Source organism: Ricinus communis, chromosome 10 (assembly GCF_019578655.1).
Source record: "Ricinus communis isolate WT05 ecotype wild-type chromosome 10, ASM1957865v1, whole genome shotgun sequence".
Lineage (NCBI taxonomy): Eukaryota > Viridiplantae > Streptophyta > Magnoliopsida > Malpighiales > Euphorbiaceae > Ricinus > Ricinus communis.
In genome coordinates this window covers 17,522,764-17,806,072 of record NC_063265.1, presented here as the reverse complement: position 1 = coordinate 17,806,072, position 283,309 = coordinate 17,522,764, and the positions used below count along the sequence as shown (strand labels likewise).

At 30.7% G+C, this 283,309-nt stretch overlaps 36 protein-coding genes, 1 long non-coding RNA gene and 3 other non-coding genes across 74 annotated transcripts in view; 22 read left to right on the top strand and 18 right to left on the bottom strand.

The window, feature by feature from the left end:
- Window positions 1–3,395: 3,395 nt before the first annotated feature.
- LOC8258694 (40S ribosomal protein S28-2) lies at window positions 3,396–4,380 on the top strand. The gene is made up of 2 exons (XM_002531546.4): window positions 3,396–3,475; window positions 4,011–4,380. Exon 2 carries the CDS (start codon window positions 4,012–4,014, stop codon window positions 4,207–4,209), a length of 198 nt encoding a protein of 65 aa, XP_002531592.1. The 5' UTR covers window positions 3,396–3,475; window position 4,011; the 3' UTR covers window positions 4,210–4,380.
- A 1,905-nt stretch (window positions 4,381–6,285) lies between these two features.
- Window positions 6,286–9,043, bottom strand: LOC8285750 (protein-S-isoprenylcysteine O-methyltransferase A). 6 transcript variants are annotated; one of them, XM_048369792.1, is made up of 3 exons: window positions 8,689–9,010; window positions 7,471–7,568; window positions 6,286–7,374 (listed from the first exon to the last, which is right to left on the bottom strand). In XM_048369792.1, exons 2-3 carry the CDS (start codon window positions 7,550–7,552, stop codon window positions 6,788–6,790), a joined length of 669 nt encoding a protein of 222 aa, XP_048225749.1. In that variant the 5' UTR covers window positions 7,553–7,568; window positions 8,689–9,010; the 3' UTR covers window positions 6,286–6,787. The 6 variants fall into 6 exon arrangements, with proteins under 6 accessions (XP_048225749.1, XP_002531593.2, XP_015582348.1 ...); XM_002531547.4 differs by having other exon boundaries at window positions 8,893–8,973; XM_015726862.3 differs by lacking the exon at window positions 7,471–7,568 and having other exon boundaries at window positions 6,286–7,470; window positions 8,893–9,043.
- A 3,598-nt stretch (window positions 9,044–12,641) lies between these two features.
- On the top strand, window positions 12,642–14,807 carry LOC8285751 (40S ribosomal protein S5). Its single transcript, XM_015726871.3, has 5 exons — window positions 12,642–12,798; window positions 12,885–12,998; window positions 13,874–14,145; window positions 14,266–14,469; window positions 14,556–14,807. Exons 2-5 carry the CDS (start codon window positions 12,894–12,896, stop codon window positions 14,608–14,610), a joined length of 636 nt encoding a protein of 211 aa, XP_015582357.1. The 5' UTR covers window positions 12,642–12,798; window positions 12,885–12,893; the 3' UTR covers window positions 14,611–14,807.
- A 2,309-nt stretch (window positions 14,808–17,116) lies between these two features.
- On the bottom strand, window positions 17,117–19,570 carry LOC8285753 (pentatricopeptide repeat-containing protein At2g20710, mitochondrial). The gene is given in 2 exon segments (XM_025159530.2): window positions 17,117–18,554; window positions 19,189–19,570. Coding segments are annotated over 2 exon segments (1,509 nt in total). The 5' UTR covers window positions 19,495–19,570; the 3' UTR covers window positions 17,117–17,351.
- Window positions 19,571–22,278: 2,708 nt separating this feature from the next.
- Window positions 22,279–24,736, top strand: LOC8285754 (EEF1A lysine methyltransferase 1). Of its 2 annotated transcripts, none has more exons than XM_015726867.3 (5): window positions 22,279–22,747; window positions 22,834–22,992; window positions 23,704–23,785; window positions 24,073–24,246; window positions 24,344–24,736. In XM_015726867.3, exons 1-4 carry the CDS (start codon window positions 22,421–22,423, stop codon window positions 24,222–24,224), a joined length of 720 nt encoding a protein of 239 aa, XP_015582353.1. In that variant the 5' UTR covers window positions 22,279–22,420; the 3' UTR covers window positions 24,225–24,246; window positions 24,344–24,736. The 2 variants fall into 2 exon arrangements, with proteins under 2 accessions (XP_015582353.1, XP_002531597.1); XM_002531551.4 differs by having other exon boundaries at window positions 22,280–22,747; window positions 24,356–24,736.
- An 830-nt stretch (window positions 24,737–25,566) lies between these two features.
- LOC8285755 (rhomboid-like protein 15) lies at window positions 25,567–30,518 on the top strand. 2 transcript variants are annotated; one of them, XM_048369810.1, is made up of 13 exons: window positions 25,567–25,725; window positions 26,049–26,214; window positions 26,469–26,772; window positions 27,153–27,185; window positions 27,307–27,398; window positions 27,510–27,583; window positions 28,154–28,248; window positions 28,318–28,387; window positions 28,806–28,984; window positions 29,456–29,513; window positions 29,607–29,663; window positions 29,926–30,000; window positions 30,089–30,518. In XM_048369810.1, the coding sequence occupies exons 1-13, from the start codon at window positions 25,702–25,704 to the stop codon at window positions 30,092–30,094; spliced, it is 1,233 nt and encodes a 410-aa protein (XP_048225767.1). In that variant the 5' UTR covers window positions 25,567–25,701; the 3' UTR covers window positions 30,095–30,518. The 2 variants fall into 2 exon arrangements, with proteins under 2 accessions (XP_048225767.1, XP_048225766.1); XM_048369809.1 differs by lacking the exon at window positions 30,089–30,518 and having other exon boundaries at window positions 29,926–30,047.
- Window positions 30,519–31,130: 612 nt separating this feature from the next.
- LOC8285756 (DNA-binding protein HEXBP) lies at window positions 31,131–32,889 on the bottom strand. Its single transcript, XM_025159529.2, is given in 5 exon segments — window positions 31,131–31,498; window positions 31,631–31,747; window positions 32,024–32,176; window positions 32,255–32,353; window positions 32,830–32,889. Coding segments are annotated over 5 exon segments (603 nt in total). The 3' UTR covers window positions 31,131–31,324.
- A 9,837-nt stretch (window positions 32,890–42,726) lies between these two features.
- LOC125371283 (universal stress protein A-like protein) lies at window positions 42,727–44,297 on the bottom strand. Its single transcript, XM_048379811.1, has 4 exons — window positions 43,940–44,297; window positions 43,735–43,838; window positions 43,525–43,643; window positions 42,727–43,064 (listed from the first exon to the last, which is right to left on the bottom strand). The coding sequence occupies exons 1-4, from the start codon at window positions 44,178–44,180 to the stop codon at window positions 42,959–42,961; spliced, it is 570 nt and encodes a 189-aa protein (XP_048235768.1). The 5' UTR covers window positions 44,181–44,297; the 3' UTR covers window positions 42,727–42,958.
- Window positions 44,298–56,922: 12,625 nt separating this feature from the next.
- LOC8259815 (ubiquitin C-terminal hydrolase 12) lies at window positions 56,923–69,630 on the top strand. The gene is made up of 32 exons (XM_015722324.3): window positions 56,923–57,148; window positions 57,424–57,487; window positions 57,668–57,815; window positions 57,937–58,094; window positions 58,876–59,141; window positions 59,254–59,472; window positions 59,543–59,651; window positions 59,728–59,843; window positions 60,284–60,382; window positions 60,501–60,610; window positions 61,697–61,771; window positions 62,368–62,446; window positions 62,528–62,674; window positions 62,753–62,833; window positions 62,946–63,065; window positions 63,298–63,420; window positions 63,721–63,798; window positions 63,887–63,975; window positions 64,070–64,178; window positions 64,381–64,449; window positions 64,566–64,676; window positions 64,992–65,047; window positions 65,136–65,313; window positions 65,837–65,938; window positions 66,030–66,101; window positions 66,393–66,458; window positions 66,612–66,677; window positions 67,964–68,050; window positions 68,173–68,289; window positions 68,483–68,557; window positions 68,679–68,765; window positions 68,981–69,630. Exons 1-32 carry the CDS (start codon window positions 57,119–57,121, stop codon window positions 69,020–69,022), a joined length of 3,348 nt encoding a protein of 1,115 aa, XP_015577810.2. The 5' UTR covers window positions 56,923–57,118; the 3' UTR covers window positions 69,023–69,630.
- A 227-nt stretch (window positions 69,631–69,857) lies between these two features.
- LOC8259816 lies at window positions 69,858–72,912 on the bottom strand. 4 transcript variants are annotated; one of them, XM_048380049.1, is made up of 10 exons: window positions 72,576–72,912; window positions 72,283–72,489; window positions 72,106–72,179; window positions 72,050–72,075; window positions 71,732–71,796; window positions 71,526–71,574; window positions 71,362–71,435; window positions 71,119–71,231; window positions 70,379–70,484; window positions 69,858–70,130 (listed from the first exon to the last, which is right to left on the bottom strand). In XM_048380049.1, the coding sequence occupies exons 1-10, from the start codon at window positions 72,685–72,687 to the stop codon at window positions 70,027–70,029; spliced, it is 930 nt and encodes a 309-aa protein (XP_048236006.1). In that variant the 5' UTR covers window positions 72,688–72,912; the 3' UTR covers window positions 69,858–70,026. The 4 variants fall into 4 exon arrangements, with proteins under 4 accessions (XP_048236006.1, XP_048236007.1, XP_015577811.1 ...); XM_048380050.1 differs by having other exon boundaries at window positions 72,106–72,173; window positions 72,576–72,910; XM_015722325.3 differs by having other exon boundaries at window positions 72,050–72,179.
- On the top strand, window positions 72,848–72,920 carry TRNAR-CCU. The gene has a single exon. It is a non-coding gene; the product is annotated as a tRNA-Arg (tRNA).
- A 3,190-nt stretch (window positions 72,921–76,110) lies between these two features.
- LOC8259811 (probable glutamate carboxypeptidase AMP1) lies at window positions 76,111–83,161 on the bottom strand. Its single transcript, XM_015722348.3, has 10 exons — window positions 81,962–83,161; window positions 81,359–81,605; window positions 80,277–80,425; window positions 80,086–80,154; window positions 78,563–78,650; window positions 77,923–78,006; window positions 77,713–77,801; window positions 77,054–77,167; window positions 76,754–76,888; window positions 76,111–76,486 (listed from the first exon to the last, which is right to left on the bottom strand). Exons 1-10 carry the CDS (start codon window positions 82,934–82,936, stop codon window positions 76,304–76,306), a joined length of 2,133 nt encoding a protein of 710 aa, XP_015577834.2. The 5' UTR covers window positions 82,937–83,161; the 3' UTR covers window positions 76,111–76,303.
- A 6,393-nt stretch (window positions 83,162–89,554) lies between these two features.
- LOC8259809 (amino acid transporter ANT1) lies at window positions 89,555–92,558 on the bottom strand. The gene is made up of 3 exons (XM_002524068.4): window positions 91,812–92,558; window positions 90,909–91,562; window positions 89,555–90,197 (listed from the first exon to the last, which is right to left on the bottom strand). The coding sequence occupies exons 1-3, from the start codon at window positions 92,040–92,042 to the stop codon at window positions 89,793–89,795; spliced, it is 1,290 nt and encodes a 429-aa protein (XP_002524114.1). The 5' UTR covers window positions 92,043–92,558; the 3' UTR covers window positions 89,555–89,792.
- A 2,779-nt stretch (window positions 92,559–95,337) lies between these two features.
- Window positions 95,338–97,259, bottom strand: LOC8259819. Of its 2 annotated transcripts, none has more exons than XM_002524067.4 (2): window positions 97,024–97,259; window positions 95,338–96,345 (listed from the first exon to the last, which is right to left on the bottom strand). In XM_002524067.4, the coding sequence occupies exon 2, from the start codon at window positions 96,330–96,332 to the stop codon at window positions 95,571–95,573; it is 762 nt and encodes a 253-aa protein (XP_002524113.2). In that variant the 5' UTR covers window positions 96,333–96,345; window positions 97,024–97,259; the 3' UTR covers window positions 95,338–95,570. The 2 variants fall into 2 exon arrangements, with proteins under 2 accessions (XP_002524113.2, XP_015577803.2); XM_015722317.3 differs by having other exon boundaries at window positions 95,338–96,332; window positions 97,024–97,238.
- A 2,647-nt stretch (window positions 97,260–99,906) lies between these two features.
- Window positions 99,907–99,980, top strand: TRNAM-CAU. Its single transcript has one exon. It is a non-coding gene; the product is annotated as a tRNA-Met (tRNA).
- A 2,488-nt stretch (window positions 99,981–102,468) lies between these two features.
- Window positions 102,469–102,813, bottom strand: LOC125371386 (ATP synthase subunit beta, chloroplastic-like). Its single transcript, XM_048380367.1, has one exon. The coding sequence runs from the start codon at window positions 102,811–102,813 to the stop codon at window positions 102,469–102,471; it is 345 nt and encodes a 114-aa protein (XP_048236324.1).
- A 3,179-nt stretch (window positions 102,814–105,992) lies between these two features.
- On the top strand, window positions 105,993–110,280 carry LOC8259807 (probable E3 ubiquitin-protein ligase BAH1-like). The gene is made up of 6 exons (XM_015722350.3): window positions 105,993–106,486; window positions 106,632–106,876; window positions 106,999–107,238; window positions 107,339–107,476; window positions 109,422–109,480; window positions 109,564–110,280. The coding sequence occupies exons 1-6, from the start codon at window positions 106,252–106,254 to the stop codon at window positions 109,667–109,669; spliced, it is 1,023 nt and encodes a 340-aa protein (XP_015577836.1). The 5' UTR covers window positions 105,993–106,251; the 3' UTR covers window positions 109,670–110,280.
- Window positions 107,483–109,223, top strand: LOC107261643. The gene is made up of 2 exons (XR_001535556.2): window positions 107,483–108,347; window positions 108,450–109,223. It is a non-coding gene; the product is annotated as an uncharacterized LOC107261643 (long non-coding RNA).
- A 1,252-nt stretch (window positions 110,281–111,532) lies between the features above and the next one.
- Window positions 111,533–126,296, top strand: LOC8259806 (D-lactate dehydrogenase [cytochrome], mitochondrial). 8 transcript variants are annotated; one of them, XR_007217651.1, is made up of 19 exons: window positions 111,533–112,110; window positions 112,201–112,309; window positions 112,427–112,527; window positions 113,058–113,139; window positions 113,473–113,565; window positions 113,983–114,097; window positions 114,369–114,429; window positions 115,030–115,066; window positions 115,139–115,200; window positions 115,624–115,720; window positions 117,488–117,562; window positions 117,625–117,733; window positions 118,534–118,643; window positions 119,836–119,898; window positions 121,043–121,122; window positions 121,250–121,380; window positions 121,646–121,689; window positions 122,219–122,407; window positions 126,176–126,296. XR_007217651.1 is itself a non-coding variant. In XM_015722337.3 (18 exons), the coding sequence occupies exons 1-18, from the start codon at window positions 111,942–111,944 to the stop codon at window positions 122,336–122,338; spliced, it is 1,638 nt and encodes a 545-aa protein (XP_015577823.2). In that variant the 5' UTR covers window positions 111,534–111,941; the 3' UTR covers window positions 122,339–122,652. The 8 variants fall into 8 exon arrangements, 5 of the variants coding, with proteins under 5 accessions (XP_015577823.2, XP_015577820.2, XP_015577821.2 ...); XR_003079686.2 differs by lacking the exon at window positions 126,176–126,296 and adding an exon at window positions 123,833–123,999; XR_001535550.3 differs by lacking the exon at window positions 126,176–126,296 and adding an exon at window positions 123,226–123,485 and having other exon boundaries at window positions 111,534–112,110.
- Window positions 125,221–129,043, top strand: LOC8259805 (probable carboxylesterase 15). Its single transcript, XM_002524064.4, has 2 exons — window positions 125,221–126,587; window positions 128,573–129,043. The coding sequence occupies exons 1-2, from the start codon at window positions 125,923–125,925 to the stop codon at window positions 128,883–128,885; spliced, it is 978 nt and encodes a 325-aa protein (XP_002524110.1). The 5' UTR covers window positions 125,221–125,922; the 3' UTR covers window positions 128,886–129,043.
- A 9,770-nt stretch (window positions 129,044–138,813) lies between these two features.
- Window positions 138,814–142,861, bottom strand: LOC8259804 (cell division cycle 20.2, cofactor of APC complex). 3 transcript variants are annotated; one of them, XM_048380041.1, is made up of 8 exons: window positions 142,132–142,861; window positions 141,623–141,916; window positions 141,219–141,488; window positions 140,456–141,037; window positions 140,036–140,335; window positions 139,782–139,945; window positions 139,492–139,583; window positions 138,814–139,278 (listed from the first exon to the last, which is right to left on the bottom strand). In XM_048380041.1, exons 1-5 carry the CDS (start codon window positions 142,219–142,221, stop codon window positions 140,195–140,197), a joined length of 1,377 nt encoding a protein of 458 aa, XP_048235998.1. In that variant the 5' UTR covers window positions 142,222–142,861; the 3' UTR covers window positions 138,814–139,278; window positions 139,492–139,583; window positions 139,782–139,945; window positions 140,036–140,194. The 3 variants fall into 3 exon arrangements, with proteins under 3 accessions (XP_048235998.1, XP_048235999.1, XP_015577795.2); XM_048380042.1 differs by lacking the exon at window positions 138,814–139,278 and having other exon boundaries at window positions 139,388–139,677; XM_015722309.3 differs by lacking the exon at window positions 138,814–139,278 and having other exon boundaries at window positions 139,388–139,583.
- A 1,250-nt stretch (window positions 142,862–144,111) lies between these two features.
- On the top strand, window positions 144,112–148,311 carry LOC8259803 (myosin-binding protein 7). Of its 4 annotated transcripts, XR_007217632.1 has the most exons (6): window positions 144,112–144,694; window positions 144,964–146,657; window positions 146,864–146,910; window positions 147,211–147,569; window positions 147,780–147,859; window positions 148,119–148,311. XR_007217632.1 is itself a non-coding variant. In XM_015722341.3 (4 exons), exons 2-4 carry the CDS (start codon window positions 145,206–145,208, stop codon window positions 147,311–147,313), a joined length of 1,602 nt encoding a protein of 533 aa, XP_015577827.1. In that variant the 5' UTR covers window positions 144,112–144,694; window positions 144,964–145,205; the 3' UTR covers window positions 147,314–147,695. The 4 variants fall into 4 exon arrangements, 2 of the variants coding, with proteins under 2 accessions (XP_015577827.1, XP_015577826.1); XR_001535552.3 differs by having other exon boundaries at window positions 147,780–148,311; XM_015722341.3 differs by lacking the exons at window positions 147,780–147,859; window positions 148,119–148,311 and having other exon boundaries at window positions 147,211–147,695.
- A 1,741-nt stretch (window positions 148,312–150,052) lies between these two features.
- LOC8259802 (calcium-dependent protein kinase 1) lies at window positions 150,053–150,897 on the bottom strand. The gene is given in 2 exon segments (XM_025158230.2): window positions 150,053–150,318; window positions 150,321–150,897. Coding segments are annotated over 2 exon segments (843 nt in total).
- A 1,448-nt stretch (window positions 150,898–152,345) lies between these two features.
- Window positions 152,346–153,459, bottom strand: LOC8259801 (calcium-dependent protein kinase 2-like). The gene has a single exon (XM_025158229.2). The coding sequence runs from the start codon at window positions 153,429–153,431 to the stop codon at window positions 152,397–152,399; it is 1,035 nt and encodes a 344-aa protein (XP_025013997.2). The 5' UTR covers window positions 153,432–153,459; the 3' UTR covers window positions 152,346–152,396.
- A 4,889-nt stretch (window positions 153,460–158,348) lies between these two features.
- On the top strand, window positions 158,349–161,614 carry LOC8259800 (sodium transporter HKT1). Its single transcript, XM_015722320.3, has 3 exons — window positions 158,349–159,552; window positions 160,708–160,926; window positions 161,282–161,614. The coding sequence occupies exons 1-3, from the start codon at window positions 158,381–158,383 to the stop codon at window positions 161,478–161,480; spliced, it is 1,590 nt and encodes a 529-aa protein (XP_015577806.1). The 5' UTR covers window positions 158,349–158,380; the 3' UTR covers window positions 161,481–161,614.
- A 2,342-nt stretch (window positions 161,615–163,956) lies between these two features.
- On the top strand, window positions 163,957–167,286 carry LOC8259799 (F-box protein At5g06550). Of its 3 annotated transcripts, none has more exons than XR_007214249.1 (3): window positions 163,957–165,420; window positions 165,890–165,979; window positions 166,874–167,009. XR_007214249.1 is itself a non-coding variant. In XM_015722346.2 (2 exons), the coding sequence occupies exons 1-2, from the start codon at window positions 164,078–164,080 to the stop codon at window positions 167,112–167,114; spliced, it is 1,584 nt and encodes a 527-aa protein (XP_015577832.2). In that variant the 5' UTR covers window positions 163,959–164,077; the 3' UTR covers window positions 167,115–167,286. The 3 variants fall into 3 exon arrangements, 1 of the variants encoding a protein (XP_015577832.2); XR_001535555.2 differs by having other exon boundaries at window positions 165,878–165,979; XM_015722346.2 differs by lacking the exon at window positions 165,890–165,979 and having other exon boundaries at window positions 163,959–165,420; window positions 166,874–167,286.
- Window positions 167,287–167,426: 140 nt separating this feature from the next.
- On the top strand, window positions 167,427–169,635 carry LOC107261642 (pentatricopeptide repeat-containing protein At5g06540). Its single transcript, XM_015722345.3, has one exon. The coding sequence runs from the start codon at window positions 167,653–167,655 to the stop codon at window positions 169,504–169,506; it is 1,854 nt and encodes a 617-aa protein (XP_015577831.2). The 5' UTR covers window positions 167,427–167,652; the 3' UTR covers window positions 169,507–169,635.
- Window positions 169,636–170,093: 458 nt separating this feature from the next.
- Window positions 170,094–176,769, bottom strand: LOC8259798 (protein downstream neighbor of Son). The gene is made up of 15 exons (XM_015722347.3): window positions 176,521–176,769; window positions 175,916–176,114; window positions 175,372–175,445; window positions 175,160–175,292; window positions 174,950–175,032; window positions 174,711–174,864; window positions 174,421–174,623; window positions 173,928–174,133; window positions 173,746–173,835; window positions 173,230–173,351; window positions 172,024–172,125; window positions 171,523–171,632; window positions 171,304–171,391; window positions 170,770–170,969; window positions 170,094–170,645 (listed from the first exon to the last, which is right to left on the bottom strand). Exons 2-15 carry the CDS (start codon window positions 176,039–176,041, stop codon window positions 170,429–170,431), a joined length of 1,908 nt encoding a protein of 635 aa, XP_015577833.2. The 5' UTR covers window positions 176,042–176,114; window positions 176,521–176,769; the 3' UTR covers window positions 170,094–170,428.
- Window positions 176,770–181,368: 4,599 nt separating this feature from the next.
- Window positions 181,369–183,059, bottom strand: LOC112535587 (VQ motif-containing protein 8, chloroplastic). Its single transcript, XM_048370113.1, has one exon. The coding sequence runs from the start codon at window positions 181,859–181,861 to the stop codon at window positions 181,433–181,435; it is 429 nt and encodes a 142-aa protein (XP_048226070.1). The 5' UTR covers window positions 181,862–183,059; the 3' UTR covers window positions 181,369–181,432.
- Window positions 183,060–190,431: 7,372 nt separating this feature from the next.
- LOC8259796 (calcium-dependent protein kinase 20) lies at window positions 190,432–197,019 on the top strand. Its single transcript, XM_002524055.4, has 7 exons — window positions 190,432–192,127; window positions 194,259–194,402; window positions 194,509–194,661; window positions 195,105–195,220; window positions 195,377–195,544; window positions 196,246–196,470; window positions 196,631–197,019. Exons 1-7 carry the CDS (start codon window positions 191,254–191,256, stop codon window positions 196,703–196,705), a joined length of 1,755 nt encoding a protein of 584 aa, XP_002524101.1. The 5' UTR covers window positions 190,432–191,253; the 3' UTR covers window positions 196,706–197,019.
- A 10,348-nt stretch (window positions 197,020–207,367) lies between these two features.
- LOC8259795 (ABC transporter G family member 22) lies at window positions 207,368–214,953 on the top strand. Of its 4 annotated transcripts, none has more exons than XM_002524054.4 (11): window positions 207,368–207,560; window positions 208,424–208,830; window positions 211,239–211,309; window positions 211,908–212,143; window positions 212,318–212,473; window positions 212,562–212,745; window positions 212,829–213,137; window positions 213,246–213,533; window positions 213,615–213,899; window positions 213,988–214,095; window positions 214,373–214,953. In XM_002524054.4, exons 2-11 carry the CDS (start codon window positions 208,443–208,445, stop codon window positions 214,595–214,597), a joined length of 2,250 nt encoding a protein of 749 aa, XP_002524100.1. In that variant the 5' UTR covers window positions 207,368–207,560; window positions 208,424–208,442; the 3' UTR covers window positions 214,598–214,953. The 4 variants fall into 4 exon arrangements, with proteins under 4 accessions (XP_002524100.1, XP_048226254.1, XP_025014001.1 ...); XM_025158233.2 differs by lacking the exon at window positions 207,368–207,560 and adding an exon at window positions 211,487–211,542 and having other exon boundaries at window positions 208,813–208,830; XM_048370298.1 differs by lacking the exon at window positions 207,368–207,560 and adding an exon at window positions 211,487–211,547 and having other exon boundaries at window positions 208,816–208,830.
- A 26-nt stretch (window positions 214,954–214,979) lies between these two features.
- Window positions 214,980–220,014, bottom strand: LOC8259794 (prolycopene isomerase, chloroplastic). 3 transcript variants are annotated; one of them, XM_015722332.3, is made up of 13 exons: window positions 219,210–220,014; window positions 218,648–218,854; window positions 218,466–218,565; window positions 217,744–217,826; window positions 217,571–217,627; window positions 217,339–217,491; window positions 217,161–217,239; window positions 216,908–217,056; window positions 216,653–216,787; window positions 216,436–216,549; window positions 215,914–216,024; window positions 215,702–215,825; window positions 214,980–215,376 (listed from the first exon to the last, which is right to left on the bottom strand). In XM_015722332.3, exons 1-13 carry the CDS (start codon window positions 219,690–219,692, stop codon window positions 215,303–215,305), a joined length of 1,869 nt encoding a protein of 622 aa, XP_015577818.1. In that variant the 5' UTR covers window positions 219,693–220,014; the 3' UTR covers window positions 214,980–215,302. The 3 variants fall into 3 exon arrangements, with proteins under 3 accessions (XP_015577818.1, XP_002524099.1, XP_025014002.1); XM_002524053.4 differs by having other exon boundaries at window positions 215,702–215,810; window positions 219,210–220,012; XM_025158234.1 differs by having other exon boundaries at window positions 215,702–215,810; window positions 219,203–219,262.
- A 3,601-nt stretch (window positions 220,015–223,615) lies between these two features.
- Window positions 223,616–228,021, top strand: LOC8259817 (sucrose-phosphatase 1). 2 transcript variants are annotated; one of them, XM_015722343.3, is made up of 9 exons: window positions 223,616–223,794; window positions 224,001–224,086; window positions 224,167–224,466; window positions 224,656–224,757; window positions 224,861–225,055; window positions 225,176–225,466; window positions 226,307–226,493; window positions 227,621–227,667; window positions 227,743–228,009. In XM_015722343.3, exons 2-9 carry the CDS (start codon window positions 224,027–224,029, stop codon window positions 227,824–227,826), a joined length of 1,266 nt encoding a protein of 421 aa, XP_015577829.1. In that variant the 5' UTR covers window positions 223,616–223,794; window positions 224,001–224,026; the 3' UTR covers window positions 227,827–228,009.
- A 1,597-nt stretch (window positions 228,022–229,618) lies between these two features.
- TRNAC-GCA lies at window positions 229,619–229,690 on the bottom strand. The gene has a single exon. It is a non-coding gene; the product is annotated as a tRNA-Cys (tRNA).
- Window positions 229,691–230,163: 473 nt separating this feature from the next.
- On the top strand, window positions 230,164–235,085 carry LOC8259792. 2 transcript variants are annotated; one of them, XM_002524051.4, is made up of 3 exons: window positions 230,204–231,073; window positions 234,218–234,304; window positions 234,484–235,085. In XM_002524051.4, exons 1-3 carry the CDS (start codon window positions 231,070–231,072, stop codon window positions 234,774–234,776), a joined length of 384 nt encoding a protein of 127 aa, XP_002524097.2. In that variant the 5' UTR covers window positions 230,204–231,069; the 3' UTR covers window positions 234,777–235,085. The 2 variants fall into 2 exon arrangements, 1 of the variants encoding a protein (XP_002524097.2); XR_007214447.1 differs by lacking the exons at window positions 234,218–234,304; window positions 234,484–235,085 and adding an exon at window positions 232,123–232,378 and having other exon boundaries at window positions 230,164–231,073.
- Window positions 235,086–245,212: 10,127 nt separating this feature from the next.
- LOC8259791 lies at window positions 245,213–246,731 on the top strand. Its single transcript, XM_002524050.4, has one exon. It carries the CDS (start codon window positions 245,658–245,660, stop codon window positions 246,414–246,416), a length of 759 nt encoding a protein of 252 aa, XP_002524096.1. The 5' UTR covers window positions 245,213–245,657; the 3' UTR covers window positions 246,417–246,731.
- Window positions 246,732–252,234: 5,503 nt separating this feature from the next.
- On the top strand, window positions 252,235–256,679 carry LOC8259790 (E3 ubiquitin-protein ligase RHF2A). 2 transcript variants are annotated; one of them, XM_048369590.1, is made up of 9 exons: window positions 252,235–252,254; window positions 253,104–253,247; window positions 253,388–253,434; window positions 254,390–254,452; window positions 254,599–254,707; window positions 254,822–255,174; window positions 255,298–255,405; window positions 255,495–255,853; window positions 256,332–256,679. In XM_048369590.1, exons 2-8 carry the CDS (start codon window positions 253,146–253,148, stop codon window positions 255,799–255,801), a joined length of 1,089 nt encoding a protein of 362 aa, XP_048225547.1. In that variant the 5' UTR covers window positions 252,235–252,254; window positions 253,104–253,145; the 3' UTR covers window positions 255,802–255,853; window positions 256,332–256,679. The 2 variants fall into 2 exon arrangements, with proteins under 2 accessions (XP_048225547.1, XP_048225546.1); XM_048369589.1 differs by lacking the exon at window positions 252,235–252,254 and adding an exon at window positions 252,261–252,483.
- A 5,580-nt stretch (window positions 256,680–262,259) lies between these two features.
- LOC8259789 (fasciclin-like arabinogalactan protein 16) lies at window positions 262,260–265,707 on the top strand. Its single transcript, XM_002524048.4, has 3 exons — window positions 262,260–263,901; window positions 265,076–265,216; window positions 265,329–265,707. Exons 1-2 carry the CDS (start codon window positions 262,590–262,592, stop codon window positions 265,150–265,152), a joined length of 1,389 nt encoding a protein of 462 aa, XP_002524094.1. The 5' UTR covers window positions 262,260–262,589; the 3' UTR covers window positions 265,153–265,216; window positions 265,329–265,707.
- A 6,786-nt stretch (window positions 265,708–272,493) lies between these two features.
- On the bottom strand, window positions 272,494–276,925 carry LOC8259788 (protein WVD2-like 4). 2 transcript variants are annotated; one of them, XM_002524047.4, is made up of 9 exons: window positions 276,660–276,925; window positions 275,453–275,692; window positions 274,962–275,339; window positions 274,815–274,873; window positions 274,503–274,580; window positions 274,321–274,402; window positions 274,156–274,227; window positions 273,941–274,048; window positions 272,494–273,128 (listed from the first exon to the last, which is right to left on the bottom strand). In XM_002524047.4, the coding sequence occupies exons 2-9, from the start codon at window positions 275,657–275,659 to the stop codon at window positions 272,658–272,660; spliced, it is 1,455 nt and encodes a 484-aa protein (XP_002524093.1). In that variant the 5' UTR covers window positions 275,660–275,692; window positions 276,660–276,925; the 3' UTR covers window positions 272,494–272,657. The 2 variants fall into 2 exon arrangements, with proteins under 2 accessions (XP_002524093.1, XP_015577807.1); XM_015722321.3 differs by having other exon boundaries at window positions 274,815–274,876; window positions 276,660–276,924.
- Window positions 276,926–281,146: 4,221 nt separating this feature from the next.
- Window positions 281,147–283,309, bottom strand: part of LOC8259786 (calcium-dependent protein kinase 26) — a 3,903-nt gene continuing 1,740 nt past the window's right edge. Inside the window, exons 2-7 of the mRNA XM_002524045.4 lie at window positions 282,856–282,999; window positions 282,600–282,752; window positions 282,401–282,516; window positions 282,144–282,311; window positions 281,665–281,889; window positions 281,147–281,487 (exon numbers count right to left, since the gene is read on the bottom strand). Coding sequence (XP_002524091.1) covers window positions 281,362–281,487; window positions 281,665–281,889; window positions 282,144–282,311; window positions 282,401–282,516; window positions 282,600–282,752; window positions 282,856–282,999 — 932 coding nt within the window. The 3' untranslated portion in view covers window positions 281,147–281,361. The remainder of the gene's footprint in view (window positions 281,488–281,664; window positions 281,890–282,143; window positions 282,312–282,400; window positions 282,517–282,599; window positions 282,753–282,855; window positions 283,000–283,309) is intronic.

Sequence of the window (283,309 nt, the reverse complement as noted above, 5' to 3'; positions counted from 1 at the left end):
ACTTTAATAATACTGGCCCCAAAATACACGGACGGTCAAAGTAATTTAGCCAATATTCTATAATTACATTGGAACTTTTTTTTGTCATAAGGGACGATTCTCATAAAATAAGATTTTATTTTTATATGTATATTTTATAATATGTTATTAGATGTTATATGATTTATAAAATTATATTTATTAATAGTTCATACTAAATGCAAATAAAGTTATTAAAATTAAATTATATGAGTTCATTTAACATTAAAGATGCTAAATAAATAAAATATAAAATTCTCTAGAAATTATAAGATTAAGGGTTAAATACTATTTATCTCTTCAGGTTTGGTCTAACATACAAGTCGGTTCCCGTATTATTTTTATTACATTGTAATCCTCTTAAATTTTATAAAACTAATTACTACTCATTTTGTATTAGTCGAATGACTAAACTGATAATTTAATATTAAATTAGATTTTCAAACTTATTATAAAGTATCAAATTTGTCTAAATTATTTTTATTATCAAATTAGAGTAAAATCTTAATTTAGCACAAATTAGTTTTTATGTCTAATTGGAATAATTAATTAATTAATAGTTGACCAAATTAGAGTAATATCATTCTATTATTATTTTTATTATACATTGTAATTATATTATATTAAAAGTAAAAACTAAATTAAAAAATTATTGTATTGATCTAGCGAAATAATCTAGACACCAATTAGTTTTATAAAAAAAATGTAGAAATTGATAAGAAGATCATGATAATCTTATATGTTAAAAATGAAGCTTTTTATCAACCATTTAAATGAGATTAATACGAGTAAAATTTTTATTTGTATTATAATTAATTTTATTATATGATGAAAATAATAACTTTTAACTAAATAAAACATAAGTGTTTTAATACATTTAAATTTTTCTAGGATTAGTTTATACTGAAAAAATAAAAGATATAAATAAATAAATAAATATTAAATTTATTATTTTAATTAAATACAAAACCATCTTGTACTGAAAATAAGATTTTACACTATTTTAATAATAAAATTAATTTAGATGAGTTTGATACTTAAAAATACGTTTAAGAATCAAATTATAATTTTAAATTACCAGTTTAATTCTTTGACTATCCCATAAAAGGTAATAATTAATTTTATTAATGAGATTTTGATGTAATAAAAGTAATGCACAAACCGACTTATGTATTAGACCAAACTTCAGGGATAAATAATATTTAACTCTAAGATTAAATTAGAGTTTTAGTTTTTTAGACAATTTAAAGTTTAAAGGTGAATCGATGTTTTATCTTATTTATTTTGAATAAGTAATTTATATTTTTATGTCATTCTTCAATTTATATATATTGATTTTTAATATTTACATTTTTTTAACTATGTAATTTTTGCCATATAAGATTTTATTTTAATATGTATATTTATTTTTTTAATATATAAAATTTAAATTTATGTGTAATTCTATAATTATTTCATTAATTTATTGACTTTAATCCTAAAAAGTATCATATTAATCATATTTTAATATTATATTCATTAACAAATAATTTTATAATAAAATAATGATACTAATTTTATACTAAGAAATAATATTTTAATATGCTGTTCAAGAATTCTTGTTTAGGCAGTTTATACCATCCATACATAGTGTTTTGATCTAAATTATTTCTCTAATTAGATAATAATTCTAATTCTAAAAAATAACATCTTAAATTATATTCTTAATATTATATTTAATAATAAATTTAATTTTTTAATTATATAATAAATTTTTAATTCTAAGAATTATATTGATGGTACTAATTTTAATTATAATGATTATTTTTAAAATAATATAAAATTTATATTAATAAATTAAAATAAAGAAAATTAGAAAAATATTTAAAAATAATTAGTTTACTAATTTTTTAAAATATTACAAAATTAATATTAAATATTATCAAATTAGATCTACAAACTTTATTTTATAATTAAAATAATAATAATATTCGTGCAATGCAACAAGTGGCAGTAACAATACTGATTTTTATATTTACATGAGTGTGTTTTTTTTCTTTTCTTTAATAATAAGTTAAATTGAATTCTCACTTACCATTTTAGTACATTTTAACTATTTATTTATAAAATATTATATAGTTTATTTTATTTTTTCAAAAAGAAAATATTTCAATTTTTTGCTGAATCACCCTCAATATCCCTTAATATCATTAAAGTCCCTAATTTTAGTATTACTAAACTCCATACTGTCTAACTTTGTTAAATATCAAACAGAAAAATGATGTAAGCTTCCACATCTAAAACGTCTTTTTGAAAGATAAATCCACATAATTTGTATGTCTCACTGTTCAAATTCTTACCTCACTCATCCTTTTCTCCTTCATTATGTCTCTAAACTCTAAAATTAATCAAATTAGAATCACAAAACTCACAGTACCAAATATTAAATCCAATTTATCAGAAAATTCATAATCAATACTATCTATAGATTAAAAAGAAAAAAGAAGACTTGTAATTACAAATCAAAACACACAAAAATATAAACTTAGAAAACTAATTAAAAAGAAAAATATATAATTACAAATTGATTAAAACCCGTAAAAATCATGGAATTTCCAACATTTATCTACTGATTTTAAGAATGGAAGTAGATTTTTTGTAGCTCAGTCCTTTATGTACTTCAATATCGTATTTTTAGTCTTTTTCTACTGCTTTAATAGTTGTACTAGTAATACAACGGAGAGAGAAAGGCATACGGTGAAGAGAGCAAATTAAATTTCTTAAAATCTGTAGAATTTATTTATCTTATAAGTTATATTTTAATAAAAATAAAAGGAAAATAAATATTTTTATTGTGGGTATGTGAAAATAAAGAAAAGACTTTGATGAAAATAAGTGGCTAGTGAAAAGAGGAGTATATAAGAGAGAGAATGGGAAAGAGAAATGTTAGATAAGAAGGAAATCAGAAAGGAAGTGAAAGAAAAGAAAATAAGTGAGTGTAACACATTACAAATTTATGTCCTATTAAGATGATGTAAAGTTTTTTATTTAAAAATATATTTTTTTTGAGAAATAGATTGTCATGTTATTTTTCTGTTATAGTATTTAACATATAATTACATTAAGAAGTTTTGTGATGTTAAAATTAAAATTTAAGGACTTTAATGTTATAAATTAAAAATTAAGGACATTAGCTCTATAATTCAAGTACGGTTAAGATAATTTAACCAATTTTTTAAAAAAGTATAGGAGTAAGAAAAAGAATACATAATATGATAGGGGTTATGTGTATTTACGATAAACTGGTGTATATTTACTATAGTACCCATAACCCGAAACTCGAGCCTTTTAAAACCCTAGACTCGGTGGTCGCTTAAATAGCAAACCCTAGCCTCTTACTTATTCTTCTCCCCTCCTCTCAAAGCCTGCGGCAAACTTAGCGACCCCTGTCTCTGCTTCCATCTCCTTCTTTGCTCAGGTTCGATCAGTCTTATCCTTTTTATGTTCTGTTCTTGTTGTTACCATGCTATATAGTATTTTTGGTTTCGATGCGCATAAGGATCGTGTTAGGGTTTTGTAATTTGCTTCGTTTTTTTCTTTTGGTTTATGTTGTTTCTGGCTTTCATACTTAATATTGGTCTAGCTAATTAGGGACTTTGTTTGTTCATACATAGTTTTGGGTTATAATCCGTATTTTTAAGATTGGAGAATAATGAGGAACTTAATTATATTTTGTAATGGTCAAGTACTAGCTTTGTTTTTACTGTGTCTCATATAATTTGTTTCAGTTGCTATTTAATTGTATTGTGTTGGGCTCTTGCCTTTTGGTTAAGGATTTGAAGCTAGTAACAATTGTATGTTCGGAGATCATGTTTGGTAATTTTCCTTTTGTTAGCTTTGTTCAGTGGGTATTTGTTTCATAGCTTAGACCTTGACTCTTGTAGAGAATGATTTGTTTGGAATTTGGATGTGTAATGAAGTTGTCTCACACCTGAACTTGGGAGTTCTTGCAGGATGGATTCACAAATTAAGCATGCTGTTGTGGTGAAAGTTATGGGTAGGACTGGATCCAGAGGACAGGTGACTCAAGTTAGGGTTAAGTTTCTTGATGATCAGAATCGATTCATTATGAGGAATGTGAAGGGACCTGTTAGAGAAGGTGATGTGCTTACCCTTCTCGAGTCTGAGAGGGAAGCTAGGAGACTCCGTTGATTGCTCTGCTCTTGCTTGCATAATCAGTCTAGAGAAATTGGCGTTGTTTGTCATTAGCTTTTCTTCATATGGTTTATATCAGGACTTGAGTTCTGATTTATGGCTTGTAATGTGACTAATTAACAAAATTTTGAAGTATGAGAAAAACCTAAAGCTTGGTTTGCATTAAAATGTTGCTTGCTGGAAATTACTTTTTCAGTGTGTCTGGGATTTCACTAGTTTAATTTGCTTTTAGGACATCTCTACTGCTTACTGGATGTGAAATATGGCTGATTTTCCCACCTTCGCACTTTTTTGACAACCTTCTTCTTTTCTGTCCAAGCATTATCATCTTGATTCTCCATTACAAGGGGTTGAATTCTTTTTGCTTATGGTTTTATCACTGCAAGAATGTTCTGCAATATCCTGACATGAGTTGTCTGGTTATTCTTTTTAACAAAGTATCACCTCTATCATTCTTTCTGGATTGCCTGCCGGAAAACATTTAGCTAGGCACTGATTATTATTTATTTGTTTTCTCGATTAAATGATGGATAGAACCAAGGGTTTTGAATCTCCCTAACTAAGACACCCAAGGCCTAAAGTGGTCCATTAATTAGCAAATTTAGTTGTTGCCACTTGCAATTTCTGAACTGGAATTCTTGGACTGCCCCAGCGGAGAAAAAACTGGACGCTAATCTACTTTGCTGCCTATAGCAATTTTCAGAACCGAAGAAATTGGAATAAAGTTTAATTTGGTCCTTGAACTTGTAGATGAAGTTCAAATCACTCTTTGACCTTTTTTTGGCTATTTTAGTCCAATACTTCACAAATTTGGCTCATACTGACCCTTTTTTGCAAAATATAGGAGTGAAAGGCTCTTTTCATAAAAGAGCGTTATACCAAAAAATAAACAATTAATAATATTCTTTTAATTAGATTTAATAAATAAATAAGTATTTTTTATAAATGTAAAATAAACAATATTTTCATCATAACACTTTGCTCATGCAACAACAACAACCACAACAATGGCATTGAACAACTAGCAAAAATAAATTCAATAAAATTATGTCTACATAAAAAAAAAATTAAAATTGCTTCAAGCATAGAATAATTCATTTTTTCTATCTTTTTTACTCTTTTAAAAATTAAATTAAATTAAATTAAATGCAATATATGAATAATATCCAATCTCCTGCAAAACACCACATAAGTTTTTTTTTTCTATTTTTAATTTATGAAATCAAACATAATAATTTTTTTTTTTTTTTTGTTCAAAAATATAACAATTTTAAAAAAGAAAGAAATACAAAAAAAAATACTAGAGGAAGCAGTAGAGAGAAGATGGAGTAGTGATTTCAATTAGTGATGGCAGTCAACTCTTGGGTGACGATGATGGCACATTTGTTCATTTTTGCAGTGGTAGACGAGGTTGATAAATCAAAAAAGGAGGAACTCTCTTATGATGGACAAAGTTTCAACAGTTGGGATGGGAGCACTTGTTATTAGAATGATTTAGGTGGTGCTTAGGTTGATTAGATCGGAAAAAGAGAAAGAGAGATAAAGCATAAAAAGAGAAAATTATTAAAATAAAATTCTTTGATTAATAAAGAGAGCGGGGCTCATACTCTTATCTATGGAAAAAAAAAAAAAAAAAAAAAAAAAAAAGAGGATTTAAATGAACCAAAAATGCTAAATGTTGGATTAAAATGATCCAAAAAGGTCAAAAAAATTTATTTAGTGTTACCCTAAAAGTTTATTGGCCAAATTGAATCTTATTCCAAAGAAATTCAACGATGCAACCTGCCGGATTAAATATTGTACAGTTTCGTAGTGCCCTTATTTTCAAATCGGCTTTTTTTTCTTCTTTATCGTTTTCAAATTTTCAGAATTTGTTTCTTTAAAATCAGTTTTTCATCGCTAAAAATACAGTTTGTTTTCCAAGTGTCATTTTCAGAATTGAAAAAGAAAAAAAAGGAATCATAATCTTCACTCCAAAAAATTATGCTCAACTGCATAAGCAAAGAGTCAATCATAAAGCCTCCAGTCTGCAAGACTTCCCGCACTTCATATTTGGCTGTTAAGTTCCATATGTGAGGAATAGGATACGATTACACAATTAATTTCTTGTGTACATGACCATAAATTTGCCAAACTGATTAGCACCAGCGTGCTTCGTTAAAAACATGAGTACAAGAACATGCCTGATCTGGACCATATGGCTAGAATAATCCTACTGTATATATTCTTTAGCAAAATTGTCACTGCGAAACAACCAACAAAAAGAAATCGAGCTATTTGCAGAAGTGGTATACTAGTGGTATACCATTAAGCTTCGTCTGGGATACTTGTTTTGCGAGACCCTATCCATATTTCAGCTCCAGCTTCACCACCTCCCGGGACATGCCAACTATTAGCTGCTTTCAGTTTCAGTTTCTGTATACAAAGAGAAATAATTCACCCTTGTTTGATATATTCAGTTTCAAATTTTCCAAGAGGTTCCAAACCATCCAATAGCACATCACTGGAACTGTCTGATGGCTTCCTTGATTACATTTAAGTCAGTTGCGAGTTTTCCTCCACGTGTATTAGATCTTCACTTCAAAAATGGAACCCCAGAAGGAGTTTGCTGAGCATATTCCTCATACTGAGACCCAAAAAACTGTCTCAAGAAATATTCTTCATATGGTATCCGATCTGCAAAGAAAAGCCAGACAACAACTGCAAATGCAATTGTTGATATCGGATTACACAACATTATCTGGGTGCCAACTGACCAGATGAAGAAACCACAATATCCTGGATGACGAACGAATCTGTAGACTCCACTGGTGATCAGCTTGTGATGCTCCTCATGATAAATCTTGATGAGATGTGTGAAGGCCCTCCCAGCTGTTATAATTGCCATTTTCCGGATGAGTTCACCAATTATGACTAATGCAAGGCCCAGGTTACTTACCCACCAATCTTCCTTCAACCCAGGAAATAAATAAATTTCAATGAAGTATTCTAGCAATGAACAGATCATTGCTAGAAGATACTTCTTGCTGACCAGAAGTGATTTAAGACTAACATTTGACTTCCCATGAATGCCAACTGCTAGAAGGTATTCAGAAATATGAAAGAAGATAATAGCAGAAAACATCTGAGACAACTGTCTGCAGGCTGTGTAACCAAAGCTCTCTGTCATTTTTGTCAATATGAGAGTCAGTTTTGATATCTGATGCATTGAATGCAATGATATAAGGATGAAGAAACTTTGTTTAAGTAACTCCAGACCTGAAAAAGAAGCAGAACTATTCAATATTAATTCCGAGGCTTTAGTTTTGATATCAATCAATAGAATCTCCAAAACTGACATCTTCAAAAATGATAATCTGCAAAGGTGAACAAGAAAAAAGGGAAGTAGGAGTTTAGGAGTTTGAGTATAAATTATCAGAAGGCAGGATATGGATCTGCTCAGAGATTTCGCATCACTTCCAATACAGTCAAATCATGGAATTTATATAGACATATGTATTTCCACATGCTAATTTGTCAGATTTTAGTATGAGCATTCTCAATGATTTAAAAAATTAGCTGTTGATTTTAATGGACACTTAGACTACACCATATAATGCCTTTATGGCAGTAACGGGAAAAAGTTAGCAATATGCATTAAAATTACAGTTGTAGAAAGATATATCATAAAATTGAAATAAGAGAAGCAAAAAAATTCAAAAAATTTAACAAAGGGCACTGATTATCTTGCAATTCTAATCCCATATAGAGGTTTTCCCCAATGCCTTGAGGAAATTAGTTTCATTATATCAAAGATTATAAATTGTTCAAGTCTAGTTGCATTGGCACCAATTATCAAGCCAACAATGTATGAGAACACCTTCGCATAGGTGTATATTGGATTTCTGCTTGGGTTTACATGAAAATTTATCATCATGAACTTGCTAAAAGTTGCGAAAGCCAACAGTGTACCATTGAGCCAAAGCTCACTGGTAGAAAATTGCGAAAAGTTGAAAAATCATCTATTTCCTATATACTTTTCCTATAAATATGAATATAACACACAAAATTAAAAAAAATAAAAAAATAAAAAATCAGTGCAAGCTATAAGATGAGCGCATAGAATGTGAACTGAACCGCAAGAATCTAAATTAGCAACTCCTTGATTTCTCTCTATACTAAATAACACAAACAGAAATCATTGTTTCAGTCATTTCACATGCTCCACACGTTATTCAGTCATTTACCAACTTACAATTAACAGCATGTCAAGCGCACATCGATAGTACATAGTTAAGCATCTACTCAAATAGCATCAAGACCACCCTAAATCTAATCGCCAGCAGCAGATTACAAACATAGTATACAAGATTCGCAGCAGCCAGCATTTGAGCCAAACATCAAACACCTCATAGGCAAACAGAACATAAAAAAAAATAAAATTAAAATCACAAGTCAAATAGTAGAGTATCCCAAAATTTATCCCAAAATTTATACCAAAATTCACATATTTCAGCAAGCCCGTTTACGAATTGAGCCAAACTTGAACTATCCAACTTGACAAGCTTCATATATAAATTAAGTCGCAGAGAGAGGAAAACAACAAGAACGTAATCTGGACACAAAAAGAAAATAGCGCAAAAACAAATCTAACAAAAAGGAAAGGGAAGGACATAGAAAGGGATCACTGAGAAACTACACCTAAAGACGAGATCGCGTGCCTGGACGTGGAGTGGGTCAAGCGAAAAAGGGGTTTCTGTTAATTCCAACAGCCAAACGCGGTGTCAAAGAAAACATACATTAAAATAAAAGAATAATTAATTTTTACCTCCCGTAATTTTCTGAAATTATGCTAGCTATCCCTTGACATTTAAAAACTTCATCTTTTCATCCTATCATTTTGAAATCTATACTGAAAAAGTCATTTCTTTAAATAATTGTTAAATAAGTTAGGTTAAATACTATCTTTTGTCTAGTAATCAAATTGTCACTTATATCTTGTTTATTACATTAGAGCTTCTTTTTCTTTTAAATAAAATTAATTATTACTTCCTCTAGTTTAAATCAAATAAATTTAAGAACTAAATTGATAAAGAAGTTTTATTTAATTATTAAATTTATTATTAAGTATCAAATTCCTCTAAAATTTTAGTTAAATTAAGGTAAAATTTTATTTTTATAAAAAATCAATTTTAGTTTCTAACAATAATGATTAACTAATATTCTTACTTTTTTTAATTTTTAGTATAATTAACCCTAGTCAAATCTAAACATTTTAAGAACACTTATGTTTAGCAACATATTCAAAATTCATATATTAACTTTAAATTATCAAGATAAAATAAATAATCTTGTTAGATATTAAAATTATAATTTTGTTTAAAAAATTAAAAGTCAAATTAATATTTTTTTATTAATTCAGTTGTTTAATATGTTGACTTTCAAAAAGCGAAAGGATTTTATTGGAATAAATAAAATATAAAAGACAACTTATACAGTAAAATTTATTTATATTCATACATTTATGACTAAATAAAATTTATGATATGAAGATGTTATAACTTAATGGAGGTTCAAATACTAAATTCTTTCTTTGGTTTTTATAATTACTTTTGATGGTGAAAAGATAAAAATTATATTTTGACATATTATACAAATAAGATTAATGACACAAAACAATATTATAGTAAGACAAAACATAACATAATATTTAAAGTTAGATATACAAATATTACTTTGTAAAAGGATATTTTCCTAAAGTAAAAACTTAAAATATTTAAAACTTATTACAACGTAGACTTTATTCCTATTTATAACTGGTCCAGATGAAGTTGTAATTTTTACCATAATATAAAGGTTATTCTTATACAAAGTATTACTATAATGATGTTTTACTATATATTAGACCAGAAATTAAAAAATAAATAGTATTTAACCAAATTTAATTAATAGTTATTTAACAGAAGTATAATAAAAGAATATTTTAGTATAGAATTAAAAAGAAAACGATGGAAATAGAAAATATAATTTTTAAAAATTAAAGAATAAATAATATAAAAGAAATATATAGATATATACAGTAATAAACTCTTTTTTTGAAATCATACAGTAATTAACTCTTAAAAAGGCAAAAAGAGAACAAATAAAAGCCTTACTTTTTGTCCTGCATCAATTAACTGCCTAGTGTTTAAAGCGAGTTTTTAAAAGGCAAAGGATCAAATATCCCTTCAAATTTGTACCTAAAAATATAAATTGTTATAATTTATTTCAAGTCTAAAATATTAGTTAGCTGTCAAATTACTGGAAAGTAAGTATTGCATTAAAATTGAATTTATCTTATAATTTATTTATTATATTAATTTGATTTAGCACTAAATATTAAAAGATTAACACATAAAGTTAAAAGTATTATAAAAAAATCACGAAGCATCAAATTGCAAAAATATAAAACCATATTAGAGCCAATAAAAGGTGTTAGTATGTTTGGCAATAAATTATTAATATAATATATCATTTTATCACACAAGGTAGCTTTTTTGTACATCTCCCGATATTTATCGCATCAATTAAAAAATAAGATTATATATATATATATATATATATATATATAAATATATAGTTAGTTAGTTAGTTTATGTTTTATTGGATATTTAATAATTTAAATTATATTTTAATATTAACTTTCATAAATAATTTATATCATATATGAATATTAATTTGATAAATTTGTGTTTTTTCTAATGAAGATATCATAAGAACTATTATAAGACCTTTTTTTTTTAAAAAAAAACATAAAATCCGATATAGTTATTTAATACTTTTATACTTTATTTATATTTGTATAATATAAATTATTACTTTAACTTTAATAATGTTATAAATTTATTACTATTAAACGGTCCCTAGTCATTTAAGGTATATATTAACCGACTTATTTAATGTGTACGCACAAAAATATAATTTAATTAAGAGAATTTGAACATAAAAATATTGGACGAAAAATATAAATTTATCAAATTTAAAATTTTATGCATAAAAAACCTGATAATCTAAAATATGTCAAAAGATTTTCCCATGTTAAGCACAATCATTGTGAACATCATCATGCTTTTTTAGCTATGGCAGAATCCTTAAAGAATTGATTGTTTCTTATTATTCCTAATTAGACCTACTCAATTGTCGAGATGAATTTAGTCGAATTTTGATTTTTTAAATTTAGATTTTACTTTGTTTCATTATGATTAATTTCATTATACTTCGACTAATTATTTTAAAAATTATTAGACTTTTTATATTTAAGTGTGAATGTATTTAAAGAAAAGAGATATTATCTAAATTCAAATATTTTTCAAATAGATCGAAATAAATATTTAACCCACGAATTAGTCTACTTATTACATTGTTTTTGTCTTCTTAATCTAATAAATAATTTTGATTGCTTAATGCATACTCATTTACAATTAATTAATTTATATTATTTAATAAGTATTCTGTACTTACAGATTAAAGATTTTTGTGAAGTAATTTAACTTTTCTCTTGATAGGCTTAATATAAAAGAACGACGAATTTTGAAAAATAGATAATAAGTTTATTGGTAATATATATATTAATTTTTGAAATCTATTTTTTATACGTATATTTAATTTTTGACACATAAAATTTTTATTTTGACATGTGTGTATTTATTTTGACACATGAAATTCAAGTTTATGTGTTATTTTATAGTTTTTTTATATTAATTTATTAATTAACAAGTTACTTTTCTAATTAAATACTAATTTAACCCAAAAAGATAACATATTAATAATTAATTAGATTCCTAATTAGATAATGATTAATTTTCTAGTTAAATCTAAAAAGTATATTAATTATATTTTAATAACATATTAACTAATAAATTAGTTTTCTAAATAGATAATGATTCTAATTATAAAAAATAATACCTTTAAATATTATATTCACTAACAAATTAATATTTTTAATTACATAATAATTTATAATTATAAAAAATAGTTATATCAATTATATTGATAGTATTAATTAAATATAATATTATAATTAAATTAATAAATATTTTTAAGATAATTTTTAAAATTTAAAAAATAAATTAAGGACATTTAAAAATAGTTAGTTTTTGTTATTCTTTAAAATATTATAAATTAATATTATATATTAGAAAATTTATTAAGTTATATCTATAAACTTGATTTTATAATTGAAACAATAATAAGGGTTGCATAAATAAACAAGTAATATTTTTAATTTTTAAGAAAATACACTTTAAAAAGGAAGTATAAATTTATGAAAAAGTGCCGTTTACAACCCCTAACAATGTTTATTTGATTAGATAAAAACAAAATAAAAGAAAAAACTTAAAGAGAGGAAGATATATAAGAAAAGCCCAGGCCCAATTATGCGCAATCTCACAGTGAAATCATAGGCACCTCCACACCAAATAATCCCTACAAAACCCCTAACCCTAATCTGGACTAGTATAAATTAGGGTTTCTTGTTAAAATTGTGTCTCTATTACTCGAGTTGCAGAGCCGCAACACGATATCTACTCTATTACACTCTTTCTCCATCTCAAGCTTGCCCGATCACAGGTTATCTTTCTCTCTTGCGCTTTTGAATCTTATTGTTTTAGTAACTGTAATAAAATGTCTAGTTTATTTATTTATTTTTATTTTAGAGGTAAGCAATGGCAGCAGCAGTGGCGGCAGCGCCGGTTCCGGTTAGCTCAGAGCCTACTCTACCTTACAACGAAGTGAAATTGTTCAACCGCTGGACCTTCGAGGACGTTCAGGTTAATATTTGTATTTTTTTTTTGAAGTATATTTTTGTAAGCAATTGTATATCTAGATCTGTGTTATTACGGTGTCGTTCTTATATTGTATGTTTTCTGTGTGTTTTGTTATAATAAATAACTTGGATGTGATCATGAGAACGTAAATGATCAGTTAAGTTGTACTTGGGAAATCTTGCTGATACAATTGAATTGGCAGTAAAACCGTAATTTTGGTTAATGAAAATGTGAATAAATTATTCTATTTTGTTTTATTAGCATTCTTGTAAAAGCTCAATAAGTTAGTTTAGTTTAGATTGACATAATTGGTTCATTGTTGAGGTTAAGCAACTTATAGACGTGGTACAAAAATTCTTTGTCATGTGCAGGGTCTCACTTTTGCATTATTTTGTCATTGGTACTCAAAATAACTAGTCACACACAAAGAGGAATGTGCATATGTTTGTTTCTCTTGGTGTTCTCTTCTGTTTATATAATCACTGTGCATGAGTTATGTAAATGATTGGTAATATTGTGCCTTGAGCAATTACCCAATTGGTTGACCTATTGTAATTTTTAGCACTTCTTATAGGCTCTTATAAGATCTGCTTCATGATTTGGAGATGTAATATTTATATTTTTTGATTTGAAAGGGATTGGTTTTGCAATAATCATTTCCATTGGTTTGCTTTCAGTCAATAGATAAGAGTTTTACTTGATCAATCTACCATGAAGAATTTTTTACCTTTTATTTGATTAGACTACAGAAATTAAATTTGCTGTATTTAATGCCATTTTCTTTGTAATTGATGTGTTAAGAGTCAGTCTAAAGATTACTTCTTTTATGATGTTAACCATCTGTATGATTATGCATTGACTGTTTTGTTTTGAATCAGGTGAATGATATTTCCTTGAGTGACTACATTGGTGTACAACCAGCCAAGCATGCAACCTATGTTCCACACACTGCTGGAAGGTACTCAGTAAAGCGTTTCAGGAAAGCCCAGTGCCCAATTGTAGAGAGGCTTACCAACTCATTGATGATGCATGGTAGAAACAATGGGAAAAAGTTGATGGCTGTTAGGATTGTTAAACACGCTATGGAAATTATCCACCTTCTGACTGATCAGAACCCTATCCAAGTTATTGTGGATGCTGTTGTTAACAGGTCTGTAATTGAGTATATAGTCTTGTGCTGCGGTATAGTTATATCTTACATTTTCTGAAGGACCCTTGGAAATGGTTGGATAATCTGTTTGGTGCTTATTTTCTTGTCATCTTACTATAGTGGGCCAAGGGAAGATGCCACTCGTATTGGTTCTGCTGGTGTTGTCAGGCGTCAGGCTGTTGATATTTCTCCTCTTAGGCGTGTAAACCAGGCCATCTATCTCCTTACAACTGGTGCTCGTGAAGCTGCTTTCAGAAACATCAAGACCATTGCTGAATGTTTGGCCGATGAGCTTATCAACGCAGCAAAAGGCTCTTCCAACAGGTTGGATTTTCGTCTTTCATTCTTTATCATCTTTTGAATGGGTAATACCTGTAGTGTTTACTTATAGTTGTACCTCTACTTTTCAGTTACGCTATCAAGAAAAAGGATGAAATTGAAAGAGTTGCTAAGGCCAATCGTTGAGAATTTCACACAAGATGGCAGTGTACGGGAATTTTGCATGTCATTCAGGAAATTTTTTTTCTTTTTTTGTCTGGTTTAAACATTAGAACATACTATTGATGTTTGGCTAGTTATTTTTGTTAAAGATCTGTTTCATTTTTCTCTGTTTGGATTTTTATGATATTATTAAGAATGAGTAGTGACTTATAAAGTGCCAAGTATGTCTATTTTTGAGTTGCAGTGGCATGAGTATCACAATATAGCAGCATTTGCTCAGTTGCCTATAGCTTATATTGGTAAAGCTTGATACTTCTTCCCTCCAAGGGCACCACACGCTTGCTTCTGGCAACTAGATTAGGCATAACTATTAGCAAAGCATCCAGACTTGCCTAGCTTCTATATATTCGATTGAACATACAATTCGACTCGCTAAAAGATAGAGAACTTCCTTCCCCTTTTTACTGATTCTGTACTGTTGAAACTGTAAAATGGAAGACAAAATGAATATTTTTTTAATTGAACCAGCTTTAGAACTGGAACTTTAATTCTCTGGCTCTTGAACCAAAATTTCTTCTGAACCAGTTTCTGTTTTTAATTTCAATTGAAATCGTACTGTCTGATTGTAGTTCTGTACTGGTTGGTGGAGGTTTCAAACTGAAATCGGATTAGATCACCACGTCTATACTTCCCCGTATCAGATGAAGAAACAGAAGGATGCTCGATACCTATGGTTAACAATTTATACGAAGTTTTCCGTTGATGAGTATCATATCCTGCTTGGACGCCACTTCCCCCATGGCGCTTGGGTTCGGACTATAAGATTTGTATTGAGCAGTTTTCCTTGGACAAGCAATTGCTATTATTTCCTGAAAGTTTCGAGTACTCGAGCGCATTCTCACCTTTTTTTTTTTTTTTTTTTTTGGTGAAACACAAAGCACATTCTCACTTTGAATCCCAAAATTATAACTGAATGCACCGAGTACATCTGACTTTGATTTCAACTATCTGTCCCGAGTATCTGTATCTGAAGAAATAAAATGTCATCTAACTCACTTCCTAAGGAGCACCTGCGCATTCTGGAGAATTATTTAGCAATCTCATCGGACAAGGAGCAAATTCAGACTCCACACTAGACACAGTCCAAGTACGGCACACAGCTAAGGCATGCTTGTGTGTTCTAGAGGAAACATTAGCCCAACCGTGTGTTGAAGGACCACACCTAGTGTGTGGAATTTGCGAGAAGATCCAAATACATATGACATTGGTTTAAAGTATCAAGCATGCTTGTGCAATAGGAAATACATGACTCTGCATACTGGAGACAAATCTATGCGCAAGGAAGAAAGATTCACAGGCTTGCCAAGGAAATGCACGCTTATGCCAGACACAATAAAATGAGCAGCTTCAATTGGAAAAATATTTATTATTTAATGTTTCTCAAAACGACTGGCTTACTTCCTCATCTGTAAGCGCAGTCCCTTCGGTCATTTATAAGGGTGGACATAGGCAAGTGAATCTGTGTTAGGTTTGATAGTTGAAATCCCAAGCTACTCTTGAGGAATAGACAGACAAATTCCATGTCGAACTGCTATAAAATTTGTTTGTTCTTCTTCTATTTTCTGCACTTTTCCTTTTGCATTCAAATTAACCATTTAAATTCGATTTTGTTTGATGTGACCAAAGGAACATCGCACCATGCAAATCAAAATTGCATGTATTATTCAAATCCTTTTACTGGGGTTTTTCTTTTTTCCAATTGAATGCAGTTTTCTTAGAAAAAGAAAAATATTACCAATTTAGTTACTTTGAGAAACGATTGTCATATTAGGATAATTTGAAAAATATTTACCAGTTTAAATTTATTGTGAGGAAAAAAGTGGCTTATGGATCAGTTTCATTCTTTTAAAGGAAAAAAAAAAATGAAAAATGAAAAATCAGTCATTACTAGGTGCAACTGGCCTGTAAGCTCCAAGTTTGTTTACAACCACCTACTTAGTTTCTTAAATGAGGATGACCATTCTGTGCTGATCCTCAAATGCAGCAATTGATTCTCAATCTTGTTCTTCAGCTATGGTGACCCAGAAGCTCTAGCTATCGTCGAGACTCCTAGTAGTTAGAAGAGGGTCGTGTTGATCACAAATTCGAGGTAGACAATGAACCAGTTAAAAAAGAGAAAAATGAAACAAAGAACAGAAAGCTAGACGATTGATACTTGAAGAATGTAATTCATGATGAATGGCCCTAGCATGCAAGTACAATGTGAATACCATGTAATGCCATCTTGACTATGGATTGCTTACTAATTCCAAAGTATCATGTAATTACCACAAGCGAGATGGGAGCAAATGCTTCACGAACATGGCAGAGGAAGGCATCAATTTGGTGCAGAACCACAATTCGGCTTAAGCTAACATTTGTCAGCTTGAGACTTCTTCCCTTCAAGGATGCATGTCTCGCAACTGGATCAGGCATAACTATTACCAAAACATCTAAACTTGCCTAGGTTTTATATCTCTCATTGTTCGTATTCGTTTAAATATTCCTTGCAACTTTCAGAAAGATCGAGAACTTGAGATAACAATTCATACATAATTTTCCCTGAAATAGAAGGATGCTTGATTGCTATCAAAAACCGGTTAACAATTCATATCTTTCCCTGAATGAATCCCTACATGTTTTCTAGGTTTGAAGAATATTTTTTCAGATTTGCATTCAACATTTTAACTTTGATAACAAAACTCTACTATTCCCCTCAGACTCTACTAACTCAACTCGCTTTGAAATATAGAATTATCACTAAATGCACTGATAGCATCTGACTGTGACTTCTCAGCTCTAATGTTATTCAACAATTTTTCCTGAATATCTAAGGAAATAATGTCATTATCCAGAAGTAATTTTATCAATTCTTCTGCTTTCTCCAAATCTCCCTTCCCTTTTAAGTACTCAAGACAACTCGCCAAACTTTCACTGCTTGACTTCAACTTGGATCCAGAAACCTCTAGTGCTTTCTTCATCATTTCCACTGCCTTCTCAGTTTGATTATTCTGAAGGTACCCAGTTGCCAAATAATACCATGTAATTGCATCAGGTTTCCTTCCTTCAGATATTGCCCTGTTGACAAATGTTTCAGCCTTTTCCATTAGGCCTTTCCTCAAATAAGCACTAATCAGGATGTTCGGAATGCGAATGTCATATTTTAGCTTCCGGGATTCCCATTCCTCAAAAATCTTCTCTACACTTTCAAAGTCATCAAATTTCAGCAGAGAGGCCATGATGATCATATACCCCCTATTGTAGACCACCTCTTTCTTCTGGTAAACTTCCCAAAGTCTTCAGACCTCATCTTTTTTCCCTGTTGCAGCATATTATGTGAGAAGAAAATTGTATGCGCTACTTCTTTTTTTACCCGTAATAAGTCCCTCAGATTTCTTCAGCATTTCCAAAGCCTTGTCCATGAGACCAGCTTTTCTATACCCATTAGCCACAATAGCATAATTACACCAGTCCGTAACAACATTTGCATCAGATTCCATCCTTGACATAATCTTTTCCATTCTCTGAATGTCACAAATAGCTGCATACGCACTTAGTTGAATTCCCAGTGTGAATCTGTCATAAGCAATGCCATTCTCTTCCATCTCAAGCATCAGGGCTTCCAACTTCTTAAAATTTCCAGTCTGATAGTGAAGATTAAGCATAACATTGTAAGTCAAGGTCTTTCCAGCAAATCCCAAATCCCTCATGTTCTGCATTACTGCCTCTGCTTTGTCAACAGATTTTGCATAAGCATAGCAGTTGAGAAGTGCATTGTAAACCTCAAGAACTTTGAGTTTTTGTGGAACATTTTCAAAATACTTCTCAGCTTGTTCTATGCCAAGAACTTTTGACATCAAGTCTAGTCGGATGGCAACATCCCGTGAAGTAAGTGCAAAATATCTTTTGTCAGACATCCACATTGAGATCTAAGGGAAAGTAATCAAATACATAAGTTATGACACAACATTATAAACCACAAGATAAGAGTATTGCATTAAAAATATCTTTTGTCAGACATCCACATTGAGATCTAAGGGAAAGTAATCAAATACATAAGTTATGACACAACATTAGAAACCACAAGATAAGAGTATTGCATTAAAAATATCATCAAACTTAGCTTTAACCTTGAAAATCTTTTTCCCATATGTTTCACATTTCCTCAGTCCTATAGATTCCAAAATCCCTTATGAATTTTTATCAATAGAAAACATCTCCAGATAGCAAAACACAAAATCGGAATAGTTGCCCTTTAGACATGCCTAGTTATTGACTTAACTAGAGAAAGCAGTTATTGCAAGTACCAACATGAGATATTTTCTGTTGGGCAACTGCAACATAGAAAATTTTAAACTTAGACTTCTAGGAGCCATTAACATAGAAATAAAACATAACCCACCATTAAAAAAAAAAAATTAGAGTTCTAGGTGCAACTCAAAAGCGAACAAATAAAATATAATATTTAACTCGAAATCGAAGTAATTCATAATTCAATCAAACCATAAATTAGCAAATTAACCGGCCAACCACACACACACACATAAAAGATAATTTGAGTACCTCAAGAGCGTGAGTGTAACGCTTACAGTAGCGAAGTTCCTTGATAAAAACTTGAAGCTGATCTTTATTAACAGATTTTCCTTCTTCAATCCACTGATCGAGAATCGGAACAATCGATACTTTCGGATCTCCAACCGGTGAAATGCGGCGGTAAAGTTGGTTTAAATTGTCTTTCCCTCGTTCTCTAAACCATTTCTGAGAAGACGTTGGAGTCGTTGAGTAAAACAAAGAGGAACCCATTAATTCATTTCTGGAACCCAATCGAGTGTCTGTATTAAGTACAGTACTCAATTTAGTAAGCTCCATTCCAGCATACAATTAAGAGAAAGGAAATACAGTACGATGGCTTGTAGTGTTTTCAGGGAAACAGTGAGAAGAGAGGGTTAAAAGAGGGGACCAATAAGATGCTAGGCTTACATTGCTTTGAGGGATAAATACAATTTGATGCCAGAACTTTTTAAAATGTAATTATTGAGTCTCTGAACTTTATTTTATTACAATTCGGTATAGAATCTTTAAATTATCCAAACAAGTGATTTTAGGAGATTACTTTCGTTGACTAAACAATAAGAGGTGGTCGTCCCCTTACACTCGCCATGAAAGTGAAACCTCATCTAGTACAGAGAAAAGGATTCGAACTCAAGACTTCTTATTTCCAAAAGTAAATGCTCTTACCGCTTGAATTAGGCCTCAAGTATAATTTTTTTTTACGGTAAAATAAATTTAATAAACCATTTTTATATAATCAATCCTACATTCAACTAGTGTGGAGACTCATCTTATCCATGCAAGTATATAATATACTAAAGGAATTTGTATGAATACAATTTATGAGTTCATGCATTCAATTATAATGAAAAAAGTTAAATTTTAAAAAACTTTCATATCAAATTTATAATTGTTTTTCTTTCAAAGAATTATTTAAGTTTTATTTTATTTTTTACTTAGACTTCAATGTAAGAGAAGTAAATAAATTTTAATTGAAAAGAAACAAACTTCTAATGAGGTTTATCTAGTAATAATTATTTTTTTTAAATATATGTTGCCCATAAATCAGAATAATTTGACTTGTTATTATTTATATAATAAAATATATATATTGAACTTTGAGGATTATTAATCATATTTTGATGGTTACAAACAATAAAAATGACTAATTTTTATAATTGCATATTTTTATGCAAGAAAAAAATATTGATTCTTCTAAAATATGGCAGATTTACGCTCATGAACTGTTATTTATAGTCGTGAAACCTTGATAGTATTCACGACATCCTTCCCAGCCGCGAAAACGAGAATTCACGGCAGTGAAGAAATATCCACAACCATGAAAAATAATCTCCTCCTTAAAACCTGAAGAAACCACAAAAGAGATTTGAAAAGTTCCCAAGCCGTGAACAAATCTTCCCATCCACAAAGGAGATTTTCTCAGCAGTGAAGAAGATGTTCATGCCTGTGAATGATGACAACTCTCTAAATATTAAAGAAATTACAAAAGAGCTCACGACCAAAGTTCCCAAAGCCGTGAAACCTGAGTTTCCAACCGTGAACAAAGTTCTCAGTTGTGAAAGTAATCTTCACGGCTGTAAAGAATTATTCATGGCCATGATGGGTTCCAGCTTTTCAATTCTGCATTTTGTGCCGATGATTCACGGCCGTGAAAAGTTATTCACGCCCGTGAAGCTGCATTTATGAAAGTTGTTAAAATGACTATTTTTGCATTTAATGAGGGTGCAACGTCTGATATGAATCAAGGCTGCTATAAGATTCTATTGGGAAGGCATGCATTAGAAAGTCCAAAATGGAAATGCAACTCATGCATGAAAACAAGAGTCTAATCTTATAATGAAACATTCAGCCCATTTTGAAGAATAAAAGCCATTCAGCCATGATTAGACTTTTGGGCTTAATTCATATTTATATGAGTTATTATCTTTTTGGGTTTTAGCTTAAATAATTATTTTAGTTTATATTTATTTAATTAAGAATTATTTTATTAGGTGTGAGTTATATGTATTGTATATGGAGTTACAAAATGGATGCACATGATTAGTTGTTATTTGGAAGTTACAAAATAAGTGTCATCAATGTAAAATAGCCACTTTGAATGAGTTTTAAGGGGAACTAAAGGAAAAAACGTGGGAAAGCTCAAAAGACATCCATTTAAGTTTCTTTATCTTGTTTTGGCTATAAATATCAAAGGCAAATTCATTTGTAAAAATAAATTGATGAATGATAATTTTTATTTGCTATTTGTGAGTGTTTTTGATTAAGTTCTTGCATGAACTTTGATCTTATCAAACTATTTTTTTTAGTTTGTAGCGTTCTCTAACTAAAATCTTGTGTCTGATTCTTAACTTATCAGATCATACTCAGTTTGTGATGTTTGGAGTTGAATTCAAATGCTAGTCTCATTTTTGAAACTAGTTTTCCCTTACTTCACTTGAGGAGATCCTTGATTGTATTTGATTGTGAGGAGTTTTCTTAATGTAAATTTAGTATCATAATTCAGTTATTGGGGTTATTGGGGTAGTATATCTAAATGATTTCCTATCAATTTTGTTTATACTCGTTAATAGATTTCTAATCAAATAATTATAAATTAAATAATACACAATTAAATTAAATAAATATACTAATTTATTTTAATAGGAGTTAGATTTATATAATTTATATTTATATTTTAATATTTTTATTAATAAAATTAATTATAAAAGATTTAATTAATTAAAATTATTAAAATTATTTCAGTAGATGTGTCTATCCTCCTTCTTCACATATTTATAGATATGTTATGATTATGATAGGTAACTTCTAAATTTTGCTTTATTTTATTAAATTTTAAAAATTTTAATTTATTTTATTAAATTTTTATATTTTTATTAAAAATTTATTATACATTATTTTATAAATTTTTAATTATTCTATTGAGTTATTATGTTTTTATTTTTACAGACAATAACAAAAGTAAACAGTTTAATAAAATATAATAAAAACTAAAAAAACTCTCAATAAAATAAAATTGAAAATTTTAAAGGTTTAAAATTGCATTTTGGCATTATCATATATATGAGAGAAGTTTAATAGCGGTTAGTGAAGCAGTATATCTAATCAAGAAGCATCACTACACTAACCCATCTCCCAAAACAACCCAAACTCCAAATTACCTTCGCTGGTAACTATTCTTCACTCCAGGCGGCGCTTCACAACAGTAGAGCTTAGCTCCAGAGAAATGGACGACGGAAATCTAACAAAACCAGTAAATGACACCGTTCTAAGCCGGGACGACAAGGAGGATGATGATGAGCCGCCAATGCTGAGCTCACATGCTTTGGCAGCTCTAAGAGAGTTCCTCCAAGAACAAAACTTTAAAGAAACTGAAGAACCAGAAGAAGAAAAAGTGAGCTTAGTGACAGAAGATTGGAGACTTAGTCAGTTCTGGTACGATCCTTTAACTGCAGAGACTATAGCTAATGAGGTTATTCATTTACTAGGCAACAGTGACTCTAATCGTCGAGCTGCTTGCATTGCTTGCCCTACTCTTTATGCATATATGAAGGTTCGTTTGATTTCTAATCTTGGAATATTTTATTTTGATTTTATTATTTTTATTGTCTTATTGATTTCTCTTTTTTGGTTTTGTAGAAAATTGAGCCGAATGTTAGTGTGCAATTGCTGGAATATGATAAGAGATTTGAGCAATATGGAAGTGATTTTACTTTCTATGACTATAATCAGCCTGAAGAGTTGGATTCTCAATTGAAGCATTCTTTTCATGTTGTTGTTGCTGACCCTCCTTACCTGGTTAGACTTTTTTGAGCTTAATCTTGTGTGTATGTGCTTTTTTTTTTCCTTAAGAAAAGAATTAAATTTTTGAGATATTAATTGGTTGATTTCTGTGGAAAGTTTTAGTTTAGTTATTTATTTATGGTAAAAAATGTTAAGTTATTCTTGTTCTTAAGTTAATTGATAACTAATTTTGAGTTTTATGTAATTTTGATATATCTACATAAGTAAATTGATATATCTAGTTTGCTATGAGGCCTAATCTTCCTGATTCTAGTAAATTCTGTGAGAGAAGTACTTGATGTTTTTTGTTCAGATAGATGACTTGATTTAAGAGAATTTGATAACATTCTCTATGCTTTTCTGTTCTTTCAACAATTTTCATTTTCTAATGATTTGGTTTGCAAGTCTTCCTTAATTTTTTTTTCATTCAGGTTTGTTTTATGGACATTTATTTTGTATTGGGTGCTAATACCATGGAAATAACATGGATTATGCATTTCTTGTTTGAGTGTTGTATGGTGCAGAAAGGTTTTAGATTTCTTGGAGTGGGTTCAACCATCCTTTTGCATATATGTGATGGGACCTGTTTCTCGTCAATGTGAAAGCATGGGAATGTCATGTTGATTTTTGTTTTCCCTCAGTCTCGATATTTTAAACTGCAAATTGTTTTAATATCACACGAGGAGGTGATTATCTGATTTAGCTAGTCTTTGTTTATGGTGACAGAGTAAGGAGTGTTTGGAAAAGGTCACTCAAACAATTGCTTTTCTTGCAAAACCTGGAAAATCCCACTTGCTTCTACTCACAGGTAAGTTCTGATCATTCTTTTCACTTAATATCGTGTGTGTAAGTTTTTTGTTGTTGTTGTTGTGGTTAGATTATAATTGCTTTTAATGTTGTAGCTGTTGCTCATTTGCAAAGTCTGGCAGCTTGTACTGGCTGAATCTAACATATTCAGAAGAATGAGCATTTGGTTCTTTAGAATCTAGAGTTATTTGGAACCAGATATCTACTATTATCCACGGGGGCTTCATCTTTAATTCTTAGAATTTTTTTTTTGTCAAATCTAATGAATTGCAATTTCATGGCTTGCAGGGGAGGTGCAGAGAGATAGGGCTGCTAAGCTCCTAGGATTGCATCCATGTGGTTTTAGGCCTCAACACTCTAGCAAACTTGGGAACGAGTTTAGGCTGTTCACGAATTATAACCCTGGGACAAGATTAGGAGGATGGGAGCCAGAGCAATAGGTGCTTTTACTTCATGGGTCTGGTATGTTGATTTTATTGCGACTTTTCCAATCTACTTTTGTTCTTGTAAAGATACTATTCTGTGGAATTATAAAATTGAAAGTCTTACTTTGGATTAGTTCATCTCACAGGCCAAACTTCAGAACACAGACTTAATGGTGAGCTTATAAGCTATACGAGAAAGATTTTGGGTGGAGGCTTTTCTTTCGTGATGAATGGACTAGTCCGGGTGTATTGATGTGGTCTGAATGCCTTATACTGATGTTGTAGGTGCACAAGGCACATCTACCATGACCTTTTAGATTTAAACCTCTTCTAGATATACCATAGCAGTTATCTATCGCGCCCAACAGATGTTAGCTGCCCATTTTAGGCAAGCATCTGTATTAACCATGGGCGGTGGCATCTCTTGAACTGTATTCTATTTTTGAAACTGAAGTCATAGACTTCCCCATCGAAGAGCAAAGAAGCTCAAAGGTTTAATTAATAGAAACATGAAGAGGTTTGGAATATTGAGCAGCTTTTAGTCTTGCAGGTGCAAGGCAAGTTCTTGATATCTTATGCACTGAGGCACATATTTGAATATTGAAAATTTGAAATAAATGGTAATGAAACTATAAAGAGGGGGTTATTTGCATTTTTTGTATCTTTTGAATTGTAAGAAGGAACCAACATTATCTAGGGTTTTCTTTTCTTTTCATTTATTTGGATTTTAATGAATGAATAGTTACTGGGGATGATTTCTGGTAGGGAGGGTGTTGTGTTGTGGGTGTGGGGCATGATTTGGTGTGGATGCAAGCAACCTCCCACACTTTTCTAGACTAGTCATGTGTTTTATGGGTACATGAAAGTAAATTATTCCTTAACTCTACTATGAATTTTCTTAAATTATCATAAAACAAGGTCCACAAATGTTTAATCATTAAATATAATATGTTTAGTTGGATGATTTTTGTGTATTTAAATTTGAGTATAATTTTAACTTTTAGATTTTTTCTTTAATTCCTAAATAAACTTTTTTTTTTATTTGCAAAGAAAGAAAAAGAATGCAATTGCTAAAAAATAAAAAAGCTTTATCAATAGGTGCTTCATTAAAAAAGAAAAATAACTTTTCTATCAAACTTGATTTTGCATAAAGAAATTGATGAATAAAAATATAAAAAGAATATTAATTGATGAGATTCTTACAATTACAAGTCAACTTTTTTTTAAAAAAATATTGGGGTGCTCATTTTTATTTTTATTTTTTTAAGTAGCCAAAACGGGTAATCGGATCAGATAAACAAATACTCCTCGTAGTAGGGGAAAAGTCCGCACCCGGTCCGATGTTGAATTAAAATGGTCGAATCCGGACCCCAAGTACAATTCGTTTTGGCTTGTAGTATATAATAGAGCGAGCGCCGGGTGGCAGTTGAAATAAAATCAAACAAATTCAAAATAGAAAAGTTTGTATTTTCGGTAAAATCAAGCTCAAGAAATGAGACCTAACATTGTCACCGAGGTAACTTCTCCATCTCACTTTCCCTTCACAGCTCCAATCTCAATGCTTAGTGTTAGAGTTTCTTTGTGTTATTCTCTAATTCATGATTTTCATTTTTCTGGAAACTCACCGTTTCTTAGTTAGTAGCTTAATGTAATGTGCTTTTGATTGAAATATCTGCAGATCGTTATTGTAAGTGTATTTGTTTTTGTATTTCTGAGATGGGTTACGACATTGTTTATCTGTTAGAATAATTTATTTGCCAAAATCTGTGATTTCTTTTTCTTTTGGATTTGTTTTGATTAGTTATGTAGTACTTAATTGTTTGTGTTGGTGTATGACAGGCAGGATTACCTACTAGAGTGGGGCAATGGTGGGAAAGCATTCCATTTCTAACTTCTGCAATAGTGATTGTTTGTGGTACTATTTACTTGGCTTGTCTCTTGATTGGATATGATTCCTTTTTCGAAATTTGCTTCTTGCCATCTGCGATTATATCACATTTTCAAGGTAAATTCTTGTTAAATATTGTGTGCGCTTCTAGAATTTAGGCAGGTGTATATAGCCCAATAAGAGATCTTAAATGTCAGATTGCAGAGACTGCTATTCTCAGTTTAGTTTTGTATTTAAATCTTCTCTTGAACGTATTCCACTTTTAAATTGGCAATATTGGTCTAGGAAAAGATTGGATAGTCTTCTATATTTACCTTCAAAACTCATGCTAGCCTTGTGACAATTAACTTTAAACTCTTTTGGTGTTGCAGTTTACAGGATCTATACATCTATTCTCTTTCATGGTTCATTGCTTCATGTCTTCTTCAACATGATGGCTTTGGTACCTTTAGGTTCTGAACTAGAGAGAATCATGGGATCCGTCCGCTTACTTTACTTGACAATTTTATTAGCTACAAGCAATGCTATTTTCCATCTTTTTATTGCGACGTTGGTAGCCCATAATCCTTTCCATTCAGATCAGCATCTCATAAATGAGTGTGCAATAGGCTTCTCTGGAATATTATTTTCTATGATCGTGATAGAGACAAGTTTGAGTGGAGTCCAGTCAAGAAGGTTTGTAGATGCTGGTTCTTTCTGTGAAAGCTTTTGCCATTAATCTTTTTTATTTATTTAATTTAATATTTCAACATCTCTGGATATCCAGCTTGTCAGTGCATGCCTAAACATGCATGGTTGTAGAGATGTCTTTTGATACTTCTCACTCAACTCAACTAAGCTTGGTTATCAAATTAGGCAGAGTCTATCTTTGATACTTTTACGTGATTAAAAATGTAGTGGAATTTTTTCAATTTTATTTGGTCAGTGTATTAATTTTGACTAATTTCTTCGCTCGTGTGAGAAAAAAAATCCTAGTTTAATTCTTTGTCATCCACTCTATTTCTTTCTTTAGTTATTTTATCCCAATGACATACCTTCATTCCTTTCTTTTGCAGTGTGTTTGGTCTATTTAATGTTCCTGCTAAGTGGTAAATGCTGTAACTTCTCCAGCAATACACACAGAAAGACACATATACATTATACTTGGGTATCTTATTCTTTCTCATTGACTTGAAGATATGTAATCCTTAACTGAATTGCATGCTTCAGGTATGCTTTTATCTTATTGGTAGTATTCCAGCTGCTAATGACAAATGTCTCTTTACTTGGACACCTGTGTGGCATCTTGTCTGGATTTGCATGTATGTAATCCCTGTTTCCAATGAAGTATTTCTCATGTCCCTCTCTGTATATTGCTTACCTGTATAATTAAATTTCGTTCATATTCATGTTCCTTCGTTATGGTGCTTCAGATACCTATGGCTTATTCAACTTCCTCATGCCTGGATCATCTTTCTATTCTTCCATTGAGGCCTCGTCTTGGCTTGTAAGTGCATTGACTGGACTTAGGTCTTCTTCTTCTTCTTTTTTTTTTTCTTCATTTATTTATTAGTACTTCTGAAAGTTTTGCTAATTAATTGGCTTAGGATTGTTACTTGTAAGTTATTTTTTCCTTCTTTTCTTTGTGCCAATAAGCAATTTGGTTTTTCAACTAATGACATGTCTGATGAATCAATAATATGTAACCTATAAGATGGATGTTTGTGTCATGACTATTTCTGAGGTCCATGTGCCCCCTCTCTCAATCTTCTTGATCCTTGTTGCCCAACTGCTTGAATCCTTTTTTCCATCGTAACAACCTGCTGGTCATTCACCAATTTAATTTGCTGGAATATTCCATTGTGGTGCAGACTTTAATTAGTTGAAGTCAACTAATTGAGTTCTTTTGACCAAAGTTTCCTAAAATTCCTATGTTGAGGAATCCATTCCACTTTCAATCTACAAATAACACATTGTTCATTTCTACATCAGACATCCCTTTTTCCACATGTCCATTTAGAGTATATCTTTATTATGTATAGTTATCTAATATAATATCTTCATCTATGATTTTCAGTCTTCTTGTGTTAGACGGCCTAAATTTATTATGTGCACTGGCGGGAATCCTACAGCGTACATACCCACATATTCCAGCCAAAATATGAACACTGGGTAAATTCTTTTACTACTCAGAAAGTTCACTGTTGAAGCATCTCTAACTCAATAAATTGAATGGAGCAGTGGATTATTTTCTGGAAATATATGGAGGAACTTATCTTCATGGATGCCTCAGAGGGAAACATCTTCCCAGGTACAGAATTATTCAGTTTTGCAGGTCCTTTGTTCTTGTTGATTACTGTTTATGTTAATTGGGCAGTGCTGTAATATACCTTATGGATCCCAAAACCTAGTTCTATGCATTTGTTTGTGACGTCACAATGTTGTTTGTGCTGTGAATTTTAATTTTACATCGTCATTTCTGCGAGTATGCAAGTGTGATTATCTTTTCACTGACTTTGTTTGTTTATCTGTTGTGTGAGTGATTGGCAAGGGACTGAAAACAGATGGTTATAGTGTTAGATGGTTAACTACAAAGGATGCTTTCTGATTGGATGGTCAGAAATAGTATTAAATTTAGGATCCTTGTATTCAGCTCAATTCTTTTAGTAAAAGATTGGGCCGAGTTTAATTGCACAAATGGTATTTAAGTCTTTTATGATAATGTGCAGTCAACAGAAGATAACAGGTTTCCTGGGAGGGGAAGGACCCTTAGCTCTACTGGCAGTCAAACAATTCCTGCTGTCAGCTCAGATTCAAACTTGCAGGCTAGACTCTTGGACAATAGTAACTCCAACCTTTCATCAAATTTGGCTGCAACGGGTACACCGGGGAGGCTAACAGATGGAAGGTATCAGGAAGAGTTCTTTCATGAATCACGTAGATCATCTTAGAGGCCACGTAGCCATGACAATTTATGATTCTTAGCTTTTGGTCAAAATGTGGAATGTGAATTTAAGGGTTCCTAAGAAAATGAGAAAGGTGTTTGACTGTAGGCCATTGCAAAAGTTTTCAGCTAGTGCACTTGTCCGCTTTCTTCAAATTATTAGCTTTGTACTTCATTTGAAATTTTTTTATGTAGTTTTCCAGGGAGAAGTCATGAAAATCAGCGGTCATTTAATTGCTTTGCTGAGAATCTAGAACGCAACAGATGCTAAAATTGCAGATCTCCAATTCATAATGATTGTACACATATACACTGGACTAACATGTTTTGTTTTATCAGGGCAACCTATAGAAGGCCATTCAGTCGTTTTGTTTTCTAAATTCTTTTCCTTCTTCTGCAATAAAAGGTCACATCTCTTATGTTCTTGAAATGCAGGAGGTCATCAGTAGATAATGCAGTTTCAGCAGCTCTAGAGGGCCCCATGCACCATCAGGTTCTGTGCACTAATTTTAGAGGATTTAGCTTCTTTTTTTTCCTGATATGATCTGGGTCTGACATTTTTTTATTCATGTTCCATTGGGTTCAGGATTCAGTTGCTTCTGACGAAGAAATCCAAAAGCTTGTATCTATGGGTTTTGATAAGGTAAAAAGCGCAATTATACTTTCTCCCATTTAGCCATTTTTCTCTGCCTGCCACTACCAAAAATAGATGAGAATGAGAAATTCAAGATATTTGAGTTTGAGATTGTGAAATGTAATGGAAATGACGTTCTCGATATCTGATGCAAAGTTTAGTATATATACAGCAGACTGAGATAACAGGGTCGACCTAAAACATGAGAAAGCTGGAGAGGAAAGATTGATGTAGTGCATATGCTGATATAAATTTCTTGGCTTTGTTTCAGACACAAGTAGAAATTGCACTGGCAGCTGCTGATGGAGATCTTAATGTAGCAGTTGAAATTCTTATGAGCCAGCAAGTGGGTGTCTGATGGTTGTTAATAAAAATAGATCTTATCTTTGGTTGTTTCGATTCTAACCTGGAAGGATGTGGCAATTGATTTGCAGGGATAAATTGCAAAACAACCTATTTATTACCACTTCAGATATGAATCTTGCCAAGAACTCCATAGGACTGGTTTAGTTCCATTTCACGTGCTCATTTGAAGCCTGTTGTGTAGATACACTGTGCATTGGTAGCATTTGCAACAAAACTAGGGGGGGAATATTTTGAGCACAAAACAGTTGACTAACTCATGTTAAAAGAAAGTAAAAGAAGACTTGTAAAAATGTTATGAAATCCTGAAATAGAATCAGAAATGTGAAGAGACTGCTGTTTTACTTATAAACGATTCAGTTCTGTCTAACAATTCGATGGTAGATTCTTTTAAAGCACATCAGTTTAAGCAATTTGTTCTTATGTAACTTTCTTTTCGGCTGTTTAAATGTGTAATAATTTACGCTCGCAATTCTTCTTGAAACAAGTTGGTTGATATTATTCTGGACTGCGAAGATTAAACTTGCTACATCAAACCCCATCAGAGAAATGTAATTTAGCGCTGCATATTTGGCTATTAAAGTTTATTAGGCTGATATTGTAATTTAGGCCTGCATGATAAGTTGGATTCATGATTTTTGCAATTTTTTGGGTCAATTCAACCTCCAAAGTTCTCTCCCCTTGCACCCTCAATCTGTACATGTCAAGAGCTGCAGAACTAGAAGATAACCAAGGGCTAAGAGTCCCAGGATCACATCTAAAACTTGCGTAGCTATTCTGAAAGGGAAAAAACACATTACTACGAGCTGCATAAGTATTAAGAATAGATGCTTGATGCATAACATCATTTCTGAGATGCAACAGTTATCAGCTCATTTCACCTGGATTGTGTTATATGATTGTATTTTTAATCTTATACAGGTAAATTTCTATTTCATACAAAGATATAAGGACTGGAATTGGATCTGAAAATGCTCATTCTATTACGAAATATCCTAGAGGTTGTGTTAGTAAATCATCTGGTCCTTTCCTGTCTTCCTGTGATGGATCAACCGAAGAAATTTAAAAATAGATTACTTAAACCAGAAACAGCTAGGTTTTCTCAGACAAAACTTGCGTAAAGGTTGGAGAAACATCAAACCTTCACATGATTACTGCATGTTGGTGCAAGAGGACCTTGCTCTCCATCTGTAGCACACAATAGAGGCTTCTCTTGAATCATGGTTGCTCCACACAAATTGGGGCATTCCTTACAGAATAGTCTCTGTTAGATGCTTTATTTTTTTTCCAGATTCAAGTATTTACATTTACACATGGTGTTGTACTTGAACATCAGTTTTGAACAAGTAAAATATACAACTTACAGAACCTAAATGACCAGATTGTCCACAATTGTAACAAGAAAGTTCAGTTGGATATAAATCTGGAAAATCATGACAGCAGAGATGACCAAATTTCTTGCATACACAGCACTGGATTTCCTGCTCACAGTAGAAAGATCAACTGTCACTCGACAGACAGCTAGGACTGTTTCAATTTGATCCGTACACTTTGTGGTACGCAGAAAATTGAATGAACAGAGATCTACACATGCATGTAGATGATGTATCTACCTTGAGATCATCAGGCAAATAGTCAGTCCTACAAGAAAACATCTCATGCCCAGGACCACCACATCTTAAACATGCATCAGGATGTGATTTATTTTCTTGGTGTTTCCTGGCCTTTCTCTGTGGGATTTCCAAGATCACAGACATCCTTTAGCAGGATGAAAATGTGAGACAAACTTGAGTATTTTTCTCATATTTGTAACAGAAATTATAAGATAGGAGATCACAAAAATTTCTATTCTGTAATGTAAGAGATAGTTCAGGTACTCTAATTTAGCAGGTATCATAAGAAAGAAGACTTCCATACCTCTCAGAAATAATATCTACAAGAAGGCAAATGAAGAATTAACTTTATGCAAATGAAGGAACTTAATAATTGCTTATATATTACTAGACCTGTCTACAACGCCTGTGCTGAGAACTGCCACAATGCAAGCATGTTTTCCCCCGCTTTTGCATTCTACATTGCACTGCCCTATGACCTTCTTGCCCGCAACAGGACCAGGTCACCTAGTTCTCCATTGCAGGATCAAAATACCTTGGTTTCCGCTAAAATGAGCAAAGTGTTTGCTTATCATAACATAGAATTATTTAGTGAGGTAATCTAGAAATAGAAAACTAACTCACAAGGAGCTGTCATAGCACAAAATTGTCTTCTATCAGAGATGATTCTGTTTCGATGTCTTCACTCATATATGCCTGCTTTACTTCTTTTGGAATATCAACCTGAATAAGAGTAACTTCAAATACATCACTCTATGAAATAAATTAATATGTTTGTATCATCTACTCCAGAGTAGAGACAAACAATAAATTTGCGGTGACTAACCTAGGGCAAGAAAAGGGCTCAAAAAGAAGCAAACTGAAATGAAAAATGAAAAACATCGCTTCCATCTGATACTTGTACCTGAACTTGATATCGGCTAGAATGGCTATACTAGTTATGTTATGGTTTGCGGAGCACAGATGAATTAATAAATTGGTAATCCAACCAACTGCATCAGCTGATATGGAGTTTAGTAATTTTATTTTAGCTAGTACATTTAACAACTGAAGGTATCCTTTCTCCAGACTCTTAAAATGAAGCAAAATCCTTCCATGACCCCTGTTTCATTTCCTTGTATATATGCTTTGGTAGTTAACCTCAAATACAAGCACAAGGTAATCAATAATTAGCCCAAGGACCAGGCCTTAGTACTTACATTTACTGCCAACAAATTGTTCTCAGCTGCTAATGGAGCTGAAACCCAATGTTGATGCATTCTTCATGGGGGCAACCTAGACAAGGGAGTGCTATTGTATGGTGTAGAACTATGGCCCAACATCAGACTAAGGACTGCCTGGCCTCTGAAGATACATCTCAGCATCCAACCTTGGCCTTCCAAAGAAGACAGCTTCAAGTGCAGTAAAGAAACAGGTTACAGGAAAATGGTAATGTTCTCATTATATTTTGCTCCAAGAAGACAATAATCATCAGTTCCCAATCATTAGTTTCATCAGACTTAGAAAGAGAAATGACTGTTGCTGAGATTTAAATCCCATAACCTACTATTAGATACTCTAATATTTACCGCCAGGATAAGGCACTAGTTAACTACCAACAACTTTTGCTAAAGCATTTAGCAAAGGTGGAATACTTAAATGATAGTGTAGGGAAATGGGCTTAGCAGAGTAACACCTCTTTTTATTTTATGAAAAGCAAAAATACTCGATCAGACATAATCTACACAGAAGCAGAAACGTCGGAAATTAAACACTTGATTAAAAATGTAAGTAACAAAAATATGAAGCATTCAACTATAAGGCACTAAAAGAATGACTATCTGAGAAGGGGTCTTAATAGACAGTTGAAGCACAGCAGCACAACTATTTCTGGTCAATTGCAAATGCCTAATGTAAGGAAATGGGCATGGAATAACATTATACTCTGCTAAAAGATAACATAGCCATGAGACTCTGCAGTTCTGCCACCTAAGACCCAAGATAAGGTTAATGAGGCTAACAAAATATATAATTATAGCTGCTAGTTAAAGTAGTTTTAGTTGCTGTGTTTTAATTGGTGTAAATCTCTAACCAATGCTAGGATGACAGCTGTAACTTCTGTTAGGTAGTTACAAGAAACTGTGCAAGTCTTGATTAAGGCATTCTGTATATATACTCTTGTAAACTCAATGATTAATTCAAGTTCAGTTTTACCTTCTTCACTATATTTTGTTATGGTATCAGAGCATTCTTTTTCTTTCGATCATTGATTACTTTTTCTTTTCTAGAAAAATCTTTCTACAGAAATCCTTTTTCTGTTCTTTTTAATCAATTTTCTTCATATATTTTCTTTTCCAAGAATTCATATTTTCTTTATTTCTTAGCAATGGCTGTTGAAGAATCTTCTGGTCTAACTTTCAAGAATTATGATCAAAGCAGTGAGTATTACATTCATCCAAATGAAAATCCTTCTTTGATGTTAACTTCTTCACAATTGAATGGAAGCAATTATCATAGTTGGGCAAGATCTATGAAGATGTCTTTAATTTTAAAGAATAAGTTTCAGTTCGTTGATGGTTCTATTAAAGTTCCCAAAGATGATGATCCTTTTTATAGTGCTTGGACAAAATGCAATAATCTTGTGTTGTCATGGCTGCAAAGAGCTCTTAATGTAGAAATTGGAGAAAGTATGATGTGGTTAGATTATGCATGTGATTTATGGGCAAACTTAAATGATTGTTTTTCTCGAGGTGATCTCATTAGAATCTCAGATCTTCAACAAGAATTTTTTTTTCTACAGCAAGGTATTTTTTCTATTACAGCATATCATACACAGTTGAAAATTTTATGGGATGAGATATGCAATTTAAGGCCTTTGCCTGCTTGTGATTGTGCTGCTGTTAAATACAAAAAACAAGATTTTATTCTGAAATTTCTAAAAGGTCTTAATGAGAATTTCTCTGTTCAGAAATCTCAAGTCCTTATGATGAAGCCTATGCCTCCTATCAATGAAATCTTTTCTATTCTTATACAACATGAGAGAACTTTGAATGGTAATGTTTCTATTCCTGATTCTAATATCTTGCTTGCTGGGAAGTTTAATGCAAATTCTGGACATAGGTCTATTGGATCAAATCCTGGTTTTAATCAAAGTAGAGGTAATGTGATGAATGGTTTTAAGCCTCGTCCTATGAATCAACAGTTTGTTTATGGTCCAAGAAAGTTCTTTGCAAATCCAAATTCTGGCAATCTTTCAAGCAATGGAAATAAGCCTACCTGTACACATTGTGGAATATATGGTCATTCTATGGACAAATGTTATAGACTCCATGGATTTCCACCAGGATATAAGAATACGAACAAGAAGTTTACTAGCACTGCCAACCAAGTTGCATCCTATTCAACTACAGATCAAGATTTTGGAGCAGATGATATGAACTATGATAATCAGGATTCTTTCAATCAAGTAAGTGAGAATGATGGTCCTACCACTTTTACAAAAGGATCAATATAACAACATACTGTCTTTAATACAAGAAAAGGCTTCATCTCAGACTACAATGTCTCATGTTAATGCACTTTCTTCTGTTTTCAAGCCAATTACAGAAATAGGTACTATATTATGTTCCCTCAATAAAAAGTCTTTCAATACTACTTGGGTTATAGATTCAGGAGCTACTGATCATATTGCTAGTTCTTTGAATTACTTTAAAAATTATGTTATAGCATACAATAAGTTTGTAAAATTGCCAAATAATCAACTGGTGCAAGTAACTCATATAGGAACTGTTGAAGTTTCTCCTTCTTTAACCTTGCAACATGTTTTCTACATTCCAAATTTTTGTTTTAACTTGATCTCAGCCTCACAATTAACCAAAAATCAGAATTATTACTTGATTATTTGTCACAATTTTTGTTATATCCAGGATCTGAGAATGTGGAGGACGATTGGTATAGCTAAACAAGTAAATGGACTATATCAACTAGTTCAGCAAAAAGTTTGTATTGAGAATTTTCCTTCTTTGATTTGTAATGTTACTGATTCTATTATTCGGCATTTTAGGCTTGGCCATCCATTTAAACAAAGAATGATTTTTTTTTAATTCTTCACATATTAATAAAAGCATTGATCATTCTTTTATGTGTGAAATTTGTCATTTGGCTAAACAGAAGAGGCCTTCTTTTCCTGTCAGTATTTATGTTACTAATTCTATATTTGATTTAATTCATTTGGACATATGGGGACCTTTTCTTGTGAAAAGCCTCAATGGTCATTCTTATTTCTTACTATCGTTGATGATAAAAGTAGATATTTATGGATTTTTCCAATGAAATTTAAATTTGAAGTAAAAAAATTAATTACTGATTTCTATGAATTTGTTGAAACTCAATTTTCTACAAAAATCAAATGTTTTAGAACTGACAATGGAAAAGAATTTGAGATGACAGATTTTTACAAATTCGAAGGCATTATTCATCAAACATCTTGCACTTATACTCCTCAACAAAATAGTGTTGTTGAGAGGAAGCATCAACATTTTTTAGCAGTTGCAAGAAGTCTTAGAATTCAAGCAAATCTTCCTCTTTCTTTTTGGATTGACTGTATTCTTCATTCTGTTTTTTTAATTAACAGAACTCCTACTCTTGTTTTAAACAATCTTACTCCTTTTGAACTTTTATTTCACAACAAACCTGATTATATAATCAATTGAAGGTCTTTGGTTGTTTAGCTTTTGCTTCTGTCTTACCAAGTCCAAAGACAAAAATGCATGCTAAAGCTGTTAAGTTTGTATTCATTGGATTTCCTAAAAACATAAAAGGATACAGACTTTATAACATTGAAAGTAAGGAAATTTTTGTTTCGAGAGATGTTACTTTCATAAAAACAAAATCTCCTTTCATAGAGAAACCTTTTTCATATTTTACAAATGATGTCGTAATTCCTGTTTATAAAAATGATATATATCTTGAAGATTTCAAACATACAGATATATATGTTGATCCAGTTGAGATATCTCATTCTGCTTCTGGAGATATTCAACTTCCTACTTCTAACTCAGGTACAAATCATCTTTCTTCTGCTCTTACAAATTATATTCATGCTCCTTCTACTAGACCTACTAGAAATGTTCACTTACCAAATAAATATAAAGACTTCCATGTTTCTCTACAAAAAACCAAAACCACACCCCACAATATTTCACAAGTTCTCTCATATGACAGAATCTCTCCAACTTACCAATCCTATATTTGTAATACTTCTTTAGTTCCTGAGCCAAAGCACTATAATCAGGCTATTTTATATAACTGTTGGAAACAAGCTATAGCTGAAGAGATTCAAGCCTTAGAAAATAATCATACTTGGGAGTTAGTTCCTCTCCCTAAGGGCAAGCAAACAGTTGGATGTAAATGGGTTTTCAAAACTAAACTCAAGGCAGATGGGACATTAGAAAGGTACAAGGCAAGGCTTGTAGCAAAAGGATATACTCAGGAATCTGGAATAGATTTTCTTGAGACTTTTAGTCCTGTTGCAAAGATGACAACAATAAGGACATTGATGGTTGTTGCTGCTGTAAAGCATTGGAATTTATATCAATTGGATATAAACAATGCCTTCTTACATGGTGAACTCCAGGAAGAAGTTTACATGGATATGCCTCCTGGTTTTGAGACTAATCAATCTAGTCTTGTATGTAAATTAAAGAAAAGTCTCTATGGATTAAAGCTAGTAAATGAGATTGATCGCTCTATGCTACTTTCTCATTTCAAATTTTACACAATCTGCGTCGACACTTCATTTTGCACCAAAGGTACCGGTTCTTCTTTTATAGCTTTGGCGGTATATGTTGATGACATTGTTTTAGCTAGTTCGATATGAATATGATTACGATGCCGGATCAAAAAGGTTTCTCAATAATACTTTTAGAGTCAAAGATCTTGGTAATTTGAAGTTTTTCTTGGGATTGGAAGTTGCTAGATCTCAGACTGGCATTAATTTTTAGAACTCTTACAAGAAACAGGTTTTCTGGTTCCAAACCTACTTCTACCCCCATTATTTCAACTGCCAAGTTATCAAGAACAAAGGGAAAACCTCTTTCTGATATAACTAGTTACAAAAAGCTAGTAGGAAAATTGTTATATTTAACAACAACAAGACCTGATATTGCTTATGCAGTTCAACAATTATCTCAGTTTCTGGCAGCACCTACAGAAACACATTTGACTGTTGCACATAGAGTTCTCAGATACCTTAAAGCAACTCCAGGTCAAGGTCTTTTTTTTTTCAGTAGAGAATGAATTAAAGATTAAAGCTTTTAGTGATTCAAATTGGGCAGCCTGTCCGGATTCCAGAAAATCAATCACAGGATTTTGTGTTTTCCTAGGATCTGCCTTAATATCCTGGAAATCTAAAAAGCAGCAGACTGTTTCAAGGTCATCAAGTGAGGCAGAATACAGGGCTATTGCAATGTTGACTTGTGAAATACAGTGGTTACAGTATTTATTACAGGATATGCAAGTTCATTTCTCTTCTGCTACATTATATTGTGACTATTTATCTGCTATAAAACTTGTAGAAAATCCAATTCATCATGAACGAACTAAGCATATCGAGATAGATTGTCATCTTATAAGAGAGAAAATTCAAAAAGGCATCATCAACCTTCTACCAGTTCTTTCACAGAATCAACTTGCTGATTTCCTAACCAAGGCACTCCCTACTTCTTCTTTCAAGGATTCCATTTCCAAGTTGGGCACACAAAACTTGTATGCTCCAACTTGAGGGGGGCTAACAAAATATATAGTTATAGCTGCTAGTTAAAATAGTTTTAGTTGCCGTGTTTTAATTGGTGTAAATCTCTAACCAATCCTAGGATGACAGCTGTAACTTCTTCTAGGTAGTTACAATAAACTGTGCAAGTCTTGATTAAGGCATTCTGTATATATACTCTTGTAACCTCAATGATTAATTCAAGTTCAGTTTTACCTTCTTCACTATATTTTGTCAGAGGCGACAGATTAATTTTTTTTAAGAAAAAAAATAATAAAAGAAAAGAAAACCATATGCAGGCACTAAGATAACTTCAACATTCTGTGAAGGACGAAGTGAGATTGTTCCCCTGCTGCCAGTTTCATTTCTTCTACTAATGTATAAGCCTATCGAGATAGTCCCAAGCAACTATACACCATCTAATAATCTCAACATTCTGTTTATCTACAAACCACTGATTAATTATAACTTTAGTAACAACTTGTACACTTGATGCAGCTAGTGGTAATTAATAACATTGAAACAATATAAAAGAAAAAAAAAAAAAACAAAAAAACAAAAACCCAAATACGAAAGCACCCTCTGGAATTTGAAAATCACTGGAGAAAGAAAAGTAAGATAAGAAAGCTCACAGCAATCTGGGTTTGTTTCAGGTTGTCAGACCAATTAAATCACCCTCCTCTCTTCTTCTTTTTTTCCCCTTTTCTCGACTTTTTCTGTTCTTTGTTGTTTAATATTTCTCACTCCAGAGTCACTTTCTCAGCCTTTCCTTCACTTTCTTTCATTATTTTCCCTGAAAAATAATGATAGAAACAGTTTCTCTTTCTTTCTTCGTCTTGTCTTTGTTTTCTTTTTCTATTCGAAAGTGTCAACAAGCAGACAATAAGCAAGCCCAAATCTATCCATTCCATTCATCTTTTCAAATTTTAACAATTAAACTTTATTCATTTAAATAATTTATAAGCTGTTAAAAAAATCTCAAAATGTTTTTAAAATATGAATAATTTATTTTTCAAATATTATTATTAACAAAATTTAATATTTATTTTTTAAAATATTATTTAATTAATAAATAATTCAAATTAATTATAAAACTAATAAATAATTTTTTCATCAATTTCATTCATTTTTCTTATTTTAAATATTGACTAGCGTATTTTTAGTATAAATTATTTTTCTCATGTCTTATATTACCTAAAGTTTACTTTCCATTTTATCAAATACTTCAAATAAATTATTTATTATATTTATTATATATATTTAACAAATTGATATAATATATATTTAGCAATAATTAACTATTTATTGTCTTATTATCATTCAATATCTCTTTTGACTTTAAAATAATTATTATAGCCATACAAATTCTTTACAAAATATTAAAAATATATTACCCATATGCAAACATAAATATACAAAAATACATTAAGTTTACATTTTAGAATTTAATAGGTTAAAATATAATAAAAACCATATTTTAAAAAATTATATTATTCGTTAACCATTAATCTTTAATAATAAATTATTAGTGAAGACTGAGTTAAATAAGATTCAAGTTAATAATATTGAATTAAATTATCTAAAAAATTTAAATTTAATAAAATAGATAATAGATTCTCTTACCTTATTCTAACTCATATTTATATTAGACTAATCTTATATTTTGAAATTAAATGTGAAAATAAATTATTTACAATTTTAACATTTAGTAAAAGAATTATTTATTTAAAATTATATATTAACAACAAATAAATGATAAGTGATTTAATTAAATTTATTGAAGATATTTATATTTATATTTTTTTCTTATAAGTATCTGTCTATGTACTAAGCTTTTGAATAGTAATAAATAATATTTAAATATAACAAAAAAAACTACCAAAGTAATAATAGAACATATATAAAATTAAGCTATTAATATTTAAAAAAATGATTATTATTTATTAAATGAGTGTGATATAAGATTTTATGTAAATATTTTAATTTATTTGAAATATTATACAATATAATATTAGATACTATTTTATGAAAGTAAAAGATTAAAAAATTTTATTAGTGGTATATCTACTAATAAAATTAAAAAAAATTGGTTTGGCAACAAGATTTTTTATTACGAGCTGTAAATTGACAAAAATTAGTTGATTTTTTAGAATAAATGTATAATAAAATAAAATAAAAACAAAAATTAGTAGTAATTAAATATTTATATATTTTAACCAAATTAAATAAAAATATTTAAATTTTTTAATTTAATTTAAATTAAATAGATAAATAATATTATATATAAGACTTATCTATATTTTTAATTTTAATTATATGTTAACCTATTTGACCTATTATTATAAATAATATTATTGTGACACCGATGTTATAAGACATAGAATCAATTGCCTCTCATTGAAGCCCTAAAATGGTAATGACTCTTCAAGTCAAATTCATATTGTATTAAATTAAAAGTTAAAAATATTAAAATATTTTTATTAAATTAAATAAAAACTTAAAATATTAAATTAGCTCATTACAACTATAAATATGTATTTAGCTATTAAAAAAAATGCAAAGTACCAAACCGGTTATTCAAGAGTATTCCTACCATATGCACAATTAATAAATAATAATATGGGGAAATGATTATTTTTTATAATATGTATGTATATGTCGTAATTTTATTTTCTCATAAAAGAGGTATAAATGTATAATTTTAAAAAATCTAAATTGAGTTTATTTTAGTTTTGATAATAAATTTAAAGTTATTTTTTATTTAAATTCATAAAATAATTCATTTCATTTAAGAATAAAATACGAGAGAGAAGATAAAATAGATATGATATTTTGATGTTATAAAATGTATTGACTTATTAATACGATATTTATTTAAAAATTACTTATTTTATAAGAATTTAATTTAATTATAACTAATTTTACACATAATATTAAATTAACTGTTTCTCCATAGACGGAGTTATCTTAGTTTTACATGCTGCAAAAGGATAAAATCGGTAATCTCTAGCTTCCACCTTCTTCACAACTTTGGGGTAAAAGGATGAGTTCTCCATGCAGCTAGAAATTCGTTAATTTTTAAGGTTTTTCTCATAAATGTAATTAACACATAAAATAACTATAAAAATATTTATAAAAATTAGTAAATAAAAATATTAAAAATAATATTTATCTGAATATTTTAAATAAAAATATTCGATTTAATTTTTAGATGAAAATATATATACACTGAATATATTTTTGAAAGAAAATATAAATACATTATACTTTTCATAGATTTTCCACAAATCTAAATAATATCATTATATTTATTGTGTTTTATAATATTAGTGATGAATAAATAAATAATAATAAAATTATATCAAAAATTATTTAAAAAAATAAAATAAATTACTAGAAGATAAAGTATGTATAAAATATCTATTTAAGTAAATTTTTAATATAAGAAATATTAATAAAAAAATAATGTATATTACATTAAACATCTCAAAATTTTCAAATAAAATAAAACGCAAGAAAAACAAAATATATCTATTTACTACATCATAAATCACTTGAAATTTTTAAATTTCTTAAAATAAAATAAATTTGACTCAGATATTTAACCATATATGTTTACATATTAAGATTAATTTTATAAAAGACAAAAGATAAAAATAAATAAATAAATAAATAAATAAAAACTTCTAGAAACAATTTGAATAGTTTGAAAAATATATTTTTTAAGAAATATTTTTATGAAGAAATATCCTCCAAAATATTAAGTAAAAAGATGGGAGAAATTTAAAGACCCGGTTCAAGTTGAATAGGTGTTTAATTAGACACTCGTTCTCAAAGCCTTATATATGTTAGGAGTGGATGCTTGTATACGTACGAGTAAAACCTAAATAGTCGAATTCCCGAATCGGTTTCACGCAGCAGAAAGCTCAAACGCCACCAAGCCTCCCTCTTCGTTCTCAATTCTCCTTGCTCAGGCTTTCATCAGCCTCCTCCTTATTTATTTATTTATTTATCTATCTAAAATAAAAGACTCCTATGTCAGATTATTACATAAACATATTTTCACATTTTCCATCCATACAAATTGGTCTGCACGTCAGAAGCACAAGTAAAACTGAACTCCGACCAATTAAAATATTAGATTTTACCATATGAAGCTAAAACATAAATATAATTACTAAAATTGAAATTTAAAAATATACGAAATTTATATAACACTTAAAGAAACCTAAAATAAAAATTGTAAAACACTTCTAAAAAAATACTATTACATTCTCTAAAATTATTTTAAATTCTATAAAAACTTGTAAAAGATAATGAAAGAAAATCCAATCACAAAAACAATAAATGGCAAAGAAATTTTCTTGTTATATTCAGCAGTAATTGACTATTTATACATCATAATATATACAGAAGATCAAATCCCTCGAGACTAAACATGCTTCTTTCTTTTAGTATTACAAGATAATTGAGATTTGACTGGTAATGAAACAAAATAAAAGGTTAAAAAAAGTTCTACTAATTTATCAACACCAATACAAGCAACAAAATCAAATATAAAAAGTAATTTACAATAGGATTCAGGGCTTGCTCTGGCTGCTGCTACTCTCCTTGGGTGGCTTCACAATTAGGATGGGACATTTTGCATGATGTGCACAGTAATCACTCACGCTCCCTAGAAATGCCCTGCAATCACACATTTATATTATCACCCTTGATTGTTACTATTTGTTCTCCATCAGGTGGTGATATGATATCCTTCTACTTATTTTCTCTTGTACATTATAGAAAAACCAAAATATTATTAGTATCACTATAAATGTATGTCAGCACGTACTGAATTAGAATCTTCAGACACACACACACAGAATTCATTTGGATTTTTGCAAATCCAAAATTTACAGGCTCTTGAGTAAAAATCAAGTGATTTTTTAGTGATATATATTGATTCGAGTGTGTATTAGTCATCCATATCCGAGTTTAAAACGATCAGACCATGTAACAGATGGTTGGAGTAGGCAAGTTCTTGCCTATAAAAACATGTTCATAGTTACCTTTTTCTTAATTATATTTTACTTCAACCATGTTAGTAATTTGCTTATATACAAAAAAAAAAAAAAAAAAAAAAAAACTGTTAGTAATTTACCTCTTAATTTTGCCTAGGCCGCGGCTGCCTACAACAAGAAGATCAATATGCATTTGCTCTGTAGCCTGACAAATCATGTCCTTGGCATCCCCTTCAAGAACCAAAGTGTCTGCTTTGATCTATACCCAAAATTATCCGAATAACATTTAAAGTGAATCAACAGTTCTTATATGTAGAATCTGAAAATTGAATATCAAGACGTTGATTTACATTCTTATCAGCGCACATCTTTAATGCACGGGAGAGTAGTGCTGCAGCACTTTCTTGCTGGGCTTTCCTCACTGACTCCACTATTGTAGGTGGCGTGTAGAATGCTGGATTACAAAATTCATATAAATCACAGATCCTTATATTTATATCATGTGTTGTATATTCACCAAAACCAGTGGTCTTTAGAAAATCGAAAAGAAAAAACCTGCTCCACCAGGACCAACAGGGATGATGCTAGGCTGAAATGGGTGTTGAACATGAACAAGAGTAATCATGCCAGATTCCTGACTGGGTTCGTTTGTTGCACTGACACCATTGACAAGGTTGTCAAGTGCCCATTTTAGAGCATAAAAGCCACCATCACTCTCATCAAGTGCCACCATCACCCTCATCTTCTGCCCTCCAGGCTTCTGCACTGCTACCCCTTCACTTGCTGCTGTCTCCATTTATATATATATATATATATATATATATATATAATATGATCACTGATTCACACTATCCAAAGAACCAAACCCTAAATTTCTTTCTAGCGGGTTAAGAATACCGTAATGTGATCACGCTCTCGCATCTACTTATCGAATTGAATTTATAGATAATTTTGAGTGCGTAGCAGAGAAGTCCAGGTGTCGGATACGTGGGTTTAGTATAATGAAGAGATGGACAGATGGTGTTCATGCAGGTGCAGGGTTACCTGTGTGTCATGCAAGCCGTCTCTCCTTCCTATCTTCTTATTTTACATCATGGTTTGATGTCCAGCGCGGATTTCTTTTTCTTATTATTAATAACAGATATTATAAATTTCACGCCACTAAGATATAAATAATTTACAAGCTTAATGAAATTCAACTAATTATAAGACTGATTTTAGTGATTTTAATTTTAATTATATTTAATTGTAATTATAATTAAATCTAAATTATTTATTTAAATCTTACTTTAATAAAATTTAATTTAATTTTTAATAATATTTTAAATTGTATATTATTAATATCTAATAAATAAATATTAGTACGTTATTAGAGATATATATTTACTATTTTATAGAAATAGTGGGTATTTCTTTTATGTAAATTGTAATATCAACGTCGAGTTTCTGCTTTTAAGAATTGGTAAAGAGAAGTAAGAAAGTAAACCTCACTTCTTCTAAAAACGATAGTAATATGAATGTCGGCAATTTTTTACAGAAATAGAATAAGAAAAATAAATAAATATATAAATAATTAAATTTATTAGAAGTATTTATAAAAATAATGATATGAATTATCTTGATATATACAGTAAAATAATTAATAAAAAAATAGTTGAATAAAAGAAAAATGAGATAATAATTTTGAACGATAAAAAATTAAAACTAAACAAAATTAAAATTAAATAATTAAAATAATATAAATTAAAATTTTATAATTAAAATTAAATTAAAAAATAACTTCAATTATTACTTATATTGTAATTTTATATTTATAACTTTAATATATTATATAGTGACACTAAATAAAATATAATGCTTATAATACAATTAATTATATATATTTTTAATAATTGATGATATATTTATTACTTTTTATGTAATAATATATTTATTAATTTTATTAACAAAACTTTCATATTTATTTTTTATTTAAAAATATAAAAGCATACATCTCATCGTCACTTTAGTTTGGATCGTGGTCGATCTTTGATTTTTGTCTTGTAATAATTAAAATAAATATATTGCTATTTTTTATCACCCCTATTGCAAGGAGGCCTTATATTATGCGGTCTGGCTAGCTATAATATATGTGTCAAACCTGTATTTTTTAATTTATATCTAATAAAATAATATTAAATATTTATAAATTTATGTTCATTAAATATATATTGTATATTTATTTTTAAATATTAAATATTTATTTATTTATTTCATTAAAAAAAATTATACCATAATATAAATATTTAAAAAAAATTGATATTTCTTTTATTCACTAACTATAAAGACAATTTATATTATATTTATATTATATACGTCTTGAATAAATTAATGAATATGACGTTATTAATAATAAATATAATGAATATTGTGTCTATAAATAATGAATACTATATCAATTGTTTCAATATGTATTATAAAAATAATGAAATCTAACTTTCATAAAGAATCAACATCATTTTTTATTTAAAAATAAATATTTCACGGTGATTTAAGAAATATATATAAATTTATAATTACTGAATTAATAATAATAAATTAATGAACATGTAAATAAAAAATAAAAAATATCAATCACTAAAATAATGAACATTTAAAAACTTACTGAATACAAAATGAGCATCGCTGCAGTGAACAATAAATATTGTCTTATGAATAATAAATATTGATGCCCACTATAAAAATATAGTACTTTAATTATAAAATTATTAATTACATATTGATAAAATACTTAATTCGTCAAATATATAAAATATTAGTTTCATTTGCTAGCAATATAAATTGTGTTCTTAAATTTTATATTATATTAATTTTAATAGATAATCTATTTTATTATTTGCCGAAAGTATATCAATTCTTAGTTTTTCGAAGTATGACTAATTGAAAAATAAAAAAAAATATCTCACTAATTATGTTAATTTTTAAATTTTATTTATCTATAATAATAAATATAAAAAATAATATATATATATATATAAAATTTTGAGATATAAACTTTCTTAAGATGTGCTATTATATTTTGACACATTCTAATATTTGTACTATTATTAACACGAAAATTTAAATTTATATATATAGAAAATTTAAAAATATTTAATTTATTATATTATTTATAAAATTATTATAAATAATTATAAATATTAAAATTTATTTTTATATAAATTTAATTTACAGTATTATTTAAACTCAAAATTATGATGACAATTATATAATGCATAATTGAATTTAATTTTTAAAAATATAAAAATATTTAATTAATATATAATTTTAGATCATATAATATTGATTTTATAATTTACTTTATTATAATCTCAAATTTAAGAAAAAAATAACTAAAATGTGGGACTGTGTTCTACACGTATGTTTCTGCCTCCTGCACTGCAAGATAGACAAGATACAAGGCATAAATTGCAGTGCGTTATGTTTACACAATAATATTAGAACTCTAATGGATATGAATTTAACGGCTTATAGTAATATATCCAATTAATTTTTATTAGAATGTAAAATTTCTTAACTAAATAATAAATTCTAATTCTAGAAAATAATATATTAATTAAATTAGTTATTATTATTATTATTATTTATACAAATATAAAAATATTATTTATAAACTAACAAAAAAAATTTCTAATCCTCAATAATATATCTTAATAATTTTTATATACATATATATATATATATAAAAAGATGAGATAAAATATTTTTAATATATAAAATTAATGAATTTGAGAGGTATCACGTTGACATAAAATTGATTTATAGTTCTTATATTTATTTAAATTATTAAATTAGTAATATTAATACTATTATTAATAAATTAATTAATATTTATATTCCAACTAAATAATAATTATGATTGCAATGAGTACAAAATCAATACGTTAACCGATAATTTATCATTCTATTTAAATAGTGATTTTTAATTTTAAAATAGTATCTTGATTTTCTAATATTAGTTATGAGACTAATTTAATAATATATTCTCATTTTATACGTTTTATTTGTTAGATATATCTTTTATTGAATTAATATACATTTAATATAATACTAGTCAAATTCTATTCTTATAGATATTTTTAACAAAAATTATGATTTAAATTTTATATATTAAAAGTTTTGCCCGTTGCTTCGGTAAATAACTAGTTATTAATTTAATCATGTTAACAAAATCCTTGTATTTAAGAAAAAAATCTGGATTAATTGCAAATGAAAGTAAAAGTAATAGTATTATATATATATATATATATATAAAAGTTGAGTTTTAAAACTTTTTTCTTATATGCAACAAAATATATATATATATATATATATATATATATATATATATATATATATATAAAACTAATATTTTGATAAAATTATAATTTATTCTATATATATGATAAGTTTACTAATATATTCAAGATGAATTAAAATATAAAATGATCATAATTTTCTAATAGATAATATTTTTTAATTTTATATGTCCATTGTTATTATCACTAGTTCTTTGTCCATATTGGCAGTTAATGCTTTTATTTAATTTAAAATATTTATAATTTATAAAAATTATTTTAATTTTATTTAAAGTATTTATATTTAAAATTCTAACAACACTAAATTTAATATACAATAAAATTTCTTTATAGTAATATTCTATATAGAAATAATCTCTATATATTCATAAAATAATTACAGTTCAAATTTGAGTCAAATATAAAATATTTTTTATATTATAATATTTGTATATATAATTTTTAAAAATATATATTACACTATATTTTATCTTACTATAGTATTGTTTTGTCCTATCAATCTTATTTGTATAATATGACAAGATATTAATTTATTTTATCTCTAGTTTCTATCATTTTACCAACAAAATTAAATATTAAGCTAAAAAAAAAATTTAGTATTTAAACTTCTATTATATTATAACCTCTTTATAGTCATAAATTTTATTTAGTCCAAATATATAACTATAGAGACATTTTTCTATTTATAATGTCAAATAGTAGAAAATAATTGATAGTATGTAATATAAATGAAAAAGCTTTACTCATTTAATAATTAATATATTAATTGTATTTATATAAACTAATATAAGAATGTAATTAATATCTTTTACTTGAATATCTCAACATTATATATATATATATATATATATATATATATATATTAAAGCATACTACTCTCTTCCAATATTTAGAAAATAAAAATTTCTATATATATGAAAACAAGGTTTTCAATTTGCTTTTTCTCTTTTCTTGACAATTTTCTATAAATTTTCTTGTATTTTGGTGAATCAATTTATTATTAAGAATATGTAAATAAAAAGACTACATAAGTCTTTATAAATTATTATTTAATAACTATCGTCTTAATAGTCTATTTTAATTTATTTTATAATTAAAAATTTCAACAATGATGAAAAGATATTTATATTGTTGATTATACAACTCTTCATTTGAAAAATTTTCTCTTTTAGAAAGATAAATGATTTTTTATATACATTTTTGTTAATACTCATTAAAGTCCTTTTTTTCTTACTATATTTTCAACTTAATTTTTCTATAAATTTTCTTATACTTTGATGAATTTAGTCTATTATTATAAATATTTAAATATTATATTATATAATTTTTCATCAATCATCAATTATTTTCTCTCTCTTTTTGACAAACATTTTATAATTTTTCTTGTATTTTAGTGAATTAATCTATTACTAAGAATATCTAAATAAAAAATTACATAATTTTTCATTAACTATCATTTAATAACCATCATCTTAATAATTTATTTTATTAATAAAAATTCCAATAATGATGAAAAGATACTTACATTGTGGATATATAACTCTTCATTTGAAATATTTTCACTTTTAGAAAGATAAATAATTTTTGTATATTCATTTTTGTTAATACTTATAAAAGTCTCTTTTTTTCTTATTATGTTCTCAACTTAATTTTTCATAAATTTTCTTATACTTTGATGAATTTAGTCTATTATTATAAAATAATCCAACAATAGTAAAAAAAAAATACTTACATTGTTAACTATATATAACTTCTTACTTGAAGTTTTTTCTTTCTTTTAAAATAAATGAATTTTTTTCTTTGTATTATTCTTAATACTTATAAAAACTTTATATATTTACAAACATATACTCACATCCATTCTAAATTTTTATTTCTATTCAAGTTGAAATGATATATGTATTATATTTTCTAGCAAGTCAAATCAAATAATAATAATAATAATATTATTATTATTTAAATTACTCTACATATGATTATTTATGCTAATACTTATACGATATATATATAAATTTTAAACTACTTATAGTTTGAAGTATTCAAATAATATTAACTAATTAAAATTATTTTGGTTCATAAATATTTTTTAATTATATTTAAATTAATAAAATTAATAATTAGTAAAAAGAACTAAATTTCTCTATAAGTAGTATAATATTTTCATTCGAAATGTTAAAATTATACTATATATATATTATCACTGAACGTGGAATGTCATTTTATATTATCAAGTTGCTTAAAAGATAATTTATTAAGCAAACAAACAATTCTGGCAATAATACATAATAAATTCTTTAATTCGACAGTATCAATCTATATATATAATTCTTTAAAATCTTTTTGACATGTATATTTAATTTTTGATACATAATATTTTTATTTTAACATGTGTACTTATTTTTTACATATAAGATTTAAGCTTATATGTAACTTTTATAGTTTTATTTTATTAATTTATTGATTCATAAGTTACATTCTAGTTAAACCATCATTCTAATCCTAGAAAATAGCATATTAATTATTTTTTAATATTATATTAATTAATAAATAGCTTTATAATCAAATAATGATACTAATTTTTTATTCTAAGAGACAATATATTAATTATATTTTAATAATATATTAACTAATAAATTAGCTTTGTAATTAGATAATAATTCTAATCTAAAAAATAACATCTTAAATTATATTTTTAATATTATATTCAATAATAATTAAATTTTTAATTATATGATAAATTTGTAATCCTAAAAAGTAATAATATCAATTATATTGATATGTTAATTTATATAATACTAAAATTAATTAATAAATAATGTTAAAATAATTTTTATATTATTGTATTAATAAAATTTTAAGATTTTAAAAAAACATTTAAAAATAGTTAGTCTGTTATCATCTTTTAAAATTTTATAAAATAATATAAATATTAAATTTTTTACTGAATTGTATATATTGACTTGATTTTATAATTAAAATAATAGTAACAGTCGTGCAACGCATGAGTAAACGACTAGTACATTTTAATTTTTTTATAAAAATTTGAAGTGCTGGCAGTACAAAATAGGAAAAACTTTAAATCGCTCTCTCCACTCTTCAAGTGAAATCAAATGAGCCTCTTTAATCTTTTCTTCTAGCCATTTTAACTTAATAATTATTGGAAGAAGTAAAAAAAGAGTACTTCTACGGTATCACAATTTCAATATTTTTTTTTGTAAATAACAAGATATATGTAGTTATAAATTATAATAATAAGATATATCTTATTGTAAAAAATCTCAATTTGCAAAGATTCTTTAACATTCACTTCAACGTTTATTATTATCATATTGTTATTAATAACGTGGGTTGGAGCTTGATGACTCCTAATTTCATCATTTGACCAATAATCGCAATTTAAAAAATTATTGATCCGATGAGATTGATTTAACCATCAAACGATGATGCCTTGAGTTGTTAAACTCTAAGCGCATATTATCAAATGCATAAAATATAATAATAATTGTTGATCTGAGTGAAAATGACTAAATACTTGTTAATCATTATTTTTTAATGTTGATATACTTATCTTTGTTACAATCTTTAGTCGCATATTCCATTTATCTAAAAAAACATATACTAAAATTGATAAATAATAAAATTACACTGTATCTTTTTGCAGTTATCCATAAATTCTATTTATTAAGAGAAATACGTTCGTCAGCCCATTTTTTAGAATATGTTTGGTTTAGAGGTCTGATACAACTAATAGTTATTCTTCACTGAATAGTTATATTAAAGCGTTTGGTAAATATTTAAGAACCATGAGCTGATAACTGATTTAGTCTCAATCAGCATTTGGTTATCAACTCTATTTTAGAGTTTTTTCTTATCAACTGATTTATCCTTTTTATTTATTTAGACACTATTATTCTTATTAAATATTTATTAATAATAAATAACTTTAACTTTGAATTTATATAATTAATATAATAATTATTTTAAAATTATTTTTAATAGATAAATAATTATAATATTTATAATTATGGTATTTGAAATTATAATTTTTTAATAGAATTTAAGTTTAAATTTCTACTTTTAAAATAATTTTTAATAATAAGTACAATTAAATTAAAAAAATTAACTATGATATTTGTAATTATTATAAATTATTTTTATTAATCTATATTATTAAATATAATATAGTAAAATTAAATATATTTAATGATAAATTATTATTATTTAATATACTAATAACAACCGCTAATAAAATTTTACTAAATAGTTTAATTTATCAGCTATCAACCATTAACTATCGGCTATTAACCACCAGCTATGAGCTGTTCAATCGAACTAAATAGGCATTAACCTCCATAATCTAACCAATATTTCATGGGTAAATAACCATAACCAAACCTTATTACATACTTCTATATCGGAAAGTATATAATTTGAATAATCTGCAATAAAGAAAAATGAAGCATCCTCAGTTCCTCAAAACTTTAATTCAGATTATCTTTCAATCTATTCCCTATAATAAAATTTATAGGCAATTTCATTTTCAGCTATCCTATATAAACTAATAAATATTTACATGTATAAGCAAACAAAACAAAACAAAAATGAGATCATAACTAAAACATAATCCTAACTCGTACGTAACTCATCATCAAAATATTCATTTAGAAAAAAAATAGGTATAATTTTAACTAAAATCTGAAATCTATTCAAGAAATGGCCAAGCTCTAATTGAAATAGTAAAAATTGTAAAATCAGAGATATTAATTTAGTATCATATGAATTAATAAATTATTTTCAATTATAACCAATTATCTTAAAATTATTTTAATTTTAAAAAATATATCAATTATACTTATAGTATTAATTTTATATATAATTAATAAATTAATTAAGATATTACTTTAATATATTTATTATATAAAAATCAATATTAAAAAAATAATTAATAGTATTTATTATAATTGAAAATCTTTGGGTAATTAAAAAATTAATTTATTAGTTAATATGATATAAAGATATAGTAAAAGCTTTTTTATAATTAGTTATTTTTAATTAAATATAATTTATCAATCAATAACTTAATAATATTATAAATATAAAATAACACAACACTATTGTCACGACCCCATATGTAGGCTCGTGACCAGCACTAGGGAATGGGTAGGTGTAAGACTACCGAATCCCGTAGTAAGCATGGCATCCACTAACTTAATTAAATCTCATCTCATTTTACTGATGCCACAATTATCTTAATAGTTACATTTTACATAATTAATTCGGTATGCCAGAAAAAATAGGCGAGACCCGAAACTACAGAAAATTTCAACTGATACATCTACTGTTACTACTGCGGAGAATCTAAGATTTTATAAATTAACATACCAAATCAAATACATCACCCAATAATGAAGGAGTCGGGTTACTAGATAAGAGTCGCGGAAAGATTAACAGTCACGGATCTGAAAAACAGTAAAATTGAGACTGTCAGTCTCGAGAATGAGTTAAAATCATATATCCAAAAATATTTTCATATACTTCGATCATATATTCATTTAATTTGAAATAAACATTAAATCATGTAAAACATATGTGTCATGCCATGCTTAAACAAAATAATTTCACATACAACGGGATGGAGTACTTTAGTAGAACCCTAATCTCAACACTAACATTCGATCAATCTCAACATTGACATATCGACTAACCTCAACTCTAATATCTCGACTCTCTCATTCCAACAGAACTGGCGCTCAGAGAGCGAAGCTCGATCAGGGACCTTACCTCCAGTCTGGTCACTTATCTTAGCCTTTTGGCTCTCTTAATCCAACAGGTTTGGCGCCCAGAGAGCAAGCTCGATCAGGGTCCTTACCTCTAGCCTGAACACTTGATTTCCAACTAAGCTCTACTAAACATAGAAAGCGATGCTCGACCAGGGCAAGTCCTAATATTTTCTTTTTAAGTCTACCTATTCACTATTTTCCATCACTTTCGGATTTATACTGAAACACTCATCAAACTCATATATTCTACTGCCGTCCCATCTAGAGTCAACACAAAATCAATAAAAATTGTAATGCGGAAAATGAAGCATGCATAAACAGTACATAACCAATTAGTCAAATATATTAATCATTAAATCAGAGATATCAGATAAAATATTTGCATGACACACGTAAGCAAATATATGACTTTAACTCACGGGACGGATTATCTAATCACGAAAAATAATTTATCAAAACGCTGAAACAATTGACTGTCTAAGAGTTTCGACTCGGAAGAATTCTACCGAAAATCCGACAGAACCTCCCCTAAAACACGGATATTTATCCCCATAAAACAGGTCCAGGACCTGCCAGAAAAATACTTTAAATATCCAACAATTTAATACAATGGGAGTCGGGTCCCCAAGACTTCACTATTTCTCCCGACTCCCTTACACATCATAGAATCATAACTACAGTAGGCAGTTCGACAAACTATTATTTTTGACTCACAAATACTATCTAATACTCAACATAAATCAATAAGCATATAACTTTATTAAGGAATTCTAAAATTAACGGGTCAGAGAATTACCGAGACGCTTGATCGCTCGGTCGACTCGCCTCCAGCCGCTGGAGTTCGATTGATGATCCGAACACACCATCGGACTCGAAACGACGCGCTGAGGACAATCCCCCGATTCTGATTTTCCGATCCGATCATCCGGAGAGATTTATAAATAATCTCGGCCGTCAATTTGCAAACGGAGTCCGATCGCCACAAAACCGGTGCCATTGCGAAGCTTGAGTTGAGGAGAGTCGGGATACGCCCTCCGATCGTCCATAGCTCGCTAAAAAAAACCCAAAAACGCCTGCTGCCCCTATTTCCTCTCTCCACCGCGAACTTCCGTTTCTAGCCACCACAGTTGACACCACCGCCGCCAAAACAAAGCCAAGACCGAGGAGAGTTTATCGCCACCAAGATCAGCGGCCACCGACGCCCGACGCGCCACCCGGGCGGCAAGAAGGAAGTTTTCGCTTGCTTCACGGCCTTGCCGACTACTGCAGCGCCACCACCTCGCGCATCATCTAAGGCCACCGCCTCTCTCTCTCTCTCTTCCCGGTGCCCCGACACCCCCCCTCTCTCTCCTTTCCCTTCTTCCCCGATTTCTTTTCTTCTTTATTTCCTTCCATATCGGCTTTTGGCCCCCAAACTTTTCTTCCTTATCATTTGGTCCCTCAACTTTTTTAATTACAACAATTTCGTCCAGCAAAATTTCTAATTAACCCCTAGACTTTTCTTTAGCCTTTCAATTAAGCCCCTAACTAATTAATTTGGGTCAAATTTAGAATTATTGAAAATACACAATTACAAATATACCCCTGGCCGACATATTTATTTACAAAAATACTAAAATACAAATTTTCATTAAACCCCCATAATAATAAAATTTTACTTTTAATCCTCATTCCAAAATAAATTTTCAATTTAGTCCTAACACACAATTAAATTAAATAACCAATTCGCTAAATATTTTTCAACTTAAAATTAAATACCACTAGCTAATTAAAATACTAATTTCTCATTCTTTTATAAAAACATCATTTACAAATTTTTCCAATATATAATTTTATATATATATATATTTGGAAAAAATTTGGAATGATCAAAAATATAATTTATTTTTCAAATAATTTACTTAATTAACTCCTTAAAAATCAAACTAATTGGGTATAGAAATAACTTTTTTATTTGTCTAATATTAAAATTTCCATTAATCATTCCAAATTAAACCAAATAAAAATAAAGTAAAATTCATTTAAATAAAAATTCATTTATTAATTATTATTAATAAAATCATTTATTAAAAAAAATTTCTGGATATTACAACCATAATATGTATATATCGAAAAAACTATATATATATATAAAAAATTATCTATGTAATTATGTCAAACATTTTTCTAGACATATAAAAATTAATCTCTGAATTGTCGTGCCATTAGATTTTTAAATTTTAAAACTTGAAAATGTAAAAAATTAAATCATTTGAGCCAACCTCGATTTATTGCATTAATTTTTGTTTTTCGAACTACTAGTGATGGAATTGATTTTTGTTTGCTAACGATAGAAAGGGAAATTATCATTTTAGATTTTTACTCAAATTAATTAGAACTAATACTTTATCACATGCAAGAAAATGTAAATTGAAATAAGTAATTTTTTTAATTGCTTAAAATTAATTGTGTTCCATGTAATTGTAGGATGAAATAGACAGTGTTAGGTATAAAGATATAATTATCACCCTTTTAAATTTTAAGAATATAATTGAATTATTCTAAAGGTTATGAATTTAATTTGTTTTGTCTCAAAGTTCAAGATAATATTTTATTAAAAGTTTTTAGAAAAAAATTATTTTAACTACTAACTTTGTTATTAAGGTTCAATTTTACACTTTTTCATATTTATAGAGCTCAAATTTTTATATATTTAATTTAAAATTCGTCATATTTTGAATAAGATGAGTGTACTCTATAAAAAATGAAAAATATAAAAAATAAAAATATAATTTTTAAAATTAAATTAAATTAAAGCATTTATAAAGATATTTTAAATAAAAACAATAAAAAATTACTATTTGTTGGTAAACTTTATTATTTTTTAAAAAATAGTAGTTGAGGAGGTGATTACGCGGTGGTAGAAGTAATAGTAATGGCCATACGATAGTAAAAATTATTTATTATTTTAATTATATTAAAATTATAAAATAATTTTTTAATTATTACAGTTGTTTAATTCATATTTACTAAGAAAAATTGAATTTCACTCTTTTATTTTTATATAAAATAAAGTTATTTTATGTAAAATGAAAAAGTTAAATTTGAAAAATTCATTAATCTTAAAGAATGCTAAACTGAGCCCCTAGCGACTAATTTGAACTTTATTTCAATTTTTTTTTTACATCTAAGCATTGTGTCACCGACCTCCCAGAAAACGCACGAGACCAGCAGCCACGTTAAGAGAAATCCGTACGTCACTTTACAAATTAACTGATATGTCGCTCTTTCATTGGTTCTTACCCCATTCATGTCTCCACAACAATTCACAGTGATCACTCCCAAAAAAATATTTCCATTCTCTTTCCGTAACTACCCCAACTCAAATAGAAAAATCACATAAATACCCTTTTACAAGTAAAACTCAACAAAAGATAGGAAAAAAAGAAAAAATAAAGAAAGGCCTTTTCTCTGTATAGCTAGTTCCTTCGCAAGTGTCTCTCCTTGCAGAGCCCGCTTTCGCTTCTCTCCCATTTTATTTATCCCTCTAACTCACTGTTTCCTGTTGTAATTTTATTTTCGATTATCTGCTTTCGATTCTCAGATTTGCCGATCGAACGGCCTATATCGCTTCACTCATGACTATGATGACTCCTCCACCGTTAGATGTAAGACATCCACTTGAAACACACTAATTATTTTAGCTGTTCATGTATGTATTTTATTAAGTTTCATTTTGCATTTGTTTTTAATATTTTGTTTGGATCGTTTTTTTTTTTTTTGGTTAAAGATTGGAATGTTTTTAAATCTCTATCTTGATTTCGGTGTATTTCGTGTTTGGTTAATGTAATTGGTGTATCTAGGGTTTTTAATTCAGTGTGATTAGGTTTAATGTTTTGCTCAATCAATTTACATCTTTGATTTGATATATTTGGATTTGCAGCAAGAAGACGAAGAGATGCTCGTGCCACATTCAGATTTGGTTGAAGGTCCACAGCCTATGGAAGGTAGGTTAAGAGACTTTACTTTTCTTTTAAGAAATATATCTTTTTAACTTAATATTTTTCGTTTTCGTTTTGATTCATTGTAGGTGATCAAGTGGATCTGTGGTTCAGTTATTGCTTCATTATGGTGTTAGGGTTTTGAATTTGGTGCTAATGCTGTGGTTTTGTTTGATGTGTTAATAGTGGCACAAGTCGAACCAGCTAGTACTGTGGAGAATCAACCTGTGGAGGATCCTCCGTCTATGAAATTCACATGGACAATTGAGAATTTCTCTAGGCTGAACACAAAGAAGCACTATTCTGATGTATTCGTTGTTGGCGGCTACAAATGGTAGTTTGAACAAATTTGTTATTATTAGTTTTGGTAATTGAACATGTTTTACAAGCTGCCATGTGTGTTGCAGTGATATGTTTTGATTGTTTTCCCAAATTTGTTTGTTGGTTTCTGGCAGGCGGATACTGATTTTTCCCAAGGGTAACAATGTGGACCACTTGTCTATGTATTTGGATGTTTCAGATTCGTCTACCTTGCCATATGGATGGAGTAGATATGCACAATTCAGCTTGGCTGTGGTTAATCAAATCCATAATAAGTACTCAATTAGGAAAGGTATCTGTTGTATTTAATGTTTTTGTTTGTTTGTTGTTGTAATGTCCCTTTAGGATTGGAAACTTGTTATGTGATGGTTTTATATTATTTTATTGGTTACTAATGTAATCACATGGTTGCTTTGCTTTAGTTCATTACTACCTGTAACAACCTGTTTTTGAACTAAATGTACACTGAGTGGCTCATATCAATTGTCATCAATGATTAATTGCTTCTTCTATAATCTTATATTAATTGTAGAATTGATTGTTATACTTTTTATGATTTTCCCTAAGATTATTGATTCCATATTCCATAGTTCATTATCAGTAATAGACCTGACAGGACCAGCTCTTTTACCATATTCGGGATTTAAGTTCAGTTGTTTCACCTTTGGTTGCAAAATGAGCAAATATATTAATAGGAAAATTGGCTGTGATATATATGAATGACGGGCCCAGCTCTTTCACCATGGGGCTTACACTAACCTAAGGCCCTTGCTCTTAAGTTTGCTTGGTGCTTTTCTAATACTACTTGGATAGCCACTTGATAACTTTATTATTTTATGGTGGCACTAGTCTAATGGTGACACTTTCTTACCTTTAACTGCCCCTTTCATTAATTAGCAAAGTTTGGTTGCTCTCAATTGTCTTTTACAGTATTGCTTTAATAAATTGTAAGGAAATATCCAGTGTAAAAAGTGAATTCTGCATACTTATTGTTGGGTATTAAAGATTGAAGTTATTATGGGCTTGACTATTATTTAACAATCATTTTATTTGTGGAAAAATGATAACTGCAGATACACAACATCAATTCAATGCAAGAGAGAGTGACTGGGGTTTCACATCATTTATGCCCCTTAGTGATCTCTATGATCCTAGTAGAGGATATCTTGTGAATGATACAGTTATTGTTGAAGCTGAAGTTGCTGTTCGCAAGGTTCTGGATTATTGGTCATACGACTCCAAAAAGGAGACTGGTTATGTGGGATTGAAAAACCAAGGAGCGACATGTTACATGAACTCTCTCTTGCAGACTCTTTACCATATTCCTTACTTTAGAAAGGTCAGCATATTCTTGGGTTTTTTTTTTTCTTTTCTTTTTTTCTTAAAGCTGTGGACAATTTGGGTAATTTGTCAACTAAAAGAAATCCTTAATCATGAAATGGATATTTCAGGCTGTCTACCACATGCCGACAACCGAGAATGACATGCCTACAGGAAGCATTCCTTTGGCTCTGCAAAGTTTATTCTATAAGCTTCAATATAATGACACCAGTGTTGCTACAAAAGAATTAACCAAATCTTTTGGATGGGATACATACGATTCCTTCATGCAACATGACGTGCAAGAACTTAATAGGGTCCTGTGCGAGAAGCTAGAAGATAAGATGAAGGTAATTACTTTAGCTGCTCTTTGGTGTATGTTTTGGTTTGTAACTTATTAAATTTTCTTTTACTGGTCAGGGAACTGTTGTGGAGGGGACGATACAGCAGTTATTTGAGGGCCACCATATGAATTACATTGAGTGCATCAATGTTGATTATAAATCCACAAGGAAGGAGTCATTTTATGGTATTTATATTTGAATGTTGTTTAATTTTATGGTATTATTGTCGATAGAATGCTGAAATCTTGAAATACACGGCAGATCTCCAGCTTGATGTGAAAGGTTGTCGGGATGTTTATGCTTCCTTTGACAGGTATGTTGAAGTTGAACGACTTGAGGGTGATAATAAATACCATGCCGAAGAACATGGTCTGCAGGTTAGTTACTCAGAAGGATTAGATGGTAGCCAAAATTGAAATTTACTGGTCAAAGAGAGTTTGATTGTTTCAACCAGCTTTTGTTTAGTCCTCCACACTCCTTTACTCCCTTGGTAATTTGTTAATTATTCTTAAGTTGAAGATTTGTGTTACGATGTGAATTACACCTATGTTCTACTGGCATCATCTCATGTTCTTGGACACCTGGAATATATATTAGGTACTTCCAGGAGTGATGAGTTTTCCTTGACATCTTCATGAAATGTTTCTGTGGGACTAATTACATTGGAAATTGTTATGGGCATTTTTTTTCTGGAAATTGTTTGGGTAGGACATGTTCTTGCTTAAGGCTAGTCCCTCATATAACTGATGTTTGATGGTTTCTTTAGGCATTTTGGGAATTACTCTGGTAGCAAATACTGAAAATTATGCTTCTGCAGGATGCTAAGAAGGGTGTCTTGTTTATTGATTTCCCCCCTGTACTTCAACTCCAATTAAAGCGGTTCGAGTATGACTTTATGCGAGACACTATGGTGAAGGTCAGTATTTTGACTAGATCATATGCCAATTTATTACTTGTTCAGTTTGGCTATGATGGTAGTTTTCCTTAAACTATGTTTGGCTCCATTCACTGATTGGGACTTCCTCCTCTTATAGATCAATGATCGTTATGAGTTCCCTCTTCAACTTGACCTTGATAGAGAGAATGGAAAATATTTATCACCAGAAGCAGACCGGAGTGTTCGTAATCTTTACACACTTCACAGGTATGGATGATTTGGTTGCTTTATAATTGGCTTGAACATTAAGTTTTATAATAATTGGATGATATGCTTTAACAAGGTTCTTAACCATCTCTTATTGCTTCCACTTTAGTTGATTTTTTGTCTTGCTTTCAACTTATTAATGCTCAACACTGCTCGAGTCATATAAGGCTTGGCAGTTTTATTGCTTTTCTCGCTCTGTTTTGTCAGCTTTTGCTTGTGCCAAAATTAAGAACAGCAACAATGCTGGGCACAACGTGAACTGGGTGCCATTTTGCTCCCTGGCCCTGCTAACCTAAAACATTCTCCATTCCTGTCTCATCCCCTAGAGGAAGATGTATTTTATTTTCTTCTTTGTAAAATTTATTTTGGTGTTGTATATTAAGATACAAACAAAAACATCAATTTATCATTAAACTAATTCACATAATTATACATATAAATACAACATATAAATATATATGCTAACATAATTATGCATACAAAGAAAGGATATAAACTTGTGTTATATACTTTCCACACACGTACATATGCTTATAGACGTACACAAGTTGGTTTAGGATTGGGTCCCTATGAGGCTGTTGATGGGGGATCCTCGTGGGATGGAAGTATGCTCCCCATTAATGCCCTTCTCTTCTAATGGGGATAGTAGTTCCCATGTCCCTTTTCCGGTCCTCAGGTGTCTGAGGGGAAGTATTAGTATTTGGGGTTTCCCTGCCCTGTTGCCATCTTAATAAATGCATATTCTTGTTGTTGATATTGTATTGTTTTAGTTTTATTATCTATGTTGTTTATTTTCATTGTTCAAAGAAATTTCGTGCACCATTGCTTTCCTAGATATTGCCAGTCACTTTGTCCTCATGGTTTTAATTAGTTACACTTGTGTTTCTATGAATAGATCCAAGGTGTGTTTCTGTGAATCGAAATTTTTATAGTGTTTTTGAACAGGAATTGGAGGGGGAAAAATTGATTTGACATCAAATTCAAGTTATATTATTTTCTTCTTGCAGAGTTATAGTAGCATTTGCAGTTCGGAAATATGTATGTGGGTGTGTTGACATATTTGTGCTTTCTTGTTTTCTCATACAGTGTCTTGGTTCATAGTGGAGGAGTGCATGGTGGACATTATTATGCTTTTATCCGACCAACTCTTTCTGACCAGTGGTATACTCTTATGCCTTGCAAACTTATGGAAATAGTTCTGATTCTAACTGCTCTCTCTCCCCCTCTCTTCCACACACACACATGCCCACATTTTATCATTTATGAACATTTGCAGTTTTTATTTTTATTTTTTTAATTTTGAATGTGTTATTTAGCATAATATTTTTGGACCAAGACTTGAAATCATTTTTTGTAAGACAATCTACTCTTTTCTTTTTATTTCTTTACCCTTTTTTTTTTTGGTTTTTGTGTTGAGGAAAGATTTTGAAGTCTGTTTATTATGTGATTAGAAGAAATTATTTGTTTTGGAAATGTGCCTTTCCTGGTCTGCTTTGATCCTTCTCTATACAATTTCAGTAGAAACATAGTCATTGGTCTGCTGCACTCGGTCTGTCTAACTAAAATTTAAGTGCTCTGAATCATTGCTTTAGGCCTTTTTCAGATGTTTGTCCCTTCTGATAAGTCTGATTGATAGATTAATGAATGTATCAAAGCATGAATATGTTTCATCTTCTTGCTTTAAGCCTATGCTTGGTTTCTACTGGTTTGGCAAGAAGTAATTTTGTCACCACTGATACTCGAGGTTGTTGCTTTAGGTTCAAATTTGATGATGAGCGGGTGACAAAAGAGGATATGAAAAGGGCGTTAGAAGAGCAGTATGGTGGCGAGGAGGAGGTAATAATTTTCCACAATTGCTTTATAAGACATTTCTGTGATTAATGCTGAATTGACTTTGTTCTCTTATTTTTGTACCAGCTACAACAGACCAATCCTGGTTTTAATAATGCTCCATTTAAGTTCACAAAATACTCAAATGCATACATGCTTGTATATATTCGTGAAAGTGACAAAGACAAGATCATTTGTAATGTTGATGAAAAAGACATTGCTGAACACCTGAGGGTAAATTTCTTGATTTTTATGCATCTCCAAATGTATATGTATGCAAAAATCAAGACTAATACGTTCAACATCTTCCAGATTAGGTTGAAGAAAGAACAAGAAGAGAAGGAAGATAAGAGAAGATATAAAGCACAAGCCCACCTCTATACCATCATAAAGGTTTTCTTTTCCTGCATGTGTCTTGCTTTTTTCCGTTGTATAGTTATAATGATTGGCACAGCTTTTCTTAAGAAAAATTACAACTGAAGTACATGATTCATGTGTCATGTAGGTGGCACGGGATGAGGATCTCAAAGAGCAGATTGGAAGGGACATATATTTTGACCTTGTGGATCATGATAAAGTCCGTAATTTCCGTATCCAGAAGCAGACACCTTTTAATCTTTTTAAGGTATATTGATTTTAATAATCTTCAGTCTATTTTTAGCTGTGATAAAAATTCTTGACATTTCCATTCTTGAAGTCCATAAGCCCCCTTCTTCTTCCTTCACCTTTATTATCTTCTTTCTTTGGTTCCCTATCTTTTTCTATGGGTGAAATTGCCAATTCATATTTATTGATTGACCAGCCTCTTGAAAATCATGTTCATGAAGTATTCTTTCTAATGCTGAGCTGATTTCCAGGAGGAGGTTGCAAAAGAATTTGGAATACCAGTACAATTTCAGCGATTTTGGATATGGGCAAAGCGTCAAAATCATACATATCGTCCCAATCGACCACTGACACCCCAGGAGGAAGCACAATCAGTAACTACTACAATCCACACGTTCTTGTTAAATTTATTTTATCATTGGTGCAAAGGCATCAATATATGGCATGGCCTGTTTTCATTTCAATATATTATTTCCTTTTATTGTCTTGTTTATTTGCTTGCTAGGCTTTCCTTGAGTAAAAAAAATGCTTTTGGGCTGTTAATCTTAGTTTATTGTACTCTTCCATTTGGTTGCTAGTTGTGGTACATGGTATAGGTAGTCAAAGTATAGAATATAATTACTTGTTTTTAATATCAGTTTATGCAATCAGTGATAGCCATTTTTTGGTTGTAGGTTGGACAACTGAGGGAGGCGTCAAATAAAGCACACAGTGCAGAATTGAAGTTGTTCTTGGAAGTAGAGCTTGGGCTGGTAATGATGTGTTACCAAGGATGAAACTTTTAATACTGGCATTTAATCTGCTGTCAAGGGAAAAATTAATGTGGTACTGTGTGTTCAGGATTTACGACCCATTGCTCCTCCTGACAAAACTAAAGAAGATATTCTTCTTTTCTTCAAGCTTTATGTTCCTGAGAAAGGAGAGTTACGGTGTGGAAAATACCTATTACTGCCCTTTTTTATTGTTCCACTGGCTACATTTACATAATGCTTAATGACAATATGGTTTGTCCCATCATGGCAGGTACATTGGCAGACTATTTGTGAAGAGTTCTGGTAAGCCTATAGAAATTTTGGCAAAGCTTAATGAAATGGCTGGTTTTGCAACTGATGAAGAGATTGAACTATATGAGGTAGGTTTGTCATACTTAAACAACTCTTATATACATAAATTTATGAATTCATATGTATGACCTCTGTGACTAGTAAGTTAAAGGCTAAAGGGAACACCGAAAATCAGTCATGCCCTATAACGAGCACTGCACCAAGTTATTAGATATTTACTATCAGGTCATATATTTTCAAATGAAACATCTTTGTTTTTTTGGTATTCAGGAGATAAAGTTTGAGCCCTGCGTAATGTGTGAACACCTAGACAAGAGGACCTCATTTCGATTAAGTCAGGTAATATTTCGTTTGCATGTAATGGATCTTTGTCTAACTATCATATGATATAGTAATGGATCTTTGTCTAACTATCATATAATATAGTAATTGAGCTTTTGTTATTCTAATTGCAGATTGAGGATGGGGACATTATTTGCTTTCAGAAATCTCCTCCTCTTGAGGTTGAAGAAGATTGCAAATACCCAGATGTGCCTTCATTTTTGGAATATGTGCACAATCGGCAAGTATGTTTTCTGAAAAATAATACTTGGCTGGTGGCTCATTAAGATTGTATGCATCTGTTTGGAGAGAGGGAGAGAGAAAACCATGTAAAAGAGATGGTTCATTGTTGATTTAGTAATATAATACCTGCCTATTATTTACTGGATTGGCAAACTCCCAGATAGTTTGGGATAAGACTGCTAATAGTTTTTGTATTGTACTCGAGACCTGCTAAATTATCTGGTGTCCATTTTCAAAATATATACTACTGGATTTTGGAAGTGTTCTTTTTGCTGTGTATAATCTATCAATTTCTTTTGTCATTTGATTTTTTATAGGTAGTTCATTTTCGATCTCTGGAGAAACCAAAGGAGGATGATTTTTGTCTAGAGTTGTAAGTACTTGTATCTGAAACACTGTTTTGATCGAAGACCTCAAATGTTGCCGTACTAACATTCGTTATCTACCTGGTAATTTTTAAGGTCGAAGCTACACACTTATGATGATGTTGTGGAAAAAGTGGCTCAACAAATTGGTTTAGATGATCCATCCAAAATTAGGTTAACATCACACAACTGCTATTCTCAGCAGCCGAAGCCCCAACCAATTAAATATCGAGGAGTTGAGCATCTATCGGATATGTTAGTTCATTACAATCAGGTAGAAGTTTCATGTACTGTACAAGTCTCGCTTACTCTTACTCTTTGTTTAGGGAAAAGGTGAAGAGGAATAGAAAGGAAGGGCGGAGACTAAACTTTTTCTTTTCTTGAAATATGTGAAAATTGAGGGTGAGAAAATGAAGAGAATGAGATATTATAGTATCTAAAGGAAAATGATATTTGATGAAGAAGAATGAAAGTTGAGAATATGATTATGTTCATTTATATAAAAGGAAAAAAAAATAGTGATGTTCATAACAAGGGCTTTTCTCCTTTTATTCCCCAAATATGGGTGATTGATAAATGTGAGTCCAGCTGCCAACTTTTCCACTTCTTACATTCTCCTCTTGTTTTCTCAAACATAGAGAAATTACCATCATTCTCCAACTCCCTCCCCCTCCCCCCCCGCCCCCCCGCCCCCCTCCTCTTCAATCTTTCTCCACCCTCACTTTCACCTGCTCCCATACAGAGGGTTAGTATAGCAATATAGGATGGCTGCTAATTTCAGTGTAATTTTTTTCCAGACATCTGACATTTTGTATTATGAAGTTCTGGACATTCCTCTTCCAGAATTGCAAGGTCTCAAAAATCTGAAAGTTGCTTTCCATCATGCCACTAAAGACGAGGTGAGTGGAAAATTAATTGCTTTTTTTTTTTTTTTTATAAAATATATTATCTTTGAGGCCTTCTCCTAATTTAAGTTTTAACTGTTTGCAGGTGGTAATTCATAATATTCGATTGCCTAAACAGAGCACTGTAGGGGATGTAATTAATGAACTCAAAGCAAAGGTAAGAATTTTCGCTCCAGTTTTGCAAATGCCGATGGAAGTGCAGTGATTTCTGAACCACCTTCCAATTGTGTTTGTTTGATCTAGAATGTGATTTTTAATGTGGAAGACCACACTGCCATCAATGTTTATGTTTGACGAGTTTTCACACTTAAATAGTGGGTTTATAGTTGGATTCATGTTGTAGGATCCTTTGATCATATATCTTTATTGCATTTGTTCCTTTTCTCTATTCTTTTGTTGTACAGATGGCCATATTTGATATTTGCAAATGCTTTTCCCTTTGAAACAGGTAGAGTTGTCTCACCCGAATGCAGAACTTCGACTTCTTGAAGTTTTCTATCACAAGATTTACAAGGTATTGTCCATTTCTGAAGTTTGGTTGCTATCACAAAAAAACTGATGCTTTAAGTATGTTTGCCAATTTTGCCGATTATGTTGAAAATATGGAATTTCAATTTCCTTGTTGGTGAATTTTCTAAGTCATGATTCTGGCATCTTCCCTATGCAGATCTTTCCTCCAAATGAAAAAATCGAGAATATAAATGATCAGTACTGGACATTGCGAGCAGAGGAGGCAAGTCCTTTTTCCATCTGTTTCTTAAACTATGTCTGTTTCATGCATTCTATTGTGCGTATATGCGGACGTGTGTTACTGCCTCTTACGATCCATCATATTCTAATATATTACTGAATATAGGTGCAAGCTGGAAATATCGAGCTTTTGAATTTATGTGGGGATTTTGTGAGATTGTAAGAAGATGCTGGTCAAGTATAACTGCAACACATTTACTTAAATGCCCAATGTGCAGCGAACTAGTAATGCCTAATGTCAAACTGAAATTGATTAAGAAGTTGATATTTTTCAAAAATTGGTATCTATTTGCTGACTGAAAAATGTTTCTGGGAGCCTGTTGAATCAAATAGAAACAATGAGGTTTAGGTTTAACTTATCCAATTTAAACTTCAGTGCTTTTCAAGATTGGTGTTCAGTGGTGTTGGCTAACTCTTATTTTTTTAGTGTGAAGCATTTAGACAGTAGATTTAATTGTAACTTTTCTTGCCAGTAGTTTCTAAAAATTAACTGGTTAATGTGATGCGGACAAGTAAAACATTAAGAACAAAGAATTTTGGTCTAATATTTATAATTTCACCACCAAGAGGGGTATCTTTACAATTTTCAGCTGTGCTGGAACAGTAGTTAATCCTTATTTAGGAGTGTTTGTTTTAATTTAAGTCTGATTTATGAGTTTTAGTTGGTTTAGTATTTCCCAACTAGTATTAGTTTATAATTTCCTAGTTTAGGATTAGGTTAAAGTGTTTGTTTGGGAAATCCTTTAAGGATTAGGAGTTTAAAAATCTTTAGGTTTAGGATTAGTCACACCAATACATATCTAAGCGTGTAACAATTACTATTCAGTTTTCAAATTCAATAAACAAAGATTTCCTGCAAATTGCTGCTCTAGAATTGTGTGTTGCAATATTCTTTAGGTGTGACTCCTAAACCTTCTAAGTGTTGACGCATAGAAGTTTTCTTATCTTTTCTTTCCTGTTCCTCTATTTCATTTCTGAATTTCTATCAAATTAGGCCTGGAATTCAACTCTAAACCTTTTATTTTCCGCAATAATCAACATAAAACAGGTTATCTAAATTTGTCCTCCATCATAATGGCATAAAACTAGTTATAATTATGGTTGTCTTAAGCACCAAGAGAATTTAGCATAGCAAATGACCAATAGCAAAAGTTTATATGTGACTTTTGTTATTACTTGTATATTAATATTAGGGATGTTTAAGCAAATTTCTAATTTTGCAATGTCTATTGGCAGAGTAAGCTAACATATATCTTTTTCTTTCCACAGGTCCCAGAAGAAGAGAAGAATCTTGGTCCTCATGATCGCTTGATTCATGTTTACCACTTTGCGAAGGAGACTGCTCAGAATCAGCTGGTACTGGAACATTTATAAATCGATTGTCAGGGGTTGCTTGTTCCTGCGCATCTGGTTTTATTTATGACTGTTAGATTCTTGAAGTTTAGTAGATCTTACTTTCTATATTGTGTTGTCAACAGCAAGTGCAGAATTTTGGTGAACCATTTTTCTTGGTCATCCATGAAGGTGAAACTTTATCTGATGTTAAAGTGCGCATACAGAACAAGTTACAGGTTCCAGATGAGGAATTTGCTAAAGTAAGTTTCTCAAACTCCTTCCGTGCATAATCATATTGACATAATCAGGAAAGAGAGAATAGTTGGTGGGACACTGTAGTTTATATCTGTGTGGAAGCCCACGAATACTATTGTTGTATTTGTCTGTGAAGTTTGTAATTTTTTTTATTTTCAATGCTTAGTGCTCACTAATCTCTCCCCATTTGTTGGTCAGTGGAAATTTGCATTTTTATCACTAGGTCGTCCAGAGTACTTGCAGGATTCCGACATAGTGTTCACCCGTTTTCAGGTGCGTCTTATGAGTAATTTGTTTCCCCGTAAATCTGTCTAAATTTGCAACGGATGGATCATTATCTGTATTTAATTGAAGGTTTATCCTAATTGAATGTTTCTATTTATTTATTTTACAGAGGAGAGATGTTTATGGTGCTTGGGAGCAGTACCTTGGGTTAGAGCATTCTGACAACACACCTAAGAGGTCATATGCAGTAAACCAGGTATATTTTGCTTACATACTATTTAGAGTTAAAAAATGAATGAGCCAAATGTTAAGATCTTACAGTTTTACGAAATTAGTTCAGCAACAATTCTGGAATTGTATATGGAACTTCTAAAGAACTGCCTGAAATTTTGTTTTGTCAGTATGGAGCTGATTTAACATAATAACATTGGTTCATGCCTGATGATTGTTGTTTGGTTTTAAATATTGCAGAACCGTCATACATATGAGAAACCAGTTAAAATATACAATTAGGGAAGAGCTGATGATCCTCCACCTGCACGTTATGTTGAATTTGGGACCACGCCATAATTTATTTCAGAAATTCAGAAGACAAATGAGCGGCATTCTGAAGGGAGCAAATGAAGCTCGAAAAGTGAAAGTGATCTGTAGGGTTAGGTAATTGGTTTTGTAGGATATCTGTTTTCCCTATTCATGCAGGTGGGGAAGGGGAGAGGATGTGTATCGTGCTTTTATTGTTGATACAACTGTGCTTGGGCTCCTCTTCTTTGCTTGCCTCGTACATCGCATTTAGAGACTGGTGGTTTTACCAATATACAGCTCCAGTGTAATTTAGCAGTACATAACAGGATTTTGACTAGGGGATGTATACCGGGTATAGTTGGTTGCGTTTGATCTTTTCTATTGTTTTGCTTTTTATCTGCCGTTGTCTTTTGGGGAAGGGGGATGATGGGCTTGTAAAATCTTGGGATATCATGGATTCGTGTAAAGGAGTTGTAATGCTTCACAGTCCAGATTGGCTTTTTTTTTTTTTTAAAAACGCCTCCACTTGCTCTACAGAATGCTGGTTCCCATTTGTTTTCATAGATCTTGTTCAAAAAAATATGGTAACAGCTTTGATATTTCTCAGGTTTACTAATTGACGCAATATTTGTGGTAGGGTTCCATTCTAGAGCTAATCCTTTTAATAACGTTTTGGTTGCAACGTGTTAGACAATGATTTCCACCTGCGATATTTGCTTCACCGAGAATGAAAACAAAAGGTGATTCTGGGTTGGAAGCGCTGCTGGTCCCCTATCTCATGCCACGCAAAATGATACTGCGAGAATTCCAATTTAAAGGCGGCCTGGAGCATATAATATGAGGAAACGATCTTATTTATCCTTCAGTCTTTTCATGTACTCTATATACAAGAAAATTTAGTGTCTGCTATTCAATTGAAGGATTTGATTTGCTACAAAAACATTTGTGACTTTCGAGCAGTAAAAATCTTCTATTCATGTCATCCCGTGGATGTTTCATTTCCTCAACAAAACCCTGTAGGAAATCAGACCGTCAATAGTCTCCACGACCAATTGATTCATACGCATGAGCAGCAGCAAATAAGTTCTTGCTTTTGGACCTAACAAAACGAATACCACCAAAACCATCCGTCAATTAAATCCACACCAAATTGAAACATAACACGTTACTTTGGGCAGGCAGTGGTGGGGCAAGTATGCACGCGAGTAAGCGGGAGACATTACAGGAAATTACTCGTGGAAGCTAAATTGAAATCGAACAAATAATTAGTGGCTGAATCTCAAATTGGTTTCTTCCTTTATTTTTTTTTTTCGAAACTAATATTAATAGTAGTTTAAATATGCATACCCAATTCCAACGACGCGATTTCATCCTGGTGGAAGTAGTTATTTCCCATCGTTTTCTCTTTCTTTCTCAGACTTGAGTTAATTTTATCAACAGCAGCTAGCATATCCTGCGACACCAATCAAAGCAAAATGCAGTAAAAGATAAAGTCTCCCCTTCTCTAGTAATGCAGCAAAACATCAACCCGGCAAACAGTCTTTTCTTTCTCTTTTCTTATTTTATTTCCACTATATGAGTTAGAACACGACAAACAAATAACCCTAATATCTGTTATTGAAAAATATGCAATTATAGTATAATATGACAGGCAAGACAAACACTTATGGAGGCACCGGAACTATTTGCCTCCATTTTCAGGCTTGAAATGTATTCCTCGCGACATCCTTGTGGAAATTTTAATTTTCTTTACTTCTCGTCAGGCAATGTCTAATTATATGGGCATATTGATTTACCAGTCACTGGTTAAATACCGGTTTTCTTTTTTTTCCTTTAATAATATATTGCTAACTTCATCAAGGGACATTACCAAATGAGGAATATGTTCAACCATTTCTATATCTTCAAATGCAGATTCATTTCCTTAAACATAGCACTTATAAGGGCCTTTACTTAGCGTGCTTTTCTAAAGTAAGCAAAATAATAATAACAATAACAACGATGAGAAATGTTCTCAACAAAAAAAAAAAAAAAAAAAAAAAAAGACAATGAGAAGGTTAATTGAAAGATATAAATTAAATACCTACCTCCCATGTTGTAAGACTTTTCATGTAGGAAGGCAGACCATCATAATCATCTTTTGATACCTCTACAAAGGGCCTAACATCTTCAGATGGCTTCAGATCATTCTCCATTTCCCCTAGATTTCCCAATTAAATGACAACTGATTAGGACTTGGCATATATTGCTCCAGTAATGAACCACGTAAATAGAATGAATGGCAATGAGAAGCATAAATGAATATTAGACTATTAGTAAATACTCTATACCTTTGGTTACGCCTAGGGTCTTTGCAGAGATCTGGTCTAGACTCCTTATGCTATATATTTTATCACCGTAATCTCTAAAAGGAAGAAATTAGAGAAAAAGGGTAAGTGAGAAAATGAAAGCTGCTTCTGGTAAGATAAATAACTTCCGATATTCAACAACTTACTTCATTGATTCCCTCGTAAATAAATCAGGACTGTGGATCTTACTGTTTGCTGCACAGAAGATGATGTTTGTCAGAAACACAAGAAATGCTAATAATCAAATTAAATATGTATAGCATCAAAACCATCTGCTGCAAAAGAAAATCAGTTGAAGTTTGGAACTCAGCCTTGTTAAAGCTGTACTTGTACAGAGTTTCTTGAGGTTTACCTTCTAAAGTGGCAAGACAGACATCCGAAAGGCCAAGACTCTTTAAACTCAATGAATCATCCAATCTATAGAAAGTCAAGGAGGAAAAATACTCCACCCACTACAAATTGCAATAGAAACCATAATCTAGTTCCTGGCATAGTTGTATAAGAAAATTTTCCTATGTAATATTACTCAATAATTAACAAACTATAACAATCTGTTTAGATTTTCCAAAGATGCAATTGTCAGAGTTCAATTATTTAAACTTAAAAAATAAAAATAAAAAGATATAAATAAAGGCAATCCAAGAACTAAATTCAAATAAAATAAGGATACAAAGGATCCTCTTGCAAACTTTTAATGGCAGAAGACACTGATCCATTACAAGAAGGAAAATCCAATCCATCCTTTGTTTTTACGTCAGTTGATTCCTCCTCCTCCTCTTCATCATCATCAATATCTGCATCTAACAACAATTATTACTGACTAATCTAAATTTCTTTTAAAAGAGAAGAGAGAAAGAAATAACATTAATGGGCATAAGTTTCAAGTGAAATTGAGGTGAGTACCAGGAGGAGGGACATAGCCAAAGCTTATAAGATGTTGTTGAAGTTGAAAGAGATCGTTATCATTCTTTTTATAAACTTCATTACAGTGACCTAATAGCTCTTCGAACGATACGGTACCAAAAGACATTGATTCCAGCATGTTTAGATCGACACTAGCCGTTGAAACGCGACGGTTTAAACATTGTACGAAGGTAGATGAAGCCGAATCTGATTTTTCAAATTTATACCGTAATTCAAATTCACCAAACAGGCAAACAACGCAAGAAAGCAACCAAGCAAGAAAGAGAAGTTACCGAGAGGGATGGGACGGCGGTCGAGTGAAATCTTGAGAGCGTCGCAGCTTGTTTGGATATGGTTGCAGAATGTATTTAGGATGTTGCTAAATCTGCTTATTGTTTCTTCCATTTTCCTCTTCTTCTTCTCCTTCTTCTCCCTCCACAGATCATTCAATTTCACCGCATCAATCTCTTTGCTTTTCTTTCTTTTTGCAGTTTGCCGCTTTATTTATTATTCAAAATTTTTATTATCATACTAATAAAAATAGTATCGTATCCTCTCAGCAACAGCGCCTGTAGCTCAGTGGATAGAGCGTCTGTTTCCTAAGCAGAAAGTCGTAGGTTCGACCCCTACCTGGCGCGTATGTTTCCTTTTTATTTTTTCGGGGTTGCCATCATGAATTTTGTATTTCTTTTTAAGAAAACAATTAATAATTTCCAAACTGGTATGCTTAGTTTGAAATTTTTTGGTTTAATATAATAATTTATTTATAAACTTTTTTTTTTTAAATCTGATCTTAGAAAAAATATCAATTCACTTACTTCTTAAAAAAAAATAATTCTCAAGACTTAAAAAATTATTTAAAATAAAAATTAAAACTGAAGACGCTTTTACAAACTCAATAGCGAATTCATCTTTAACAGCAACCTTACTATTTTAATATGTCTTTTTTTAAAAAAAGAATTGTTTACTTATTATTTTAGTTTAATATTAATATTTTTTGAAGTGCGATGTGTGGCTTCCCGTGGCTTAATGGTGGTAGGTTACCATTATTCTAGTGATTAATTTTGTATCTTTTCTTTTTTCAAAAAAAAAAATTATTTAAAATCTTAGGATCTTAAAAGACCAAACCTCACGATCAGACAAAGAACAAGCAACCCTTGCAAGGACAAGTGCTGTATTGTTTGTTCACCTACGGACAAATTTAATAGAACTACATAAATCCTGCAAAAGGATTTTACAATCATCAACATTAACACTAAGACAAGAGGAATCTGAATAGGACCGATGAAGAACAGAGAGCACCCATCTGAGAGTCTAATTCCACTTGAATATGGGAGAGGCCAGCTTGTTTTATCCAGCTCAGAGCCTCCCTTACACTTGATGCCTCAGCGAGAGTGGGGTTTAACGGACCCGAGATGCAACCATGTTTTGCCATTACAAAGAGTCCAAAGGAGTCACGAGCAGCATCCACATTCATTTTATACATATCAGAAGGAGGCTTCATGCATTTCATAGAATGAGGGGCGGCAGCATTGCGAGTAACACCCGAGGATTGATTGGCGGCTGCTCAGCTAGCGTGGAAGGATAAAACGGAAGAGGCAATATCAGCATCAGGCAGTCTCTTATTACTCCACACCACATCATTTCTTCTATTCCAATTTGCCCAAAGAAACATGGCTACAATTTGGATTTCGTCCTTTGGTGTTCTTGATGATAACTGATTCCACCATTCCATAATGTTTGAGGAAATTACCAACCTGATTCCCAATAGGCGACAATCTCCATATGCTTCTAGCAAAAGAACATGAGACAAGTGCATGAAAATCACTTTCTGGGAGGTACTGGTAGAGTTGTTATCTGGTTTAGTGATGAATTTTATATATTATTTTAAAACGACCATAAGAAATACAAGAACTTTTGAATGAAAATGAAAGAAAAGAAGCGAGTTAACTTGAGTTATTTTTGTTTTCTTTCTACTACAAAGAAAGAGTAGCTCAAGCACTAAAAATACACATGACGAATGTGGACAACACTATCCTGGAACAAGAAATCATTTAATACTGATGGAGGATCCATAAGAACATGAAAGACCCATCTTCGCAACGAAATCTGTTGTGCTGTGCCCAGGAGTAATATAACTGAGTCGCCAATCCCTCTTCAAGAACTAGCTGCTATTAATAAGAGAAGATTGAGCAATTGCTTTGCTTCCTAACCATTTGGGTAAACAGAATGGCTATCCACTTCCACTTGCACCATACCAACTCCTTTGTCCCAGGACAATAGCAGGCCTTTGTTAAATTACAATTTTCCTACAGTTTATCATCTCTAGTAAAACAAAACCGCTCCCAATTACCATTGTGATCCCACCTAATCAGCCCTCCTGCTGCTACCAATCCATTAGCACTACTATCTACCATGTTGGAGTTGGAGGCCTCCAACCAATTAAAGCTTCAACTCTGTTAGAGGCATTTAACCCTTTTTAATATGAGCAACTACAGAGTGTAAAATTGATTCGTTTTTTTAACTCTTTTGAATTTATTTAAAAGATATATTAATTTATTTTTTAACTCGTTAAAATTTTAAATTGTATTTGAAAAATTAAATATTTAACTCGGAATGTTACGAGCTCTTAATTCAATTTTAAATAATATATTATATTAATAAAAGAGAATATATTTTCAAAATAAATTTTATTTGTTGATAATATGAATAAGAATTATTTTATCTTCTATAATTAAATATATGATAATAATTTTATAAATTTTTTTAACTATAATCTTTTTTTAATCTTCAGTAAAGTAAAGTGGTTTTATCTAGCTTTTTAAGAAGTCTTTTCATTATTTTAAACTTATTATTTTTATTTTTAATTAAGTTCGATATTAACAAAATTTATTTTATTTTTTTATATAAAAAAAGTAATAAATTAAAAATTTTAAAATTTTAAATTGCTAAGATTTACATAATACTTAGTTGCGATCCATGGAATTTATAAAATTTATTTATAAATTTAAAATTTATATATTTTGACCGAGTAAAAATTAATTTAGTATTGTATATAATTAAATTTGTATAAAATTAATTATAATTAAATTAAATTCTAATAAAATATGTAAAAATTTAAAATAAATTTTATATTAATAAATTAATACATTTTATAGCATCAAAATATTTTTTAACTTTATTATTTTTATTTTATTTTTTCTCACATTTTTTAAAAATAAAATAAATTTTTTATAAATTTTAATAAAAAATTACATAAACTAAAATTATTTTTAATAAATTATTTTATAAATTTCAATAAAAAAACTACATAAGTCTTTTAAATCGATTTACAATATCTCAAATTCTTTCAAACCCATTTAAAATATCTCACTCTTTCAAGTCCATTTACAATATCTCACATTCTTTTAAACCCATTTAAAATATACCGATTCCAATCATTTAACATAATTTTGGCTCAATTTTACTCCTACCATTAACCTCTTTTAATTGTTAAAAAAAAAACTGAAAAACTCGATCATGCATTTGCATTTACTATGTTCTTATTTTAATTCTCTGCATGTCCAAGTCTCTTTCATTTGCCACTGTTCCTACATTTAAATTCTTATTTTAAGATTTTTATTTCTAAATATTTTTGAATTTGTGATTTTAGCCTGCTCAATATTTTTATTTTTTTCTATTAAATCACAACGCATTTTGGCAACATGACCCCTTAAATCTAGAAAATGTCACAGAATTCTCTCCGGCACATCTCTAGGATATACAATTTCATGTAAATACTTAAATAAGATTGAAGAATAAAATGGAATTGATAAAAGAAAAAGGATGGGAGGCAGAATTTCAACCGGAGAGATATCATTGATCTGAAATTTGGTAACGTACTAACAAAAAGAAAAGAAAGAGAAAAAGAAGAAGTGTATGGTAACGACTGCATGTAGAAGAAACCAGATATATACAAGTGAACTAGACATATACAAGTTGATGCTCAGTGGAGGGTGAAAGTTTTTTCCAACAAAAAATTTCAGAAGAGTCGTCCTTCAAGGGCACTAGCAGCTTTATCAATGGCCCTGGCAACTCTCCATATCTCATGCTGAATTGCTGCCTGCCCGTCCTCTTTATTCATACTCCTGGATTTAGATATTGCATCTGCTATTCCAGGGAAGAAATCCAGTTTGCTTTCATAGTCACCAGAAGGCCCATAAATCTACCCCAACAAAGAAAAAAGGAAAAAAAGAAATATCACAAGATGAGCAATTTTTATACACTAATGTTGAGTTATATTAGTATTTCCTGATACCAGGTCCCGTACCTTTCCCCTGGTATATTTTTGCATGGTCGCTACAAGAAAACTTGCCAGGGTAGTAAATTAGGCCAAATCTATTCCTTGTTGGTCATTAATCCTAAGCTGTTTTGATGACCTCTAAAACTTCTAGCAATGATTAATGAACCAAAAGGCAAGACAAATACTTACAAGATGCTTAAACCAATGCCTTCCTAGCAGACCATCTGCATCCAAGAAGCCTCTTTCAGCAAGCATCAGACGATCATTTAATGCCCGCAACTTGAAAGCTACAAATTCTCCCCGACTTTCTTGCTGTCTCAGTTTCTGCACTCCAACAAAATAGATGCCCCCAGAATTAAATATATGAAAAAAGAAAAAAAATAAAAGGGGCAGAGTAAATCATAGTTATACAACTGTGAAGATTGAGAACGCTGCTTATTCATCTGTTTTAAAATGCAGAATTTTAGTTTCTGCATTTTACCTTCTTACCTTCGCTTCAATTTTAGCTTCTTTAGCAACTGAGGCAAGTCTTTGAATTGAAGTGCTTAAAGGATTTAGAGATGTGCTTTGGTCCAATAACTTGCTCAAGACAAAGTTATGCTCCTGTCAATAAGTGGGAATAGATTAGCCTTATGACTGTTGCAATCATAAAAAGGGAAAAATCAATTTAAAGATTAAAAAGAATCGCCAACTTCCTTGAAAATTGATTAGCCAACTGTTTCTTTAGATTTTCCTTTGGCCCAAAAAGGAGAAAACAGCAATAGCACACGAACTTATGAATATTCATTGCACATATATAGATTAAAATACCAAAATCCAATTATTGCATTATTGTTAAGAAAGAAATCAATGTGGACTTCAAGTTCTTGTCACCATCAATGTTTAAGCACACATAATATCATGAGGAGAATAGTGTGTCGAGATCAAACTTCTTGGAAATGAAACCGCCTTTATCAGCCAGATTTCAATCACCTTATTGAAACTTTGAGAAAATTATGTTGTCTTTCATATTAATAAGAACTTGTTGAAAAATCCTTCTCTTTTCTTTGAAAGAATAAAACAGAGAGGGAAGAGAAAAGAAAAGAAACAGCCATCTAACTACAATATTATGGCCATCCCAAATATATCCAGGAAAATTAGATGCATACCTGTAATTCTTTTACATAAGATAGATAGTCGAAAGGAAGAATGGAGTCATCAGCTAGGTGAAGGGCTAGAAGTCCCCAAACTCCTGCAACTGAATGAATGTAAAACAGAAAAGTTATAAATTTCAAGTTTGATGATTGGCCAAGCACTTCGTCTGACAAGTCAGTGACAAATTCTTGTATGGACACAAATTGGCAGAAATAATAGCTGACCAGCTACGTGGCGATGAAACAAGGGATCTCCAAATTTTGTTATCCACTCGAAGGAGTCGAAAGCAGTGTGATACACAGGGAAATCTGCTGAGACATAAAAGTTATTAGTTATCATATTACCAGACAGCTTAAATTGAAAGTTAAGATGTTAAAAGTGACTAAATAAGCAAAGTTCAAAGATCCAAATATGCATTCCGCCAAAAGAAATTCCTAGAAATTTCCCAGAGAGCCCAAGAAAATGAAAATATTATGGTCCTGTCACACTAATATTCTGTCTGAAGAACTGTGGGAAATAAATTGTTTGTATTTGGTTCCTAGCAGAACATGAAGACTTAGATATCACATTGTCTATGTTGATGTCAGCTGTGTAAATCATAAGATAACAGAACTGACAATAAATTTGTCGTTCACCATTCTTCTAACTCATCATACAACTGCTCAAGATTATTTAAGGAAAAAAAAAGGAGAGTAGAGATTATCCTAATTCCTGACTAATCCTGAAAGTACAAGAAGCACAGCAGAAAATGCAATTTTAAAATCCCTGAATTAATACGAAAATTAAAGAAAGAGCATCGCTTATGTACTAAGCTACCAAGACAGGACCAAAATAGTAACTAATGCATAGGTGTGAAAGTCATACCTCTGCCATAATATATGTCAACAGAAGGGATCCCAGCATGTTGCAGAAATGGCGCGAAATCAGAGTAAACTCCACCAAGTCTCTGAATCTGCAATTAAGCAATGACTATCTGAATTAAGCTTAGCAGTTCCAAACCTCCAAGAAGGCCAATGGAAATAACACATAATATTATGACTAAATGAAAAGAAAAAGAGAAGACTTTAAGCACCAATCTATCCACAACTTTAGACAGGAAGAAGAAAGGCAGTCTTTCTACGTCATAGCTTACAGGAAAAAGGTGTTCTCATCAGTCATATAAATTTACCTAGAACCTGTCCCCAAAAATAATCTATAGAGCCATATATCATTATACTATGGATTTGCAGCAAAGGGGCACTAGAGATAGAATTGATAATTGCATTGATTACAAAGACAGCAGCAAGTAAAAGCACCATTTGATCAAGCTAGGTACTAGGTCTGCATGTAGTTACTGGTCATCTATCCATTTACCAAATTATCTGCACGAAAATTCATTTAAACAAGAATTTAATATAAAGTCTACAAGATAATAGAATAAAAAATGCCACCTACATGCTAATGAAGCGAGCAGTAAAATTTTAGTAGAAATCAATATATAATCAAATCAACAAAATGAGCTGGGAAAGGAAAGCCAAAGCCCCGAGGACAATATAGCTTAAATTCCTATTAGCATAACAAAGGTAATAGTGAGACACCCAAGCTGAATTATGGAGAACCAAGACTGATTTGGAGAGTTTAAATCTTCTTGTGCAGACATTAACAATTGTGATCAGTTTAATCCTCTCTAAGGACATTTTTCCTCTTGAAATTCATATTCAATTTACTGTTTGGCTGGAAGTGAGCTACTTATTCGTTGCTATTTTAAGTTACTTTCTTTGCTTGTGGTTCAAGTTTTTGCCCAATTCACCAAAGGAATAATCTTTTGGTTGCTTTTGGCCCCTTTTAAGTAGAAAGCGGTGTAAACGGAGTCTCTACACCTTTGTTTTATCTTAGCAGTTCCTGTGCACCCGGCATCCTGCAAGAAAAGGCAAGGCCCCTTACTATAGAACAAGCAACGGATTGGCGCTTCACATTGCTGGCGAATGCTCCTATGCTGTGCACTCTGTTGGCTCTATTATTTCGATTTCATTGGCTTTCGGGGCTTTATGACATTTTCTCGGGCCAATCCTCTTTTCCTCTCCCTTTATAGCATATTCTAATGAATAGTAAGACCGGGGTTCAACTAGCGGAGACTCTTGGAACAACTGGAGTAAGAAGTCTCCAAGCGAGCGTATTATGGGTGAAGATGAATGGCCAGCAATTCCTGCCTATGAAAGAAAGCTATTCGTTCGCCTGGGATTAGCAATGGACTGACTGGCCAATTTAGGTAGGAGCCACAAAGTCTTGGAGGGGAGGCATTAACCTTTAGAACAAGAACAATAAAGGCTAGGCGAGGACCTTACAGGCATCTGAGAATTTCAAACAGCATTTAACATATGAAAGTTGACAGAATCACGACAGCTTACATTAGTAGCTTGATTTTTGGCTGCCCACTCCTGATATATCGTCGCACCCTCTGAGTCAGGATCTTTGACCTGAAATTACTTTCAACATTAGTTGACACACAGTTGGCATAAACACCAGGTTATAAAATTAGTTGACACAGAAAATGATCAAAATATTTTGAAACTAACATTTATGATTTTTCCATATTTACCTTCTTTGTGACCTCAAGAAGAATATTATCCAGCTGAGGAGTTGCACCAGCAAAGAACCCTGGCCCTTGAACTGCACAATCTACATTGAGATAGGCCACTGCTTTGGCACCCAAATTGACAAGGTTCTGTTCAACCCACTCAGTCGATCCTGTGGCAACACAACAATTTCGCAGGCAAAAGCATCTTAAATATATACACAGACGCTCTTAAAGAGACAACTACAGAAAGCTTTACACTTATGATCACAGAGAAGTATTCTCAAAACATATAACATCCTCACAGTTATAATATTGGCTCATGTTATCTGGTTATGGGGCAATCACCAGGAAAATCCAACATGCTGGTGTTATCATGTCTTCCTACCTTCATGACCTATGATTAGTTGCTGAATAAGAAGTCAATTTGAGAGAACCCTTCAATCTCAAGTTCTTAAGGAACTCAGGTTTATTTTTTACAGAAAACTGCAACTTCACTTCATTCACTTCTACATCTAAATAAAACAAGCGGAAAATACTGTTGCTTCATAACTTGCACATTTATATAAAACATAAAAGACATGTAAATACTAGGATAAACTTAGCATTACTAACACTACATGACATAACTACAACACAACAATTAACCAATTCAAATCCTAGGATTAAAAACCACAATAGCTCATGTCAGTCTATAAGTTTGCAGACTGGACAACCAGAGAGCCATAACAGCACAGCTACAAACAGCCGGCAGCAACCATGAAGCAGAACTTGAAAATTACTAAGAGGTTCACCAATCTGTACAGAAGTAATGGGACTGACAATGGCATCCTTTGCGTAATATGCAACAAAGTCATTGATAATATAATCGCATATGCAATGACAGAAATGTCTAATGTAGTGCAGATGAAATGATTTTGTCAGACATATTCTTAAATAGAATTCTTTTAAAAGAAAAAGAAAAGAGCCTAAGCAAGGAGCACAAATGCCTATTTGGATCCTCATTTGTCTGGGAGAGGAATTTAAATTTTGGAGAGCGAAATTTCCATCCTTATAATACCCATTTGAAAAGAAAAAATCCATGATCTATGAAGATAGAGCATTACCTACCATCCCGAACTCTTCTGCATCCCAACTACAGAGCACAATTGTTCTTCTAGGTTTCCATCCCATCTTCATCAAAAGTGAATAACGCCGAGCAATGTCAAGTAAAGCAGCAGTCCCACTGTTGGGGTCAACAGCCCCATAGGTCCAAGCATCTCTATGATTGCCAAGAATCACAAAGCGATCAGGTTCTTCTGATCCCCTTATTACAGCAAAAACATCGTGAATCGTTGCTTCCTTGTTCTCCCCCTAAAAAGCCAAACAAATCACTTGTCAGGAAAAAAGAAAAAACAATAATCGAATAGAGTTATAGCTCAATCTAGTGCTGAAGCTGAAACACTAAAAAATATGTAAATAGTCATTTTGCTTACCACTGACAAATATCCCCTTTGAATTACTATTGGAACTATTCAAATTGTTTTTATTTTCTTTGTTGGCCTTTTTATGTCTCAAGACGTTAGAATCACAAAACACTCAAAAAGTCAAAGAACAAAATCTATTCAGGAGGCGCCGCTTTTCCAACAACAACTAAACAAACATCTACCATTAATATCAAAAGAAAAAAAAAAAAAAAAAGAAGAAGAAACAAGAAGCAGCAAGCAGACCTGATAAGTGAAGTTGACCAGAGTTGGACCAGGTCCAACCCGAGTAACCCGACCCGAATAATCCTTCCACTCGGGAGAAACCATAATTGGACCACCAAGAGACCTTAAAATGACGTCAGCATTCTCAAAAGACAAGGGCAGAGATGGAATTTTAGGAAATCTCTCCAAAACCTTACTATCATTAAACCCTAATCTCTCTCCTCCTTCAACACGTCCCCACCCTGGACTCAGTGGGTCCCCTATCCCTCCTCTCATAACCGTCCCTCTTTCCACTCCTCCTCCAAACCTACTGCTGCTGCTGCTGCTCCTCCTCCTCTCGGCGTACAATAGCACAGCAACCGCACCTTTGGACTCGGCTATTTCAACAACTGCACCTCTACTTAACCTGCCACCTTTCCTCACCAAAACAACACACCCCGTAACGTCCACCCCGAGCAATCCAAGCGCACGATAGTCCTGTTCACGACCGTGGTTGACAAACACGACCTTAGCATGCGCTGAACCGGACGGAGAGTAGGCGTGGTACGGATGCACAAGGTCATCATCGACATCAACTCCGACTGTTTCAATCAGGGAGAAAGAAACGGACGAGCCGTTGCTGAGATGAGCGGAGAGAGAAGCGTGCACGGGATATGAAAGAAGGGAGGTGTAGTTGACTTGGTGAGTCTCTAAGTTCAGGCTAGTGAAATGAGAGTAAACGTAGCGAGTGGTTTGGAGAGAAGGTACGGTGCCGGCAAGGTGGGGGTGGAGAGTGAGGGAGCGGAGGTAGGAAGCGAGGGTATAATTGGAAGAAGAAGAGAGAAAGAGCGGGTGGAAATGGTGGGGATTATGATGAATAAGATTGGAGTGAGGGTGGTGGAGAGTGTAGAAAGCGAGAATGCAGAGGATAAGGAAAAAGAAGAAGGTGCAGAGAGGTTGTGGTGGTTTTGCTGAGGAGGGAGATGATATTGTGGGTTTGACTATAGGAGATGACATTGTTTTCCGGTGAGAGGGGGAGTGAAGGTGAAACGAGAGAGAAATGGAAAAGAGAAGGGAAGGGAAGGCGTTTTAATTCTAGCTTTGTTTGTTGATTGTAAATTATATTATTTTGAGAGAATCAATGTAGTAAATTATAAAATGTCAGTAATAAATTAGTAGCAGTACAAGATGTGTGATGTGATGCAGTGTACTGTATACTGATGATGATGATAACGACGAAGGTGGCAATGAAGAGAGTGAGTGAGAGAGAGAAACTGTGAAGACAAGAATGTGTTTTTTTTATAAAGGGGTGGAGGTGGGGACAAGGTCGGGGGCCGAGCAGGGGAAGTGGGTGTGGGTCCGCACTTTTTGCACGCATAAAGTTCGCGACATGGGAAGGGAAGAGGCTATCGAGAGAATGTTTCCCTCTGTCACTGTTCGTCATCTACCAAAAATAAATTATTATTAAAAAAAAGTAAAATATATAGTTTATTATTTTATAATTAAAAAGAAAATATGATTATTGAAAGAAAATATTTAATTATTAAAAAATAACAATTTATAAAAAATTAATTATTTTTACTCTAATCAATTATCATTATTATATTTTTTGATATTTAATAATATGGATTAGAACTTAACAACTCAAAATGTTATTTTTTTATTATTAAATCGATATATCAATTAATGACTTTTTAAATCGTGATTTAACGATCAAATATTAAAATTATGAGTTGTTAAGCTTTAAACTCGCATTATTAAACACTAACAACATGATAATGATGGTCAATCGGCATAAAAGTGGCTAAATTTTTATAAATTGAGACTTTTGACAGTGAGATATCTCTTTTGACATAATTTATAACCATATGCCTCTTTTTGTCTGTAAAGAAAATCATATACTAATATAAAATGATAAAAATCACATGATACTTTTGTATACTTATCCCAAATATATATGTTTGTAGTTTTGGAATTGTTATATTTAGAACCAGGTATTACTTACATGTATGGCTCGTATATTTTAAAAAAATATTAAATTTAATTAGTAATTTTTATCCACAATTAAAACAAAAAAGTTTATCAGCTCAATATACAATTTTTTATTTCAATTAAAACCATACTTATCTTTTCTAATATTAAAAAATTAACTTTTTTTATTATTTTTATTTTTTTATAAACACTATCTCATTCTCAAAATTAAAATTTTTACAATTTTGTTGACTTTTGATTTTAATCTTTCAAAGTTTAAAAATTATGCAAATCTCATTATTTTGTAAACATATTCATATTCATTTGAAATAACATTTCAATACAATCACATAAATTGCTTGTAAAAATATTAAAGAATCTATAGTTTAAATTTTATGAAACTAAAGTTTATAATTGAAAAATCAACGTTTTATATAAATTTTTTTATTGATGAATATATTATTTATTTTGTATGAAAAGATTATTCTTTTAATTTAATAAACTTTTTGATTATAAGCTATAATTAATGAATTTCTATTATATATTTGATGAACCTCAAGTCATATTTTAATAAACTTATTGTTTATAAATAATGGATCTGTTTATTTTTATAAATTTTTATTATATGATAAAAAAATACTTAGTAAATATTTAAATATTTTTAATAAATATTATACAATATTAATTTATTAATTTTTTTATATTATTTTATTTATTATAATAGTTTGATTATAAACTGTAATTAATTATATTTTGATAAACCTCAAGTGATACTTTAATGAATTTGTTATTTGTAAATAATAGGTTCAATCATTTTTATAAATTTTTACTATGTGATAAAAAAATATTTATTAAATATTTAAATATTTTTAATAAATATATATTAATTTAATAAATATTTTTATATTGTGTTATTTATTATAATAATTTGTACATATAATATACTGGTATATATATCTACGTCCCCAAGCCACATAGGAAAATACATTTTCTTATTAAAATACCAAAATACATGCAATCACACTTCTTGATAAACACTATCACGACTCTGAAAAGACAATCAAGAATGTAATGTTAAGTTTTACATTAGTATACGTTATTTCTTTCTAGTATTTTTTCAAAAGATCTTTTACCAAAGTAAGTGTTACTAGGCTGGCTTTAACCGGTCAAAAAATATTGAGTTAATTCCAAAATAATCTTGAAATCTAACGATAGCAATTGTGGGAGTTATGGAAGTTTGGATTACGAGGTTTTTTTATTTATTTAATATTTATAAAAAAATTATTATCTTTACAGCTAGCATTTGAGAAATAAGATGTAGAATTGTAAATCAATAGGAGCGAGCAATAGAAGAAGTGATGTAAGTAGCCAAGTAGGGGTAACCAGTCACCAAGAGGAACAATCCAAATCTCTATCTAAACAATACTACTTGACCCTCTTCCCCACATGAATATCTTTGCTCTAAGTGACAATATCTTTTAATGGGTACTAAGAAAACAATAAACTTGTGGCTATAAATGATACAGAAGGATTCGTCCTAAAGGACATGAAGCTTTTCATGATTTTTATTCTTCTCTGTTTGTTGTGAAAAGAAAAATGAGAATCCATGTCTTCTTCTTCTTCTTCTTCTTCTTCTTCTTCTTTGCTTTCCTTCATTTTCAGTATATGATCTCTATGCCAAATTAAAGCACCTTTTTTATAAAATGAAGCGGATGATGCTTCTTGCTCATGCTGTGTTGAGTGGGGAGAGCATTAGGATTGCTGGATGGATCCAAAATGTCTCTCATATCACCTGAAAAAATAATTAACATATATATACCTCCAAATAATGCAAATAATGAAAGATGCTCTTTTCATGAAAGCAAAAGGGCGGAGAGATACTGTTGGGCAGACATATGGGGCCTCCAAAGATTTTAAAAATGTTGGTTTAGCCTTATGATACTAATACTATTTTGTACCCTTGTATCAGTCAAATGGGCAGTGAAAGATTTTATTTGTTTGGCATTACTCCAAAAATGAGGAATATAGAGTTGAAAGTGGTTATAATTTGTTGCAGGACAGCTTGCCCAAATGCTGGAGGAAGTATTATTGTGGGAAGTGGAAAACTAGGAAATGATGTGGTTTTTAATAGTAAGCTTTGGCATCCTATCCACCGGGTCATAAACAAGGCTTGCCTTGATTCTCAAATGTACATAAAGATATGTTGCCGGCATGGAGAAAGATAGTTTAGTTTTTAGTCTACTATAGTTTGTCAATAGTGTACCATTGGAAGTCAAATGCCTAGATGGTACTTGAACTTTGAAATCTATATCAATTAGTTATCATGTTTCAAGTTTTTTTCTTTTCTTTTGGTTACCAATCTTTTATTTTTGGTATCACATTATTCATTTTTGTGTCACACATAGAGATAACTGATATCCAAATCAAGGGTAAATTGCCCCGTAAATACCAAATCTTTACACTTAATATTTATTTGGAGTCAATATTTGATTTTTTTCCAGCACTAATACTTTTATATCTATTTTAATTAAGGATAAAATATTTTTAATTATTTTATTGCATCAGCAATTTTTACTCGCTAACAATTTAAAAACACATGGATTCCATCACTAATTATGCATAGATTGAGACCCATTTTAGATATATTTAAAGCAATACCTATTTTAAATACATCTATTAGTATAAAATAAAAACATTTATAAATAGAGTAAACTTTAAAAAATTATCATGTGGATTTGACATACGAATATATTTTTTGTATCGAATGAGTATTATATGTTTTATTTCTTTAGTAGTTTTTAGATACATATTTATGTTTTTATTATATTTCTATATGACTTTGCATGTATTTAATACGAACTATTACTAACTTATGATTTTATAAGAAATATAGCATCTAACAATACATCAAAGAATTCATAAATATATTAAAATTATTTAAAAATTTTAATTTTTTTAAGTTTGATTAAAATTAAAAAAATTATATTTTAATAATTTATTATGATCACCAAATATTTAATCTGGTGTAAAATTAATTAAGAATATTAATTTTATCAAATATTTATATTTTTATTAATATTTATAATTTAAAAATAAAAAAAAAATTAAACGTATATAAAAAAATACTAAATGAATAAAATACACATTACTTTTTTTGATATAAAAAATATTTTTATTCCTAAATGTAAAAATATCGAACCATATAGTAATTTTTTTATAAAATTTGGTCTTATAAATAATGCGGTAATATATAAATAAATATTTGAGACTTGGGAGGTATACAACAATTTTAGTGGAATTGACTCAGTCACAAACAAACGAGATCCAAAGTAGTAAAAGCTTAACTTCGATTCAGTTTGATCAAATGTTATTAACCATGGATGTTTGTTTTCTTTTTCTTTTTTTTTAAAAAAAAAAAAGAAAAAGCTCAACATAACTACAAAATTCACCCATTTTGTTGTGGAAGCCTGTGGTCCCAAAACTTATCCCAGGTTGGAACCTGGGCTTTGAGCCTTTTTCCAGAACGTACAGATGACAGTATTGCTTTCCATTTCCATTGCCTTTATTTATTGTTCTCTAATAAAAGCAGAAGAGGGATATGTTAGTGGCGACTGCATGGTCCCTATATGTTTCTCCTTTTAGTTTTATCTGTAAATGATTTCTTTTTGAAAAAAAAATAAAAATAAAATAAAAGAATAAAGAGAGGGAAAAAGATGCATCACAGTTAATTTTTTATTTCTTTTAAGGCCTTTTATTTAGAATTGTGTTTGATAAGAGTGATTTTGAAAATTTTAATTTTATAAATTTTAAAAGGTGCTTTTGAAGAAAAGCAGATAAATGATTTATTTATTTTTTTGGTTAAATTTATATTCGATTAAAGTATTTTATAAAAAATTAAAAATTAAAAATTTATTTTTAACAGCCAATAACAATTTCGAATTGAACAATTTTAAATCAACCCGTCCCTGGTTTGTAGTTGGCAAAATAATTGTAAAGAAACTTTTTAAAAGATAAAAAAGACAAGTTGGAAATCCAAGTCACTACATTTCCAATGATACTCCTAATAGGGAAAATATAGAGATTTAGTAAATCTTACCTCAGTCGAATTGATAAGATAGGTAATGATTTTGTACTATTTGTACCATTTTATCATAGAAAAATAATTATTTTTTTTACATTTGTTATAAAATTAAAAACTCACACACGAAAATAAAGTGGGGGACAGATACTTTTTTGGTAATTCATAATAAATGCTCTCAAGTGGGCTCAGACCTTAATGTAATTCATAATTTAGGGAATGGCTTTGTAATTTAGCAAAGTTGTGAAGTGCAATGGCAATCAAACAAAGTGGGGGACAGATACCTTTCTTTGGTGATTGCTTCTCTATGAAATTAGGTACCCACAAACAAAATTGTGGTGTTGGTATGTTCCCATCATTATGTTGATATCTTTTTTTTGTTAATCAGAACACAAATCATATAAAGAATGTAAGAAACACATAAAGTTTTGTCAACCCAAAAAAAAAAAAAAAAAAATCCTCACCATTGAGTTTTAATTTTTCACTGAAGAATGATAATACTATAAAATGGACATTTAATTAGGAAAATATGAATGTTGTATGAATTTCTTATTAAGTTTATTTCTTTGGAATGTGCAAATGCTGAGTAACTTCTTATTAAGTTCTTTTGTTTTATTTATTTTTTTTCCATTATTCAGTTGTAAGGTGAGCATGCTTTGCCACTTCTTACTAAGTTTTTTATTATTTAAAAACAAAAAGGAAAAAAGAGAAAAATCAACAACAGTAGGAGAAAGTTTTAGATAAATATGTAAGCTTATTAATTTCGCTCCAGTAGCCGTACCAAAACTATATTTAGAATAAAATATATCTTTTTTTTTTAAATCGGAATAAAATATATCTTATAATGTTGCAAATTATTTTAATGAATGAAATTTTATTAAATGCAAATTTTTTATTTAGAATATAGTTTTCAAAATTATATTAATTTTAATAATAGAATTATATAATTCATTAATAATAAAATTTTTTAAAATAATATTTAATTTATCGAGATTTTTTATAATAAATAATTATATTTAAGGATAAAGAGTCCATTTTATCTATTGTTTAATTATAACTTTGTCTATTTAGAATAGAAAATCAATTATTTTTTTAAAACCAAACAATCAGAGTGTTAATGACCTTCATCATTAACAAGTAGAGGCTCAAGAAAAGGAGCTACTTGCCAAGCACATAAGCTAGCATGATGTACTGAAGTAACAAAGTAACCTTCGTTTCTTAGCTTGTCTCGGCCAAAACGGTAAACAATAGCCGAGATACAAAATTTATAAGTATTTTGTTCGATTTTTCTTTACCAGAACGATTTGTTCAATTTTTTCTCAACAGAATGAGATATTCCAATCGTTTCGGATGAAACAATACGAAATCAATATACCCTTGAAACAAAGTCAATTACATATTTCCGTATCGCATTATTTATTAAAATATCGTATTTATATTGATTAAATTATTTATTTACATTTATCACTTATAATAAAAAACCAATAGAAATAAATATTTCACCTAAATAAAATGACAAACAAAATCTACCTAAAAAAACCAACATCATTTTGGAAGGCAAGACCGAACATTTGGAAGATGAGAGATAATGGTAGGAGCAAATGGTTTAATAACTGAACTACATTTTGATTGGATGAGGTCCTACTGTTACTATCAAAACACAAAGCCTATTGATATATTTCAGTGTACAATTTCTGTTCTATCTGTTTCCAACACTGTATCTCTTTCCATAAACAGTCATATACTTGTTTTATGCAGCCACTGCTTGTAGTGCAGAGACATCTTTCCTTCAAAACGAAACAGAAACTCAAAACCAAAATTGTTTCAAACACCAACCACGGTGTTGTAAGTACCATAACCGGCAAATAGCAATCCACATATCAAAATGCAATAATCTAAGGCTCGCCGCCAGAAATGCAAAGATGGACCTAACAGTATCAAGTGAAATGTAGCTGGCAGAACAAATGAGATTAGTGCACATACGGTACTCCCAACAAGCGAAGCAAACATGCCAAACCCAGGAACAAATGATGCCAAGACTGCCAACATAACGATCAGAATCGCACGACTCACATATCTTCCAAATTTTCCAACTCTCGTTGCAATTCCACCATCATTGCAATGGAGCTTTTGATACCATCCACTGTTTTCTAGCTTCCCCTCCACAATTTCATGAATTGGATGTACCATGATAGGAAATGTGAACATTAGTCCCAGACACAATCCAATCTATTGTCAATAAAAATAAAGATTCAGCATACCTGCAATACTAAGGTTATAGGTATTGAAACAGTGATAATTGAAACAAACTCATCATGGAAGTTTCATTATCATTTTTGTTAGAATATAAGAATTTAAAACACGATTTACAGGTAAACTTGTATTAAAATAAAGGGTTCTGATAACAAGAATATCTTGCTGAGATCACGAGAGCCTGATACTATTTCACTATATGTGATACTTTGACAGAAGAAAACTATTGGTGAATGGAATATATGTAGGAGTTGAGGTGAGGATGAACATGCCTAATGCCAATGCACATGGATCTGTATCACTTATTTTACCTTTGGCTTTATATGCTTTTGGATAAAGTTCATATGCTAAAATAAGTACGCTAAGCTACAATTTGAGATGGTGATAGTGAATGACAATTATTGAGATAATGACAAAGCAGACAGGTAGGCAAAGCATCTGTTAACAGGGCAAATGGCATAAAGAACCAGTTCCAGATTCTAAAGCTAGCTCTATTATATCAATTCCAGTCTGTATTGGGGCACAATAGAACTTCACTGCAATAAAAAATATGTAATGTAGATAGCAATCACATCCAAAAAGTTGTAAAACAAATCTTCAAAGTAAAGGGAAATGGAAATTGCAGTCCGCAAATTATACCAGCCAGAATAAGTTAGGTGAAAGTTAAAGGGAAGAAGAACTTGGAACCTGAACTGCAATGGTAGACCAGTTATGAGGTAAATTGAGGGTTATAATGTCTTTAGTTTGATCACCATAAGCCATATAACCAGAAAATCCAAATAGCACATAGACAAGAGTAATTCCAGTGAATGCTTTGGCTAACAAACTAGAGAATCTGCCCCTTTCAGTCATTGATGCCTCCAGTGCTAGAGTCATTCCAAATCCTTCAAAACAAAACACTGCCATCCCTCCAGCAAAAGGCAACCCTCCTATGTTAGATGTAATTGCCGTTCTATCGCTGAACTTAAATTCACCACTTATTACCTTTTCTACATCCTCTTTCACCACTATTGCCATTGCCAACATATTGCATACGTCTGCAAAAATGCTAAAAGGCGCTAGAGCAGATAAAGAATTAATCCAAGAAAGTGCAATTTCAATTGGGACTAACAGGAATATATAGGATGAGAAATTGAGACCATGGCCTGTGCTTTTGAATATTGATGATAGGTTTTGGCCAATAAAAACTAAGTATGCTACTGATCCTCCACATTGAGATGTAAAAATAAGAAATTCCGTTAAGTAACGGCCTGTATTGCCCATGCATTCGTAACCCAAGTCGCCGTATGTTTTTGTTTCTGGTGTTAATTCTTCGGATGCTTGCTTGTCTCTGCATTGAACCTATCCATCAAGAAAAGATGAAAATGCAATATTTAATGGTCAATAAGCAATTACGAAAAGGAGAAGTCATCGTGCTAAGTTCCTTTCAACTTTATAATAAAGTACCCAGGAAAACACATAAAATTATAAATTAACCAGAACCCATTACCCTAAAACATTGAGTTTGACAAGTTATTACTAAAAGACTGAATCTTGAGCAGGGATACAGCAGGGAAAATAAAAAGAGGAAAAAAAGAAGAAGTGACTAACCAGCAAAAGCATGCAATAGTAAGTGGCAATTCCAGCAACTAAAACACCAACTGAACCAGCAAACCAACCAGCAATTTTAAAAGCAAAAGGAAGGCCTAAAATACCAGTTCCAACAATTGAAACAATAATATTCCCTAGAGTTTGAATTGAAGAAGCTGATCCTGTTCTTCCTGATGAAGAAGAAGAAGATTCAAGAAAAGGAACTGTAGACTCTTTATATTCAGTACCCATCTCTCTTTTCCTGTCTTGTTTTCTCTTTAATTTGGCAAATCTCTGGGTCTTGTTTGTTTCTTCCTTGTTGATTGATGCGGTTGTTTTTTGGACTGTTTATATCAGATAAATTTCGGTTTGTGTCAAAATACAAGGATGACTTATTATGGAAGATGTCTGCAAATGGATAACAGCTTAAATTGGTTGTTGCAGATGGCCATTATAACAAAATACCGCCGTTTTGCCAGTGCAAATTTGTCAGTTAACAGAAGAACAAAACTATATACATATATAGATGATAGATCTAAAAATAAAATTAAAAAAAAAAATAAAAAAAGGAAAGGAATTGGCACATATGGATTGTATATCTTCTACTTCTTCTTCTTCTTTTCTTCTTCCTTTTTTCTTAATTTAATTTTCTAATAATTTTATATAAGGTAATTGGATCCAGAAACCAGAAAAAATACGTCTCTCTTTGCTTATTGCAATTTAACTAACCTTCTGGCATTACTATCTTGAATTTGCTGTATTTTTTTTTATTTTTTAAATTTTTAGCTCAAATAAGGTTTAATATTTGAGATATTTTTGTGGATATATTTAGCAAGTAAATATACCCATTGTATATATAATATTTGAATTTGTATAAGGTCACTAGTTTTGTTCTTGTCTAAATTATTGTTATAGAATTATAATAAAAAATGATTGATAAATTAATATTAATAATAATTATTTATTAGATATATTTAAACAAAATAATAAAAATATTAAATAATAAATTATGAAAAGAATATTTATTTTAATTAAATAATTAAAATTGTTTCCTTAGAATTATTTTATTACATTATAAATTTTAAGAATTATTTAATAAGTATGTTTTAAAAATGGCATGATTGTGAATAAAACATATGAAAAACTTCCATTGTAGTATCAAATAATTTTTTAGGAGATTTGCAATCTTTTATTCTAATACTTTTAATGGTAAATTGATCACAATAAATAATAACTTAGATTTATTAACGATAAACAATATAAAAATATAGATTCTTTTCAATTGTTAAAAGAATATAGAATTTAAATTATATTAAAATATAATAATAGTACTGAACTTTTTATATATAGATTTTATATATCAATTTACTTTTACCAAAATATTTAGAAGGATATATTTTTTAAATTTTCTTGTGTTTTATGTATGATAGAAAACCGGTCTATTATTAAATGATACTTGAGTTGTTTTTTTTTATTAAAAGGATTTTCTCTTTTGGAAAATCCTTTTTTAAAGAAAGTCCTTTGGAAAAAAGACTTTCAGTATTCTACAAATTCATAATTTTGTAGATTGGATAATATAATTTATTCAAATAAATTGAGATTAAATTTATGTTTATTATATTTAATTAAGTTAATATTTAAATAAAAATTAAAAAGTAAAAAGGACTAGATATAATGTATTTAGTCCCTTTTAAAATTTTATTTATAAACAAGTCTTATGAGAAAAATATAAATGAGTTATCTATATTAAAAGTAAAAGTTAAAATATAAAAGTTAAGTATTAAAACTAGAAAATGACAAAATAGAATGAGAGATATTAAAATAAATTTATCCTAAAAATTAAATAATTTAACAAAAACGCCATTGAAATTGTTTTTCTCAATTACATTTATAATATGTTTACGAGTCATTCTAACGTACCATATAAACCTATAAAAATTAATTTCAATAAGTTATCAATATAATTAAATGCTAGATTAATTAATTATATATAGTACTTGGTTATTGATCAACTACATATGTTATCTTCATTTATTAAAAATTTCTATAAACTCTTAGAATTTAATTGATAGTACTATACAATTATGAGATTAATTTACATAATTTAATTTATATAAATAATTAAAAACTATATATAAATTTATTGACAATTTGAATTAATAGAAATATATATATATAATTAATAAATTATTTAAAATAATATCAATTAATTATCTATAATTAAAAAATACATTTATAATAATAGAGTATCACAATAGTAAAATCTAAATTTAAATTATATCATATGTTTTAATAACATAAAAGAAGAAAAAGAAACACAATAAAAAAAAAAAGTGCTTAAAATTGCTCTTTGGTATGGATATATGAAATCATCATTCCATTCAAAAAATTAAGTATAATTTTTATATTTATAACATACCTTAAATTGTGGTTAAGCATTATGTTATGCCGAAATAATTAGGGTTATATAAAAACAAGACTCGTAATTCAGGAAATAAATAGAGTTATAATACTTAAATTGAAGTGTGTGCCTATTCTTTTAATGCAAAATTATCAGATACTTAAAAGGGGTTATCAAATGAAAAGCATATTATCAAATAAGTTTTTAAAAGAGTTGTTAATTTATAATCGGACTTTACTTATGTTAAATCCCAAAACAGTTTACCGACTGAAAAAAAAGCACATAAATAATGGCTACAATCATTTTCTCCACCATGTTGATAATACAAATGATATGGGCAAATCTGTTTTTACTCATCAAAAGCATTAACATTGCCAGAATTCCCCACAATTCTAGTCTTTGGTGATTCTGAAGTGGATTCAGGTAGCACTAATTATATTACTACGTGGCTCAAGGCTAATTACACTCCAAATGGCCAAGATTTTCAAATGGAACACTTTTTCCTGATTCTATTGCATCTTTATTGGGTATTAACTATTTTTTCAGAAAAGGAGGCTAGGACTGTTGGATTTTTAAGGTTTTTGGTCAAGAATGTGCCGAGAAGGAGAATTCAGATTCTCAATTCTCAAATTATAATGCAAAGCTTAAGAATCTATCAACCGGATTAAGTTGGTGCCTCCAGGGAGCCAACTTCTGTATGCTGAGATATATGAGCCTGTTTTCGGCATGATGAACAACTCCACAAAAATATGGTAATTCGAATTGGGTGTATAACCAGCTACAGATCATACAAAATGAATTATGAGATGGCAATGTCTTATAACTGTTGTGTTCGTTTTACAAATTCTGAAACAAGAAAAGGGTAATGTGGTTATATAAGTTTTGAGATATCATATGCTCGCAATCATAAATTTCATCAGAATGCTCAGATTCTTCACAATATCCATTTTGGGATGCTGTTCCCACCACACAAGCCGCATATCAATACCTTGCTTCTTCAAACTTGGAGAACGTCCTTCTCCGCAAGGTACTAAACTACAGCTCCAATCTTATGATTTTAATTCAATGTATAGTTCTACCAATGTCACTTAACATGTTTTTTACTATCGAATAACAGAGTACATTTTCCATTATAACCTGAGGATAAAAGATGAAAGTCGAAAAAGATGTTTTCTTTAGCAGGAAAAAAAGTTCATTGCTATCATATTTAGTATGTAACACAGATTTCTCACTCACTTATAGCCAATTAACATGTTACAACTAGTAAAGGCTCGTCTCTTAACTACAAAATCTACAAGAAAGATTACATATGCATATGTAACTGTGTTGATCAAAATTTAACACCTATATCACCAGATGCTACAAGAATTAGAGAACATTTAGCGTGCTTCGAAACAGTATGGCTGGCAAATACAATCGATGGCATGCATCAGCTTTCTGCGAGGGCCTACTGCGTCTGCGCCCATATCCTTCAGCTTCTTCATAGTTAAATTAACCAACTGAAACTTACTGATATTACCCTGAAAAATCTTCACAAATTGCCCCAGCCCAATTGATGCTAACCACCTGCTCAACCCACCTGCTTTCTGAAGCTTCTTCTCAAGCAGAGATGCCCTTAGTCTCTGATTCAGCAGTATGCTTCCATCAAGAAAATGCCGTTGCCCGAGCAATAGTCTTGGTTGCTTGATTGTTTTTGAGACGTTTGATACCCCAAGCACATTATGCGACTTAAAAGTATGAAATCGATCGGGATTTTCCGCTTCCATTTCGACATTTAGTCTTGGTAGCTTGTGTGATGCAGATAGATGCTGTGTAGGAATTCTTGTAGACACTTCAATACATCTATTAGCAGTCACCGAAGTTACCTTCGCTTGTTCCTCAACTGAAGGCATCCTGTTAGGAGTCTCAACTGGCTTGGAGGATTTATTATTTACAGCTTCTATAGGCATGGCTTCAAGCTTCCGTGGTCCTGGCTTTGGCACAGTAGAACCTTGGGCCCGAGGCTGGGGAGGTATCAGAATAGTGACTCTCTGCTTTTTAACCATAACCCAACTATCTTCCCAATCCAAATCTGTGCCACTTAAAGAACCATCCTTGCTCTTAGGTATTGCCACCAGCTGCCGGTGCTTTGCCTTTCCCATCTGGTCCAAAAACCTGCCAGATATAATATTAGTGGATCATGGAAAACAGAAACGATTTGCCAATTGTTTCTAGAAATAATAAACAATTATAAAATACGCATCCAGTAAATTGTTCTGCAACTTCAAAGGACATCAGAATATTGGCTATATCTAACTACTCGCTTTCAGCAGCTACATTTCCCACGTTTTTTATCAAGCAGAGCCCATGTAACAACCAAGAATTTCCTTCATCATGCACTGAACCCCAGAGCATTAAAGAACACCCCACAAATAAACTCAGATGATAATAAAACTGAACAAGAGAAACCGTTAAAATTAGATGGCTCCATAAAATAAGGGATTACCCAGTTGCTTGAATTAAAACCGTGTAAAAGCAACATAATTAACAATCTTATCTAAAAAAAAAAGTTAGGGAAAAGCATACCCAATAGGGAGCAGGTGATTTTGATATATTAGGAACAGCAAAAAGGGTTCCCCTTTTAATTGTAATTACATAGGTAAATGATTGCAAATTTCGTCTCAGTTCAACTTTTCAAACATCTAATATCATATATACCAAAAATTTAATCTAAACGACTAATTGTAAACCCAGCTGGCAGTAATATAACAGAAGTATAATTAATATAATCAACAGAAATGCTAAAAGAATCAATTTTTTTTCTTTTAAATAAAAACAAAGATATAAACTTACAGAGTACGGAGGTGCAAATCAGAGTACAGTAGATTGAGAGATAGAAGCCCGAGCGAATGGAAGAAGAAGAGGAGGAAGGAAAAATAAAATGGTAGCAGGTCCAGGTTAAGCGTGATACAGTCTTTCCTTTTCACAGCAATCGCAGTCGTTGATCCGATGGGGCCTGCAGAGATTTTCTTTTTTATTTTCTTTTAGGCAAAGTTAAAAAAGAACTATCGTATTTGTTTTCTTTTATTTTAGAGGTTTTTATATAAAAAATACTGCATATTTTTTTTTAATATTTAATATTTTATTTTATTTTTATTTTTATTTTTTATAATTTTACATGTATTTAATCTAAACCATTAATGAATTATTAATTTTATAAATAGTATTACATCTAATAAAATGTTATAACGTTTATAAACAGATTAAAAATTTTAATTAAAAATTAATTTTAATTTAAATAAAATTAATATATATATATATATATATATATATATATATATATATATATTTAAGCAATTTGTTATGTGCATAGAATATCTAGTTAAATTTTGATTTATTATTTTATTAAAAATATATATTTTTATTAATATTAACAATTTAAAAAATAAAAAATATTGGCTGCATTTAAGAAATATTTAAAAAATAAAAGTGAATTATGGTTTCTCTGGTATCTTTCCAAGGTTTGTTATTATGCTATAGAAGTACGAGTTATGGACCTCCTATACTTCTTCAATATTGATACAAATGTTTTTCCACGGTTTGTTATTATGCTATAGAAGTATCAGTCATGGACCTCCTATACTTCTTCAATATTGATACAAATGCAGGAACATATCCATGGAAATATCTCACTTGGTTCAAGACCCCGTATTAATGGAAAAAGAATCTCCTCAAAATCATTCATGAAAACAAATTGTTCACAGACAATGACTTCAAGGCTTCAGGATATCATACCATCTATATCCTTCACAGGCCTTACTTTAAGCTCTCAGAAGACACTTATGCCACCCAAAACATCTGTCATTATTGGAGAACAATTGAAATGCCCTTACATCTTGCTCCTCCGCCAATAACAAGGGATTTGAAGCACACTCTACAATTAAGAAATGATTTAGAAAGGACCAATATTTCTACACCACTTGTTTGCACTTACAATGGACATCTATGGACTGAACACTCCATTATTGAACAATCTGTCTTATCTATACTGCCGACCCCACTAGATGATCCAAGTCTGACCACTGAACAGAAAGATGCCATTATGCAAGATTCTCAACCCATGGACGATGATAGTGGTCCGTGAGCTGGCAATAAAGACTATATCTCTCCTCCATAATTCAAAATGTAAAGATGTAAAAAGATGAGATTCCAATCTTATCTTTTTCATCCTATTAGTGTATTATTTTCTGTCTTTTAAAGGATAGGTCTTATCCTTTTATAAGTGGGAAATCTCATCTTTTCTTCTTAGGAAGACATGTGTGAAAGATAAGATTCCCACCTTATCTTTTCTGTCTTGTTGTATTTAGGCTTCTCTATATAAAGAGAAGTCGAGAGTAATGGAAGTAAGTAAGTTTTTCTATCATCTATCAATATAATATTCTTCTCATGGCTTTCTAAATTCTTCATCTCTTCCTCTCGATCCATTGGCTATGAGCTATTTGCTTGCACGATATGTTCTTCTATAATTCAAAAGGACTAACTCGGCTATAAGAATCCAAAAGAGTACAAAGACCTCTCATAGCAAAGGTGACTCTATACGGTCTTAGCTTGAGAATTTATCTTGCCTTGACTTTACAGTATGAGAATCATTAGAATGAGCAGCTCTAGGCTACAAGAATCCAAAAGAGCACAAAGACTTCTCATGGCAAATGTGCCTCTATATGGTCTTAGCTTGAGGATTTATCTTGCCTTGAGTTTACAGTATGAGAATTATTAGAATGAGCAGCTCTCGGCTACAATTGGTATCAAAGCCTTGGTGATAGAGAAGAGAAATCTAGCTATCATGACTACAGAAATCACTCCTCATACCTCCACTCTACAACTCTCTCCTTCTTGCAGAAAAACTATCTCTAATAAAATCGACCATCTTGTGGAAATTTCTCATATTCCTGAAAGTGTCCAAATAGAAAATACTCTTGTACCCATTATCAACCCATATAACATTTTCAAGAAACAGAACTTTGTCCGAAAAACTTTTAACCAAATCATCCACAAACAACCCTTATCTGTTAAGGAGTATGTTCAATATTCCTCTCTTTTACAATGTTCCATTACTTCTACCACTCAAGAGCAGTATGTTACTCTTGAGATTCCCACTTCCTTTATAGAACAATGGAAGAAACAGGGATACACACATCTCCATCTTGGAGCTGTCAAGCTAGTCCTCTCTTATCATGGCAGGATGGATTTACCAGTTACGGTCCGTATGTCACTTTTAGACACTAGGTATCTCAGATACACCAGGTATCATTTCTAGGTCCAATGGAATTAGGAAGAAGCCCTGTCAAATAGAGATTTTTTCTTTCGACCATCTTTCGATTGCTAATACGATATATAAGGACCACTACTACAAATAGTACTACACCCTTGATCGTGAAATATCGATTGCTTGTTGAACCCTGTGAATTGTGTGAAAGTAAGATACTCCAAATTCAGGAGTTCAAGAGTTTTATAAAATGTTCTTGATGGAAAAAAATGTGAATGAAAGATCCCACGGAATTAAATTGGGTCCATGAATCTAAGAAATAGAGAGAATTCTTGATCTCTTTCAATTCGAAAATCCAGGATTTGAATTGATGTCCTTTCACTAATTCCTTCTAAATTGCATTGATTTATCCTAAAGATTTCATTTCAATTGGAATTTGGTTATTCACCATGTACGAGGATCCCCGCTAAGCATCCATGGCTGAATGGTTAAAGCGCCCAACTCATAATTGGCGAATTCGTAGGTTCAATTCCTACTGGATGCACGCCAATGGGACCCTCCAATAAGTCTACTAGAATTGGCTCTGTATCAATGGAATCTCATCATCCGTACATGGTGTGGTATACTCATATCATAACATATGAACAGTAAGAACTAGCATTCTTATTGAGACTAGAACTCATAGGGAAGAAAATAGATTTATGGATGGAATCAAATATGCAGTATTTACAGACAAAAGTATTCAGTTATTGGAAAAAAATCAATATACTTTTAATGTCGAATCAGGATCAACTAGGACAAAAATAAAGCATTGGGTCGAACTCTTCTTTGGTGTCAAGGTAATAGCTATGAATAGCCATCGACTCCCGGGAAAGGGAAGAAGAATGAGAGCTATTATGGGACATACAATGCATTACAGACGTATGATCATTACTCTCCATTGCGTGTGCTCGGGGTAGAAGTTTTGTATAAATGTATCGCCATGCTATTAAGTATTTTGATTTAAGTTCTTTTCTTTTTAAGAGGTGAATATATAGGATCTTTCCTTGTTTGATTTATCATTTAACATCTCCCATATAATTTAATTTGGGAAGTAGATAGGAGTTATTTAGTATTAGTAATGGAAGATATCTATTTCAATGCCTTCGTCGGTGCTTGTGAAAATTAAAACAAACAAAGAAACTACATATGAAACATATGTAGTTTCTTTTAACTAGCCTCATTTTTCATATATTTTATCTTTGTCTTTAATGAATAATTCTAAATCTATCTAACAATTGAGAATCTATCTGACAATTGGGATGGGATTGATTCATATATCCTATTCACCTTTTGCTTTACTTTAGGAAATTTTTTTAGAAAGAATCAAGTCAAGTCAAATAAACTATTCATAAAATGAAAAAATGTTTATATGTATGTATTTTTAGCATTTTATTTTATTAACACCTTTGTTTCCGATTTTGTAATGTAAAAAAAAATTGTCATCCCTCGCTTAATTTTAATATTTAACATAGAATATCCATAATTAATTTCAGTGACAATTCTTTAGTTTAGACAATTCTTTAGTCTATCTGATAGTCTATCTGAAAAATTGAATTTTTTTTACCTATTTATTTTATTTTAAATCTTTGATGGTTTAATTTAAATCTGTATCTAAAAAAGGGGGGTGGTTGGAGTATCACAGGAGGAACTATAACGAATCCGGGTATTTGGAGTTATGAAGGCGTGGCTGGGGCGCATATTGTGTTTTTTGGCTTGTGCTTCTTGGCAGCTATTTGGCATTGGGTGTATTGGGATCTAGAAATATTTTGTGATGAATGTACAGGAAAACCTTCTTTGGATTTGCCAAAGATCTTTGGAATTCATTTATTTCTCTCATGGGTGGCTTGCTTTGGGTTTGGCGCTTTCCATGTAACCGGGTTGTATAGTCCTGGAATATGGGTGTCCGATACATGATTGAGTTGCGAAAAATTCTGGATAGGTATCCTACATCTGAACTGAATTCTTTCTGGTTAAATAATCTTTTTCTAGTTTCTCTAGAACAATTAAGAGATTTTCTAGAAGAAATGCGGGGTTCTGCTTCTAGCGGCAACATGCTATGGGGTGGTGGTCCCACTTATGAGGTTAAATCAATACGTTCTAAGAAGAAATTTTTGAATATCAATCTCATCGATCTCATAAGTATCACACCAAATCTCATCAATCGAATCACTTTTTCGAGAAATACGAGACATCTAAGTCATACAAGTAAAGAGATTTATTCATTGATAAGAAAAAGAAAAAACATGAACGGTGATTGGATTGATGATAAAATAGAATCCTTGGTCGTGAACAGTGATTCGATTGATGATAAAGAAAGAGAATTCTTGATTTAGTTCTCCACCTTAACGACATAGAAAAGGATTGATCAAATTCTATTGAGTCTGACTCATAGTGATCATTTATCAAATAATGACTCTGGTTATTAAGTTGATCAAGAATGGAGCAATTTATTTACGATACTTAGTTGACATTCATAAAAAGTATCTAATGTATTATGAGTTCAATACACCCTGTTTAGCAGAAAGACGGATATTCCTTGCTTATTATCAGACAACCACTTATTCACAAACCTCGTGTGGGGTGAATAGTTTTCATTTCACATCTCATGGAAAATCCTTTTCGCTCCGCTTAGCCTTATCTTCCCATTCATTAGATAGAGAAGACCACAAAAATTTCGTGATCCATGTATGGTTATCGGATGCCATGGAAGGGCCTACTCCTATTTCGGCTCTAATACATGCTGCTACTATGGTAGCGGCAGGAATTTTTCTTGTAGCTCGACTTTTTTCTCTTTTTGTAGTCATACCTTACATAATGAATCTAATAGCTTTTATAGGTATAAATAGATCATGTCCTGAAGCATCGCGATGCAATCATATCACATCTCAATTGGGTATGTATATTTTTAGGCTTTCACAGTTTTGGTTGATATATTCATAATGATACCATGAGTGCTTTAGGGCGCCCTCAAGATATGTTTTCAAATACTGCTATATAATCACTTCCATTCCTCTCATTAGACCATCTGTAGCACTCATAGCTACAGCCCGAACTCGATTATTTCCTAATAATTGTTGTACTTCACAAGTCACATTAATTTCTTGACCAATAGTATCTTGACCCTTAACTACCGAAGTGTTGTAAATATTAGGCATCTTTCCCGGGGGAAAAGCTACATCTAGCACCGATGTGATTAATTTTTCATAAGGATATTGAATAGTTACAGGTAAACGATTTGCATGGGATAAGGTAATCATGAAACTTTGACCAATATACCGTGCAACTCGTATGGTTTGTTGCCCATAATTCATGAACCCAGTTACCATGGGAAACATATCGTGAATATTTATGAATGATTTTCTATTTGTTTTTTTCTCTTATTCCCGAGGAAACCTCTGCATGTCTCCGTTACCTTTTGGGAGGCCTACACCCCATAGAAACTGTCTACCTGAGACTGTCCCTTGGCCCGTAGGTCCTGACACAAGGTTAGAATTCTAGCTCTTTCAGAGTGGTATCTCACTGATGGCTCGGACCCCCCCGGAAGGGGAGCCTTCTTCGCCTTCCACCTAAGCTGCGCAAGAAAGGCCCAAAGCCAATCCCAAGGAACAGTGAAGCTTTATAGGGTCTTTCTGTCCAGGTGCAGGTAGTCCGCATCTTCACAGACATGTCTATTTCACCGACCCGCACGAAAAACGTTACGATTTGGGCACTGTCTCGGAGGCTGCTGATGTAAAGGAGGGGATTGTAGAAGACTGATCTTTTTTAAGGTCATGTTCAATTTGATCAATCTGCCTTTTGGGCCTTGTAATTTAATAGTTTTTTAAAAATATTATCTTTTCTTTTTATTAAAATACCTATAAATATTATTTCATATTGAGAGAATATGTATTTTTATTTCTAAAGTTTGATGCAAAAAGTCTAGGGTGTCAAAAAAAAGAAAGATATTCCATTTTTCTAGTTCTTTAATGTATTAACTTTTTATTCTTGTTTATCAAAATCTATGAGCAATATAAATTAATATTCAAATAAATTGAGATGATTGAAGCTTTTTTATATGGAATTGTTTTAGGTTTAATTCCTATTACTTATTGTAATGATTAGTTGGGCTTTTAATTAATTAATTAATACTTTTTTCTTTTGATTTCTTCTTTTTTTAAAAAAAAAAATCTATAAGAGATCAAATTCAAATTGATTTTCTATTTTTTTGTATAAAGTTTGACTAAAGAAAACAAAAACAGAATTACGTTTTATAAGATTTGAACCTATGATATTAAATTTTGGAGACCCACATTTGACCAAGCTGAACTAAAAGCGTTTTTTTATTTCAATCACAAAAAAAAAAAAAAAAGATTGTAAGTAAAAGAATCCTTTTTTTAACTACTCCAATATATCATACCCTTTAACTCCATTTCCTCTGCAGTTTCTCTTTCTCATCCACCCATAGTTTTATCAGCACCAATATATAATATATGGAACTCCTCAAGAATTAGATTTGTGGGTGTCTTATATGAGCTCCTTAAGCTTTTGACACTTGGTACTCAAGATTGTTCTTCATAGTTAGTTTCTAATCTCATTTCTACTGCCCTTTAATCCAAAATTAACAAATAAACTTATGCCATGATCATATTTTCAACTGTTGAACTAAGCATTCTCTTATGATTAAGAAGAGCATGTTAGAGATGGAGGAAGAAAAGGGTACTTTTGGTTCTTAAGAAAAACTTAAGAAGAAAAAGTTTTTAGAGGATAAAAGACAATAAATAGAGAGTGTGTAAAAGAAAGAAAATCATGGCAATAATGAGTAGGTGATGCAGCCATAACGTGGATCTCAATTCGTTTTAAATTAAAAAGAGATTGCCACATCCCTTATTTGAACAGATATTTACCTTGTCTATTAATGAGGAGTTTGAATTAGTACATTTCTCAAAGTTAATAGTTCAATTGCATCCAGAATTAATACATTATAAGGAATTAAGAGTTCAAATTTAAGAACTAATTTGCACATGTCGAAGCAAAAAAACACCTTTTCCCTTTTATATTTACTACATCCCACAAACACTACTAGACAATACTTAATAAATACTTTATTCCTTGTATTCATAATAATTGGATACACACGTTGGTCTCTAAACTTGTGATTTTAATTTTACACTCAATTATATGTGTTTATATTCTATTTTATCACTATATTTTCGTTACAAAAACTTTCCTTCTCACTATCAATTTTTTACCTTATTCTCTATTTCAGTTTTACTTTATCAACAATTACTATACAGTAAACTGAGAGATACAATTTAATAAAAATTTTAATATATAATATTATTTTACAAGATTTTAAAAAATAATAACAATTCACTATTTTAAATATTTTTATTTTTTAAAATTTTATTAATACAATAATATAAAAATTATTTATTAATTAATTTTAATATTATAAAGTGACATACCAATATAATTGATATTAGTATTTTTTAAAATAAAAAATTATTATATATTTAATCTATTATCAAATATAATATTAAGAATATAATTAAAAATATTATTTTATGTATTAGAATTATTATCTAATTATAAACTAATTTATTAGTTACTATAATATTAAAATATAATTAATATACTAATTCTTAGAATAGAATTAATATTATTATCTGATTAAAAAATTATTTATTAGTTAATATAATATTAAAATATAATTAATGTACTACTATCTTTTTAGAATAGAATCAGTATAATTATTTTATTAAAAAATTATTTATTAATTAATATAATATTAAAATATAATTAATTTTCTATTTCTTAATATTAAAATTTATATTTAATTATGAATATAATTTATTAATTAATATATTAATAAAAAATTATAAAATTATATATAAATTTGAATTGTATATTAAGTACATATTTTAAAATAATTTAAATTAAAAAATATAAATTAATTGATTGATTTAAAAAATTAGTAATTGAAAAGATTAATAGATAATAGATAACACGAGAACATAAAAAATCCAATTAATGAACATTATTAAATGTAAAATTTGAATTAAAGTATTACGACTTTGGCTATAAATTAAAGAGTATGTTCTATATAAATATATGGACTGTAAAAATAGATTGTGTTGAAATTAAATAAATTTAAATATAATTTTAATTATTAAATTAAAATAATAATTAAAATTTATTATGCAATAAAAATTATTATATTAAAATTTTTGGATTAAGATATAGATATAATTTACTATATTCAACTTAAATTAAATATGAAAATCCATCAATTCTAAAAGTTTTTAGATACTTATCCATAACTTTTTGGCCTGTCTAAAAGAAGAAGCTGCTCTAAATATGACTGACCCAAAGGTAACTTGTCAGAGTGGACTTTAGAATTCGAACACGTGCGAATCATGCAATACATATATCTACAACCAAAGGCCCATCTTTTTTATCCCATTGGCGTTGTAAATCCCGAGAATAGCGCGGCCCTCTTTCCTTACGGTTTAAACCACTAAACGGCCTTAATTTAAACCTTTTTATTGATTTATGACTAATTCTTCTTCTCCTCCTCCTTCTTTATTAACTCTCCTTTCTTAGAGGGTATTCCTCAGATTCCAGCCATACCCTTTTCGCATTTCTTTCCTGTTTTCATCTCTCACTCTTACTTTCTCTTTTTTGGTGGGGCTTTTAAGTGCAAATTGTTTTATCAGAATTCAAGTAGTGCTGTTTGTTTTAGATTTTTATATAAATTTGTAAGTGTTTAATTATATATTATCATTGTGGAGAAGATGAAGTTTGGAGAGACATTCATGGAGTATTTGCATGGAGATCAAGAATGGCTTTTAGATAAATGCTCTCATGTCGAGTATAAAAGACTTAAAAAAGTCTTAAAAAGTTGCAGGATTTGTCAAGGCTTACATAATAATGATAATAATTCTTGGATAACTGAACAACAGGTTCAAGAAAATAAAATACAGAATTCTTCTACATTATCTCAGTGGTGCCAGTGTCAATCTTGCCCATGTAAGTTTTTCTTCTTTCTTTTCTTTCCTTTTCTTTTTGATCTTTCACATTTCCCGATGGCAAAGAATACAAAATATAATCGAATACTGACTGAATGTCTGTTTGCATGCTAATGCTCGAATTTTTGTTTTGTTTTGTTTTGTAGTGTGTGATCAGATGTTCTTTACTGAACTGATGAAAGAAGCTTCAGATATAGCTGGATGTTTTAGTTCAAGAGTTAGACATCTTCTTCATCTCCATGTTGCGAAAGGAATGCAGAGATATGCACTCAGGCTACGGCATTGCTTCAGAAACGATCAGCAAGCTATGGTAGAAGAAGGGAGAATGCTGATTAAATATGTTACCATGAATTCAATTGCTATCCTCAAGATCCTAAAGAAATACGATAAAGTATGCCCTAATACCACTGAGCTAAAGCTTATTGGTCGATCAATCCATTTTTAGTTGTTACTTTCCCGTTGTGATTGCTTAAAAAAAAGAAGAGAGTTGATGATTTGTAGTGATCAATGTAGGTGCATAGATCTGTCAATGGCAAGAACTTCAAGTCCAAGTTACGGGCTGAGCACATAGAGCTTTTGCAATCACCTTGGCTAATTGAGTTGGGAGCATTTTATTTGAATTTTAATGGCTTAGATGGTGGAGAATTCTGTGGTTATTTCTCGTGTGATCTTAATGCTACAGAACCTGTCATCACACTCACGCTTCCAAATTCTATTAAGCTAGATTATTCTCTAACTTGTGCCATTTGCTTGGTAAGATATGGCTTCTGGTGAAAAACAATACTACTTTTTTATTTAAAAAAAAAAAAATCAGTTGTCTTTTCTTATTTTGCTTTTGGTCATTCTCTTTCAGGAGACAGTTTTTAATCCATATGCTTTAAGCTGTGGGCATCTGTTTTGCAAGTCTTGTGCCTGTTCAGCTGCTTCCGTACTGATATTTCAAGGCCTTAAAACTGCAAATCCAGATAAAAAGTGTCCTGTGTGCAGAGAGGTTAGTATACCATTAATGTATGTATGTATGCATGTATATGATACAGCATTTCCCTATCTACAATTGATACTATTGAATTTTAAATGTGAGCATGTAAATTTATTGCTATAGAATGGACATTTGTTAAACTGAAACTTTTAGTTAGGGAAGGAAATGCCATCAGAGGTTCTTTTGACTTTTGCAAGCTAACTCTCAACCTTCTCTTGCTATGAGTATATATTATCGGTTTTCAATAATGACTAAGCTATACAATTAAAAGGTTTATCCCGTTCCCTTTGATTTTGGATCGTACTTGTGATTAGCATTCAATCTCTGCTCTCTGTTGAGAGTTCCAACAAAATTTTGGCTATACATGATTGTGGCTGGTGGTAAAATGCAGGAGTTGGAATACATTTTCGATACTCATATTCCTACAAGGAGAGTTTAATATGTCCAATGTGACATGAAGCTTGTGCATTTTATGTCCTCTGATGTTCTTTTTCTTAATCGTTCATGCAGATGATTGGCCTTGTTATTTGTAGAGAATTGTAGACATTTGTAAATGGTCGTATTTGTGTTCTCATTCTCTTTTTGCTTACTTTTGCATCCACCTGTCTTATGATGATTTTTTCTCTAATGAGTAATGTCCATACATAATATAGAGAATAATATGAAAAGGTTGCTATATTGTTCTTATTCATACTATTTCTATTTACACATGCATATTTATGTAGCTAAGTATAACAGTAGAATACAGCAAACTAGGCAAGTGGTAAATTAAAGTTCCTAATATTGAGGGATCATGTTTGACCATGATGTTGCTCCATTAGAGACGCCAATCTTGGACCAGAGAAATTGAAGACCCTGGCAAGAGCCTTTGTGAGAGCATCAGGTAGCTGGTCCTTTGTGGAAATATGTGAGATGTGCAATAATTCAGCCTTAATTTGGTCTCTGAGAAAGTTGTATTAAGTGCAATGTGTTTCGTCTTATGTAGAACACGCAGTTAGAACTTAGAACAAAAATTGGTAGCATGAATGCTGTCAAAATAAATGGCTGGATCTTTTGCAAGTGAAACGCTGAGTTGATGTATAGGAGGGACTGAGCCCACACTAACTCTGCTGTAGATGAAGCCACAGCTCTATATTCTGCTTCAGTAGATGAGTGGGCAATTGTTCAGTACTTGCAAGAACTCCATGAAACATGATTGCTTCCAAGCTAAATGATATATGCAGATGTAGAAGTAAAACCATGGCGACTCCCCGCCCAATCGGCATCAGAAAATTCATGGAGACGAAGAGAGCCATTTTGCTTGAGGGAAAGGCATTAGACAAATTTTCCCTTAAGATAGCATAGGAGGTGCTCGAGGGCTGTCCAGTGAGTTTGCATGGGAAGGTGTATGAATCGACAGAGTATATTCACTAAAAATGCTATTTCAGGCCGGATGAAAGATAAGATGTATGGAACCAAGGAAACTTCGAAATTCAGTAGGATGAGTGGTTCACTGGTTTGGCTTTAGGAATATGAGTAGCTATTTTCTTACCAATGTCAATTTAAGTCCACATCTGTCTTTTTATTATGCCAAGAATTGGTTATTGCTTTAAAAGGGAGAGTTATAACTTATAGTTCTGTAGCTACATCCCCAAATTCTAATCTTTGGTAGGTGTTCAGTCAAGTCATTATTAAATTGTTATTTGGGATGAGAACTGAAATAAATTGACTAGGTGAATCTACTTCTTGTTGCTAATAGATCTGAACTATTTGTACTTCACATATTTCCATATTAATTCATATAGGTGTAATATTTTTAATTAACCAATCAACACTTAGCAATCTTCTATGATGACCAATGATTATCCAGGAAAAGCAATGTTCATTATCTGTATATGTCACTCCAAGTATATATTGAAGTGAATTGAATCTTCTTACATGTAAATGTAACATCAAGTTTCTTTCATATCCTGTGCAGGCTGGAGTATATGCTAATTCGGTGCATATGTTGGAACTGGACCTGCTATTGAAAACAAGGTGAAGAAATGAGAAGAATCTGCTTCTTTCTTTTTGTTAAATTTATCAGTAAAGTTCACCAATAACTATCAGAGACCTAACAGGTGCAAAGACCATTGGAAGGAGAGGATGTTCGCTGAACGTGCTGAGATCGTAAAACAAACGAAGGACTATTGGGATCTACAGACGAAATATGCAATTGGGTATTGACTGATCATGAAGCTAATGCAGAGACCAAGTAGTGGTTTTCTCTATCTCTTTATATATACATAATCTCGGTAGATTCCAGATTATTTGGAAGTTGAATTAGGATTCAAGCCGCAGAGAGATAAAAGGAAAAGACAATGCAGATTTAGTGATGGAAGGAGAGCAAAATTATTCTAATTTTTGCAAGGATGACTTGGTGATCATTATCAGCAAGACAGCTTTCTGATTCTTGCTTGCTCCCTTTAATACCAATATGCATTTGGATTGCAATTCATGTAGCTCTTTGGTTCAATACTAAACCTTTTTCTTTCTCTCTATGATACAAGGTCATATAATGGTGGCAGATTGTATTTTCATGCCAGATTTGTTGTTCAGAGTATGATCACTTCTTATTTAGAGTTCTGGTTGATGATGTTCATAGCATGAGGAGAATGCAGAAAATGGATAATATTAAGTTGATCTGCCTGCAAGCGTAAAGCACTAGTGATGTTTCAATCATTTTTAATCTGTGATTTGTTTCTGGTTCTTCAATTTTCAATATAATTTTTTAGTTAGCCTAATAATGTATAGTAATTCTTAATTTTTTATTTTTAATGATATTTTCAATTCTTAAATTTCTCAAAATGTAATTTCTTTTTTTAGTTGTTATATGGTGGACAAAGAAGGACTGAAATGTCATTTTAATTTGAGAAATGAGGGTTGGAAAATGAATTTATTTTAAAGTGATGGACTGAAATGTAATGTAAAGATTAAAGTGCTATTGTTTTCAGAAGTAATCAAACTAATTTTTATTTTTCTTGAAATAGAAGTTATGATTTATGTTTTACGTCAATTCTCTCTTTTGTTTCTTTTTTTTGGCAAAATAGCCACGGGATCTTCTCATCATATGAAATAATAGTGGCAATTAATCAAGTTTAGGGATGCTGATGTACTGCAATAATAGTCGAGGCCTCTTTTGGAAAAAAATACTTTCATCTGTGGGTGATTTGATAAACTCCATTAATCTATATACAATTGATTCTTTTATATTATTTAATACCTTTTATTAACTAATAATAGATTTTTGAGAAATTAGTTTCGTTTTTCATCAGATTTTTATTATTTAATAATCAATAAAATCTGGAAAACAATTGTTAGAGAATGTTTAAAAAAATACTAATTATTTATAGATTTTTTTTTTCAGATTGTGTTTAGTTGAAAAGAATAATTTTATAGAATAATCTAAATTTTCTTATTTGGTTTTGAAATGAAATAGATTAAATATAATATACTAATAATTAATTAAATTTTAATAAAAATAAATATATATTAGTAAGTTAATATATTTTGTAATAAATTTATTTAATATTTTTTTCTTTTTTTATATTTTTCTTATTGTAAAATATTTTAAATCAAGATTAATTTTATTACCATATATGAATCCATTTATAAATAAAATAAATGGAATTTTATTATATATTATTATATTGAATTTAAATTTACATATGTAAAATTACCTTAGATATATTAATTATATACTATTTTATCATTTTTGCTGTTTTTGGATTTAATGAATTAATATTTTTAATATTTAATAATTTTCTTAATTCACTGAATATATTATTAATTATGAAAAATAATTTCATTCTATTAATAGTTTCATATTTTTTTATTAGAAAAATATAAAACTTGATTTTATGGTTTAACTTTTTGATCAGAATATTAAAGTGTCTAGTATTAAAAGATTAAATCAGAAATCTTACTCATTTTTTATTTAATACTCTTTGTAAATATTTCGTGTCTATTACTCAGAAAATCTTATTTTATATTATTTTTTATATCTTTGATAAGCATCCTTAACGGGGAGCAATGGCTTAAACTCAAGAAATGCTCTTATATACTTGAACTAGATGTCTCGAGTGATTCAGAAAATTTTATGTGTGCCGTACAGTGCAGTATCGTGAATCACTTTGCATTTCCTCTTTACAAGCAGTAACAGATATGGTTAGCATAGCAGGTATCAGTAAACATGCCAGTGGCTGAACATTTTTGACTATTTTTTCTAAAAATTAATATTAAATTTGAGAAGGGCAATATCGAAGAAGTTCCATACTTCCACTCTTTAGTCGGCTCATTCTTCTATAACCCTTATCTTCAATCTCTGTAATCTAGACTGCACTATAGACTACCACCTCCCAAAGAAAAACACAGAAAAAGAAGAAGAAGAAGAAGGAGCCGATGGCTTTTGCGTCTTGGCTATCTCGCTTGCGCTCTGCCTCCAAAACTTCATACGGAAATGTGGCCAGTGCTTATTTCCACAATATCAGGCCTCAATCAACAACAACAGCAAAAACGCCATTTCTGCTGCTTCCCTTCACTGTCGCTGCCACCGTCTCTGCTGGATCGCTTGCCTTTTATTTCCAACCTCAGCTTTCTCTCTGTGACGCCTCTAATCTCGATTCTCGGTCCGTCACATTTTTTTTTTTCTAATGAAAAGTTTTAATTGGTTCTTCTTTTTTTTTTTTTGCTTTAATTGTTTTCTTATAATAATACAGTGTTGACTGTTTTAGAATAGGAGGCAAAAATAGTACTGATTTTGTGGTCAAAGGTACTCACAAGAAAGTTCCTCAGCAGCTTATTGATGAATTAAAAGCTATCTGTCGGGTAAATGCAATATATTTTTGTTTCTTTTTCCTTAATTCTTTTTAGCAAACTGGGGATTGCATTAGGCAGTGAATTTAATTTGTACGGATTATGATTGCATTAACAAGAGTGTTACAGGATGACATGACATTGGATTATGATGAAAGGTATTTTCACGGAAAGCCACAGAACAGTTTTCATAAAGCAGTTAATGTACCTGACGTTGTTGTTTTTCCAAGGTGAGATTGATACTTTATTCACCTTGAAAGTTATTAAATTTTTGTTGTTTCTTTTCTAATTGATCATTTGTTTGAATGAAATTTTTCCCTCTGTTCAGTTACGTCGTGTTTGGACAGTCTTTAAAAAAAAAAAGCAATAGTTCAATTCTATTAGTCAATTCTCTTGTTTGAAAAGGTTACAGACATTGCTAGAATTCATTTCTTTCAACTTACGAAAAGGGAAAATGAAAACACAAAGGCTTTTAAAAAAAAACTTTGAAAGAAACTGAAGCTTTCAGTAAATGACATGATTTTCCAAGAATTGATTCTTGCAAATGGTTAATCCAAATAACTACAAGCTGGTTGATTTTTTAGTCAATGAAAACTAGTGTTTTTTGGAGAATTTAAACAATTGTCTTGGATATTTCTATACAAATATTGCATGCATTATCAGAATAACAGGAGAGCTTTGTGTACTAATCCATAGAATTGTACACAAGCACTTCTCATTATCAATGATATATTGTATCATGTAGCTTCTTTTTTTTCAGAATGCATATTGAGTCAGTTTTGGTTTCATCCAGGTCAGAAGAGGACGTTTCCAATATTGTCAAATGTTGTGACAAGTATAAGGTCTGAACTGTTTGTTTCTCATAAACTTTCTTAAAGATTCTGGACAAATATTTAAATTTATTGTCTTTTAATTGATTATAGAGAGCTCTTGCCATTAAGGACTTGACTTCCTGTTTTAATTGATACTGCTGAGCATGTAAGTCGCAGGCTTGGTGCTTGTTGATCCACTAGTTGAATGTGATAATTATACATTGTTTTCTCAATCTAGAATTTAAAACGGACAATGGAAGGGATTTAAATGTGATTTTTCCCCTTATGTGTTGCGTCTTTGGTGTTTAATAATATTTTGAAAATTAAAACAAAGTCTTAAACAGGATTATTTTGTCTAATCAGGTCCCTATTGTACCTTATGGTGGAGCTACATCAATTGAGGGTCACACCTTATCACCTCATGGTGGTGTTTGTATTGACATGTCATTGATGAAGGTATGTGTTAAAAAGTACTAAAATAATCTTTGTGTAGTTAGCTCCAAATATAATCTTTTTTCTGCCATTTGCTCCAAGTATTGCTTTTCTTTGGAGTAGTCACTTAACTTGCTGCTATAAACCGTCATATTTTGCTTGTGATGATACAAGAAAAGGTAAGACACTTATGCAAAGTCAACTTTGGACCTGTTTCTTGCGAGTTGTAAAATCTCTTTAATTTCTTTTCTTCCCCCTGCCTCTCCATCTTCCTCTTAGAATGTGCTGTTGACTGGGATTTTTTAGCCTCCTATTTAATGCAATCATATCCATCAATGATTTTAGACTATGTTAGTTCATCTTCTACATGCATCAAACATATATTATTTCTTGGAAGTTCTTTGTTTTGATTTTATATGGAATTTCTTGTTCAAATTTTAGAGTGTTAAAGCACTGCATATTGAGGACATGGATGTGGTTGTTGAGCCTGGAATAGGATGGATGGAGCTCAATGAATACTTGGAGCCTTATGGTCTTTTTTTCCCCCTTGATCCAGGTATCTTTTAGCATTTTTCACCTTGCAATGGAACATATTTATGGGAGTGTCATAGTATGGTTCATTGGGGTCTGAAAGTTATTTGCAAATGCTTCAGCTCTTGACCAGATTTTTCCTACCATTACTTGACAATGCCACAATATGACTGTTGGCAATGGTTTTGTTTATTTTGCTCCGAATGTGTAAGAAATAAAGAGCCTGCTAGGATACTAAAATTTCTTTTGTTCATTTTGTGATTAATAATATCATCTTCACATCTATTGACAAGCAGGGCCTGGTGCAACAATTGGAGGAATGTGTGCTACCCGTTGCTCTGGTTCTTTAGCTGTAAGGTAGTTGCTGTACTTAATTAACTGTCTTCAATTCATTTATCGAGTGGTATTATTTCATGTAAATTAGCTCTCAAAAAGTAAACGTTAGTTGTATGTATTTTGAGTACTAATTGTATCATATTTAATTCGGATCATCCATATGTATCTCCATTCTTGTGTAGCAGTTTTTTCCTTGAACAACCATTTGGATATTGCTTTTCCTGGCATGCTCAGGGCATAGGTCATTCCAGTGTCATATATGGACCCCATATGTCTTCTCTATTGTAGGAATTCCTTCAAGCAACAAATTCAGGACTAGCTGCTTTAACAAGGAACTTGTGCACCAGAGCGACTGAGGTTAACCTTGCCATTCTTTTAGGTGGACACCTTGAAATAATACTTTTCGACAGAACTATAGATATGGTGCATGGCATGGTTGAAATTATATGGTTTGCCTGTAACATATTTGATTTTACTTTGATTTCTGATCTATTTGTTTTGCTTTTGTTGTTTTTTACACAGTTTTTTTTCTTCTGAAAATTAGAAAATAAGATACTGGCAAAGAACTATTTGAATGGTCATATTTGTTTTGGATTGAACAATTCTGCTTTTAGCATGTAGGTATGGAACTATGCGAGATAATGTCATCAGTCTCAAGGTTTGCTCAATCCCTTTCAACTATGGTTTCTCTGTTGTGATGCTCGATAATTTAACATTATTTTTGCTCCAGGTAATTCTTGCCAATGGAGATGTTGTAAAGACAGCTTCTCGAGCTCGAAAGAGTGCTGCAGGGTGAGATCTTATTTCATCTTTTACCCGTTTGTTCTTCTTATTTATATGTGAAAGGTAAGCAATTAGAATAAGGTATTCCGATAGAAGTGTACTGGTGAATTTGGAGGCAGCCTCTATATTGATCTGAAATTTTGATCCTGATCACTATATGGGGGCATCATCAGAAAGTGAAAGAAATGCAAAAAAACTTCTTGGTATATTTGGCCTAAAACTTCAGTTTATATAACTTTATAATCTCATCCCAAGTTTCTTCTGTTCTTGCAATGGTTGCCATGATTATTTTGCTTCTGCACAAACCTTGATTACTTCTGAATCTCATTGATATTAAGTAGCTTTGTTTGATGGCATGATTAGAGGATTGATTTCTTTTTTCTCTTTTACCTGTTACTGGTCCTTGAGCTTAGTGCATTTTGCATAATTTAGGTATGATTTGACTCGTTTGGTGATTGGAAGTGAAGGAACACTTGGCATAATAACAGAAGTCACTCTACGGCTTCAGAAAATTCCACAGCATTCCGTGGTATCCGGCTGTTCTTTGGTGGAAAACTTCCTTAATTTGCTATTCTATGTGCTTGTTTACTTCAGATAATAAGAACTGCTTTTAGAATTATTTTGGTGTTATCATGATAATCCTAGTGTATGATCCTCATTGGAATGTGTTCTCATACTTGACTTTAGTCTATCCTATCCTATCCAGAGGCACAGCACATGTTGCCTTGTGAGTGAAGAGATGCTGTTTGCATGTCTTTTATTCATCAAATAAGCACTGGAACAGGAAGAGCTAAATTTCGTCCATAATCATTGAACTCATTGTTGATTTCCTTGTAGTTACTCAACTTTATCATCTATCAGCAATATCACTTAATTTTAATTTTTCTCAATTAGTTTTGTTAATATATTATTAAAATTATTTACATCATAATTAGGTAATATATTTTCTAAAGTAGTTGCATTAATTAAGATAGGTTATAGTAATTTTACTTAGTGCATAAATTATTGGATTCTGAATGCAGATTTACATCCTTTTCTAGTCACACAGGTTCGGAAAATGTATACAATAAGTTAGCAATGTGGTCTTATTAATATAAAGCTTAAAGCTAAATGATTTTGCTTTTATGAAATAAGATCTAATTAGTTATGCTGTAATTCAATAATGAGTTTGACTTACTAGCAAATTTAAGTGCATGTATTGAACTTGAGCTTGTACCAAAAATATTACTTAGCTTTTGATTTTGCATCAATAATGTATTTTTTGGCCAAATTTTGTGGAGATTTAATCAGAATTAGCAATTTACTTTCTAAGAAAGTTCTGTATCTTATTTTAATTTTTACAACTAGTTTAGTAAAGTTTTATCTAGTTATCAAGTAGAAAAACTTGCCTGTTATATATTGAAATGTAGCAGTAGCAACCTTGTTAAATTTGAGTGATTTTGCTGAATATAAATTGAAGAATTTGGGTGACGTAGATGAGCAAGAGGTGCAATATCTGGAGTAAGACAACTCCATGCACCTTAAGGTGCTGCCTAGGGACCGGAGGCAACTCCTCATCCACAAGTGAGGTAATTCAGACATAAGAGGTAGCCTACTGTCATAGGGAATCAGTCATGTTTCCATAGGCAAAATGAAGCTGAAAAGAACAGTTAACTTTGGGATTGTTAGAAGTTGTAGTTGTCCCATATCAATAAGGTACTGGGCTGTTATAGTGTATATATGTGGATTAGGCACCCTTTTCTACCCAAATCCATTTATCATAGTATCAGAGCTGATCTTTTGTCTGCGATGATGGGTTTGGACTCGGCCTGTTTGTATGACACACTAAGCGTGAAGAGGGTGTTAGAAGTTGGATTTGTCCCACATCTATAAGTTACTGGGCTATTATAGTATACATATGTGGATTGGACACCCTCTTCTGATGAGCTAGCTTTGGGAATGAGTTCTACCCAAACCCATTTATCAGGGATTAAGCGAATTCTTTTTTTTCTTTTTTGTTGTTACCAAGTGAAGCAAATGATGGTTGTCTTTTATTTCTCATTAGTAGGTACTTAAAGTCTTCACAGTTTTCGTACTTATATGGAGTAAACTTTTATTATTCCCTCATGTATAAAATTTGTTAAATTCTATTCAAAAGTTCTGTTAGTTGGAGCATGGGAATCTCACTCCAAGGGCTAAGGCATAAATCACTCTTTAAATGACAGTTCTTTTCTTAATATTTTTGTTTCTGATATTTTATCCTCTTCTGAATAGTCTTATTATAATACATTTTGTTGATTGATATAAAATCATGCAGGTTGCAATGTGTAATTTTCCTACAATTAAGGATGCAGCAGATGTTGCCATTGCCACTATGCTGTCTGGCATACAGGTAGGACTTCAAATACAAAGTTATTCTAGAATTTAGTTTATCAATGACTTCTGATCATTTAGGTGTCAAGGGTAGAACTTCTGGACGAGGTTCAAGTGAGGGCTATAAATATTGCTAATGGGAAGAATTTACCTGAAGTTCCTACCTTGATGTTTGAGTTCGTAGGCACAGGTGAGAAACAATGTCCTTTTCTTCTAAAGTATGTCTTGTTTCTATTCAGGGTAGGTCTTCAGCTTTGCCCACATTCTGGGTCACTCCAAAGTTTCGCTCTAATGATAATAATTAAGTGTTAAGGGCCTGCGAATAGGATCTTTGTCACAGGTCGGTTAACAGGAAAACTTCTTGATTTCCCTTGTTTCCAAAGTTTGGCCCTACTCTTTTTTGTTTTTTGACTGAAAATATAGATAGTTTTTTTTTTTGAATATCAGCTGCTCCTTTAAATAGGAATTATAAGAAGGTAAGAGTCCTTCTTTAGGAAAACTACCTAACAAGCATTTATCTTTAAATAGGAAACGATAATGCTACTGCCTAATTAATAGAGATATATTTAAAAGGGAAATCCTAATTAAGCAGGAATACTGAATTTAACGCCCATTACTGCTGAGTTGTACTTCTTTTCAATAAAAGCATCTACAACATTAAATAAAATAAGTGATGATAGCAGCTTAGTAGATCGTGAGTGATAAAATTTGCTGTTTTTACATGTAGGCTACATATAGGACTATCTACATTTTAAAGTAAGAAAAGATACAAGACAATATCAAAGATTCATGATATACTGTTTCTGTAACATGAACTTTAATGTTCATTCTTCTTAAGGGACAAAGGTCATTACTTTTTCTGCTTTACTGTGTCTGTTCTTAAATGACTGCATCATGATTTCTGCATTCTTTAAGCTTTCTTTTCTTCCTTTTGCCTCTTGTTAGCTGTTATTCTTTTCTAATATATATCTCCGGTTTATTGTATGTTAGAGGCCTATGCACGTGAGCAAACACTGATAGTTCAGAAAATCGCTTCTGAGCACAATGGGTCTGATTTTATTTTTGCAGAACAGCCTGAAGCTAAAAAGGAACTTTGGAAGGTAGAACATCTCAACTGTTGGTTATGTTTTATTCTTGTATTAGTTGCAGTTCGATATTTTACAGTTTACCTTCATTTGCAGTATTGAATATCAGAAGGAATAGCTTTTCATTTTCATATGCTGGTTCTGCTAGTCATAACTGTCTCTTGTCAAACAGCATAATAAAAACATATTGATAATGACTTGCAGCCATTAAAACAATTAACTTGCTTCTCTTCTTGTTTTCCCCTAATGTCTAATTTTAATTGCTTAAAAAGTCAGATTAAGAACTCCTTGAGATTGTGATGATTCACTCTTCTTTATTTCTCAAATTCCTAGTTCAACATAAAAAAAGTTGCCTCATTGGGGAGGTTCCTCAAGACTTTAGAGAATAATTTCACGAATAAAAAGAATTGTATAATGTCCAGTCCAGTTAAGTCACCATTTGAGGCACCTAGGGCTCCTAGTCTACAGGTTTGCCTGCTAATTGTTAAAGTTATTGAATATTGCTTGATTTTCATGATGCCTTCGATGTAGGCCAATAAAAAAATGGAGGTTGAGGAAGTGTAACATTTGGAGTGTTGTATGGACTTTTCCTGGACTTCTCCTGCATTCCACTCTTTCACTTTTCAGAGATGTCCTCCCAAACCCCAACCTTCATGACTTTCATTTGCGATACTCATCCAGGGTCCAAAAAATTGGATTATGACTTGTGAGTCTTTGGATCTTGCTAGGCGTGTTTATGGAAAGGGGAGAGGAAAGGGGAGAGCTATTTCGTATTTTGTAGCTTGTTTCACATTCCTATACACCAAAAAGAAAAACAACAAAAAGAAGAAAAGAAAAAAATTTGTGCAAAGGTGCATTGCTCATTAGGTATCAGCTCACCTAAAACCCCAATCCAATACCTTTGAATTGTCAGATGAACTTCCACCCAAGAAAATGAATTGTACAAAATTTCAAAGCAGCCTAGTTGCTAATGTTGTATAAGTAGGTTACTATTCTTTGGCTAAACTTTTCTAAGGCCTCATCCGTATGATCATACTGATGGGCCAAACTTACCATTTCCGAGTTAATTAGTTGCAGCTCACATTTGTTATTATCTTTTCCATATTTAAATTCTCTTTTATATAATTACTTTATCTCCTTAGGTCCTTTATGTGAGACTTGATCCAAATAATTTTCTTTGCTGTTCTCTGTGTGATCCAAAGTGCAGATACGGAAAGAGGCTCTATGGGCTTGCTTTGCAATGGAACCAAAATATGAGGCGATGATTTCTGTGAGTTGTTATCAAGAAATTTAATCATATATCCAAAATTCCTGTCCAACTACCTGTTCTAACTTCTTAATCTGTAATACTTTAATTTTTGATTATATTGTCCGAAATCTTCTATGTGCAAAAATCGCATGTCGCCGTTGCTTCAAGAAAAATCTTAACCCTTGTTTGAATATAGCTGTTCTCTTGGTCCCTTGAAAGAATCAAAGGAAGTGCAATCCAATGGCAAATTATACTGAGGAATGATGGATTTATGAGCATCTACTTCTGTTTTGTCCTTTCAATAATTTACCTGCTATTTGGTTCACCTTTTTCTCTTCTTTGAAAACACTTCAGTGATTGACTTTTCCTATAAAGCAAGATCAGTTATGCAGGAAAGAAAGCCATGTTTTATAGTATCTAATTTACCCTTTTCTTTGTAGTAAAGCAAAAAGAATGTACTTTTGCATGTTCCTAATTTGCCGATGTAGTGTATAGACAATTGCGGTGGTGATAGCTACAGTTTTTCGATGGTGCGGTGGCAGCAAATTTTCAGTGGAAGTGATTGTGGCAGTGTCTCATTGGTATGGTGGTATTTACTCATCAATAATATCATCGGTTGTGACATTCATTAGTGGAAGTGACAGTGATGGTGATAATGGTTCCAGTAACAGCAATGCCGATAGTTATAGTGTTGGTTCATTCTTGAAGGCTGTACTGGCTAGGGTTATCTAGTGGCAGGTGGTTTTGTCAACTGCACAGTTTTTACCAGTTATGATGAAGACAAAGGTGGATTATTATGGTGGTGGTTCACCTGTGGCGGTAGTGGTGGTGATTGTGTGAAGACAATAATTGTGACAGTGATGCTTGTGTTGATTTGGAGAGAAATTGTAGAATGCAATTAACTTCTATTTTATACTTTTTCTTAAACAACATGCTTCTTAACCTTTTCTACTTTTGTAAAATTTATTTTCTATCATCTATTCTAAAATAGTAAAATTTACTCTTAACAAATTTGCTTTAGAGCATGCAGACTAAAACTTGTTTGTAATATTTAACTTTACTTCTTCTAGGTTGGAATTTGTATGAGCAACAACCATTTGTTTCTATCTTTTTTCCCCTTATGTTAACTCGTTTTTCTTTCTTTTCTTTTTCTATTTTTTTGTAGGATGTATGTGTTCCTCTATCACGGCTGGCAGAATTGATATCACGGTCTAAACAAGAGCTGGATGCATCACCACTAGTTTGGTATACATGCTGATGAAAAATATTTTTAGAATGCATACCAGTTTAAATCATTCATCTTAAATCATTCATCTTGGAGGGCGGTCTATTAAACTGATGTTATTATATCATACCCTGTCACAAATAACAGCACAGTTATTGCTCATGCTGGTGATGGGAACTTTCACACTGTGATACTCTTTGATCCTAACCAAGAAGCGCACCAACAAGAAGCAGAAAGATTGAACCACTTCATGGTCCACACTGCTTTATCAATGGAAGGTACAAACTTCTGGATGCCTGTTATGTGTACCTTTAAAAAAATGATTTTTCAGCACTTCGTTCGTTAATAGTCAATGGTGCTTCTGCAAATGGTTTCTTCCCTGTATGTGCTCCACTTCTTTTTCCTTTAAAGGTATCTACACATAATAGCAAATGGTGTTTATAGGATTGTAAATCTTTAACTACTTGGAGGCTTAAATGTAAATGCTCAACAAATTCAAATGATAACACATCTCTGACTTGTTTTTGTTTGTTAAATGAGCAGGAACATGTACTGGTGAACACGGTGTCGGCACAGGAAAAATGAAGGTATTCTGCCTGTTGCTGTATGCATTACCATGTCAAGTATTGATGTGACTCTGTAGTGCATTAGTTGGCAAGTTTACTATAATGATAATTCCTTGATGCGGATTTTAAACACATTCTTATTGACCAATTATACTGACCTACATGTGCATTAAGGTATTATGCCTAGTTGTATCACACATTGGATCATGACACATGGGTCTATATTCATTCAAAGTATTCAAAATTAAAGAGCAATATTGAATAAGTATGAAATTCTCCAAATTCTCTGTTTCTAAACCTCATATTGTTGCCACCATAACTGGATTATTTTGTCCTAGGATTGCATAATAAAAATCAAAGATAATTCTTCCTTCATTTGCCATTGTTAGTTCTTATATGAGCTTGAGCATATTTGACGTGGTGGGAGTGATGGCCAATTAAAGGCCTAATTTCTTCCTTAAGTTTGTGAATATATAATAAGCAGTTTTTATTTTTCTATTATCATTATTTATTTTTTGTCTTATAGTTTGGACTCATTTCTCTGTTCCAGTATCTTGAGAAGGAACTTGGAGTGGAGGCCTTGAAGACGATGAAAAGAATTAAAGCAGCTTTAGATCCAAACAATATCATGAACCCAGGAAAGCTCATTCCACCACATGTTTGCTTCTGAGAGTGCATAGGGGGGCATCCTTTTCGGCAGTGCACCCTCTTTGCAGGAGTAGTTGTACCGGTCCAAAAGGTAGGCTCCTTTGGCTGTTTGTACCATTTACAAATTACAACATCTGAACTTGCTCACGTAATCGCTTTAATATAAAAGAGGGTAAAATGGGCCATGTACTGGTCGATATGTCCCCAACTTGTTTTATTTCCAATAGTGCTGAAACACAAAAAGTTTTTGGTTCATCTTTTTTCTTTGGTTTTTTACCCTCTTTCATCTGATGTACTCCATCCAAGATATTAATACACCTAGATATTTGTTGTTAATAGATAAGCATGAAAAACAATATGGTTTTTTATTGGATATAAGTTTCTTACATTGTGTTTGGTTGAAATCCATAAAATTTATGGATTTCATTTGTAAATATAAAGTTTATGTGCTTTGAATAAAGTGGAAGTTAATTTAAAATTCTACACAATCAAATTTGTGCGGAATTAGTCATAATTAAACTAAATTTTTTCAAAACATATAGAATTTTCAAATGAATTTCACATTAGGAAGTCAATACGTTTTATAAGACCAAAATATCTGTTTCAACTTTATCATTTCCATTTTACTTTCTTTTTCAAATGAAATAAATTCTTTTATGACTTTCAACCAAACGTAGCATTAATTTGCTTCTTTTTCCCTTTCCGTTATTGAAGAACGGAAGAGAAATAACTCAATTTTTATTGAGAATTAAATGAATATTGTTTTGATTTATAATAATATCCCGGAGAACTAAATCATTGCAGAATTGAACTGCATTTTTATAGTGTATATGCCCTATATGCTTCTAAGAAACCCTGCATCAGGACTCAACCCAAGACTAGCTAACGCTAGTTTGATTTTTCACACAGGATATGCTCTAATACATAGCCTCTTTCAATATTCGTCAAATCAACCGAATCTTCGGTGTTGTTTTCTTCAGAAAGCAAGATTAGATGTGGTGATCTGAGACATGATCTAGTGATGAAAGAAAAGTTAAGAGTTTTCTTTCTTGTTTGTCTTATTTATTTAGACGTCATGTGCAAGGTCATACCTATGGCTAATTACAAAAAGATGATAATAAGAACAACTTGGACTGCTGCTATGCCTGAATACATTGGATTGGATTGAAGTGTGTATTGAGAGAGAGAGAGCCAGAAGATTTGCTTATAGGAAAAAGATTAGCAAAGTATGCGAAATTGTAGGCCAATTTGAAGATAAGACATGCTGAAAAGTATGAAAAAGATAATGCCTTCCAAACACTCCCGAGTGGGGGGTATATGGGAATAAGAAAGAGAGAGTCAATAGAGTAAGCAGACAAAACAAGCGTAGGACAAATTACAACTCGAGATTCTAAAGGGGAGCTTTTAAAAGTTGTTTGTTTGTTTGTATGGGAGAGAAATGATTCCATTCTGCATGCGCATTTGCACACACCAAAATGCACCTTGTAATCCTTGGAAATTCAATCTGTTTTTACAGTTGGGTTGAGTCGGGTGTCAAGTTTCAGCTTCCTTTTCTTGTCTGTCTGAAAAGGCTGGTGCATCTTCACAATTAATTATCTGTTGTATTAAGCTGCGCCATACCATGACAAGATGAATTATCGAATGCCAATTTGATTCCCTCGGAATAAAGTGCTTCTTCCTAGAGCGGGATTCTTCATTAGCGAAAATCTGCTTTATTTGCAGTAAAAAGGAAACAAGGCTTGTTTCCAGTTTACCTTTCCCTTTCTTTGCATGACGTATTAATGCAGAAACACTGAATTAAGTTCAGGACATTCATAGATTTGGCTCGGCGGTGAGTATATTATTCAATTTGAGAAAGACTTAATTTTTAATTAAAATATAAATAAGTACTCATTTCGAGTGAAGAAAAATACAAATATCAACTCACCAAATAACATGCCGGTTTTTTTTTTTTTGTTTTTTCCTGCAAATGCAAATTCAGTTCAATAATAGAATTAGAGAAGCGTCTACCGTTTATTGTTTGTGCAGTTTACGATTGTATGCAATTTCTTTGTTAGCCTATTTTGTTGCCCTTTTCTTTTTTAATTTTTTTAATGTATAATTACAAATACATCCAAAAGTTTGTGTGGCTTTAAAATGTAATGCTATGATTTTTAAGTATAATTTCTTATTTAATTGCTCTAATTTCTTACATTATTTTATTTAGGTTTAATCACCAATTATATCCTAAGTTTTACATTTTTAATAATTTAATTCAATTTTTTTAGAATTTTAAATAAAATTCCGATGCTTTTATTTTATTTTTAAAAATACTGTTCGTTGATAATTTTTGTAATATTTTATAATAAGAAAGATGAAATTACATAAATTGACTGTGTTTAAATAAAAAAAAAAATTGTGAGTCGGCAAAAAGCTCGGTGAAATTAGATGCAAGAAGTGTGAAATATATATATAATGGCTATATTATTAAATTTAGAATAAATTTTTTTACTGACTTTTAATTCTTTTTAGTAAGCAAATTCGATTTACTACATTCTTTTGATAATGAAATTGCAAGAATTGTCTTATAAAAGTGTTATTAGAAATAAATTGAAAGTAAAATTATTTATTTTCAAATGCTAAAATAATTGAATAAAATTATTAAAAGTATAAAATTGAAAATTTAATTAATAATTAGACTTTTTGTTCAAAAAAATTACAAAATTTCACCATATGAAGCCCTATTAATTATTGAAAAATTAAAATTTTCATCTTAATTTTGTATCTAGATAGAAATTTTTATATAGTTTTTGATTCTTTTTCTTAACTGTTTTTGGATTATAATGAAGAATAATATATTCTATAATCTATCTAAATTTAAGAAGCAAATAATTTTATTGTTGTCTTTTATTTTGTATGATTTAAAATATCTCAAGCTCCTTCCTCTTTTATGATTATCTTTTCTTGAATTGGGTATTTTAAACTTTTGGTCCATTGTATTTGGTCTGCGACAAAATGGTTGGGAGAGAGAAAAAATTCCCTAGTCAAGAAGGAGTAAAAATTAAATGATTGAAAGAAAACAAAATAAATCTTTATGACTATTTATACCATTATCCCTCCGACTACTTTTTCTTTTTCATTGGGAGATTTTAGATTAATGTGATATAATCTACAATGCTGATTTCAAAGGTGCAGTCTCACCCTTCTTATTAAATTAGGGCACACACTATAATGTATCTTGATTACTATATATGTATCAAGACTTGAGCCAAAGAATCACATGGATGGTTTCAACCCTAAGAACATTACCACACAGCCACCAACCCTATGTATGGTCCTTATTCCAAACAATCAAAAGATGAACCAATGACCATCAATGTATATGCCACTTAAAGCCACCACCATACCTTCCATAATATCATCATCGAATTACACTTTTACCCCTTTAGTTTTGTTTCAAAAAATTAAACACTCTCATCTCTTCCTCATGAGCGCTTCTTCCCTGTATATGTATATATATATATATATGTATATCATCACCTCCATTGCCAATCATCATCATATCTTCTAGAGAAAGAAAAGGAAAAAGAAAAAGAAACAGAAATACTAAGAACCCAAATACAAGTAATGGGTTCTCTTCCACATATAGTAGAAGACTGCATGGGTGTCCTTCAACTCTTTAGTGATGGTACCATTTTCAGGTCCAAATATATTGATTTCGATATACCAGTCATCAATGACAATTCAATCCTCTTCAAAGACTGTCTTTATGACAAAACTCACAATCTTCATCTTCGTCTCTATAAACCTGCTTTACCTAATTCTTCAAACAAGAAACTTCCTGTAGTAATCTTTATCCACGGTGGTGGGTTTTGTGTAGGCTCTCGTGTATGGCCTAACTGCCACAACTGCTGTCTCCGGTTAGCCTCCGGTCTCAACGCTCTTGTCGTGGCTCCTGACTATCGTCTAGCGCCGGAACATAGGCTACCGGCGGCTATGGATGATGGGATTAGCGTCATGAAGTGGATACAAGCTCAGGTTTCGAGTGAAAATGGTGATGCATGGTTTAGTAGTAGTAAGGTTGACTTTGACCAGGTGTTTGTTATGGGTGATTCGTCTGGTGGCAATATTGCACACCACTTGGCGGTTCGGCTCGGTTCAGGTTCGACAGGTTTAAAACCGATTCGAGTACGAGGTTATATTCTGTTGGCGCCATTTTTTGGTGGGATTGCTAGGACAAAATCAGAGGAAGGGCCTAGTGAACAGTTGCTGAGTCTGGATATACTAGACAGGTACCCTTCTTTTTAATTATTATGCATATATAAATCCCACATAAAAGAAAATATATTTAATATAATTATGGTATAGACAAAGATTGAACTATTTGTACTCACTCATACCAATTGTTCTTTATGCAGTGTTAATGCAATTAATAAATTTCTTTTTTTCTTAATACACAAGAACTTGAAATTTAATTCAAATTAAAATATATATCTACTGTCATATTAAATTTATAGTTGCATATATAGGGAAAAAAGGAAAAGAAATATATATATCTGTATATGCCAATGCTGTTTCATGCTTCTATTAGTGTTCGCAATGAGGCTTTTACTTCAGTCTTAGCTTCTACTGTTCTACGAAATGTGCCCTTTGGTTCTTTCAACTTAAGAACACTTAGAAATTATCCCCCTTTCTTACGCAGTGGATCTTTTAGTGGTACCTTTTGTATACATTTTTCCAACAACTCAATTAATTAGTTTCCTCCTGCAATTTTCAAAACATGGTTACAAAGTCTTTGTGAAGAAATTGGCCTACCCGAATATAAAATCTACCTGATTTGATAAGCATATTTGAAAATGAGAGCAGTAGCATCAATTTTGTGCAAGTATAGCCCTATGGTCAGGGTCAAAAAGATACTGCTTTCTTCTTCTTTTTTACCATTAATCACCTCTAATGACGACCTATTTTCTGCTTTCTTCTTCTTTTTGAATGGATTTCAGTTAGTAATCAAAAATCTCGAACACATTTGTCATAAATTTTGCTTTACATATCATTAATTTTGTATTTTGTATTCAAAGAAGCATATGTTGATGCAGTTAATTAATTAAACGCAGTCAAACCTATAGCAGAGGTGATATGTAGATAGTGGCTACCATTTCTCTTCTCAATTAGGGCCACCAAATCCATTATAAAAGAAAAATTAAAGGTCATGAAAGAGCCATTCCGATTCATTTCTTTCACGTGTTGCCATTTGACCTTCACCAAATAGAGACTCATTTCTCTTCTTAATGGAAACAAAAAAATACAAGAATTTGCACATTAAACATGACCAAATTCAAGAACCCAAATCATAGTTTCAAAGCAGAGGGACATTTCAATCCCAAACAAATTAAAATCTGAAATTTCTTTCTTTTTTTTTTAAATTTTTTACACTGTTTTTGGATAATCATTGGTATAATCTATCCAATCTCTATGGAGCCTAGGCAGCCACGTTTACAGAAAACTAATTCATATCAAATTCCACTTACTTGATGCATCCCCTTTGCTTGAATCATCATTCTGATATGTATCATTTTCTTTCACATATATACTATGCTTATTTTTATATAATTATTTACAATTTTCATCTAGCTGTGTAAAGTTAGTTCTTGATATATTCATAAAGAGTGAATATTTATTTGAAAGCAATATCAGATATTATTTTGCTAATGAATTTCCTTTCCTTCAAATACCATATACAATTTCGATTTGGTTTAAGAAAGTGATGCAATTAGTTATGTATTATAGATAAAAATGCAATCACTAGCTAAATAATGTCTTAATTATGTATACACCAAATTATCTGTTTACATGCATCTTTATAAGAAAGTGACATGGCATTCTGTATTAGTGCATAGTCCAACATGTGCATGAGATAGATAGTGCCTTCTCCAATATTATCTTCACCTTATCTTCTGAAAAAGTTCTCCAATGATTGATAAAACTTTTATTTGAATTATATATTAATCTAAAGTTTCTTTGAATCCCTCTGCAAGGATGGAAGGGAATTTATAAGAATAATAGAGCATTACTCTATTTAAAAAAGTAGAAAAATGATTCATAATCTAGTAGTTCAGTGATTGAATATCTATTTTAATTACTTTTACAGTAATTTTCTTTTTTAGTAAAAGGTTGGAAGCTAGAAATCAGATTCTCCACCCCAACATCCCAACTAGATTAGCACCCTTGATCTACATATCGATACTCAGTTTGGTTTTGTTTCCTCCCTAATCCACAGATTCTGGAGGCTTTCTATGCCTGTTGGAGAAGGTAGAGACCATCCATTGGCGAACCCATTTGGACCATCTAGCTTGAGTCTTGAAACGGTAGCTCTTGATCCAGTCTTGGTGATGGTAGGCAGCAGTGAACTGTTGAAAGATAGGGTTGAGGATTATGCAAGAAGGTTAAAACATATGGGAAAGAAGATCGATTATCTTGAATTTGAGGGGAAGCAACATGGTTTCTTCACCAATAATCCATACTCTCAAGATGCAGATAAAGTTATAGAAGTTATCAGGAAGTTCATGTTTGACAACTTGAATTCTTCTTAATTATAATATAAGATTATGTAGCTGTTAGGATTTTTAGTACATTTCATTTCTTTAATATAATTTCTGGAGTTTGGAGTATTCTTCTTTGAATTTTGGAATTATAATTATGGGATTATAATGTATTATTATATGATAATGATGCTAAAATTTTGTAATATAGCATCTGTGTATTTGTGACCTTTCCATCAAATAGTTAATAATTTCTGATTTCTATTTTCTAGCCTCTAATCAATTATTAGTAAAATTTAAAATCTAAAATCTACCAATTCTTCATTGTCTGAAAACAAAGTACACTACAATAAAAAAAAATACTCACCAATAAAATTATATAATTTTTTTTTTTGAAATGATTAATTTAAACCCATAATTTTATTTGAGCACCTAAACTTGCTAATCTTTCATGTTCAACTTGTGTTTGCTTTGTTTGCTTTCCTTGCTTCACTTTTTTTAATTACTATAATTTTTTATATTTCTAGTAGGGCTGAGCACGGATCGGTCCAATTCGGTTATCTATAAAATCACTAGTACCATACCAAACTCAATCTTTTTAAATTGAAAATACCAGTACCGTACCAAACATAAATGGATCCGTACCATATTGTACCAATTTTTACAGTTAAAAATATTTCGGTTCGGTGCTATTTTCGGTTCTAAAAATTTTTAAAAACACAACTTTAAATCTCATCTTTAATTAAATACATTTAGAAAAAATACGATTACCAACCTAAAGAAAGTAGCATGAGAATTTGAATTAGAATTGAAATCACATTCTTCAACAATTTGTTTTGTAATTTAGTCACTTACAAGAATAATAATTTATTCAATGTTCAAATACCAATTATTAAAATATATGTTACTGCTAACACAAAAATATTTTGCAGATAGCAATCATTAAAATAAATAAATTTACGAATTTTATGCAGCACTAAAATACAAGTCCAAAATATTATAGGTGCGGCAGTAGCTGTTGTAGTATGTAGTAAGTAAAAAATGTATTAGGGTTTGAGTTAGTAGATAGAAAATTATAAATTTAGTATTATAGTATGTACACATTATATGATATATTAATATAAATAATTTACATTTTTTATAGAGCATAAAATATATTATAATATTATAGTTATTTTTAATAGCTATTATTTTTATATAAAAATAATTATTATAAATATAACTAAAAATTCAGCTAGAAAATCCAAATATACAGGCCAAAATAGTGAAAGTCGACAATCCAACAATCATAAACAAAATTTGAAATAATCCTCAAAGTTTTAATTGTAAAAACAAAGAAAAGAAATAGAAACAGAAATAGAACTCATACACACCCAAAATACTAAATTTTGCTTACTCGTAGGCAATATTAAAGAAACAACATAAAGCATTAAAATTTAGAAATAAAAATAAAAGTTAAAGACAAATTAGAAATAAAAATAAAAGTAAAAACGGAGAAGTGTTCTTACCTGTGGAAAATAGAAAATTGGATAGTGAAAATATTTGGATGGTTATTTATACAGATAAAAAAAGTGATATAAAAGAGGGTTGTGTTTTTTCTTTCTCTTATTTTTTAGTGTATGAGAAATATAAAAAGAAGAGTTTTAAATGAAAAGTAAATCTCTTTTTGTTTATTGTCAATCATTAAACGCTAAACAAAATTGACTCTTTTTTTATGTTCTTTTCCTTTTCTTATATGAAGAAAATAAAATTATTTTTTCTTATTTCAATAATAATTGTTTAGATTATATAAAATAATAAATATAAGATAATTTTTTATAGAGTATAAGTATTTTATAATATTATATTTATTTTTAATAGGTATTATTTATATAATATAAATAATTATTAATAAATATATGTAAAAAAATTCGGTTCTACGGTTTGGTTCGGATCAGTACAAGACGAATCGGTTAGGGTATGGTTTTTACTAAAAAATCAGTATCATACCGTAATAATAAAAAAATCTGGATCAGTTCAATTCGGTTATAAAAAATTTCGGTTATTTCAATTCTGGTATTTTTCGGTATGGTTATTCGGTTCAAACAGGAATCACTGACATCCATGCTCACCCCTAATTTCTAGATATTCAATCTTCATCCAAACACTTGTCTCCAATCGATTTTATCCAATAAGTTTTACAATTAATTTCTAAATCAATTATGAAATGATATATACTTTTAAGTTAAATAGTCATTTTACAATTTAATTCTAAATCAATTATATTATGACTACTTGCATTTATTTATTTTTTCTGTGTCCTTTTATATACTAAAAAGAAATTAGTTGGATGCCTGATTGCTGCCAATTTTGCAATTTAACAACAGGAAAATGGACTAATTCAAGTTTTCTGTCTTATCGACACAAACATACAAATATTCTGTTTTTTTTTTTTTTTGTCTTAAAATTTAACCTAACATTTGTTTTATTTATGACCTATTCCAACAAAATCAACTATATATATATAACTTGAATTTATTTGCAATCAATAATATCATTTTCATACCTTTAATCATTGATTATTTCTTTTAATTATTTAATTGTACATAGAATGTGACCATACCTTTATAGTTAATTTTCTCTTGTAGTTGCAGAAAATCAAACTTGTCATGAACATGCACATCTTCTTCTCTTTTTCTTTTTCTTTTTTTCTTTTTTAAAAGAATTTTGTATTATTATGAATCGATATGATCCTTATCTAAAATTGAACGATGGATAAATATAACCCAAGATTAGAAGCAGCCGTAATTTGGAATGCCACGTTGATCTTATTTAATACATATCTATATACTGATAAATTAATTTCTTTATGTACCTTTACATAATGCTTATGAGGATATATTAAATTAAAAGAATTAATGTATTCAATAATAACTCTAAGAAATTATCTACGTAAAGACTTAAAAAGTTTCGGTTTTGATTTGGATTTAACCGAGACATTTAGTACCGACTATAAGTTTATTTTAGTATTCTTAATTGTTTTAAATATTTGTATAAATAATATATTTAAAATGAAATATATCACCAATAAGAGTTTAGTTATATATTAATAATGCATGATAGTTAATAATATTTTAGAAAACAATTTACATTTATCACTACTGTAAATAGTTTTAAGTTTGAAAATATGGAATAGGGAAAGCATTTCAAATGAAATATATTCACCTGTTTTTTTTTTTTTTTTGTCAGGTGTTTTAACTTTTGATCTCATCTATAACTGGCATGTGTGTCAAATAGCGATCCTTCTGTTTTCCCAAAGAGGAAACTTCATTTTCCAAAAAAGAGGCACAATCAATGGATTGAATTCTTATCTTATGAACAAACAATTTGAGTATGTGTCTTCACTTGTAACCAATGAAATAATAGCATTCCCAAATATCACTTTTATGTGAAACCCTTTAATGATGATTGCTTTGTTATATTCAATATAATGGATTATTAGTGCCTAATCCATAATCTATAACATACCTATCCTTTCCCAATAATTATTTTAGTGATTTATCCACTATCTTCTTCTTCTTCTTTTTGCTACTTGCATCATAAGGGAAAACTTAAAAGCACAATCCATTAACAAGCCCCTGAACTTTTTTAACTTTTTGCTATCGAACCATCCACACGTGCTATTAATTGCCTTTAAACTATGAGGATTACTCATACTAAGACCTTTTTAATAGAAAACTTGATTTTGAATTTAGAGTTCTTAACAAAAACCTAAGTTAAATTTTTTAACATGCCATATCTAAATCTAAATAATTTATTATTATCACGTGCATTGTACATGTGGATGAAACTCTAAAACAAAAGAAAAATTATTAATTGATTTTATTTGAAATCAACAATCTTTTGAGAAATTTAGGATTTTATATTGTAAATTGATCGAAAAGTGTGACCGTGAAATAAAAATCAAGACTTCATGGACATGTGATAATCCATAAAGAAGGTTTTAAGGTTGCACTTATGAGGATGCAAGTTTAACTTTATTTTTTGGTTTAATTGCATCAATGCTACATATGTTTTTCTTTTCTAAATTTCATTATTGGTTTTTGTCTTTCACTAAAAGCTTTGATTGTTGTTGGTATAGGAAAAAGAGTGTAAAACTTCTTGAATGGGTATGACATATTCCCTTTGGGAGCTATTATGACATATCTAAAGAAAATGCAAGACTAAAAGGCGATGCTAAAAGAATTATGAGAAGATAAAAAGGGTTTAAAGGATGAGATGGGAAAGATGATGAACCATCTTAATCGATTGGGAAGGATTAGAGATTACTATAATGGTACTACCCATTAAGATTTGAATATATATTTGAATGCTTTGGATTTTAGTTCAGTCACCAAAAAAATGAACTATACTCTTTTAGATTTTTTTACTTTTTATCCCAGTTATACAAATAATTACTTTTTCGCTCCTTGTTATATATATAAATGAAAATTCTCTCTTCTTTTCATCTAATAGTGGCACGCTTTTTACTAGTGATCAATATTCATTCTCCTTATTTTTGTCAAAATAGGGTTCAATATGAGTAACCCATGTAATTTAGGGGTTTAGGGCTTAATAGTGAAAGGTGAAAAAGTTTAGGGGTCTGTTTATGGGTTTTGCCAAACTTAAACCATAGAAAGATATTACGAAATGGACATGCATTCAAAGTTATTAATGATTATCTCTTTTTGTATAATTATTTGATTTTAGAATAATGGCATTTCTTTTATGACTAATCTATGAGCTAGTGAATTATGAGGCGACATTAATTTCAATTGAGTTTTTTATCTTCAATTTTTGTTTACTTATTTTCAGTTTTGAACTTAAGAATAATACGAAAAAAATATAAATATATTTGAACAAATTAAATAAATTGAATCCAATTATTAACATGATTTAAATCAATCTAATGAATTTCTCTTTACATTATAATCTCTTTTGTATTTCAATATCTAATTAATATGGAAAAATGCCATACATCCTTAAACAAATGAAAGAAAAAGAACTCATTTTGGTTTTATTTGAATGGAGAAGAAACAGGAAGTGGAAACCTCAGGAGTGATGAAAGAATCAAAAACTGCCTTTCAGGAAGAATCTTCAAAAACAACAACCTTGTTTTTGCCTGTCAATTTGTAATATCAATTGGTTATCACTCTATTTTGATTTCGAGACAGAAATTACAGACAATAAATAAATAAAAAAGCTTATATTATTACTCACCACATATTTTGGAGGAGCCTTCGGTTCTTTTCTATCCCTTTCCGTTTGAGTTAATTGGACCGTATGTGATGTGTCAATTCTAGGAATCATTTATTTGTATCAAATAATACACTACCATTTCATATTTTTCAATTTATATATTAGACATTTTTACTTATTAAATTAATAACGTGTAAATTACTAATTTATTATGCGTATTATTTATGCAAACTTGAAAATATTAAAATAATATATCAGTTTTATCATAATAAATATTTAATTTAATCCTCATTATTTTAATGATTTAAGTAAAAAAATGTTAACCCCTATAATTTGTTTGAATATTTTTATGAAATATGGTTTTGACTCTTCAAACTTTTTCAAAGCATATTTACTTAGATTTAAAAATTTGAATAATATAAGTATTGGTGATTAAATTGAGACAAACATGGTATATAACTAATTTATTATTATCAAATTTATAAAAGTGTTTTAGTTTTGTTGTTTATATCTTTAATTGATTGATTATAAAGTAGAGTGATCAAGTATATAATTTTTTGCCCAATAAAAAGGGCTCTACTATTCAAGAGTTAAGTCTAAATCATTGGATTTAATATTTCAAAAATGTAATCATTTTGATAGTCGTTGAGAATGGGATAATAGAATGGAAAGTTCCCAAATTCAACTTTTGATTAAAATCTTTATGGTAATGCATCATCCACCATTAACGCAAACCTACCATTACATTGGCTGCATAAAAACACAACATTAGAACGTGGCATGTCTAATAAATGTAAATTTAATAGTTTCATATCTTTTCTAATTATTTACTGTTCTTTTAGATTATTATTATTATTAATAAATCTTATTTTTCATATTTTAATAAAGTAAAAATAGAAAACATCGTAAATTTAATAAAAAGGTAAAAAATATGGATATTATTATTATTATTTCATTAATTCTAACATATGTTTTTCGAATTACTCATTAATAGATTGGGCTTAGGTTATTTGATTATTAAGATTATGTTAATAAGGCGCAAGGCACAATTTGGTCGTTATTCTTACTAGGCCCTGCACCACAGGCTGATGTTATTAAGATTATTCAAGCCCACTAGCTTAGCCGACTAACTTATTTAACAACTTTTTTAAATTTTTATTATTTGCTCACACTAACACTTCTTAATTTTTTGATTAATCTAATAAATATATAAATTTTATTTTAGTACTTTAAACATTTTAGATTTATATTTAAATTTGCTTTTTAATCACATTTTACACACTTAAATTTGAAATATATATCAAGTTATATAAGAAATTAATGTTAAAATAATTAAATGACTAAAATTCAAATATTTAAATATATATTTACCTTTTTTTTTTATTCTTTTACTATTATCGAGTTATTAGTTTTTTTTTTCTCTTAATAGGTTTTTTGCGCATTTCGCAAGGCTAAAAATAGGCAAAATTACAAAATTAGATGATCAAATTTTAAAAGTACGGAAAGTATTTACATCATCACTATCTTCAAATAAAATATTTTCTACAGTAACACCATGAATAGCACATAGCAGAGCAACACTCAATATGCCAACAACTTTCAACACTCAATATGCAACAACTTTCATCTTATAAAATAAGTTCAACGTTCAGTTATGAAATCTTTCGGAAAAAAAAAAGGACGAATTGAAATATAGTTGCTACATCAAAACTAGACGCAAAAGACCAATTAAAATGACTTAGACATATTAATAAAAACAACAATTGAAATAGAGAATGCGATTGTGTAAACTTTGAACTGAGCTCAAAATAGAAACAGAAATTGAATTTACCCTAATTTGAAGATTAAACTTCCAAAACACATAAGGTATAAAAAAAAAATCTATGATGAAGAGAAATCAAATATACACTATAAATACCTAAAAGATAGCCTATTGTAAGTAAATTGAGTACCCAATGATATAACTCCAAACAAATTAAGAGATCTCGAATATTATTTTTGTAACAAATTGAGGAAGGGTGTGTAATGTCCACTCCAAATCATCAGAGAAGAGTGATTAAAGGTTTTAAGTTTTAAGTTTAGAAATTAAACAGAGAAGGAGGGGTATCATCAACCAAAAATTGTAAAAGGGGTGACTATATCTTAAGATCTGAAAAATGTGGCTAGGGTTTATTCTATAAAATTAATATAAGTTTATTTGTTCAGGAAAAATATAAATAAAAGTATATTTTCACGTAAAAAAAATACATATTAATCACTAATACATATAAATTCTTTATAACTAAAAAGAATTCCATTCAACAATCTTTAATAGTATTAGCAAAGTAATTGTAGATTAAAATGTTATAATTGGTGGCATTATAATTACTTGAAGATTAAAATTGAAAGCCTTAGCACCCGTAATGCACATTAAGAAAATTAAGGCACTTGCGTTATGATAATCATACACTAACCAAAAAAGTCACAAATGAGGCATGATTTAAAGCATCTAAAAAGGAGATAGGCATCATTGTGGGTTAGTTTATAATGAGATTTGGCCTCATCTCTAGCTGTGATTAAGTTAGGACCATATTATTTATCAAAGTAAAAATGCATTTAAATTATTGATTTAAGTGTTGATTTGGGTTATCAAATAACCCCATTGTTCTATTATAATTGAGATTAAAGATTTTGTAGACTCATCAACTACATTTTTAATGACTCTACTATGCAAGAGTAATCATTGAATCAAATGTTTCAAAAAGGTAATGATTCAGTCATTGAAAATGGGGATAAGAGCAAGTCTTCCCAATTCAGCTTTTGATTAATGCATCATCCACCATTAACGGAAACCTGCCATTATATTGGTCGCACAAAACCACCAACATCGGAACGTGGCATGCCTAAGACAAGCAAGCGATTCAAGTGTTCCATTTTCTTCTGATTATGTATATTTCTAGATTTTTCAATCGGTTCCCAACTCACATTCCTAAGCCTTGAAAATCTATCTATTATTCGGTCATACTTTTTTTCTTCACATTAAATATAATTAGCATATTAATATATTAATGTGTTAAAAAAGAAAGAAAAATCTTTTTTATAAGATAGAGAATACACCACTATATTATTAATAAGGTAAAGTCTCAAATTTAAGAACTAAATACTGAATTATTATATTAAAATTTAAGCTGTGAATTATATAATAGAAATAATTATGTCTTTATATATGTTATAAGAACAAAAGTTTATCTAGGGTAAATGAGATAATTAGAACCTAAAATCTCTAATTTACAAGAATAATATAAATATAAATTTTTTTAAAATTACTTAATTCCAATAATTTAGATTTTAGATTTATAGTGATTATTAAGGTTATGTTAATAAATATAAGCCCACGTGCAATTGTGAAAGGCATTATTCAGTTGTTACTCTTGCTCGGCCCTGCACTATAGGCACTTGGTCAACTGAAATTATAGCACAACTTTTATGTTTTATCGTCATTATCACCCCGCTTGTTGATTTGGTCCGGTGAGAGAGCTTTATGAAATTAGATTGAAAGTCAAATATTTATTTTTTCCCCTCATGATAAAAATATATATTATTACTCTCTACTGTAAATATATTTAAAAGTAATATCCAATTAAGTATCTTAGAAGTGAGCAAAACTAAATTGGAATCAAGAAAACTAAACGAAACTAACCAATTCAGTTTAGTTTAATTCGATCATTTTAAATTTATTTTAGTTAATAAGAGAAAAATCGAATAATATTTTGATTTAGTTGAATTTTCAATAAAAATTCTTGATTATATAACAGATAATTAATTTAATTCTAAAAATATTATTTATTTATATATTATTGATGTTGAACAATGATTTTTTTAAATATTTCTTGTAAAAACAAAAGAAGACAAATACACTTCCTAGTCGAAGAACAACAGATAGCCCGATATAATATAAGCCCAAAAATAATTCATACAGTATTAGTCATTAGGCTGTCCTATTTTTACGTGTAACCCGAACCCTTAACAAACCGTATGCAGCCCGGCAATAGTGCCACAAAATTAATATTATTAGAGATGAGCAATGTTCGGTTTGATTCGGATTTAATAAAAAAATTAAATTAAAATATCATAATTATAAAATTAAACCGAAAATAAAATCTAAATCTTCAAAAGAAAAGAGAGTTGCGAGTTCTCGTACTTGAAGATTTTATATTAAGAATTAGATTTTCTGTGGATGATTTATACTGTTACAATTGGCGACACCATAATTACTTGCCAACTACAATCCAAAACCTTAGCTCCCATATCAAAGAAACCTTCTTTTTCTTGACAGAGATACTGAAAAGCAATTGTTTTTATACTAGGAATGTTATGATTGGCAACACAATTATTACTTGGAAACTATAATTCAACATGATGCACCTTAAATTATATATAATAAAAAATGGAGGGACTTGCATTATAATAATCATAAAACACTATCTGGAAATTGAAGATAGGCATCATTGTCTATTAGCTCTCTAAATTTCATTAAAATGGCCTCATCTCACCTTGTTCATTACCAGGTTGCAAACCCTAAATGATTACAGAGTACCTCTTACATGTTTTTGTAATGGCATCTTTGGATGATAGTGTTGAAGACATGTTGTAATTTTCTAATGGCATCTCTTATGTAAAACTTAGGAAAATACGAAGATTTGAGGCTGGGAAATCACTTTGACACAAAATATGGATAAATGACAACTGAAAAAAATAAAATTAAAGAAACAGTCCCAAAATATATCACATTCCAATCCGGATAGGAGTAAGATTTAAGGTAGTTTAACTGTCAAAATAAACCAAGAATCTTGATATGTAAGTTGCTAATAGTACATTGGTTTCCACTAAAGTTTTGTTGCTTTCAAGCCTGCCCCCTCATCTTATCTAATACAGAAGGGTTAATCAAGGCCGTACACTGACAAATAGGACCAACCATTCGCTTTTTGCTTCCCTTTAGCTTAATAATAGGAATTTTGGAGGCTCCATTTGCCCTTTTCTTGGACCTTTTGTTGCCAATAGGAAATTGAGAATTCCTTTAATTATTTATATATATTTACATAATAGAATGCAATAATATCATAGAAAGTCATGACAAAAATAGGACAATTTGCACTTTTCGTATGGCCTAAACTTTATTTCATGTTATTATGAGAGCAGGTTGGGATCATCAAGCTCACTTTATATATTAAAAGCGAGGTCTGGATACCTGGAAAGTAAAGCAATTGATTATAAGTTCTTATAGCTATAACTTTTACGGTCAGATTATATATGACGGGTTTAGCCTGTTTAGGTGATTAATCCTCCAACAAATGACATAATTAAGTGGACAACTATTTTTCTCATATGGATATTTTCTTATACAAGTCTTTCAAAAAGAAAAAGAAAAAAAGTAAAGTGAAAAGAAAAGGAGAGAACCAACTTTCCTGATAGGCATTGGATGCATATCCTTCTTCCATGTCTTTTGGCTTTTGCTACTCACCTTCTTTCCTTCAAGGGCTGGCTCAAATAACACTTCAAAAGTTCAACCAAGTAAAACTTTGTCAGAGCTCCCAAACTAGTAATGCTTAATTACATTCCCAATCTTAGAGAGGAATTCTTTACTTTTCTGACAAGAATCCAATGCAAGTAGTTTTTTAAAATAAATCCAATTAAGCACAAATTATGTATTTTAGGAATTGATGAAAAGCAGCACAGCAAGAAGTTACCTACCAAGAGCTCCTGATGCACAAGATTCCCCACTCTCGAGGATAAAAGCTTAAAATATATCATATTATGAACCAGAAGCACCACAGCGAAGTATACGAGTTTATAAATTGGCAGCAATTTATGGCTCAACAAGATGGTGATTCCATCCTGGTACAAGGTTGCAGTACCTATACAGTTAGGGAAAAAACTGTCAGAGTATAACTATATACCCATTGAAAGAAAGAATACAGTTACATTATATAGGTAATCAAACTCACATTGCAATGACTATACTGTGATTCATCTTTTTTTTTTTTTTTTGTTCTAAACAAGTTTCCTATAAGATGATAAACAAAGACATGTTCGCTGATAATCAGGAGTTCTGCCAGTCTTTCTTTTCACCATAAGTAACCAGCCACCACTTGAGCTAATGATCTTCAACGGACACGAGATATATGGGCAAATGGCTCAGGGTTTGATTTTGGTGCAGCTTTTGCCCCTTCTGGAGTTCCAAATACATTCCAAAATCGCAGTGTCTCATCCCCAGCTGCAGATGCAACTGTGCATCCATCTGGACTCTGAAATGAACATTAACATAACATATCAGATCGTCATCAAATATAAATATATTTTCGAAGTCTCTCTGCAAGTTAAGATAATAACTCTGATAAAATTACCATTGAGCTGATTTTAGATACCTGAGCCATGAAGAGGACTCTAGAGGTATGGCCCTTTAGCTCAGCCATCTTTAACATAGATGGATACTTCCATAGAGTGAGCTGGTTATCAGTAAACCCATGGGAGCTTAGTAATTCACGCTCATGCTGGTTCCACAATAAAGAACAAACCTGCGAGCCTGTGTCTACTGAATTCAAGCATGTGCCAGTATGACTGTTCCAGAACTTTATGCACCTGTCACCCCCACCTCCACCAGACGCTAATAGATTGCTTTGGAAGGGACACCAAGCAAGGGCTTTCACTGCAGCTCTGTGTTCTTCAATCCTGTGGAGCCATTGGGTTGGTGAACGCGAAGATGTCATTAATCTATCCCATATGAAAAGAAGATTGTCATTCCCTCCACTTGCTAATTGCTGGCCTGAAGCTGACCATTTCAGTCCACAAACTTCCTGTTGGTGTCCCCTATATGTTTCAACAATGTGCTCTCTTATTCTCACATCATTATTGATGATTTTTCCATCCATTCCTCCAGTACTAAGAATGTAATTATTCCAAGCTAGTGAATTTACTCGTAACCGATGGCCACCTCTTAATGTTCTTAGCTGCATGAATTATAAAATTAGTCATTAACGGAAATGTATTAAAGACAATTGAACTCAATAAGTGCTTCATTGCAGACTATTCAGGGTCAGCTACATGGATGAGTTTTCTCCACATTCTGCCAGGTCTAGCGTGAAGAATGTAACGATTGTGTGTTGCAAGTCAATAGGAAAGAGTGCATACCTGGCGATTAGCACTATGGTCCCATATCTGAACATCAGAACTGTTCAAGCCTATGGCAATGTGACGTCCATCCGGAGCCCAGCTGACACTAGTAACAGGACCATCTTCACTATTAACAGTGACAAGTTCAGAGGTAGAACTTTTTGAAGCATCCCAAAGATAAACGGTATCTCCAAGAGCAATTGCAAGCATATTGCTACTACCCCAATCCAGCAAATTCAAGTAGAAATCATCAACAATCTCTGGTGCATCTAACGTCCTCTCTGAACTCTGCCAAAATGGAATCAAAACAATTAGATGCACAATTCTCCAAATAATTAGCACTAAAATTCATTCTTTGGTATATACTTATACTAGCTAAAATCTTAATTCCAGAGACTCAAAAGACTAGAACAAGCATAAACCTGAGGAATGTGACGCCGAGACTTGGCAGTTTTAGGCTTATGAACAGATGGTGAAGATGATGGTGACAAAAGCTCATGAGGGATTGGATCAATAGGAGCAGGTGGTTTATTCTTAAAGGCCAAAATTCGAGTCCGGTTGATATTAAAAGCATCAGCTAGCTGCTTCTGGTATGCCACTCTTGATGGTGAATTCCAAACGGTAGTTGGGTTCTCTTTGCCTTTCCTCCCTTCTGTCAGCATATAATGTGCATAATCGAAGTCCATAGCTGACCTATTCGGTATAAATCTGTCCAGCTATTTATAAAAAATGAAAATTGAATCAAAGAACAATCACTAAAAAGCCAGAATTACTTTTACAAAACCCTAATTCTGAGAGTGGATAAACATAAACACCAACCAAATTAGAACAAACAAACAACAATTTTGTAAAGAAAAGACATAATAGATAGTCATGTATGGCTATAAACAAACAAAATTTAATGATTATAATAATGATAATGTTCGATTACGTTTTCACAGTTCTTTCTTTGAAGAAACCGGTCTTGAAGAGGGCTTCGTGAATGAGTCTTGGTAGAAGAATATACCCATCTTGGATCCATAACGAATCCAACTGAATTCAAAGCCTACAAAAACACAAGAACACAACAATACCCACTTATATAAACTAAAATTAAAAACAACAAGAACAAAAACAAGATTCAACAAAGAGAAAATCGATAAAAATAAAATAAAATAAAAAGAGAGCCAAAACAGAATGATGATTGTGCTGTGTTCGGCCGATTGAGAGTTATGGAATAATCAAAACATTGGCTGATTTAGCGGTCAAAGAATTCGATTGATTGCTTTGTTTCTGAAAAGAAATTCGGCTCTTGAAGGGGTTTAACCTTTTGAAGGTTAAGTTTTTGAAAATTGTGCCGTTGGATATGTAACCGCCATAGACCTTAATTCAGGGGCCTTTTAGTAATTCAGTAACGTATCTGCACCTAGGCGGCCACGCCAGGTTAAAACAAGTTTTGCAAACGGCGCCGTAAACAGGTTCAAGAAAACCTGACGGATGATGCAATCGGTTGTTGGAATTTGACGATATACGGCGGCGTTTCTAGATGCAATCCTAACCACATGATTGACCTAATCAGGTTTTTATTTTTTATTTTTTTTATATAGTTTCTTTGTCAACAAGATTTTGGTTGACCAACTGACCTCCACTTGACTGACTCCCCCTTTCTGTTTTTGTCTTTCATGTCAGCCACTCTTTTACTCTCTTTTTTCTTGTTCTTATTCTTTTAATAAAATGTTTTGGGCTTGAAATTAAAGTCATTAATGATGGTCCTCTTAATCCCATGTCCTAACTAAAATATAAACAATGACCATATTTGATTTTTTTTTTAATGAATCTCAATATAAATTAAGAAATCAACAAAATAATATAAATGAATTTACTCTGATGATAAATATAAATATAAATTTAAATTATATTTTTATTTATAAAATAAGAAATTAATAATAGAGAAAGAGCAAATAAAAAGCTCTTTTTTTCCTTCTAATACCATCAAATACTAGAAAGTTTGTAAATAAAAAAATATTAATAAAAGAAAAAGAGAATATAGATAACTTTTTTTAATAATTTTATTTATTTTTTAAATTCATGGATCAATACTCGCATTAATGATTTATTTTAACGAAAATTTCACATTATATATGGTAAAATTATATTCCATTAAATGTTGCCAATAATGGAAATTTATGTCAAGCATTTAGAAGCTAAGGCTGTTCAGGAAGGAGCACAGTTGGTTTTGGAGCATTTAGAAGTGTACGTGTGTTTGTCAGATCGTCTACATGTAAAATTTAAAAGAATATAATTAAAACTGCAAATGAACACCGTCAATTTTAATAATAATTAAAATTAAAATCCTAATCATATAAGTAAAAGTAACATTCGAAACTAATATCAAATTTTAATTATATAAGCTGCTGACCATAAAATTGACACGTCATTTATTTCAATTCTGGGTGGTTCTATGACACATATAAAATACTAAATCATTTTCCTGGCAAGATCATACCATCATTATGCAATGCCTTTCTACTTTCTATTATTATTCCTAATCATTCCAACTATGATTTGTTTTTTTATATATATTTATTTATTTATGTAAAAATGATAGATGAACCAATAAATTCAGAATTAAGATTTTTTTATTCTTAAAAATAAAAATATCAAGCAGACAATTATAATTTGTTGGAATTTTTATTATTAATCATGTGTATGTTTTATTAATGTCAGTATAAACTAGCACATGTATGATAAGATCAGTAGAACTAATAATTTAATTTTTTTTTAAATGTGTGGGAATTATCTTTAATAAGTTATCCAAAAATTGATGTGCACCCAAATTGACCAGTCATATGTCAAATTTGGTGAACAACTTACAAAAGGTGATAGCTGTGGAATAATTCCACTGTATTTATCTTTATATAAAATAAAAATAAAAATAAAAGAAGAAGAAAAAGAAAAAGAGAAGAGGGAAAAGAAAAGAAAAGAAAAGAAAGAAGTAATTAGTTGTTAAACAGCTCTTAATCCAACTAATAAAAAAGGTTAATCACCCATTAATTAAAAATCCAATTACCATTTCTTTTCTGTTCCCCAAAAATACACACACATACACACATCTGATGTGCTCATCCTCTTTCTCTCTCCTTCCACACGCAAATCGAGACCAATTAAAATAACAGATTCTCGATGAACAAAAAGAAAAAAAATATTTCAATTAAATAAATAACGATTAAAAATCTAGGGTTTCGAAATCCATCCTCTCTCTCTCTCTCTGTCTCCATTCGATTTTCCTTCCCTCCAAACGCCATTGCTGCTGTCTTTTTCTGTTTTTCATTTTCCCGGGAAAGTTGGACAAAAGTTTTATTGGTCTATTATATCTTTTTCTCTTTATATTGTAGCGCGGTGATCTCAAAATATTTTCTCTCTCTCGTTTTCTCCGGGGAATTCATTTTCCCGGGAAAATCTTCACCTTTGAATTTCTCGGATTCTTCTCTGAATCACGCTTTTCTATTTCGTAGGTATCTGCCTCTCTCTCTCTGTTTTTTCTCATGATTCTGTTTGTTTAAAACAGAAACTTTTTCTGGAGAGATTCTCCGGTTAAAAGAAAATTTTCCTTAAGGTTATTATTTCTCTTAATTTTTTGTTTCATAAGTTTGAGAACAATTATCTTGTTTTTCTTTTTTAGTTCTTATGATTTAGCTTTTGTTGTGTAAATTTTGAGCTGGAAAATATTTCCGGGAAGGCAAACAGGGTTAATTTTTCTGTTGTTTGTTTGTTATCTTGTTAGGTGTTTTGCATGTGATTAACTGATCTGAGAGGAAAACTAGGCGGTGTTTGGATTTGACGAAAGGAAATATATTGGTGATATTAGAGAAGATCTATTAGACTCAACGGAGAGAGAGAGAGAGAGAGAGAGAGAGAGAAAGAGTTAGAATTTTGAGATTATTTTGTAGTAGTAAAGAAATGACTGTTTGTTGATTATGAATTGGATCTTTCAATCACCTTGATTTTGTTGGATGCTAATTGTTTATGGATTTGGAAGTATTTTCACCTACTGCTGCGCCTTCGCGGCCAAGAGATTTGGTGAAATGTTGTAATTGTGGGTGTAGTTGTTCTTTAGTAGCTTCTTCATCCCCGGGTTCTTCTTGGCTTCGCTCTGTAAAACGAAAGTTTGATGAGTTTGAGGAGGGTAATCGATTCTTTATACCTGGGTTTGATCTCTTCTCAAATCCACGTGTGCAAATTGAGAATGAATGTGCTGCACTACGGGAAACAGTTAGTAGCCAACAGCAAGCAATTCAGGATTTATATGCTGAACTGGAAGAGGAGAGGAATGCTTCTTCCTCAGCTGCAAATGAAGCAATGTCTATGATATTGAGGTTGCAAAGGGAGAAGGCAGAGATTCAAATGGAATCAAGGCAATTCAAGCGTTTTGCTGAGGAGAAAATGGCTCATGATCAGCAGGAGCTTTTAGCTTTGGAGGATATATTGTATAAGAGAGAGCAGGCTATTCAGTCACTTACTTGCGAGGTCCAGGCTTATAAGCATAGGATGCTGAGTTATGGGCTGACTGAGGCAGAGGTTGAGGGGGACAAGGGTGAGAGGAGTGGGTTTAGCCGTAACCCAAGTATGGCTGAAAATCTGGATGCTGCTCAATTTGAGTTTCCATTGTATGATTACCCTCCCCTAAAATGCAGTTTGAATGAGAATCCAAATGCTTTGGAGGCAGAGGGGGATGATGATGTTGTGGATGTTGAGAAATATGCTTTTGGTGAGACTCCTCGTCCTCGGGATCATTTGAAGAATTTGGAATATAGGATCAATCAGATGGAGAAGAGTCCCAGTAGCAGTCAATTAGATGGGGAACCCTCTAGTGCAAAAAATATTCTAGAGAAGGTGATAGTTGGCCACTCTCCCAGGCTGCCAAGACATAACAGGGTCTTCTCCGGGGATAGTTCAAATTCTTTTATGGGGATGCCAAGAGAAGCAGGTCCAGATATTGCCAATGAATCTCCTCGGTTCAAGTTTAGCAACAGCTTTAAGAAGATGGATTATGTTACTCATTCAGAAGACCACTCAAATTTGAGAAGGGTGGATAATGCATCAGATTTTGGAGATGACATGAGTGACAGAGTTTATACCATTGATTCTATTCATAATGGGGTACCATCTAATGGTTTTACTGAACCAAAACCTGGAGTTGGGATTTCCGAAGATTATATTTCCACTCCAAGGGATATATTGAATCGGCCTGATGTTAGTGATCCTGACATTAAAAAGCTGTACATGAGACTTCAGGCACTTGAGGCTGACAGGGAATCTATGAGGCAGGCAATTATTTCAATGCGGACTGATAAAGCACAGATGGTGCTGCTGAAAGAAATAGCTCAACATTTGAGCAAGGAAATGTCACCAGAAAGACGAATGCCTGTGAAAAAGCCATCTATTGTTGGAACCTTTTCATTCATGTCAATATTCAAGGTAATTCTGAATGCATTATGTATATGAATGGTTTATAGATGTGGATACTACTTTTGGTTTCTTTACCTGGAGGTTTCCATAGTTACTGGAAGCATCCTAAACTAGCAGATGTTTGGTATTAAAGTATTGCGCTATTTTATTAGCAACTTGCTGCATATTGTATTGCTCGAGCACTAATTGTACTTGGGTTTCATTTGTATGTTCAGTGGATCATATCCTTCATTTTCTGGAGAAAGAAAGCTCGTCGAAGCAGGTGAGTAAATGTTACACGCATACTTAAGTTACAGAGTGATCTATTTATAGGTGGAGGGAGAGGGGAGGACAAATAACCTTTGCCAATAGTTTACAGGAAGACTCTAGAAGGTTGTGAAGAAGAAAATCTTTGAAAGCTCTGAAGTACTAGTTGAACTATTAAAGAACCATTTATAACTTTGGCAGCAGCAAAACTCTATATGCTCTTGAGAATGGAATTGAGATTTTCACATTATATGTTCTTCAGTCCTTTAGGCCTGAGAAGATAAGTTGAATATTTGATGTCATTTTGTGATGGCAGGTATATGTGTGGGCTTTCAGCCACCAACGTTGGTTTGCTTCTGCTTTTGGACAAAGGTCCCCGTACAAGGCAGTGGAGATGTCTTACAAGTACACAAGTCTGAAGCCACTAGTCAAACTACCATATCCATTTGAAGCTGATGGTCAGACATGTGAGCCCCAAGTGGATTTGGTCACCTTGCCTTAAAATTTTTTTGCATTCTTTTCCTGTATTCGTTGCCACTGCAGATTTGAGTGTTTTGTGCAGTGTTCTTTGATTTCAATTTCCCTGGATTGAATATATTTTGCTTGTTGGTCGGTGAAGATGGATTGTGCTATGGGTATGCTAGCCCATGTAGTTTGTTGGAATGTTAGCTTGAGGTACACGTCTCATGACAGCCCCCTCCTGTAAATTGCAATTCTTGTATGATTCTTAATCAAATATGCAATGGTTACTTTTTCATTTTCTAATGAAAGATGAAGCCTCAATTTAAGGGTTTATTTTTTCTTTGCGTTTCTGCTGATTTTCCATTTGCTTTTCTGCTAATTTTCCATTTGCTGTATGGAACCTCTGAATCTTTGTAATCTCAGTTTATACCGAGTGGACAAATCCAGCTAATCCACAGATTGAGAACTTGCAAAGACAAGGCTATAGGGAATGCGACAAACTTGTAAGTTGGGTTAATATTAATCTGTTATTACTGTGGTTCTATTTTAACTTGGAAAATGGACTTGTTCTCTGGCCTTTAACGGTGACTTTTTCAATACTGGTGTATGAGCTGTTTTGCCTTTTTCTGAGCTGATCTCCATGATCTTGGGGTTGGCACGTACTATATTTGATACATATTATATATTTAGACCAAATTTGGATGGTCGCAGTCCACTTATTCTTGGTCGCACAAGCACTTGCTGTTAATTGTTTTTGTTTAGATTACAGAATGGCATGGAAACATTTAAGTTGCTTTAGATTCGAGAACTGCCCAAATGTTGCACGAAATTGTGATAGCGAGCTAAACCAAAAGGCGGATGGTTTTGTGGTTGTGTTTTTGTTATCCAATTAATGGTGTTCAATAATGGCTTAAGAATTGGTACAAAGTACATAATGCAAGAATTTTTTCTCTAATGGTGTTCGTTCCTTCTGGCCGGCCTCTCTTATTACTACTACAAACTACCTCCCAAGTGCTAAGTGAAATGCCCACTTTGTATTGCATAGCCGTACTTTTACTTTTATTGATTTTTCTTGATATTGTGTGCGATCGGAAATTTGGCAGTTTCTCAAAAATATTTTCAGATTTTGGGATGAGATCTTTCCTTCTCCCAAACGGCCAAATGATTCAAGGAGTGGAAGAAACTTCGTATTGAAGTACTGATTCGCAATCATTTTCCCCATCTGGTAAATAGATTATGTCCCAACACAACTTGAAGTTGCGAAGAAGAAAGAAAAACGTTATAAATATTATATTATTGTCAGTCAGGACTATTTGGATTGGCCAACCATATCCTTCCCCTCCAGAAAGATGAGATTGGCCCCATCATTTATCAACCTAATTAAAGTCTCTTTGACAAAGCTTAGCAGGTAGCTTTCTGAAATCAATTCCGCCCACAGATTTAAGCAACATTTATTAGTCTTAATAGGGTATGATTTTTTTTTTAAGTAATACATATAAATTGTTGGGATACCACAAAATTCTTTTTAACTCAGTAATATTGATGGTAACATAGTGAATAAGGAGATATAAAAGAGTAAAAGAACTGACGAGCTTTTAACTCTGTAACATTAAAATTAATTAATGGAAGTGTGAGGTTAAGAATTTGATCTCCTATAAAAATAAGATAAAAAGGAGAAATTACTGAACCTAATTATATAAAGAAACTCTGAAATTTTAGATTTGATGAGGAGGAAAGAAAGAAGGGATCAGCTGGGCGTTCCTACCAGTCATAACGGCCATGATAGGCCAGGTTATGTTGAGTCTGGACTCTTGACCTAAACCGGAATTGATGTAGCTTAATTATAATTGCTGCTGCCACATCTAATCATCTACAAACATTTTTTTCTCTAATATAATAGTTTTACATTTCAAACCAAATTAAATTTATAACCATAAGAAAATTATAATTTAATAAAAAATTTAATATTAAATTTTTTTAGACTTATTATAGAGAGAAATATTTTCTTCATACAAAATTTTAAAAATTTGTAACTTATTATAATATAAAATTTATTCATATTTATAATTGATCCAAATTAAAATCAAATTTTCTTTTAATAATTATTTTTTTTATTTAAAGTATGACTATAAAGAGATTTTACTGGATATTGGTAGTGAAAATCTTTTATAGCACTTGCGCTTCTAATTTTAATATCACTAAAACCTCACAATTTTCTAGGTCGACATTGTTTGTTGATCTAGCTTTAAAGCATTTGAGGTGCTATGTCTTGATTGAGTTTGTCCTCGATGCTAGTTTTAATCTTAATGTACATATATGCTCAAGTTCTTGTTGTTATTATTATTGGTTTTCTCTCTCTCTCTTTTTTTCTTAAATTCTTAGTCGGTAAATGGAAAAAAAAAAAAAAAGTTCTTTTTTCTTTCAAAAAATAAAATAAAATAAAATAAAGCTTTAGAAAGATTCTGGGAATTATTGTTACATTTACTTGTACATTTTATGTAACGAAACAAGCAAAAGCTACAAATTACTTTTGCTAATGTGATTGCAAAAGTATCGCAGCCTTGACAACAACTATATCGCGTACTCGATGATCTTCAACATTTCTTCCAGCTTATCTGTTTCTTCTCCTGGCAGCAAGCTAGCCTCTTCAGGTTGTTGTATAGAAATGTAGGAATTGATAACTGGATCTTCCAACACTATGAAATATTACTACTAACCCAAGTGTCGCACAGTACTTCACTAGTAGTTATCCTGGTGGCAGGGTTTCGATCAAGCTTTTTTCTCACCAATTCTTTAGCAATTTCTGAAATATCAGGCCAAGAATCTGATGACAAATCAAGATCCCCGTGTAAAACCTCTTCTTCTATCTTCTTCTCTGTTGGAGCCCAGAAAGGAGGCACCCCAGTTAATAAAATGTAAAGAATCACTCCGATACTCCATATATCAGCTTCAGGGCCATAATAGTTTTTAAAACTTCAGGTGCTAAGTAAAGTAGGGTACCGGCAATCTCGCTAAATTTTTCACTTGGCTTGAAGAAAGTTGAGAATCCGAAATGGATTATTTTGAGAGGAGAATCTTCCTGTTCACCGAGAAATAGAATATTTTCTGGCTCAAGGACTCTATGCATTACCCCTAGAGAATGCAGCCTCTGAACAACTACAGCAATAGTCCTGATAATCTTAGCTGCATCAGTTTCTGAATATCGGCCGTGCTTTTTAATTCTATCCAAGAGCGAACCACCTTTGCACAATTCCATAACAATATACACTGACTCATCATCCTCGTAAGCCTCTTGTATTTTTGTAACATTTGGATTTCCTGTCAACTGCTGCATTATCTGAATTTCATTCATCAGATCCTTCACATCCTTGTTTGTGATCATTTTTTGCTTCTCCATCAATTTGCAGGCATATTCTTTTCTTGTTGCTTTTTCAACGCAAAGAAACACTGAACGATAACGTCCTTCATCAATTTTCCTCCCCAGACGGAAATAAAATGTTTGGTCTTTCTGTATAAGTAAAGTGTCTATTTGCGTTAGCATTTGTTTCGCAGGTGGGTTATTGAAATGTTATCTGTTGTTAGTATGGGAGGCTCATACACAAGCATTACCCATCCTGTTATTGCTATCACTTGCAATAGTAGGATGCTATATTTTCTGTTTGCTGCAGCAAGCAATACAAAACACAAATCTGTCATTTCAACTCTTCAACTTTTTTGAAACCTTAAGCTTGGATTAACATAAAGAAATGAAGAACAATTTAGTAAGGAACAAATAATTATCATCTTGCATCTGATAAAAAAATTTATATTTCTGTAATAACCGACATATCAAATGATCATGTCTTATGTCTTTGATTGTTTAGAAAAACTAAAAACTCAAGAACCAGAGGACTAATACATTATAAATATTAGAAAAAGTATCATTGACGAACAAAAAAATAGGAAATTATACTACACTATTCCAGTGACCTGAATCTATATTGATAATAGAAGAGAACTACATATGAAAGCAGCAATGTCTCAGACAAAGTGTCTGTCAGAGAAATTGCATACGGCCCTTGCGGAACTTCCTTATACAAAGAATGAGTAATGACATGGTGGCTGAATTCTTCTATGTGGATTTGATGATGTCGTAGCTCAGATGTTTGTTGTATAATTATAATTTGGCTGAAACTTATTGCTTCTTTTCTATAAGAGAGATAGTCATCAATGTTGCCAAAACCTAGAACAAGAAAAGGGAATAAGAGGAGAATTTCTTGTCATCCCTGTTTTTCATATCTTTCAGTAATTTTATTCGTGAATGTTTAATGTGTTTTTAATCGCAGTTTAAGAAGCTACTGTTACTATGAGAATGATTTGATGACCGTTAATCTCTTGTATTCACGTTATCAAATATGAGCAACATGATAATAATTACATATTAAAGTAAAAATAATTAAATTAATTAAATTTCTGCGAATCGAATTTTTTTTTAAATATCTAAAAAATTTCATACTAAAAATTGTAAAACAATAAAACTATGTATATAATTCTAATTAATATTAATTATGAGTCAGGACGTACTTAACATATGTGAACAAGCTTGGAAACGACACAAATCATGGGAATACTCTTTTGCTGCAATTATAAATTATTCATCGTTTTTATGTTAAAACTTGGCCTTGTGAAAGAAATATCTATTTGGGGTTGCAGTCGAATGACCATTACTTGTAGCTGATATTGATGATCTAAAATCATCCAATTTTTGGTATTGAAGGAATTCGTTTCACTCATGATGATATTCACAGTTCAAATGAATGAGCAAAGCATCTTCTATCTCTAGCATTCATAATGTTGATGCTCTTTATATTATAGGTAACATATCCACTTCCATCCTTCATTTATAATGTTTAGATAAAAAAATTACAATTGTTGAATGATTGCTTGGCCTTTACTTTCTAATTCTATGATCATAAAAACTTCTCTCAACTAGTAATCTGTTTTTTTTTTTTTTCTCTCCTTATAGGCTCTTCAGGTTATTGTTCTATGCAAGGGTAGGAATCATGGTTCTTTCGAGGCCTGTAAACCATTAGTCCGAAACCAAAGGTGGGACAACGCTTCACTTGCAGTAATCCTAGTATCGGGGTTTCGATCAAGCATTCTTCTCACCAAATCCTTAGCATTCTCTGAAATAACAGGCCAAGGATCTGATGACAAATCAAGACCTTCATGTAAAACCGTTTGGTATATCATTTCCTTTGTTTCCGCCCAAAAGGGAGGCGTCCCACTTAACAAAATGTAAAGAATCACCCCAGCGCTCCAAATGTCAGCTTCAGGACCGTAATGCTTCTTTAAAACTTCAGGTGCAATATAAAATGGGGTACCAGCAGGTTCACTAAGCTTTTCACCTGGCTTGAAAAATGTTGACAATCCGAAATCTATTACTTTGAGAGGCGAGTTTTGTTCTTCATTGAGAAATAGAAAATTATCCGGCTTAAGGTCTTTATGCATAACCCCTGAAGAGTGTAAACTCTGCACAACTGTAACAATAGTCCTGATAAGCTCAGCTGCCTCAGTTTCTGTGCATCGGCCCCGCTTTTTCATCCGATCAAAGAGCTCACCACCTCTACATAACTCCATAACAATGTATACTGCTTCAGAATCTTCATAAGCGTCCTGTATTGATGCGACATTAGGATTTCCTTCCAAATGACGCATTATCTGAATTTCCCCCACCAGAGCCTTTACATGTTCAGTTCTGGTCAGGTTTGCCTTCTCAATCACTTTGCAGGCATATTGTCTGCTTGTTGCCTTCTCAACACAAAGAAACACAGCACCAGAGCTACCTTCGCCAAACACTCTCCCCAGATTGAAAATTTCGTTAAAATGTTTAGTCTTGGGCTGTAAGATTGCATTGTTTATTTTCATTACCGTTGGTCTTGGAGGTTCCCTTTCCCCGACAGAAGGTGGGTTTTCATCGACAGGCTCTGCGTTGCTAGTATCAGGAAGTAAATCATGATCATATTCCCAGCAGAGGATCGCGTCAGAGAATGTTGATTTAAAGAAACTGCAGTTCCCCGAGCAAGCATTACCCATATCTAAATCAATTCCTTTTACAATGTTGCAGGATGCTATTTATTCTATATTCTCCAGCAGGACAAGAATCACAACTTGAACTCGGATCACAAAAGAAAAATTGTAGATTGTCCTTCTGGTCTTGCCTAAATTCTGTAATACTGTAGAACCCAAAAGTTTAACAAATTAAAGCAGAGAACCAAAGCATGAACATAAGCAAAAAGAAAACTCGAAATTTTTAATCTGCTTGCTGCAATCATAACATAACTTTATATGAACTGAAACTTAATCAGTTCGCTAGTAGGATTAGGAATCTAACTAATAGAATTATAAATCCTTAACCAGTGCTAAATATAAGATAGAACTCCCAGTGACAGTGGGTTTCTAAATTGCGAAGTCCCTAAATAAATAAAATTATCTTGACAATCAAAAATATGGGTCACTTATTTAATTATCAAATTTAATATTAATAAGAGCAACTGATCCGTTAATAATGTCAATTAATATAGAACTATAATTTTAAGTTATGTTTTTGGGTTGATATAATTGAATGGATGTCCAACTGAAGTCAAGGATTAACGAAATCATCAATATTAATGATTCAGCAGGAAAAATATTAAATAATTAGTTATTGTTAGTTAGTGTTGGAAAAATAGAAAAGAAAAGGAAAAACAATAAGAAATCCACGTGGAGTGCGTTGAACACTAAACACGGAGTCGACGCGTTCGCGGGTGGTCAAACATAAAAAGAAATTAGTACAATGGACCAAAAGCAGGAATGAGATTATTAGGTCTTAAACAAAAAAAAATATATATATATATATTAATATTTATATCTAATTTCGATTAAGATTTAATTAGAATTCAATGTGAAAAAAGTAAAATAGTGAATTTTAGCATAAAAAAGTAATAATTAATCATTATAATGTAATATTAATTTTCATGGAATCTAGTAATAATCACTTTTAAGGTACAAATATGTAAATATTATTGGACTGAATAAAAAAATAATTTATGGAAAAATAAAGTTTAATATTAGAAAATGCAACATTCTAATGAATAAAATTATTATAAACCTTGACATAGTTTCAAAAAATCAGAATAATTTGTATTAAAATGTGATATATTTCACTTTAGTTAAACAAATTATATTAAAAAAAGTACCAAATTTAAAATAAAATTATTAAAAATGGAAAAGTAGAATGGAGGGCAAGGAAAAGGCTCTTCATTTTAAATTCAATAATATATGGCATTAAAATTGTTAATATTATTGAGTAATGCGCATAGAATTTATCAAACAAAATTGAATTCCAAAATAGCTGAATTGAGTGGGAATTGAGGAAATCTTGGGCATGTCTCATAATTAGAATAAACATAGCTCATAATCATATTTCAGCTCTTCTTAATATTTCTTTTTATTTTTATAAAATCCAACTTATATAATAGATAATAATTCATTTATTTATTTATTTTTAAAATTATGGTTCAATTCTTAGTGGTGACTATTTTTCTCGTGGTGGATATATATGCAAAACCTCATCAATGAGCTAAGCCACTCGCACATTATTAAGAAAAGAAGTGTAAAAAAAATTAAATTACTATACAGTATAGGTTTTTTTTTAAAGGTAAAGTATATATTAGAACACGTAAAGTCTTATTTGAGTTAATCTTCTCGGTCTTTATTGGCCCGTGGCTGTTGATTTTTTATTTTATGAACGAATTAGTTTCGTTATAAATCAATTGGTGTTAATGCTTTAGTACATTAGTCTTTATCCGATGATTTATAGACTTTACATATTGAAATCATAAATCATTGATTACATGGTATCTTAACTTAATAAATATTTCAACTTGTTAAATGTTTAGATCGCTTTTTTAAAATATATCTAATTATTACTAAAGAGATTAAAATATTTGTTAGATTGGATCAAGAGTTTATATATATATATATATATAGAGAGAGAGAAAGATTGGATCAAGAGTTAAGAGATTAAGAATATCAAAAAAATAAATATTTAAATATATATTTAGCATATTTCTTTTAAATAATAATTTACTATTTATTTTAGGACGATTTAATTTAATTCTTGAAGATAAAAACTACAAGAGTATAAGTTGTTATAAAACAAATGTTAGGTGTTTTATTTTATTTTAATTAATTTAACTATTTAAGATAAATTTAGTGAATTACGTCATCCATAAATAAATATTAATACATGACTTATTTATTAAATATTATATTTTAATTAAAAATAATAAATAAACTAACCAATAATACAATACCTAATGAATAATCACAGGTATCAGTCTGTCTGTGAATGATGGCATAGAAATGGTAATTTGATGGCCGCTATCTTGTATATCTTTGACATCAGTGACACTTCAATTATTAGTAGGCACCTCCATTGGAACTACCCTTTCTGCTTTAATTCTTTATCACTTCCTTTAATCCATTTTTGTTATCTTTTACAAAAAAACTTGTAAATCTATTTCAATCATAATAATTTCCTTGGAATATTTCAATCTTGAATTATTATTATTATTAATAATTAAAAATTAGAGTCCTAGGTTTCACTATGATTGACAAATTGTCAAATGATTATTTTAATATAATTGATTGCCGTCACCAGCCCCCCAGGTGACATATTCTATGAAATTATTGTGGAAAGTCCTTCCAATCAATCCTCCAAGGATTATATCAAATTGCATGAAGATTTCTTAAGTTGTGTACTGATTGTACTTATTGGTGGCAATTAGTTAATCATTAAGGATTCAATTCTCTAAACAAATTTAGATGTGGAAATTCAGTATTTGGTATCCATCTACCAATCAATAAAATTAGCATTTTGTATTTTTTTTCTTTTTTTACTTTTTGGTACTTCAAATATAATTTTAAAAGTGAACAATCAGTACAGTTTTGAATCTCAACAATAATAAATAAACTCAATTATTGGATTAATAGTGTAATGAGAATTAGTATATAATCATCCAACAGATATATTATAATTAAAGAAATGCTCCCATCATATTTTGTGGAATTTTTCTTTCATTTAATGGGTACTATGATTACACTCTAATTTATGATCCCTAATTGATTGATGCTAATTAACAACTTGTAATATTCTCTTTCTACCCCCTTGATTTCATACTTTTTTTTTTTTTTTATACTTTAGAAGTTCTCTTTAACTCTATTTTGCAAAATAAGTTTTAAATAATTAAAAGCTAAAGTCATATTAGTAAATTTTATAATATTAAAATGTGTAAATTTAAATTTAAAGAAATGTGTACATTAATCGTTCTAATTTATAATGAAATTTGTGTGTAATTTCTAATAGAGAAAAACAATAAGATTTCAAATATTAAAAAATTTGATGCAAATAAAAAAAAAAGAAATTAAAGTTCAAGAACAATTATAATTTATAGGACACTAATGAAAACACACACAAATTCAAAGACTGAAATTAATATGAATCAACATACGAGCAAAATTTGTCTCGCACAACAATCACAAGCCAAAGCTTGGCTCTCCCTCTTGGCACCACACTCGATCCTCCCATTGTGGCACTTGTGATGCATCCACCTTCAACAAAAGGAGGAGAAATCTCTAATCAGCCATTCATGGCCAACTCTTGGCTATTAAGCACATTTTTGTTTGTCATTTGGAGGGGCAAGGAACAGCTCAAAGTAAAGAGAAACTTCTATCAGAATTAGATCCATCAATCCTGATTTCTAATTCAAGCCATTATATATACCATCTTCTTTTTTAGTGCTCGGTAGTTTCTAAAATTGCTTTCGTGCTTTTAGGAATAAAAACGTTATAAAGAATAAAAAAACATGAAAAAAAATTATCACATAATTTGACGTTTTTACACTTAAATAACTGATTTTTCTATAACAAAAAAATATCATGTGACTTAATTGATTTTTATATTTTTACTGTCTTATAAATAATATCTTTATATTTCTATAGTTTAATATTAATATAATGCTCATTTTTTAAATTAAAAAAATACTTATTAAATGATTTAATATACAACTAGCTATATCGAATTCATGTTAAATAAAATTATTATATCTATTTTAATCTTATTAAGAATAAAACAAAATAATTTCTGAAATAAAATCATAATAATCTTAATAGTAGTATTTACAGTTGATTTGATGGTAAATTATTTATAAAATGATTATATTATTAAATGTTAATATTCTATTATAAAATAGTAGTGATAGTTAAGTAGTAGGGTGTTAGGATCAGATTCTGCTTAATAAAGTTGACCTAGATCTCATCTAATAAATCAAGGTTATAACTCTATGCCTATTAAAACTTTTCTTTTATAATGATGGAAAAAGGGGAAAGAAAATGAAAAAGGTGGTGGTGGAGAAATGGGCAAGTAGTGGATAACATAAAAATATATTCAGAAAGGGAAAGAATGGTTGGGCGATGGAACATGTGTTAATGGCAATAATGGTGCCACATATTCTGTGTCACTTACCCACACCTTATAATTTGATATAAAATAAGATTACTTTATTTTTCCAACCGACTATGTAGTCTCAGTCCTCTGGCAGTCATTGATTTATTTGACTTAATACACTCAGAATAATTAAAGGATATTTAAAACATTTTAAAGAAAAAAACAAGAACAAAGAGAATTCATATATATATATAGGGAGTAATTAAGTAGAGCTCTAACTAATTAATTGGTTTATTGAGTAGTAATATAGATTAAGAGTGAGTAATGAAATCTAGGATTCAACTTCCCTCCTCAAAAAAGTACAGCCCGAACTTTCAACCTTGTTGAATGTCGTAATAATTTAGGTGCTTACGCCAGTTGAAACTAATTCCCTGATTGTTTTAATAGTCCTAACGTTCCTTCGAGGAGCTTTCTTATTTATTGCGTTCGTTCCCTCTCTCTCTATATATATAAACTTACTCATATCCAAGCCTCGTCGAAACAAAGGAAAATTAAGATGATCAACATGTCTTGTTTCGGTAAAAAGGTTTTGGGTCTTTGTAGTTCCTCAGCCTGGTTTCTAATAGCATGTTCTTATAGGTTTATCATTCTTAGGATTAACCCATTCTGGATTCAGCTTTGCTATTTTTTTTCCATTTCTTTTCTTGGTTTTGGTTTTCTCAAGGCTTTCAAACCAAGAACCCGTGATTCATTTAGCCCTAGGAACTTGGATTTGTTCTTCACATCTGTTTCTGCATCCACAGTTTCAAGCATGTCAACTGTGGAAATGGAGGTTTTCTCCAATTCCCAACTCGTCATTTTAACTGTCTTGATGTTCGTAGGTGGAGAAGTTTTCACTTCTTTGGTGGGACTCCTGTTCAGGAAGTCTCAACTCAGAAGAAAATGGATTAGCAATGTAGGGTTAGTTTCTTCTGTTAGAAGTGACACTGATGGCACGTACAAAATGCAGACAAAACAAGGTGATAATGAAAATCTTGATTCAAGATATGAAGTTAAACTTCACATCCAATACACATCATCAATATTAGATATGAAGATTTTGAAGTACAACTCATTTAGGTTTTTGGGTCTTGTAGTTTTGGGTTACCTTCTGCTTCTTCATTTTTTAGGAATACTTCTAGTTTTGGTTTATTTAGCCTCTGTTAAAAGTGCAAGAAATGTCCTTGAAACCAAAGGACTAAACATTTTCACGTTCTCTTTGTTTACCATTGTTTCAACCTTTGCAAGTTGTGGGTTTGTCCCAACAAATGAAAACATGATGGTTTTTAGCAAGAATTCAGGTCTTCTCCTTATTCTTATCCCTCAGGTCCTTTTTGGTAACACATTATTTCCTTCGTGCCTGAGGTTTTCCATTTGGTTCTTGGGAAATTTTTTCAAGAAAGTAGAATCCAATTACTTGTTGAAGAACACAAGTAAAATTGGATATCTTCACTTGTTGCCAAGTTTGCATTCTTTATTTTTGGTTGGTACTGTGTTTGGTTTCATTCTGGTTCAGTTTGTACTGTTCTGCTCCCTGGAGTGGAATTCAGAAGCATTGAATGGATTGAATTCTTTCCAGAAAATTATAGGAGTCCTGTTTCAAACAGTCAACTCCAGACATACTGGTGAAACTATTGTTGATCTCTCAGCCATCTCCCCTGCTATCCTGGTGCTATTTATTGTCATGATGTTAGTCTCTCTCTCTCTCCCTATAGTATTTTTTTTTTTCAAGTTCAACATATTTATTTATCTTTAAAAAAAAAAGTAGTATCTGAAGTATATTAATATACTTTAAGATATAAAGTAATTACCTATTTTAAGAATGTAATTTTAGAGTGATATATGTCTACTATTATCATTAAAAATTTCAGGTGAAATTGGGTGGGTAGAGTCTAATGATTTCTAGAACACTGTCACTCTTTCATTAACATAAATATATTGGATTAGATACCCTCAAAAAACTATATATGCATTAAAAATTCTGGAAGAGTAACCTATGTAAAAAAAAATTAATATGGAAGATGACCCTAAAATTGTCTATTTGTTGTTTGGAAAGTATACGAAGCAGTGGTGTATGAGGGAGAAATTGTCGAGAAATGCCAGGAAGGTGACATTTCCTGTAAGGACATGTAAATCTTCCAAGTATTTCAGGCAAATTATGATCTTGGTTTTGTTAAAAATAATTAACATGTTTCTTATATTTATCAAAATAAATCTCTGTACCACTACTAAATCAAAGTTTTATATAACATTTCATCCCAAACTAATACACCCAGAGCATTTCTATGAAAAAGAATTATTGAAACTAAAATTTTAATCACGATTCTAATTAAATGGTTGGAATCCGCCAATGGGTTTGAGTTTTTTCTTTTCTTTTTTCTTTCTTATACTTCATAGATTAAACAGGTGAAGCCAAATTGGCCATGGGTTTCAGAGTAACCTTCTCCTTTAAATCAAGTTAAATTATAATATTCCTCGTGAATAAAAAAAATAAATTTCCCCATTTTTTATTAGTAAAAAACATTAATTAACTCGTCGAATCGAATTAATTATGTGATCAAAGAATAAAAATATATAAAGTTGCCACTCTCTTCCACTTTCCTAACTACCTAAGCTATTCATATGGATTAAATTTACATTATAAAATATGAATTTTAAAATAAGCATCACTTGGCTTTAAATTAAATAGTAAAGAGTTTATTTTTAAAATTAAAAAAAAAAATTGTTATCAATCTGTATGAGAACTGCCTTATCTATTTTTTTTCACTTATAATATAATCACATGATGAATCTTATGAGTTTGGTTGAGTTGTTTTATGTATATTCCATTGGCTTTGTTTACAGGTACCTTCCTCCATATACAGCATTCCTTCCCATAAAAGATGATACAGAAATAGATGGGAGAAGTAAAAGATGGAGGGGAAAGCTTTTGGAGAACATAATATTTTCACAGCTCTCATATTTGGTCATCTTTGTCATCCTCATATGTATAACAGAGAGACACAAGATGAAGCAAGATCCCCTTAATTTCAATGTTTTGAACATTGTGCTAGAGGTCATCAGGTACTTATTATCTTACACTTCTGTGATTGTTTTTAAATGAAGTAGCTAATCTGCCCATGGTTGACTTTCAGTTAATTTTCTTAAATTTTTTAATTGATTCCGATTGAGGTTTTATAAGATTTGAATTCGAATATTCATAATTTTGAAGATAACCCCAGGTTCAACAGATCCAGATGATACCTAGCTAGTGTATGCTAAAACAACAGGAGAAAAAAAAATAAAAGAAAAAACCACAACTAGACAACACACGACCGAACAACATTAAATTAAAAGAATACATTAAGACAAATTTGTGGGTTCGTAGTATGGCCTTGAATATGTATTGACAGTTTGTTCTTCCTAAATTGGTTTTCAGTGCATATGGAAATGTGGGGTTTACAGCAGGCTATAGCTGTAAGAGGCAAATACATCCTGATAGCATTTGCCAAGACAAATGGTATGGGTTTTCTGGAAGATGGAGTGACGAAGGGAGGGTTATTCTAATAATGGTCATGTTTTTTGGAAGACTTAAGAAGTTCAATATGAATGGAGGTAGAGCATGGATTCTTTTGTAAGCACTGTATATAAATATTTTCCAATATTAATTTGCATATATATATGTTGTTAAATTTAATTCCAAGTGTACAATAATAAGGGAAATTCTAAAAATTTATTAAAAAATGTAATTCCAAGTGTATACTTATTACTATTCACGTTTAACGACTACTTAACGACCATTTTTAGGTAGTTAAATGCATATTGGTTGTCAAGGATTTTGCTGTATGAATTTTTAACATGTTTCTACCAAGTTTACAAGTTAAAGGAAAGATAAATAATAAAAAAATGAATTATTGCATTGCATGATTTCTATTATTTATTAGTAAATTAAACTATTGTTATTTCATGAAAGAAAGTCCTAAGGTCTATATATATATATATATATATATATATGTATGTATATGTGTGTGTCCGGGTGTTTCAGAGAAAATTAAAAAAATGAATAATTGGATTGCATGATTATTGTTATTTATTTATAGTTAGATTAATCTGATTATTTTCAATTGACTTCAGTGGTAATCCACGTACTAATATAGTCGAGATGATTTTGTCCAATTAATAATCTAACGATAAGTAGTTGTTATGCAATAAAATATATTATTTGTTTGATTATCATAGCTCTCATAAATTTATTAGGAGCATGAGGAAACCTTTGATTTAAAATCTAAATTCGGTAAAATCTTTGTATAGTCGTAGTATGTGACCAAATAAAATTTATAACTATAAAGAAGTTATAACTTAATGATGGTTTGAGTATTAAAAGTTTTCTTTAGACTTAATATTTAATCTTGTTGGCGAAATGATAGACTATAGAGATAAGATACGTAAATATTTTGTCATATTATACAAATAAGATTGATGAGATAAAACAGTAAAACAAAACATAGCATAACATATCATTTTTAAAGTTATATATATATATATATATATATAATTTCTTAAGACATGTCTCTCATGTTTATAATATGGGGTCGGTTAAACTTTTCATTTATTTCTTGATCTAATTATAATCTTGTAGTATATGACATTTATTTTTCGACTCTATTTAAAAATTTGATAAATAATGCCCAACGGACTAAATGTTTATTTAAGAAAAAGTTGATGTAGTGTAAAATGGATTTTTATTTAATTGGTGATTTTTTTAAAAAATAGACTTTTTATTATTATTAATTATTAATAAATGTAACTTGTAACATACAAGTAAATTTACATATAAATGTTGCTAGAGTAATGAACTTTTCCTCTGAAAAGTATTAGTTGCGTTGATGGAATAATTATATATGATATTTTGACTGTATTTAGTAGATTGATAAAAAAAAATATTTTATTTGATGATTATAATAAATTATAAATCAACTTTATTATCATTTGAAAAGTTTTTAAATGAGTCCATTCTTTTGATTATCAAACTCAAACTACTTTTAATTTAATAGAAGATCCACGAACTCATATATATATATATATAAAATTCTAATTAAGAATGACAAACAAAAGATATATAATGTTTCACTAAAATAAAATAAAAAAACTAAAAACATAAATCTAACATAAATTTTTAAAAGATTTTTCAACTAAATAAATTCATCTTCGTTGTTAGAGGAATTTTATTTATCTCTAAATATTAAAATCTTAAAAGTTATGAGATCTTTTTTTATACATTTTAAATTTGCCACGTATTTTTTTAAATTCAATATTAAAGAGATATAAAAAACTTCTCTCCAAATCAATAAACTTTAGTAACTCATATAAATTATGTAGGAAAAATATTTGATTATTTACTGTGACCAGAGAAAAATTACAAAATAAAAAAGAGATAAAGAGCAAAAGAATTAAAGTTGATAATCGATGTGAAAAAGAGTTGAATAAGTATAAAAATATACCATATGGTTTCATCGTTCTACAATTTTAAATAGGTTGTAGGTGTTTTTTTCTAAACAAAGAGAAATATGTGATTATATGTTATTTTAATATTTAAATTAGTGAGTTATCTCTCTAACTTCATCTAAAATTATCAAACACATTTTTTATTAAAAGTAAAATTGTCTAAATTAAAAAATTTGGCTAAGATTATAAAAAGTTAGAAAATTTTGGAGGCTAAAATAAATGCTGTTTATATTGGGAAATTTTTTAAAAATATTCTTCAATTAGTAAAAAAATATCATTTTAATTATATAATTTTTTTAAAATACTGTTCTTTTTTAAAAAAAATTAAGGTGTGATTATTTTTTAATTATTTCTTAAATACAACAAAATAATTAAAATTAAAATTTTAAAAAAGTTAAAAAGTATATTTTTAATATTTTAACATAATAAAATTATTAATATTAATACCGTAAATTTAAAATAAATATAGGTATTTTCATTTTTTTTTCATTAAGCTAAATATGATTTAATGGGTGAAAGTTAGAAATTTTTGCTCACTATGCACAGCCTATTTTGAAAGGCCCAAAATCACAAGTAATTTAGTAAAAGAAATAAAACGTTTCTTTTGCCTAAGAAGTGAACTTGTTCCCTCGAAACGCCTTAATCTTGAAAGAATGCTAAAACCCCTCACAGGTTTACCTCTTTGAAGAATTAGCGCCACCAGTCCATCGCAATATCTCTTTGTTTTACAATGCTACGCTGCAGAAACTTGTTGTTCTCTAGAGCCATGAAAAAGAAAAATAATTTGAAGTTGAAAAAGAAAGCAAGAAACAAAACTATTTCAAAAAGAAAACAAGAAACCATTTCTTTAAATGAAGAATCAGCTCACCAACATCAGCTGAAAGACCAAGAAATTCAAGATTTCCAAGAAGAAGAAGAAGAAGATGCTCAAGGTTTTAGCCTAAAAAACTCAGCTCCATCTCACATTTTTTATGGTGTCCAGCCACTAGGTAATCTTTACTTAAATCCAGGTTCTATCAATTCAAGAAACACTGGTTTAGGTAATCTCCATACCCTAACTGATGAGCTTGTTCTTGATATTCTTGGACTTCTTGATGGTACCCACTTGGGTATTTTGGCTACTGTTAGCAAATCTTTTTATGTTTTTGCTAACCATGAGCCTCTTTGGAGAAATCTTGTATTGGATAACTTAAATGGTGCGTTTTTGTTCAATGGTTCATGGAAGCTTACTTACATTTCTTCTTTTTCCCCCTCTTTTGATGTTTCTTGCATGCGGATATCGAATTTGAGAGTTAGAGATTTTTATTCTGATTATATATTCCAAAGTTGGTTATGTGCTAATCTTGAAATGAAACCTGAATGGCTTGAGAGAGATAATATAGTTAGAAAGAAGGGTATTTCTGTTGAAGAATTTGTTTCGAATTTTGAGGAACCAAATAAGCCAGTGTTGCTTGAAGGATGTATGGATAATTGGGCTGCATTCCATAATTGGGATAGAGATTATTTAGTTAGAATATGTGGTGATGTTAAATTTGCAGTTGGACCGGTGGAAATGCGGCTTAAGGAGTACTTTAGGTATGCAGACCAAGTGAGGGAAGAAAGGCCATTGTATCTTTTCGACCCGAAGTTCGCAGAAAAAGTTCCAAGTTTGGGTTCAGACTACAAAGTTCCTATGTACTTTAGAGAGGATTTGTTTGGTGTTCTAGGTAGTGAGAGACCTGATTATAGGTGGATCATAGTCGGACCAGCAGGGTCTGGTTCATCATTCCACATTGATCCTAATTCTACATCAGCTTGGAATGCAGTGATTAAGGGGTCTAAGAAATGGATTTTGTTCCCACCTGATGTGATACCGTCCGGGGTACATCCAAGCCCAGATGGCACAGAGGTCGCATGTCCTGTTTCTATAATTGAATGGTTTATGAACTTTTATGATGCTACAAAAGATTGGAAGAAACGACCTATTGAATGTGTCTGTAAGGCTGGGGAAGTGATTTTTGTGCCCAATGGATGGTGGCATTTGGTGATCAATCTGGAAGAATCTGTTGCCATGACACAGAATTATGTCAGCAGGTATGTGTTTTCATTTGTTCTATAATATTGATAGTTTTAGAAAATGCTCTCAAGGAATTTCATCAGAGCCCTGAAACACATTCCCTTAATCATTTTGACATAGGTTTTACCATTCTTCTTCTGTGTTATCAGAATAACAATATCTCATAAGGATTGGTCTCTCTAAAACTCTTATGATTTGAAAATAAGTCTTGAATATTTAAATCACAATTTATCTTCAAATTTTCTGCACAAGGGCCAAAATAAAACCAGTATCCAGGTATGCTAAGTATGTTAAGGGCACCTTACCAAGTAACAAGTGTTAAGAAAACAAGGTTGTTTTAGCTCATTGCCTGTTAGAATTGCTATCTATTCCTGAGCAGCAATTTTTGGGTTTGATCCCCATTTCTCAATATTGAAAGTTAACTCCCAACACTCTCTCCGCATACCCTTAGATCTAACATAAAGACCATAAAAGCTCATTTGACAGGATTTGAAAGCAGTAATTCCACAATCACAGAGATACTTCAAGAAGTAGGATGTGCTATAAATGATGACACGGAGTGTACTGTTGAATCAGGTGGGTTCATTGTGAATGATTACATCTGCACCTAAAGGCTCCTGAGGGGCTATTGTGTATTGTCCATTTGTCTGTTCGAGAAAAGTGCAAAAATGATGCAGAAACAGTCAAAGTTGGAGAGGTTACCTGCACCTAATGGCATTTGTGGTTCAATTTATAAGATAAAGCTGTGTTTACATTCACATGCAACTTACTGCTTGAGCATTGAATATTCATGCTCAAGCATGTACAAGATTCAACAGATCTGTAGAACTTGATTTAGATAGTTAGTAGATGCATATAACTTGCTTACAACTGAAGATCATAGGAATTGGGTTTCAGGATTAGCCTAGGCCTGTGGCCACATCTATATTAGTTCTTGTACATGTAAGCTTTCCTTTTGCCATCTTAGATTATAAGTCTGCTTAGTGATGAACTTTTCTGTTTGTCAAGGACTTCTATTAATATAAATAGATTGATGAGGAAAAAGATGGCAGGATGTTTTAAGTTAAGGACTTGGTGGACCATGCATTATTGCAAGGGACCAAATATTTCTACATCTCCAAACAGGCTTCAAGCTTCACCATTAGTACTTCAAGGATACTGCTTAGTTATTTCTCTATCTTAATGTTTGTCTCCCCTGTTCCCTTTTTTGTTGTTTTAAAACAAAAATAAACATCTATCAGAAAGGGATCTGTCTGGTCCAAATAATATGGCCAATGAAATGTACAACACAGGTTTTGAATCTCATGCTATTTTGATTGAAGCCATTTTATACATTATTCATGCCGACTTGTAGTGATTTGAAATGGCATATTTTTTATTTGCATTCTTTGTGCATAGGCTTTCATGCTAAGTTTTTGGGGTAGAAAAAGTAAAAGAGAATCTAAATATATTTGGTTTTCTGTGCTGCAGGAGTAATTTGTTGAATGTTCTGGAGTTTCTTAAGAGGCCAAATGCAAGTGAGCTGGTGTCCGGAACCAGAGACCGCGTGAATTTGCATGATAAGTTTAAGAATGCTATTGAAGCAAGGTTTCCTGGAACTATTGATGATTTGGTGCAGAAAGCTGAGGAGAAAAAGGCACAACAGAAAAAACTTTCCTTTTGGGACTCGGTGACTGATTCCCATGCTGGTGCTTTCAAGTTCAGTTTCTAAGATTCACCCATTAAAGATAACATACTATTGGAGCAGGATAACTAGTATCAGCAGTCTTACTGTCCTACTCCAACTTCCATGAAAGATTGCTAAACAATTTTGGCATTGTTCATTTACAGATTTTTCATCATTGTACTTCATTAATTTCTATAATAGCGCATATGTTATCTTACCTCTAGTGTTAAAAGAAAGAAAATAGAAACTACAGGCAGAGCATAGATTTATATAAACTATGGAAACTTGACTAATGCACAAGAAAGAGGAAATTTCATGTAAACCCGATCATTCATTATAAAGTACTAAATATTATATGTCAAACGGGTTATTTAGATTATTGCAGATCGTTTTTTTTTCTCTTTTTCAATCAACCCAATTATCTTGCCTGCTCTCTGCATAAGTTGATGTTAATGTAGTATTCAAAAGGTTCAGTTATTTTAGCATTCTTCTATATTAGCATGTTAATTTGGACAAAGTTGAAGTTTGGAGGTAATTTAGAGTAGATTGAAGCTGAAACAATGAATTCTCTTAATTTTAGAAGATGAGTAGTACTAGCAGCTTGGTTTCAAGAACCCTAAAGCTAAAGAATCCAAAACTTTTGCTACTAGAATCCTGCTCCAATTTGTCCCACCTGAAAATCATTCATGCCTATATGATCAGAACCCACACAATCGTTGATGTGTTTTCAACCAGTCGTTTAATTTCCTTTAGCATAGACAAGAACTTGCTAGATTATGCATTACAGGTCTTTTACCAAATCCAAAACCCTAATCTTTTTATTTTCAATGCATTTATCAGGGGATATTCTGGAAGCGAAAGCCCAGGTCAGTCCTTTCACTTTTACATCCAATCTCAAAGATTAGGCATTTTTCCTGATAATCTTACATACCCGTTTTTAGTCAAGGCATGTACTCAATTGGGTTCTATAGATATGGGAATGCAAGCTCATGGTCATGTTGTTAGGCATGGATTTGAAAATGATGTTTATGTGCAAAATTCACTTGTTAATATGTATTCTAATCTAGGGGACATAAGGGCTGCAAGTTATATCTTTCAAACAATGTCTCAGTTAGATGTTGTTTCTTGGACTTCGATGATAGCTGGTTATAATAAATCAGGAGATGTTGAGTCAGCGCGCAAGTTGTTCGACAAAATGCCGGAAAAGAACTTGGTTACTTGGAGTACAATGATCAGTGGCTATGCTAAGAACAATTGCTTTAATAAGGCAATTGAATTGTATAATGTTCTTCAATCAGAAGGGGTTCAAGCAAATGAAACTGTTATGGTTAGTGTGATGTCTTCATGTGCTCATTTAGGTGCACTTGAATTGGGAGAAAAAGCACATGATTATGTGGTTAGAAATAAAATAACTGTCAATTTGATACTTGGTACTGCCCTTGTAGATATGTATGCAAGATGTGGAAGTATTGATAAAGCTGTCCAGGTTTTCGATGAACTTGGGGAGAAGGATGCCTTAAGTTGGACAGCCCTTATTGCTGGATTTGCAATGCATGGTCATGCTGAAAAAGCACTTCAATATTTCTCAGAAATGATAAGAACAGGGCTAACCCCGAGAGACATAACCTTTACAGCAGTTTTGTCTGCATGCAGTCACAGGGGATTGGTTGAAAGAGGGATGAAGATATTTGAAACCATGAAAAGAGACTATTGTGTTGAGCCTAGGTTGGAACACTATGGGTGCATGGTTGATCTGCTAGGCCGAGCAGGGAAATTAACGGAAGCTGAGAAGTTTGTTCTTGATATGCCAGTGAAGCCTAATGCTCCAATTTGGGGAGCATTGCTCGGAGCTTGTCGGATACATAAAAATGCAGAAATTGCAGAAAGAGTAGGAAAGACCCTCATTGAGTTGCTGCCAGAACACAGTGGATACTATGTGCTGCTTTCAAACATTTATGCACGCACGAACAAGTGGAAGAATGTCGAAAACATGAGAGAGATGATGAAGGTAAGGGGAGTAAAGAAACCGCCCGGATATAGTCTCATTGAGATAAAGGGGAAAGTTCATAAATTTACCATAGGAGACACAATACACCCAGAAATAGAGAAGATTGAAAAAATGTGGGAAGAAATTCTCAAGAAGATAAAAACAGCAGGATATACTGAAAATACTACTGATGCAATGTTTGACATAGATGAAGAGGAAAAAGAGAATACCCTGCACCGGCACAGTGAGAAGCTAGCTATAGCATATGGGATCATGAGGACTAAAGCACATGCCCCTATTCGGATAGTGAAGAACTTGCGGGTATGTGAAGATTGCCACACGGCTACAAAGCTGATATCTAAGATTTACGAGCGAGAGTTGATTGTAAGAGACCGAAACAGGTTCCATCATTTTAAAGGAGGAGTCTGTTCTTGCATGGATTATTGGTGAACAAGTCAAAACTATATGATTTGTTGTTTTCTTATAGATTAAACTTCTGAAAGAATTTTTTGTGGCTTGCTTTACTATTACTACAAAGGTGGGAAGCAAATGCTTTTCCCATAAAGAGAAATTAATATATTTTCGAAGATTTTCCAAAATTTTCCTTGCAATTTCTGGCGAAAAGGCAATTTGATAAATTTACAAAGCATGAAAATCATCCTATCCTCATGCTCAAAGATTTAAAATATTTGCCAAGAAAAAGAACTCAAGCAAGAAGTTTAGAATTGATATGATGAATCCTACTAGAGAAACCTATCATTGGGATGCTCGAGTTCCCAAATGCCCTTCGATGAAGCAAATTAATGTTGAAGGAACTTGGGAATGTCTCTCAGTTACATTCCCTCCCCCCTTGAACTCATTATATCATTTGAAATACATCTCCAAAGACTTCAGATAACATATATACCATGTGCACAGTCTCCAAAATCATTCACCCAAAAGAATAATTATCCCCACATAGTAACTTAAACAAGTGTCAGTAGTTCTCTAATAAACAGGATAGCCAATCATAACAAGCAAAACCAACTAGTAAAATATGTCAGGAGAAAAGAAACCAGGAATCAGCTTTCTCAAATTCTTGTGCTATAAAGCATCAGTTAGCTACTGTTTATCATACAGGATTACAATACAGGGGGTAGAATGGTAGTAACAATAAGATGGAGTAAGAAACATTTCAAACTTTGCATAATGCATCTCTGCTAGAGACCATGAAAGCAAAATATCAGGAAAGCTGTGAAAAAACTGTAGCTGTATCTCATTGTTGCATTTCAGCTCTGGACCACAGAAGCAAAATGTCAGAAAGGAGAGACCACCAAGCTCTGTTGCAGCATCTCAATATCGCATTTCAGCTAGACGCCGTGTTAGCAGAATGTCATATAGGAGAAAGAGAAGCTGTATAATATCCGTCAGTGTACTTCAAACCCTTTAAGAAGCCTGAACCCAAGCAAGGAGTCATGGTAGCTTCTGGAATACCAAAACACTGACTGCTTTCTTGCAATCCTTTGCTTGTCACATCCTTAGAATCTGATTTCTCGGACAATGTTTGAAGAGCAATGTTCAAGCCAATTGAGGTTCGCTCTGTTATAAAGCTGGACGTTGCCCAAAATCAAAGAACACCAGTCAAGAACAGACACAACGAGTGATTATTCTCCAACTATGTGAAAACACAACCAGAACTCTAGATGACAGAAGCTGTGAAAAAATTTATCATACCTTGCCTCAAAACTATTCCCTTCAGATCCCATTAATGCACATACACGGCAAATAATCCATGACGGAATAAATGCATCCTTAATTTCAATGCTAGAGCGAAGACCAGAAGATGAACCTTGTAAAGATTCACTGTCTTTGATTTTAGACTCTTTAGCGGAAGCAGCAATATGATCAGCTCTTTTCATCTCCACACATCTTATCTGTGAAACAAGATTAGTGCTTTAAGATATGCAAGCACATTTCTGGCGTCAAACAGGTAAGACAACTAACTATAGATTTTGTAACAGATTTCTAGCAATTGATAATAGGATACCTGTGTAAGCATAGAGAATTGAATAACTAAATACAAGGGACTTAAGCATGACCAAGATATGAAAAACAATAATTTTTGCTTAACTTCCATCTATGTTAATTTGGCAATTGATGCAAAATTAAACAGAAAAAGTTAAACGAGAGCAAGTTTTAACTCGTAAAACATAAAAACAATGGACCTATTGAATTAATAAACTTAGATTAGACATCAGTTGCACCCACCTCCGGAGCAGAAAGAGCAGAGTTCTGAAATGGCACAGGTGAATACAATACAGGAACATCCACACCAGACAGAACAGTCAGGGAAGATCTGAAGACAACCCCAAGCAAAATATGGTCATAAAATTACAACAAAAATTATATTTTCTGGCTTGTTTCCACAACCATGCAGAAAAACAAACAAAATAATCTACAAGTTCAAACTTTAATCTATATACCTACCTGTAATTTAACAAGAAGTCATATAATGCGTGTACGCCTTTATTTCCACAAAAAGCCAGTAAGGATTCTGGACTATTATCAACATCAGATGAGGATGTCCGACGTCTAGTCTGCAGTGTTTACAGTGGAAGCGCCAATGAATTAAAAAGTATAAGGACTATAATAAACACTATTCAGTCAAGGATCTTGGTAAGGATGGTTCATATAGAAATCTGCAGTTAGGGGATATGATGAAAAAAGTGAAAGCTTTAGCACACATGATCTCACTAAAAGTTGGCATCAGATATGAATTTATTTCTCATCACAATGCTTATCAAACTCTACATGGTTAATAAATTCCAGGAATAATATGGAATCCTGAAAAACAAATTATGGATTTTGGTCCAAATTACATAATAATTTTCAAATACTAATTGCATTCTAAGAATATACTAATGGTCCCGACTATGTTCAGGCTCAGCCAAATGACAAGAAAACCAAATACGAAAAGCAATGATAAACCTGGCCCAAATTTTGCTTCTCAATCTCTGAGAGCTCAACTAGATCTTCAGTGGTCGCTTGCTCTTCTTTAGAATGGCAAAGTGGCATAGAGAAGCAAACATCCTAAGTCACAACCAATAGGAAATGTCAACATTATTGAACTAACATCAAATGATAGAAAAGTAGACATGCAACATGTAAAAGCCAGCAAATAGGTTCTTAATAACAGAGGAGCTGTATGTAATACATAATTTATTTAAAAAATTTAAGACTTGTGCTTTTAAAAAGCACTAAATACATGAGAAAAAAGGAAAATTCAAGTTTATGCCTTTGAATCCTTCAATTTGGTTAAAGCATCTCAAACTAAAACTTGGACGCTGAAGGATCTCAAGCTTATTTATAAGAGGTTCTAACTAGATCTGGAACTGATCGAAGACTAAGACCTTTTAAAGAAAATAAAGTCTCATTTTTCACTTGAGAAGGCTCAAAAGGATAGTTTTAATGATCACCTGCCCACCATTTATTTCAACAGAAAAATACAAAAAGGCTTTTTGATGGCAATTTCCCTTGACAATTTTAGGAAGCGAGAAAATTATATTGGAAGAATGAATGAATTAAAAAGTTCAAAATGCCTAGTGTTAATAAAAGTCAGAATAAAACACATACCATTACCAAAAAATTGCTTTGCAACTTCTGTTTTATATTTACATCTATATGGGAAATACCTTCCACTACCCCAACAACCTTTTAATGGAAGTTATTACCATTTATCATAAGAAAATAATGACTCATAAAACAAGAGAAAGCGCATAATAAAATAAGAATAAGGCAGCAATTTCAGACCTGAACAAAAACCCTAAATAAAAATTTGATTAGGAGACCACAATATAAGCAAAGGCTTGCTTTTGTTAAGATAATGTGTTAAATCATAAGGATGGAGCTTAGGCTAGCTTTAACACCCTTCAAAGACCAACTTGCAGTCAGATGACCAAAAGATCTTGTGGAAACAATTACCTTTATGAGTCTGTGCATTAAGAATCGCTTACATTAAAGAGTAATCACAAAAAAACTTAGAAGAAAACTTTATAAATAAGTTCAACCAAAGGAAGAATTATTAGCTACCTATGCAATGCATGACATAATTAGACGTGGATTTCCACAAAATATCTATTGAAGACTAACACAGAGGGTCAGAAGAAATGGAACATGTCAATAAGTACATCTTACATGCTCTTTTAGCAATGACCTCAGACGCCTTGTTGATTGGGATATGTAAGCATTACATGAGTGTTTGGTTCCTCCTGAACCACTACTACAGATGAACATCACTACAAAATGTGAAGTGCACACTACAATAATCATGAAAATAGCATGTCAGTAAGTGGTTCATAAGGTAAAGAAAATAAATGTCAGTTTGGTGAAGAGAGTGGGAGGAAAATAAAATTCCACAATGCAAGCTCCAGTACAATTCAAATGCCCACCTATCTTCCTTCATATAGTATAACAAAAAGCAAGTTAAAACTCAAGCATATAGTAGAGGTAATGGAGAGAAAGGCAGGACTGAGACAAGTTATAACACGGTGTCAATATTTACTAATTCTCTAAATGCATATGCCTCGAGGCTGTAGAAGGTCAGATCTAACTTGCGACCCTTTTATTTTGTGCACATTGTTTCACTCAATGAAAATATAGTGCATAACAAAAATGTATAAACAATTGTAACAGAATGGGTAAAGGAATTACCATAAAATATATTGCAAATGTTCTTTCGGAGCATGTAATAAAGACTCCGAAAAGAATCCTCCCATCCCAGCTGCCGTTTTCTTAAAAAATCTATTTCCACCGAGGGAAAAGCAAAAACTTTAGAAAATCATGGAGAAGGGAAGACATAAATTGAAGGTATGCATCACTTTAATCCCACGAACCTCCCTCTGCAGCTTGTGAGCTCAACACTGATATGACAGAAGGTGGTAGTATACACTGAGGATAAACCCATGAATGCAATGCTTTAGAACTAAGAATCTGGGAAGTCAATGCCTGCCCTGAGCCACTGCTATCCTCAGAACAACCAAATTGGGATGTTAACTGTGGTATTGCATTGTATGCGCTACCCAAAATTGATCTGTGAATCCTGCAATTGTAAAAGAAAGCACAAACCAAATAACTATAAATCTGCAGATGGAAATCTACATAAAGTACCTCATGCTTGTATAAGTTACGTGTGTATGTGTGTGAGTGAGAGAGAGAGGGAGAGAGAAAGTTAATCACAAGATACTATCCTAACAACCAGAACCTAAAAGATATAACTCACAGATGAAAAAATGCACTTCTTAAACATTAAATGCCATTTTTCAAAGAGCAAACACCAGAACAAACTAATAAGGAAGATAACAGCTTCATATAAGATAACGTGCTTACCAATTGACTGAGCAAGACGATGCCACCCGCATTTTTGTTTTCAAAGTAAAATCCAGAGGAGCCTTTGAGCCTGGTACAAGACACTCTGAGACGAAATTGCCTGAATGAAATGAAGCATGATTACCAAAATTCTTAGAGAAGTCGGCAGGTGAAGCAGAATCGGTCTGCAGTTCATGGGCAACTAGTCCTTTTAATGCTTTATCCTGTAAAAGAATAGGTGTTCATTAATTTCATAAGCATATATAACTAAAATACGAAGAAAGATAAAAACAACTACAAACAAAGAATACCATATCCACAATGGTTGAACCCGAGGATTTTTCACCATTGGATGAAAGTTCGGTAACACTTCGAAATATACTTTGACTACACCTTTCTATTGTTTGACAAGCTTGCGCCTTACCCTCTTCAGGATCTACAGAAGCAAGAGCAGGATTCTCTGAACTGGAATGAGATAGTAGAACAGAATCATTGAGAAAAGTAATATCTTCAACTTCCAGATAAGATGCAATTGTGCTAGAATTCATACCGTGAGATTCGTCTCTTGGCGGCCAAATTTGAAAGGATGGCAATATTCTTAAGGCTGACTGTTTGCTCAGTTGAAATATTTTCCTGTTTGAAGTTAAGAGTAAACAAAACGAATTAATAAGGTAACTTTACCTATGATAATCTATGTCGTACATTCTCACTTTGGGTACTATGATTAGAAACAAGAACCCCTAGATGAAAATGATACAACCTTTGCATTATCCTTTGCTGAAAGCACCCTGAGCCTGGACTTTTTAGCAGGATATAATTCATCCATACGGGTGTCAATGTATCTTGGATTCCTTGGTAAATCTGGTTTCTTAGGCCCATTATCACTAGGGTTACTGGAGCATTAAAAAGTATGTATCAGGAAATGAGCCACTAAAAGAACAGAGGGGGAAAAGTATTGGTGAGATCACTTACTTTATCAAGCCACATAATGGGGCTGGAGATTCATCTACAATCTCTACAACATTTTTCCTCTTCAGTTGCTCTTCCTGAATTCCCAAATCATATGAAGCCATAAAGATATCAGAAATTGATGCAAAAACAGACAGTTCATTAGAACAATTTATTTTTGTAGCATAGCAGCTTTTGTCTTAATATTTTCTTTCCATTATGAACAAATGAAGAGAATACCATTTAAGCATATAACTCATACTCATGTACAAAAGAGCATGGATATACCTCTCATAATGGTTCTGGGGTATGAAATAAAAAGTTACAGCATATTGTCAATAGCAGCCCCACAATAATGTAACTCGAATTGATGAAACCAGCATACTAGAACATCCTATTTAAATATTCCCGAGCCAACTATCTAAAAAGTAACCACTAAATCAAGGTATATAAAAAAAATCTCATCATCCCTTGATGATATTATAGAAAATTCCCTGGATATCTACAACTACAGGATCAAGCCAAAGAAAAAAAATAGAAATAAAACAGATAATGAACTGAAACTTACTCTTAGTTCTGAAGGGGTCTTTCTTTTGAACATTGCACCCTCGCCGACCTTTAAAGCAGCCCCTCCAATTTGAAGAGAACCGGAAGTTAACGAACCAGGAGCAGGCTGTGTAGCAACCTTTGCCATAAAATCAATTTTTTTTTTTAAACACAAGAATGCTACAAAGCCTGTCTTCTTTACCAATCAACTAAACAATCACCTGCAATTGTTTCAATTAAATAAATATTATTTTCTTTTGAACCACAAATAATAACAAAAGAACACTTACACATGAACCTAACATGTTATTATTCTTTACAAGGAATCCAAAAAATGAGCGCATAAAAATCACGTGGCCATTAGATTTCCAAAACAAAAATTCAAAATGTGATTCAATTTTATGTTATTAAAAAGGTTGAATCGTCTGTCCAATATTCAAGCAATGCATTTTAGGTTTCATTTAGTAACTAATAAACTAAATGCATCCACTTCGACAAGTACAACTTTCTTTATAAGAAATTACTGTATAAACAGTAATACAGCAAATAAACAGTGGATTTAGGCATAGGTTAGCAAATAGCATCTAGTTATCATCAAATCAGAACATTCACATAAATATATGTTACCTTCGCGAATTAAAAAATTCGCCGGAAACAGCATTAAAATGCGCACCAATAGAAAATGCTCAAATCGAAATCTAGGGTTTTAGGGGAAATCGCGTGTATATATATATATATATATAGAGAGAGAGAGAGAGAGAGAGAGAGGGAGAGGGAGAGGGAGAAAGAGAAAGAGAGAGAGAGATTGCGGTAAAGTGAGTGAATTCGATTTTTTTGTGTTTAAACACTTTGGTACTTTCATTTCCCTCCTGTTACTGACGACGTTAATGCTTGTCGTTAACGGTCAAACTCATAGCTCTTTTAAACTGAGTGTCATCTAAAGGATCCAGCGTCTAAAATATAGTACGCTCTGTCGTTTAAGGATAATTACGAAATGGCTCAATATCTGAATAGTATGCCTTGAAGGTCCATATTGAGCCGTGATAATTCTGAGCTCTTTCATTTTTTCTTTTTTTTTTACAAATTAGCTCTATGAAATAGTAGAGTATTTAGTTTATAAATCTACCTTTAATATATCTGTATTTAACCATTTGTTTTGAGGTTTTATTTTTAACAAATTTTCAGTTCACTAATGTTATTATTTTGATTATGAATATTTTTAATTTATTAAATTAAAATTAAATTTTTATAATATATTTAAATTTTTAAAATTTAGCTAATATTAAATTAAATTTATATAATTGTAATGATTATTAATATGATATATAAGCTGAGGGAAACATAATTAATCTACTAATCAATGTATTAATAATATTTAGATTTAAAGGTCAATTTGCCCCCTCAATTTGGAATCAATGGCTAATTTATTCATATTTTAAATTTTTTACTAATTTCACCCACCAACTTAGCAAAAATGGCCAATTCAGTTCAAATTTACATAAAATTAAGAGACTGAATTCCACGCATCATGCAAAGCAAGTAAAAATTCAATTGAAGGAACTAATTAATAAGTACAATTCAATTTAGTCCTTAAAATTTTATATTAAATGCTAAACTCAATTAAAATGAAATTACTAAATAATTTAATTAAATAATAATAAATAATTATTAATTTTCTTATCCAATTGACTAAATTATGCTAAAAATAATAGAAATTAAGATTAATTATTTTAAAGAACCAATTTTTTCTAATTTTAATAAAATTTTAAATTTGCATGAATTTAATTTTTTATTGAAATTTAAAAATTTGATTATTTATTTATTAGATATTATTATTAGATTATTAAAATAAAAAATTTATTATACAAATTATTTTACTAAATTTAATACATAATATAAAGTTCAAGGACTAAAATAAACTTTACTTGTTCATTAGATCCTTCATCCACTTGCTTTGCATGTTGTATGGAATCTAATCTCTTAATTTTGTAAAAATTTAAATTGAATTTGCCGCTTTTGCCAAGTTGGTTGATGAAATTGGCTAAAAATTTAAAATTCGAATAAATTGGATATTGACTCCAAGTTGAGGGAGCAAATTGACCTTTAAACCATTATATTTATATGAACCATTGTTAAAAATATAAATTAATATTATAATTTAAAATTATTATCTAATTAAAAATTATTTTACTAGTGCACATGCTAACTTTAGAATTATAATCAGCAATTAATTAGAATAGAAACATAATAATTAAGTTATTAATATGATTGCTCAAATAAAAGAATTATAATAACTCAACAAACATATATTTACATATCAAGATACCGTCTTATGGGGTAAAGAATGATAAAAATGTTTAATCAAAATTTTGGTTTATTACCTTTTTTTTAATAAAAAATGCTTCAACCTACATTCTTGCAAACTTTGATTTTTATTTATTCTCGTGTATTTCAAATTTGATCGTTATGTATTTTAGACTTGATCACCGTATATTAGTTTTTGTCTCTTATATTAAAGTTTAACTCAAGTGGTAAAAGCATTTGCTCTTGGAAGAGTTCAAGTTCTCTCCTCCGCACTAATGAATTTTCACATTTATAACAATTATAAAGAGATGACTATCTCATATTATATAATATATATGATCTGTTGGCCCTCCAATAAATAAATAAAAGAAATTTTCACCATTTTATTTAGCATCGACTCTTCGTAATAGTTGAATTCACTTATTCTTCAACTCTAAATCACAAATATTACTTTCTATATTAGTAGCTCCATCTTCAATACCTTTACCAACACTTCCAACATCATGCTCCAGATACATTTTGACCTTTTAAATATTTCTAGAAAGCTAATGAAGGTCTTCTTACATAAGAACAACAATTCAAGTGTTTCAATTTTTTTAAATAGACTCTTAACACCTAAGAGCACATAAATGAGATAACAAAAGTCTCTTATAGCTTAACTAAAATTTTAAATTTAAATTTTAAGTATGCAGTTGAGTTATAACTCTTGATACAGTATTTTACCATCCATAAAAATATTATATATAATAAATATGTATCTTTAAAAGTTACTATAATTTTTCTCATTTTTAACTTATATAACTCAAAAATATCTTTCTAATAAATATCAAACACATCCAATTACATAATAAAAGCAAACAAAAGAAAGAAAGAAAAAATTAAAATCAGGGGCATTTAGATATCAGTGACAATATGCACTTAAAAATCAGATTTTTACAGATTTACAGAAAAACGCGTGGTAAATTTATTTTTTACTGTCAAATTCTTTTTTTATAATTTATTTTTTCAAATATTTTTATGATTTTTTTAAAAGTTTTATTTATATATTTTTTTAGGTGCATTACAATATTTTTTTTATTAGTATCATTTAGTATATTTTTATTACCATTAAATATATTTTTCAATTTTATTTTAATTATATCTTCATATAATTTAAACCATATTTTGTATATTATGATATATCTTTTGAAACACACATTCTCGTTGTCATTAAAATATACTAGTTGCTATACAAAACATATAAAATCATTCAATTTACGAATATTAAATACAAAGACATAAAATAAAAATGATAAATCTACTTTATTTGATTGATTTTATAACAATACAAGTTAAAATAGTATCATTTTGGTATTTTATAGATATATTTTTAATATATTTTTTTAAACAAAATTTTAAAAGATAAATTTATAATAATACAAATTAAAATAAATAGACTTTCGGTATTTCTTAGTTATATTTTAGTATTTTTTTTACTTGAAAAAATAAAAAAGATATAAAATAAAAAACTCAACTCACAATAATATAAATTTTAAAAGAATTATCTTTCAAATATTTTGTAGGTATATTCTCAGTATTTTTTCTGTAATAAAATTCTGGAAAGAAATATTATATAAATAAAAATCTTGAAAAGAAAAATTTTAAAAAACCATGTGCGGTGAAATCTCCATTTTTGAAAATCTACTCTGTATTGTTTTTTTATTGTTTATATATTAGACTATAAATAATACATGATATACAACAAATCTATTTGAATAATATAAAGATTAAATAAATAGATTGAACGAAATATAAATTCTTTTTGCTTACGGACTTCAATGTCTATGCTATCGTGGAATTGAATATTATTAATGAGATGAGCATTAAGTATCAAATAATAATAAAATAAAATAAAATAAAAACTCTAATCCTCTATTTCTCAATTACTCAAGAGGAAGTAAGAACAACTTTTTATCTTTTTCGTTGCTTTAGTTTAGGTAATTATAATCTTTTAATATTTCCTATCGCTTAGTTAGGAAAAACGTAGTCCCATATTTTGTTTGGACTAAATCGGTAAATATAGTGAAGTATATAATAAATAAATAAAAGAGACAAGGGGTATTCTGTCAATATGAGAAAACAACCCCGTAACTGAGATATATTTGTCAATATTAAAAAACAACCCCGTAAAAGGGATATATTTGTCAATATGAAAAAACAACCCCGTAAGAGGAGTATATTTGTCAATATCAGAAAACAACCCTATAAGAGGGGTATATTTGTCAATATTATGAAATATTAGAAAACAGCTCCGCAAGAGGGGTATATCTTTCAAAATGAGAAAACAACCCAAAAAAAGTGGTATATTTTTTAATATGAGAAAACAACCCCGTAAGAGGGGCATATTTATCAATATTAGAAAATAACCCCGTAAGAAGAACATATCTTTCAAAATGATAAAGCAACTCCAAAAAAGTGGTATATCTTTTCATATGAGAAAACAACCCGTAAGAGAGGTATATTTGTCAATATTAGAAAACAACCCCATAAGATGTGTATATCTTTCAAAATAAGAAAGCAACCCTAAAAAAGTGGTATATCTTTTAATATGAGAAAACAATCTCGTAAGAGGGGTATATTTGTTAATATTAGAAAACAACTCCGTAAAAGAGGTATATTTGTCAATATTAGAAAATAATCCCGTAAGAGGGGTATATTTATCAATATGAGAAAACAACCCCGTAAGAGAGGTATATTTGTCAATATTAGAAAACAACCTCGTAAAAAAAATATATTTGTCAGTATTAGAAAACAATCCCGTAAGAGGGGTATTTCTTTCGAAATGAAAAAACAACCATAAAAGAGTGATAATTCTTTGTTTTTTTGGTAATAAAAGGAGTTCTTATGTTATAAATTAACTTTCTCAAATTGATATCTTCTCATGTTATAATTAATAAGATCAATCCATATTTATGTACTCTTAACTATTAAATTTAATAATAATGGTTGAGGTTTTATTATTTAATAAATAATTAGCTTTATAAAAATTAACTTTAAATTTAAATATTAAACAAGATCTCGATAATTTGTAAATTATAAATTATAATAGGATATGTTAACATGATGAATAGGACACATCCCAAAAATATAGGAAAAGTTGAAAAAACAAATTATAGTTCTAGCAAAAAGAAATGAAGAAAAGAACTTGAAAGATATAAGATAGTCCACGGCAATAATTACATTGTGTAATACCCTACTAAAATTCATACCAATCCTCATCACTGTAAATGTTTACACAAAGATTATGACATTGAGCTAAGTCAGCAGTAGTAAATTCTTGTTCGGCCATGCTGGAACCGACCCTTTTCATTTTTTCATCATCACTGACATCAACCACTGTTGTAGAAGCTGCGGAAGAAGAAGAACAAGAAGAAGAAGAATGTGATGAAGCAGAGACAGTAGTTTGTTCTTGTTTCTTCCCGGTAAGACGCTGCACAAGACCCCTGAACTCCTCCGGGGTGACATGAATAACATCAGGTGATTTCAGATAAATGATAACAGGAGAACGACGGTGGTTTGGAGGATGAGGCAGTAATGATTTCTTGATCTTCGAAGAGTTCTTGCTCACCATTAGTGGTGCAGGCCTTGGACCCTGCAGCTGCTTTCTTGTGGAAGAAATGACCATGTTCTTGATGTTCCAGAAGCGTATATATCTCTCTAAAATGAGTAGGTTTTTGTTTTAGGATTTATTAGAGATGGGCAAGTGGATTTATATAAGGTCCGGTATGTGAAGTTGGTTTGAAATGGCCAAATATATTTGGTATCTTTTAATTTGTTTTTTACTGGTCTTGCATTTTTGAATTGGTCATTTTGTGTGTGTTTAATATCTGTTTGTTTTGGAAGAGGTTTGCCGGCACGTAAATAAAGAGTATTATTATATTGCTATTTTCAGTTGTAATTAGATACTGAGTCAAGTCAAGTCTTCCTGTCTCGTACTTTTCTTTTTCCAATTTCTTGATTGTTTCTTTCTATTTGTCATTCTTGTAATTTTTATTTTCTTTTCTTCTCTTTCTCTATAGAATATGTCTTTCTAGATATATCAAGATTCATATTAAAATTAGTTTTATGTACGGTACAAAAAGATATTTAATGTTTTTACATGTTTAAAACTTTACAAATATATTTTTTTTTCTTTGTTTTTTTTGGAGAGAATATGGCATGGCGAATAAATTTATACTTATTTTTCTATTTTCAAATGATTATTTCAACTGCAAGTATTGAACGGGGTACCATCAGTTTGGATAACTATTTTAAACCAAAACTATCTTTTTCTGTTCGAAAGAATGATCAAATTAGAATCGGAACTAATAAGGAAATGAGATAAACAAGTCCAATTTGATTTATATAGTTTTAATCGAATGTTGGTTTATATTAAGCACTCGTACATCTAAAACTTAATAGTGATAGTTAGATTTATTTAGAATTGATATTGAATTTAATCTTATCTTCTGAAGATTTAAGTCTCACGTGTTTTAATTGAGAATGCTTTTAGTTAGCACTAAGAAGCTGTTTGATTCAGAGGTTTGATGTAGTTGATAGCTGTTTTTCACTAAACAACTATATTAAAACGTTTGGTAAAAACTTAAGAAACATCAACTGATAGCTGATTTAGAAGCTGTTTGATTTAGAGGTTTGATATAGCCGATAGTTGTTTCTCATTAAACAATTATATTAAATTATTTGTAGTGACTTAAGAAACAAGAGTTGATAGCTAAATTAGTCACAATCAGCTCTTGATTATATCATCTCTATTTTAATTTTTTTTTTTTTATCAACTGATAGCTAATTTGATTTTTTATTTATTTGGACACTATTATCCTTATTAAAACTTATTAATAATAATCTATTTTAAATTTATCTCATATAATTAAATTGTTATGTGAAATTATTCTTAATAATTAAATAATTATAATATTTAAAATTATAGTATTTGAAATTAGAAATTTTATTAGTAGAATTTAAACTTAAATTTCTACTTTTAAAATAATTTTTATAAATATTTTTAATAATAAATACAATTGAGCTAAAGAAAATTAACTATACATTTTTTAATTATTATAAGTTTTTTATTAATTTGTATCATTAAATATAATAAAATAAAATAAATTATAGTTAAGAATAAATTCTACATTCAATGGTCATTCAATATACCGACAACAATCATTAATAAAATTATACGGAAAGATTTAATTTATTAGCAATCAGCTACCAGTTGCATTAATTAGTTGAACCAAATAGGCTCTTAGTTCCAATCAGCTGTTGATTATATCTACTTTATTTTATAGTTTTTTCTTATTAGTACGATGGCCGATTTAATTTTTTATTTATTTGAATATTGTTATCCTTATTAAAACTTATTAACAATAACTTATTTTAAATTGATCTTATATAATTAAATTTTTATATTTTAAGATAAATAATAATTATTAATTTTTAAATAATTATAATATTTAAAATTATGATAATAATTATAATATTTAAAATTATGATAATAATTATAATATTTAAAATTATGATATTTAAAATTAGAAATTTTTATTAGTAGAATTTAAATTTAAATTCTATTTTTAAGATAATAATAAATATAATTGAGCTAAAGAAAATTAACTATAAATTTTTAATTATAATGAGTTATTTTTATTAATTTGCATCATTAAATATAATATAATTAAATAAAATATATTTAATGATAAATTATACATTCAATGGTCATTTAGTATATTAACAGTGTCCGCTAATAAGATTATACCAAACGATTTAATTTATCAGTTATTAGCTACTGGCTGCATTGATTAGTTAAATAAAATAAGTTTTTATTATTCAACTAATTGGCTATCGGCTGATCAATGCAGCTAACAAACTCTAATTATTCAACTAATTGGCCCATACATAGGTTACGTTTTCTTTTACAAGGAGTCAACATAAAAATTTTGTTTTGTTTCTTAATAAATTTCCTACCAAATGTCAATGCTTTGGCCCAAAGTACATGCCTAGTGTTTGACTTTTTATTTGTCTTTTCTTTCTTACCGTTACATTTATTTCTCGAGGAAACACGGTTTTTCGAAAAAGCTTTTTCTTACGTTTTTTTAATTCTTTTTATTTATACAATTTCTTTTATTTTTTTATTAAAAAATTTTATATATAAAAATAAAAAAAATAATTTTTGATTTATATCATCGTAAAACCAGCTAAAAAGATAAAATTTTTATTTTTTATTTTTTATTTTCATATTTAGTATCTATAAATTGAAAAATATTACACGTTCCTTATAACAGTCCGTGTATTTATAATAATGAGTGCGTTTTAATAACATAAAAGGTGTTATATTATAATATTTTAAAAATATATTAAAATATAATTAATAATATATTTAAATAAAATCAAAAAATTATTTAAGAATATAAAAAAAATCTGTGTTTATAGCAGCTATTTATAAGGATAAAAACCAGTTTTAATTTTATTAAAAAAATGATACTAAAAAATATTAATATAATATCAAAAAAATATTATAATGCAATTTTTAAAAAAAATCATATAAATAAATATTTTTTTAGAGTTTTAGGTCATAAAAATTAGACTATAAAAATAAAATTTTACAGATTATTTTCCATATATATTTATAAATATAACATTTTTTCTTTTAAATCAAAAAATTCTTGCTCAAACCTTGCTCCGCATATACACTAATAATATGAGCTATCGCAATGATAGCTGAGCCTCAATGATTACTCCTTCTTAGTCTATAATTTTTTCCAGATGTACTCTATATGGGATAATTATATTAATTGTTTCTTAATTTTACATTAAATTTTTTTGGTAATATACTTTTTTATATTAAGTTTTATTTTGGTTATATATCTTTTTTTTATTATAGTTATTTAATTTTAAATTTGGTAATATATTATTCACTTATCTAAAATTTAGTGATTTAATTAACTAGGACAATGATATATCTAACACTTAATGTTAAACTAACACGTATTTTAAAAAATTAAAAAATTACTATTCTAGTCATTAACTCATTTAGCCAAATTATTAATTTATTCCAAGATGAAACCTAATTTTAGGCATCAAAAATCTTCTAGGCTTTGATAATAAATCTTGGATGTTGTTTCTTTCCTTTTCTTCTCATCTTCTATTTCTCTTTTACAATAATACTCCCCTTTTTTCTGTTTAACTAATTCAGATTAATTACCTTTTCTTTATTTATTTTTATCAAGATATTATTTCCAAAGTAAAAAAATATAATAATAATAATAAATTAGAAAGAAAAAAAAAGTGAAAAACAAAAAAGGTAAGAAGAATGTTAACCACCAATTTAGTAATGTTTTTGCACTTTTTTGTATTTAAGCTATCATTTCCTTTTTGTTTCTTACATGTTCACATGTCTATTTGAGGATGTGTGATCAATTCCTATTTAGTGTAAGAAATTCAATATTAAACGAGTTTCTAACCACTAAATTAATTAAATATGAATGCTAATTTTAAAATAACGAGTATGTAGAATGTTGATCCTTGAGAGTTATTAATCATATTTTGAAGGTTACAAATAATTAAGAATGACTAATGTTATGTTTGAGTGTTTATGTGCAGTGAAGGAAAATTGGTTCTTCTAAATCTAGGCAGATTCACGACCGTGAACTTTTATTCACGGTCATGAAACTTCAGTTTTTCAACTGTAAACAAAAGTTTCCAACCATGAAGAATTCTCACTTCAAACAGCAAAAAGGTACTAGCGTTCACAACATTCTTCCCAGGCGTGAAAGCGAGAATTCATGACCATGAAAAATGCATTCCTTCCAAAACCTGAAGAAACCACAAAAGAGTTCACGACCAAAGTTTCCAGGCCGTGAAACCTAGATTCCCAGTCGCAAAAAAAAAAAGTCTTCCCAACCTTGAAGAAATAGTTCACACCTATGAATGATGACAACTCTTCAAAAACTTTAAAAAATCACAAAAGAGTTCACGCTCAAAGTTTTCAAGTCGTGAAACCTGAGTTTCTAACCGTGAGAGCAGTCTTCACGACCATGAAGAATTATTCACGGTCATGATGGGTTCAATCTTTCCAAATCTGCTTTTCGGGCTGATGTTTCACGGCCGTGGAGAATTGTTCACGCTCGTGAAGCTACATTTATGAAGGTTATTGAATAGCTATTTTTACATTTAATGAGGGTGCAATGTCTCTATTTCACTTAGAAGTATTTAAACATCATTTCTAACTGATTTAGGTCAAGAAAGAGCATTTATTTTGAGTCTCCATTATGCATTAACTCTCAACAACTTCAGATCTTCATCTTCATCTTATATTAAAGATTTAAGCTTGGAATTTGAATATTTGGGTAGTTTGATATTTAATTATTATATTCAAAATTCAAAATGTGAGATTGAGTATTTGGACAAGGAATTGAAAAAATCTTGTAATGAATATTGAAAATCTTAGAGTGTGTTAGAGTGTGAGCCTTGAAAAACACTTGGATTAGAGTGTGAGCCTTTAGGAAAACACTTGAGTTTGTTCTTAGCCTTGTAAATGAACACAAATAGAGTTAGGTTTGTAATTCTATTTGATAGTAGATCTCTCAAGAGAATTTTTAAAGAGTGGATGTAGGCAAAAGTTGGCCTAACCATTATAAATCCTTGGTGTTGTATGTTGTGCTTGATTTTCCATTTTTGGTTTAATTTATTTTTAGCTTTTGATTTCAACCAATTCACCCCCTCTTGGTTGCCATTAGAATTACATAGAACTTACAATATATGAGTATATTTTCTCCTAGTTGTCTACGACGTCGGTCCATTGAAATTGATTTTTGAGAATTGAGATTAAATGCTTCGCTTCAAAACTTCAGAATTAGAAATTTCATTTTATAGCATTAGAGATTCTATGTTGTAGAATTAAGAGATTTAGAGATTTTTTTTTCTAATAAATAAACCACTAAGATTTTAGTCTAGTGACCAAACTATATACCCAATTTAAAGTTAAATAACTGTAATGAAAAAAAAAAATTATGTTACCAAAATAAAACTTAATATAAGTTAAGTGATCATTGATATATTTATCGGACTTCCATACGTTTAAATTGATATGGGTGATAAGCTAATAGGATAGAACAAAAGAAAGAGAGCTCCTTCTCTATCAGGGTTTCTACTATAGCATATTTTTGCCTAGGGCCGCCACAGTGGTCATTACTGTTGATGATGGCCCTCGCTTTTATCCTCTAGATTTTAGTGGCAATTTTTTGATGGTTCGTGTTTTGTCTGGTGCTATTTTGCCTTTCGCCATTACCATTGCAGAGATTGTGGAAACCTTGGCGCAAATGTCACTGCCATTGCTATTGGGTTTGCTGGGATCACAAAAGGAGGTACTGGTAGTATATTTGTCCTCATGAGGGACCTTTGGTGATGTTTTGGCGACACCATCGATGGTTTACATGGTCTTTCTTGCCCTCTAAAACTCAATCCTTGTTGTTGCTCATGACCATTTTAGTGTTGATGCCTCTATCTTGAGCCTCCTTTGTCTTTATCGCATAGTTGTTTATTGTTGCTATTTAATTTGGTTTTTCAGTTATTTTGGTCATTTCTGTTCGTGAACTTTTAATTAATATCCCTTAAAACCGAATAAAAACTAAAAAAATAAACCAAACTGATTAGTTTGGTATGATTTGGTTCAGTTTTTATTTATAATTGAACCGACCAAAATTTATATAAATACTTAAAATATTATATTTTATTTATTTATTTACAAAAAAATCAATATATTTAACTATAAATATATTTTTATTTATATATATGGAGATATTTTTTTATTATTATTGATGTTGAATAAATTTTAAATATAAATAATTATAGTTTAAATTATAAACAAATAAAAAATCTCTAAACAATTCAGTTTAATTACAATCTATATTTGGGTTCAATTTAATTTGTAAACTAAAAAATTTGATTAGTCCAAAATTGAATAGAATTTAGCCGACCGTTGCTCTTCCCTGTATTTGTTTTTGTTTAGTGTCTAGGAGTTACATAATCAATAAAATTTATTAGTCATTTGCTTCATTTGATTTGATGGTTCAAATGAATTCAAAACATTTCCTCTCTTTTAAGAGAATTTGTTTTTATATGGTCTTCGCAGCAACCACTGAGTTCCTTCTCTTCAGACTTTAGCTAATTTTTCAAGCTTTGCTGGTTCTTTGGAGTCTGAATTACCTCTGATTTGACATTCTTATGGTTTTCTCTGTTCATCATTGATTTTTTTTTTTTTATGCTCTTTATAATCTTTGTATATATTTATAGAAACCTGAGTTTTACTGGGTTCTAGGTTTTGGAACTCTTTTTCTTGAATGAAGTTTCCATTTTAACTGTTGAAAAAAGGAAAAAAGAGAATATTGGTACGCAGCTTCCCATGCACGTGCTTGAAACTAGCATAAGGTTCGTACTTAATTCTTATTCTTATATTTGCAAGCTATCAATTTCATCAAGAAATAGTCGCATTAGATTATATCTTTTTATTTAATGCATGTAATAAAATGTCAAGGTAATTTCTTAATTGTATATCCAATGTCGCCTAGAAGCATCCAGAGATGGATCTTGAATTAGGAATTTACGTACCAAAATCTATATCAGTTTCAGAATTATTTAATATATATATATATATATATATATATATATATATATATATATATATATATATATATATATATATATATAAGCAGAGATTTTGTCAAATTTTAATCTGGTGGTCAAGGGTTTTCATATTTAGAATGGATCTCGAGTTGGATATTTATTATCTCATTTTTCTGTAGCAGTTAAAAAGAAAAATTCAAAAGTAAATATTTTTATATTTTGAGATGGATCTTAAGTTGAAGATTTTTTTCTTTTTTTTTTTATAAATATTATAATAGTAAAAAGTTTATACAATTTGACACGTTATTTATAGACTAAATTAATTATATAATGATATATAATTTTATTTATTAATTTATTTATTTACTATCATTAACAATTCATGATTGAAATTTAACTAATAGAAATAATAATAATTAATAAATAAAGTGATATATCACCGTACAATTAATTTAGTTTACATATGACATGATAGGTTGAGTCTACCGTGCATAATTAATATTTTTTTTAAATGGCCTCAAGGCAGAAGAGATTATAGCTTATTAGCAACCCATCATTATAGAGCATGTCTTATCCAGGTTTATTAGCTTAATTTCACATTGTTTTGATGAACTTTTTCTATTTTTATTTCTTTCTCTAATGGATGTTATTTTCTTAATCAATTCTAATAGATGTTTATTGTTAAAATATTGGTTAAATCTTGTTACAGAAATTTATACAACAAATCATTAAATCAATTTATACATAAAATCCTCATTCTTAAGGATATCTATGGTTTTGATAATCCGATGTGTTTTGTTTAGGGATGGGAAGTTCTAGTTATTATATTCCAGCATCTAATTTTATTTGTTTAATAAATTTTGAGAAACCGATTCATTTTTATTTTGGAGTTTTTTCTTGTAATTAATTTAAATGTTTTTATACTTATATTATTTTTTATTAAGAATAATTGATAATAAATATTTTGTCCCAAAAATAATTTAACTTTGTACAATCAATTTTTAATATAGAAATAAATATTATTTAAAATTATAATTAATATTTAGTTAATATGATAATATAATATCTAGTATTTTACTGAATAAATTTTATATTAGTAACATTTAAATTTGAAATTTATCTCGAAAATAGTCTAAAATTTTATTTGGCAATACATTTACAGTAATATTAATCTGAATATTTTTAGATGATATACTCTATTTTAAATTATTTATTAAATAAAAATATAAAAGTAAAATCATTTAATAAATTAAAATGTTAAGTTTTATAATACTTACCACCATAATTATAACTATTAACTATTTTTTTTATTACGGGAAGTAGAGATAAAGATTCGAACTTGAGAACTTTACTAGAGTTATATAGAACTCACGAGCCAAATATAATAATAATTATTAATGATCACCAAGTGTTAAATTAGTTTTTTTTTTAGACTAGAGTAAACGTTTTGTCTATGTTTTAATGTATTTATATATTAATTAAATAAAAATAATATTAAAATATGAGACAGACTAAAAATTAGGAAAAAAGAAAGAAGAAAAAACTATCCTTTCTATTCAGCCAAAAACAAAAGGAGGGAAAGGTTAGTTAATAACCACCTAAAGTTCGCACGTGGGTGCATTCCAGCAGTAAGAATTGGAGAAGAAGGCGGGAAGAATTATACGGTCACTTCAAAAACTCTACACTATGATCTATCTATCATTTCTTTCCTATCATTTGGTTAAAACACATTAATTAACATTATAATTACATTTATCAGTCCCTTAATCATTAACCCCCCTTATCATTAATTTGCTTGACAATGCTAATAACAGAAAATGTATGATCATATCAACTATCTCCATTTTTTTCCAGAACCAGCAAACTCAATTTTTCCTTCATTTTTTTCTCTCTCCTAATTCAAAATTTTATAGTTTCATCTATTTTTTTAATATCTTTTTTTTTTTCTTTGTCTAAATGCATTTCATGATTATTCAATTTACACCCTATGTTCCATTGTTTTTTTTTTTTATTTTTATTTGGATTCAAAATCTTTTTGAGTGTTCTTAGCTATTTGTTACCCAATCCAAATCCAGATTCATTACAATTAATTTTTTTTGTTCGATTTTAATTATTAATTTAGGGTTTGAGATCTTGGAGTTTCTGTTTGATTGATTTAGAAAAGTGCAATTAGAGGAGAAGAAAAGCTGCAGTCGGGGTTTCCAAACAAGAATTGTTGTTTGGACCCAAATTTCCCATTCTGTGGATTTGATTTTCCTTTTTTCTTAAAAATAAAAATTTGGCATCAATAATTGGGTTATTAGAGACTAATCTAGATTATTTTGAGGGTGAATTTCGAAGAAAAGAGTTAATAAGAAGTTAAAGATTTGGTCTTTTTTAAAGACTTTTTAATTTTTATTTTTGATGGGGAATACATGTGTAGGACCAAACCTTAGCCCCAATGGATTCTTACAATCTGTTACTGCTGCTGTTTGGCGAACCCGGCCACCGGAGGATAGGTTACCACCTCCTTCTAAAGAAGATCAAAACAGCAACAAAAGTGATATATCAAAGAAATCTGAAGAAAGTTCAAAGAAAGGATCCAATCATGCCCCAATTCAAGATACCCCACCTGAAATGGTTAAGATTACTGACGCACCACCTAAAGCCATGGAACATGAAAAATCGATCAGGCCTGAGATGAGGAATGTAAGTATTAAGGTTGCTGAGGATCCAAAACCCAAGAAATCCAATCATTTCAAGAGAGTTTCTAGTGCAGGGCTGCAAATGGACTCAGTTTTAGGGCGAAAAACAGGCAATTTGAAGGAAATTTATAGCTTAGGGAGGAAGCTTGGACAAGGCCAATTTGGGACTACATTTCTTTGTATTGAGAAAGCTACTGGGAGAGATTTTGCTTGTAAATCTATTGCGAAAAGGAAGTTGACGACGCAGGAGGATGTAGAGGATGTTAGGAGAGAAATTCAGATAATGCATCATTTGGAAGGTCATCCTAATGTTATCAAAATTATTGATGCCTATGAGGATGCTGTTGCAGTTCATGTTGTTATGGAACTTTGTGCTGGAGGTGAACTTTTTGATAGAATTATTCAGAGAGGGCATTATACAGAAAGAAAAGCTGCTGAGCTTGCAAGGTTGATAGTTGGTGTTGTGCAAGCATGCCATTCTTTAGGTGTTATGCATAGGGACTTGAAGCCGGAGAATTTTCTATTTGTTGATCACGAAGAAGAGGCAGCTCTTAAAACGATAGACTTTGGGCTTTCAGTGTTCTTCAGGCCAGGTACACCTCTGAGCTGCCTGTTACTCTTTTTCTTTTCTACTAAATTTTTAAGTGTTATATCTATATGGCTATGATTAGAAGCCTTTACATGAAGTCTGCAACTAATTCTTAGTCTAGCATTTCCTTTCTTCTTTTGGTATATGGAATTACTTCAAAATTCAAATAACTATATTCTGTCCATCATTTTCTTCTCTTGATTTCAAAAAGTATATGCAGTATATTCCATGGGATGACTCTGTTTAGGCTTATATATTCTGATCCGTATAACTTATTAATTTCCTTGCTATTTAGACTTAAGTCTTTCTTAGTTGTGGAGGTCAGCATCCTCTGTGATGTGCTTTGATATCTAAATGTAAAACTTAAGCTTAAACGTGATAGATAAAACTTTGTTCTTGGAACTATAAGGAAGCTTAGTTACTTTTTTTTTGGTCTTCATGTTCCCAAGAAAAGGAAAAGAACTCTCATTCTCTTTTTCCTTTTTTCCTTTTCTTGGACTCGAGCCAGAGGGAAAAGGAAGCTGGGATTTGGGTACTCTTTGTTTATTCATTCTTCATTCTGACTTTATAACAATAGATATTATTGCCAAGAAAGCTTAAATTCTAATGAGTGCATGGGGAAAGAAAAAAATAACACAGTGACGTGCAAGACTAGGCCTCTCAGATCAACAGTGGTCGGAGTTCTCTTGTCAGAGACTGGATAAATCTGAATGCGCATAGAAATGTCAAAAAGTCTCCTGGAGAAGATTCTGCAAGGGGAGGTACAGGGATGACCTTGATTGGATTACTGCAGGATTTACATTTCAGATTGGTGCATGTACTCTAAATCATGGCTGACATTTAGGGCTTCCTTTTTAAATATATTTCTTTAACTTCTACAGTGGCTTCGTTGAAGGACTATAGGCATGTATGGAATTATAGCCTCAAAAGTAGTTGTTCAGTGTTTGTCAAGTGATATAGGTATTTAAATCTGAACATTTTATTTTTTCTTTCAAGCTTATAAGCAAATGAGGGTTTAATCACCGCATAATTTTTTTACACAGCAATTCATTGGAGACTCTTTCCAGTTTCTGATACAGCTATAGTGATTCTGACTTGCCTTTGGATGAGTATTTGCCTTATGCTTTTCAGACTCTGGCAGTTTTGGTTAATTAGTTTTTGAAAGCTGTCCGACCAGAAAAGTATACATTTATAGGCAATAGTTGAAGACTAAAACTTCAATGGTGGCTAAGGAGTTCTTATAATGCTAGTCTAAGGCCTGATAGTTTGTGTATTAGGGATTTTTTTGGTGAAAACAATATATATGATCAGTTCTCATGGTTCATTTAATTTGTTTCTGCCTTTTATCTGATTGCCTTTTGGCCATACTCTTTTCCTTGTATGGATATTGATGAGGAGAATATATATAAGATTAGGTGGGTTGTCTTTGCTTGGGTTAAATCAGTGCACTGATTTCTATCCTAAGAGGATTCTTGAAAGGCAATAACTTTTGTTCGACATTTTTCTTATTGTACCATGCATTCTTACTTGCCTAAACTACATAATTTGTGACTGAACTACAAAATAGGTTCTTCTCCTTTTCTATTTTATAATTGAATTAACTTTTTGGAGATGTTCTCATATGCAATTAGAAGGACAAACTCCAAAACTTATGTATGGACAGACAAAATTAATTGGCTGGAAATGATTACATGACAATGGCACGCAAGAGATTACAGATCTAGTTTGAGCTCATATCAGATGACAAATGGCGAGTCCTATTGAGGGCTTGGTGGACTTCAAAATTTGAGTATGTCAACTTCTGATTCTGGCAGAAGGAATATCACTTAATTGATTAAGAGTTAATTTGGATAAATTGCGTCTGTCAGTAATTACAAAAACAAGACTCTTCATAAATATTTATTCCCATACATAACGATAAAATTTGATCATGCCAGAAATTTAAGTTTTTCATGCCTAGTATAAAGTTACTATGTTAGTATGTCATCAATTCCTTAAATTCCTGTGAAAGTGATAAATGCGTAATCTGGCACAGTTTCTCTAATGCCTGTGCTTGTTTGAAACTTTGTAAGCATTGCTTTATTTTCATTCTCAGTTTGTTGGAGCCAGTATGTAACTACTTATTGGTAATGCAGGCGAAACATTCTCTGATGTAGTCGGGAGTCCATACTATGTAGCCCCAGAAGTGTTGAAGAAACATTATGGTCCAGAGTGTGATGTTTGGAGTGCCGGGGTTATCATTTATATTTTACTGAGTGGTGTCCCCCCATTTTGGGATGGTGAGATGCATGATTTTAGGTTTTGTTGCTTGTACTTTTTTAATGATTCTTTGCAATATTCAGCGGTGTCTAATTTTTTGGTTTGTTGTGTCATGTTTGGAATCAGAAACGGAACAAGGAATATTTGAGCAAGTTTTGAAAGGTGAACTAGACTTCATATCAGAACCTTGGCCTAATATATCTGAAAGTGCAAAAGATCTGGTGAGAAAAATGCTTGTAAGGGACCCTAAAAAGCGGCTGACAGCCCATGAAGTTCTCTGTAAGTATGCATGCTGCTGCAGTCTTATTGTTGTGGTATGTTATGAACAGATAATGCATTAACTTAATTTGACTCTTGTCCTTAATATCTCTTTTGTTATTTATATTTGTGAATAATGCAGAAAAATTTTCTGATAAAGCATTTTATCTTTTTAGTTCCAAAGTAAATCCAGAAATATATATTTGGTAGCTGAAACTATATATATATATATATATATTTTTTTTTTTTTGAAATCGGTAGCTGAAACTATTTAAGTACTGCATAGGTGGAAGCTTGTGCAGTCCAATGCTCTAGTGATTACCATGCTATTGTTCGTGAAACCAAAGTATTCAGCTTGCCTGCTTCATGGTTTAGGAGAGTTGGATGTCTGTTAAGAATCTGTTTTTATATTAATGTTTTAAGTTATAGCAGTTTATTTCTCATTCTTTTTGTTCTTTTTGCAGGTCATCCTTGGGTTCAGGTGGATGGTCTTGCCCCCGATAGACCTCTTGATTCGGCTGTTTTAAGTCGTTTGAAGCAATTCTCAGCCATGAACAAGCTCAAGAGAATTGCTATTAGAGTGCGTGTTTCTCTTCTCTTAAAAAGTTGGACATTGCTATTGGAATAATCAGTTTAGGTGTTTCCGAAGATGCGTCGATAAGTTATTTTTTACTTGTTCTAGATTCTCTGGAAATAAACGGCCAATTTTGTTTGCTCATCTCTTTTTCTAATGCAGGTCATTGCTGAAACCCTGTCTGAAGAGGAAATTGCAGGCCTAAAAGAAATGTTCAAGATGATAGACACAGATGGTAGTGGACAGATTTCACTTGATGAATTGAAGACTGGTTTAGAAAGAGTGGGAGCTATTCTCAAGGATTCTGAGATCGACTCATTAATGCAAGCAGTAAGTGCTAGCCTAAGATTGTGATTCAGAGCTTTAAGTTGTCTCATAGTTTATAGTCTTGATGGTAGCTCTCCTTCTTTTCGTTTATTTTATTTTTGTTTGAAACTGCATGGCAGAATATCCACTGTGTTAGAAACTAAAGAACAAACATTTTCTGTTTTCTATGAGTAAAAGTTGTTGAATTTATTGCAACTCCTTGTGAACAAAGGGTGAGCTCAAATGAATACTTTGAGAACTGTGTCTGCCTCAAGTCATAATCTTCTTGTTTTTAGTTTTTTTATCATTGTTATTCTTATTTTCCACTCCTCTTGGAAATCTTGCTGATTGGACGAAATCTCAGCTAAGCCTTTGTTTGGTTTGGTTATAATAGTATAGCAAGTACGTATTAGGAAGGGGAACAAAAGCAATACCTTGCCTAGCTGCAAAACATTGATGTTTGTAGGGGCAGAGGCTTGTGCATACATGCAGTCTTTCAAAGCAACTGGAGTACAGTATGAATTTAGATGAATAGGTCATGAAGAAGTTTACTTGTTTGTCTTTGTTACAGTTATTGTTCTTTGAGATCCTATTTAGAGCCTTAAAGTTGCAACGTCAGCACTTGGGCACCTATAGGTCCTCAATCGATTGTCTTGGATACGAGAAAGTTGGTACTTATGCTGTGTTTGATTCTAGTTAAACTTTTCCTTCTTTTGAAATTTCAGGCGGATATTGACAACAGTGGTACCATAGACTATGGTGAATTCATAGCAGCAATGCTCCATCTAAACAAGATTGACAAGGAGGATCATCTATTTGCAGCTTTCTCTTACTTTGATAAAGATGGGAGTGGATACATCACACAAGATGAGCTCCAACAGGCCTGTGACCAATTTGGGTTAGGTGATATTCACATTGAAGATATAATACGTGAAGTTGATCAGGATAATGTAAATGCTTTCTTTCTTTTCTTGTCTTCTTTCTCTTTTGAACTGTAAATGGTTGCTTACTTGCTAGGGAATTGCTCTTTCTGTTCCTTCTAGTATCAGGTATGCATAATAGCTTAGATGTTAATATGGTTTTTTTTCTACGGCTATTGTGTTCTTCCAGGATGGTCGGATTGATTACAGCGAATTTGTGGCCATGATGCAAGATTCTGGTTGGTCGGAGCGGAGATCAAAATAGCACATTGTATTTGATAAAAGAGATGCCTCGATGCAATAGTACCTGACCTGGTATGGCAACACCAACAGAGTTAGTCCATATTGTAGTTTCTAGCTAGCATTTGTTGTCATTGTAAACATCAGGCAGGGTTGAGAGAGGGTGAAAAAGTGAGTTTTCTTTTCATTTTAGTCTATTTACCTTCCATTTGTCTACTAAGTATATTAATTTGGATTAGATTGCAGGTTTGTAAGTTCAAAGCCTCGTTGTTCATAATTTAACTTTTTCCTTTTTCCAAAACAATGAAGATTACATTTCATCTTAATGCTTCGCTGCTATTTCATGTTTTCAGCTGTAACGACTAAATGATTATGGTTTCATTTGAGATGGGCCATAGCTCTCTGTCTCCATTATGCATTCTTTCCCCGTTAAAGCAAAGATCTTCACGTTTAAAGCAATGATTTCGACTGATTCTGATTCGGGAAAAATAAATGATGATGGTGATGATATGAATTGGTTAGATTACATTATGGATCAAACTCAAGCTATTTAAATAGCTTGATGAGTCGAACTCAAATTTCATAACATTTAATTTGACAGGCTGGTAAGTATTATTCAATTTTTATTGTTTTACTAATTTATCTTCAATATAACAAAGAAATAAACTCTGGTACTGTATCCACTCGACTCCACTTCATTATTACCCCTAATCTTGATAATAAAATGATGCCTTTTCTCGATGAACCAACCTAAAAATAGCTATATGTGAGTTGAGGGGAGTAGATTCTTGAGTCTAGTTGGTCCATTCCTGTACTGGGTGCTGTACATTGAATTGTAACACAGTCTTTATCTAGTCTGAAAGGAGTATTTTTCAGTACGCATATTTTGTCCTGTTTAATTATTTAGGACAGACACTTGGGGATGCAGATATGCTTAACAAGGAGGTCCCTGCATCATCATCAGAAGCAGTAGCATTAAACGTGTGATTATATATAGCAGCGGCAGCCACGTCTGACAGGAAATTGTCCTGTTAAAATTTGCTCTTTTGTGTTGTGTCAGTCTATTTTCAAGAAGGCTTTGTTCAAGACTTCCTCAGAAGAAGTATGGATGCGTATATGCAACTTGCTGATGGGTTCTTGGCTTATTGCTTTATTATTTTCTTCCCATAAATAATTAAGCTCAAAGGACAGAAAGGAAAGCTACTAATGCACCCCTCCACCCTCTTGATAGTATTGATGCCAGAGCAGTCTCGTCTCTACCCTCTGTGCCTTTTTTTTTTTTTTTCTTTTTTTAAATCTCTGTCGAAGTAAGGGACCAGCGAACCTGTACCCTAATGTACCATGCTATTGAACTTGTACCCTGTTTGACCATTTGTTACCCTCTCCTCTCCCTAAATGTGACACAAGATTGAAGGAGATGGTGGGTGGAAATGGATTGTTTTTCTATTATTATTATTTAAAAGAAAGATTACTAGAATTCTTTTATTATTTTATTAGTAAATCTAATCTTATGAATCCCCTTTGCTCAGTGTTATATATATTATAATCAAGTTAAAACAAATTATTTACAAATAAATTACGAAAGAGAAAAAGGAGATTTTCATTCATACGAACTTAAATTTACAATTCTTTTTCCTTTTTGCCAATTTTCTTTGAGTTATGTTTTTCCAATTTTGTTTTAACTAAGAAACATGGGGGCCAAAGCACATAACACCTTGACCTAACAAACACTATCTTTTGCATTAAATCCACAGATACACCTTTTTCTGAACTTTCCAAAGAAGAAAAAAGAAAAACCCCACCACATTATCACCAACCCATAATCCATGCTTCATTTTCAAGCCTTTTTATGAGGGGAACTGTGTGATCAAAGCAGAAACATATAAAAGATGTTGCAGTTAGTCCCCACATCTGGCACTCTATCTGTCATCCCATGTCAGTTTCACCTTTGCTTTTCCTCTCTTCTCTTGTACATATATTTCTACACAAAGTAACAAACAGAAGGAAACAGGCTGGTGATTAATGAAGGGATCACTCTTTTCTTTTTTCTTGTTTTCTTTCCCCTACCGATGGACTTACATCAAGCACCCATGCAGATAATGTGTGGTGCATGTACGTGTATTTTGTTTCTCTATAATGACAGGTCAATCAGCTTTACTTTTTTTTTTTTATAATTTCTGATCCCACCCCCTTTCTTTCTTTGGGTTGAGTCACTTCTTTTAGAATAAGTAAAAATAAAACAAATTCTTCATTTGGCAAAAAACACATTATACATCCATTTATTGCCCTTCTGTTTTGGCTTAATTTTGAGCCAACCATTTCTTCCACCCATTAATTTTTTCTTTCTTATCATAATCTTCTTATCTTAATATTTCCCATATGAATAAGAATAAAAATAATACTTTTGTGGGCAAGCTTTTATCAGACTTTGATACACAATTTAACTATTAATTTAAAATGTTTGAGTTTGTATTTCATTTTATAAAAGGTTAAGATTTAGAATATCCAAATATTACTATTTTAATTTTAAAAAAGAGCGTTAATTATTTAAATCTGCCCGAGGTTTGACCAATTATACTTCGGTATATTAGTATCAATTAAGTTTTATTTAAATTTTGGTAAATTTTTTTAATTCACATAATAAAATTTAAATTTTTTTATTTAATTAACTTTTTATTTGGTCTTTGTATATGAGCTATTTTATATTTTGACCAACAAAACTTTTATTGAGAAGTTAAACTTTAAGTACTTGTGTGATGATGTCACAATAAAAAAATAAACATATAATTATTTTTATTTAGTATATATATACATTATGTTTTAAATATAAATTAGATTTATAATAAATATTTTAATATACAGCTGAATCAAATATATTTTATTATCTCTTTTATATCAAAAGAAATTATGCAAGCATTTCAAGCGACAATAACTTCATTTTGGACAACCGTGCTCGTAAAAAGACTGACGGTTTGGCTTTAGGTTTTTTAGTTTTTTAAATAAAAAACTAAATTAAATATCCATTTATCCATTAGTTTGGTTAATTAAAAATTGGTTTCTAGCTAACCAAACTATAAAAAAGATAAAAGGAAAACAAAATAAGTTTAATTTCTCAGTTTTTAAATAATATATGTAAACTATAAATATTTAAGAAAATATTTTTGAAAAATTATATGAAAGTTTAATGTTAATAATAAGAATATATGACCGATTGATTCTATTAATCGTTAGTTATTTTAAATTAAAAGTTAAAACTAATTAAAATATTTGAAAAGGGAAATTAAAACCCAACGAGCCGGTTCAGTTATTAAATTTTGTCGGTTTGATTTGAACAAGTTTTCCGATCATTGGAATCTGGTCGACGCTTTTGCTCACCCCAATATTAACATTGAGAAATCCAACGGTGGTGACTTAAGAAAAGAGTAATATCCTTTCGTAAAGATGGCAATGGACCACAATCCAACGGCTGAGAATGAGTTTCAGGATTTTCAACCTCTAATACATCATCTTCGCGAATTTGGATGATGAAAGTAGAAACTTATCCAACTGTATAACTTTTCTACAGAGATACTTTTTTTTTTTTTTTTTTTTTCTGTGTTTGTTAATGCAAAGAATTTTTGGAATTGATATTTATTAATATGCATCAGAATTTGTTTGATATTAGTGGTGTAAAGGATCCATGATAAGTGCTGCTTCGTGGTTGCTAAAAGAAGGAAAGAAAGGTTTAAAGGTGTATTTAACTTTAATTGGATGCTTTACTTTAATTAGATGCCTCCTTAATTATTTCAAATTAAAATTTTAAAGATTGAAGTAATTTAATAGTGCGTATATATAATAAAAAATTTGTTAAATTTGCTTGAATTTGTTAAACTAACTTTAAATTTTAAATTTTAAAAGTTATTATAGTATTATTTTCTTTTTATCTTCTGGTCATATGACTTCGTGTTGTCAAGTGTCCAGAGAATTGCTCAACTTTACTTCACAATTGCTTAGATTAACGGTAATAAAAACTACGTGTTTTGTAACTAAATTTAGAGCTTAATAGAATCGTTTTAGAACATTTAGCCCTAAGTTAGATAGCCAATAATAGATGGCAGATTATACTTTGAGTAAAAGCTATGAGTTTATTATTGTTTTATGGTCAACACGTATTTATGTATTTCAGTTTAGTTTAATGTTTTAATTTTTAATTTAATTTTATCTAATAAACACTTAGATTTTTCTAATAATTTTTAAATTTTAATTTAATTTAAAATATTTTTATGAATTTTAATTTATTATAATAATTAAATATCTTCAAGCAGTGCATATAGATATATTAATGTCTCAAAAAAGCCAAAATACCATAAAAATAAATTAAAAGAATTTATTAAAGTTATAATATTATACTAATTAAATCCTAAGAACAAAAATATACATCTGGCTTTATTTTATTTTTTATAAACATATGACATTCCTAGATTAAATTACTATTCTTCTTTAAGATTTTGACCTTATTTATTGGGAAATTGAAAAAGGTTTTTTCACATCTTACACTTTTAAAGTAGAGTTAGATTAAATTTGTGGGTGCAATCTACTCATGTTTCTAACATAACAAAAATAATAATTGACCATTCATATAATCTTAAATTAATATTTATTTATAAAATCAAAATCCAACAGATAGATAGATATTTATATTGTGCTCCACAATAAACCTAACAAACACCACTATATCTACTCCATTGTCTCTCAGATAGGATGCCATGATGAAACCTTGGAATTTTCCTTTAGAAAATCTGTCAAACAAGGAAATAAAACCCAATGAAGGGATTCCTTCAGCACAAGACAAATGGCAATCACTTGCAAATTTAAAAGAGGTCTCACATGCCCACTGCCACCCCTACTACCTTACAAAAAGATTTCCAAAAGAAACCTAATGCCCACGTGGAAGTACCCTAAAAGAAGATACAGCAAAACGAACATCCACGTGTCAACAGATATTGCGTAGATGACTTCACATCCACTGAGCTGTGAGTAATCTAGAGCATACATCTGTTACACGTGGCAGAGGAATGACGGCTAGTTAAGCTGCGTTGTTAACAGCCAAAACTGAAATGTATTCCGTTAGATGAAGACTGTCTTTTTTGTGTCCATCGCAGTCATGTCCCTGTCACGTGGCTTGCCCTCCCTTGGGCGGCACCGCCCCCTCTCTTAGATCTTTATAGTCATCAGTGCGTATGAGAAATAATTTAGAGATGTGATTTACCTTTTTCTTTTTTATGTTTAATATTACTCCGCTTTCTTTATTTGGATCCTCTCTTCAAATTATATCTAACTAAAGTAATATATTTTTTACCATTAATAATAATAAAAACACTTAATACTTATTAAAAATTAAATAACATTGTAAAATTAACAGAATGTAAAAATCCCATTACTCAGCATACAAGTTAAGTAAATGTTTTGAAATTGGGAGACAGCTGCAAATAGTCATTTAGTATTTAGCATTGCTGATATATATTTTAAAATATAAAAAATAAATTATATAATTAATATAAAATATATAAAACTATTTATCTTATTGAACTAAAAGAAGTATGCTTTATTTTTTAATAAATAAATTATAAATGTAAATGCCATAATGACATCATCTTGTGAAAACTCAAGCCCATTATTATTAGCCGAATAATTTTAATCCAGAAGCTAAAAAAAGAAAAAGAAAATCTTATACAAGGGGAATCAAGAATTTATACAACTCTACCATCTTAAATAATCTTATAAAGAGGGAATCAAGAATTAATGTCAAAGGTTTAAAAAAATAAGTTGGCAAGACTAATAAATGTAGAATTTGTTCAATTAATTATAGTGTAAGACCAAGCTATAGATCTAGTACAGCATAGGTCTATGTCGATAGGTCAGTAATTTACACGAGTTCGAGTCTGGACATCTCCTCTTTTTTATTTATTATTTTTTTTCTTTTTTTTTTTGCCAGGGATCAATTTACATTATCAATTGTGGGGTCAATGGCCCCACAACTTTTGAAAAATAATCATTTTCTGGCAGAAAAAAAGAAAATTAATTTTCACCTCTAGTTTCTGTTTTTCTTTCTATAGGAAAACACTGTAATACCCCCTTCTCACTTAATAATAATAATTATTAATTATTACTATGTTATAGATTATCACATTTTCTCTATTTCGAGAGTTTTTTTATATTTATATTGTTTGATTAAATAAAATAAAAACACTAACAAAATTTTTAATAAATAAATGGTCGGTATTAAATTTAATAAATTTTTGATAAAATCTTTAATATTTAGAAATTTATATTTTTAGAATTATTAGTTAGTATATTAATTATAGATTGCAACATATTAATGAAATAGTTTAGAAATATATCAAAATAATCTTAAGCTATATATATATATTGAAGGGGCTGATTGTAAAGATCTAATAGTTATTGGAGCAAAACTTCAAGTGAAAAAAGCTTACTCGAGCATCATGGATGGTCCGACCCGTCGTTGACCGCCACGAGAAAGTTTGTAGAGTGATTAAGGGATATGATAAGTAGTGATTCCTATAAAATAAGGCAATTTCTTTAAACCAATTCTATTAATCACATTATGTATAACCATTTGACCCAAAAAAAACCATCATACTTAAAAAAAGGCATCAAAACAATTAACTTATATAAAATTTTAATTAATGTAACATTATTAATTTACCTGATTATTTTTAATAATATAAAATCTATTATTTATATAATTATATTTAACTAATTTAATATTTTGATTTTTAATATAATCTAACAGATTCTCAACTTATTGTTTGTTATGTTTTAAATATTTTTAACATTTGGCAATTTAATAACCCCACATACATAGTCCAGAATTATTAAATATTATAAGAAAATTAAGGTGTTAGTTAAATTAAATAAAAACTAAATATATATTTATATAAAAATAGAATCTGAATATTTGTTACATTTAATTAAAAATTGAAGTGTAGCTAAATTATTATTTTTAAATATTTGTATATAGATTCTGTCATTTATAAATATGACGTAATAAGTAGAGCCAATATAAATCAATTATAAGATAAGATATGTTTATAGTGAGAGATGATGAGGTGGAATTGAAAAGCCACGTGTAAGGTTGTGGAGGTTAGTGAATTGACTATCAATCTAACAGCAGGAAGACAGCTTCTTATCAGGAACCAACCAAACATGTCCTTTTGGGGCAACTTTTTTTGTCCAAACCTATATTAGCCACTCATCATACATTTATGCTTTTACTTTTCTACCCCTCTTTTCCGCTACATAATAACACTGTACCATATAAATGTTCCATGTTGAATTTTGAGAAGTATCGAGTTGGTTGCTTGGTAAAAGAAAATATTAAATTTGAATAACTTATTCATCGTTTATAAATATTAACTAGAAATTTATTAATAATTATATAAAATAATAAAAAATAATATTTTTTTAAACTTAAATAGTAAAAGTATTTTTTTTAAATAATTAATATTTATAATATGATTTATCTATTATCTGTTGTGTAGTGTATGATTATATATTACTCATTTATTTGATCTCTTTGAGAAAAAAAATTAATCTATCTTTTTTTCTATTATTCTTACAAAAAATTAAACCTCCTAAAAGGCTTAAACTCGAGTCTTGGGCATGCATGGATTCCATCCTAGATGCTATAGTGCAAAAAGAAAATGCCCTAGAAACATTTTAAGTTTAATAAATTTAAATATAAATGTCATGAATTTAAAAAAATTAAAAAGACCTCAAGTGATTTAATTATAATTTATTTTGAATTCGAAATTCAATACTACTGTAATTTCAGATAAATTGAGATTTTGTCATCAACATAAATCCTTACATTCTATTTTAATTTGATGATAGAGATTTTATTAAAAGTTTAAATTTACATTTTTAAAAACAAACAGTTAATATTTTTGATAATAAATGTCAAATTTAATTGCCAATTTGATAGTCAAAATTATATTAATGTATCTATCATGTTAATAATAATATGAGAGTATCTTAATCAATGTAAGATAGCATTATTATGGTCGGTCTACAGTAATAATTCAAATTCTCTTGAATTTTGTTAGCATAAACTAGTATTCTTAATTGACATCTGGAATAACATAGTGTCAAGTCACATTGCCGTCGAACTTTGACATAACTCTGTGCCCTCCATTAATCAACACAAGGTCAACAAGTAGGTACATAAACACGTGGCAATTTGAAAAGTATAAGATAATAAAAGAAGAGCTTCTAAGTAACAATTATTAGGGCATGGAAGTATGTTTGAATCTTGAAAAGTAAACTGTTACTCGAGAATTAAGATTTGTTAAAAAAACCAACAGAAGATACGTAAGCAAGTGAAGTAGTATCTTACAGTGGCTTTCAGCTAGCAGACAACTTACTAATGCAGCAAAACAAACTTTATGAGAGCCTAGACAGCACATATGTCGGCTGGCTTAATTGCTTATGCCATCCTTTTGCTTTTCTTTTCTCTCGTGATGGTGTAGCTTATGAGCCGTTGTTATATTAAGTAAGTCTGGCTATAGACCGGTTTGGACTTGAATTGAATTATAATCGGATTGATCAAAACTATTATTGAAATCAGTCTAATTCAGAATTAGGTTTGAACTAAAGGGGGACCGGTTCTCTTCTTACAGATTCTAACTTTAGCGTATCGAAAAGCGGATGATTTTAGACTATACACATGAATCACCATGAATAATAACTAAATTTGTCAACTTATATCTATATATAAAACGCGATTTAATATTTAAATATAAAATATTTAAATTATATATTATTCATTTTCTCATTATAAAGTATATATATACTCAAAGCAATTGATTGTAAAAAAGATAATAATCCGTTCATGCATAACCAAAAGAAAAAAGAAGGAATAGCAAAAGTATCATAGGTAGAAAACTAAAGATGGTTTCGTTCAGTTTATTTGGTATATATATATATATATATATATATATATATATATATATATATATATATATATATACTAGGGATGTATGACCAAAATAGTTACATTCATGAAATGAATGTTATACGCTCAACCATCTGTGGTGACCTAAATGATTGTATGATATTGTAGAGCATGCCGTAGGTGCTTTGCTTCCACAAGGAACTCTTCAATCACATGATGTTTTGAACCGAAAAGAATGGCAATTGCAATAAAGGAGCAAATAAAACAAGGAAGAAGATGATAACGATGAGACACACATCCAGAAGTCTAGCAATATGGAGGACCCAAGTTGGTGAATGTTGATAAGTCTAAATATATTTCATGCATAATTCTAGTTCTAACACCATCACCACCTTCCCCAATGATGTGACATTTTATATTTGGTGCACATATATATAAAGTTTATGCTCTCTCATACATATATATATATATATATATATATAATTATAATTATAATCTTTTAAACCCAGATAATAAAGTTCAATTATGGATAATTATAAATTCCTTTTGTGAAGCTTATAATTTTATATAAATAAGTTTATCTTTTAATTAGTTCTGATTGGAGTTCAAAATCATGATTTTACAATCTTAAAGATATATAACTACAATATTAATTAATTCAATGACATTTACAGATATAAATTATATAATTTTAATTGAATATTATAATTAGCTAGTACGGCATGTGAAATCTAAAATATGATAAACCTCTATCATAATACCAAATAAGAGCACTATCTACACACCAAAATTTGGAAATTTAAGAGGGAAAGAAAATTGCAGATGAAGAAAATTCCAGGAAGTTACAGGTTCCCTGATGAATAGGTAATGTGAGAAAGCACCAAAAACCTCAAGTCTGGTGAGAGTGCAGGTCCTCTGAAGTCTAACAGAGAATACGTTTTGAGTACTTAAAGGATTCTTTGTCCCATTGTGGCTACTTGATTAGAAGGCACAACTCAAACACCTCAGTAAGGTTAACCAACATTTAATGTTAAAAGTGTACTAAATTGACTAAAATTCTTTTTAACTCATTCACTTGTACATAATGTTATGTTATAACGCTTATAATTCTCATTTTTCATATTTTTCATATTTTAGCCCACTGCCAATCATTACATCCGCGGTGGTCCTTTTATTTCATTTTATTTAATATTAATTAGTTTGAAAAATACTAATGTATTCTTTTAAGAGCTTTACAATTATATTTTTTATGAGATTAATGAATTTCTCTTTTATATGAGTGGTATAATATGGATGTCGAGTTCTCTTATTATAAAACTGGAGAATGAAGAGATTAAAAAACACTTATAACAACCAATAAATTACTTAATATAACCGAGCGAGTAATATTCAATAAATATATTTCTCAATATTAAACATCAATATGTACTTATTAATCTTTGTTAATAAAATATTTATATATTTTTAAAATAAGTATCTACCATTCATTTATGTAAAATAAATCAATAATGATAGTAATATAAGGTACTGTCCGAACACGTGTACGGTAAGGATGGTATACGGTACTCAAATGACTATGATATTCATATTTACAACCATCAAATGTGCTGCTGCAAGTGATGTTATTATCATCAATTACAAGGTTTAGTTATGTCAGTATCATAAATCTTCAACAAGTTTAAGGGTATTTTGGGAAAAGAAAACCTTCTGAAACGCACCTTATAAGTAGTGGATGCACCATACGTATAGTTTTTGCAGTTGATCCACATCTTCTCTTCTTCCTTCTTCCTTTCTTTCTTGCTTTCAGTTTATATAATACAGTCAAAAGGGACACACACAAACACACATATATATAAGTATATATATATATTGTTCTTTCGAATTCGCCATACACTGTTGGGATCCTTCAGTTTTAATTAACAGAAAGGTATGAGTGATCAAATCATCTTGTTCTACTTATCCTTTATGTATGTTCTTGATTAAAACATACTTCCCTCAGACTTTCTTTCTCAATATATTTGGCCACTTCCTTGTACTTCTTCCATCATTTTGGAGTATTTAGATTTCTTCCTTTTTCTTTCGCTAATCGAGTTTTCACTTATTCCTAACTTAGAAAAGACTATGTAAATTCATTCTAAAATCATTGAGCTAAACTTCCAAGATTTTTTTTAAAACAACTTTACGAATGAGATGCTGGTTTTCCATATTCACACCCTAGAAACCCTTTTTCTATCTCTCTCCATTTTCCATTTAAAGATTTTCTCTGTTGATAATTAATTTGAATTAGCCCTTGCCTCGAGTTATACTCAATACATATGTAAATAATGTTAGTCTTCAAATTCATTAAACCCATAAAAAAATATTAAGTAAGACAACATATTGTAACTTTTTCAGTTCATACATGCATATATATATATATATATATTGTATTGTAAATTTTTGCTAATATATTTAGTAGCTTTTCACCATTTTCTTCATGCCATGCTTCATTAAATGGTGTGGCAACCTCCAAACCAGTCATTTCATATCTTCATGTACTTTCTATAAAAAGTAACAACCTGTTTCTCAAGTCATATGCTGCTACAATTTGCTCGCTGCAAAAGCTTATCTTTTAGCAAGAAACCCGTAAAAAAAATAATATTATTATCTCTTTTATCTTGCTTGTCTTCATAATTTTATGTATATATCCGAGTACCAAAATGCGAATTAGTTGTACTATATTGACAAGCTCAGAAAGCACCTATTTTGATTCATTTGGTTCCTGACATGTGTTCATGTTGATGTGAGAAGATAAAGAGTTCAGCTAGGCATGGAGAAAACAAGCGTTACGAGTTTAGTAAGAACAAAATCAGACCAATTGGTGGAGACATTGGCGGCAGCATTCAAATCTCCGCCGACAAATGAGGCGGCTGCAGCAGGAGGAACGTCGACGGAGAGCAGCGGAACACTCTCTCGGAAATCGAGCAAACGGCTGATGGTGGCAGCCTCACCGGGGCGAAGTAACGGCAGCGGCAAGAATACACACATCAGGAAGACAAGGAGCGCACAAATGAAGTTTGACTTGGATGACCTCAACAGCGGCGCGGCTTTGAGTCGAGCCTCTAGTGCTAGCTTAGGCTTGTCCTTCTCCTTCACCGGCTTCGCCGTGCCGCAGGACGAGATAGCCGACACCAAGCCATTTAGCGATGATGATATACGTAAGTAATTTATTATTATTATTAATATTTTTTGCATATTTCATGCAACACTTGATTACCTGTTAGTTTAATGTGGTCCAGTAGATACGGTTGGCGTAGGTGTATCCATTTAATTCAAGTCTCATGTACTTTTTCCTCATAATTTGAAAACATAATTAATTATATCAACAGTTAGAAACATTTAGCTGAATACAAAAGTTTAATGATTTCTAAGGTTATTATAATTTTTAAATTTTTATATCAGACCGGTCCAAGTACATATATCAAATGTGAATTAATGAAATATACATCTAGCTATAATAATTTTTTTTTAAAAATTGATTTAACATTATTTTAAAATTTATTGTCTGATTTTTAGTTTTTATTATTTATTTCTTCCAAATAAAATATTTCCCATTAGGAGGATATTTTTTTGAAATATGCAGAGAAATTCAGAATAAGAGTAAAAAAGTATAATTATAAAAAAATGAATGCATTTAGAATGTTTTTATCATAAAATTTAAAACAGCTATTTAATTAATCCCTAAGAGAACATCTTTTTTTCTTTTTTCGAGAATATATAACCTAAAGAACAACAACGATAACCATTTTAAAAGATCCAAATAGGCTATAAAACACTGCTGAGGAGATGAAAAAAGAAAAAAAAAAGGAAGTTATCTATGAAAAAAGGAGCCATCCCTGCTGTTAAAATAACAACAGCAGTCATGGAACCTAAGAGAGAAAATGGCAGCAGACAAAAGTTATATTAGATATATAGAACAATTTGAATACATAAAAAGTTTACTATTTTAAGGGATAAAGTCACTCAAGGTGGACTGCAAGGAAATGGGAACAGTGAAATGATTGCATGACTATGGGCAAATGATTAATAGTGCAATAGAAAACAAACAAACAAACAGAAAAGAGAGGTAATGAAAAAGAAAAGGATGGCCAGTTACCTACTTTTCATGTCATCTAGAAAATGAATAGAAACATCCGTTTTATGGGAGAAGAAAGTGACGATGAATTTTCTTTTAATACCCCCCACTTGCAGAAAAATTGTGAAGCCAGTGATATTGGGACCCTTTTCAATCTTTGATTAAGTTCGAACATGTATATATATATATATAGTGATGACACATAGCTTTCCCACTACTTTTTCCCTAATTAATAGAAGAAAATATAAAAAGAAATTCCTTTTTCTGAAAAGCATTTTAGGTGTTTTTAGGTCTTACAAGTGTTTTTCCATTTTCCTCAGTGGTGTTGTCTCAATGCCCATTATATATATTTTCTTGTTTGATTCAAATCTTTTTTTTTTTTTCTATTTAAGTAGAAGAAACAATAATCATGAAAAACCCTTTTAGTTTTCAGTTGAATAGTTTTATTGAGGATTAGAAACGTAATTATTGTTAATAAGATTTGAAGCTTGCCATCTTCACTAACAAATATACAGTTTCTTTTTTTTTTTTTAATTTTCTTTTATAGAAATTTGTGTTAATTAAATGATCTTGATCAGGGCTGCTGCTGATTGATGTGTGATGTCCAACATTACTCTCCTAACAAGTTGGAATTTTCTGACAATTATGACATTAGACGAAACGATAAGTCCTATATGGGTCCCAATGATAGGTGAAGTAACCCTTAAAATAGATGGCAAATAATAGAAATTGGACCCCCTAATCTCTGAGAAATTGACTGAAAAGTTATTAACATAATCCAATAAACCAAAATATTAATAATACTTTTTTTTTTTTCTTAGAAATCGTTTTTCTGATCGTATTAATGCATATGATTTTATAACTTCTAAAAAAAATAATATGTATTTCATAACTTAATCTAGCTAGTAGTAAGGTGAGATTATTCAAAAAATGGATGACATAATTCAAACTCACTCACCTAAATCAATGTGAATTGTTGAAAAAGATTTCAGAGACTGTTTACTTCTGTTACCTTTTATTAAATTTTTGTTTTTTTTTGCTTTCTTTCTTGTGACAAAGATTTAAATGATATGGATAGTAATGGAAGTGTACATCTTACATGACATTACAAGAAACATGTTTGCTTTTCTTCGGGTTTGATTGTTGGGAAAGTTGAATTCTTTTAGCCACAAAAGTTCGTAAAAAAGATCATTTCAGAAATCACTCTCCTTAAATGTCAAGTTTCAGATACAACTCATCGGGTCATTCATTCAATTATTGACTTAAAAAAGTTTGCAAGAAAAATAAGTCACAATACGAAATATTAGCCTCAAAATTGGAATTGTGGTCTCATTATTATCAAGCACTCCTTGATATAATAGTCACCCAGCAAGAACTAAAACAGACCAGAGATTTTTACATGAGCTCTTACATATGACCAAATTCCATTCTTTGCTTAGTTCTTACAAAGAATTTATACACATACACATATATATTTTATGCCTGTTGCAGCCGAAGATCTTGAAGCTGGAATGCGTAAACCGAAGTTTCAAACAGAACCCACCTTGCCAATTTATCTCAAGGTACATAATCTTTGCCATCAAAGAGTAGTAATCTTAAATATATATATATATATATATATATATATATTTCTTATTCTTCTTGGTGATCCCCAAAAGCATATGCACGTAAGGATGCATGAGAACTTGCGTTTCCTAATGCTGCCGTGGATTGATTTGATATGCATTCTATTTGGACAGGCAATGGAGAATTATGTAGCAAATCAACGCGATATCCATAGAACATGGCTAGCATGGTCAGGTTCAGTCTTGTACAGAGGTTTCATGATCTATAATGACATTAGTGTACAAGACTTTCCCTTCTTTCCCTAAACAATCAACAAACTAATCAACTAATTAATATACAGTGCATTTCTTGAACTTAGTTGTGCATTTCTGTCTGGACTTTATCACTGTGTATGATGGATTCCATATATTTAATATACAAGCAATTCTTTGCTGTGGAAAGAAGGGTATGAACAATTTCTCCAATTTCAATAATGTACTTCGTAGAAAAGAAGTCTTTAGTCATTACATTATTATCATCATCTTCTTTGTATAATAATGCAATTGATGAAATATACTGAAATTATTAACATTTTGCTCTCTCTTCCGGATGCAGTTCACAGATGTTACTTACAAGGTGATTATAAAGGGCATTGCATCGACGGAGGAGAAAGATATCTTGAATGGAATTAGTGGTTCAGTAGATCCAGGGCAAGTCTTGGCACTTATGGGTCCTTCAGGAAGTGGAAAGACGTCACTCTTGAATCTGCTCAGTGGCAGGTTAATCCATCAAACTGTTGGTGGTACAATAACTTACAATGACCAACCATATTGCAAGAATCTTAAAAGTAGGTGAGAAATTCATTATAAACTTGTTTAGTCAAACAATGGTATTGCTACATTTTCTAATTATTACATATGGAAACATTTTCTAATATAGGGTGTTAGGAATTCAACTCTTGTCAACAATTATTTCGGTTATATATAGTTCAGTCACCTGACAGTGACATTCCCTCACTTTTGCAGGATAGGATTTGTGACTCAAGATGATGTTCTGTTTCCCCACTTGACAGTGAAAGAAACGCTAACATATGCAGCCCGCCTCCGGTTGCCAAAGACATTGACAAGAGAGCAGAAGGAAAAAAGAGCCTTAGATGTCATCTATGAGCTAGGCTTGGAGAGGTATGTGTAAATATCACCAAGTAAAATGAATCTTGATGATCACTACTGATTCTTGCAAGCTAAATCAATGAGAATTTTGATTTCACAGGTGTCAAGATACTATGATTGGAGGCTCATTTGTCCGAGGTGTATCAGGTGGGGAAAGAAAAAGAGTTTGTATAGGAAATGAGATTATAATCAATCCGTCTCTTCTTTTTCTTGACGAACCAACCTCTGGCCTGGATTCTACAACCGCTTTAAGGATAGTTCAGATGCTACAAGACATAGCAGAGGTATATATAGATGTAGCTTTCAAACAAAATCTGATTATTGTGTTATAATTCTGTTACTAACCAGTACTAACTTTTGACGGCAGGCTGGGAAAACGGTAGTAACAACAATCCACCAGCCATCAAGTAGACTATTCCACAAGTTTGACAAGTTGATCCTTCTCGGGAAAGGAAGCCTACTCTATTTTGGAAAAGCATCAGAAACGATGCCATATTTCTCATCTATCGGTTGTAATCCTCTTATTGCCATGAATCCGGCAGAGTTCTTACTAGACCTTGCAAATGGAAACATAAACGATGTTTCTGTGCCATCAGAATTGGAGGATAGAGTTCAAATGGGGAATTCTGACATTGATACAGGAAACGGGAAACCATCTCCTTCGGTTGTGCATGAGGTAAATTCCAGGTTTCCCCGTCGTAATATGGAATAGGTTCTATTTCCATTTCCTGCTTTAACTATTCAACGAGATGTTTTTTAATAATCTGTTGATGTTTCAATCCAGTATCTTGTGGAAGCTTATGAGACGAGAGTTGCAGAAATGGAGAAGAAGAAAATTATGGTTCCTATACCTCTGGATGAAGAAGTGAAGTTGAAAGTTGCTAGTCCGAAGCGACTATGGGGAGCAAGCTGGTGGCAACAATTTACAATATTGCTGTGCAGAGGAATCAAAGAAAGAAGACATGACTATTTTAGCTGGTTGAGAATCACTCAAGTTCTCTCCACCGCAGTTATCTTGGGATTATTATGGTGGCAATCTAATAGTCGAAGCCTGAAAGGCCTGCAAGATCAGGTAAGTAATTTTCTAATCCTTCAAGATTCATTAACATTTGAACTGTGAAGCTTATGAGACTTAAACTTCTTGCAACTGCAGTCAGGGTTGCTTTTCTTTATCGCTGTTTTCTGGGGATTCTTTCCTGTGTTCACGGCGATCTTTACATTTCCTCAAGAAAGAGCAATGCTTAATAAGGAACGGGCAGCAGATATGTATAGATTGAGTGCGTATTTCTTGGCAAGGACTACAAGTGATCTTCCACTTGATCTGATACTACCAGTATTATTCCTTCTAGTCGTCTATTTCATGGCAGGCTTGAGAATGAGCGCCGGTCCGTTTTTCCTTAGCCTGCTTACAGTTTTCCTCTGTATTGTTGCAGCTCAGGTAAGACTTTTCTGGGAAATAAAAATCAAGAAAAGCAACTCAAACATCAAAACCTTATGTGTTTAATAAAAGATGGCTGTAATGACAGGGTCTCGGACTAGCTATTGGAGCGACATTGATGGACTTAAAGAAGGCTACAACACTAGCATCAGTAACTGTGATGACCTTTATGCTGGCTGGAGGATACTTTGTCAAGGTAAACATTTGACATTCTAATCATGAATTTATCCTCTTTTCCACGAGTACTTGGATGAATTTTCTTATAATAATTCGAATATAGATTCGCAGCTCCCAGTGCATTTCACCAAACATCATTTGTACAGTAGGGAAAAATCAACATCCAATGTTGAAGTTTCAGAAAATAAAATCAAGAGTGAAAATTCAAGCAAAAGGGAAAATTAAAAAAAAAAAAAAACTCTCCTGGATTTTATACTCAAGGAAAAGATCTAATAATATAATGTCTATGTTTGCAGAAAGTTCCAATCTTCGTGGCTTGGATTCGTTATTTGTCTTTCAATTACCACACCTACAAGCTTCTTCTTAAGGTACAATATGAGGATATATCACCTCCCATTAATGGAATCAGAATAGGCAATGGTGTAACGGAAGTCAGTGCCCTGGTGGCAATGGTTTTTGGCTACCGTCTCTTGGCGTACATTTCTTTGCGAAAAATGAAGTTCAATTGTGGAGTCTATTAGGACACAGGTTTCAGAGGAACATAAACAGTGACAATTATCCTCCATTTCTTACCGCTCCAAGGGATATACTGCAAAGGTTCACATCCAGGGCGTTTAAATAGAACCGGCAAGGACACATAATCTCACCGTCAGAATTTTGCCCCTATTAGGTTCTTTCCGTTGTAACAGCACCAACAGAGGATAAGAAGATTTTCTTGTGGCCAAATACTTATGCCATTACACTGCCAGAAGCTCATGTTCACGCGCCGATCTTTCCTTTTCTTTTTGGTTTTCTTTCTATGCAGTGATGTAATATTTGTCAAACCTAACTAAAGATCAGTAGCCCATTTAACTGAATATAGTAATTTTCTTCCGAAGTTTTAGAGGATAGATAATGCAGCAATTCAATAGAACCTGAGCTAATATATTTATTTCCAAGAAAATTTTCAGGGTCACCACTTGAATACATACAGGGAAAGAAGCAGATTGTTTTTCCTTTTCCTAAAACAGTAAGAAAGACCACCTTGCGGCTCTATACATGTTGGTGACGCCTAACAAGTACACGATGATTCTACTTAGAAAATTTGTTGGAAGCCATGTAGTAGTGCCTGCCTTCAACGGTCAGGAAATTTTCATTTGGCATTAGTCTGTTGTAGGTCATTGCCACTCCGCAATATAGGAGCAAGAATGTTACGTGGCAAGTTGTGTTTCTTCCCATTAGACAACTCATGCCAATGTCCTTAACCAGCCAAGAAGTCGAAGGAGAGCAGCATCCATTACAGGGGACTTTTTCTCCAGTCCTGTGATAAAACGAGAAGTAAAGAAAAGAGGAAATTTCCATCCTTTTTCTTTCAATAACCAATGGTTCATTTAATTTCTCTATCCATGCACATGGTAAGAGACTGACGAAATGAGGCTAGGAAAGTAATAGATGATGTTTAAGGAGGTTGCTATTCTCAGCAGGCAATATGTATCCAATATTGTAGAACTGGACCAGCACAGGCACACATCTAAAATCAAAATTCTACTCAAACTAGATTTAGACATGATACAGTAGATGAGCAGCAGAATCATTCTAGTCATTTTCAAGCAACAGAAACCTATTTTAGATGGAGATTCGCTTACCAATATCAGCAGCTACACGATGAGCACACATTACTCCTGAAAAGGCTACAGCTATTACACCCTGTCCTGGAAAACAGCTATCTCCAACACAGTAAAGACCATCTATAGCCTGAAATTTTTCATTCTCATTCACATGATCCAATCTCATTCAGCTTCAGAGATAGCATAAACTACATGCATTGCATCATTTATCAGAGGCCATTTGTACTTACTGTTGTATTGAATGGCATTCCCAATAAGCCTTTAGGAGTTCTGCATGGCATTGGTCCATAAGTACCTTTATCACGAGCTAGATACCGCCTGTGTGTCTTGGGTGACCCCACCTACCAGGAAAATTTAATTTAAAAATTAGCTTTTAAAATGTAAATAACATCAAATACCTAAAGCAGGTTATTGCGTTTGCCAACAGTTTTAAATAAGCTCCCACTGGTACAGTTCAGAACTGCCAAGTCTGTATGTTGGCCTAACAGCATAAAAAAGTGTAAAGAGAACAACTTCTTCAAGCATCAACGTTGAAAGAGGAGAATAAGGATTTAGTTAACCATTTTCAGTCACACCCTCTTCAATTAACTCAGAAAAGCACTAATCGACTGCTTGAATCCAGTCTGGCATCCATTTTCACCTCTAAGGATTTGAGTTCAGTAGGACAAGATAACTTTCTTTGCATTGGCCATCGAAATGGGAGTGAACATCCTTCAAAGAATTTAAAAAACTAACATGCGTGCAATATGTACCTCCATAAAAGCAATTGATGATCTGAGCCCTGGAAACAGTTCCTTCTCCAATCTGCCTATAATTTTGTCTGCAACCAGCTGCTTCTTTGCCTCATAATCCTTTACAGGGAGTCCCTAAACATAAATCCAGAAATTCATAGTGGAAGGAAGGGTTCTGAGGCAGTAAGGCGAGCCTTAGATGTAACTTTTTGGCATTGAAGCATATGGTTAAAGTTACCTCCCAGTCTTCAATTGAAGAAGTCGTGAATATGTGAAGAATATGGTGCCCTGCAGGGGCTAGCGATGGATCGAGGACAGTTGGAATGCTTAAAAATATACTGCCATAAGGCTCCTGTAATCTCGCCCAGTCATTCTACAACAGAAAGGAAAGACATCATAAAAGGCATATCAGGATGATATTTCTTGAAAAATTTCACCAGTAATTGATGTGAACTGCTCTCACTACTGCTAAGCTAACAGAGAATAGACGTACCTCAAGCACAAAATGATGGCAATCTGTATCTGGAGGCAGAACCTCAGCTTTAACACCCATGTGAATGGAAAGAAAGGATGGAGCCTTGACATAAACTTTCTGAAAGTTCTCTTCTTCTTGTGGAAGCTTTTCACCTTTTAACAACTTCCCTAAAAGACAATTGACTAGTTTGTAAGAATTGAGATACTAGGAGCACAGAACTTTGTCAAATTAAGTCACTGAAAATTTGAAGAAGCTTCTTGCTAATGCTAACCAAAGGTATCCCATCTAGTAGCATTTGATATTATGGTTTTGGCAAAGATCTCTCTTCCATCTGACAGCCTCACTCCCACCTAAGAAATTCAACTAAAAATTAGAAGACTATAAAATCATCTCTACATATAAAGCCACCAAAGAAAGATATCTAATGTTTTTGAAAAAGTGAAACTCACAGCCTTTCCATGCTCCAGTATAATGTTAGTCACGTTTGCCTTGTACAGAATTTCACTCCCCTGATCAACCAGACCGTTCACCAAAGACTTTGCAATTCCACCAACACCACCAACAGGATAGTTAATTCCTCCAAAATGCCTATCACATAGGACCTGATGCGGAAAAAATTAATAGAATCAATAAAAAGGAGAACATTTATAACTCAAATCAAAATGTATTAATATAGCTTACCATGGCTGCATTAATCATTGGTGTCTGCAACGCATTAACTGTGCTGACAATAAAACACTGCAGATGAGCAGAATTTAAAAATGTTTCTGTAAGAATGTGGGTCATGTTCTTTGCCGATCCCTAAAGATCAAATAATGAATTCCACTTTTATTTCATTGTTAAAGTTATCACACCTCCGCGTCAATAAAAGATAATAACTCAGGGTCCTTTATGTATTTTCGAGCTACGTCTCCAGCATTTTGCGGCAGGTAATAAGCTGCAGAAACAGAACCATTATGACGGGTGAAACAATTACATGCTCAGTGCTGTGCTCCCTTTTGCAATCAAGTGTGGTCCACCTATAATTTACTATGTCAGAGGACACAACGTACCAGATGCATTGTATGGTTCCCTTCATTCTATACAAGCTAGAATATCAGGATTTAATGATGGCACTGGCAGGAATGGCAAAAAGAGACGCAAAATCAGAGATTCATGCATGCGTTGCCCCCTAATAGGATGTATAAGTAGGTATACAGAAAGGAACCAGCAACCAAATTAATGTTACTTTCACTCTTGATAGTCCTACAACATAAGCAAGAAGATCATCTTAATCACTTGTAGCAGATCCTCTTATTATGTACAATTCACAGCATTTTTTCTTAACCTATCAAACTTTGTGATATCAGTGAATGCTCCATAATTCTAGGGTACAAACTTATGGCTGTTTCCAGAAGAAACATATGATATGCTGCAACATATACATACATGTATATATTTATGTATATATATAGAAAATGTGAACACGTAACAGATTTCCTTAGGTAGATGATAGCCCAAAGATATTCTCACTGGAGAATGTAGGTATCTATTCTACTTTTGAGATTCAAAGAAAAGGATAGAATGAAACTAATACCCAGTGTCAAGCATTCAAGAGGCTTCTGAAAGAACTGCCCAAACAGGTAAATTGGCTCCTCCAGTGACTTCAATTCCAATGAATTTAAGGCATTGAATATCTATTCATACATACAAGTCATAAAGTTAAGGACTATGGGCACAAGAGAAAATAACCATAGTACTTTGCAGTCACCTCAATACCTTCCAACATTCACCATAGAATTTAAGAATCCCTTGCTCTTCATGGGGAAATCTAGTAATAAGTTCCGAGACAAAGTCACTGTACTCTCTGTGAACTCGAACAGAAAGATTATTGGGTAGATGGAAATGGACAGTACTTGGATCAGGAATCACCTCCATCTTACGACCAACTGCTGCCAATGCTTGGGTTATCAAATTTAGGTTGCCCTGCAGATAGTTGAGGTATGTGAAAACTCTGAAATGACTGATAATTCAACACAGTAAACAGTAAATATAAACTAGAAAGGTGGAGATATCGTGGGCCTCATCATATAATGGAAAATAAGCATCTAGTTTAACAGATTTAAACATACTCTATATTCATCTAAGTGCATCCTTTTGTTTCAGTTTAATACGAGTCTGACGCATAGCTCTTCCTCATTTTCAAAATGGTCATCCTAGAATTCAAAATCCACATAACATATACAAAAATAATAGTCAAATCCAATCCTATACTATCAATCTAATCACTAATACATAAACCGTCACAGAGACAACATAAGAATTCAAAATGACAACTGACCTTATCACTGAAGCCAAACATAACTGAAGACCCAACATCAAAAGTATAACCATCCCTCTCATAATAACCAGAGCTCCCACCAGGAATCACATACTTCTCCAAAACCAAAACCCTAGCTCCCTTCACAGCCAGCTGTGTAGCAGCAACCAAACCACCAATCCCAGAACCAATAACAATAGCATCAAATTTGCTTACTCCTCTATTCCCCTGTATATCCACTTTTTTATTCACACTCAACACTGACTTTGTCCTCAAAGCCAAGTTCCTCTTCACCTTGCAAGACCTAAACTTGTTATTACTATTGAAACTTGCACTTCTATATTCTAAATTTCTGGACGTGGAATTGCATAACCACCCTGAATTGATGTTACTGAGATTGAAAAGGTATGAGACTTTGGAAGTTTCAAAAGAGAAAAATCCATGTTTCTGGCTTCTGGGTCCAAAACTACCAAATTGAACTGTGCTACTGAAAGCTAAACTCATCTCGCCAAGTACCTACAGAAATTGCAATACGAAGCTGCTCAAGAAAGTGAATTTATGAAGTTTTGGTTTGTGGGTATTGAAGCAATCAATTTGGTAAGGAGTTTTAGTGGGTGAAGAACTTAGAGTTGGTGGTTTTGTTTATTACAGAGAAGTGGGGGGAGAATTGGGTGTTATATTGCTGAAATGGAAATGAAATTGAGTAGTGGAGAGTGAGTTGGGTTTGGATTCCATGTCATGATTCTTACACTATGGAGGGAAGACACAGACAAAATTATTAGTACCTTAAAGGAAAGTTGTCATATTATATCATATAGCGGTTCTTGCGTTTCTCGTTTTGTTTTGTCTTTCTATAACAGGAAATATAGTTAGTATTCACTGTGAATCTTACGCATTTTCGTTAACTTTTTACTTTACGAGGGATTAACCCCTTCTTAAACTCGAAATCTTTATTTTCAAAAGTAAGAGTCTTACCAACCCAACTAAGCCAATTGGCGCAACTGCGAGCTATGGCTCATAGGTCATATCAATTGTAGAGGTCAATATTTTACTGAAGAATTTTCACAGGCACTTTTTTTTTTTTTAATATTTTAATGGTCAAACTTCTTTTTTTAGTTTTTTTTTTTCAAATTTTTTTATTTATACAATAATATACCAACGGTATAACTACAAAATATCAAAAAAATATTAAATTATTGAGAAGCGAGCTTTTATTTTTTTAGAATCTTATTAAAAAAATATTAAAAGTATATTTAAAGGATATGTGAAGTTTATTTATTTTAACATATATTATTATGAATTTTATTTTTAAAATTTTATCTAAAAAATATCTAAAAAATACTAAAATGATATTATTTTAAACTGTGTTACTGTAACATCAGCTAAATGATGTAGATTTATTGTATTTATTTTATATATTTTTTATGTTTAGTATTCATAAATTGAATGATTTTATGTATTTTTATAACAACTAGTATATTTTGATGATATAAATATATATGTTTTAGAAAATATATCATAATATGTCAAAAATATATTAGATATAATTTAAAGTACATAAAAATTTAATTAAAAAAAACTATTTAATAATAACAAAAATAAACTAAAAGAATACCAATAAAATATCAAAAAAATTATAGTTTAGTTCCAAAAAATATATATAAAAAAAATTATAAAAATGATTGACTGTAAAGAAGAATTTTGCCACCGCTTTCCTATATATATATATAAATTTTCCTTTTATTTTATAATATTTTATTTCTGGTTGGGCTGTGATTTAATTGTTATATGATGAACTCAAGAGAAAAAGACATACAAAAATGACTTCTCATTTTGTCCTTTTTATCTACTTTCACACACACATGTATATATAGACTTTAATTTTCTTTTCTTATTTTTTAGTACATTATAATTAATAATTATTATTACTTTCTGTTTTATTTATGTTTTTAGCTATTGTATATCTTTTGCTACAATATTGAACTTATTTTGTAATAATATATTAATATTTTATTATTATTATTTTTAATAATCTTACATTAATAATTATAAATACAAAACACAACTATAGATTATGAACACAAATTCATAAGTAAAATCTATAAATATCAACCATAAAACTATAGGTTCATATGTTAAAAATAACAAATTCATAAATTATAGATTATAGATTTATTATACATATAACATTCTACTACCAATGTACTTATAATTCATATTTAATGAATCTATAACTTATTATATGTAAACATGTATGACAACAAAAATTTAATGTTATATAAAAGATAAATATGATATTTTATAAAAATATGAAATTGTCTTTAAAGAATAATTAAAAATCACCTACAGAATATTGAGAATTTAAATAAAATATTATATTAAAGAATCTTATATAAAATAAAAAATTAATTCTTTATTTTTCTTTTAATATTCATTATATTAAAATTATAATTAGAAAAATCAAACAAATATAAAAACTAAACCATTGATGTAAATTTTTCAAATAATTTTAATTAAAAGAATTATATATTTAAATTTTGTTAGAGAAATTAATATAATTATGATTATTTTTTAATATAAAAATAAAATAAAATAAATATAATTAAAATTATAAATATTACAAACAAATAAAAATGTCACCAAAAATAAATACAATTTTGAAAAAGGTGGTCTCTTTCCTCCTTTTATGCTAAATTTGGTTCTATTCTCAAAGCTCAAGTGAAGCATGTTCTTTTCTTTATTTTGTGATCCTGAATCATGATGCTACATACAGATTGGTCTGAGATGTAATTTGCCATGATTACATGATTCATTATTTTATTTTTTTTGATAAAATTTCAACTGAATTTCTTTTGATATATATATATATATATATATATATATATCTTTTCTTAAAAATACTATACGCTCTCTTTTCTAAATTAAAAATAGTACGTATTGTCATTTAATTTTTGTAATACTATTGTTAAAAATTGAAAATTGAAATGTTAAGATTAATGTTATTTCTGGTTAGAATTTATAAAAAAAAAAAAAATTTATTTGATTTAAGAAAAAAGTCACCAAAAGAAAATAAAATAAAATAATAAAATTAAAAGGAATTTTTGATATTATTAAATATATTGACTTACTAATGTAAAATTTATTTAAAAGTTATATTTATTTATTAAAATTTAATTTAGATATAATCAATTCCACATAAATTTAATTATGTAAAATATTAAACTAACTTTTACTCTATTCAAAGCATATAAACTTTAAATTCATAAATAAATATATATAAATAAAATACTAAAAACGTGAAATGACTATTTAAGTATAGAATAAATATTAAAAATAAATTTTAAAATGTCAAATAGTTATTTCCAATTCTAAAAAGTATTTTAATTATATTTTTAATAATAATAATATATTTATTGTATAAAAATATATAACTCAAACAAGAAAAATGCATGTTTTCTAATCCTAATTACATAAAATATTAATTTTATTTGTACTGTCAGTTTTGCATATAATTAAGAAAATAATTACTAGTTATTTTTAAAATAATTTTGTTTTCTTTCATTAATTTTAATTGAAATATTAACATCTTGAAAAATACTTTTAGATATTTCTAAATTATTTGTATTTTTAATCATTATAGTTATTATTTTTAATTAAAATAATAATAATTATTATACAATGGCATGTTTGGTTTATCAATGGAGTTGGTGGCTGATGGCTGATAGCTAGTAGCTAATGGCTAATAAACTAAACCGTTTAGTAAAATTTTATTAGCGATTGCTATTAATATGTTAAATAACCATTGAATGTATAATTTATTGTTAAATATATTTTATTTTATTATACTATATTTAATCAAATTAATAAAATAATTTATATTATTTTTATAGTTAATTTTTAGTTTAATTATATTTATTATTAAAAATATTTATAAAATTTATTTTAAAAATAAAAATTTAATTTAAATTCTACTAATAAATTTTTTTAATTTTGAATACTGTAATTTTTAATATTATATTTATTTAACTATTAAAAATAATTTGAAAATAATAATTATTTATTTTAAGATATATAAAAATTAATTTAGATAAGTTGTTATTAATAATAATAAAAAATTAATAACGTCTAAAAAAATTAAAAGCAGTTATCGGCTGTATTAAATTTTTAAATCAATGAATATAGACATAAGGAAATAAAATTATATCAACTTAAAAAAAAGTCGAGAATATGCTCTTTTTGTAATTTATATTCTTTATTTTTTATCTTCATTTCTTTTTTACTGGTCGTCCGATCTTTCATCAAGATCATCAATGTTCACCGTCACCACCAACATCACCGTCGAATCCAAACTTGTGGCCCCCACTTCTCCATGTGTCCCTGTCCTTTACATACAAGTTTCCAAATTCAGTTTTTATGAACTCTTTTGTCTCTCTCCTCTTTCTCTTTGAGAAATTCTTAAGCATTCCCTATCATTTTTTTTATATTATTATTTAACAAAAAAGAAAAAGCGCCAAGGAATTTGGATCTAATTCCCTTGTGATATTATCTTATTGAAAGGCCATAAAGCAGTTACAGGCTCTCACCTTCCGATTACGTATTGTTTGGGGTCTCTGTTTTTTCTTTTTTTCTTTTTCCATTTCCGTTGGCACATTCAATTTTGCTGTTGCATTCTCTTAGATTGTGTGATTTTTCTTTACAATTTAGGTTTTGTTCGGTTTGATGTTAGTGACCTATCTTAGTAAAATTTATAGTATTACTATTTCGGATTGTTATGGAAGTTTATTGATATTGTTGGCACTGGCTTTATTGCAGGGGTTAAGGATTGCAATAGGGTAGTAATGGATCGGCTCAAAGCTCCTGCTCGCCTCATGATAGTTTCTGATCTTGATCATACAATGGTAGCTTTTCTAACTTGGCTTCTCTTAATTTTCATTTTTATATTCTAGTGGTTTTATGGAAAAAGTTTCTCTCGTTGCAGGTTGATCATCATGATCCGGAGAATATGTCCCTTCTTAGGTTCAATGCATTATGGGAAGCACATTACCGTCATGATTCTCTGCTGGTCTTTTCCACTGGAAGGTCCCCTACACTTTACAAGCAGCTGAGGAAAGAGAAGCCCATGTTAACACCAGATATAACTATAATGTCTGTGGGAACTGAAATCACATATGGTAATAAGATGGTTCCAGATGATGGTTGGGATGAAGTTCTTAATCAGAAATGGGATAGGAACATAGTCACTGAGGAAACAAGCAAGTTTCCTGAACTTACTCTTCAGGTATAACTAAAAAATTATGGCATTGGTTCTCTTATTGAAGGCTTTTACTTTAATAATTGGTAGTTTGATTGATTATTCTCCAAAACTTTCCTTCGCGAAATTATCTTGAAAAGGGATTTTTGTCGCTCGTTTTTGGCCGGGTGTTGGTATTTTCTATCACTGAGTAATTTAAAGTGATGGGTAATGCAGTCGGAAACAGAGCAACGGCCACACAAGGTCAGCTTTTATGTTGATAAAACTAAGGCTCAGATAGTAACCAAGGTGCTTTCGGAGAGATTCGCAAAACGAGGGGTAACATTTCAGTTTTGAACCATGAACAGTTCAATACTTGAGTTAACTACTATTATACCTGTTCATTTAGCTCTTAGATCTTTTTTCTCCTTCTTATTTGCAGTTGGATGTTAAAATAATTTATAGCGGAGGAATGGATTTGGATATACTTCCACAAGGTGCTGGCAAAGGACAGGCTCTTGCATATTTGCATCAGAAGTTTAAGACTGAGGGAAAACTACCTATCAATACTCTTGTGTGTGGTGACTCTGGAAATGATGCTGAACTATTCAGCATTCCAGATGTCCATGGTGTTATGGTAGGAACTGTCAAGTTCTTTTATCATTGTTATTGTTCAGCCATATTTCTGTGTTGGGACTTGAGGTTAACTTTGCAAGTTTTTCTCTCTTTAACATTATTTGGATGTGTTTTTTCGCAGGTCAGCAATGCACAAGAAGAATTATTACAGTGGTATGCAGAAAATGCTAAAAGTAATCCTAAAATAATTCATGCAACTGAGAGGTGTGCAGCTGGGATTATACAAGCTATTGGTCATTTTAATCTTGGCCCAAATGCTTCTCCAAGGGATACAATAGACTTTTCAAACCATGAGCTGGAAATTGTTACTCCTGGCAAGGCAGTAGTAAATTTTTTCTTGTTCCTTGAGAAGTGGAGGCGGGGAGAAGTTGAAAATTGTGAGATGTACATGGCAGGCATGAAAGCTGATTGTGTATGCCTATTGTCCTCTTTTTCTTCTTAGGTTGCGATATATATGGCGTGCAGAAGTTGGAGTTTAGTTTCTTTGTTTAGTATGTATATCTGAACCTGATATTTTGCCAATCCTAACCCACCCAATCAACTACTGAGCCAAGGCCCTATATATATCTGAACCGGATATCTTGCCAATTCCAATGCACCCAATCAACTACTGAGCCAAGTCCCTGTGTATATTTGAACTTGATATCCTACCAATCCCAGTTCACCCAATTAACTACTGAGCCAAGGCTCAAAGTGAACTTATTTAAAACTATGGAGAGTTAGGTTTTCCATGATGAACTAATATGGCAGGTTTAGACGAATGGAGGAGTGCAATTTGATTCATTGCTTGTTATCTATTGAAGGGCTTTGTAATCTCAGATATTGTCTTTATCATTCACATAAATTAACATAGTCAGGTCCCATTCTTTGGTTATCCCATTTACTCTGACACAGAAGGTGCAATCTCTGTGTCCATGTCCCTACTACTAGTGTTGGGGGTCATAATCTTGCAAGGATAGTTATTGTTTTCATAAATTGTCAAATTGGTGGGATATTTCTTGAAAAAGCTATAAATTTGAGATACTCCTCGTGAAGATAGATTTTGTATTAGAGCATTTGTAATGGTCATTGCTTTTTATAGTTCTGTAATCATGCTTATGGTGATTATTTGCTGTTTCCTTTCTTGGATGTTTTAAAATATGGGGAATAATAGGTATGAGTTATGCATGTTCATGTCCCATGTTGCCTGCAGGGTACTTGAGCAAACCTGTCTGTTTTATACTAATCTGGTCAATATCCTATTTGGTGGCAGGATTCATCCGGTGTCCTTGTCCATCCCTCTGGTGTTGAACTATCACTTCATGATGCTATAAATAGGATCAGGAGTCACTATGGTGACAAACAGGGAAAACCATTTCGGATTTGGGTTGATAAGATATTATCTACAAAGATTGGTTCAGATACTTGGTTAGCGAAGTTCAATCTGTGGGAGTTATCCGGTGAGACTTTAAATTGATAATGATGATGATATGTCCTCTCTGTTGCTTGCTGCCCATTTGTATCTCGTGTTTTATCTATAATGCTAGTTGACAGCATGGTGCTCCCATTCCTTGGTTCTCACATAGTCTATTTTTCAGGTTATTGTTGAACACATTAGGGGCTAATTTTATGGTTGTCATACCGAATTCTCAAATTTTTGTTTTCTGGGCACTCATGCATCTAGTTCGGCAGTCAGACAGCATTTAATACTTGATCTCTAACACCCCTATAGCAGAGTGCAGGAGTAATTCTTTACGCCAAGGGCTATATATTATCTTTAGAATGTCTCCATATGTCCCAGCTGTAAGCCTTGTAGGCTGACACACTAATTATCTTTATTTGGGTCCAATCAAGCAGTTTGGTGAATATTCAGATATGCTAGGATGAAACTCTATGTAGTTCCATTGTCAATAGAAACAATTATGATTTAGAAATTCTAGGTCAATAGGTATAAGTTGTTTCGTTGGTTCAGCATGCTTCTAGATTCTCCTCTGTATGATCATGTGGATCCTTCACCTTGGTTGACGACTGTGGTTGCTGGAAATGCCACACCAATGAAACCTGCTAAACTTGTACTAATTCAAGACTTCTCAATATATTCAGGCAAAATAATGGTACACAAGTTTGTATAGCATAGATGCTGCAACACTCTAGGTGAACTTGACTACTGCTTCCAGACTTCTTACAAACAGAATCATTGAAAGTTAAAGCCATCTGTATCTAACTACTTGTAAGAATGTGATAATTGGAAGATAGGATCATGAATTTGTTGTAATGATTATCTGGCATCTTTTAAATTAGCAAATATATTCTCTTGATATGAGTAAAATTTAAGAAACATCATCATTTATGGTTGTTAGAGCATAACCAAGTGACTAGAAGTATACTTCGTATTAGTAAGATATTAGGGCATAAAGGCCAAAGTTCGTGCAATTCTTTTATTTGTTAACTATCTGGGTTCTTCCATATATACATCCTTCATTTCTGCTAACAAATATTTGACGCTTACCTGTTAAATCGTAAGCTTTTTCCTTATTAAGCCCGTTCTCTATTCTCCATCATGTGGTTCATTTATTAATTCTTGCAGGTGAGGAGCAGCAAGGTTGTGTGAACACTGCCATAATGACTATAAAGGTAAAATTTGAAATTAATCATTTAGTTAATGCTGATGTAGTTCTTGTCTGAGGTGAACGATCTTCTTGGTTTTAGAATGCCGAAGCAACTTATATGCACGTGCATCAGACATGGTTGGAAGGATCAGGAGCTAAAGATCAATCAACCTGGCTCTTCTAGACTTCGGTTGCAGGACTGGCTGGGACTGGGACTGGGACAGCAGATGCTCACAAGTTCCTCTGTTAAAATAAAAAGTTATTGAATGATGATATTCCAGTTCTGTAACTTTACAATTGATGTATGAAATCAACTTTGTGAAGATGACACTTTTTAAATGGTTAAATGAAATAGAAATTTACCAAAGATCACCAGTCATGCATATCTTGGAGAATTGTGACACTGTTTAAGGATTTCTGTTTTGGTAATCTATGGTACTGCATAATCTCCAAATCATGCCAGGCAGATTAGTGTCTACACACAATACCATTATGGAACTAGGACAGGGCATTGTGGGCAGCTGTTCTTTCAGTATGTTCATGCCTATACACTTTTTCAGGGAAGCATGAGCTGCTAGTAAAATAAGTAAACCAAGTCATTAGACAAGACCTGTCCTGCGGATTTGATTCCTACCCCTCATATTTGGCTTCGGCTTAGTTCAAAAAGTAGCCCAAGCTCGGAACCAACCATGCCCTACCGACCAACCCCATAGTCTGACTTATGCGGATTCGATTCCTACCCCTCATATTCGGCTTCGGCTTAGTTCAAAAAGTAGCCCAAGCTCGGAACCAACCATGCCCTACCGACCAACCCCATAGTCTGACTTATGCTAGTCGTACTGAGCTTAATGATGGATTTGATATATTGGCCTCACTTCATGGAGAAAGAGAGGTTAGTGACCCGGGGGTAGGCGACTCAATCAATAGGAATTCTATTTGGAATGCTTAGGCCAATTATCTTTTTCGGAATTAGTGGTATGGCTTTGAAGCCCAAGAAATGATCCAGTCCCCTAGACGGGCAGGAACCTTTCCTGGAAGCTCTCCCTCCCAGTTTGTTTCCACCGAGCTAAAACAAGAGTCATCGTTTAAAACTTATTTTGCTTCAATCTCGACTATACAAAACAAAGAAAAAATTGAAGATTTAGTTACGATTAGAAATATACTTTTCTGTCTTTTTCCATAGATCTTTTACTCATACTCATTCAATTGAATGGATTGATCTAATTAATAAAAATTATGTTTCGTAATTTCATAATCCAATTTTTTTCAATTAGAAATTCAAAAGATTGGATTCAAATCATGAGAATGTATATTCTTCCTCGAATTTTTCATTGAGAGATAAAGGATTAAATCTTTTTAAGAAATAAAATTTTTCACCCGAATATGGAGCCAATGATCCCTTAACTATTAGAATAGAGTTAATAGAACGAATCACACTTTTACCACTAAACTATACCTGCTATGATGCGATTATTGTATATAAATGAACCTTTTGTCGAGTAAGACATTTTGAATTTATTTTCAATTTTCATTTAAATTTAATATATAATTATTAAAATTAAATTCTGTATATAGCGCTAACGCTTTGCGTTCTTTCTATTTCATCCCATTTCATTCCGGGATAGGCGGCTAATACTAATCTAATAAGTGAAGTAGTCGTCGTCTGACCAATTGGCTCGGACACCAGACCGCTCGTGCCCGCCCATTCTGTCTCGCCCTAAATGGAGTGGCTTTCTTAGTTAGGTTGCGCCCCAACCCGAGTAATTAATGAAACTGATGCTAAATTAATGAACTATTTATCTTTTTTCATAAATGTCTCTTTATTTTGAATCATTTTCACAGAAGAAATTAACAATTTAAAAAGGAAGAAAAAAAAAAAAAAAAAGAAAAGGAGAGAGAGAGGGTGGGGCTCTTGGTGCGGGCGTCCTTTGAGCAGTTGAACATTAGAACTTAAAAAATTAGAAATGATTAACGGAAGGGCCCAACCGCGATCGAACCGGTGACCTCTTGATCTGCAGTCAAATGCTCTACCACTGAGCTATGGACCCTCAATGTGAGTCCTCTCAAGGCAGAATATAAGAATGTAGTCTTCTGTGAAAACATTATACTTTAATCGAAGAATATCATAAGAAATCTGATTCTAATTTAATTATTCTTATTAAAAAATAATATAAATATAAAAATACGCATCGTTTTAATAAAATTAATTGATAAAACATGTTCAAAGAGTAAGAATATATGTTAAGCATCAAATATTGAAGCTGACGAATAATCAACAATATTATTTTAAGTTTTCTCAAAAAAAGTTGAAGAATACAACTTTGTATAGTATATTTTAATATAATTTAAATTATTAAAAATAATAATTATCAACTAGTTATTTTATTTAATAATTTTAAATTAAATTATGTAATAATTAGATATTATATTAAAAATAAAAATATTAAAGCAAGTAAAAGAGTATTAATTAATTATTTATTTTTATAAGATATTAAAATTAATCTTATACTAAAATAAAATTTTAATGATAAATATATTTAAATGAGTAATGATATTTAATAATAAATGTAAGGATAAAAAGAAAAAAGAAACTGTGAGAAAAGAAAAGAAAAGAAAAGAAAAAGGCTGGGCAATCAAGTATTTTGGTTGTTGGAGAAATTTAAAAACTTTCCCTTAGACCCACAGATCCAAAAGTTTGTATCTTTGGATTCTTTCTTTGTTTCCAGACCTAATGTTCGTTTGTTTTTGGTTTTCCAATGGAAGGGCTAAAGTAAAGTTTGAGTTAATTTTTGACTAGCAGGCTGGCTGTATTCCAAGCTGACGACTGCAAATTTTATGGCCACCAGTTGTTTCTTCTTGTTTTCTTTTCCTTTCTTTTGAATCTCAGTAAACTTCAAAGGGAGAGGTATCAATACAGTTACAGACACAGTGATGATGATGATGGCTGTGAGAAAAAGAGCCCACGACAGTTTGCTTTGATTGCTTAATTCATAAGTCATAATAACCAAATAAAGAATCCAAACCTCCAGTCCAGGTGCTTTCAAATAAGACTTCCTACGTGCCATTCCCACGTGGCAACTTCCACCATTTCCCACTCCCTCTCTAGACACCTGTGACTTACCCCTGCTGATTCACTTTACTCATCTCTACCCTCTTTTTCCTTCAAACCTTTTTTAAATTCCACCTCTAACAGTTCCGATCCCTCGTCCCTCTCTTTATATTGTAATACCCCTCTCAAACAGTAAAGAAAGAGAAAGAGAGAGGTGTAAACGACGACGTATACGTTTCAAGAAATGGGTCTCAGAATTGTTTACGGTGTGGTTTTCCTTTCTTTCTCCTGTGCTTGCGTCAAGCTTCTCCATCTCTTCCTTCACCCTATTTTCTACTTCACTTCTTAATTCTAAACTCTCACTCATTTTCCATCAAAATGGGTTAGTCTTCTTTTTCCATTTTTTATTTTTTATTGTTTATTTTTTATTTTTAATTTCAATTCATGTATGAACTTATTATAGCACTCTGGGTTGGGGATCAAGTTTTTGCTGGTCCCCTTTATCAGTGTTTGTGTTGTTATTGTGATTATCTTTTTGGTTAATCACATACTCAGATCTGCAGCATATGTGTTTCTTGGTTTTGTTGTGTTGTTATGTAGTGATGTGGGTTTGCTTCATTACTGTATTTGATGTTATACTTGTTAAATGACAATTTCTTAATTTCTGTGTGTTATGTTCTTCTTCTTCTTTATTTTTTTTAAAAGAAAGTTTTCTCTTTATCATATATATGCTGTCAATGAGTTAACAAGATTTTGTAAATAAATCAAAATTATTTAGCACATTGTCCGTTGTTGAATTTAAAGCATTCCCAAACTGATCTTAATTCAGTTTGCTTAATAGCTTGATCAGTAAATTAAATATCTATTGTTGTAACAGCACTATGAAATTCTATTATCTCATATATAACCATCATTTTATGATAGGAATTCAATAAACAAAAGTTGTTGGCTCAAGAAAGAATAAAACAGAGTGCAAATAGCTCCAGAATTAAATGTGGCAAATTTCTTGCATAAAAAACAAAAAGGTAAAAAAAGGTGGCAACACTTCAAAACTAAAGATGATCAGAACTCACATGTTTACCAGCCACCCGTATCAGCCACACACACAGTAGCTTCTTGGTGGTTTATTTATTATTTTTGCTTTTTAATGGGGCTACGTAATTTTAAAATTTATTCTTAACAAATTTGGAAGTCGAGATAGTAGGGGATGTGACAGAAAGAAATTAAGCATGTCTCAGCTCAGACAAATCACATCCCAGCAAATCATAAAGGTCTCAATTTGCTCGAACCCATCTCTAATTAGTGCAACAAAACAAATTATCCAGTGTGTCATGTAAGTATTGTAACTGCTGCGAAACGACAATCCTAAAAATACTAGTGCGGCATCATACCTACTCTGGTGTTTACAGGGGTGGCTTTTGCGTTTTCTAGGTAAAAGGAGTTCTAATGAAGCTGGAGACTTGCAGAAAGAACGATACTGTTTTTCAGGGTTAACTTCGATAATTTTCAGGATAGCAGCAGTGGAGATGAATTGTATTGTTCTCTACAGACACTTTTATCTTAGAAAACTTTAGATCAGAAACAGTTTCCCATAATTTAAATTTTCATTTTATCAACGCATTATGTTTCATAATTCCAACAAGTTGGTCTATGATCTTCTTTAGCAATTAGCTTATCTTTTAAGAGATGTTACAGTCTTCTACTATGGCAAAATCAGGAATGACGTTTTATTTAATAATGGAATGGTATTTGATTTGATTTGATTAAGCAAAGAACAATTCAACTTTTATGAGGTTTGGATATTGGATTTCACCAATTACACTCGGGTTGTTACTCCTTGGTGCATTCTACCACACAAACTTCATGGAACCAAATTTGATGCAACTATTGCTCATAATAATGACTTAATTCAAAATTTGGGTGGACCGGGTTTAGCTCCGGTTTGTCCAGGCTTGAATTTTGAGGAAAAGTATCTATATTTTATTTTTGGTTAAATTTATGGTATTCCTTTTTTATTTTTACTGTATTAAATTATTAAGAATATAACTTTTTTAATTATTTTAAATTACGGTTTTTGTTTTTTCTTGGTTTTGCTTTAGTTATTTTTAGATAAAAAATTAAAAAATAAATAAATAACGAAAAATAATCATACTGTAAATTAGAAAATAAAAGTGAGAAACAATAATTTTTGAAGAAAAATTGATATAGTAAAAATGATAATTTTTTGTTGATTTAAAAATATTTCTTAATTGAAATTTTTAGTCTTAGTCCGAGCTTGTCTAGCCCACGCTATGTGGTTTTAGAATTTTAATCAACCCATATATAGGTCTAGAATTTTGACCTTCTCGTCTGATCTTTAAAAATATATAATTTTTTTACTTATATTATTTCAGGCTAATCAAATTTGTTGAACTGCTATTCAAGAGCATATAGATGAGATGATAAGGGTATTTTTTAGTTTAACTAAGCCCGAATTTGAATATTGATAAATGAGATGATAAAGGTATTTTCTAATTTAACTAAGCCCGAGTTCGAATATTGAATATACAGTTGCGTTAAAAGTTTTATCTATGACGCTATAAATTAACTCTAAATATATATATAAAAAATTAAAAGTATTTGTTAAGATATTTCAGCTAGACTTGGGCGGCCCGGACGGGTGCCGAAGCCATGGACCATGCCTAAGTTAGCAGCTTATATGCTCCAAGTACTTGGGAAGCAATGGTTTTATGATACGATACTGAAATTTGTTCCTCTTTGGGTACCTCGAAGTTGAGTTTGAACTAGTTGCAGAAGAATCCATTATTTCAGCTGTTCAACAAAAGGAATCAATTGATTGTGGACTCTGAGATACTATCTCTGTATCTTGTGCTCGTGAATTGTGGTTTTCAATTTTGGTTTTAGAGAGACTAATTGGGTGGCGTAAACAAGCCCTCTCTTTCAAAGTTTGGCTCCAGAGCCTTACTTCTGTGTTATTTGTTTATTTACTAATGTTAAATCAGTTATCTGTGGGATTAAAAAAAGGGATATAGCTAATTGACTAATTTTGTTTTATTATAATTGGAAAAAGAAGACTATAAATAACATAGATAAACCAAAATAATAATAATAATAGTAAGAGTTGAAGATCATCCATTAGAATTTATAGTCAATTCCCATATGAGATGCATGTTACTATTAAAAGGTATTTTTCTTGTGTAGACCGTCGATTACCAAACTCTTTCTTTCTTTTTCACATTACAAAACCCACCAACTTGCTCTTCCCTTTTTCTTTATTATTACAATTATTTATTCCCAAAACTGAAATGTTCCTCGTATCTTCCTCTCTTCTCTTCTCACCTCTGGCCTTTTCTCATGACTCTTTCTCCTATAAAATTTCATGAAATGTTTTCTTTTTGTCACTTTGTCACTTCCTAGTCTAAGAGAGAAAAAAAAAAAAAACTTACAAAGAGAAAGAAAGAAAGAAAAATGTCAATTCCTAATACTAATAGTACTATGGGGCTTGGTTTCATGGCTGCCTTTGCAGTTTCAGGCAGCGTGGTTCTCATTGCTCGTCAAGTTCATAAACGCCTCGTTTCTGATTTTATGAAGAAGATTGAATGTGAATTAATGGGTACGTTTCGTTTCTTCTTTCTTTGTCTCCCTTATTTCTTTTATTTATTTTTCAATAAAAAAGTCTAAGCGTTGAACTTATATCCCTATCTGCAACCATACGAAGTTCGTGTTGGTTTCTGAAATATGTATGCAAAATTTGTGTTAAATTTTCTCGATTGGTCCTTTGGTTTTGTATAGGAAGGAGATTATCATTATCATCGTCATCATGCCAAGAAAAGAAAAGGGTTCGATTTGCAGAAAATGTGATAGAGCCGTCAGGAAACAACAAAGAATATCGGAACAAGAACTTGGTGAGGATATCGGAAGGTGACAATGTGTTGAAGATTATGGAAGATGTGAAAATAAACCAGAGGAATTATGGTCATGGTGCAAAATTGATGGAAGCCATGCCTTTAAATAGGCAAGTTTTGTATAAAGGGATACTCGAGTACAGAACCCTTAAAGGGTGTAACGACTTTTCATCAGCTTGATAATTTTGTTCATCCCTTTTTGTGGTTTTGTGTGTTGGGAATAATGGAATGGTATTCCATTTGTAAATTTGATTTATTTTTCTTTTATGTTCATGTTTGGCAGATTAAGTTTTTCTTCTTTTGAACTGAATGGAGTGTCCAAGGCTGTGAATATGAATTCCATGGATTCTCATTCTGTTTCAGAAAAACCTGAAGTAGAAATTTATGGAATCTAGTGGGTTTTGGCTTGATAATTCAATGCCTTAATTGACCAAATGTTGGTCATTGTATATAATAAATATATGAAAATTTTCGATGAAGTTTAGTGCACTTTCTGTTTTCCTTTTTTTTCTTTCTGTTTATTCCCTATTTATTTTTCTGTTGTGCCCCCATTTTTCTGTTGGATGTTTAATGAATTCTACAAGCAACCAATGAAGGTGATAGCTTCTTTTATATAAACTTCCTAGATTTATTATATTCTGGATGATTTTTAGAATGCGTTCTCTTAGCATGTGATATGGGTTCTGGATGCTTAAAGTCCAACTTTGACTAGTTAATATATTAATAATACTTTTAATTGTAATTTATAAATATAGAAAAAGAATTTGAAATTTCTGATGTTGTCAATTATATCAGTTATTATACTATTATTTTATCAAATATATAGAAAGACCAATCAGTGACAAGAACCTGTGAATGGTACCATTCACTCATATCAGCCAAAACTCACCAAATGTAGCCATCTTTGAATACATCTTACATCCTTAAAGAATTGTATACAATAAAATGGAAGTTTAGAAAACAGAACTCCTACAAAAGCAACTCTGACATCACTCCATTTGAGCATTATCCCCCCAGAGCCTGAATATGGTGGTAGCTAATAAGCCGAAAGTGCATAGTATCCTTTTATGTTTATGGTCCTCGATTGGAGCGGAGGTGCTTGGTCTAGCACCGGTGGAAGTATCCTGCTGAAATGCAATTCTCGTTGAGCGTGACTATACGAGTTTTCTTTCGTTGCAAATGTTCGAAAATCCATAATTTAATTTTGGATAAAATCTAAGCCCGTGACTGTAATATCAACTTTGAGATGAAATCCACATTTGTTACCATGGCACTAACCTCGGAGTCAAGCGAAAGAAATCCAACCAATGCATGACCTGAGTGTTCTTATTAGAAGCATAAATGCCTCAGAAAACTATCCCCTATAACTCACTCGAACCGATGCCCTTACAGGATGGTGATAGCACTTCTTGCCGGTTTCTTAATCACTTAATGGAGTTTATTTATTGGGCTTTAATCTTTTTCTTTCAGCTGCTAGGCCTAATTTATATGAAAGGATACTGTATTGGGTTGTTAGCCCTCTTCAATACCAAACACTTTTCTATTAGTGAAATAAATTATGGCCCAATTTAGGTCCTAAAGTATCTGGAGAACAAGATGTCACCATATATTTGTAAAGGTGAATGTAATGTACTTCAACTCATAGGTTAACACCTTTTATTTTTCTTCTCTATTTTGTTTGGACTTAGGATGAATATGTTGTTCGAAATTCTTTTTTTCAGTCGGATATCTTTGTCCACTCATAATTTGGATGCTGACCTGTTATAATTCCCTATTGTTCTAATTTTCTCATCTTAATTGAATTAGGTTAGTCTTGTATGTAATTATTAATATATAAAGACGTTTTAATTAAATACGTGCTCCTTTCTTTCAATTTTTTATATATAGATAATGATAAAAACTAAATCCATGAAATCACGATGTAATTGATTTTAATTTTTAAGACACATATGTTTACTCATGACAGTTCTTTTTCTTGTATTGGGATAGAAAGAAACTTTATATTTTGGAAAGAAATTCAGAAAATCTTACAACATCTAAAATATATTAGACAATTCAGCCAAGTCCTTGAATTTCTTAGTTATTGAAGACATCTATTGAAAATAATTAAATAGAGTTTAATCTATAAATAAAATTAATTATGTATAAAATATTATTATATAATCCATTAAAAGAAGTATTTATGTGAAAGCAAATGCAAAGGTGCCGTACCTCAATGTTGATCCAATTACATTTTATGGTCTTTACGTTATGGTTGGGAAATAGCTTTGTTATGGAACCCCTATTTATTACTCAAAGCTCAAACCAGCCTTCCAGTTAATTATAAAAGTAAATTAATAAATATAATTTAATAAAATTTAAAATTTAACAATAATAATAATTATTTATTTCTAAATATATTTACTTTATAAAAATTTTAATTTTTTATTAATATAATAATATAAAAGTTATTTATAAGTTAATCTTCGTACTATATAAATTAATATATTAATATAATAGATATTACTATTTTTTCAAATTATAAATCTATTATATAACTAAAAATATAATATATAAAATATTATTTTTTACGAATTAAAATTATTAACTAATTATAAAATTAATTTATTAGTTAATATAATATTAAAATATAATTAAATATATTTTTTTAAAAATAAAATTAGTATTATTATCTTATCAAAAAAATTTATTAGCTGATATAGTATTTACATATAATTAATATAAATTTAAAAAATAATAATAAACTAGTTATTTTTATATATGTTTAATATTTTAAAAATATAAAATATTATTAATATCAATATTTAAAAATTATTATAAAAATTATTTATTAATTAATTTTAACATTTTTATATATCAATATAATTGATATTACTATTTTCTAGAATTAAAAATTTATTATCTAATTATATATAATTTATTATTAGATATAATATTAAAAATATAATTTTAGATGTTATTTTTTAGAAATAGAATTATTATTTAATTATAAAATTAATTTATTAGTTAATATAATATTAAAATATAATGAATATTTTATTTTTTTTAAATAAAATTAATATTATTATCTGATTAAAAAATTATTATTAGCTGATATAATATTTAAATATAATTAATATATTATTTTTTAGAACTAGGATCAATATTTAATTATAAATATAACTTATAAATCAATAAATTAATAAAAGGAATACAAAATTATAAATAAATTTAAATCTAATGTGTCAAAAAAATTTATGTTTCAAAAATTAAACATAGCAAAAAATTTTAGAACTCAAAAATTGATAAATGTATATTATATATATATATCTTTAAAAAAATCTATAAATCATATTGCCTACTTATTTATTCGAATATTATTTTTTTATCAGATTCATTGGTATATTATATTTATTTAATCAGCTTTTATTCATGAAAGTATTTGTTTGATATTTTAGAAAATCAAAAGAAAAAAGGGAAAGAAAACCTAAGAATAGACCAGTTAAGTAGCAACTCGACATTTTCCCAAAGGAAAAAGACAAAAAGGAAAAAAAAGAAAAATAAAAGATAGACAGAGAAACGTGAATATGATATTTAAAGAAGAAGAAATTTGAAGTTGACAAGCTGGTAAAAGGTGGCACCAAAAATAGCCAGAAATGTATGATGAGGACTCCTAAATAGACCATAAAATTAAAAATCAGAATACTGAGAGGAGGACAATCTTCTGCTAGACATTGGCCCTCCTTCAACTCTCAATCCAAATCAAGGTGCTCATGTTCATGTTCATGAACATCTAACCTAAAATTTTAAGTAGCACATATTTGAAATATTGTGAAAAAGTATATTTAAAATAGTATTATGCCTTTTAAATTATATAATACATAATGAATTTGAATACAATATGTATGTAATTTTTTTTTCTCCTTACATGAAAAGGGCCATGCTATTTTTCGGTGTTATAATAAATTAACTTTATAATATAATTCATAGACAGGAGCATATTATTAAAAACGGAAAAAGAAAAAAAAAACTTAAATAGTCAGTTCTGACAACCATATAATAATATTTAGTAATGTAACTAGCTATCATCTTATAAAATATAATTTAAGCCTGACCTTTTAAAAAGAAATTACAAATGGATATGTAACGAGACTAATTCTCTTTTTTTTGAGAAAGGAATATGGATATTCCATTAATGAATAACTACATTTTAATATAAAAGATAAAAATAAATATCAAATATCAAAAAATGAAATCTATTCATAATCATCAATCCTATTGGAAGAATGCTTCACTTGGTAGGATTAAACCACGTATCGACTTTATAAATGTATTTTGACGAGTTCGATTATTTGTTTATCAAATTTAAGTACGACCGAGGATGGGCTAAAAAATAGAACTTTAATAAAGACTGAAAAGGATAGATTTAAACAGACGTTGGTCGGATGCTAATGCAATGTATGTTAGACCAAGATTAAATGGTTTGGTTAATGGGAGCATGAGTAATATTTCTATTTTAAATTATTATTTTTATAATTATTAATTGAAGATTGAATGCGATTCTCTTTGATCAATCAAATAATTGGATAGGGAAATCTGTTAGAAACGTGTGGGGCAAATGTTTAGATGATTCTATAATGTTCTACAACGTTCCAATCCATATGAAGAGGTAATGTTGTAGCCTTTTGGACACAATTAATAAGGTCATTTGTAATCACAAATCGACCAAAAAAAAAAAAAAAAAGGAATATTTGATTATATGTGTGGACTCTAGTCCCTCTCATTTTGGTAAACATGTTCAATTGGGAAGTGATTTTGATTTGATATTGCTTCACTCAATTAATTTATAAACTGAAAGTCTTTCCAATTTTAAGGTTAAAAATATATAATTCAGTTAAAGATATCAAAAAGAATATTGGAGTTAACTTGAATTTTTATTTTTATTAACTTGTTGGTAGCCTTCTTTTCCTAAATATTATAGAGATTCTTTTCTTAAAATACTATTGCTAGAGATTCATTTATTTTTCTTAAAATAATGGCTATTTTTTTATTTTTAAAGTTCATATTTTTATTCAATTAAATACAAGCATAACACCCATATTTCTCAAAAACAATTACAATCTCTCACATAAAAATTCATAAAATTACAAGAACAAAAGAAAAAGAAAATAAGAATATTCTAGAAAGTATATAATAAAGAGACAGGACAATCTTATTTCACGCTCTCAATCCAAATCTAGGCATTAAGTTGTTCAATTCATGTTCATGAAATGAAAATCACAAGTTTGAATTATTGTGACCAATATTTTAAAGGTTTTGTATACATATATAGAGTGGAGTTCTAACATAATTTTAACGTGTCTATAATTTTTAAACAAAAATATAGTGATAATCTATAATTTTTATATTTGTTGTAATGTTAGTATTAATTTATATAATTAATATTAAAATATTTTTTAGTTAAATAATCTTTTTAGCTTTAAAATCAAAATTAGTTTTATTCTTATTGGTAATTCATAAATATAAACAATATTAACCATTATTTATTTAATTTCAATATATATATACATATACTTAATTTATCATTAGTCAACTTTTATGAATAAAAACTTTTTTTGAATAAAAAAGAATTGATTTGACTATTTAATCTAAAATATTTTTATAATTAAAGTAATAATAATTTATATAATAAATAAATGATTAGTATATATAAATGGAGTCGTAAAGAATTTTATATATTGTAAATATATAATTAACTGTAAGTTTAATATGCATCTTGCTATTTTGTTAAGTTTTGGAAATTTTGCCAATGTGTCATCAAATTAACTTCTCCGTATACAAAAATGATTTGTAAGAATTACGTATATATTTATTTTTAATAATTAATAATTATATCATTATTTCAAGATAATTGAATTAAATGCTAATATTGTCAATAATGTCAGTTGTTAAACTTTTATATATGCAATAGATTATTAATTAAATTTTGTATATGTAATTTTTCTTTTTCTGAAAGGGTACATGTAATTTTATTAAAACACTAACAAAGTACAGTTATAACGTTTTGATTTCAACTATTATTTGTTTAATATGTTAAAGAGTCCAATTAGTTTGAAAATTAAAAATACGTTAGTATACGTGAATTTTGAAATAAAATCTCTCTGTGTATATCCTATTATTTTCTATTTGGGCGACAATCCAAAACTCATACAAAATGGATATATGATCATATATTAATAAAAAAAAATTTACGGTGCACACTACCTTTTGAAAAGAAAAATTGCGGTTACAAAAATATTTTCTAGCGGTTTTCTTACAAAAATTGCTTTTCTTTTTAAAAAAAAAATTATGTAATTTTTTTTTATTTCAAAATTTCGTTAGAAAAAAATATGTTAAAAGTATATCTAAGAATATTTTAGAAAGAATTTGTATTATTGTGATTTCAATTTTAATTTTATATCTTTTTTATTTTTTTAAAATTTTATGAAAAAAACTAAAAATATATCTTAAAAAAATACTAACAATATACTTATAAGATGTTGAAATATATTATTTTAATTTATATTGTTGTGAATTTAATTTTTATTTTAAATCATTTTATTTTTTATAATTTTGTTAGAAAAAAATTAAAAATATATGTAAATGATACAAAAAATTTTATTTTAATTTATATTATTATGAATTTATTTTTTTATATTTCGTCTAAAAAAATACTAAAAATATACCTATAAAGTATCAATATGATATAATATTAATTTATATTATTGTGGAATTAGCCAAACGAGATTTATTTATCGTTTTTATTTTATATTTTTATGTTTAATATTTTATTGAATGACATCATATGTTTTTCTTTAGCAGCAAGCAATTAGTATGTTTTGATGATATAGAGACGTGTGTTTCAAAAAATATATATAATATAATAATAATAATACCAAATAAAGTTTAAAATATATGAAATATAATTAAAATAAAATCTAAAAATATCTAAATATAACAAAAACATATTAAAAAGATATCAAAATGATGCTATAATGCGGTTTAAAAAAATTATATAAATTATTTTTTTAAATAAAATATAAAAAAAATTATAAAAAGAAAAATCACTATAAAAGTAAAAATTTTTGTGCATTTTTTCATAAATGTGTAAATGTTCTTATTAATCATCCATTCAAATATATTTGAGGTGCCTCAAGTGGTAATAGCGATTGCTCCTAAAAGACGGAAGTCTTGAGTCCAAACCCTCATTTTTACGCTAGATGAAATTTTATATTTGTGAGAATGTCGAAAGATAGTCATAGCTATTATGTACCATACCGTCTATTAAGCTTTTTATAAATTAAAAAAAAAAATCATTCAAATTTAAACATTTAAAAGAAAAAGAAATAAATATTATAATAACTGCAGCATCCAAAATTTTCGGATTGCTATATTGATATTTAAATGCAACATTAATTTTGTTCAAGGCCAAAGAATACGAAGAAATGCAATATAAACAAATGTGTATCTATACATTTTGTTAGACAACTAAAACCCGTGACGTTACATCTTCGTGCTACTTAAATTATTTTAATATCACTCTCACACTTGCTCGAATAGTGCGTGATTTCACTTCCTTTAAATTTATAAATTAACAACTATTGTGGCTCATACATTAGGCCAACTTTGGTCGGGCCTGTCTTGAAAAATCTAAAGCCTGGCTGCTTCACGTATAAATGACGCGCCTGTTACGCGTTCTGGTATTTTAGTGGGTGAGGATTGTCATATTTGTCGAGTAAACGAGTACGTATACGACAGGCGGAATGCATGTTAAACATCTAATTTTTAATTATTTAATTTCTAATATAATGAATATTTTTAGATTTTATAATTTTTTAGATATTTTTAATTTACAATTTAATTCCTAAATTCTATCTTTAATATCTATAGGTACCGCATAAAAAAGTATAGAATAAAATTATACATAAATAAAAATATATTATAATATTTATTAAATTATATTTTAAAATGTTAAAGTGATAGACTAAAATTTAAATGTCTAAATGTATATTTAGCTAAAAAGAATTTAAAGCCACTCATAAAATAAGTGAATTAATGTTGAACGTGACATTACTAAAAGATAAGAAAGAAATATATATGTAATATTTAAAATTTTAAGGTTCCCTTTAGGACATAATCAAAAGGGCATTTTATTTAAAGATATTATTTATATAATAAAAACATTATAATTAATATCATAATACAGAAAACTATATATATATATATATATATATATATCATGATTAACAAATATCAATAACTTTTAATTATTTCTATTTTTTTCTTTTTAATTTGCCGATAGATAGATCAATCATCAAAGCCTATTAAAATATATGGCATGTTAGTTAGGATTTAAGTAGAAAATAAATTTTAAATTTTCAAATACAGAAATTTAAATTAAAATAAAATAAATTTTTATTTTTATTTTATATTTTTAAAATTAAAACTCTTCTTTATCAAGATAATTTTTTTGAAAAACTTAATGACATTTTATTTTTTTTAATAATGAAAAATAATAGATGAGTATGTTTAGGAGTGCAAATGAGCGGATCCACTCACGAGCTACTTGAAGCTCGGCTCAATAAAAGCTCGTTCAAGTTCATTCGTCGAAATAAATGGTCAAACTCAAATTTAGTAATGCTTAGCTCGTTTATAAGCTCGCGAGTTGAATTTATTTTTATATTAAAAATTTAGTTTAATTATTTAAATTTTAAAATTTAAGCTCATATTTTGCTATATGTATAATTTTTTAAAAATTGTAAGATTTGCAGTTTTATATTTGCTAAGCTCGAGCTTACTTAATGAATTTTGTTCTAAACTTGTATATAAGTTAAGTTTAATTTTAATTTATTTATATAGAACATTAAACTAATTTATGAGTCAAGCTCGAATTTAGCTCATTTATATAAAATATTGAATTAATTATGAGTTTGAGTTCGAACCAAAGTCGAGCATGAACTGACCTCCAGCTTGAAAATAAAAAAAAATTATAAAATTGGACGTGAGACAAACCTGAAGATTGAAGAGTTTCGGTATGATTCCGTTCGTTTGCATCCTTAAGTATATTGTTGTGTAGTTTATGGTAATTAGGAATCTCTTATCAAGAAAAAAAGCAAGTTTTAGAGAAGAGAAGCGGATGAAATAAAGGAATTATGGTCTTTACATAATTAAAACCCACAAATGGCTGCTGTGGACAAAGAATTATAGGAATAAGTAAAAAATCATATTGTGATTTTAATATTTATTAATTTTTGGTATGTGATTTTATAAAACAGAAAGAAGAGATATATCACTATATATCATAAATTACGATATATATATATATTACCATTAAAAAAAAATTGATTTATAAAAATAAAAAAATATTTTACCATTGAAAAGTATCGATTTATAAGAATTTAATCACTTTCACTCCAATCATCCATCATTATAATATTATTTATATTTATTATTTAATGATTAAATAGTAATTTAGAAAGTTATTGATTCGGTGAAATTGATTTAAATTATTAAATAATAACGTTTTATATTGTTAAGTAATAAAAATATAAAATTAAATATTAAAATAATAATAATAATGACTAATCAAAATAAAAATAGCTCGATCTTAACCAATTAATATTTTGACTTTTTAGTAATGAAATATTTTCTTTAATTATAATTTTCAGTTACATATCTTTTAATCTAAAAAAGCTGCATATTAAAAATTATCAAACCGTAAAATTTTACACTTATCTCATAATTATATCTAAAAGTCAGGGTGTTTTTGAAAATATTAGATTGCTTGATATGTTTGGATAACTGGAATCTCCGACTGAATAAAAAAATAAAAGAATTTAATATACGTAACATTATAACAAACTAATAGAAATACAAACACCTTATCATAACATTATTTCAGCAGTTGTTTTTTCTTCATAAATAAATGTATATATTAATGATTCAAAGGAAATTCTAGAAACAATATTATTATTATTTACGCGTGCTGAAGTGTGATGATGTTGATTCTGCTATAATTTATAGAGTGCAGGAAATTATTTAAAGAGAAAAATATTTAACTTTTATTTATAGAAACCATATATTATAATTTATTCATGTAACTAACCCATCATTTTAGTAAAATAAAAACTATGCCCTACTTTTAATAATAATATTAATAATAATAAACTGAATCCTCCAAATAACAATCAAGATTTTTAGTTACAAGGCTAAAAATGCATGGAGTTTTACTACTGTTTACTTTACCATTACTTTTGTCCAACCTAATTGATTACACAAATCAAATTAACCAAATTGGACACACGTTTGGTGTATGAAAAGATTTGATAAAACGAATTCCAAATTCCATCTATAATTTGAGCTGTAGAAGCAGTGAATTGCTCAAAGCACAAAAAATAAAAACAAATATTGATAATTTTTTATAAGAAAATAGACAGGCTCTGCTGTAGTTTTCACTCCAAAAAAAGGTACTATTTTCTACAATTTCAATAATTAATAATAAAAACTATGTTCCTTCATTTCATCATACTATTTGACTGCTATTGATTGGCTTTCCCTTTTATCTGTCTCTAAATTGTCCTTTATATCTGAATTGAATTTAAAAGAAAAAAAGTGTGCCTTTTGTTTCTTTGATCTTTATATCCACACAACACAGCATCAAAAATCTCTCTCTTTCTGTTCTGCTAATTTAAATCTTGAATCTCTTATTATTATATACCCCACCTAAATCAAAGCAAAGAACCCGTCAAAAAGAAATTCAAGAAATAGAGCAGAGCAGCAGAAAGAAAGGAGAACAATTTTTATAGTCACCGTTAAACTCGCTCTGTGACTTTCAAGACCATATTTTAATTTTCTTTCTTGGTCTTCTCTATGTGCTCTCGGCCTCTCTAGAGGCTGAGCCGCCCTGTTCCTCCACCCCCACCACCGCTACCGTTATGCTGTATCAACAATCTTGAGAAGAATTCTTTGGTGCTGTGCTGTGTTACTTTTGATTCTTGATTTTCTTGAATTGGGCTCTTTTCTTTTTCTTCTTCTCTTGAACAAATGCATATAATAAATCCAGCAAAATTAATCAAGATCAAAAGAAAACCTTCATTTAAATCAAACCCACCATTTATTGAGACTATGTTTTTCGAAATCGATAACACGAGCACCACCATATCAACCTCGGGTGCTACTAGCACAACCGTGACAACCACAAAGAAACAGTCTTTCATATCTCGTCAAATTTTTATTCATCCACCGTCACCGTCGCCATCTTCGTCATCACTTTCTTTAAAGAAGCGTCGGTCATTGCTTAGGAAACACGCCCACTCCTCCGCCTCCACCAACTCCTCCATTCGCAGCGGCCATTTTGCTGAGTTCGCCGGTGGCACAACCGCTGAATGCGCAGCTATATGTTGCTGCTGTCCGTGTGGGTTGGTTAACCTTCTTTATTTGGCTATATACAAAGTACCGGCGGGTCTCTGCCGCCGTGCTTTAAGGAGGAAGCGGAGGAAGCAGCTTATGAAGGAAGGGTTGTTGCCAGCAAGAACAAAACGGTGTCGCTGCGGGTGTGATGAGACAGAGATACAGATTCATCCAGAGATGATTAGACTTGATGAGGAGGAGACAGAGAATGGTGATGATGATGATAATAATGTTGCTGATGAGGAAGATGATGCTATGGTCAAATTAGAGAAAGAGATGTGGGAGACTTTTTATAGTACTGGCTTCTGGAGAAGTCCTTCTCAAAGAGAGACACCAACAAATACTACTGTGGTTAAAGAACCATCAAATATGTCTAAGGTTAAACCATTATAGTCTTTCTTCTGCATTGTTCTTTTCTTAATTTCTCCAACTGGTACATATTTTCTTTTTAATTTCATATACATATTTGTTGTTTCGTTCTTGTTCTTGTTTGATGGGGATGACGACAATGGTGATTGGATTGAATTGGATTGGAGGATTTATGCTTCTTATTGTACAGTCAAAGGAAAAGTGTAAAGAAAGGGTTGAAAGGTTTCAGAAGTGGGTGTGTGGAATTAATGTGTGAAAAACTGAAAAAAAAAAGTTTGCTTTTGTTGTGGAGTTTTATTATTGATTTTTCTTTAATAAATTCTTTTATTATTACCAGCTGATGATGGTTCCAGGTTCAGAGATTGGAAATGGATTAACTTAATGATTGAGCTTTTACTTAACTTTATTAGTTTCAGAAATATTCAAGATAATGAATGGAAAGATGAAAGGCTGCACGGTTTCATAACATGAGTTAATTCCCTGAAATGTTAAAAGCTAGTGAATTTTCATTATTATTATTGTTATTATAATTAGTAGTAGAAGAAGATACTGTTTCTGATATGTAAAGCAGCAAAGGGTAATTCTTAAAGTTAATATTATTTGCATATGTGCATTCTCTTTGGTAAAAAAAATTATCAGAATGTGAAAATTGCAGAGACAGCAGCAGCATTGGGACCCTATGCTGGCAGTGAACATTGTTCCCCAGATTTTCCCTTTACTATATGCCAAAATAGTGGCCCTACTCTTATCAAGCTAGCATCATCTTTATGTTCAGATACAGAACAATAAATTCAGAGCATCTTATGCATGCTTCAACACAAAGTTTTTCAATTATCAATTATGGGGTTGCTTTAGTTTTCTAATTTCTGTATCCATTACTTGTTAACTAATAGCTATTGCTTGGAGAAATGTTAATCATAGTTACAATTATAAGATTTCCTTCATTAGCTATTAGTTAGTAGTTTGGTAAGGAAGATAGAAACCCAGAAACCTCTTATTAGTTAATATTTAGTATTTAGTAGCTTGCAATTTGTCATTTGTTAATGGGTTAGTAAGGAATATGAAACTTGCTAATGCTTTCATTAGGAGACTCAAACCCTAAGGCATGTGAGCTTGTCTCGTCCTGTCATTCAAGTAAGAATATGGGAGATGAGAGTGGCAAGTAATGAGGCAAGAAGATTTTGTACTAAGCATAAATTTTAGTTTAGGGTTGTTTCTTAGTCTTAAGATGTCACTGTCCCAATGTCCAAAACTTGGTAGCCCCAGGTGCTTGAGATCTCAAATGCAAACTCTGCCGAGGTGGGCAATGTGTAGGGCGTGTAAACTGTCGTTTTTGCTGTTGCCCCGTGGGATTGGGAGCCCTCCTACTTGTCCTCAAAAGATAACAACTGGGTCAACTTTCCCTTCTTTTGCACCACAATCATTCTTCCACAATAAAACTGCCAAAGGGGGGGCTCAAAAAAGCCACTTGCCACCCTTGTAACTACATTTGTCCTATGCTCCGATGCATATTTTTATCCAATGAGTGCAGTTCAATCAAGGCTGGTGCAGGATTTGAAGAAAAATTGTTAAGCGAACTCAGTTTGTCACGTAGGATTGTAGACTTTTTATTGGTAATTATGCTACATCCCATATTTTAACGAAGCGATGTGTTGTATTTATATTAGTTGGTAGATAATTAGTATTGACCACTTATAATTGAAAAATGACCAACATGGTAAAATATGCACTAATAATAGTGAATGATGAATTAGATTCCCCTAACAATTTTTTATAGTCTCTAATGTCCAATCTAATACGAAAAATTCAGATAGTTTATAATTGCTAAATTACAAATGAATATATGTAACTGTAGAAGCTAGAAGATTCTATAGATCCTTGAAGAGCTTGGCTTTTGGATATAGGTTTTACTGGAATCCCTCTCCTCCATATTGGCAGTTTAGGATTCTTTAAACTGCATAAAGTAAAAAACTTGCATGCCAACACAATTCAACAATTTGGGGTTACAATTATATCTCATTAGTCAATCTGAAGTACACTTGGGAGACCAAAAAAGAGCATGATCAAATTTTAAAAGCAACAAAGATGTTCAAAATGAGGTTCCAAATCACAATATTATTAAGCTAGTGGACCAATAGTGCACTAGATGGTATAAAGTAAGGCTCATCATTTGTACCAAGAAGTCACTGTCCAAACTATCAACTTTCCTTCAACCTACAAATCATTAAAAATGTGAAAATAATGTGGAAAATAAAATTAAAAAGAGGAAAAGCAGTTTTATTAGAATCATTTTGTGGCCCATTAGGCACCTTTGGGTCTTCCATATTAGGATCCTCATATTCACCTTTCCATATCAGAATCTTCATCCCTCCCCTTTTTTGTTTGGACATGTTTGTGCCAAATGCTGAAGCATTTACATAAGTGTCAACTTTCTGGTACAAGAAAATATTGCTATAAGGAAAGAATTGGAAGAATGATGAGGCCCAATTCATTTGGCGTGTACCCACAAGCCCAGAATGAAACCAAAGTCCATTAACAACTTGCAAAGATAAGAGAAGGAAAAGACTTGGGCTATTGGACTGGGGATGAGGCTTAGGAGACCTTTGAATTGGGCTGTTAAAACCCATTTTAGCAAGTGGAATTAGCACACTCGTACCCAGTTGTGCATCAATATTTGCATTGAAAATTTCATAACAAAATGAAAAAATATTTTAAATATTACAGGATCAAAAATATTTTTCTTCTTTTTGTTTTGCCCTTTATAAACTTAATTTTAAAGATCAAATAAAACAAAGCTACACATTTCTTGGCAGGTATATATGCGTATCCAAGATAGACATCTCGTAATATAGCAATAAAAACTCCAAACTTTTTATTGAAACATTCTGATGGTAAAAAGTTTTGATGGAAATTCTAAAAGTTTAGCTAAAAAACCTATAAAAAGTTTAATTTAATGCTTCATTATTATAATTAGTAAAATTAAAAAATAAAAAGTATATTCAAGAGCGAGTGAATGAGATATTACAAATTTCTTTTAGCTTAATTAAAATCTTGAATTCGAACTTTGAATATAGAATTATATAAATACTTTTAAAATAATATTTTATTATTCATAAAAAATTTATCCGAAAGTTCTAAATTAACTCTATACCAAAAAGAAAAAAATGAATAAGTTTTCAAAATGTTCACTAAAAGGATGAAATCCTATTTGACAAAAAAATAAATACTTATTCTTTGCCAACTAGACTACGAGGAGCATTTAATATTTTTAAAAGTAAAACTAATAAACTAGAAGTGGATAGACGTATCAACTCAGCTAAAGAAGGGTAATGGTCAAAACAAAGGTAGAGAAAATTCTAAAAAACACATATATAAGAAATAAAAGTTGATGGGCAATAAATTAAGGTCTTGATTTATTGGTGAAAAGATAGAATGGGAATTATTTATTTCTATTTTTGGTATTTAATTAGTTCAAAATTATTTTTTATTTTATAAAAATGAAATTAAATAAATTATAACTGATTAAATAAGTAAAATATTAATTTAATTTTTATATTATTTTATGTATTTACTGCATATTATTAAGGATTGTTATTTTCTATACTAATCAAATATTGTTATTAATGTCGACAATAAATAAAAGATAATTTTCACTTTTTAAATTAAAAGCAAACATTGTTGATTTTTACATATTCTGAATATATAAAAAAATATAAATGAATAACTTTAATTTTTTAAAATTTTCTTTTTCTTTTTTTCTTTGGTTCTTTTGTCTATCAAATATTTTTAAACTTATAAACATGAAAAATATTCTTTATTAGATAATTTTGGATTGAAATCCTACTGAATACAATGAAAGGATTATGAGAAAAATAAATTTGTTATGTATAATCTAATACTATATAAAATCATCCAAACATCAACCCTCCATTTTTTTTTAATAAATAACAAAATTTAAAAGTGTTTCTAAATTTATAGAACTTTCTAATAAAATAATTTAATAAAAATTATTTTTATTATAAAGGGATGGTATATAATAATTAATAATATTTTATAGCAATATTAATGACCACAAAAAGGAAAGGTTATAGGATCATATGTCTGCATTTCTAATTGACAAAGAGAAACATAATGTTTGGACATTTTTCATTCTTTTAAAGTATATTCTTATCTCAATAAAAGAGGGCCTGCCTGCCAATTTTAATCTGGTCCACTTGAGATCAAGAATTCCAAGGAACTGTCCTCATGTCATTTATGTTTGTCTTTGAATGGCATTATTGAGAAAAAAGAAAAAGAAAAAGAAAAAGAAAACTTTTGTTGACCAACCAAACCTTATCAGTCCCCTTCTAATATAAGAATTAGATGCTAAGAAAATTAAGTAAATATAATACTAATAATGGAACTGCTACATGATAAACCATTATCTACCATTTCAACATTCCATTAATTTTACCTAAAAGTACAATATCAGGAGGAAAATATTTTTTAAGAAATATAGGGGAAAATCAGCCCATCTATTCAATTATTGAAGAATTGTTATTCTAAAAATAATGTAAAAAAAAAAAGAGTTAAAATTATTACTTTAATACTCATACTAACTCCTATGTTTCTTTCTCTACTTACTCTTGCTTTCAATATCATAATCATAACAAATACACTATGTGCCTTTTTTTTCTTAAAATAATAATAATTATACTTTAGCAAATAGGAAAGAATAACTTCTATAACCAGAAAAGAATATCATACTACTAATACTACTTATTTAACATCCTCATCATATTCAACCACAATGCCAATGATTGTGACAAATACAAAATAATAAAAAATAAAAAAACAAAGAATTCAAAGCTGTAACAATAGTACCAATTTATGCAATGCCCTTAATAGTATAAAATTTCATTAAAATAAAGTAGTTTTGACGTAGAAAGATCCACGAATAATCTTGAAAACTATTTTTGAATTGTGAACTCTTAACACATTAATACGAAAACCCTAAGAACCAATTTGGCTCAACCCCTAAAAAAGGCTTTTTATTGAAGTAGAATTTGTTGTGCTAATTTATTTCATATTAAATTCTATATAAATTATCATTTTATAGTATAAAATAAATAAAAGAAGATATCCAATAATAAGAACCCTAACATTGGTAAATAAATATAAAAACAGATAATATATAAAATTAAATTGTAATAATTAATTGGAAAATAATAAATGGAGTTTTTAGTTAAAATTATATAAGAAAACAATAAAGGAGTTTATATGATATTGTCAAAAGAACAAAAGAGATAAAAAAAAAAAAAGAAGAAGTGGGGCATAAATGATAAAAAGAATATTCTAGTGTGACATGAGAAAAGATGCAAAACTAATGAAAAAATAAGAAAAAACAAGGGAAAATGGAACAAATCTCAATGATGCGGTGGTGGATTTGGCTCTTCAACAAACAAATAATAATTAATTGAAAATTTAAAAAATAAATTATAGTTTATTTCCTGAAGTTTAACATATCACACTGATATTCTTTTAATACTCCAAAAATTTCTTTTGATTTTATAATAATAAATTTAATGAATATAATAATATTATTTAACCGTTAGCCTACCTAAGTTAAAAATAATTATGGTGCCAACAGTAATTTTATTATTTTTATTTGATTTAACTGTTTATAGTAAAAGAATGGAATTAATATTATTTTTGAAACGTCAAGGAGCATTAGTGCAAATATGCCAAACTTTATAAGATAAGTCGTAATTATTTGAAAAAAGAAAATAAATAAATAAAGGAAGTAACCAACTATCAAACAAAAAAAAAAAAGAAGAAGAAGAAAAACAAAGCCAATCCATAAATAAAAAAACATGATTAAAGGTAAAGGTGGCCACGTCTTGTTTTTCTCTCTCTCTCTCTCTGTCTCTTTATCATCATTTTTGAAGCTTCCCTGAATTCTAGGGTTTCCATGGATCTCTAGCACCATCTTTATTTTCATTTTCCTTCCAAAATTTTAAAAAAAGATTTGATCTTTCATCCATTTTGACGGCCGTTTCTTGAGTTTCTGTCTTTACCCATTTTCTGGAGCTTTTTCTTTTTCTTAATGGAGGTAAACCCATGTGTTATTTGATTTAGCTTTACCCGTTGAACTTTTATGGGAGTAATTATCTTTTTTATTGTTTAATTTATGCTCCTTGATGGGTTTACTGTTTTATTTAATTATATTGCTTAATTTCCATCTGGGTTCATTTGTATGTCTAGAGTTTTAGCTAATTTTTGTCTGGAATGGCTTTTGTATTTTGAAATACTCTATAACTTTATGCGATGATATGGTTATTTTTCTGTTATAGAGAGAGATAGTTTTCCTTCGATACTGTTTCGTTGCTGAATTGTTCATTGATCGGGCATAATTTGAGTTTGAAAAGTAAGATGTTATTATTGGTTTGGCTCTGGAAGGACTTCAAAGATAAAGTTTTTGGTTGCTGAAATTTTGTGAGAATTTGTGGATTTAAATTAATTTTCCGGACATTAGAAATGATCATATGTATATGCTTGTGCTTATTATTTTAAGGAATTGACGTTTGTCTACTGCTTGGGTTTATAGTATCTTTTCATTTGGTGGCTTAAAAATGCCTCATGCCGTAAGCAATTCAAACAAGAAGTATTACTTGTTTCAGTTGAGTGTTAAAGTTTTGTAATTTTAGCCAACTGAATTTTAATGTTTCAAAGGTTCTGGGGGTGGAGGAGGCCAAGAAACCTGAAACTACCCATATGGCATCAGCTGCAGCTTTTGTGGAAGGAGGAATTCAAGAGTCATGTGATGATGCTTGCAGCATTTGCCTTGAGGAGTTTTGTGAAAGTGATCCTTCAACGGTAATAACTTGTGTTGTATATGTTGTAAACCCCTCTCCTTTTGCGTCCACATGTACACATGGATATCTATGCATCTTCTTAATATGATTATTTTGGTGCGTGTTTTGTGACTTAAATTTGTGTTCTCTGTCGTTTGGCAGGTGACTAATTGCAAGCATGAGTATCATCTTCAGTGCATCCTTGAATGGTATACCATATTATATTTTTCTTCATTGTTACTTTGTGACAGTTATCATGTTAATTATTTTTAAATAAATCCTTGTATGTGTGTTTCGTTTTTGTTCTATTGTTTATTTGATATTATCGCCATGCTTCTATTGGGCTTCAGGCTTAGAAAATTGAAGGAAGAAGTAGATGGAGCATCATATGATTTTTCTGTTTTAAATTTTCTGTAGAAAATGGATTTAATCTTGGAACTTAAGCTTAAGATATTGAACTCACTTGATTGGATTTAGAGAGAGGGGTGAGGACCCAATCATGATTTTGAGAAATAACTTGACATATGAAATAAAAGAGATAAGTTTTTAATACTTAACATGATTTGGGGGGGACATATAATTTGGATGTCTTTGTGTTGTCTAATTTGATACCATCGTGGATTGTGCTATGCTATGTGTTATTACTTATCAGGCCATAAGAGATGCTCTGGTGATGCTGTATCATTGATGTAATCTGTTGCATCTTTTTGTGCAGTTTGTAAAATTTTTTCCAACAATTGCAACCTAAGCTTCTTTCTGACAATCCAATCCCTATTTTATTGCTCTCTTGTTTGTCATCTACAAAAGCAAAACATAGTCTGAATCTTCTTTGGTCAGTGTTTAATGTTTTCTCATGGAAATAGTCAGTGGCTTGTATCTACATGCCCCGAGTTGGTGATATGTGGTTTCCATAATAGATAACCTTGACGCTAAATTCTAGATTTATGAGGGTTTTTTCCTCTCTTTATCTCTTATTTTAGATTTATTGCATTTTTAATAATCCTAGTTGAGCGATCTAGTATATATGAGAACGATATACATGGCTAATCTGCTTAAAGCACTAGTTATTAATGGTCGATGTGGATCACTGAGGTGTAAAAGGTGTTGTGGAAAAGGATGAACAAAAAGAAAGCCTTGACATTTACACTAGATTATGACATGTAGGTGCCAGAGAAGCTCTGATTGCCCCATGTGTCTGCAACCCATCAGTCTAAAGGATCCCTCCAGGTTGGTTTTGGTTGTTCTTTTTGTTATTATTATTATTATTATTATTATTGCTACTATTTTTATATGTACCTTTTGATTTCCTAAACTTCTGGTATGTTTTTTCTTTTCCGAGTTTTACGAATTAACTAATGCATAAAATGTGGCAGTCAAGAATTGTTTGAGGCGGTAGAGCGGGAGAGGAAATTCAGGGCTGCACCATCAAGAAATGCTACTATATTTCGTCATCCTACACTTGGGGACTTCGAATTGCAACATGTCTGTTTCTTAATCATCACTTGGGATTTGTGTTTACTATTATTTTGTTATCAAACACAATGCAAGCAGTATGCGTCATATTCCAGTTATTTAATCTGTTGGATTGTAATGCAGTTGCCAGTTGGTGCAAGTGATTCTGATCTTGAAGAGCGTATAATCCAGCACCTGGCTGCCGCTGCTGCTATGGGAAGGGGCCACCACTTTGGCAGGAGAGAAGGCCATAGAAATAGGCAATCTTCCCATGGTCGTCCACACTTCTTGGTATTTTCCACCCATCCTAGTGCACCTTCTTCTGGCCATGTGTCTTCTTCTCTGGCTCAGGTAGGAGGGGAAAATGAACAAGCTTCAGATACTGTAACTAGTCCATCAGTTCCACTTGCATATCGTGGGAATGTTTCTGTTGTAATGGATCAGAGTTCATCTGCGTCTGGATCTACCGTCATGCCTATAAATAATCAAGGGGATCGGTACTTGTGATTTTCCTTTAGTTATTTTATCATCAATGGTTTTTGTTTGTTCAAATTTCTTTTTGTGGTCTGTATACTTTTTGTATACTGATTGATATTTTTTTGTCACTGATTTCTTTACAGAAGCAGCAGCAGTCATTCTCCACCATCAAATCAAGATAGAGCAGGACCATCAGAATTTCAGTCATTTTCAGACTCTCTAAAATCTAGACTTAATGCAATGTCAATGAGGTGTAGAATAAATGAATATCACTTCATCTAGCATCCTGATACATTTTCTTTATTACTAGTTTTAATTTCTTTTTAACACTTGCACTTAGATACAAAGAGATTTCAAGAAGTACAAGAGGGTGGAAGGAGAGGCTGTTCTCTCGCAACAGCTCAATGTCAGATATTGGTTCTGAAGTTCGGAGAGAAGTGAATGCAGGAATTACAAGTGTATCTCGAATGATGGAGCGCCTTGAAACCAGAGATAACAGTACTGCTAACCACGTTTCTGTCTCAACTCAAACAGATTATTCAGTTGCTGAAAGGAGCAACCAGAACAATGTCAATACGCGAAGAGAGAGCCCTTTAGGTGAAAGCAATACACCAGCTTCTTTTGCTGCAAGCTCGGCTTCTACTTAAACTAGAAAAAGATTGTTCCACAGGATCTGTCCTCAGCATTTCATCTTTGAAGGTGTGTGGCGATCCGAGTGTGGATTTTCATTTTTCAAATAATTTGTTTACCAAAATATCATTAGTGCGCCCAAAGTTGGGTTTTATCCTCAGCATTGAATTATTAGGGAGCCTTTCTGTAGCTGCATTTCCAAGGTTTGCTAAACTGAATGCATGTAGACTGGTGAAACTGACTGAGGACATAGGTGCAAACAGCTGAGCACTAAAGTGGATAGCCATTTTGATGCTTTTGGTGCTTTTCAGGCAGTTGTATAGATGTGTTAATATAATCTGCTGCATGACGCTTGGATTGAAACAATTGCATTTGCTGTGAAGAATCTTTTGATATGACATGCTTACTTGGTGGTGTTGCTGAGAACTTGGTCAAGGCTCTGGCTAATCCAACTTTATGGTGTTGTAGAATGCTGAGTGTCTGTATTGCATCATGTGATTCTTTGCAGGGTATTTTCACCTAATATGAACTGGGTTTGGATTCTCAGGTTGTAAACTCTGTTTCTCCAAATATGACATGCTGAGGAAAAGATGCTTTGTAGTTACAGGACAGAGGTGTGCATCCTCCTGATACTTAATAAAAGAGGTAAGACAGAAATCATGAAAGAGCTTCCATCTGGACAGATTTATGGACACCCGGGTATATGTATGTAAATTTGTTTATTGCACCCAGATTTGTTTCCCAAGCAGAAAATTAATCTTTTCTTTTTCTTTAGAAAAATGGACATCTGCAAGAAACATGTATTTGAACTATGTCTGGATGGTTGGATTGTGGCACAATGTGGATGCTAATATTATCTAATCATATATCGAAATCGAATGGGATATTTGACGAATGAGCCTGATAATACTGTTTTAAAAATATGGTGTGGGGATTATGGGATGAGCATTTCTTACAATTTGCGTAATAATTCTATAGTCCGTCCTAGGTATGAATTGTAGCTAAGTAAAACCTCCCCACATTAGTTGAAACAATGTGAGGCAGTTGAACGAGAATTGATAAGCATTTTTCTACATGAAATGAAGATCACCCGAGTGGATTATTTATTGTAATCATATGTCCTGTGGTACTGAGGATGATGTCTGCTTAGAAGAACAACATACCTTTGATGAAGGGCTTCACTGCCAATTGCCTAAAGCTGTTTGCCACAAGCATTGCATACTGAAGTAGACAGTTAGTTTCAAGTAGCAGGAGAATGAAGTGGGATTTTCCTTTACTAGGTTCTCTAGACTTTGCATCTTTAGCAAAGATGAATTTAAGGATGCTTGGGCTAATCCATCCTGTTTATAATGTTACTTCTACATAAATAATTCATCTGCACTTTGACCTTTCTTTCTTTAATCCTAGGTGGATATTCCCAATTCTAACTAACCTTATATCTAGGATACTTTGATATGTTTTAGTAATGGAATGGAAATGTATGGTGAATGTCCAAAACTTGTAGTTGAATTACTTCAATAGGGTTAAATGATGAAATTATAATTGTATACTTACTAGTAGCAGATGTTATCTTGTTTCTATCAAACTATTCAACTAAAAATATCATTGAAAAAATTCGGATTCCCTATCATATCAGACAAGAAAATGATATCATATTTTAAGAATTGCATCTAATACCCATCACCCAATTCTTAAGCTATCCAATGCCAATGTAATGTGTGCCTCTAGAAGCTTTATGTTTGCAATGCACTCTAGTTTAGTTCTCTTGGTAAAAATTCTTGAAGCTTCAGGTTCCAGATGGTGGCTTAACAGACCCACTCTTACCAACCCCTTTTAAGCTTGAAAATCAAGGACCAAATCTTTGAGACCTGGATTAGGTTCCAGTCCATGCATGCAAGTGTTAAGACAATTGGGCATGCCTTTAAATGATTGAAGGGAAATCCCCAAGAAAGACAATGTAACCTTCCTCCTTTCCTTTCTGTTCCTTTTTTTTTTCTTCCATTCTTAATTGGGCACCAAAGATCTTTTTCTTACTTAATAATTGATCCACTAAACATTTGAGAATGGCTAAAGATACTGTCTCTTAACAAAATATCATATCATATCAAATCTGAAATTGTAAATAATATCTTAAAAATGTTGCTTCTATATGGTACATGCTTTTTTTAAAAAACAATTTAGATATTTTAATGTGGTACATTTATTACCAAGACCCACCCTTGTCTTCTTTTAATTTCAGGTACATATTATTTCTTTTACTCTTCTATGAACACCTAATTCCATATCATGATCATAACATATGTTTGTTATGCATATATTATTTCCTTTCCTTAATAAAACTAGTCATCATAAACTAGTACGATATAATGTTAATTTTACATAAGATAGTAAAAAAATCACTTTTGTGAAATTATAAAAAGACTAGATCCGCACTTGGCAGTCGGTCGCATTATTATCAAAATTAATATACATACTTGGAGTAGATAAATATATTTTCTACCAATTTTCTAATTTTTCGGCTTGCATGATCATTAATGCCACCATAATTGCTTTAAATCTTTGCTTCCCAAGAGTTAAAGCCATAAGATATGAGCCCTACATCAAGGATTTAGGTCAATCTAACCCAACGTTTTAAATATGCCCCCCACAACAAAAAAGAAAAGAAAAAAAGTGTCGGTGAGAGCAATATTTTGGTCAGTCTAGTCTTAATAATTATTCTAAATTTAATAATAACGTAAATCAAATAATGCCATATTTGCTAAGCCTTCTATTATTCTGATTGTGGGAAGAAATATGAATCTTAGAGAGAGAGAGAGAGAGAGAGAGAGAGAGAGAGAGAGAGAACAAGAGGGCTGTATTTGTGTAGCTAGAATTTGAGGATATGGGCCCTTGAGCAAATTTGTAGTTGTTGAGTGATTGATTTTCCTTCTTTATGATATTGATTTGATGTTCATTAAAAATCCAGCTTTCCCAAGAATGTAATTCAAAAAAATCAAAAATCAATTCTATGAGATTTCAACTTCATGTAATTTCACATTTCATGTTTTTTACCTCTTTTATAATTTGATGTAAAACGATCTATTTTGTTAAAAAAAGAAAAAAAAAAAACTTACTTTTATTTCAATTCGAAGGGACCTGAAATGAAGAAAAAACTTGACCTCATTTGGTTCTTTGCATTGTTTAATGGATGCTTCATTACATAATTACAATAGAAATTTAGGATACGAGGTTATTGCATTTGAACATTTTGTATAAATTCCATCTTATCACATGTTAATTTGTTTTTTATTTTCCAACTCTAAATGAGTTTTGAATATGATGCTAATTTTTAAAGCGATCTCTCTTATTGATAGGCTAGTAGTGAGTACAATATCGAAAAATTCAAAAAAAATACAAATAAAACCAATTCTTGTCTAGCCATTTTTAAATTTCCCTTCATCGGTTAAACTTTTTTTTTTATTATAAATTCAGTTTTAAATTTCTTAAAAATTAAGATTACATAAGTTCGGTTCACTTTTATATTAAAACACTTTATTTTAACTGAAACGGATGGCTTTTCTTAATCATTTATTAAATTATATTTTTATTTTATTATCAAATTTATTTTTTAAAATAATTTTAAATTTGATTAGATTATTGTGATTTATCTTTCGGTTCAGATAGATTGGATCTATTTTTAAAAATATTTTATTTATTTGGTACAATAATCCAATTTTGAATCAAATTGAATGAATGCTCACTTTTGTGATAGATGAAATACACCATCTAGAATCAAAAGTTATTATTATTGGAGTTACAAGATTATTATCATTATATGATTGGAATAATTTCATAACCAATTCAAGATTTGCATAGAACACAAGTTATATCCTAAATAGCAAATGATGAATATTAATTAATATTTTTGAGCCAATAAATTTAGTAATTGAGTTTATAACATTCAATACTTAACAATTCACCCTCAAGAAGCTTTTAACTAAAAAGAAAAGAGTTATAATAATTGTCATTGACTTTGAAATTAAAGATCTTTATCTTATATATTTAAATTTTAATATAACAATCTTAATCTGGAAATGATTTATATACCATCAAGAATTTTACTAATGACCATTGACTTTAGAACTAAATATTTTTATTTTACATCTAACCTGGAAGAATTAAGAAATATATATATTTTCTTCTTCAACCAAAATAATTCAAAATAGCCTATAAAATTTTAAGTTTGAATTTGCTGAGACCATATGAATTATTAAATCTAATTTGTCAATTCATTATTCATATGATATTGGAACCTCTAAGATAAGGCTTCCTGTTACCGTAGATCTTTCTTCTTGCAAATACGGGTTGATATAAATAACAATTTGATATTTTTTTATATAATTATTAATTTTTATTTTATTTCAATGTATATTATATTCTCAAATTAAGTTAGCATAATTTATTTTCAATTTCAGATTTCATTAAAAAAAATATTTAAATAAATGAAAGTGTCTCTTAGAATCTCATAGTGCGGTGGTTCCTTCACATGATAAAATCTATTTTTTAAACTCTTTTGCTAATCCTGTTAAAGTAGGGGTTAGGCACGTGTAAATAAATTTAATATAATAATAATAATAAATATATATTTAAATTTGAATAAGATTTTAAATTTTATTTATGATACATTTATTAGAAAGAAGTCGAGAAATGAAAAAATGCAAACTGCCTACACACACGTAATGATATATTAGTTTGAATATTATAGTCTCAAAGAAGATACTGAATGAAAAAAATTTAAGTTATTCATTAGTATTAATAGGAGTTTATCTCATTTATAAAAATAAAAAATTATTGTTCATATTTTACCGGACTAGCACTTTGCATTTTTTAGAAGAAATTATTACATAATTTTTTATATTTTCTTAAAATGAAAAAGAAATGGTTGAAATAGATCTATCAAGTAATTTTCACAAAAAGAAATTATAGAGTTATCACATAAAAATGACAGCAAAACAAAAACAAAATAGACATATAATATTATTATCGTTAGTATTAGTATTTTAGAAACAAGACTAAAAACATTAATAAAAACAAAGTAGCTTCATTAGAAGGCAAAGGAAAGCAAAACAAAAATTAAAAATTAAAAAAAAAAAAAAGTGCAAATAAAGGCATTTGGCATTTGGAAAATGGCAAGGTGAAGTCATCTTGAGAGTGACCACAAATCTGCCAGCAGGCAAGACGTCGCCGTTGAGAGGGTTTTTTTCTTTTAATAATTTATTTTTGGTTAAAAACCCCAAATGTCACGCTCTCACGTACCCAGAAATACCGCGCGTAAAAGGAAAGTTAATGTAAAAGAAGAGAAACAATAAAAAAGGCTTAGCGTAGAAACAATGGGCATTAGCACATTGTCAGAAGGAAGGACACCGACACCCACCATCCACCTTCCTTTATCCCACGCCCACGCTCTGCACGTGGTTTTACCCGCCTAGCTAGTTCTTGGACCCTCCCTCCGCTCACCGTCTCACCTAGATTCTTCTTTTTATTATTTTATTATTTTTTTTGGTAATTTAATAATTAATCTGCGAATAAAAGTTACTTTGTGGTATTTATTTTCTTATAGAATTAATGGGCTTTCTATTAGTTTCTTGACAATTTTTTTTTAATTTATTTATCGAAGTGGCTGTTTGTCTGTTATACTAAATTCATTCCTTCGCTCAATTAAAATAAATCATCCGAATGGAGATATGTGTTAGAAACATTAATCAATTATAAAAATCAGAAAAACTATAATCAAAATGTGTGAATAAAATACAATTTTATGGTAAAAGAAATTGCAAAAGCAAGGCCTGGAAATATGATTTTGGTTATTAGGCATTGTACAAATGTCAATTGTAAAAGTAAAATTTATGAACTCAAAAAAGTCCATATTGCTAAAGTGCTTAGAGTCCGGATCATAGTTGCATTAATTGTACTTTTAATTTTTAACAACTAATACCTTTTCTAGTAACAGACTAATAGTAGTCCCATAATTTAGTAAACACATTAGAACATAAATATAACAATTTTTTCTTCTCAAGTAAATAAATTAAAAAATTTAATATATTTTAGAATATACAATAGAAAATGACCATTTCTTTATATTCATTATAAAAGTAAAAATTTATATTTTTTAAAAATAAATATTTTTAATATTTAAATAAATTTAGGATATAATTTAAATCAATATTTTAAAATCAGTTTTAGTTGTATTTTGGTGGATGAGTTGGGTTTCCAGCCCTAATATGTTGCAAGCTTTAAGAGTAAATGGGTGAAAAAGGTGAAATTGGTTGAAGTCGAACTAAAAACAAGAGAGTGAAAAGAAGCCGTGCGGCTGATGACAGCGCTACATTTGTAAGTCTTCCCGTGTGATCCCCACTTCCAGCCTGTCCTGCCCCTTACACTAAATTATAAGCATTTACTCTCTTTCTATTTTTCTAATTTTCTTTTTGGTCTTAAAAAGAAAACCAAAAAAAAAAAAAAATACTACTTAGTAGTAGTCTGTCTGTCTCTTATTCAGCACAGTTCAGTGCAAGGCTCATTCCAATACAATACATTACTTGTCAAGTCTCCTTTCATACCTTTCTCCTACTTTTTCTCTTCTCTAAGCAAAACCCAAACCCATTATCACTTAAACATAACACCCCCCCACCATCTATCCCTCACTTCCCTCCACATTAATTCACTCTAAGAAAACCCAATACCCATTTTCCCTAAAGTTTTGATCTTTTCCCCCCTCCCCCTTCAAACCTCATTTATTTTTCTTGATCTTTCTTTGAGACAGAGCACCATGGATCCTCACATCTATGGTGTCTCCAAGTTCTTGTTATTCACTTTCTTTTTCTTTTTCTTTTCTTCTTTTTCTTCAGCATTGCCACAAAACTCATCTTCGAAACCTTCGTCTAATTCTGGAATCAACTCTAACTCAGTTCTCGTTGCGCTTCTTGATTCCCATTACACTGAGTTAGCTGAACTCGTTGAAAAGGCTCTCCTTCTGCAGACCCTTGAGGAATCTGTCGGTAAACACAATATTACCATCTTTGCACCGAGAAATGAAGCTTTAGAGCGACAACTTGACCCTGAGTTCAAGCGTTTCTTGCTTGAACCGGGGAATCTCAAGTCTCTTCAGACTCTTTTGATGTTCCACATTATACCCAAAAGAGTCGGATCCAGTGACTGGCCTACAGATGCATCAAACCCTACCTGGCACATCACTTTATCCAACAATCATCTTCACTTAGACGTCAGAGATTCCGGCAAGAAAGTTGTTGATTCAGCTGAGTTAGTTAGACCCGACGATGTGATCAGACCAGACGGAGTTATCCATGGAATCGAGAGGCTATTAATTCCACAATCAGTACAAGAAGATTTCAACAGAAGGAGAAGTCTCAGATCCATATCAGCAGTGTTACCGGAAGGCGCGCCGGAGGTGGATCCAAGAACCCACAGGCTTAAAAAACCAGCAGCCCCAGTGCCAGTAGGTGCACCCCCTGTGCTGCCAATATACGATGCAATGGCACCAGGTCCTTCCTTGGCTCCGGCACCAGCGCCGGGACCTGGCGGACCTCACCATCACTTTGATGGGGAGAGTCAGGTGAAGGACTTTATCCAAACACTATTACATTATGGTGGGTATAATGAAATGGCTGATATATTAGTGAACCTAACTTCACTAGCCACCGAAATGGGCCGGCTTGTATCAGAAGGGTATGTGTTAACCGTGTTGGCACCAAATGATGAAGCTATGGCTAAACTTACAACGGACCAGTTGAGCGAGCCGGGTGCACCGGAGCAGATTATCTACTATCATATAATACCCGAGTATCAAACAGAAGAGAGTATGTACAATGCAGTCAGGAGATTTGGGAAAGTAAAGTATGATACTTTGCGTTTGCCACATAAGGTTGTTGCACAGGAGGCTGATGGGTCTGTTAAATTTGGATCGGGTGATGGGTCTGCGTATTTGTTTGATCCTGACATTTACTCAGATGGAAGGATTTCAGTGCAAGGTATTGATGGTGTTTTGTTCCCTGAGGAGGAGAAAGAGACTACTGATGCAAAACCCACCACCTCGGTCAAGGTTGTCACTAAGGCCAGGAGAGGTATGATTTCTTGATCAAAGTTCTGTTTTTTCTTTTCCTTTGTTTTTTCTGGATGCTGATTTTCTTTGGATTAATTGATAATTATGTTGGTCTTAGGCTGTAATTGAGAATTAAGAGACTGTAAAATTCGTGTCGGTGCAGGGTTAGGCTGTGTGTTCTTTTTTCTTGATAAAGATTGGTGTTTAATTGTGATAGGGATAATTAGATAACAAACGATAGTTTTAGTACATGTGGTGATGATTAAGTCTTTGGTGGTGGGGCAGATGAGAATGATACCCACTTTGTAATTGCAGTCCTTTCAGCTTTTTGATGTGTTTTGTCTAGCACTGTAAGCATCTTCCAACACCCGTCTCTCAAGCATCCAAGGATCCAGTTTAATGATAGATTATGTGTTAATGCACTAACTTAATGGAGGGTTGTCTCATGACCACCTTAGTTGACATAATAGTTAATTCTGTGTTGGCTCAAGCCAAGGTAATTACGCACCCACTTTTCCATGAACCATTAGAACAAAACGGGCGTGCATTTGTCGGTGGCGGCCACGGTGAAAGTGAATATGGTTTTAAGAGTCTTTTCAAGCACTTGAATCTGGTATAAAAAGTCTACATAACTGGAAGTAAAAAGAGAGTTGTTAAATAATTAATGATGAAAAGGGGGCAATATTACTTCCAAGAATTCAATGGCCCTTGCCACCCCACCGACGGCGGCGGCGGCGGCGGCGACAAGGATTATTGCGTCCGTGTGTGATGGGGGGTAGTATAGTAGTAGTGAACAGAAATCAGTAGTATCCAAAGGATTTCATAGCTGTGAGCCACATTCTCCTACCCCACCACCACAACTAAGATGCCAACAACAGAGAGTCAATAATTAACTTCCACACTTTATTGCTGCATGCCCTTTTATTATTATTATTATTGTTTTAGAATATCTGTATAATAAGCTGGCATGATTTGTTCTGTCTTCTAACCCTATTTATTCAGCTGACCCCGAATATTTTTGTAATACAGATTTGTAGTTGGGGGGTAATTGTTTATACTTACATTAAGAATTAATTAGCCCAACTGGGTACTCTGTCAAATCTTTAAATTGTGCATGGTAATGCTGATGCATTCATTCATTCATTCATTAATTCTAGTTGACTTGCAAGTTTATGTTAATTATTTTGCATGTGCAGGGAAATTAATGGAAGTAGCTTGTAGAATGCTTGGAGCTTTTGGACAGGATTCGCAATTCAGTACGTGTCATCAATGAATCTGCACAGCTATAAAATCTTAATAATAGTAAAGATGGAACCATGAAAACCAATAGAGAAATGGTATGTTCTGTTTCATGAATCTTGTTACTCTCTCCAATCTTTATAATTTTACTGGGCGATCGATCTTGTGATTTATTACTAATAATTCTTTTTACTTTAATGGGAATTGCAGGAAAGACTTTTGTGTAATAAAAATCACAAATTGAAGGGGATGGAGCAATGGCTTTGTATGAATGATTTCCTCAGAAAATTCCAACATAAGAGAGAGAGTTTGTTGTTATTTTGTCATAATTACTGTAATTACATATCAATTTTTTAATTAATTTTTTTTTTAAAATTTTAATTTTTCTTTTTCTTTTTCCTTGTTAAATGTATGATTCACTGTCAATGTATGCATGAACAACCTTGGAAAACTTTTGTCTTTTTGTTTTTTAATTATTTTTGCTGTCCTAAAGTCTTTCTAGTCACGGGTTGTGTTCTTTCTTAGGGCCTGGCTGGCTCTGCCTCCGTTGCTTGTGAATCAAACTGAAAAAGATTTTCTTTTTTTCTTCTTCGTTGTGTTTTTTTATTTATTAATTTTATTTGGACATGGAAACAGACCCTATTATTTGGTATTTTCTCCTGTGTTTATTAATATAAAATAAACTAAAAGTTATGATAGCACAAGTAGCTGGTCCTTCACGTTGATGCCTTTTGTTGCTACGTAATGAAATGAATAAAGAAAACAGAAATGCAAAATGAAAAAGTAAAAGATGAGAGAAAACCTAACCTATCATTGTCAATTATTGGGTTGATAATTAGGGAAACTGATGATAATCATTTTTAACCTTTTTGGTTTTGTTTTTTTAAAAATTGGAGTAACTTCGGAAAATGGCTATTTAAGTTTTATTAAAAGTCAAAGCAAATTTTAAGCAATCTTGAAAAACTAACATTATTTTAATAGCTAAAATACAATTTTATTAAGTTTTTATTCAGTCACACCTAAAAAAAACTGGAAATTGAAATGTCAATGTCAGTGGTGGGGCATTGACTTTACTGATCCATTTCTTTTCCCTTTCTTTTGATTAATTAATTTGCAGACCTAACCAAAACATGGCTAATTGAAAAAGAAAACTTAAAAAGAAAAAGAAAAAGAAAAAGAAAAAGAAAAATTGAAAGAAAGAAAGGTTGATAGGAACAAAAAAAAAAAAAAAACATGTAATGGCAAAAAATAATAACAAATAAACCTACCAACATGTGATTTGATGCATTTTCATATAATTGTGACAAGAACATATTCTTGCAATATAAAAATAAATGGCAACAAAATAAACTACAAGATATTTCTTTATTGTAATAACAATCACAAGGCCTCTATACAACTAGCCTATATTTATACATCTTTTTTTTCCTAAGGAAAAAGAAAAAGAGAAAGAAAAGAAGACCAGAGCAAAGAACAAAAGAGGAGGTGAGGTACCAAAAAATGAAATGACATCAAAATATATTATGTAAACAAGGTGGATACAGCTGGGTAGCTAAAACAAGTGGTTAGGAGGAAGGGAATTATTCCATGCTAACTGAGGAGGCATCTACTTATGCCTAGATTGCCTGTTAAGTTGCACTTTGTCTTTCTTGAGAAGGTGGAATTTGGATTCTTCACTTTCCATTTTGTGGCATTGGAGGATTGAAAAATTGAGAGTCAATGCTCTGATATTAAATTATGCCCCAACTAACTCTATTGCTGAAAAAGATATTAGATCAGTGGATTACTAATTTAAGGTGTATATGCAAATTATCTCTAATCAGTGTTCTCATTATCACCAATTATTTATGCAATTGCAAACAACTCTAAGCTACCTAATTAATTGAGGGTTACCTTCAATACTATCTGCCCTGCCCCTTCTAAAAGCAGCAGAAATTGACATTGAATATGAATTGATGATCTCTAGTTTTCATTACCAAATACATTAAGGTGGCTTTGTACACCAAAAACTCCAAGTTGCAGTGAAAAATTGATATGGGTCTGTATCTGTATCTGTATCTGTATCTATATGGGGAGTGAGTGATGAGTCCCAGTGTAAGGGGCTGGAATGTAACTTTTGGCCTGGCAGTGAACTAGTCTACCAACCAAGTTTAGTTAGGTTTTGCCTTCCTTTCACAACAACAAAAACTTGCTTTCCAAGCAAATCAAACTTCACTATTCTTCTTCATTCATCATAACATGTTAATTTCTGTAGTTATGCTGCCTATTTTACTAACATATATTCAACATCAAACTTCACCTTTTGGCCTTACCAAGTAAAATTAAGTTATTTTTCACCTTCCCCGTTTTCTCCCTTTTTCTTCACTCAATTCTTCTTTTTTCTGGGGAAGTTGACAGTTGATTCATAATACATCATTATTCACTTGCTACGTGTACACGTAGCTAAATTAAAAAAAAATAAAAAATATGCTGATTACAAGATGGAGAAACTAAATTAGCTTAACCCTTAGTCTGATAAAGGAAAACAATGAAATCATTAAAGCTGGCGAGAAATGATGTTATTTTTTGAGATTAGACAAGAGAGCTCTAAATTACAAAGTGTTAATTACTTCATGTCTAATTAGACACATAATATAAACTGCTTTTTTTTGTTATCAGTTGCATATGTTACGCCTGAATGACCTAACACAGGTTGTTTGATTGTCATATTTTGACACATTTTAATATGATTGTTTCACTAATCCTGCAATCGAATCATAAGCAACTTGATAAGGACTCATTTTGATTCATGTGAATAGAGCAAATTTTTAATGTTCAATATTGAAATTCGTTTAATACGCATGCCAAGTCTCAGCAAAGGTCTGTTTAGCCTCGATTATTAGTTATATCACATTTTTACATTAAGTTGTGGAGTAACAAGGTAACATTAATCTAGTATATGTATAATATATAATTATTATTTACCGTTGTTTGTATATGTGATACATTCAAGACTGTACTTTGATAAATTTATTCCAAACAGTTTTAGAAAATGATATTCATATTTATATTATTTTAGTACCTATTTCATATATATATAATTCATTAAATATTTTATCAGTCTGTTAAAAAATAAATTTAAAACGTAAAACTGAGTGATATCGTTCAATCTATTAATATCAAAATAAGAATATAACAAAAAATATATATTAAAAAGTTCAGTAAGAAATACTATAATTAATAAATTACGTATATATATATATATAGTAGTCATATATTATTTACATCTAATAATATTGTTAAATCAAATAATCAGATATTATTTGCACATTTAGGCATTAATCTACTATTCTGATTTTCTCTATTGATACGATTCAACTTAGGCTATGTTTGGTAGAGCAAAATGAAATGTAATGTAATAAATTAAAAAATTAAATCAAAGAAGTAATGCAATGCAACGTATTCATCATTTTAGTACTATGTTTGTTTATAACAAAAAATATGCGTAATGTAATGTTATTATAATTTTTATTTTAAGATTTAATTTATTTATAATAGTTAGTATAGAAATAAAATATTAAATAAATTATTTAAAAATAATATTAAAATTATATAAGAAAATTAGAATCCAGTCGCTAGTATCAGAATCTGGTAGTTGAAGATGTTTAAATTAAATTAATAAAAAATAAAAAATAAATATAAATATAAATATATTATAAGTAACTATGATTACATAGATTTTATGTATATTGAGCATACATCAAATTAAGGATAATTGATTACATTGTGTAATTATCATTATATTACATGAAAAATAATTTAACAACCAAACAAAATAATGAAATATGTAATGTAATGGTGAATCATACCAAACATAATTCTACATGCATCCTACATTATTTGTTCCACCCATCTCAGAAAATTTTAAGACAAGAAAAATGTTCAATCCTAAAGCTTTAGTGTTGGTTGTAGCTTTCCAATTTCAGCTTCACAAAATTTTTGGTTGTCAAGGAATCACCAACTTTGCCAAACATTTATGAAAATATATCTTAAATGTCCATTATTTTTATATATCAAATTTATAATTTTTATTTTACTTTTTATTTTTACTGTGTTAAAATATTAAAGATACAATTTCTTTAACTTTTTTTTTAAATTTATGATTTTGGTTGATTTTTTTTATTTTTTTGTTATTGTTGTTTTTGGATAAGATTATTTAAAAACAATAAAAAAAGAATTAAGAAACGACTGGAAAAAATTACTGTAAATTTGAAAAAAATTAAAAAAATAACATTTGTTTTTAAAAAATAACATACATAATAAAAATGCTATTATTTATTGATTTTAGAGTATTTTCAAAAAGTCCCAATGCGTAGACATCGACCTACCTTAAGAGATCGAAACTAACTCTCATTCTTCCCCCTTCCTTACTTCTTGTCGTTCATGTCATTACCTTCTCTAATTAGGAGTGATCTTTCCTTATATAAATATAAAGAAAAGTTATCAATGGACAACTTTCCATTGATAAGAGGTTTCAATCCTGGCTAACTAAGAGATAGAGATTCGGGCTTGGCTAGAATAGCTAATAGGCTAGCTTCCTTTGTTTGACGCCCTTTCTTAAGGCAGTTCAGTTGCTTATCTGATTGGCAGGTGTGGTAGACCGAACACCTTCTGAATAAGCGTGGAGGTGACATGAAGCTCCTTGCCCATTGAATGAAAGCATCCATCCTAGTAAGAAAGATTCTCCGACCCCACAACCTGCGGGAAGTTCCACCAGCCCATCGTGAAACACCATGAGTAGTAGGATGTTGAGGTCCGAAATTGATATAGATTCATTCCTCGTACCTGGTCCAACCTCACAACCCTTCGCGGGTTGGTCAGAAGTCAATCTTGTTTGGTAAGATGGAATTAGACAAAGAAAAAGAGTGCTCGACCGGAACAACGGCCAACAAAAACTGCAATTACATAGAGGCATTATTCTAGTAACCAACGACAAGTTTGCTGCTAGGTCTTTACACATACGAGGAATCACTCACTGATGGACAAGAGGTCGACAACATGAGCTTTACCTATCACTTTTGGCTTAATATGCCATATATTCCATTGTAAATTTTGATTATATCGCCTTCTAACCCGCTTAAATTTATCTAAAAATTTTCAGGCTTAAATATATAATTTTATTTTAAACTTGCATGAACATGAATATAATTTGATTATTCTTTAGACAGATTTTAAAAGATCGTTTCTTTGAAGTTTGCACAGTAAGTTTGGCCATCTTGAAAAATTAAAGTAAAAATTTGTATATTTTTAAAAGCGCTGGACTTGATCAAAATTTTAAACCTACATAAGCAAGTGAGGCTCAACTTAGACAAAAACTTAAAAGAATTCAAATCCGATCAAGTCCGGACAGCCTGAATTTTGACAAGCTGTATTAACTATGTTTCAAAACCATAATAGAAGTTGATTGGAGGCCTAACAGATATATCAAACATCAATTGAAGACCGTGATTGATCCTTTATATTTGCAAACTTGATATATTGCTTTCTCAATTCTTGATTACTACTAATGTTTTTAGATAAAAGAGCCTCTAGAACCTTAAAAGGAGTAATTAGGAGTCGCACTTGTCCACTACCAAAAATAGGGAGTAAACAAGAACTTGAGGACCCAAGCGAACGAGGGACTTTCCTGCAACTTGCTTTTTAGCTAACCATTTAGATGCATTGTTGGCAGGTTTGGTAATACAAAAATCCTAATAAACTGAAAACAAGAGGGGCTCTCTCTTGAAATAGAAAGCTAGACTCCTACCTCCCCGGGAAAAGAAGCTCTAACATCTCATCATAAAAAGAGGAAAAAAAAAAAAAAAAGAAGCCAAGAGAAGTAAAAATAGCAAAATCATAAAGAACTAAAGAAAAGTAAATATTTTAAAATTAAATGGAAGATGGAGGGTTTCGCCCGCCAAAATGGCCAAAAATATATTTGAAGCCGAAACTGCGAAAAAAGCTGCTGCTAATTCAGGTTTTCTGCCCGGGGATAGAAAAAGAGAGAAGAAAATTGAATCGGATGAATTTAAAATATATTACTTTTTATTTGAAAAGTTATTACTTGATTAATCTTGATTGAGTCTAATTTTTTGATATTTAAAATTAATATGCTCAATTAAATTGGATAAATTTAAACACTGTGGCAATTAAATTCATATATCTAATAACAGTTTTTACATATATTTTAATTATATCGAGAGGTCAGTCGAGATTTAATCTGTTCAGACTTAATTCGTACATTAAATGAATCTAAAAATTTAGATTTGAGAACCACTCGTTATTTAAAGGAGTCGAGCCCGAGCCGATACCATTATACTTATTTAAAATTCACGTGCTTAAGCGAGCCCAAATTTTTATTAACAAATATAGGTTTATCTATTATATATATAAAATACAGTTTCCTGGATATATGCAGAAAAAACTTTTTGTTATATGTTTTGTTTATGCTAGTTCAATTTGGTACAGTTCAGCTCAATACAACAAAAGTTTCAAAACAGGTACCAAAGTAATAGTAGCATATACTATTTGAATATTCTTTTTTAATTTTAATATTTTTATGTTTTTTCGAGTCCATTGTTGAAGAAAGTATAAGCGATTGTCTGCTTATCCAAAAATATCGGATTCCGGAAACAGCTTAAGAAAAAAAAATTCAAGAAAGGAAGTGGAGAAAAACACAAACACACAGCAGAGAAAAAAGAAGTTATTTTCCTATTTGTTTTGTGTACTGTGTGGAAAGAATTGATCATTGAATTACTTCCCCAAAGTTTATTCCATTACCTCCAATTGGAACATTTAAGGATTGGACAGTTAGTTAGCTGACAGCCTTATTTGCTTCCCTGTTCACCAATATGATAAGATTACATAACTCTTTAACCAACCTAACTAACTAAGCAACATCCGCAATGATTGGAGGTATACCCAAGAGCCACTTTTTAATGACCACTCTTCTGCATCTCCTGTTCTATGCAAGAAAAAGACAGCATCTCTTTGTGCTCTTGTGCTATCAAGGCTCAACTGCTCAGAAATTGTCTAAACACAGCTATATGGTTCTTGAAGCTGCTATAACTTCTTTGTTCAGATCCCCCACCTTTGATCTTTCTTTTGTCTATCTCAAAGAAGGGAAGAATTACTCTTTTACCTGCTGGAAGATGGGAGTCCTTCATCTTACTTCCATGTATGCTTGCGAAGCTCCATCTGCTACCCTTCTAGGATCGGATTTGATGTTTCTGATGCAATAGTCACTTCTTTCCAGCATGTGTGCATCAAATATTAATGGAACCCAAAAAATTCAGCGCCCTATCAACTTTTGTTAAATACTTCAATACAGTTAAATGAAAGAATACACACGCTTACATGGAGCCTAATGAATTGGTTTATGTTACTCTTACTGGTTTACAATATATAGTATTCCAAAAAAATGTCATACCCCAAAATACAACAATATATTCACAACAACATGGAATTTTGAACATCAAAATCTATAGATACAAGATATAGTAACAATAATGTTCTCAAGCCTCAACCTCCAACTATGACTTCTGGGGGCATAATCTCAGGGTTGGGAGAACTCAAAACCAGTTCCTTGACATCCTGAGAAGGATTCTTTTCAGGCATGGTTTCAACTCTATTCTCACTTATAGGAAGGTTCACAGAATTAATATGGCTTTCTTCAGCTATTCCAGCATATGCTTCAGGGTTTTGGTTCTCTGCCTCTGCTGGCTTTGGTTTTGATATTCCGTTGGCCACACTTTGCCGAGGCTGAAGCTTAGGTTGAGACTTCTTGATTGATGTCTTTGAAGCAACTGCATCTTTGTTACCATTTCTTTGAGTTCTCTTGGTTGACTTGTTTGATTCTTGGTTCACAAGACGTGGACTATGAGAAGATCGCGGGCTAAGAGAAGACCCACCACCTTCTATGGAGCCGTTCATTGAAGCAGTTAAGCCTTTGTTCCTTCCGAGCTTTGGTGATATTGGACGGGTAGTAGGTATCTGCAACAGTTAGCAGACAGTATTCTTATTCTAATGTCAAATGCTGTGAAACTAGATGAATTCAGAATCGAACTAGCATATGCATTTGCTCCTATGCATATCTTCACCAAGATTTTTATGACTAGCAATGGTGTTCCTATATCCATCTAAGAAGTGAGCTACCAGGCCTGCAAACTCTGCACCAAAAATACTTGTGTGCATACCCTCTCCAGATAATATCAGAGCATTAAGATACAAAAGAGACATCGAGCAATTAAGATAAATCACAATTTTAGTTGGCAACTTTCCTATCAGAATATAAGCACCTATGGCAATTCTTCCAGAGAAAGAAAATTGTGAAGGCAAATAAAAGCCACAGGAATACACTATCATTGCACTAAAAAATACATTATTTTGTTGAATTAGAAACATTTCCTCTAACTACCACAATGTCCTAGTACAGCTTTTCTTTTTCTTTTTCTTTTATATAAAAATGTGATGTGGACATCAAGGGTGAGCATTTGGCTCCGAAACTAAGGCATGGCATTGTCTGGAAATTTCAGAAAATATTATGCAGCCTCAAGTCTTAACATAAATGCCAATCGCAAGAAACATTAAGTAATGACTCGCTATGAGGGTTAGGAAGCTAGTTTAAAGATTTATTTTTCCACATTGTGAAAGCATTCTATGAGAAAAACTAAAAACTTCTAGGGTTTTAAGGAGTGTATTTTGGCAGTGTTTTCAACTGCAAAGAAGTTGAAATCTAATGACACGGAATAGGATATTGTACATGATGTTTTTCACAGGTATCAGATAATTGATGCATGTATTACCTTTTTCAGTTCAACTTTTGGAGGAGGCTCTTTGTAAAAACTTGGCATGGGTGTAGCTTTAAATGTCAAGCTCTTCCTTAGTTGCTTGATCTCTGCTTCCTGGTTCTCCTGCATACCACCACAAAGAACAACACAAAAATACAGATCCAAATCTTTCAAACACATAACATAAATGTTCAAAGGGATAATCTTTCAGGAGAAAATGAAAATGGTACCTGTGACTTTGCCTGCAGATTATTTTTCTCCATTTCCTTGGCATGGATCTTCTCTTCCAGCTTCGAGAAAAACTGGTGAACAAAGGCCGTAATATGATTATTATTTTGGAAATAAATAAAAAAAAGAAGATGCTGAATAAATGAGAATCAACGCTCATTAACAACCTCCCTCCGCCTTTCTGCACGTTCATCCAACCTGAAGGAAAAGCCAGAACCACTAGTTCTCCGTGAGCAAGGAGTGGCAGTTCTGATCAATGATAAGAATAATACACAACATTTAGCAACCTTAGTACAATAAATGTGTAGCACAGATAAAAAATAGTGGTTGTCTAAGATAAAAATAGTACGAAGTAGTTGAATGAATGTCATCATCTTCTTTGCTTGGCAATGTGGTCGTTTCAAGCATTAAATTGTTATCAGCTAACCTGCAAGTTCATGAGGATCGATTAGCATAAATTTCAATGTGATATAGGCTTTCCCTGAACCCAGCTTCTAGATAATCATTAATAGCTTTTGAAACGGTTGCATCAACCAACGAAAGGTAGAAGATTATATCAATTAGATGGAGATTGTAAGGGAGTGATTATCTAATCTCAAAGTTTTAGCACAGGGTTATCAACAATGAAAGAGAGAAAAAGAGGATGGAGATTATGACTTACTCAGAAACTTCAGCAGGCAGGGAATTGGTGGATTCATTCAAAGAACTCAGCTTCACAGGCTGCTGAGAACCAACAAAGGAATTATGAAGAGACTTAGTAAAACAAAGTGAAAGTTAGTGGGAAAAATTTTAAAGCACAAACACTTACCATAGCCTTTTGTTTGCTTGGCATTGTTGCTAAAGTAGTCCTCCTGGAGATAGCTTTAGTATCATTTCCACTTGATTCCTTTGAGTGCACTCCAGTGGATAGACGCCTGCTCGGCTGAGTTAAACAGGACAGCGAAGTGCCTGAACCATTTGAATTGACCTGGCCTTTTCTGCCATCATCTTTGGCATGTTTGGACATTGTTTTCGTTGGGTGTCCATCAATACTCATTTTCATGTTATCAGCACGAACTCCTTTTGCTGGAAATGAAAGACTTTGAGAAAGTGATGGCTTCTGGTGACGAGAAAATGAAGCAGTGCTTTTCAAATTAGGCTTATCCTTTGACATTTTGTTATTCTTTGAACTGGGAGTAGCCAATTCCTAAGCATGCACAAAGACAGATCAACATGACAAGGAGGAAAATAAAAGCATATTATATTTACTACTAGAACATGGGTCAAATCAGAACAAAATCATTGCATGATTGATCATACCTTCAAGGAATTTGAGAGTTTTGTCTCAGAAACATTTGCATTGGCATCAACATTTGCAACATGCTCAGTTGTGCCATTGGCATTAATAGGCACTTGACCATTAGCAGCAATTTTTTCTTCTTTTCTTGGTGCTGAAGCAGATTCTTCAGGATTAATTTCCTCGGAGACACTTTCATGCTTCAACACAATAGCATTCTCGGACTCCATATTTTACAAATTCTCACAACGAAGAACTGAAATCTGCAATGTTACAATGGCAATATCATCAAACTACAGTCACGCATAAGTCCAGAGAGCTAATACTTCAATTGACTTCCTGAATACTATACATACTTTGAGTTGGAGAATATTCACTAAAAAATAAACTATAGATTCTCCTGCAAACACATAATTTTACATTTTTGGTCAAGCAAAATGATCTTATTTTACCAAGCTAAGTAGGGTGCAGATATACAATGACGGATCACAGTTAAATACTTAGAAACTAAAATCAACATAAATAAAATGTACTCTAAAACTAAAACAGCAATAGCAGTAAAGGGTCTTAAAACACTGAAAATAAACATCCAATAGCAAGATCAAACTCAATACAATGAGATCCAACATAATTCAACTTTTAACAAAATAAACAAAAAGCTTTTTTGATTTCTCAGTCTAGATGATTAAAAATCATGAAATCAAAGCCCATCAAATGAGACCACTAAGATAGAAGGTTGTAGAGAGGCTGATTTGAGAAGTGAAGATGCACACAAGAAATGATTTCAAAGTATCGAACTAGAAGTAAGAATTCAAAGTAACAAAAGTTACCTTAGTTTCAAAATTTTCAGAATTCAGATATATTTCCCCACACTTCCATGGCAATTAATCAGTGGACATATAAATCATATCATAACAAGCAAAGATTCACAAGATAGTACAAAAATAAAGCAAGAAAGGGGGTTAATTTCAAATTCTAACGACTCTTTTTCGTTTGTTTAAGCAACCAAAACAACACTAAAAACGCCAATTACCCAAAAATCAGAAACAAGAAAGTGATCCGACACAATCCAGCATTGAATTTAACCCACCAACCAAAACAGAAGAACTTACCAAAAAAAGAAAAAGAAATCAAAAGAAAGGAAAATAACTAGAGCTGGACATTCCATTACGTTACAGAAGCATAAATAAATACAATGGAAGAGGATGAGATCAGAAAAGAACAGCATACCTCTTTGAGTAGTGGCAAGAGGAGTGAAGTTTTAACTGTTGAAAAAGACTAAAGAGCAAATAGGAAAAAGAACTCCTGAAAATATATACATATATGTAAAAGTGTAATGAAGAAGTGATGACAAAATCTGAGACTAAAGGTGTCGAAGAAAGATTGATATATGTGAGCTGAGTAAGTTAGTGAGCCACCCTGTCACTCTTTCTGGTTCGACAAATAGTAGAGAGATGGCAGTGAAACACAGAGAGAAAAAAAAAAAAAAACAGACAGCGAGTCAGAGAGGGGATAAAGAAAGTAGGACGGCCACTTCCATGAAGTGGATAGATTGATGAGAATTGTTTTCAGAATTACTCTAATGCCCCCCCTCCTTTTTTTTTTACTTGGGTAAAGAATATTTAATTACTGCCAAGTAATTGGTTTTTATTTTTTACTTTTTTCATATTAATTACCCTTCTAAAATATGAATTTACAATATTCTAATTCACATTCCAACTTACATGCACCCTACCAACCAAGAAAATGTTCTTCTCAACAATAAAAAGATATAATACCTTTCTAATTTTTATAAATTAATTAGAATATCAAAAAGATCATTCGTTAAATTATATTTTTAAATTTTTATATCGTAATGAGGATTATTATATCAAATAATTGAAGATTTCTTTATGGTTAAGTTTTGGAAATATTAATGAACCAAAACATCTCTGTCAAGGTGATTCATAATTTTCAGTTAATTGTTTTTGTTAAATTGGTTGTATGGTATCTATCTGAAAATCACATATTCAAACTTAATAAAGGTTGTCCCTACATTGTTGTTCAGTAAATTAAGCATATTGCTAGCTGTACAAGGAATTTTATATTTTTTAAAGTATGTTAGTTAACAATGGAATTCCCTTTTAGTTTTGGTCGTTGTAAGCCTATAAATTATACAAATCCTTAAGCATGGAAAATATGAAGGAGGTGACAAAGAAAGAGCTCAAAGAGCTTCCACATGGAAAGAAGAAAAAAAGCAAAAGAAAGAGAGGCAATGTTAATAATAGAAATCATAACTTAAAACTAATTATAAAGAAAACTATATAATTTTTGCCCAACTTATTTTTTTTTTAAATTTCTTCTAGAATTAAAAAAATTATTATTTTTTTATTTCATGTAATCTAAGTGTTTTATATTAAAACATCGAAAAAAATATGTATTACTTATTAAATAACGAGATGGAATATGCCAAAAATAATTATATACAATATGTCGAAAATAGCTAAATATTTAATAGACAAAAAAAAAAAAAAAGAACACCATAAAAACAAAAACCATGGCATATGTAGTGTTATTTCTTCCCATTGTTTGTTGCATTCCAATTTTCACAAGTCAATTGTAACCCATGTGATATATCTCATCAAATCCTTGCTTGCATTATTGTTTTTTTTTATTCTTCTTGTGTTTAGAAGTGTGCCCATTCCCAACCCAACAATGTTTTTTTATACCAAGAGTTCAAAAAATAAAAAATCCATCCCCAACTTCATCAACCAAAGAGAATATTTTTAGGGTAATAACTTTGATCAAGACAATATTACTAAAATATAAACTATTTATATTTATGTATTTTCTAGTATTATTTTATAAATTAAATAGTTTGATTTCTTATGATTTTTATTTTTAACTTCAAAAATAAAGCAGTTTTAAAAAAAAGAGAATGAATTTAAATTTTATAAAGTGATTAATTATTTATTAAATAATGAAAGTTTAATTATTAATCTAAAATTTTATAGTTGGAAACTTGGAATTGTGTAAACATAAACCTATAATGTTAAAACATAAAAATTAAGAAAAAAGATAATAATTAACAGGAAGGAATGATGCTGCGAATGGCAATTATTATACCAAAAAGGGCAAAATGGTAAAGTACGAACCAAACTAATGATTGAAGACAACAGAAGGCACTGTTTGACAACGTGGGCGAGAAACTTATCAAAATATGAGTGGGTCCCAATCTCTAACAGGTCACAGGTGGGTGTGTTTCTTTCTAATTGCTGGCGTGGACAAACTGAGCAACATGATTGGCCTCACGTTAGACCAGGACAAGAGTGGGTCCCAGCACCCACCACGTACCACCAACCGGTACTGAGCTGTCATAACGTGCGCTGCAGATATAGCCGCACCATGATGGTGGAAGGAATCAGAGCCGTTGGATTAAGGTCCCAATCATTTTCAAAAGGATATGGGTCCCGTGTTTGATGGGATTTTGTGGTTTAGCAATGTGTTCAGGATTATGCGGGTGGTGCATTGCACTGTTTGAGCAAGGCTGGCTTTTTTGGCTTCAGCTTTCTTTCCTCTTTCAGGTTTTATTTCTTTGATTTTTGACATTCATTCATTTTATTTAAGGACTGAGCAAAACCTGAAATTGGAAAACCCAATCCAAACTTAAATCAGACCCATCAGTTTGGCTTGGTTCTTATTATTTTCTAGCTGACTTCAGTTTTATAGGAATTTCTAATTTTCAATTACAGTGAAGGGGTAATTTTTATTATAATAAATGTAAGAAGTGAATACTTTAATCTATTGTCTTTATAAAAAAAATGACATAATATATTTAAATATATTATGAAGATTTATATCTCAATAAATAAATAAAAAAATTAGATAATTTATGGTTAAATACTTTTCTTAGTAATATTTTTTATCCATCATTTATTAATATTAATAGAATTAACTATTTTTTATGTGATTAATATTTTTGTTGTTAATCTGTTTTTCGTATTTCTGTTTACATGTATTATATAAAAGACCAGTTGAAAAATCAATGAAATATAAGTTTTAGAACACAAACTTTTCAATTACCATGTCAAGGATAATTATTTCTACTTCATAATACAGTATTTCCAATTTATGCTAATAATAATTTTAAAAGCAAATCTTAGTCGTGAAATTCATTGAATTATCCATGAGAAATGAGAAGAGAAAAGGAAACAAACATAAGTTGAGCTATCTTAATCTGGTTCATAAACATTATCTGTGTATGCCCCCATTTATGAATGCATTAAAACAAGCTTATCTCTTGTCTTAGTGGCAGAAAAACAGCCACTCAACAATGGTGGCCTAGCAAATGCATCATTTTGTGCAAGTTAAGTCTATTTGTAGTTGCTAAATAATGCCATTACAGTTGCCCTACCATTCCTTAATAAATTTGTCTCTAATATTTATCACATTACACCAGCTTCATATGTTGAACATCAAGGATTTCTTTTGCTTAAACTGTGGTTCAATCCACCACAAAATTAATGTATATGTACAAGTTAGTAGGGTCTAGTCTCAAAAGTGTATAATGAAAATGAAGTTCACACGTAAATATTCTCTTCTATGCATATATATATATATAATATAAAAGGGAAAAAATAAGAAAGAGTTGTGATCTTTAAAAATAATTCCCAAATTGGTACTTAGGATCCCATTCCCATATATCTTTGTCAATATATGAATTTCATTCGTTCATGTGAAATGTTACAAGAGACCCATCATTTTAATATATATATACACTTAGGGTGAACATTTGAATTGGCCAAAGCACCCTTAGCAATTTTGAACATTTAATAATTCTAATAATTTAATAAGTAAATTAAAAGTCATTTTATATTCCACATTCATTAATTAATCATGGAATATATTTGATTCCAAAATTTTACACAGCCAATAGCTGATTTTTTTTTTCATTGAGCAGCTGGTAGTTAATTTCGTTCCAATCAGTTTTTAATTGTATTAGTTTTATTTTAACATTTTTTCTTATCAGGTAATAATTAATTTAATTTTTATTTATTTATTTGAATGACATTATCTTTGTTAAAATTTATTAATAGTAATTTACTTTAAGATAAACTTATATAATTAATTTTTTACAATTCATAATAAATAATCATTATTTTGAATTATACCTAACAGTTAAAAAATAATTATAATATTTATAATTATAACATTTAAAATTAAATATTTTTTATTTGTGAAATTGAAATTTCTACTTTTGATATAATCTTTATAAATATTTTAAATAATAAATACAATTAAATTAAATTAAATTAAATTAACTAACATTTTAAATTATATAAGTTATTTTTATTAATTTATATTATTGAATAGTATATAATAAAATAAATTATATCTTAATAGTCATTTAACATATTAACAACCCCTAATAAAATTTTACCAAATAATCAGTTATCAGCTACCGAATGCATTAATCATGAGCCAGCATAATCCTTCAAGAATTGAATTTTAGCTCCTATTAATTCATCATTTATCCTAAGTTATAAGCTTTTATACCTTATTGTTTTTAGCAGTTTATAATTTTTATTTAGATATTTATGCTCAAATTTATAAAATTAACAAACTTTTCTCAGTTAATATATTTATGCAAAGTATAAAAGTGACCTTTTTCCAATATGAGATTTTTTATTTTTCCTGCCAGAAACAAAACAATCTTTCCATGCAATTTCAGAGGTATATACAAAAGATGGGAAGAAGAAATTTAGACTCACATATGGCATGTGAATATAATCTATGTTTCCATTCTGATAGTATACTCTAAATCTTCTGGAGAAAAAAACATGCACATCTAGTATTTACTGCTTGCACCTGATAATCCCTGAAGAAATGGATAGAAATCTATGAAGAAATTATAAAGTGAAAACAAAAAAGCCTTTGCTAATTTCTGTCACTGTCAACAAACTTGCAGTGCCTCCCTAAAACCGATGCTAAAACTTGTACCCTGCAGACCATTCTTACCCATTTCACTATTCCCTTTCTGCATCATTGCCACAAACTCTTTATAATCTATCCGACCATCCTGTCAATTATATAACAAACTCAGAATCAATGAGTTCTGCAGAGATTTTTCCTTATGGCATCTTTAGAACAAAGAGCTAAACAACATCAAATAGCTGATAGTTTGTTAACTAATGCTACAAATTCGAGCAAAATTATGGGGATTAATAAAAAGAGCATATAAAGTTATGGTACTCACATTATCCTGATCAACTTCTCGTATCATTTCTTCTAAGTGAACATCCTCCATGCCGAATTCGATACAAGCTTGTTGGAGTTCATCCAGAGTGATATAGCCACTACCATCTTTGTCAAAGTATGAGAAGGCAGCAAACAGATGATCTTCCCTCTCAACTTTGTTCAGATGCAATGTGGCTGCTATGAACTCACCATAGTCTATGGTTCCACTATTGTCAATGTCAGCCTGCAATTTCAGAACAAAAGCATTATCAAATCTAGACATGCACATTATTAAAACCATCACTACTTCATTTCCCTTTCCTTTCTGAATTTTTCTGAGATGGCACTCATCATTACATTGTGCAAAATATAACTTCAAAAGGAACCGCTTCAAAATTCAGTAATAGCCATATCTGGCTTGAGTTTCAGGTAGTGTATGGGACTTCTTGGTTGCAAATAACTATATTACATGTCAGAAATGAGTTGTATGATTCTTACCGCTTGCATAAGATCATAAATTTCAGACTCGTTCAGATTAGCACCAAATCTTCTCAGTCCAACTTTGAGTTCTTCAAAAGTAATTTGACCACTATTGTCTGTGTCTATCATCTTAAACATTTCTGTCAACCCAGCAATTTCTTCTTCAGAGAGGTTCTCAGCAATAACCTACAGGCATTAAATGGAAGGCCAAGAAAAAGTACTTTAACTTATGATTGAAGAGAGGTTCAAGCGTAAAAGACCAGATGAAAACTTACTCTAAGAGCCATCTTCTTAAGCTTGTTCATTGCAGAAAACTGCTTCATCCGACTTAAGACTGCAGGATCAAGAGGCTTATCTGGAGCAACCCCATCGTCGCGAACCCAAGGATGACCTGAAGCAAACAAAAATCATCAATTAGCAGCAGTAGCAAAGACAGCAGGGATATTCCCGACAAGCATATTGTAATTGACTTACACAGAACTTCATGGGCTGTAATTCGCTTTCTGGGGTCCCTGACAAGCATCCTCCTAACTAAATCTTTTGCGCTTTCAGAGATATGAGGCCATGGATCGGATGTGAAATCCAACTGACCGTGCAATACCTCCTCGAAGATTTCCTGCTCGGTTTCTGCATCATAAAGATATTAGTAGAGAAACAGAACATTATGATTTATATATATAAACTAAGAACTATCAATGTAACAAGACACCTTAGACCTCGAGACTCTTACCAGCCCAAAATGGAGGTACCCCACTTAAAAGAATGTAAACCATTACTCCGGCACTCCAAACATCTGCTTCTGGACCATAACGTTTTTTCAGAACTTCAGGAGCAACATAGTATGGACTTCCAACCACATCAGTGAAAATCTCCCCTGAAATTATGCAGAGGATAAGAAGGTAAATGGTATGCAGGAGGCAATCCATTCTGTTTGATAGATAAATGTCACGTTAGCTTCTTGAAGTATTGAATAGTATTGTGAGGATTGTTAACTATATACTGCATATAACAAAGAAACCTATGCATATTCAGGAATTTGACGGTGTTACTTGTCTTTTCTCCCTTTCCTGTATCAATGCTCACAAGAATATAGCTGCTGAGTACATTCGATCAAATTTGTACTATTTGAATCATATTCAATGAAAACATTCACCTTTCTCACAACATTTCGTAAGACATTGGTG

Coding starts and splice junctions, on each gene's coding strand:
- LOC8258694 (XM_002531546.4), top strand. CDS start 4,012: ATGGATTCACAAATTAAGCATGCTGTTGTGGTGAAAGTTATGGGTAGG.
- LOC8285750 (XM_015726861.3), bottom strand. CDS start 7,552: ATGTCAGTTTTGGAGATTCTATTGATTGATATCAAAACTAAAGCCTCG.
- LOC8285751 (XM_015726871.3), top strand. CDS start 12,894: ATGGCAGCAGCAGTGGCGGCAGCGCCGGTTCCGGTTAGCTCAGAGCCT. Junction 12,999..13,873: donor GGACCTTCGAGGACGTTCAG/GTTAATATTTGT, acceptor GTTTTGAATCAG/GTGAATGATATTTCCTTGAG. Junction 14,146..14,265: donor GTGGATGCTGTTGTTAACAG/GTCTGTAATTGA, acceptor ATCTTACTATAG/TGGGCCAAGGGAAGATGCCA.
- LOC8285754 (XM_015726867.3), top strand. CDS start 22,421: ATGGACGACGGAAATCTAACAAAACCAGTAAATGACACCGTTCTAAGC. Junction 22,748..22,833: donor CTCTTTATGCATATATGAAG/GTTCGTTTGATT, acceptor TTGGTTTTGTAG/AAAATTGAGCCGAATGTTAG. Junction 22,993..23,703: donor TTGCTGACCCTCCTTACCTG/GTTAGACTTTTT, acceptor TTATGGTGACAG/AGTAAGGAGTGTTTGGAAAA.
- LOC8285755 (XM_048369809.1), top strand. CDS start 25,702: ATGAGACCTAACATTGTCACCGAG. Junction 26,215..26,468: donor GATTATATCACATTTTCAAG/GTAAATTCTTGT, acceptor TTGGTGTTGCAG/TTTACAGGATCTATACATCT. Junction 28,249..28,317: donor AGCCAAAATATGAACACTGG/GTAAATTCTTTT, acceptor TGAATGGAGCAG/TGGATTATTTTCTGGAAATA.
- LOC125371283 (XM_048379811.1), bottom strand. CDS start 44,180: ATGGAGACAGCAGCAAGTGAAGGGGTAGCAGTGCAGAAGCCTGGAGGG. Junction 43,644..43,734: donor AGATGTGCGCTGATAAGAAT/GTAAATCAACGT, acceptor TTTTGGGTATAG/ATCAAAGCAGACACTTTGGT. Junction 43,065..43,524: donor GGCCTAGGCAAAATTAAGAG/GTAAATTACTAA, acceptor GTGTGATTGCAG/GGCATTTCTAGGGAGCGTGA.
- LOC8259815 (XM_015722324.3), top strand. CDS start 57,119: ATGACTATGATGACTCCTCCACCGTTAGAT. Junction 60,611..61,696: donor AATCTTTACACACTTCACAG/GTATGGATGATT, acceptor TTTCTCATACAG/TGTCTTGGTTCATAGTGGAG. Junction 68,051..68,172: donor AGACTGCTCAGAATCAGCTG/GTACTGGAACAT, acceptor TGTTGTCAACAG/CAAGTGCAGAATTTTGGTGA.
- LOC8259816 (XM_015722325.3), bottom strand. CDS start 72,687: ATGGAAGAAACAATAAGCAGATTTAGCAACATCCTAAATACATTCTGC. Junction 71,797..72,049: donor AGTTTGCAAGAGGATCCTTT/GTATCCTTATTT, acceptor GACTTTCTATAG/ATTGGATGATTCATTGAGTT. Junction 70,131..70,378: donor AATCGCGTCGTTGGAATTGG/GTATGCATATTT, acceptor TCGTTTTGTTAG/GTCCAAAAGCAAGAACTTAT.
- LOC8259811 (XM_015722348.3), bottom strand. CDS start 82,936: ATGTCATCTCCTATAGTCAAACCCACAATATCATCTCCCTCCTCAGCA. Junction 80,426..81,358: donor AGAAGAGTTCGGGATGGTAG/GTAATGCTCTAT, acceptor GTGTTGCCACAG/GATCGACTGAGTGGGTTGAA. Junction 76,487..76,753: donor GGCATTGGTTTAAGCATCTT/GTAAGTATTTGT, acceptor TTGTTGGGGTAG/ATTTATGGGCCTTCTGGTGA.
- LOC8259809 (XM_002524068.4), bottom strand. CDS start 92,042: ATGGGTACTGAATATAAAGAGTCTACAGTTCCTTTTCTTGAATCTTCT. Junction 91,563..91,811: donor ACTATTGCATGCTTTTGCTG/GTTAGTCACTTC, acceptor CTTGATGGATAG/GTTCAATGCAGAGACAAGCA. Junction 90,198..90,908: donor GGTCTACCATTGCAGTTCAG/GTTCCAAGTTCT, acceptor TATTGACAATAG/ATTGGATTGTGTCTGGGACT.
- LOC8259819 (XM_002524067.4), bottom strand. CDS start 96,332: ATGGGAAAGGCAAAGCACCGGCAGCTGGTGGCAATACCTAAGAGCAAG.
- LOC125371386 (XM_048380367.1), bottom strand. CDS start 102,813: ATGTTTCCCATGGTAACTGGGTTCATGAATTATGGGCAACAAACCATA.
- LOC8259807 (XM_015722350.3), top strand. CDS start 106,252: ATGAAGTTTGGAGAGACATTCATGGAGTATTTGCATGGAGATCAAGAA. Junction 106,877..106,998: donor TCCTAAAGAAATACGATAAA/GTATGCCCTAAT, acceptor TGATCAATGTAG/GTGCATAGATCTGTCAATGG. Junction 109,481..109,563: donor GACCTGCTATTGAAAACAAG/GTGAAGAAATGA, acceptor GAGACCTAACAG/GTGCAAAGACCATTGGAAGG.
- LOC8259806 (XM_015722334.3), top strand. CDS start 111,884: ATGGCTTTTGCGTCTTGGCTATCTCGCTTGCGCTCTGCCTCCAAAACT. Junction 115,067..115,138: donor ATAATGTCATCAGTCTCAAG/GTTTGCTCAATC, acceptor TTTTTGCTCCAG/GTAATTCTTGCCAATGGAGA. Junction 115,201..115,623: donor GCTCGAAAGAGTGCTGCAGG/GTGAGATCTTAT, acceptor TGCATAATTTAG/GTATGATTTGACTCGTTTGG.
- LOC8259805 (XM_002524064.4), top strand. CDS start 125,923: ATGGGTTCTCTTCCACATATAGTAGAAGACTGCATGGGTGTCCTTCAA. Junction 126,588..128,572: donor AGTCTGGATATACTAGACAG/GTACCCTTCTTT, acceptor CCTAATCCACAG/ATTCTGGAGGCTTTCTATGC.
- LOC8259804 (XM_048380041.1), bottom strand. CDS start 142,221: ATGGATCCAAGATGGGTATATTCTTCTACCAAGACTCATTCACGAAGC. Junction 141,038..141,218: donor ACCATAGTGCTAATCGCCAG/GTATGCACTCTT, acceptor TAATTCATGCAG/CTAAGAACATTAAGAGGTGG. Junction 140,336..140,455: donor GAGTCCTCTTCATGGCTCAG/GTATCTAAAATC, acceptor TGTTCATTTCAG/AGTCCAGATGGATGCACAGT.
- LOC8259803 (XM_015722341.3), top strand. CDS start 145,206: ATGGATTTGGAAGTATTTTCACCTACTGCTGCGCCTTCGCGGCCAAGA. Junction 146,658..146,863: donor CATTCATGTCAATATTCAAG/GTAATTCTGAAT, acceptor TTGTATGTTCAG/TGGATCATATCCTTCATTTT. Junction 146,911..147,210: donor AAGAAAGCTCGTCGAAGCAG/GTGAGTAAATGT, acceptor TTGTGATGGCAG/GTATATGTGTGGGCTTTCAG.
- LOC8259801 (XM_025158229.2), bottom strand. CDS start 153,431: ATGGGTAATGCTTGCTCGGGGAACTGCAGTTTCTTTAAATCAACATTC.
- LOC8259800 (XM_015722320.3), top strand. CDS start 158,381: ATGATCAACATGTCTTGTTTCGGTAAAAAGGTTTTGGGTCTTTGTAGT. Junction 159,553..160,707: donor GTGCTATTTATTGTCATGAT/GTTAGTCTCTCT, acceptor CTTTGTTTACAG/GTACCTTCCTCCATATACAG. Junction 160,927..161,281: donor ATTGTGCTAGAGGTCATCAG/GTACTTATTATC, acceptor ATTGGTTTTCAG/TGCATATGGAAATGTGGGGT.
- LOC8259799 (XM_015722346.2), top strand. CDS start 164,078: ATGCTACGCTGCAGAAACTTGTTGTTCTCTAGAGCCATGAAAAAGAAA. Junction 165,421..166,873: donor ACACAGAATTATGTCAGCAG/GTATGTGTTTTC, acceptor TCTGTGCTGCAG/GAGTAATTTGTTGAATGTTC.
- LOC107261642 (XM_015722345.3), top strand. CDS start 167,653: ATGAGTAGTACTAGCAGCTTGGTTTCAAGAACCCTAAAGCTAAAGAAT.
- LOC8259798 (XM_015722347.3), bottom strand. CDS start 176,041: ATGGCAAAGGTTGCTACACAGCCTGCTCCTGGTTCGTTAACTTCCGGT. Junction 174,624..174,710: donor GTTCAACCATTGTGGATATG/GTATTCTTTGTT, acceptor ATTCTTTTACAG/GATAAAGCATTAAAAGGACT. Junction 170,646..170,769: donor GGGAATAGTTTTGAGGCAAG/GTATGATAAATT, acceptor GGCAACGTCCAG/CTTTATAACAGAGCGAACCT.
- LOC112535587 (XM_048370113.1), bottom strand. CDS start 181,861: ATGGTCATTTCTTCCACAAGAAAGCAGCTGCAGGGTCCAAGGCCTGCA.
- LOC8259796 (XM_002524055.4), top strand. CDS start 191,254: ATGGGGAATACATGTGTAGGACCAAACCTTAGCCCCAATGGATTCTTA. Junction 194,403..194,508: donor TGTCCCCCCATTTTGGGATG/GTGAGATGCATG, acceptor GTTTGGAATCAG/AAACGGAACAAGGAATATTT. Junction 195,545..196,245: donor TCGACTCATTAATGCAAGCA/GTAAGTGCTAGC, acceptor TTGAAATTTCAG/GCGGATATTGACAACAGTGG.
- LOC8259795 (XM_002524054.4), top strand. CDS start 208,443: ATGGAGAAAACAAGCGTTACGAGTTTAGTAAGAACAAAATCAGACCAA. Junction 208,831..211,238: donor ATTTAGCGATGATGATATAC/GTAAGTAATTTA, acceptor TGCCTGTTGCAG/CCGAAGATCTTGAAGCTGGA. Junction 213,138..213,245: donor CTCCTTCGGTTGTGCATGAG/GTAAATTCCAGG, acceptor GTTTCAATCCAG/TATCTTGTGGAAGCTTATGA.
- LOC8259794 (XM_015722332.3), bottom strand. CDS start 219,692: ATGAGTTTAGCTTTCAGTAGCACAGTTCAATTTGGTAGTTTTGGACCC. Junction 217,628..217,743: donor TATCTTTTATTGACGCGGAG/GTGTGATAACTT, acceptor GCTCATCTGCAG/TGTTTTATTGTCAGCACAGT. Junction 217,492..217,570: donor CAATGATTAATGCAGCCATG/GTAAGCTATATT, acceptor TTTCCGCATCAG/GTCCTATGTGATAGGCATTT.
- LOC8259817 (XM_015722343.3), top strand. CDS start 224,027: ATGGATCGGCTCAAAGCTCCTGCTCGCCTCATGATAGTTTCTGATCTT. Junction 224,467..224,655: donor TTCCTGAACTTACTCTTCAG/GTATAACTAAAA, acceptor TGGGTAATGCAG/TCGGAAACAGAGCAACGGCC. Junction 227,668..227,742: donor CTGCCATAATGACTATAAAG/GTAAAATTTGAA, acceptor TCTTGGTTTTAG/AATGCCGAAGCAACTTATAT.
- LOC8259792 (XM_002524051.4), top strand. Junction 234,305..234,483: donor GATTGAATGTGAATTAATGG/GTACGTTTCGTT, acceptor GGTTTTGTATAG/GAAGGAGATTATCATTATCA.
- LOC8259791 (XM_002524050.4), top strand. CDS start 245,658: ATGCATATAATAAATCCAGCAAAATTAATCAAGATCAAAAGAAAACCT.
- LOC8259790 (XM_048369589.1), top strand. Junction 254,453..254,598: donor AGTCTAAAGGATCCCTCCAG/GTTGGTTTTGGT, acceptor AAAATGTGGCAG/TCAAGAATTGTTTGAGGCGG. Junction 255,175..255,297: donor ATAAATAATCAAGGGGATCG/GTACTTGTGATT, acceptor ATTTCTTTACAG/AAGCAGCAGCAGTCATTCTC.
- LOC8259789 (XM_002524048.4), top strand. CDS start 262,590: ATGGATCCTCACATCTATGGTGTCTCCAAGTTCTTGTTATTCACTTTC. Junction 263,902..265,075: donor TGTCACTAAGGCCAGGAGAG/GTATGATTTCTT, acceptor TTGCATGTGCAG/GGAAATTAATGGAAGTAGCT.
- LOC8259788 (XM_015722321.3), bottom strand. CDS start 275,659: ATGGAGTCCGAGAATGCTATTGTGTTGAAGCATGAAAGTGTCTCCGAG. Junction 274,403..274,502: donor GACATTCATTCAACTACTTC/GTACTATTTTTA, acceptor ATCATTGATCAG/AACTGCCACTCCTTGCTCAC. Junction 274,049..274,155: donor ATCTGCAGGCAAAGTCACAG/GTACCATTTTCA, acceptor GGTGGTATGCAG/GAGAACCAGGAAGCAGAGAT.